This window comes from Nomascus leucogenys, chromosome 19, assembly GCF_006542625.1.
Source record: "Nomascus leucogenys isolate Asia chromosome 19, Asia_NLE_v1, whole genome shotgun sequence".
Taxonomy (NCBI): Eukaryota; Metazoa; Chordata; class Mammalia; order Primates; family Hylobatidae; genus Nomascus; species Nomascus leucogenys.
In genome coordinates, this window is record NC_044399.1 from 44,312,154 (window position 1) to 44,600,511 (window position 288,358).

The 288,358-nt window shown below is 40.6% G+C and overlaps 2 protein-coding genes across 3 annotated transcripts; one reads left to right on the plus strand and one right to left on the minus strand.

The window, feature by feature from the left end:
- Positions 1–51,751: 51,751 nt before the first annotated feature.
- Positions 51,752–64,605, plus strand: LOC100596162 (cytochrome c oxidase subunit 7A-related protein, mitochondrial). Its single transcript, XM_003262780.4, has 3 exons — positions 51,752–51,916; positions 61,768–61,899; positions 63,741–64,605. The coding sequence occupies exons 1-3, from the start codon at positions 51,845–51,847 to the stop codon at positions 63,879–63,881; spliced, it is 345 nt and encodes a 114-aa protein (XP_003262828.1). The 5' UTR covers positions 51,752–51,844; the 3' UTR covers positions 63,882–64,605.
- A 14,317-nt stretch (positions 64,606–78,922) lies between these two features.
- Positions 78,923–243,325, minus strand: EML4 (EMAP like 4). Of its 2 annotated transcripts, XM_030800373.1 has the most exons (23): positions 243,033–243,325; positions 166,646–166,828; positions 155,427–155,556; positions 150,773–150,946; positions 148,761–148,889; positions 147,329–147,354; positions 131,395–131,518; positions 129,385–129,534; positions 127,657–127,726; positions 125,994–126,104; positions 124,046–124,141; positions 116,865–116,999; positions 116,608–116,743; positions 110,442–110,593; positions 108,576–108,701; positions 108,359–108,490; positions 107,257–107,324; positions 95,009–95,097; positions 93,523–93,620; positions 85,814–85,901; positions 85,164–85,262; positions 82,433–82,563; positions 78,923–81,718 (listed from the first exon to the last, which is right to left on the minus strand). In XM_030800373.1, exons 1-23 carry the CDS (start codon positions 243,055–243,057, stop codon positions 81,245–81,247), a joined length of 2,946 nt encoding a protein of 981 aa, XP_030656233.1. In that variant the 5' UTR covers positions 243,058–243,325; the 3' UTR covers positions 78,923–81,244. The 2 variants fall into 2 exon arrangements, with proteins under 2 accessions (XP_030656233.1, XP_030656234.1); XM_030800374.1 differs by lacking the exon at positions 150,773–150,946.
- Positions 243,326–288,358: the final 45,033 nt, after the last annotated feature.

Consider the following 288,358-nt stretch of genomic DNA (forward strand, 5'->3'; position numbering starts at 1 on the left):
TGGGTGCATTCTAGCCTGCATGCACTCTAGCATGGGTGACAGAGTGAGACTTCATCTCTAAAATAAATAAAAATAAATAAAAAAGAAAGAAACACTTCTAAAAAATGTGACATAGTAATTAAAAATAAAGGAATGGAAAAAGGTATTTCAGATGCCAGCAGGGAAGAAAACTGAGTAGCTGGGGGTGAGGTGTGGGAAGAAAACATCACTGAATACCCTTTTAAATTTTGAACCATGTGAATGTGTTTCTTTCTCAACAAACAAAATTCTCAATTACTAGTATAAAGAAAGTTGGTGTAACAATATAGTATAATACAAATGATAAAATAATGTTATCAGGCCAAATAACATTTAAGCAGAAATATGCACAAAGGTTATTTTATCTCACAGAAAGAAACAGTCTACCAAGAAATAAGAATCATGCATTTCTTTACATCCAATAAAAGCATTAAAATATATAAAACAAACCTAATAGAATTTGACAAACTTACAATCATAATGGGAGATTTTAACACACTATCTAAAAAATTGATGTCTGTTTTTACACACACAAACATAAGGTATAATGACAGAAGGTGACCCTACTAGTATAATAGTCACACTAAAGAACCTTGAATCAGTTTAGGAAACCAAAGTCACTCCAAGAATTTCAAGTACAAAAGAAGATGGGGAATTAGCTGCTTCCAATATCATTAGGCCTGGAATTAATTTAAGTCTTCACATATATAATTTTGAAAAATTGCTTGTAACAGTTTCTGGCAGCTAGTATGTATTATATGAGTGTTAGATAAAATTTTAGAAGATACATAAAGTTGAGGACTGTCGTGGAATTAATGATTTCTAAGTCATATCATCATAGCTGTAATTCAGATGTCAGGAAGCTGTCACTGCTGCTGCCACCACAATCTTCTCATGTCCACAAAGGTAGTGACTAGACACTGGAATATTGAGTCCAGGGGCAGTCAGTTCAACCTGGCTTGCCAGCCACCACAGCAGGAGGACAAGGGGCTCCATGTCTTTTCCATCTTCCTGCTCTTGTACGTATGTATTTGATTCATCAAAGCTAAATCATATCCAGAATTTGCTGTCACATAGTCTTGGAAATGTGATTTATTTATTTATTTATTTTGCCTTTCAGCCCTTGTATTTCAGTAGGGAACAGAGAAGTAGATGAGAATGAAGGTCAAGTACCAATTGATGGTAGCAAGTACAAATAACTAGGAATCAGTTTAATGAAAAATGTATGAGACCTGGTTGGGCGCAGTAGCTCATGCCTGTAATTCCAGCACTTTGGGAGACCAAGGCGGGCAGATCACTTGATGCCAGGATTTTGAGACCAGCCTAGCCAACATGGCAAAACCCTATCTCTACTAAATATACAAAAATTAGCTGGGAGTGGTGGTGCACCCCTGTAATCCCAGCTACTAGGGAGGCTGAGGCACGAGAATTGCCTGAACCCAGGAGGTGGAGGTTGCAGTGAGCTGAGATCATGCTACTGCACTCCAGCCTGGGTGACAGAGTAAGGCTGTCTCTCTCAAACAAAAAAAAAATATAAGACCTTTATGAAGAAAACTTTAAAAATAGCACTGAGGGACACTAAAGGAGACCTGAACAAATGGAAAAACTTTGCATGTGCTTGGATCAGAAGACTAAGCCTCATAAAGACTTCAGTTCTCTAACTTAATTTATAAATGTAATGTAGGAGCAATAAAAATGCTGACACTTGTTTAGAACTAGATATGCTGATTCTAATATTCCTATGGAAAAAAAAAACAAGAATGGCAAGAATAAAATTGAAAAAAGTAAATCAATGAAGGGGAACTGGACCTACCAGATCTTAAAACACTCAGCCTGTAAAAATGAAAACAGTTGAGCACTGATGAATGAATAGACATATCAATAAAACAGAACAGAAAATCAAAAAGATTAAAATGCATGAGAAAATGTCTATATACGTTAAAAGAACTCTCTCAAATCAGTGAATAAAAGATAGACTACTCAATAAATTGTACTGAAACAATCAGAAAGTTATCTGGAAAAAGAAATTGGCTCCTGCAAAGCATACACCAGAAAAACTCCCAGTGGTTAAAGGTTAAAGATAAATGTACAACATAAAACCATAAAAGTAAGAAGCAAAGTCAAAAGACAAATGAAAAGCTTAGGAAAAAGAAAAACAACTTGGAACTACATCCTAAAGGACCAGGCCCCCTAATTTATATAAAAGCTTAAAAAAATTTTTTTAAAACTAAAAGAGCTTATGATCAATAATCAATAAAACAAGAATCAACAACCAAATAGAAAAATGAGCAAAGCATATGAACAGTTTTACATAGAAAATGTAAAGTCCCTTAAGTACATGAAAATATACTCAACATCTTTCAGAATAAGAGAAAAGCGATTTCAATCTAGACTAAGGTACCATTTTTCACCTATCAAATTGTCAAAAATTCAAAAGTTTAATAATATACTCCATAGGTAAAGCTTTGGGGAAAACAGTGGATGGGATTATAAATTGTTTCAACCTCTCTAGAATTCAATTTGACAATTTTTGTCAGAATTACAAATGCATGTATACCTTGATCAGGCAATACCACTTCTGATCATTTATACCACAGATATACCCACACATGTGTGAACTGACATACGTATAAGGTTAATCATTGTGCACTGTATATAAAAGATTGTAAATAATCCGATTGCCCCCAAAATATGAGCAAGTGAATAACATCTGAGACATCCAATAATGGAATACTAGGTAACCACAATAAAGAAGTAGGAAGCTCTTATCCACCTATGGCAAGATCTCCAAGAATTATTATTGAATGGAGAAAGCTAGGTACACATCAGTATATATAGTATGCCACCTTTTGTGTGGGAAGGGGGTGGGAAAATAAATATAGATTCATATTTGATTATGAAACCCAAAAGTTCTAAGTGGGGCCCAGAAATTGAGTGGTGTAAATTATATGATCACATTACTGTAAGCCTCATGAAATGACTGCAATGAGTGTAGTAGGCAGCTGGCTGGCTAGGAGACCTGGAGGTCCAAAAGTCAATTGTCAATCATGTTATAGCCAAATAAGTATTATTGGGGGACAATAGAGGTTACCTGGGAGTGGGATGCATTGGGTTTAAGGAGACAGGGTGGGAGCAAGTTTTTCACTATAATTTAAAAAAAAATTTTTTTTTTTTTTTTTGAGACAGGCACTCTGTCACCCAGGCTGAAGTGCAGTGTCACAATCATGGCTCACTGCAAACTCTGCCTCCTGGACTCAAAGAATCCTTCCACCTCAGCCTCCTGAGTAGCTGGGACTACAGGTGCACACCACCATGCCAGGCTAATTTTTGTACGTTTTTGTAGAGACAGGTTTCACCATGTTGCATGTGCTGGTCTTGAACTCCTGAGCTTAAGCAATCCTCATGCCTCAGCCTCCCAAAGTGCTGGGAATACAGGTGTAAGCCAACTCGCCCAGCCTTAAAAAATGCTTTGAATGGATTATCTATTAAAAATATTTGAAAAACAATTTTTAATTAAAAAAAAGATCACCAGACATGGTGGCTCATGCCTGTATTTCCAGCACAGAGGGAGGCTGATTCGGGTGGCAGCAATTATAGGATATTTGGGGTGTCGTTTTTCTGGCAGGAAACCTCTGTGGCCGGTGGTACCTTTCCCCAAGTTTTGCTCGGGCCCACTGGAGTCATCTCACTCACTTGGCCTGGCAGGCTGCATTTGGTTCATGCTGCCGGCCTGGATACCACACCACCAAGGGCAAGTCAGACATGGAATGGCAAGGGGCGTTTGAGTGAGTGTGGGGTCTGGCCACTGCACACAGTCAGACATGCTGGCTGCTGCAGTGGGGTGGGCAGCTCCAGGTGCCAGCACAGGCACTGGCTCTCTGTGAGGCTGGGGCCAGACCAGGTGCACCACAAGCAGCTTCCATGGCTTGCATCGGGGAACAAGCATTCAGATGCTTGGAGACACCAGGAACAGCAGGGCCCCAAAGAGGGAATCACAGCCCTGGCTCAGGGAGCTCCCAGGTTTGGGCTCCGCAAAGGACTGCAGCTCTTCTCTCCTTCTCTTCACGAGCAACATGGTGAACAAGGGGCATGTTTCAGCCCTGTTTGTGTTACAACTCTTTTAGCCCCATCATTCCATGGTCCCGAGTTCTTGTCCTGCAACCAGGAAGAATAACGTATGCAGACAAGTGGAGGGTGAGCAGGAGGGTGAGCAAGATGAAGAGGAGCTTTATTGAGCACTAGAACAGCTGAGTCTACCACAGGGGGCAGCTTCTTTCTGCAGCCAGGGTGTCCCAACAAGTGTTCAGCGCCTAGCAAAGAGGAGACCCTGGGGTGGGAAGCTCCTCTTTGCAGATAGGTTGTGCCAAAACCTCTGCAGCTCTCAGCAGAGAGGAGGCCCTGGAGTGGGTAGCTCCTCTCTGCAGCTGGTCATCCTGAGGTCTGCCCAGCTGTAGCTGAACCTGGGCTTTTATGGGCCTCTGAGGGGAGGAAGTGCACACCAATTGCTCCATGAGCGGCCATGAGCGGGCCCAGAAAAGGCACCACAAGTTCCCATTCTGGTCTGTGGGACAGGCAGCCCAGCCCCTAGCCTTCAGGCCCTACGTGGCCTGAAGGTGGGGCCTCACCGGGGACTCGCCCTCTTCCACCCAGGAGCCTGTCTTGCCTCCCGCTGCTGTTCATGGCGCCCAGGCTGTTCCTGCCAAGGGGCTTCTGCAAGCCAGTGCTGAGCTGCCCTCAGCCCCCGCTTGGCTTCCCTCCCATGCTCATAGGCACCCAAAGTCCAGAGGGGGCCAAGGTGGCAGGGGGCTGGCATGTCAGCACTGCCCTGAGCGTGTGCACACCTGGCTGTCTTCGCCCCAGCTTTGCTCTGAGATCAGTGTGGGCACCAACAGCAGGGAGAAGTCAGGCAGTGGGAGCAGGCATTTCTGAGCCTGCAAGGTCAGGTGGGGCTTTCTAGGCCCCCAAGAGTGCAGGGATGCCTTGGTCCACAGCCACGGTTTGGGTGGCTGCAGCTGCCCCGGAGTTGGCGGGGATGGGGTTCCTGCCTGTTCCATGGAGGCCCAGGTCTGAAGCTGCACCAGGGAGGGCAGGGCTCCTGCTTGCTCTTGGCACCTGCAAGAGCACAGGGAGGCCTGGGTCTGCAGCTGTGATTTGGGCAGCTGCAGCTGCCCCCCAGGCGGGGCTCCCTGGAGGAACAGGAGGCCTGGGTCCACAGCCATGACTTGGATGGCTGTGGCTGCACCTGGGGAGCCCCCATCCCACCAATTCAGAAGAGGTGGGGCTTCCACTTGTTGCTGGCTCCACAGGGTGTGCAGCCCTGGCCGCCCCTCCCTACTGCAGCCAGCGTGATGGCAGCAGCCGCTCCAGTCAGGCTGCTGTTGCCATCACCGAAGTGGGAGGAACATTTGAGTCCAAGAGTTCGAGACCAGCCTGGGCAACATGGTAAAGCCCCCACCTCTAAAAATATTAGCTGGGTGTGGTGGCGCATGCCTGTAGTTCAAGTTACTCAGGAGGCTGAGGTGGGAGGATTGCTTGAGCTCAAGAGGTTGAAGCTGCTGTGAGCCATGAGCACCACTGCACTCCAGCCTGGGTGACAGAGCAAGACTCCGTCTCAAAAAAAAAAAAAAAAAGATCAAGCAGATAAAAACAATGATATTAATGACTTGAAAAGACAACTGACATATGTGTTCTGGTAGATTTGTATAGAAGCATGTACCCAACAAATAGAGAGTATGAATTCTTAAGCATGATGTGTTTTTTTTAACAGTGGACCACTCTCTGATGCAAGTTAGATAATTTTTTTTAAAAAAGCATTGACTACAAATATTAAAGAAATTTTATCATATAGAATGTTTCTTATCACAATGCCATAAAATTAAGAACCAACAATAAAATGAAAGCCCAGAAATCACACTATGTTTGTAAACCAAAAGCCTCCTTCTTTTTTTTTTTTTTTTTTTTTTGAGACAGAGTCTCACTCCGTCACCCAGACTGGAGTGCAGTGGTGCAATCTCAGCTCACTGCCACCTCTGCCTCATGGGTTCAAGCAATTCTCCTGCCTCAGCCCCCTGAGTATCTGGGATTACAGTCATGTGCCACCACACCCAGCTTATTTTTTTTTGTTTTTAGTAGAGACAGGTTTCACCATATTGGTCAGGCTGGTCTCGAACTCCTGACCTTGTGATCCACCCATCTCAGCCTCCCAAGGTGCTGGGATTACAGGCTTGAGCCACTGTGCCCAGCCTGCCTCACTTCTTAATAATTAATGCATTAGGCCTGGTGCGGTGGCTCACGCCTGTAATCCCAGCACTTTGGGAGGCGGAGGTGGGTGGATCACCTGAGGTCAGGAGTTCAAGGCCAGCCTGACCAATATGGAAAAACCTTGTCTCTACTAAAAATACGAAATTAGCCAGGCGTGGTGGCGCATGCCTGTAATTCTAGCTACTCCAGAGGCTGAGGCAGGAGAATTGCTTGAACCCAGGAGGCAGAGGTTGCAGTGACCCAAGATGACTTCATTGCACTCCAGACTGGACAACAAGAGTGAAACTCCGTCTTAAAAAAAAAAAAAATTAATGTGTTAAAAAAGGACAGTGAAAGGTACCAAATATCTAGAACGGAATGACAATGAAACCCTGTAAAATACACTAGCAAACTATCAAACATTGTGGGATGCAGATAAAGCAGTGTCGTTACTAGTAAACAACAATATTGAAAACATGTCATTTAGTGCTGAACTTAAGGCTAGAGAATGGGCTGGGCATGGTGGCCCACGCCTGTAATCCCAGCACTTTGAGAGGCTGAAGCAGGTGGATCACCTGAGGTCAGGAGTTCAAGACCAGCCTGGCCAACATGACGAAACCCTGTCTCTACTAAAAAATACAAAAATTAGGCCAGGCGCGGTGGCTCACGCCTGTAATCCCAGCACTTTGGGAGTCCGAGGCAGGCAGATCACAAGGTCAGGAGATCGAGACCATCCTGGCTAACATGGTGAAACCCCATCTCTACTAAAAATACAAAACAATTAACTGGAGGTGGTGACGGGCACCTGTAGTCCCAGCTACTCGGGAGGCTGAGGCAGGAGAATGGTGTGAACCTGGGAGGCGGAGCTTGCAGTGAGCCGAGATTGCACCACTGCACTCTAGTCTGGGTGACAGAGTGAGACTCTGTCTCAAAAAAAGAAAAAAAAAATTAGCCACATGTGGTGGCAGACGCCTGTAATCTTAGCTATTCAGGAGGCTGAGGCGGGAGAATAGATTGAAACTGGGAGGCAAAGGCTGCAGTGAGCTGAGATCACGCCACTGCATTCCAGCCTGGGAAACAGAGTGAGACTCCGTCTCCAAAAAAAAAAAAAAATGCTACAGAATGAACAAAAAGCTGAACCCAATGAATGCAGAAGGGATGAAAGAATAAAGATGAAACCACAAATTGATGAAACAGAAAACAAACACAAAGGAGAAATCAACAAAACCAAAAGCAATTCTTTTGAAAAGACAAAATAGACATCTGCCAAAAGTGAGAAAAAGAGAGGAAGCAAAGGTAAATAATATTAGGTCAAGAGAGTGCACGTAACTGCATGTATAGTAGAGATCTATAAAACGTGATTCCAGATGTATTAGATATAGTTGATTGGCACTGGATAGTTATTTCCACCTCCTTCGAGAATATTTGCCTAACTACAGAGATTACAAAGCTGAAAACTGCATTTCAATTAGATTTCTAGACGAGAATCAGATTTTGCTAGTTAGCTACAGTTACGTGAGATTTGGTTGGAAGAAAGGAAGCAATGGCCGTAACCCTAAAACTTTGGACTGACTTTTTTTGCTGCCAAACTCAGAGTCCAGGATCCGACTTTGAGGTTCTGGGGAGTTGTTTGTAGCAGCAGCAACAGCAGCTGGAATCAGCAGTGCCATATCTAGTTACAGCTCTTAAGAGTCAGCGGTGGTTTTAACCATGGCTTTGTGACCCTGGATTGCAATCATTGCCGTGTATACTTGAACTCAGTTGTCCCAATGGCAGCATCTGTTTCCCTACTTTCCATTTTTTTTTTGTTTGCTTTTTTGGTGAAATGGGGTCTTCCTCTGTCGCCCAGGCTGGAGTGCAGTGGCACAATCTCAGCTCACTGAAACCTCTGCCTCCCGGGCTGAAGTAATCCTCCCACTTCAGCCTCCCAAGTAGCTGGGACTAAGGTGTGTGCCACCATGCCCGGCTAATTTTTGTATTTTTAGTAGAGATGGGGTTTCGCCGTGTTGCGCAGGCTGGTCTCAAACCCTTGAGGTCACACAATCTGCCTGCCTCGGCCTCCCAAAGTGCTGGGATTACAGGTGTGAGCCATTGCGTCTGGCTCCACTTTACTAATGGTGCCATACTTGGCAGCTCCTCTCGACAGCTCTAGACTGTTCTGGGAGTCATTTCTAGAGCTCACTTCTCTAGCCTTGTGAACAATTTTGTAAGCTCCCAGTTCCCTTTATTGAAACAGGGGTTCTTGTTCCTTGTATCAGGGACAACTGATGAAAAGAATACTATCAACAATTTGTAGTCCATTTTATTGAAATTTTTTTGTATCAGGCACAACTGATGAAAAGAATACTATCAACAATTTTGTGCCAAGAAATTTGAAAACTTAGGGGAATGGATAATTTCCTAGAAAATATAAATTACCAAAATTGTCCCAACTAACACTGAAAACCAGAACAGACTAATAAAATTAACTGACTAGGTATTCAAAACTGCCTCCCAAATGCCCATGCAAAGGTTACTAGGCCTGGACTGTTTTATGGGCTGGTTTTCCCAGGAAAAAAGGTAACCTTTGTATCATGCAAATTGTTCCAGAGAAAAGAAAAATAGAAACAGTTACTCAGCTTATTTTGTGAAGATAGTATAACTTTAATATCAAAACTGGATAAAGAGAGTATAACAGAAGAAAGTTAAAGTACAATCTTAAGAACATAAATGCAGCTAGGGCCAGGGTAGCTCATGCCTGTAATCCCAGCACTTTGGGAGGCCTAGATGGGGGGATCACTTGAGGTCAGGAGTTCAAGACCAGCCTGGGCAATATAGTGAGACCTCGTCTCTACAAAAAATTAAAAAATTAGGCCGGGCACGGTGGCTCATGCCTGTAATCCTAGCACTTTGGGAGGCCGAGGCAGGTAGATCACTTGAGATCAGGAGTTCAAAACCAGCCTGGCCAACATTATGAAACCCCGTCTCTACTAAAAATACAAAAAAAAAAGAAAAAAGTCACGTAGAGAGACTGAGGCAGGAGAATCACTTGAACCCAGGAGGCAGAGGTTGCAGTGAGCTGAGATTGTGCCACTGCACTCCAGCCTGGGTGACAGAGTAAGTCTCTGTCTCAAAAAAAAAAAAAAAAAAGAAAAGAAATAGCCAATTAGAACAGAAACAATAGGCCAGGTATGGTGGCTCATGACTGTAATCCTAGAACTTTGGGAGGCCAAGGTGGGAGGAACCCTTGAGTCCAGGAGTTCGAGACCAGCCTGGACAACATGGCGAAATCTCGTCTCCAGAAAAAAACACAAAAATTAGCGAGGTGTAGGTGTGTGTGCCTGTAGTCCCAGCTACTCGGAAGGCTGAGGTGGGAGGATCACCTGAGCCTGGGAAGGTTGAGGCTGCAGTGAGCCATGATCGTGTCACTGCGCTCCAGCCTAGGTGACAGAGTGAGACCCTGTCTCAAAAAGGAAAAGGAACATAATAAGAGAGAGACCATTCGCATTAACAAGACAAATAAAATACTTAGAAATAAAAGGAAAACTCCCATTTTAAAACCTATAAAAATACATTTAAAGTCACATAAGAAGAACCAAATAAACCATGTTTATGAAAGGGAAGATTCAGTAATCTCAAAATGGCCATTCTGCCCAAATTGATCTATAAATTCAATGTGATCCTAACAAAAATTCCCAATAAATTTTTTTGGTAGCCCTTTGACAAACATTTTTTACATTCATATAGAACATGAACAGCTGTGACAATTCAAACGTAATTCTGAAAAGGAAGAATTAGTACCAGAAATCAAGGCAGCATAAGTCTAGAGTAATTTAAATGGTAGATATTGATGCAGAATAAACAAATAGATCAGTGGAACAGAACAAACAGCCCCAAAACAGAGCCCAAATATTGTGAGATCTTGTTATATGATAGGTGTGCTCTGTCAGATCAGTGGGAAAGTGTGGATGTTCAATAAATGGTAATAGGAAAATTGATTTTCTATAAAAAGATAAAATAAATCACTATCCCATACCATACACAAAAAAAGCAAATTCCAGCTGAATTAAACATCTGTGTGTGAAAAAACAAAAATTTAAAACTTTTATTTTTAGAGATGGGTTCTCACTATGTTGCCCAGGCTGGTCTTGAACTAGTGGGCTCAAGCAATCCTCCCACCTTGGCCTCCCAAAGTGCTGGGATTACAGGCATGAGCCACCACACCTGGCCCAAAACTAAAACCATTAAAAGGAAAGTATTTGTATTATTCAGAGTTCTCCAGAAAAACAGACCAATAGGATTGATTTACTTATTTAGGGAACTGGCTCATATGATATTGGAGTACAAAAAGCCCCACGATATGCTGTCTGCAAACTGGAGAACCTAGAAACCCAGTGGTATAATTCAGTCTGGACCGAAGGTTTGAGAACCAGGGGTTCTGCTGTCCAAGGGCAGGTAGATGTCCCAGCTCACAGAGAGACAGCAAATTTACCCTTCCTTTGCTTTTGTGTTCTATTCAGTTTCTCAACAGATTAGATGATGGCCATCCCCATGAATGAGGATGGTCTTTACTCCGTCTGCTGATTCAGATATGAATACTTCCATAAACATCTCCATAAACACCCTCAAAAATAATGTTTTACCAACTATCTGGGCATCCCTTAGCCCAGCCATGTGGACACAGAAAATTAACCATCACAGTATTTCTCTGGTTTTTTGTTTGTTTGTTTTTTGTTTTTGTTTTTTGAGACAGAATCTTGCTGTGTCACTCAGGCTGGAGTACAGTGGCGCAAGCTTGGCTCACTGAAACCTCCACCTTCTGGGTTCAAGCAGTTGTCCCGCCTCAGCCTCCCAGGTGTCACAGTATTTCTTTTAAAATATTTTTAAAAGGAGCCTGGGCATAGTGGCTCACGTCCATAATCCCAGCACTTTGGGAGGCAGGAGGATTGTTTGAGCCCAGGAGTTCAAGACTAGCCTGGGCAACATAGTGAGACCCTGTCACTACAAAAAATTTAAAAATATTAGTTAGGCGCAGTTGTGTGCACTTGTGGCCCCAGCTACTGAGAAGGCCGAGGTAGGAGTATCGCTTGAGCCTAGGAGGTTGAGGCTACAGTGAGCTGTGATTGCACCACTGCACTCCAGCCTGGGAGACAGAGCAAGAACCTGTCTCCAAAAATACATGTATGTATATATATTTATATAAATATATTTTTTCTCTATATAATTCATCTGTTATAAATATTTCACCTCCTTTCTCTTAGTCTATTGTCTTTTAATTTATGGACTGTGGCTTTTGTTAAAACAAGCTTTATATTTCGATATTAAATGTATTGTTTTCTTCTTTTTAAAATGTGTGTGGATGTATACACATATTATACATATATACATATATATTTCGTATGTGTATATATTATATATATATTTTTTCTGTGTGTGTATACATATAAACATATATAAATGTATACACCAGAGGAAAAAAATGTATATATAATATATACACATACATTTATATATACATATAGACAAATGTATAATATATACATATACATTTTAAATATAAATATATGTATGGATATTTATATACACATATTTTTAAAAGGAGAAAACAATACATTTAATATTAAAATATAGAGCTTATTTTGACAAAAGTCACCATTCATAAATTAAAAGACAACAGACTAAGAGAAGAGAGGTGAAATATTTATAATAGATGAATTTTAGTATATTGGGCAAGCATCACTGGTGAATAACCAAAAACAACTTCTTCTCTTTTTTTGTTTCCAACTTCCTTTAAAAATTTCAGTGGGTTGGTTGCTGTAACAAAAATACCATAGGGAAAAAAAAAAACCCATTTTTTCCAGTGGGATAATCTTTTTTTGCTCCTGGATAAAAACTGTGGCAGGTCCAAGACTTTTCTGTTCATTCTTAGATAATAAATCTTAGAGTCACTATAAGACATAAGCCTAGTCTCAATTTATAAATTGAATTATCCATCCAAGATCTTAATAAAAACTATGAACTTCATTTACTGTCTAAATTTCTTTCCTCCTCCAACTTAGGTCTGCTTCAGGTGGGTGGCAAGGAGGGGGTGTTTGGTGTTTTTCTTTAGTTCATTCTTGTGGGTTCTCTCAGCTCCTCCAACTTTAAGCCTGCTGCCCAGTTTTTATCTTTCCAAGGCCCAGATGTAGGAACAGAGGGATGGCAAATGGGATAGAAAAGTCCTCTCATAACCTGGCTTTGAATTCTGGGCTTGGTAGAGTTTAAAGCATGTTTTGTTGTCTCATGGGCACTGTGGTCTCTTAGGAAATTCTCTTCCTAGGGACCTCCATCCTGCAGGTCCCTTGACCTTGACAGATGGGTTTTACTGTGAGTGGTTGCTTGTGTTTCCTTCCAATTGGGCTTCATCTCTAGCTTCTTTCTACTGGGTTCCCTTTGCTCCTTCAAGTGGACCTATTGGACAGGACTAAGACCACCCATGCCAGCCCTCTCCCACACTGCCCATATCTTTATTTTTTGAGACAGGGTCCCGTTCTGTTGCCCACACTTGAGTGCAGTGGTGTGATCATGGCTCACTGCAGCCGTGACCTTCCAGGCTCAAGCAATCCTCTCTTCTCAGCCTCCTGAATAGCTGGGACCACAGACACTGCACCTAGCCTGCTCACATGTTGTCCATAGAAACACTGATGCATCCTTTGTCCTGAAGAACTCAAAAGAGTGGAAGGTTGCTGGTACTTGAGTTTCTAAGGCAGGAGTCAGACCCTGGTCCATGGTGACCCCCAACTGTAGGGAGAGACATATCAAGCTTCCTGAGTAGTGTCATAGAAGCCCATTCTCCCTAGGATTCCGGCAAAGGAGAAAGCAACCCTGTCCACCTAAGCTGAGAGGGGATGGGAACCGCTTACAGTGCAGCAACAAGTTTCTCTCCATCAAAATCTCTTCAGAAATTTCTCTTCTCTCTCCACACTCTTACCCTTTAATTATTCTTGATCTGACTGAGGAGTCTAAGAATTATTGAACTAGTTTGTTTCTGAAATTTCCTTTGTAAATTCTGCATGTGTTTCCTGGTCAAAAGGCTAAATAAATAAATAAATAAATGCTGCATGGGAGAGCCAGCCTCATTCTCACTTTAGTATTTGGTATATAACATATCAGTAACTCCGACTGAAGGTTAGAATTGAAGCTGAAAGAGCCCTATTTTAACATCATGTTACACAGAGGAATAGTATCTACAATAGAGAACTTCTACAAATAAAAAAGAAAAGGACAGGCCGGCCGCGGTGGCTCACGCCTGTAATCCCAGCACTTTGAGAGGTTGAGGCAGGGCAGATCACTTGAGTCCAGGAGTTCAAGACCAGCCTGGGCAACAGGGCGAGATCCTGTCTTTATAAAAAGCACAAAAATTAGCCAGGTGTGGTGACATATGCCTGTGGTCCCAGCTACTCGGAAACCTGAGGTGGGAGGATCACTTGAGCCCAGGAGGTCAAGGCTGCAGTGAGCTGTGATCCAGTCACTGCACTCCAGCCTGGGTGACAGAGTGAGACCCTGTCTCAAAAAAAAGAAAAAGAAAAAAAGGACAACCCAATATTAAAAAATGGGCCAGGGATATGAACAGGCGGTTCACAAAAGATGAACCTTACAAGGCAATGAACATTGAAAAGATGCTGAGGGTGAGGCGATTCCTGCCCAGGCAGAGCTCCCAGTGGTTGAGGCACCCTTGGTCTCTCTCTTCGAGTCAGTAATGTTCACAGTGCTGACATGTCAAAAATTCCTTTTCCATTTCTCCCTGGGGCTCTGGGACCCTACTGTAAGCAGGATTTGTGAAGGTCTGTCCTCTTATCCCTGAGTTCCCAGAATGAGCCCGGCTCTTGTCCCTTGGATACGTGAGAACATTTCCCCTTGCCTCACCCATCTTTGTGTGCATGTTCACAGCTTGTTGACATCTTGTGGATCCCATCACTTGCAGAGTGAAAGGAATGAACCTTCTACTGTTGCAAATTGTATTTGCTCCTGGGCCATTTCAGAATTAATAACCAAAGATTGGTTTCTGTTGGAAGACGGTTTATTTAATTTGGAAGGTTACAATGCTTATCAAAGCCATTCTGAGTCTTCCATAATGCGTGTGTCTCAAAACTCACCTGCTTAGATTTTTTCATGGGATTCCCAGGGCTTTTCCTGGGACACTGTCATCTTACCTCTGGCCAGAGGAAGAGACTGGATGCTCAGAAGTTGAGCAAAACAAGGGCCACCAAAATGATGGAAGCAACCATGGCAAAAAGCACTGATCTCAGGGTCCAATTCTCAAGTATTATTCTTCCTTCTTGACTTTATTTTATTTATTTATTTATTTATTTATTTATTTATTTATTTTGAGATGGAGTCTCGCTCTGTCACCCAGGCTGGAGTGCAGTGGCACGGTCTTGGCTCACTGCAAGCTCCGCCTCCTGGGATCACGCCATTCTCCCTCCTCAGCCTTCCGAGTAGCTGGAACTACAGGCGCCCACCACCACACCCGGCTAATTTTTTGTATTTTTTGTATTTTTAGTAGAGACGGGGTTTCACCGTGTTAGCCAGGATGGTCTCCATCTCCTGACCTCGTGATCTTCTTGATTTTAAAGACAATGTCTGCCTGTTAGAGTTGTGAGAATTCAGTGGCTAGCTACATATGAGAGTGAATAGACTCTAAAAGGGCCATACAAATGCAAGATTTTCTCATGCATAACCCAACCATGTCTTCTTAAAAACACATTCTTATTTTTCATCATTATTAAGTGAACTCAGACTCATGAAAGGTAATTTTGAAAATATAAGCAAGTAGAAAGAAGAGGAAAACACCCAGTCCCATTCTTCAAAGCAACCACAGAGCATTGTAATGTACCTCCTTCCAGTCAGTATTCCATGCAAAAGCTTGAACATAAGATGTGTGTCACCTTTATACCTAACATTGCAATACTTTCTTACATTATTTCAGTCCTTATAAGCCTGTCTTTTCTTTTAATTTTTGAATATGTAAACCATAATTCCAAAGTTGAAACTATAATATATAATAGGCATATGTATAGGTAAGCTTCAATCTCTTTCCTCTGTCTGTCTCTTTCTCCTCCTGTAAGTAATCGTGCTTATTTGTCTATGGCTTGTCTTTCAGGTACTTACATATATTTCCCCTTCCTTCCCACATGAAAAGTAACATATACTATACCTTGCTTTTTTCTTCCAGTATATCCTAGAAACCATCCCATTTCCGTGATTAGAGTTTTTTTGTCATTGCTTTTTTTTTTTCTTTTTTTTGAGATGGAGTTTTGCTCCTATTGCCCAGGCTAGAGTGCAATGGTGTGATCTTGGCTCGCTGCAACCTCCACCTCCTGGTTTAAGCGATTTTCCTGCCTCAGCCTCCTGAGTAGCTGGAATTACAGGTGTCTGCCACCACGCCTGGCTAATTTTTGTATTTTTAGTAGAGACAGGGTTTCGCCATGTTGGCCAAGCTGGTCTCAAACTGCTGACCTCAGGTGATCTGCCCACTTTGGCCTCCCAAAGTGCTGGGATTACAGGTGTGAGCCACCGTGCCCAGCCTCTCATTGCTTTTTATGGCCACCCAGTACTCCATTGTGTGGCTTTATTTTAGTTTATTCAACTAGTTCCCTAAACAACTAACGTTCTTTTAATTTTTTTTTACTATAACAAATCATGCCCCAATGAGTGACTTGTGTAAACATAATTTTTACTGGTTACAGCATGTGCCTGACCTCGCCTACCCACCCATCAGTTTTCAAAGCAATTTCCTGAAACTCCATCCTTGGCTTTGAATTCTCACTGCCAAGCTCTGAATCATGCTCTGTGACCCCCAACTTCAATCTGTCCTGCCCTGAACTTGAAGTTTGGGCATGAACTTTCCAGGATTAGAATCTTGACTTTCCCAGGGGTCTTGAACTGGTTCTCCCCAGCTCTCACTGGCCCTTATGGACTCAGGTAGACATGACTGCAGGAACCACCAAACTGCCCTCTTCTTGTCTACTTTTCTTCTGGTGGAATTTGAAGAAGTTCCATCACAGTTTATTTTGTCATTCCTTGACTGTTTTTGGTTGGTTGGACTTTTTATTATGAAAAGGAAAAAGTAGAAAAGAAAAAGAGAAGAAATAGGACAATGAAATCCCAATACTTCTGTTCACCTAGATTAAAAAATTCTTAACATTTTGTCATACCTGATGCATCTATTTTTCCTGAGATTTTTAGAAAAATGGACAAAATTTTAAAGAAATTTATGGACATTAGATGCTTTACATATAAATACAGATGGTCCCTGGCTTATATGGTTCAACTTAATGATTTTTTTGAATTTGCAATGATGCAAAACTGATATACATGCAGTAGAAACTATACTTAGAGTACCCATATGACTATTCCATTTTTTACTTTCAGTATGGTATTCGATAAATTACATGAGATATTCGATACTTTATTATAAAATAGGCTTTGTATAAGATGGTTTTGCCCAACTGTTGGCTAATGCAAGTGTTCTGAGCATGTTTAAAGTAGGCTAAGCTAAGCTGTGACATTCTGTGAGTCAGGGGTATTAAGTACATATTCTTTTTTTTTTTTTTGAAACAAGATTTTGCTCAACATGTTGCTCAGGCTGGAGTGCAGTGGCTTGATCACAGCTCACTTCAGCCTCAACCTCCTGGGCTCAAGTGTCCCACCTCAGCTTCCCAAGTAGCTGGGACTACAGGTGTGTGCCACCACACCTAGCTAATTTTAAAATTTTTTATAAAGATGGGGCCTTGCTATGTTGCTCAGGCTGGTCTTGAACTCCTGGCCTCAAAGAATCCTCCCACCTCAGTCTCCCAAGTGTTGGGGTTACAGGCGTGAGCCAACATGGCTGGCTTAAATGTATTTTCAATTTACAACATTTTCAATTTATGATGGGTTTACTGAAACATAATCCTGTTTTAAGTCAAGGAGCACCGGTACTTATGCATTCAATCCAATAAATAAGAACATTGTCCAACAGAGACATCATTATTACATCTACCAAAGTAAACGGTAAAACTGCACACCTGTAGTCCCAGCTCCTCCTGCGCACCTGTAGTCCGAAAGTGCTGGGATTACAGGTGTGAGCCACCGTGCCTGGCTCCAACTCCTTCTTAAACAGCCTTTCCACCAATCTTCCTGCTTCTGGCTCCCCATTCACTGCTACTACCCAATCCTGGCCTTTGTGAGTGTGCTGTAAAAGGGAGTGCTGTGTGTTTTTTTTCCACCTGCTGGCTTATCACTCAACTTTCTTGGAACTGCCTAAATCATGGACCACTTCTCCATGTGCTTTCCAGTTTCCAGAACATTGCTGTTGTCTCCTCTCCAGTTCATTGTTTGTCCCCATGGGCTTGTATCCTTTATAAATCTATAACCGATGCTTTAGAGGAGTTGGAGAGGGGGCAGGAGTAAATACTTGTATTCAATCCACCAGCTTTAGTTATTCTTTGATTTAGAAAAATGCTTTGGTTGCTCTGATGAACATTTTGATTGAGAAAGATTTGTCCCAGCCATTGCAAGGCCCCTTGGCATTCAGATACAGGTGAGGGCAGTGTCAAGAGGAAGCTGAATTGCTCGGTACTACACCAAGGAGAATTTGGAGTTTCTGGAGTGGTCTGAGACTAGAAAGTGTGAACCCCAAATATCTGAGACAGGTCTCAGTTAATTTAGAAAGTTTATCTTGCCAAGGTTGAGGACGTGTGCCCGTGACAGGAGGTCGTGACAACATGTGCCAAAGGTGGTCAGAGTACAGCTTGGTTTTATACATGTTAGGGAGACATGAGACATCAGTCATCATATGTAAGATGAACGTTGGTTCTGTTTGGAAAGGCGGGACAACTCAAATCAGGGAGGGGCTTCCAGGTCATAGGTAGATAAGGGTTAGCCTCTCCAAAGGAGGCAGTCAGATATGCAGTTATCTCAGCAAGCAGTGGGCTGACTTTGAATAGAATGGGAGCAGTTCCCAGCTTGACTTTCCCTTTAGCTTAGTGATTTGGGGATCGCAAGATTTATTTTCCTTTCACAGAAAAAAAGAGGAAGATGTGAGAAGGGTGTAGGTGTGACAAGGGTCTAGAGAAGGCCTGAGCTAAGCGATACAGGTAAGTTAGAGCAGAAGGAGAGAATGGTAGCTGATGAAAACTCCCCTGTGGGAGGGAATGGCTGAGGAGCTTTGGAAAAGAGAAGCCTGATATCCACCCTTAGGCTGTTTGCTGTGCTGTGGTGTCGGCAGACTGTGTCTCCCTATGTCTACTCTTCCCTGCCTTTTTAGCAGTTTTAGTTGGGCCCCTTATCACTTGGAATAAAGAGCTTCCCAGCTCCGCTTGCAGCATGTCATGGTCATGTGACCCAGTTCTGGTCAATAAAATTTAAGAAGTGTGATCAAGTTCTGGGCAATAAATGTAAGCAGAAGTGTTATGTCAGAATCCTAGGAAGACTAATTAAAGGGAGTTTATGGCCTGGCACAGTGGCTCACACCTGTAATCCCAGCGCTTTAGGAGGCTGAGACAGGTGGACCACCTGAGGTCAGGAGTTCAAGACCAGTCTGGCCAACATGATGAAATCCCGTCTCTACTGAAAGTACAAAAATTAGTTGGGCATGGTGGTGGGCACCTGTAATCTCAGCTACTCGGGAGGCTGAGGCAGGAGAATCGCTTGAACCTGGGAGGCGGAGGTTGCAGTGAGCCAAGATTGCACCATTGCACTCTAGCCTGGGCGACAGACTGAGACTCCATCTCAAAAAAAAAGGGGGGGAAGTTTACTCAGTCAAGATAACCTCTTTTGGCCCATCTGCCTTTCCTCCTTCTAGACTGCAATTTGGATGCAATGACTGGAGCTCCAGCACTTATCTTGTGTTATGAGGTAATCTTGAAGAAGCAACAGAAAGATAGGAGTCTAAGTCTAACAGTACTATGAAGCTGCTGTACCAGCTCTGAACTTCTTACCTTTGGACAGTTTGTTTGTTTGTTTTTGAGACAGAGTCTCACTCTATTGCCCAGGCTGGAGTGCAGTGGTGCAATCTCAGCTCACTGTAACCTCCACCTCCTGGGTTCAATCAATTCTCCTGCCTCAGCCTCCAGAATAGCTGGGATTACAGGCGCCTTCCACCACGCCCAGCTAATTTTTGTATATTTAGTAGAGACAGGGTTTCACCATGTTGGCCAGGCTGGTCTTGAACTCCTGACCTCAAGTGATCTGCCCACCTTGGCCTCTCAAAATTCTGGGATTACAGGCCTGAACAACCGCGCCCAGGCATTTTTTTTTTTTTAATGTAAGAGATAAATAAAATTCTTTGTTTTTTGTTTTCCTGTTTTATCATAATAATCACTTATTGCATGTCAAGTACTGTTTTAAATGCTTGAGTTATGTACTAATTTAATTCTCTTACTACCAACTCTATGAAGCAGGTACTATTATTATCCCTATTTTACAGATAAGGGATGAGGCACAGAGAGATTAGCTATTTTGCCCAAAGTTAATTAATTTGGGCTTAATATAATAACAATTTGGGTTTGTAAACTTTGTGCTAGACTGACTGACTTAAACTGCATCAACATAGCTGAACCCAATCCTAACTGATACGGCTGTGAAATCAACCCAATAGTCCCATAGACAGTTTTGTTTTGTTTTGATACACATAGAAATTGACCCTTCTGGTCTTAAAGCTTGAAACTCACTTGTTTTATCTGAGTTCTTTCCTCAGGAAAGGATCCCCAGACCTCTCAAAAGTATCAAAGAACTGAAGCTCACTAGAACATTGCGTCCAGACAGTGAGATGCCAGGCCCCTCATTCATCGAGATTACTTCCTTACCCCTCCTGAGTTCCTATTTTCCCATACATAGTTACATTTCTTCCCTGCTTTATAAAGCCCTAATTTTAGTCAGTCAGGGAGATGGATTTGAGACCGAGCTCCCATCTCTTTGGCTGTATCACCCAACTAAAGCCTTCTCTTTGGCCGTAATTGTTGTCTCAGTGATTGGCTTTCTATGCTGCCAGCAGTAGGACCTAGACTGAACCCTGGTGTTTCAGTGACAGTTGTGCAGTACCACCCGTGAATCTGCTACCACCACAGTGTTGTATTAGAGAATCAGCAGGTGGGGGACACCCATCCTTCCCTGGCATTACCTACTCCCTGACACCCAGGATGTGAAGGAAGGAGATCCCAAAGTTTCAGGTTGTAACTAGTAGTGGCACAAGCAAAGGGACAAGGAGAAGCAGAAACTAGAGGAAGGGACCAGGTGACCTGGCAGGGCAGGGAGATGTGGGCTGCAGCATGGACTAAGAGCAGACGGGAGACAAGCTCCCCTTCCCTAAATGCATTACAGGAAGGTGGCAGGGAAAGCCTCTTGAGTTCATGCCTGTAAGGCATTTCCGACATTTAGCATCATTTTCTTAGGCATAGGCTTTGGTACATCTTGACTTTATTTGAACTGAACTGATGAAATAATTATTTAGCGAATTTCAGATGCTCTAATTGTTATGAATAAAGAGATCCCTAAGATTTTGCTATATCTTCGGTAGGAAAAATTGGGGGCCAAATTTTAAGATACTGATATGAGTGCCTGGCACCGTAAAAGCATCTTTATTGATGGAATTCATCAAAGACAAGAGATACAAAATGTTTAAAAGAGAGACAAGTGTATGCTAGACATCTACTTTTGATTAATGAGAAGGCTGGGAAGGACAGCTTTCTCAGGAAGCTGTACAGAGAAATTTGGTCTGTTTCTGTTGCCACTTTGTTTTAATCCTTGGTCCCCAAACTGGCTGTGAATAAGCCAATGTTAAGGATGCTGTTGCAAGCTAGAAGGTGCTGGAAGCAGAGTTTGAGCTTATGCTAGTAAGCTGTGAGTTATGGGGGTTGAACCAGGTGGGTCACTTTGCCCTGGGTCTTTAGGCAACCATTAGGGGCTTGTCTTCTGGTCATAGAAGTGAGGACAATGTGGAGTGCTCTATGAGGAGGAGATAGCTTGCTGGGGGATTTCAATAGCACCATGTTAGAAATGTTCTTCTGCTCTAATTTCCCCTCATTCTTAATAAAGACACAAAACATAATGAGGCAAATGGGCCCTGTATTTGGAATGCAAATCTGGCCTGCAGAGCCACATCCTGGCAGAGCTGTCTGGGAGGAAAATAGTCACAGCAGCGCTCTCCAGAAGAGTCCTTCCCGAAGATTCCCCAGCTGAACCTGTGAGCTCAGCCCACAGCACTTTCCTTTGGAATGAGAGAGTTGGTGACTCTGGGGGAAATCCTAAGGCAAAACTGGACTGCCCAGAGAAACAAATAGGTGTCCCCAACGAACCTTGCTGAAAAGAGTCCAAATTGGATTCTCAGAGAAAATGAGGGGAAATGAAAATATAAGTGAATCAATCATGGTTTCAGACAGATTTGGAGCTAGGAAGATAACAGCCTGTGAATGCTGGTAGGAGAGCTGTTCTAATAGCTCACTGATTATTTGTTAAGTTTTCGAGTCACCTAAGAGAAACAGGCCTCTCTAAGGAAAGAACACTTTTTCAGTTTGACAGTTCTGAGAAAGGTGAGGAATAACTCCCCATGATCAAAATGGCCTTATTCAGAGGAGTCTGATAAACAACACAGCAGCCTTGTTTCCCTGGGTTTTAAAATTTTTTTCTTCCTCCTGATCATTCACGTATATCATTTCTCATTCCTTCGTTCACTTTTGCCCCTGGGAATCGGGTCATGTAGCAATCAGGAATACATCCAGGAACAAAATATTGAAGGCACCATCCTTGTTCTACATTAGAGAGTGAACATTGTAGAGCTACGGAAAGTGAAGCCAATATTTCACCCAGGATGGCTCAGAATAGATCATTCCCTGGGCTCTGCATCCGCCATTCATAAATGAATCCAGAGCTTTTCTAAAGGAGCTTAAAAGATTTTATTCTTAATCCATTTTTTTTCTTAGAGCTTTGGAAATATGGCTCTGTAATTTAATGATTACAGGAGATGAGCAAAAGAATGAACTAAATAAGATAGCATCAGCTTGCTTTGTAATGAAGGGCCAAATTTTCCAAATATAGAGCAAAATCCAATTTTGGTGCTGTTGTTTGTAAATGTTTCCTGCATGACATTCACATGGGAGATGCAGTAGAAACACACATATGTCCTTTCCCACATAGAGAGCCTTCCCCTTGGCTCTTTACAAAGTTAGGGTGGGGGCAGTAAGCCACCATGGTCAGTTTCTCTAAATCTCCGGCGCTGCCCTATACAACAGTAAACTTTGCTGATGAAACAAATATAGGCAGAAAGAAGACATACCCCAAAGCAATGAATAACCACTAGTTAGCATCAGAGACAGCAAGCCCCCAAAGCACCAGGGACTTTCTTGCAGTTGATAACAAGATTTAAAAAGTGATGCCACACAAAATATGGTGTGGTGTCCTGGACTGGATACTGGAACAGTAAAAGAACCTTAGTGGAAAAAACTGGCAAAATGTGAATAAAGTCTGCAGTTTAGTTAATTATGACGTACCAATTTAAATTTCTTAGTTTTGACAAATGCACAATGGTCAGGTAATATATCAACATTAGGATAAACTGGGTGAAGTGTTTTCAGAAACTCCTCATGCTATAATTACAACTTTTCTGTAGATACAAATATATTCCAGAATAAAAAGTTTATTCTTGAAAAAGTGAAGTCACATTTTTATTTGTTACTACTGGGAGCATAAATGGGTACAAATGTTCTGACACTGCTCATTAAAATCTTTAGAAATGTGTGTGCCCACTGACCCATCATTTCATTCCCAGGAAATAGTCAAGGGCCTTTCTTTCAGCACTCTAAGTAAAGTTGGTAAGAAACCAGAAGTCCAAATTTAGGTACCATAGGAACAATACTATAGCCACACCAAAGAATTTACAAAGTTACTAACAGCGATGTTGGGGAAATGTTTAATGATGTGGAAAGACTATGATCATACACTGTTGAGTGAAAAAAGCAGGTTACAAAGTAATCTACATGGGGCCGGCAAGGTGGCTTACGACTATAATCCTAGCACTTTGGGAGGCTGAAGGGGGAGGATCACTTGAGGTCAGGGGTTTGAGACCAGCCTGGCCAACATGGTGAAACCCCATCTCTACTAAAAATACAAAACTTAGCCGGGTGTGGTGGCAGGTGCCTGTAATCCCAGCTACTCAGGAGGCTGAGGCAGGAGAATCGCGTGAACCTGGGAGACAGGGGTTACAGTGAGCCGAGATCCTGCCACTGCACTCCAGCCTGGGTGACAGGGCGAGACTCCCTCTCAAATAAAAAACAAACAAAAACCAAAACAAACTAATCTACATAGTATGATCTCATTCAAAAAAATTTATGTGCTTAGAAGGAGACAAGATATACCAAGGTATAAATAGTGGTTTTCTCTAGGTGGGTGAGACTATTGGGTGCCACGGACTGAATTATGCCCCCCACCTCCAAATTCATATGTTGAACCCCTAACTCCTGGTGTGACTATATTTGAGGATAGGGCTCTTAGGAAGTAATTAAGGTTAAATGCAATCATAGGGTTCTACTCTAATAGGATTGGTGGCCTTATAAGAAGAGACAAGAAGAAAGCTCTCCCTGTGCACCCACACCGAGGAAAAGCCATGTGAGCACACAGCGAAAAGGCAGCCAAGCCCGCAAGCCAGGAAGAGAGCCCTGCCCCCCAGAACTCAACTGTGAGAACATACATTCCTGTTGTTGAAGCCACCAGTCTGTGGTATTTTATGGCAGCCCAAGCTAAGACAGTGAGTATGTACATTTTCTTGTTTTTGCTCTCTGTTATTTGCTGTAGTGAATATCAATTGCTTTATTATTTAAAGAACAATAAATGTAACACATTTATTCTTAGGGCTCCACTTCATTATTGACAGAAAGGAACACAGCTCTCCGGGTCTCTTTCGGGAATAGTATTGAGTGGGAATGGTGAGATCACCCAAAAATCATTTCCTCGCGGTGTCCCCCTGCTGTCAGGCTCCTTATGCCAGGTGCTCAGGGAGGGGGCACAGACCCCCACTTCCCTGGCGTTGCCAATGATTTCTAGCTGAGCTTGCACAGTGATTTAGAGTTTAAAACACACGTCGGTATATGTTAATTTAGTTGACTGCCACAAGCATTAAGCAAGGCAGGTAGTATTGCTTCTCATGAGCAAGGCTTAGGGAGGTTAGGTGGCTTGCCCGTCGTCACATGGCTAGTGGCAGTGGACCCAGGGCCAGGAACTGGGCCTCTTGGTTCCAAGACCAGTGCCCAACTCTGCTACCAGTTACTGCCTGTCTAGTTCTTTCTTTTGCATCAGTCCTGGTTCATCTTGTGAGTAAGATTCAGAGAGCAGTCTCAATCCTCCAGAGTCCCACTCCAGGTATAAATTTCATATTGGGAATAGAAAGGTGTTACATTCTCCTACTTCCTTGCCAACCATGAGCTATTTCTGGGCCACATGTTTTCCAGTACCCCAGAGGGTGTGCAGGCTATGATAGAGGCTCCAGCAGCCAGCCTTGATTTATTCCTGTGCGTCCACCTGGCGGCAAGGTGAAGCCTGGATGTCGGGCCCCAGAAAGAAGGTGGTGCTTGTGACAATGGCTTTGCTGCAAAAGCTAGAAACTGTCAATGTTGAAATCCAGCTTCAGACTTATCTATTTATGAATTTGTTCTGCATTGACAAGTATGAGCTTGAATAAACATCTTTAAATCCTCTTAGGGATTTTGCTGTTTTTGCATTAGCAAATAAGAAATGTTGCAGACATCGGCACTCTTTGCTAGATTCCTTAGTGTTCTAGGAGCTAAGTAAAATTTAAGGTGACTAAGTGGAAGAACTGGGAAGAGTTTGTATTGGCATGAGGATTGCTACTGCTCTCTTTGACTATGGAACTTAAAAATAATATTTACATATAAGGTAGAAAAATAAAGAGTATTGTTGGCCGGACGCGGTGGCTCACGCCTGTAATCGTAGCACTTTGGGAGGCTGAGGCGGGTGGATCACCTGAAGTCAGGAGTTCAAGACCAGCCTGACAAACATGGTGAAACCCCATCTCTGCTAAAAATACAAAAATTAGCCATGCGTGGTAGTGAGCGCCTGTAATCCCAGCTACTCCGGAGGCTGAGGCTGGAGAATCGCTTGAACTCAGGAGGTGGAGGTTGCCGTGAGCCGAGATTGCGCCATTGCACTCCAGACTGGGCGACAAGAGCAAAACTCCAACTCAAAAAAAAAAAAAGTATTGTAATATATGTGCACTCAACAGACGTATGTCAGTGCTCAAACCGCGCAGGCATCGTGCTAAACTTGAAAACATGCAAAGCTGAAGACCAAAATAACACCTGCTGTTAAGGCAAGGACTGTCCACTAGGGGAGATACACATGCACACACATTATCATTACCTAAAGAGGGTGGAAGTGTAGGGGATTCTTTTAATTGTTACAATCTCTAGGGGCCGTCCCTAGAGATTTGGCATTTGACCAGAGGAGAACTGGCTGGGTGTCACAAAGCGGGGCAGTGTGATCAGAGTCAGGACCAACTCGGATGTACAAACCCTCAGCCCCAGTTCCCTTGAACTTCAACTCCATAGAGGAGACTGCTGGAGGCTGGGCTGGCACCTCTTCCTCTCTACTTCACCCCTTACACCTGGAAGGCAAGAAGGCCCACAGCAAGAATGGGAGGGAGGCTTCTGTCAGAGGAAGAAAAGTGATCTGATAGAGGCCTTCCCTTCTTCATAACTCCCAATCACTGCCTGATGAGGCAGAGTCAGGGCCAGACTCTTCAACATGGTCTCCAAGACTCTCCCCAAGTGGCCCAGCCTGTGGACATCAAGGATCAAGGAGCCCATCTCTCCTTGATCCTTTCCACCATCCTTGCTGACTTTCCTTCGTGGGAGACCAGAATATGCTGCCCCCAAATTTGAAGGATTGATGAGCTGAAGATAAGAAGAAGCAGATTCAGGAAAGCTCTCTGCCCTTCCTGTATTTGCCTAAAAGCATGACACAGATTTATAGCGACAAAAGGTATCCTGGACTCCTCTTCTTTTTTTTTTTTTTTTTTTTTTTGAGACCGAGTTTCGCTCTTGTTGCCCAGGCTGGAGTTCAATTGTGCAATCTCGACTCACTGCAACCTCCGCCTCCTGGGTTCAAGTGATTTTCCTGCCTCAGGCTCCCTAGTAGCTGGGATTACAGGCACCTGCCACCACACCTGGCTAATTTTTGTATATTTAGTAGAGACGGGGTTTCATCATGTTGACCAGGCTGGTCTTGAGCGTCCGACCTCAGGTGATCCACCCACCTTGGCCTCCCAAAGTGCTGGGATTACAGGCATGAGCCACCACGCCTGGCTCCTGGCTCCCTCTTCTACTAGGGAGGACAAAAGTTAACCACTGAAGACAACTTTGGACCCTTATCGGCATGGAGGTGGTACCAGAAGAATCTACATTAACGAGCCTTGGTAACTTGCCTTTATCTGCATGTATTTGCTGCCCCCTAAAGTGCTCCCCCTAGAGACCCAAAGTCCTTTTCCCTTGTTTTGTCACTTATCTAAAAATTTACTGTTGTTTGTTGAGAATAAGCTGGAATTCAAGACTGCCTCTTTGAGAACTACTCATTGCCGGGGTGTCTCCCATGCATATGTGAACTCTACATGTTAATAAGCTTCTGTTCGTTTTTCTCTTGTGAATCTGTCTTTTGTTACAGGGGCCTGATGGGGGTTATTCTTTCCTGAGACCTTGAAACCCTCCTGCATTTTGCTGACACTGTGACTTCCTGCATCATGTTCTCGTGTCACCTTCTTTCTCCTGCTGAAATCTTAGGCATCATAGTCCAGCTCAGATGCTTCCGCCTCCCTCTTTCCAGTCCCTGCCTTTGGAAGGGCTCCCTCTGCTGCTCCCAGTGCTTGGCTTGGCCTGCTGTCACAGCAGGTTGGTGGTGGCCTCCCATCAGTCTCTGAGGCTGTGTGTTCCTTGAGGGTAAGGACTTGGTCTTCCATCGGCATCTCAAAGGCAGCGCTGGCAACATTCATTTTGGCATTTTTAGGGCCAGCCTCAGCCTTGCACATCCTCAGTGATGATAAATTTTGTATTTCTTCACTGGGATTGCATTTTCTCTCTGTCACTGTTTGACGCTCAGTAACTGGCCAACAAATCTTTGTTGAATTGATTTGCGGAAGGCATGAAGTAAGACTAGCACTGGGGAGAGGCACTTGTTCCCCAATTATTTGCAAGAAATAGCAGAAGCCTGAGGTTTTAAATGACAACTGGCAGCCCAGCTGATGGCCTGTGTGTCCCAGCTTCCTTGCAGCAGCAACAGCCTTGCTGACGACCACAATCCAGAAACTGGCAAGGCTGGCACCTTGCAGAGCTGGGGGAAGGCAGGTGGGCAGGAGAGGGAAAAGGAGGCTTGGAGAGGCCCCCAGCTGCTGTATATTTGGAAGGGAAGCGAGCATTTCAGCTTGAATGTTACAGTGTACTTCTCTTCCAACATTTCCTCTCACAAAGCCAGTAATAGAATCATTAATAATGTTTTTTAAATGTAGACAGTCCATTCACCTGAGCAATTGTGAAGTTTAATGAACAGTAAGCTGATGGCTTAGGAGGCTGCTCTAATAACTTTATTTTTGCAAATTGAAAGAAAACTGCCCCAAAGAACTAGGTGGTTTTTAGAGAACTGCACAGTAAATTCAGTCACACCAGGACTGGAGATCCAATGGACTCCCAGTTAAAGTAAATCCACACAACTGCTCCAGTCTGGAGAGCTAAAAGTTGTTGTTCATATATTCAAGCACTAAGAAGTGCTGCAGTGTGCATTGTGCCAAATTCTCAGGCCTTTGTCCTTCACCGGGCTGTCCCCAGAGAGTCCCTGAGGAGGAAAGGGGCTAGGAGGACGGCTTACTGACCTGCAGTGGAACACTGTGTGTGGTCCTTACACCCAGGTGTCAGGCCTGCAAATACTCGGGTGGCTTTTCCATCTGTGTGGAAGCATTGTCCATTCACAGCCCTAAGACCCCTTAGACCACCAGCACAGCCAGTCAGGGATTCTGGGTTTATGAAACCAAAGGAAGCTAACCACGGATGAGCAGTTTCGGGCTCTATTTATCTGACCGATTGGCTCCACACTGGTGGTAGAGGAGGTTTAGGCCACCAGGAACTGGTTTATGTCACCAAGAGGCGGCCAGAGACCAAGGGAAGAAGGGGATTGAGGCTGGGCAGGGGACCTGGGGTGTGATTTCTAGTCTTCCTTTTCTAAGGACAGACGCAGTCACATGCTCATCGAAGTTGGCCTTTATTTATTTATTTATTTATTTTTTTGAGACGGAGTCTTTCTCTGTCCCCCAGGCTGGAGTGCACTGGCGCGATCTCGGCTCACTGCAAGCTCCGCCTCCCGGGTTCACGCCATTCTCCTGCCTCAGCCTCCCGAGTAGCTGGGATTACAGGCGCCCACCACCACGCCCGGCTAATTTTTTGTATTTTTAGTAGAGACGGAGTTTCACCGTGTTAGCCAGGATGGTCTCGATCTCCTGACCTCGTGGTCCGCCCGCCTCGGCCTCCCAAAGTACTGGGATTACAGGCTTGAGCCACTGCGCCCGGCCTGAAGTTGGCCTTTAAACGCCAGCACTTGATTTCTGGGCCAAACTGGCCTCTTCCCCTAGCAAAGCATGCCATGTGCTGCAGCTGCTTACCTCAAAGCTGTTGAAAAAAGTTATTTGTTCTAAAATAAAAATCATTTTTTTAAAAGACTGCAGTGTGTCCCACCACCCAGGGTGTATGTCATGGAACAAATACGAGCCTGACATCGTTTGGGTTCTGTTTCAGGCCATTTACTTAATGGCTCTGGTTCTTGGAAACTCTGCTGCGGACAAGAGTTACCCTCTTACATAAACATATTCATCTGGCTGAAAAATGTATTATTGTTTTCTGAGTAATGGTCACTTAAAGTAATGTGTGTGTTTTGCCCCTTCTGATCATTGTGAATATTTAGGCCCTTTGGGAAAATGGTAACAGCCCCAAGAAGCTCAAAGGACTGCAGAATTTCCTTTTCCTCTCAATCAGATTGGGTATTATAATCATTTTGCACAAGTTGAAGACTGGTACCAGGCCGTCACTGCTGAGAAGATAATTAGGAGATAATGTCAGTGGCAGAGAAAGTTGTCAGAGCAGAGTGGTCTCCTGCCGCTCTCAGAGTGCTCAGAGTGGATGTGGGAAGGGTGGGGGGAGTGAATTCTTTAGTGGAGATGAATGTGGAGAAGAGCCAGCTATTCTTTTGCCGCTAAGGAGATGATCATCTTGCAGCTATATTCTGCCAACAGTGTGTCCTACCTAATACTCATCTCGCTCTGCCTCCAACTTCCTTACCTAGAGATCAGGTGGAGGTGCTGCTGATTATTACAAGCACAGCTAAGATAAGGAGGCAGCTCACTGAATTTAATTCGCTGAGGTGGCAATCAATTTTGTGCCAAAGTTTAACTTCCTTTTGGTTAATATTTTGCACTTGGGTGGGGCGCGGTGGCTCATGCCTGTAATCCCAGCACTTTGGGAGGCCAAGGCAGATGGATCACGAGGTCAAGAGATCAAGACCATCCTGGCCAACATGGTGAAACCCTGTCTCTACTAAAAATACAAAAAAATTAGCTGGGCATGGTGGCGTACGCCAGTAGTCCCAGCTACTCGGGAGGCTGAGGCAGGAGAATTGTTTGAACTGGGGAGGCGGAGGTTGCAGTGAGCCGAGATTGGGTCACTGCACTCCAGCCTGGCAACAGAGTGAGGCTCCGTCTAAAAAAAAAAAAAATTGCACTTGGTGCTCATCCCCTGAAAACTGAACACCAACTGTTATTGCAAGACAGATTGTACAGTTGAAGGGCAGAATGGTGGGCAGTCAGGGAACAGCTGGCAGGGGACCCCAGGCCTGAGGTCTGGCCCACCTTAGTGGGCTGGCCTCCCCCGACTCCGCCCCTGCTGCATTAGGGACATATGTGTGACAGGGCCTAGTGTCTGCGAGGCAGGCCTTGTGATGAGATTCTAGATTGAAATTTAGATTTTCCAAAGTAAACAAAAATCCACTGTATGTGGTAAGCTAGCAGAGCATTCTGGACTGTGAGTGTGTGTGTGTGTGTGTGTGTGTGTGTGTGTGTGTGTGATGCTTACTTATGGAAACACTGTGTTCCTGAAGGTTTTTGATGGAACGAGATGCCATGTGCTTCCAACTTTGTCAGTCACCACTGGTCAGCCAGCTGGCTATGGGCTGTGGCCCCAGTGTTTCTCGTAGGTGGGGATTATTTGCCCCCTCTTCCCTTTTCTGTTTCCTCCTCACCTCTTACTTGTTCCATTTCTGGGCTGACCAGATAGCATCGCAGGCATCATGCATTTTATTCCTTTGGGGGAAAATAATTCACATTTAATCTCTGATTGGGCACTTAGCACAGTGCCTGCCCATAATAGACCCTTAACAAGAATCTGTGGGGTGAATGAGTGAAGAGAAATTTTCCATATTCTTTCTCTTTCACATCAAGAAACTAGACAGGTGACTCCAGTGCCTCTGAGTTGCAGACTTTCTGGTTTAATCCACCAACCCATATCCACCCAAACTGGGATGTCTTGGGAGGACTGCTGTCCTGGATTTGCACCTGGGAGCAGCCCTAGGGATGGCTGGCAGGGACCAGCGATCTTGTCATCATGGACCCCACGGTGAAACCTGGCAGCCCACTTGAGCTCTTCACACTCACAAGGGTCTTGTCACCTATGATAGCTTTCTATGGCCCTTTTTCCCTTTGTGATCCCAACTCAAAGACCAAAGAATGAACGCAGATATGGGATATACATGGTCTGAAAACAGCCAAAGAACCCAAAATTCATTGAAATGAGAACATAAAGGGAAACAAAAGTTCATCCTAACAGAATGAACTTGATGAATTTATAATGACTGAGATTTATTTTCTTTTGAGAGGAGACCATTAATGATCAGAGATGGACCCTGATGTACTGTGACTGGAAACTGATAACTGCTTAAAGATCATGACAAGCAGGCGGGCGTGGTGGCTCACGCCTGTAATCCCGGCACTTTGGGAGGCCGAGGCGGTCGGATTACCTGAGGTCAGGAGTTCAAGACCAGCCTGGCCAACATGGTGAAACTCTGTCTCTACTAAAAATACAAAAATTAGCCGGGTGTGGTGACACACGCCTGTAAACCCCGCTACTCAGAAGGCTGAGGCAGGAGAGTTGCTTGAGCCCGAGAGACAGAGGTTGCAGGGAGCCGAGATCATGCCACTGCACTCCAACTTGGCCGACAGAGCAAGACTCTGTCTCAAAAAAAAAAAAAAAAAAAAAAAAAAAAAAGACCATGACAAGGAAAGGGGTGGGGAAAGAGGATAATTTTAGTGAACCCAAATCAGAAATGCCAGCGGGTGTTTTCTGTACATGTATCAGATTAGGAGAGTCAAGGTGGCAGCTGTCTTGGAGGCTGAAAAGCAATCTTTCTTGAGAAGCCTAGCCACAGCATTGGACTTTGAATGGTGAGGCATGAATATTTCCTACAATTATCTATCTATATATTTTTTTACAAAATGGAAGTATTCTTAATTGCAAAATTTAAAAATGTTACAAAATAAAGTTAAGGTATACATCACTGCAATTCACCTCCTAGTAATAACCATGTTGAGCAGATAATGTTGGTGTCCCACCATATCCCCCTGGCTCCCCATGCCAGTCACCTGTAAACAGGTCTGCTCCCTCACTGAGCTACCTGGGATCATCTCTCAAAATGCTTACACCCAAATCCTTGCCTCGGGGTGTGCTACTCTCATAACCACCTCCTAAGTGTACCCTGTCTGCACCTAGGACCCAGGGAGGGGTCATAGTTTGGGGTGCTTCTCTCCTTCTGCCTCGTTGTCTTCTATCCTACCTGAGCCTCTCTGATCATGGTGTTCCATTTGCTGCTCAGCTCTCTGGTCCTGACCCCATCTCTCTTCCCAAGTCCACATTCCCACCCAATACACTCTCTCGTTCACTTCCATAATATAAATACATGGTTAGAGGCACACCCTAATCTGCAATTTAATATTAATTCAATCATCATTGGCTCAGGTGCCTACTGTGTGTCAAGCACAGGGCAGACTGAGGTAAATGAGTCAGGAGACAGAGACAGAGGGATGTAAAATAGTCACAATAGAATATGCCAAGTGCAATTATACAGATAGAGGAAGAAAGTTGGTGTTGGAGTTTAGAACTCAGAATGTTTTTTGCAGTAGAAGCAATATAATGTATGAAGGTTACCAGGCAGGTGTAGTAGGCTGAATAATGGTCCCCTAAAAATGTCTGTGTCCTAATCTTTGGAACCTGTGAATAGACTTTACATGGTAAAAGGGACTTCGGACCAGACGTGGTGGCTCACGCCTGTAATCTCAGCACTTTGGGAAGCAGAGATGGGCAGATCACTTGAAGTCAGGAGTTCGAGACCAGCCTGGCCAACATGGTGAAATCCCATCTCTACTAAAATACAAAAATTAGCTGGGCATGGTGGTGCGCACCTGTAATCCCAGCTACTCGGAAGGCTGAGGCAGGAGAATGGCTTGAACCCAGGAGGCGGAGCTTGCAGTGAGCCGAGATCATGCCACTGCACTCCAGCCTGGGTGACAGAGCGAGACTATGTCTCAAAAAAATAAAATAAAATAAAATAAAAATAAAAAATAAAAAAAGGAACTTTGCAGGTGCAATTAAAGATCATGAGATGGGGACAGTCTCCTGGATTATCTGGGTGGGCTCAATGTAATCACAGGGGCCCTCATGAGAGGGAGGCAGAAATGTCAGAGTCAGAGAGGGACAGAGAGAGATTTGAAAATGCAACACTGCTAGTTTTGAAGACGGAAGAAGTAGCCATAAGCCAAGGAATAAAGACATCCTCTAAAATCTGGAAAAGACAAGGAAACAGATTTTCCTTTGGAGCCTCCAGAAAGAACTAGCCATGCCTTCATCTAGACTTTAGTCCAGTGCAACTGATTTGGGACTTCTGGCCTCCAGAATTATAAGAGAGTAAGTCTGTACTGTTTCAAGTTACTATATTTGTGGTAATCTGTTACAGCAGCAATAAAGAACTAACACAGCAGATTAATAAAAAACCTAAAGTAGCTGGTAGCTAGGGCTACCAGATAAAATACAGCACACCCAGTTAAATTTGAATTCAGATAATGAATACTTTTAAAATAATTTATTTAGTATAAGTATATCCCATCTAATATTGCTATCCTTGTTTAACTGATTTCAATTTCTTATTTTTTTAGAGATGAGTGGGGAGGGGGTCTCAATATGTTGCCCAGGCTGGCCTCATACTCCCTGGCTCAAACAATCCCCCCACCTCAGCCTCCCGAGTAGCTGGGACTACAGGTGTGTGTCACTCTGCCTGACTCTGAACTTCAAATTTAACAGAGTATCCCATATTACTGTTTGCTAAGCCTGGCAACTCTACCATAGGTGACTTGAGCAGTGGTCCCATCAAGGGTAGGTGTGAGTCTCTAGGCCTCCTGAGACCCTCCCTTAGGTTCCCAGTGTCTTGGAAGACTAAGCCTCTCTGATCTCTACTACCTGAAGCATCCCTGCCCTTTCTTTCTTTCTTTTTTTTTTTTTTTGAGACAGAGTTTCACTCAGTCATCAGGCTGGAGTGCAATGGTGTGATCTTGGCTCACTGCAACCTCCGCCTCCTGGGTTCAAGCGATTCTCCTGCCTCAGCCTCCCGAGTAGCTGGGACTACGGTGCGCACCACCGCACCCAGCTAATTTTCGTATTTTTAGTGGAGACGGGGTTTCACCATGTTGGCCAGGATGGTCTCGATCACTTGACTTCGTAATCCGCCCGCCTTGGCCTCCCAGAATGCTGGGATTACAGGCGTGAGCCACTGCACCCGGCCGCATCCCTGCCCTTTAAAGTCTAGCCACAGTGTGGCCTCGAAGGTGAAGGAGAGGGGATCTGGACAGTGAGGCAGGCCCCCTGGAGGTGCAGCTGTGGCTAATAGGGGTCTATTCTGGGTCAGTCTGGGGCACAGGCCTGTATGATGAGGCTCTGCAGAGCACTGTAATGAGATTGGTGTGTTGGCCAAATACATAATACATCGTGGGGAAGCCAGCAACACTCTCAGGAGAAGTTGCCATAATCATTTTAGTGATTCCAGAAATGCAAATTAAAACAACAATAAAATATGACTTTTTTGCTTATCAGATTAGCTAAAATTTAAAAGATAATGGCAGCTGACTTTGCGAGGTGACTACTACATCCTGGGCACTGTGGTAACATCTTCGAGATGTGGATCCTTCTATGTCCTACTCACAGCAACTTTTGCTGTAGGTTCTGGCCTCCTCATTACTGACTGGGAAATAAGGCTTAGGCTAAGCTGATGGCACAGACACGGGGATGGTACTGGGGACTGGGACTCCTCACTGCGACCTACAACCTGCCCACATAGCCTAAGGCGGGCTGGGAAAATGGCTGTAGCCTTTTTGGAGGATAACTTGACAGTGTCTAACAAAATTTAAATGCATATCTTTACCAACCCAGCAATCTCACTTCTAGTATGAGAATGTAAAGGCATATGTGCAAAGGCATATGTATACACACACACACACACACACACATACACACACACACACACACACACACTTTTTTTAGAGATAGTGTCTCAGTCGGTTGTCCAGGCTGGAGTTCAGTGGTGCTGTCATAGCTCACTGCATCCTTGAACTCCTGAGCTCAAGCAGTTCTCCTGTCTCAGCCTCCTGAGTAGCTAGGATTACAGGTGCTCACCATGCTCAGCTAACTTAAAAAAATCTGTAGAGATGAGGTCTTGCTATGTTGCCTACGCTGATCTCAAACTCCTGGTCTCAAGTGATCCCCCTGCCTTAGCCTCCCAAAGCACTGGGATTACAGGCATGAGCCACCATGCCTGGCTCAAAGGTATTTATTATAATACTGGTTATAGTGATGGAGTGGAAAACAATTGTTGATAAGTAGGAACCTGTTTAAAATAAATTATGTCACATACAAATGGGATATATTGATAAGGTGAGTGTGCTCATGCACATGTGCATTAGAATGTGTGTGCGTGTGTGTGTGTAAAGAGAGCAAGACCTTGATGACATACAAATATCATTGAGAAAATGGAAAATTGTAGAACAGCATAACAACATTTTATTTTGGAAAAAATAGTACTTAATATGTCCATATCTATATAGACATAGATATTACATGGATGCTATAGATATGAATATGGAAAGATATTACATTTAGTATAACTATAGAAACAAAAACCTCTCCATGTTTGTGCCACATCATTTACTCACAGAGTTTAGCTCTGGGATAGTGGGAGGATCTCTCCTATTCCTATTTTACTTTACATGTTTTACTTTACACGAGAAGGGAGGATAAGGGTGTGGAAGGATAGGTGTTTTGCTTTTATTTTTCTATTTTTCTGTATTTTTCAATATTCCTATACTGTGTTGCTTTTTTTTTAAAAAAAGAAAAGATATTTTTAAAAAGCAACCTTGATAACGTTTGTAACTATGTTTAACTTTATAGGTTAACAGGTTCAAGGAACACAGACCAAGAGATATAACCCATAAGTAGTTGAACTGAAACCCTTCTACTGTTCCATTGCATCGTCTTTGACAAAGGCAAGCCAGAAATAACAGTCTGTGGCTCTGCCTCTCTGTTCAGAAACAGGGGCACCTGCCCCCAGGGTCAGCTGGGGAGCCAGTGGGAAGATCACAGGGTGTAAGGTAGCCACCTGCCTTCCAGGTGCTTCCAGTCTTGGGGCTTACATAAGGCACCATGGTGGGGGGTGGAAGTGGACTGCAGAGGGCTTAACAAAGGTACGAAAGTGTGTGTGTGGATGTGATGTGGTTAATTTTTTTTTTTTCTTTTGAGATGGAGTTTTGCCCTTGTTGCCCAGGCTGGAGTGCAATGGCGCGATCTCGGCTTACTGCAAGCTCTGCCTCCTGGGTTCAAGTGATTCTCCTGCCTCAGCCTCCTGAATAGCTGGGATTACAGGCATAGGCCACCATGCCTGGCTAATTTTGTATTTTTAGTAGAGACAGAGTTTCTCCATGTTGGTCAGGCTGGTCTCAAACTCCCGACCGCAGGTCATCTGCCCGCCTTGGCCTCCCAAAGCTGGGATTACGGGCGTGAGCCACTGCACCTGGCTGATGTGGTTACTTTTGAGACAAGACTGCCCAGAGCCTGTGACAGCTGGGGAACTTCTCCTGGAGAAGCAGGAGTGCAGGTTGATGGATCTTGAACTGATCTTGAAGGAGGAGAACTGAATGGGGATGCTGGGGGAGGAGATCAGGCAGTGCTCAGGGCCCTAGGGACAGCATGATTAAAAGACTCTGAGGCCAAATGAACCAGGGCTGTGCTGGCACTGCAAAGACCCTGGCGTGGCAGGAAATGAAGCAGAAGTTCAGGGAGACTGGAATAATTAGACAGGAAATATAGTAACATTTTTTGCCTTGACTTCAAAGGTAGTACATGTTCATTAGAGTATTTGTACAGAAAAGCATAAACCAAACAGAAAAATCACCATTTAGAGATGATCACTGCTGAAAATTTTTGGCATATGTCATACTGTACATGCGCCGTTTGCTGTCTGCTGTGGGAGAGGCTGCTTGTTATTCTCCAGGCCACTCAACCTGAGTCCTTTTATAATCAAAGATCTTTACTCTCACTGGGCATAGCATCCATTTTCTCATCTCCCTTGCAGCAAGGCATGGCTGTGTGATTAATTTCTGGCTAATGGATGTGAGCAGAAGGGATGTGTAGAAATTCTGGCTCATGCCCTTAAAGGATGGGGGCTTGCCCCCTATGCCCACTTCTCTCCTCCCCTGACGGCTGTGATGACAGGAGCTGTAGCAGCCATTGGAGACCATGAGGCAGATGACAGAGGGACAAGAGGGGAGGAGCCTGGGTCCCTGACCCTGTGGACCCTCATCAGCCCTACAGTCCATTAACTTCTATCTTGTTTAAACTACTATCATTTTGACTTTTGATTTAGCATTTGAAACTGTATCTTAAGTAATACCCGTTTAGATAAAAATGTATCAGTGTGTTAACAAAATTTTCCAATAGGAAGAATTCTACTACAACATAACTTTGTAATGGGTTCAAAGTACTCATTTTGTAAATGTATCATAATTTATTTATCAATTGCCTATTTTTGATGAGATAGTTTATTTGTACCTTTTTAAATTTTTACCACAATGCATATCCTTGAAGATACATCTTTGGATATAATTATGATTATTTCTTAGCACAAAGTCATGGAATTTCTGGGTGAAAAGGTTTATACTTTTTTTTTGAGACAGAGTCTTGCACTGTCGCCAGGCTGGAGTGCAGTAGGGCAATCTCAGCTCACTGCAACCACTGCCTCCTGGGTTCAAGCGATTTTCCTGTCTCAGCCTCCTGAGTAGCTGGGACTACATGCATGCGCCACCACGCCCAGCTAATTGTTGTATTTTTAGTAGAGACGAGGTTTCACCATGTTGGCCAGGATGGTCTCAATCTCTTGACCTCGTGATCCGCCTACCTCGGCCTCCCAAAATGCTGGGATTACAGGCGTGAGCCACCGCACCCGGCCAGATTTACACATTTTTAAGGTTTTAAATTCCAGAAGGAATACCAGAACTATATAAAGTGAGTACAGATTCCTCTGGACCCTCAATAAATTTGAGTGTCAGAGTTAACATTTAAAAAACCTGTAAATCTACATTTTTTTAGGACTTAGAAAATTAGGCCAAAAAAAATTTAGACTTGATAGGCATCGGGGAGCAGATTCTTTTATTTATTTTTTGTTTTTCTTGACATAGGGTCTCACTCTGTCTCCCAGGCTGGAGTGCAGTGGCTCAATCATAGCTCACTGCAGCCTCGACCTCCAGGGCTCAAGCAATCTTTCCACCTCAGCCACCTGAGTAGCTGGGACCACTGGCATGTGTCATCATGCCTGGCTAATTAAAAAAAAATTTTTGTAGAGACAGGGTCTTACTGTGCTGCCCAGGCTGAACTCAAACTCTGGGGTTCAAGGGATCCTCCCACGTTGGCCTCCCAAAGTGTTGGGATTACAGGCATGAACCACTATGCCCAGCGGGGAGCAGATTCTTAATGGGGGAAAATGTGGGCAAAGAGGACTTGATGAAAAAGGTTTTGGGGTAAATTGGAGGGGAAGGGACTACAGTCTTGGGCACAGGTGGAGTAGCCCAGGGCTAAGGGCCAGCCAGGGAAAAGAAGAAGGTTAAGAGAGACATTTCCGTGAAAAAAGTAGGAAACAGACAGGATAAAGGTAGAGAAGAGAGAGAAGTCAGAGGTGGAGTCTGGATCTATGTCTGAGAGAAAACATGTGGAGGAAGAACTAAGCCCTTCAAGTGGAAATGCAGAGATGCAATTCATCCATTTGCTTAATTACCGAGCTCCTGCTCTGTACCAGGCAAGAGAGACACAGTCCCTCCTTTCATGAGCTAACCCTCCAGAGGAGGAGACAAACAATTAAAAGGTAAGCAGGCCAGGTGCGGTGGCTCGTGCCTGTAGTCCCAGCACTTTGGGAGGCCAAGGTGGGAGGATCACCTGAGCCCAGGAGTTCAGTACCAGCCTAGGCAATATGGTGAATCCCTGTCTCTACAGAAAGTACAAAAATTAGCCCGGCCTGGTGGCGGATGCCTGTAGTCCCTGCTGCTCGGAGGCTGAGGCAGGCAGGGGAATTGCCTGAACCAGGGAGGTGGAGGTTGCAGTGAGCCGAGATTGCACCACTGCGCTCCAGCCTGGGCAACAGAGTGAGACTCCGCCTCAACAACAACAACAACAAATCCTAAGTATTAAATTCATAGATACAGAAAGTAAAATGGTGGTTGCCAGGGGCTGGGAGGAGAGGGAAATAAAGAATTGGTGTTTATGAGTAGAGTTTCAGTTGGGGAAGATAAAAAAGTTCTGGAAATGGATAGTGGTGATGGTTGTACAATAATATTCTTAAGGCCACTGACCTGTATACTTAAAAATGGCTAAAATGGTTATATGTATTTTCGTACACACACACACCACACACACACACACACACACACAAAGCTTTGTCTTTTTGAAGAAGTCAAGGGTGGATAAGCTCACACCTGTAATCCAAAAAATACAAAAATTAGCTGGGTGTGGTGGCACACGCCTATAATCCTAGCTACTCAGGAGGCTGAGGCACGAGAATCACTTGAACCTGGGGGGTGGAGGTTGTGGTGAGCGGAGATCATGCCACAGCACTCCAGCCTGGGCAACAGAGCAAGACTGCCTCAAAAAAAAAAAAACAACCCAGAAAAAAAAATGTCAAGGGTGGTGTTCTGTTCCACAAAGAAGTTCAACTCTTCTAGTAATAAAGTCTATCATTTTTGAGTCTTCAATATGTGCCAGGTAAGCAATTTATTAATATATTATTTTATTTTCTCAATAACCCTGAGGTAGGTACTGTCATCTGCATTGTACACAGAAGGCAACTGAGGCCTAAAAAGGTTAAGTTCCTTGTTCAAAGTCTCGAGCTGATAAGGTGCAGTGAGGGATGGAATCTGGCTGGTTGGCTTCAGAGTCTAACCTTTAGCCCTCTTGCTGCATCCTCTTTCTAGTAAAAGACAGACAGATTAGCTGAGTAGGCAGCAACTCTTGGTAAGGAGCTAAATGCAGGTTCTGGGAAACGTGAGCACCAGCAGTCTTGCATTCATGGGACTTGAATAAGTCAAAAGCATTTTGCTGAGTTCTGGATTTCTGCACCCTCCACAGGGATTTTTTTGAGCAGGGACGGTGGTTCCCTGCACTTTCCACAGCACACTATAACACACTGTCACTTCTCCCCTGCAGCCCCCCTCCCTTTTCTTAGAACCCACTGCCTTTTTGACATGAAAAATGTACTATAATGAGTCTACTGGCTAATTAATTAAAAGGGAAAAAAATCTCAATCTTCACATATGAAATGATTAATTACATAAGCATTAACGCCTCTGCACACTCAGAATGGCACGTCTTCAATTTAAACTTTTCCAGCACATTATTTTCTGCTGATGTGTGTGTTTTATGCCCATACAAGGCCAATTTCTCATACACCCCAGCCCATTTCACAGCAAATGGCCCCAAATGGTGTTAATACTGCTCATTAGGAGCCTATATCAATGAAGCAGGCCTGGCTGAGCTGCCTGTCCAGGCCTGCAGAGCCTGGTTTGGTGCATCTGCTCTCTGCACCCTCCAGCTGCCTAGGACATACCAGCCCCCACCCCACTATTTAGGGACTGGCTGCTGCAGGGTGAGTCCTTGGTGCTTTTCACAAGGCCAGGGCAGACCTCTGACATCAGAGAGTGCTGTTATGCAGTGCTTGCCCTTTGTGGATTTTTAAAAGCTTGTTGTTTGGCCCAGACATGTGGCTCCCAGCTGCCTGCTTACTGAATCTTTCCCTTGTTTGTTCTTAACCTGAAAAGTCTCATCTCCCTCTTCCTCCCCTTATTCCCAGAGCTTGGTCTGCTGCTGCCCACCTGTGCCCTGCTTAAGAAGCCTTTGCTTCCCCTTACCTGTGACCCCTTGGCTTGACCTTTGCCCCTTGCGAGGGGTGAGGCCAGGGCTTCAGGACCTGCTCCGCAGGGCTTGCTGGGGGATTGGGCTGTGAGTGGGCAGCCAGAAAGACTTGTGTACTGCTCCTTCCCTGGTGCCCACTGTCTCAGGACAGAGGCCACTTTATCTTCAGGGGATTCACCCAGGCCCAGGGGTGGCGCTCAGATCTGCGGATATGAACTGGTTGCTGAACAAGCAGCAGCACGCGAAACATTTCTCAGACGCATAAGTTGCCACGTCACAAATCAGAAATGTTGAAATGCAGTGAACTGTTGGATAGAGTGGTTGCCTAAATTAGGGTGAGAAACTGACCTGTCATTAGCAATAGAAGAACTTGCCTATGCCTCTGGCTATAAAAACCGTAATATGATGTTAGAAGCCTACGGAGGCAAAAACCCTATGTGGCTAAAAGATGAAGCTATTAATGGTGGGCACATGCTGAGGATGGCACTTCTAATCTCCAGAAGCATATAATGGTATTTTCCCCACTGAAATTATAAAAAAGAGAAGCTATTATGGTTCAACATTTAGACAGGAAATAAAGCACTTTTCAAAACAAGTTGAAATTATTTTACTCCTGTAGTCTGAACTCATTAGCAAATAAGGTGGAGTTCCTTCTTCTTCTTCTTTTTTTTTTTTTTTGAGACAGGGTCTTGTGTTCCCCAGGCTGGAGTGCAGTGGTGTAATCTTGGCTCACTGCAACTTCTGCCTCCCAGGCTCAAGTAATCCTCTCACTTCAGCCTCCCAAGTAGCCGAGACTACAGGCATGTGCCACCACACTTGACTAATTTTTTAAGGTTTTTGCAGAGACGAGGTCTCGCTATGTTGCCCGGGCTGGTCTCAAACTCCTGGGCTCAAGAAATCCTCCTGCCTCAGCCTCCCAAAATGCTGGGATTACAGGCGTGAACCACTGTGCCCAGCCTGGATCTTCTTCTTTCGGGACTTGGACAAATAGGAAGGTTGCTCTTACATTGGCTTTCTCCTTCACACCTTAATCTCCTTACACCTGTGTTATCCAATATAGCCACTAGCTGTATGTGGCTATGTTAAAATTAAATTAAAAATTCAGTTCTTCAGTTGCACTAGCCACATTCCAAAGGCTCAGTAGCCACATGTGGATGGTGGCCACCATACCAGCCAGCACAGACACAGAACATGACCATCATCAGAGAACATTCTATTGGACAGCACTGCTCATCTACTTTTATTGTTGAATTTAACTGTGCATTTTTGGTGAAACTTATTGAACAACATTTTTGCATCCTGTAAGGAATTTAACTTAAACCAATCCTCCTTCTACAGGGTTACATGATGTTGTTTCTTTATTTCATGGCCTTTCTTAGAAATGAAAAGTTCCCCATGATTTTCTTTTTTTTTCTTTTTTTTTTTTTTGAGATGGAGTCTCGCTCTGTTGCCCAGACTGGAGTGCAGTGGCGCAATCTCGGCTCACTTCAACCTCTGCCTCCTGGGTTCAAGTGACTCTCCAGCCTCAGCCTCCTGAGTAGCTGGGACTACAGGCACCCGCCACCACACCCAGCTAATTTTTTGTATTTTTAGTAGAGACGGGGTTTCACCGTGTTAGCCAGGATGGTCTCTATCTCCTGACCTCATGATCCACCCGCCTCAGCCTCCCAAAGTGCTGGGATTACAGGCGTGAGCCACCGTACCCGGCCACCCCATGATTTTCTGGATCAGAGGTCTGCAAGGCCAGGAGATGGTATAAATGTCTGATGGCAGCAGACCAGCCTCTGGCCTCCTTCCACCAACTGCCTCACTCTTTCAGGGCCACTGCTGCCGTCCCCTCCTAACTGCCCCAGTTCCATCCACCCCAGTACCTTTTCAGCTGACTCTATCCATTTTCCCTGGGGACCATCCCCTTACGGGCACGACAGTGTCAAAACTGAGCAGCCTGCAGAGGCCCAGCCCCATAAGGGCATGGTAGCAAAGTTCCATTTGGGCCCATGATGGGTGCTGAACAGTTGCAGGCCTCCAGTGGCTGTCAACTCAGGTGACATATGATGTCATCAAGGGAATTTAATGGAAATAGATTGGAAAGAAATTCCTTCCTACAATATTTGCAATCAATATAAACACAGGTTTGGTCTTTTTTGCTTTGTTTTTAATTCTGAGGTGCAAAATCCTCACCAAGAGTTACTCTTCTCGCATCATTTAACTTAGAATCCTACCGGGCTACTCACCCTGAAGCTTGCAGGATACATGGCACTTTTACAACCCACCGGAAATTAAGTGCTAGTTGATTGACAGTATTACAGCTCTCTTAGAAGAGTCTATACCACCCCTCCCCCAGCTCTCTAATTTGATCAGCTCCTAGAGTGTGCTTAGCTGGAGATGGACAGCCACTGGCAGTCCCAGAGCCTGAAGAAAGTAGGCCTGGTAACCTGGTTTGGATTGCTGTGGTTAAGACCTTGTCCTGGACACTAAGTGTTGGCTGGGCAGGCCGGGCGCGGTGGCTCACGCTTGTAATCCCAGCACTTTGGGAGGCCGAGGCGGGCGGATCACGAGGTCAGGAGTTCGAGACCACTGTGAAACCCTGTCTCTACTAAAAATACAAAAAATTAGCCGGGCGTGGTGGCGGGCGCCTGTAGTCCCAGCTACTCAGAGAGGCTGAGGCAGGAGAATGGTGTGAACCCAGGAGGCGGAGCTTGCAGTGAGCCGAGATTGCGCCACTGCACTCCAGCCTGGGCGACAGAGCAAGACTCCGTCTCAAAAAAAAAAAAAAAAAAAAAAAGTGGCTGGGCAGGCTTTCAGAACAAAAGGCAAAGTGCCTCTTGTGGAGACTTGTAAGACCCTCCTGGGAAAAGCATGATTTGAAGGCCCATGGCACCCACTGGGTCTCCTAGGTCTTCTCCAGGACCAGCCCTGTCCTTGCTGGGGAAGTTTCCTTGGTGCCTTTTCCTGTTGGGGGTAAAGCCTGAAAAACACTATGTACAGGCAGTCTCATTAGCCTACTGAAAAGCGACAATACTCCACTGTTTGTGGAAGAATCCTTTGCAATTAAAGCAGGCAGAGGACAAATTATTAGGGAGCTAAGTTATTAGATCTGTTCCATGGAACTTTTTTTTTTTTTTTAAAAACGAAGCTCATTTTCCTGAGAGAAAATTTAATGCAATCTCTCCCTCTTTTAAAGCCACCTGATGCCACCATGTTCTGCCTGTAGCAGCAAGCTGATGCCCGAAACAGGAGGACATCATGGTGATAGGCCACAGAGAACATGGCTGGGGTATGTGCCAGGCAGGACAATGCAGGGAAGCCAAAAACAGTGGGAGAAAACACAATAAAGTGAGAACTACCCAGATGGTAAACACAGCAGCAGAGCTACCACACACTTCCCTTCTGGGAGCGGTAGGGAAAGCAGCCAGGGAGGTTGGGAGATGGATGGAAACTGCTGGGGATGCGGGAAGCCTGGGGCACTAACTGGAGTTGTTATTGACTTGGTAAGTCTAAGAGCTACCATTTACTGGGTGCTTGCTATGTGCCAAGGTTGGGGTCTACTGGAGAAGAGGATTGATAAGATTTGGCAAAATCCTACTCCATCCAGTCTGCCCAGTTGCTACAACTACTAGTAATAACAGTAACTGCTGCAGTTTAATGAGTGCTTACTAGGTCCTAGGCATTCACATGAATGAACTCAATCCTCACAAAGTAGATATTATTCCCATTTTATAGATAAAGAAACTGAGGCTCAGTGAAGCGAAGAATCTTGTGGCAGATACATAAGCCACTAATTAAATACTGCTCATAATTAGCATCACAAGAACTTTCAATTCACTGGGTTAAAAAGGTCCTCATTGCACAATGGTGGAAAAAGGAAAGTGATTTTTGTGATTAGAGAACAGTTGTTATGAGCTTTTTAAACAATACACACTGTTCATATTCAACTGTTACCTGTGTTATTCATATTACTAAATCATTTATTTTGACTGAATAAATGGAATTGCTTTAGAGAGACACTTAATGTAACCCATTCTTTAAATTCACAGAGATTTTTGTAATGCTCTCAATATTTCTTTTTAGTGGGTGTGGGAGAGCTGGGGACAGGAAGGAAGGTAGGGTGTTAAAAGGCAAACATAGAAAAGATTCTTCATAAAAAAAAGAAAACACGTCTAGAAATGATTGCTTCATAAACAAAACATGAGTGCACACAGCAATTTCATGTTCTTGTTCCACCCACTCGGTTGTTCTTAATGATTCAAGAACAGAACTGCCTGGGCAGATTTACAGGCTCTGCGTTCCTGACATCTGTGCTGAAACAAGGCTATGTGTGTTACAGAGTGCTTGCTTCTTCCCAGGGGGAGAAAACACAAACACCTTGATTTTTTACCTTTGCCATGGTTTAAATTAAAATAGATGTGGTTATTCTCCAATATGCATCTGTGGGCTGTTAGGGTATAGGAGTGGTGCCAGGGAAGAGGACATGGTAGCCTTGTAGTTTGGGGGTGGAAGAGATGTGAGGATCATACAATGAAACGCCAGCAATCCTGTCTGCATTGGGCTCTCCCTGCTGTCAGAAAGCTGAGCTTCAGCATAAGTCTTTTGCTGGAAACCTCTGGGTTGTTTGGAATTGCTTTTCAGCAAATTTCTCCCCTGGCTCAGAGTGCCAGTCGGTGGTCAGTGGAGGGCACAGCCATGCTAAGGGCAGGCGTGTGGCTGGAAGTTCCAGGCCCAGGGCCAGTGCCCCTTGACTTGGGCTTTCCAAATTTCTCAGTTGTGCTTTTGGGAATGTCATACCCTCTCCAGTTCCCTTTCTTTTAAGGAGGAGATTTGCCTTCCATTAGATACTTTTCACTGATTGATAACTTCCTCCTAGCTTTTTTTTTTCTTTATAGGTTTTGTTTCCTAGACTACAGACCTGTCCATTTCTCGGAAGAATACCCCAGCCCTCCTCCCCAAGTTAGCCATTTTGGAATCACTTGGCAGGCTGTGCCTAGGCACTAGTGGACACACGCTGGTACCTTTGCTACCTGGTAATACGTGGCTAATCCTCTGATTTAGAACATCATTTTACCTCTGAGACTCAGAATGGGGAAGTAACTTATTCAAGGTAACTGAGCTTGTCAGTAGGAAGATCTGGGATCCAGACCCAGGTTAGTCAGGTACAGCCTATGTACTCGTCACCCTTTTCAGAAGGTAGATCTTAGGGCCATGACTTTCAGTTTCTATGGAGCAGAAACTAATGAAATGCCAAATCTCCGCCATCTGAGAATCTAAGGAGAAAGGGGAAGCAAGTAAAATTATGTATTTGGCATTTGGAAGTGATCTGATTTTTAAATTTAATGCCAATGCTAAAAGGTTGGCTGGTATTTTAGTGGGATACCCAACTCCTCTCTTTGGTCTTCAAGCTTTACACAGATTCCTTATCTTTGATGGCTGTTTTCATACCAGGATCCACCTAACAGCTCTAGTCTGACCATCCCACAGCCTTAACTAATAGTTACTACTTCTGGGGAAAGGAGACTGAAGAGGGAAGAGCAAGAGAGAGAGAAAGGGAAGGGGGCTGGGGAAATGGAGAGATTTGTAGATTACAATTTTTATTATAACCAGCTAACTTTATACAAACATAAACTAGACTCAAAACTCTAATGCTTTACGTCATGCTAAATTAATTTTTGGGCTATATCAGTGACTGGAGATCCAGTTTTACTACTTTTACAAAATGTGTTTCCTATACAGACTTCCAGGTATTTACATATTTTCTTTAAGCTTTTTCAGTACATACCGTCTCATTTAATCCTTGCAATCACCCTGTTAAACTGAAAATTTTATCTTGTGACTAAGAGAGGTTAAGGAACTAGCCAAAGGTCATAAATCTAGTGCAGGGCTGGAATCTGGACATCCTGACCTTCAATGGCTAGCAGAGCACCCTATGTTTTTGTTTTTTTGAGACAGGGTCTCATTCTGTCACCCAGGCTGCAGTGCAATGGCAACATCTTGGCTCACTGCAGCCTCAACCTCCTGGGCTCAGGTGATCCTCCCACCTTAGCCTTCCAAGTAGCTGAGACTACAGGTGTGCAATCATGCCCGACTAATTTTTGTTTTTTTTCTTAGAGACGGGTTTTCACCATGTTGCCCAGGCTGGTCTCGAACTGCTGGACTCAAGTGATCTGCTGGTCTTAGCCTCTGAAAGTGCTGGGATTACAGGTGTGAGCCACCACACCCAGCCTGCCCCTTGTTTTGACACTGAATAGATTCAGGTAGCTTTTCTATAGACAAAAAGTTCTACTACCTCAAAAGAAAATGATCCATTGACATTAGCCTCCTTAAGACCCAGGTGTATGGTTCTTAATCTTTTCCACTTGATCACTAATTTCCACAGCTGTCTGGGCACTGATGTAAGTAACTACCCAGAGTGGTTGCTCATTTCTCCCAGCAATGTGTGGAGGTGATGTGTTTGTTCTTATTCATTTGTTCATTCATTCATTCTTTTCTCCAACAGCCCTAGGAGGAAGAACCACTATAGTGTTAACTGCAATGGGCAGAATGGCCCTTGAGTCACCCTTCCTGTGGCCTAACACTTGGACACTGTCACTTAAGAGGCCCCTCACATCTACGCAGGGGGTGATTAAAGAACATTCTAAATTACCTGGTAATTTGGGGGTGTAAGTACATGAAAGCATTTTTAAAACTCTAATTTGTATGTTTTTGGTGGACTTTGTGTAATTTCTTTCTTTTTTTTTTTTTTTTCGGGACGGAGTTTTGTTCTTGTCGCCCAGGCTGGAGCACAGTGGCATGATCTGGGCTCACTGCAACCTCTGCCTCTTGGGTTCAAGCAATTCTCCTGACTCAGCCTCGCCTGTAGCTGGGATTACAGACACATGCCACCACACCCAGCTAATTTTTGTATTTGTAGTAGAGATGGGGTTTCACCATGTTTGTAAGGCTGGTCTCGAACTCCTGATGTCAGGTGATCCACCTGCCTTGGCCTCCCAAAGTGCTGGGATTACAGGTGTGAGCCGCCGTGCCCAGCCGACTTTGTATTTCTGTGTGTATGTGGGCTTACAGAACTCATGTATGCTCACTGTGAAATATTTCAACACTGCAGATGTATGTGAGGTAGAGAGTGGGAATCCTCAATGATGAGAAACCACCACCCGTCCCCCAAACTGGAGGCCACTGCTAATCCTTTCATTCTATGCATAAGACAACGCTGTGTGTACTGTAATTTTACAGATGATGTCAATGTAAAATGGCATGAATCTGGTTCTGGATCTCAACTTTTTTCTATGCATAATTAAGTGTATTTAAAATGATTTAAAATAAATTATGAGTCATACCTCAGCCTTTCTTAACCAGTGAGATGAAATGTGATGTGTCAAAATTGAGTTAAATCCATATTCTCTGTGGATGTGCTTTTGACTTGCACATAAGGAAAAGCAGGCAGGCAAAAGTGAGGCAGTTTCACACACCGTATTGACATTCAACAACGAGAAGGTCAGAGTAGGGAGTTGATGTCAATATGTTCATCCCGTACCGCAATAAAGCTGTCCCGGCAACTGCAATCCCAGCTGCCATTTCCCCTCCTTTGGGTAAGAAATGAGCCATTCAGACCCTCAGCTCTTTAGCTATGAAAACACCATGCTTTAAGAAAGATTTGGTTTTCAATATCAATATAATCTAGGTTTCAGGCTTGGAAGATAAAATTTCCACACGACATAGGGCTTTATTTGACAAAAACAGTAAGAGATGACAGCTGAGATTTCTGCCACATGAAAATTACTGAATAATTGCATGGCAGGTGTCATCATTCTGAATATCATAAAGTGAGTTTAGCACTCCATTTTGCTTTCCAGTATTTTACTGGGGATGCTTTTCTTGGGGTTATCACTAGCAGTTTTAAATGTTGGAAAAATGTAAAAAGAGAGAGTAGACATAAACAACAATGGAAAAGGTAATACTTCACTGTAACATTGCACTATGTATGTTCCATTTTCCCTCAGGGAAACTGCCCTAGAATGGGCAAAATCCTTCAGAAATGGGAGCCCACAATGACCTCAACTCCTACAGGCCTGCATGTTTTTTAACTCTGCCAGACCCACTGTCAATTTTTTAAAAGTCAACTTGGAAAAAATGAGAGAATTAAAAAAATTAACAGCTATTTCACAGTTTGTTCCTATCTCTACTCGGTATTACCCAATTTAAATTTTAAGTTGGTTTTCCATCCATTCCCCAAGCGCTTTCACAGAGCAGCCTGCCAGAGGCCATTAGCACACACCCCTCACAAATGGAGAAGCAGCAGCATTCAGATTCACCAGGAGCTGGACTGGCATTTGCACTCACTCAGTTCACTTGGTGATTGGCAAGCTTCTCTGTACTCTGAGTCGTGGTCACTTCCCTTCAGAACAGAATGTGGGGAACAACCTGAAGGGATTGTGATAAAAAAAGATTGTCTTTGATGTTGGGTGGGATATGCAAATACGAATGAGAATAGGGTGCCTTAGTACTGTCAGAGTGTGCTGTGTTTTATTTGGGAAATGAGACAAAATCTTCCCATGATCAGCCATTCCATGTGACATCCCAACCCACACTCTGCTACTGACATTTTATCTCCCACTGAACAGCCTGGCTGTTGTAACATTTTCAGGATTCTTAATTTATGTCTTGCAGGATCTAAAATCAGATGGCAGGAACTTTAAGAAAATAACCAGTGTTGACAGCACCTTATAAAAGAAGCTGGTACACCTTAGTGCTGCTAAAAGTTAGACAATATTCTTTAGTTTCTTCTTCCAAAATACGTCCAGAAGTCAGTGGGATGGAGACAGTAGCTGTCGGAAATCATTTAATTTCTCTTTTCAATCTAAACTCTACGAAAGGCTTTTCTTTCACTCAGTATTTGCTAGCGCCTGGGACTCAAGAAGGCTAATGTCAATGGCTCATTTTCTTTTGAGGTAGTCGAACTTTTTGTCTGTAGAAAAATCTTCCTGAATCTATTCAGTATCAAAACATGGGGTCGGCCTGGCACGGTGGCTCATGCCTGTAATCCCAGCACTTTGGGAGTCTGAGTTCGGCAGATCACTTAAGCCCAGGAGTTTGAGACCAGCCTGGGAAACATGGTGAAACCCCGTCTCTACTAAAAATACAAAAAATTAGCCAGGCGTGGTGGCGCGCATCTGTGGTTCCAGCTACCCGGGACAGTGAGGTAGGAGAATCACCTGAGCCTGGGAAGTCAAGGCTGCAATGAGCCGAGATCACACCACTATACTCCAGCCTGGGTGACAGAGTGAGACCCTGTTTCAAAAAGAATAAAAAAAAAAAAAAAAAAAAAAGGAAATCACTAGTCCCAAACCACTTATCCTTGGAGAAATATGGACATAAACCCAAATTGCATGTTCTTTCCATTATATCACAATGTCTCTTTGTAAAAGTGGCAACTTTGGGCTGGCTTACATGAATCCGCTGAAACCTTTACAATGTATTGGCGGTGCTGAATACTTGGGGCTCTCGAACTTAGGCCTGCAACCAGGATGCTGGTGTACACCCTCACCCTGGAGTGCTCAGCCTTGATCCTCCTCTTTTCAGAATGGCTTCATATCTATTTATTTGTAACATAGTGCTTAACAGTAGGAAGTCTTGAGCCAAATGCCTAGCTCTGCCACTTATCCCTGACCTGAGCAAGTTACTCAGCTTCTCCAGGCGTCATTTTCCTGTATTGTAAAATGGAGATGATAATAGCACTTACCTTATAGGATTGCTGTGAAGATTAAATGAGTTTAGGAAAATGCTATATATAGGTTAGTATCATCCATCAATTTGCAACATGATTTCATAAGTGCATCTAGAATATGCTTGTGTAAACCTATGGTTAGATGATGAAGCTAAGAAAAGCCTGAGTCCATCCCTGGAGAGTAAGAAACTAGTATACTCCTTTTACACAGTACCTTGCACACAGCACAGGCTTAACAGACATATTTAAATTGAACTGAAGCGAATACTACCAGAACTGAAAGTGGTAGTTCCAGATCTTTCAGGCTCAAAGTCCAGATTTTACAAGTGTTTCTGATCACCCTTCCCCTACCTCATTTATCGCAAAGAGCAGAGGCCATGAAAAGGATGAATAACCAATGACCTTAAAACTCAGGTGAGAGTAAAAACCAGTTCTGAGAAACTGTGTGACATTTACATCCTGGTACCTGAGCTTTAGATCACTCTGCATGTATATTTCCTCTGCACAAAGCCCAGGAGGCTACTTTTATATTATTGGGGCAAATCTCCCAACAGCCCTCAGTACTAAACAGCCTTCAGCAGGTGCTTCCAAATTTTCTTATTTGCTTCAACTCCCAGGTTGCCAGGGGAAGCTTTGCCGACAAGTCTATACTCCTGGGCAGACTGAGCAACAGCAGGTGGTTGCTTCTGGATAAGAGGTGCTTCAGGTCGCAAGGAAATAAATGAGACTACGATCAATTAAAGTTCGGTAAAGGAAGAGACGCCTTCACCCCTACGACCAGACGGTGGCTCCGCAGCACAGACTCTCTCGGATGGTGGAATTCCCACCTGGCCTCGGTGTAGCCCCGCCCCTACTCAGACCACGCCCACCAATCACCGCCCTCTCCCCCTAGGCCCCGCCTAGAGCCGGCCTCGCCTAGAGCCGGCCTCGCCTAGAGCCGGCCCCTCCTAGAGCCGGCCCCTCCTAGAGCATGCCCCACCTGACTCCGACACTGCCGGGCTTAGTCCGCCGGGCTTAGTCCGCGGGGCGCTTGCGCATTTCTTGAGTTGTCGTGGCACTGCCCAAATCTGAATGAGGGAAAGAGGGAACTTCATATTTCCTAAAGACTCCGCCACAGCGGCTTTTCGTGCTCTCTTAGAGCTGGTTTTGCCTTTCGTGGTCCTGAGAACCCTGGCTTTTGGTTCCCCAATGCGGTTTAAGTGTGCAGGTTTTAAGTTAGGCGATCTTCGGGCAGCCCTAGTCCCAGCACCGGGTCCTTGCGCTGAGTTTTGGGACCACGGCCGGGGAAGCGGGGTCCTTCTCTGGGGCGGTCGCGTTGGCAGCGGATGCGGGAAGCCGGACTCTGGGCGTCATGTACTACAAATTTAGTGGCTTCACGCAGAAGTTGGCAGGAGCATGGGCTTCGGAGGCCTATAGCCCGCAGGTACGAATGGTGCCTAGCCAGCTCGGACATGAGAAGTGGCGGCCCTAGCCTCGGCGACAGGCAGTCGCGGCGTTGGAGCCAGGGGAGGCTTCTGCCCGCGGTCGAGTTCGTTTCTGTTCTCCTTGCACCTCCCGGGGCCTGTTCACACCAGCGTACGGTGGTCACTGAGGCTTCTCTTTGTGTACCTCCTCACCTGGCGGGGCTGGCCTGGCGTGGAAATTTGGTCTGGCACACTGCAGGGGTCAAGGTGACCCCCGGGGTCACTTGTCTAAAAGGGATGGTTTGTGGGTGTCCCCAGTGTGACCCGAGTCAGAGGTTCGGCCTTCTTCCTCTCTTTGAAGACATCTGGCTTTCGGCCTCCCTGTCGTTTCTTTGTCATCTGCCACAGCCCCATAGGCAGCCTCACTTGAGCTCGAGATTGGAGTGCGCGGGGATAAAGGCTTTTAGAGAAACCATGGTGCAGGGGGTTGGGGGGCTGTGATCTGTATTGGGAAATTTAACAGGTTACTTAACAGGTCCAGGGAGGGAAGTTGCATGCAGCGAGGTTACACTTTCCCGATTGTAAAATATTTGACAGATGCTCGTTGTTTGGGTTGTCTGAAAAGTATTCCATTTCACGCAGATTCTACCAATTGGAGTTTGAGTCTGCAGCATGTGTTGGGGGTAAACATGAGGGATTTTAGAGCCCCAGACGTGCCTTTTCAAATCATGGCGTTTTCCGCTTTAATTGTGTGACCTTGGCCGAGTTAATTTATTGTGAGCTCAGTTTCATTCAGGGCGGCGTTAGTACACATTAAATGAGGTGTGTCAAGTGACTAGCGGTTTGGGCAGGTGGTTGGTTCTGGGTAAGTGTTAACTGTTCACCAGAAGCTGTCTGAGAAAGTATATTCCCTCCTAATCCTCTAGAGATGTGTGGGAAGTGTCGGTGAGATACGCAGTTAGATTGCAGTAGTGAGGGGCCCAGATGAGGTGTAAAGGATACTCCATTACTGTTGCTTCATTATCCTTTTTCTGTGGGACACTGCCACTTGCCCAAGAGGCAGATGTTTAAGAAAGATTTCAGGCCTGGTACCGTGGCTCACGCCTGTAAATCACAGCACTTTGGGAGGCCGAGGCGTCAGGGTCGCTTGAGCCCAGGAGTTTGAGATCAGCCTGGGGCAACATAGTGAGACCCTGTCTCTAAAAACAAAAACAAAAACAAAAGCAGATGATTCTAATCTCAGATAAGAAGGGCAAGTTTTTTTGTTTTTTTTTTTTTTTTTTGTTTTTTTTGCGGGGGTTAGTGGGGGAGTTGCGGTGGGAACGGGAAGGAAGAGTTTAGGGTTTATAAATGTTGAGCTTGTGATATGTCATGCTTGGTAGCAGCTAGATTTTTGAATATGGAGTTTAATAAACTTGGGTGTCTTCAGTCCATAGGTGGTAATTTGTAGGGAAGAAAGGTTGGATCATAGAGTATAGAAACATGAAGGGAGGGTGGACAAGGAGAATGTGTTTAAAGAATAGTCCGGTTGGAAGGGAAACCAGTGTGGTGTCACTGAAACCAAATTGGTAATGACTTGTAAGGAAAGAATAGTCAGCAGTGTTGCACTTCTTTTACAGATTATGTGAGAAAATGGCCATTTCTATCATCTGCTTCTATGAAATGTATTCTCCAATGTATGGATCTTAAATGTTACAGTTTGCTGAGTTTGGACAAACCCATGCACTGTATAACCACACCTCCTTCAATATGCAAGATGTTACATCATCCCAGGAAGTTCCCTTGTACCCTCTGTCAATCCCTGCCACCTTCCTATTTTGACTTTTATCATCATGAATAGATAGTTTTGCCTTTTTTTGAACTTCATGTAAATGGAACCAGCTCTGACCCAGGCTGGAGTGCAATGGCACAGTCATAGTTCACTGTAGACTTTTACTCCTGAGCTCAAGTAATCGTCCTGCTTTTGCCTCTGAAAATGCTGGGATTACAGATGTGAGCCACCGTGTCTGGCTGCTCAGAAAATATTTTTGAGGTTAGTCCGTGTTGTACGTATCAGTAGTTAATTCCTTTTATCCTCTTACTCTTCTGTAGGATTTCATTTTATAAATATGTCACAGTTTATTCTGTTGGTGGTAGTAGATGTTCTTTTATTTTTTTAAAATATTTTTTGAGACAGGCTCTTGCTGTGTTGCACAGTCTGATCTCGAACTCCAGGGCTCAGGTAGTCCTCTCACCTCAGCCCCCTGAGTGGCTGGGGTTACATATGGGTACCACCACACCTGCTTTATGTTCTTTTAATATATCTTTAGCATAATCTAGGTTTTGTTGCTTAGTAAGAAAAAAGTAAATTTTTTGACTAAAAACTGGGATATTGTAATAAAATGAGCACTCAGCAGAGATTACCTTGAGATGAGTTTGATATAGATAGGGCTTTCAGATTTCTAGTACCTCTCCTCTTGAACCGTGTTTCTCGAGAATTTGAACTTCTTAGTTACTTAAAGATTTCTTAAACTATGTTGAAACTATATGTAGGCTTTATATGAATTGTAAATTTCTGAGTGATTGTGACAGGTGCCCTCCCAACTAGGTGCCCTGACTTTGGTAATTAGGAGTACTTCAGCTTTTTCCTTTCCTGAAAACATGTGATGAAGATGTTTGTAACTTGTAGTAAGTAAAGTGAATAATTTACCATGCATTAAATAACAATATGGAAAAGGTGGTTCTGTAACAATCGCCCAGGTAGAGATTTGTAAGTCAGCTTGACAGCAAGCAGTTGGTGAGATGGCATTTTCCATTGGTTGAAAAACATCTTTCTCTGAATTGCGGCAAAAATAAATTGAGGCCAATAAGCACATGAACATGTTTAACATCTTTAGTTATTAGAGAAGAACAAATCACAACCACAACGAGGTACCATTTAATATCCACCAGAATGCCTAGAATGGAAAAGACAGACGATAACAAGTATTGGTGAGGATGTAGAGAAACGAAACCTGTTACATTTGTGGTGGAAATGGTAAAATGACGCAGCCACTTTGGAAAACAGTTTGGCAGTTTGTTAAAAGGAAACGTAATTTTACTGTGTGATTTAGGAATTCCTCTCCCAGTTAAGATGGCAGAATGGTATTCTAGGTAAAGGGAACTGTGGGAGTGAAGGAAGGGAGGGGGTCTGGAGGAGAAGCATTGAGTAGGTAAGTTTGACTGTGGAGGATGGAGGTAAATCATGAAGGGCCTAGGATGTAAGGACTTAATTTTGTGAGGCACGAGTAGGAAATTGCAGAGCAACTTGATGCAGAGTTGTGGTAGTTTGTCCTTTCAGTTGAGACAGATGTTGGGGATGAGGAGGGAGGGCTCCAGCATGATTGGTGAATTGGTGCTTTTCACAATGACAGGGAGTTCCTGAATGGGCTTATGAGTGAATTTTGGACATGATGAATGTGAGGTGTCAGAAGGACATGGAGGTAGGTGGTGATGTCTAGCTTACTGTTAGAAATAAATAGAGGTCAGGTGCGGTGGCTCAGAACTAAATAGGGGTCAGGTGCAGTGGCTCAGAAATAAATAGAGGTCAGGTGCGGTGGCTCAGAAATAAATAGAGGTCAGGTGCGGTGGCTCACACTGGTAATCCCAGTGTTTTGGGAGGCCGGGGCAGGAGAATTGCTTGAGGCCAGGAGTTTGAGACCAGCCTGGGCAGCAAAGTGAGACCCGATCTCTACAAAAAAAAAATAAGAAAAATTAGCTGGGTATGGTGACACATACTTGTAGTCCTAGCTACTCAGGAGGCTGAGGCGGGAGGATCACTTGAGCCCAGGAGTTTGAGGCTGCAGTGAGCTGTGATCAATGCATTGCACTCCAACGTGGGTGACAGTGTGAGATCCTGTCTATAAACAAAACAAAACACATAGCCAAATGAACTGAGTCATTGCAGATTGAAACTGGTTTCCAGTCCTAAATCACAGTGAAAAGGTTCATACATTTCTATCATTTAAAAATTAAAATTATGGGGAGTAATCCTCTTTTCTCTCCACCCTCTTCCCCAAAACTAAGAGGTAGAAGAAAAGGAAAATGTTACAACCAACTTTTAGAGGGAAAATCATATTTACTTTTCTCTTTAAAAATTTGGAGCAATTGAAATAAACTAGGAAGAACTCAATTACTAAACGTGGTTAAGGTTGAATGGCTCGTAATTAATTTTGGAGGTGGGGCTTATTTAAGCAGCTAAGAGATTCAGTATTAAAAAGTAAAGTATGTGATTTTTCTTGATCTGTGGTCCACTTACTTTTAATTTTATTTTGAGACAGGGTCTCTGTCGCCCAGGCTGGAGTACAGTGGCATGATCACGGCTCACTACAGCCTTGACCACCTGGGCTCAAGTCATCTTCTCACCTCAGCCTTCTAAGTAGCTGGGACCACAAGTGTGCACCACTGTACCTGGCTAATTTTTTGATATTTTGTAGAAACAAGGTCTCACTACGTTGCCCAGGCTGATCCTGGAACTCCTCAGTCAAGTGATTCTCCCACCTCAGCCTCCCAAAGTGGTGGGACCACAGGCATGAGCCATCACGCCCAGCCTGTCCACTTTTTATAAGAACAGCTTTCAGTTGTTTTCTTATTGCTATGGGAATTGTGGATGCCCTGACATCAAATGCCAATTTATCAGACTTTGTTTCTGAGATACTCAAACCTACATTGTGGTGTAGCTATAGCCTTCTTTAGTTTATTTGAACATTCTGCCTATATTTACTGAATGCACTTTCTCTGCCAGTTGCTTTCCTAAGTCTTGGAATATAGGAGCAGTGAACAAGATGTGCCAAAATCCTGTGCTCATGGAGCTTCCATTGTAGTGGGGGGAGACACAGTAAGCAAAGTAAAACATAGTATGTTAGGTGGTGATAAGTGCTGTGGAGAAAAATAGAGCATAAGTTGTTAGTAGGGCAAGGGGGAGGACATGCAGTTTTTAAAAGGGTGGTCAGAAAGATCTCTCTGAGAAGGTGACTTAAGGGGTTGGGTAAAGACCTGAAGAAGGTGAGGGTATAAGCCGCGTGGACCCCTGGAGAAGAGCATTCTAGGCAGAGGGAACATGGCTGTGCCTGGGAGGTTTCAGGAGCTAGATCAGTGGGGCTGGGGAGGAGGAGGGGAATGATAGAAGTAGGGCTAGGCTGGGGCACTGTGGCTTGTGCTTGTAATCCCAGCTCTTTGGGTGGCTGAGGCTGGAGGATCTGCTTGAGCTAAGGAGTTTGAGACCAGCCAACATAGAGGAACCCTGTCTCTACAAAAAAAACATTTTTTTTTTTTGATACAGAGTTTCGCTTTTGTTGCCCAGCTTGGAGTGCAATGGTGCAAACTTAGCTCACCGCAACCTCTGCCCCCCCGGGTTCAAGTGATTCTCCTGGCTCAGCCTCCTGAGTAGCTGGGATTACAGGCATGCACCACCACACCCAGCTAATTTTGTATTTTTAGTAGAGACAGGGTTTCTCCATGTTGGTAGGCTGATCTTGAACTCCCAACCTCAGGTGATCCCCCCGCCTTAGCCTCCCAAAGTGCTGGGATTATAGGCATGAGCCACCGGGCTTGGCCTACAAACAATTTTTTAAAAAATAAGCTGGATGTGGTTGTGCATGCCCGTCATCTCAGCTACTCAGGAGGCTGAGGTGGGTGGGTTCCTTAAGCCCGGGAGGTTGAAGCTACAGTGAGCTGTGATTGTACCACTGCACTCCAGCCTGGATGACAGAGCAATACCCTGTCTCAAAAAATAAAATAAAAAATAAGAGGGGCTAAGAAAGGGATGCACTTTGTAGAGCTCTGAAAGTCATTGTGAGAACCTTGGGGGTTGCTCAGTGAGATAGGAGGCCTTTTGGAGGGTTTGAGCTGACTAGTGACATCCTGGGTTTTAATGAAATCATTAGTTGCTGTATTAAGAGTAGACTTCAGGGCAGCAAACAAGAGTGGAAGCCAAGAGACCAGTTGGGAAGCTGTTGTAGAAATCCAGGGTCTTAGACTCGAGTGTGAATTGGTGGAGGTAGGTGAGAAGTGTTCAGATTCTGAATATATTTTGAAGGTAGACCCAAAAGGATTTGCAGTGTATGAGGGAGAGGTGTCAAGAATATTTCCAAGGTTTTGGCTGGGCGTGGAGGCTCACACCTGTAATCCCAGCACTTTGGGAGGCCAAGGTGGGCAGATCACCTGAGGTCAGGAGTTGAAGACAAGCCTGACCAGTATAGTGAAACCCCGTCTCTACTAAAATTATAAAAATTAGCTGGGTGTGGTTGTGCACGCCTGTAGTCTCAGCTACATGGGAGGCTGAGGCAGGAGAATTGCTTGAACCCGGGAGGCGGAGGTTGCAGTGAGCCAAGATTGTGCCACTGCACTCCAGCCTGGGGATAGAGGGAGACTTCGTCTCAAAAAAAAAAAAAAAAAAAAAAAAAATATTTCCAAGGTTTTGGCCTCAGTGCCTGGAAGTTTGGCACTGTCATTGTTGTGATGAGGAGGGACATGTTGTTTGAGACTGACAGTTCTTGCAGTCTTGGAGTAGGCGGAGGTGAAAAGATTTACGCCGAACCCTCTCCTGTAGATAAAGCTTCCTGGTCATTTCCACTCTTGAGAAGCCTAGTGCTAGTGATCCAGCTGTCTTGAAACATTAGGAATGTTGACTACCTTTTCCTGTGGGACCAAAACAGCTGACTTACTGATAGTATGGTGTAATAAAAACGTGAGTTTGTGTCCCATCTTCCTTATGGGATCTCTGAGCATTGTTTTAATCAGCTGTTACATGGGCTGATAATAACTCATTTATAGGGTTGTTCTGAAGATTAAATTCAACAGAGTGAGACCCTGCCTCAAAAAAAAAAAAAAAAAGAATAAATTTGGTAGTTACAAAGACTGTGGAAACCTGAAAAACTTATTATTATAAACAAAAACAGAATGAGGCTGGGCTTGGTGGCTCACACCTGTAATCCCAGCACTTTGAAGGCTGAGGTGGGAGGATCACTGGAGCCTAGGAGTTCAAGACCAGCCTGGGCAACATAGCCAGACCCTGTCTACAAAAAAATTAAAAATTTAGCCAGGTGTGGTGACTTTTCCTATAGTCCCAGATAGTCTGGTGTCTGAGGCAGGAGGATTGCTTGAGCTTGGGAAGTAGAGGCTGCAGTGAGCCAGGATCATGCCACTGCACTCCAGCCCGGGTGACAAAGCAAGAGCCTGGCTCAAAAAGGAAAAAATGCAGAATGGGCCGGGTGTGGTGGCTCACGTCTGTAATCCCAGCACTTTGGGAGGCCAAGGTTGGTGGATCACCTGAGGTCAGGAGTTTGAGACCAGCCTGGCCAACATGGCAAAACCCAGTCTCTACGAAAAACGCTGAGTAGCTGGGCGTGGTGGCGCACACCTGTAGTCCCAGCTACTCAGGAGACTGAGACAGGAGAATGGCTTGAACCTGAGAGGCGGAGGTTGCAGTGAGCCGAGATTGCGCCAGTGCACTCCAGCCAGGGTAACAGAGCAAGATTCCGTCTCAAAAAAAAAAAAAAAGGCAGAAGGTAGGATTTTACACTGTGGCTGTTATTAAACCTGAATAAACATTGGAGGAAGATTTACAATTTATAACAATTAATAGGATAAGATAATGAGATTATAGGTAACTTCGATTCTATAAACTTTTACAATATTATAAAGGGAAATACGGAATTAATTTAAAATTAAGATGGTTGATATTCCTGTTTTCAGATGATACTGTTCAAAAACTTTGCTGTAGTTTTGAATCACTGAATGCTTGGATAAACAAATACAATCCCTTCAAAAATACTCTCACATTAGTCCTGTTGAAACATGAATTTACTTTCAAGCCATTTTTGGAGATCCTTGGTAGAAAGAGTTTTTACATTTTTGCATTCAAGAAGAAATGGTCATTTCAAGGAGAAAATACGGTGAGCTCACATATATGATATAAAGGAGTGTCTAACATTCTCCATCCAGTTCAAACCACGATCCTTTTTGATCTTGATAGTAGAGCCTCTGTTTGCCTCTCTGACTCCTCTGAGTCTCTGTTTTGAGTGTGTTGTATTTCTAAATATAGGCCAACATCTTACTGACCAAACTTTCTCTTTAAGTGGGCTGTTGTTTTTAAGCAATAGTTCATGGGAGGGTGGGGTGTGAGTTGTGGAATACTTAAAAACCAGGGCTCTGGACTTGAGAAAGGCCTGAGTTTGAAAACTTGACTTGCTTTTCACAATTTGATCCAAGACAAGTTATTCTCTCTCCAGTGTTTTCCTCTGAAAAATGGGAATAGTAATATCTTCATAGGGTTGCTGTCAGAATTAAGTGAGGTAATGCATGTGAAATGTTTAACGTGATACTGACACTTCACAAGGGTTAAATAGATATTAGCTGCTGTTGGTTTATAACATTAATATCCATGGTGGCTGAGACTGTGGCGATGTTATTCATTGTGTATTCCTAGTGTAGAGTAAGTGATCAGTAATAAATGTTGAATGAATGAATACATTAAACAGGCCATGGTTCATTCCCATTTACTGTACTGTGTCAGAAAAAATAGAAGCCAAGTTTACTTTAATGCTTTTTTTATTGACCTGTTCATCTAGTGCTTGCCTAGTGGGAGTGGCATTGAGGTTTTCAATATCTAATCTTTAGAATATGCCCTGTCAATTATAGGTAAATTTAGATTTCTTTGAGACAAGAATCAGTGGACTGATGACTGTATTTGGGCAAGAGGTTTCCTTCTTTGTCTGTAAAAGGAAAAGGCTGGGTTTGAATTCTGCTTTCTGATTTTAAATTTTTATTTTTCTTAGTTAGAATTTAATATAAAAGGATGATTTTTATTGGCTTATAACTCTTAGCTCCTTATTTTAATTTACGGGTTATTTTGGATTACTATATATTTTGTCACTGTAGGTTTACTCCTTTCAGATAAAAAACCAGAGCTCCCCCCCACCTTTTTTTAAAGAATCTTTATTGAGATATAATTTGCATAGCATACAATTTGCCCATTTAAAGGGTACAATTTCGGGGTTTTTAGTTTATTCACAGATATATGCAACTACCACCACAGTTAATTTTAGAGTGTTTTTTTATCACCTCAAATGGATACCTATGTACTTTTTAACTGTTACCTCCCTAGCCCCCAAGCCCCCACCTGAAGCAACCATTAACCTATCTACTCTCTCTGCGGTTCCCTCTTCTAGACTTTCCTATGAATGGCATCATACAGTATGTGGTCTTTGGGACTAGTTTCTTTGACTCAGCATAATGTTTTAGAGGCTTATCCATGTCGTAGCATGTGTCAGTTCTTCTTCCCCCTTCACCTTGTTTAAATTTTTACTATATGTGTTTTCAATTTATGCATTTATTTATGCTTAAAAATTCATTTCAAAAAATTTTTTGTTTTGGTTTTGTTTTCTGGTCCTGGAAGGCAAGTATTGTTTGTTTGTTTAGTTTTGTTTTAAACCAGTAAGGGTGTTCCACATTGAATATTTCTTTATTGTGTGTCTGGAAAAGTTTCTGAGGTCTGCTCTGGGGTTAGACATTCCATGTTACTAGATTAGCTCATTAGGAAGAAAAAAAGGGCAGACAGATCCCTCATGAAAGCTAATGACAAGTTCATAACAGATTATAAATGTTTTACTGGTTGCTAAGAAGATAGACACACCAGGTATTTCTGGAAGCTCAGATTGGGCCTTTGTTGTCGTCCCCCCAACCCTCACCTGCCCCCTGCAATCGTAATGGCAAGGGGTTCTTGACAGGGTTTGCTCTGGGAAAGTTGGAGAGACTTTCTTTCTGTCTTGTGGTTGAATGGCTGCCTCCACTATTCCCAGAAAGCCTCCTCAGACATACTTTCAACTTGCCATTTTCCTTTTTTTCTCTACAGGGATTAAAGCCTGTGGTTTCCACAGAAGCACCACCTATCATATTTGCCACACCAACTAAACTGACCTCCGATTCCACAGTGTATGATTATGCTGGGAAAAACAAAGTTCCAGAACTACAAAAGTTTTTCCAGGTGAGGGAAGATACTGTACAACAGAGAAGCCTGTGAAATAAATAGGCTTAAAAAATCCCTTATGGAACTAAATCTTAATCTAGTTTACTACCCAACCTCCTTTTTCTTTAAGTAGTAGTCTCTTGATTTTAGTTTGAGCCATAAACGAATAGAACTTTATATAGGTAGATACTGATAAAAGAGGGGAGGGTGGTTAATTTCCTCATTAGTATTTAAGGGTATGAGGGTTTCGAAATGGCATGAATAGCTCTTGATCATTTATTGCATGGAAGAAGCAATAGCCTGTATAACTGAATAGCCTGTATAACTGAATGACCCAATATATATATTTGACTTTGTGACACATATAGTGACTTGGCAGTGAGGTTTTTTTTTAATTGTTTTTTGCTTGCTTGATATTAAAATTCACTGAGCTATTGCTGAAAGTAGAGGAGGTGCTTATGGGTTTGCAGATCAACAGAGAATCCAGAATTGGAATTGAAAATGTTTTTAAAGTGAATCTACCTGCATATTATTGAGAAGTTAGTGACCTGACCAAATCTTAGGTGCCATGGGAGTGGCAGTGCTTGCTACTGCTGTTGCTGTAAGGTAGCTTCTCCCTCCTCAAAAGTAGTCCGGATCCAGACCCATCTTGAGGATAGAGCACTTCTGTTTTGATCAGTTTTATCTCTTTTTATCTGATAAGTAAGGTTTGAGAGAGCATTTAGAATCTCAAGGTGCAGTGGGGAGGGATTTTGGACACTGCAAAATATGAGTTAAACAGGCCAGGTGTGGTGGCTCCCTTCTGCAGCCCCAATACTTTGGGATGCCAAGGTAGGAGGAATGCTTGATCAGCTTGGGCGGCATAACGAGACTCTGCCTCTACAAAAAAACTTAGCTGAGTGTGTAGGCACGCATCTGTAACCCCAGCTACTCCAGAGGCCGAGGTGGGAGGATCACTTTAGCCCAGGATTTTGAGGCTGCAGTGAGCTATGATTGAGCCACTGCATTCCAGCCTGGGTAACAGAGACCCAGTCTCTAAAATGATGATGATGATGATGATGATTTAAATATCTCATGGAATTTGATTACTGAATGGGTTTAACAGTGTGACGGAAAGAAGGCAGTCGAATACCAAATGGACTTGAACCTATTAATTGACATGATGTACTCTGACCCCATCCACTTATGATCAGAAGCTAAACTAAATGGAGAACGTTTCTCATGCCAGCACCTCTTTTTATCTTTTTTAAGACAGAGCCCTACTCTGTCACCCAGGCTGGAGTGTAGTGGCACACTCATGGCCCACTGCATCCTTGACCTCTTGGGCTCAAGCGATCCTCCCACCTCAGCTTCCCTAATAGCTGGGACTACAGGTGCATACCACCACACCTGGCTAATTTTAGTTATTTTGTAGAACCAGGGTTTTACCATGTTGCCCAGGCTGGTCTTGAACTCCTGGGCTCAAGCCATCTGCCTGCCTCGGCCTCCCAAAGTGCTGGGATTACAGGTGAGCCACCGCACCCAGCCTCTCCTGCCTGCACTTCTTTTAGCTACTGATTACCTTTGCCTTTTAAAAAATGCACCAATGCTCCAGTTAAGCAATATGTGATAAATGTCTTAGACATTTGGAATCTTTTGCATGCATGCTCCCTGAGGCAGCATTTTGGAAAATAACTTTGGACTTACAAGCTTTAGCTACATTTATAGGAACATCTACTAGCATTCCATGGATTAGGGCTTTTCCCACTGTCATGTGTTGATGAATTACTTACAGAGTAGACAAATATATATATATTTTTTAATAAAATTGTAAAATATTTTTCTTCTCAACCATGCCCTTGTTAATTCTTGCTTTCAAGAAAGCTGATGGTGTGCCCGTCTACCTGAAACGAGGCCTGCCTGACCAAATGCTTTACCGGACCACCATGGCGCTGACTGTGGGAGGGACCATCTACTGCCTGATCGCTCTCTACATGGCTTCGCAGCCCAAAAACAAATGAGTTAGGCTGCAGAGGACTGGTTTGTTTTTTGGCATAAACCCTTTGAATTTCCTTTTTCATTGTTAAATTAAAATTTTTTTTTTACTTGGATGGCTTAACATTTTTGCAAGAAAAGTAGGAAGATATGAAGATGATGTTTTGGTTTGTTTATGAAATGCATATGGCTTGTCAGAGCTCACTCGACAGTTAAAGCCATTGTTTAAAGAAATGGTGCTTTGCTCTGTGTTTGTGCTCCTGATTTCCCTGGAGGTTCTGGATGAAGGCTGAACACAGGCTTGTTAATGTCAGTCTGTGTTGAGGACCTCAGGGACTTGAGGTTGCATTTTTGAGCATGGGATGCAGAAGCCTTTCTGGATTTGGATGTGGCTATGGAAAGAACACAGAAGCCAAGGTCATGTGCGTGAAATGAGGAGTTTGAGTTAGTCACCTCGGGGATTTCTTCCATTTTGCAGTAAAATGTTAAATTAATGTAGCCTGCCTCTATTCGTTGGGCAGTTAATTTCAAAGGGGTATTTGCCTCATCTATCTTTAGTGAAATCTTATGTGTAATTGTGTGTATTTATTCCACCATGGGAACAGAGAACACCTGTTTAGTGTTGCACTTTAGACTGGTGTCTGATTTGTTAATGCAGCTGTGCCACAAATTCTCCTTTATCTTTTAAAAATGTTATAGCTTTAAATTATGACTTATTTTGACTGTGGAATAAATACATGAATGAAAAATGTGAAGTTCTTTGAATGACCTTTCAGAGTAATTTCAGAACACCAGCAGCATCTTAAACCTGAGTCTAATTTCTTTCTTGTTAATTAGGCACCAGATAATCTTTATAAAATGGTTCCTAAAAGTCTAGTAATAGGAGTCTTAATGGTATATTGATGATTACCATATGGTTTTTTATAAAAACCTGCCTGCCCCTTAGTGAAATGTGCCTGTAACTCACAGTTCATTTAGACACTAATTTCCTTTGCTGTCATGATTGGTAGACTTCACTTACCCTATATTAATTTTGAAAAAAGATGGAATTTTATTATATATGAAGTAATAGCTTGTATCTTACCATAGCACAGAACAGTGACCTCTTGCTCAGGATAAAATGTGATTTGAAAATAGTAGTAGCTTTGCAGTGATATATATATATATATATTTATTCTGCAAATCTAAATTTTATTCTCTGGTATTTCCCCCAAGTTTTTATTTTGAAAATTTTCAGACTACAGAAGGACTAAGCATAGTTCAATATACACCTGTATATCCTTCACTTAGATCACCGTTATCAGTATATTGGCACCTTTGCTTTTTCTTGTTCTCTCACACAGGCACACACAATGCATATATGCACACACAGATAGATCTGGTTTTTGTTGAGTCATTGAAGATTGTTATGGAATTATGATAAATCAGCGATAATACTTTAGCAAGTATCTTCTAAGGACATGTGTTCCTTTATAACCATAATGCAGTTGTCAGACTCAATAAAGTTAACATTTATAACAATACTACCATCTAATATATAGTTTACTTTCAGATTTCCCCAGGTGTTCTAATAATGAGTTTTTTATAGTTGTGTTTTTTAAAAATAACAGCTTTATTGGGATATAATTTACATACTGTACAGTTCACCTCAAGTGTACAATTCATTGGTTTTTACTGTATTTGGAGTTGTACAGCCACCATGAGACTCAATTTTAGAACACTTATATCACCCTAAAAAGAAACCCCATACCCATTAGCAATCACTTGCCTTCCTTCCCACCATCCCAACTCCCACCTCCTAGCCCAAAGCAAGCACTCATCTACTTTCAGTCTCTATGGATTTGTCTTTCCTGGACTTTTCATATAAATATAATCATATGATGTGTGATGTACGTGACTGGCTTCTCTCAGTGTCATGTTTTTAAGGCTCATCCATGTTGTGGCATGAATCGATACTTTATTATCTGAATAGTATTCAATCGAATGGATATACCACATTTTGTTTATCTATGGTTGGACATTTGGGTTCTTTCCACTTTGGAGCTGTTACGAATAATGCTGCTTTGAGCAATAGCGAACATATGTTTACATGGACATATGTTTCCATTTCTCTTGGGTATCTACCTGGGAGTGGAATTCCTGGGTCATATGGTTACTCTGTTTAACATTTTGAGGAATTGCCAGACTGTTTCCAACTCAGTTGTACCATTTAACATTCTCACCAGCACATGCAGTTCATTTTTGTTTTCGTTTTGGGTGCAGGATCCATTGAAGGATCATACATTGCATTTAGCTTTTGTGACTTTTTTTTTTTTTTTTTTTTTTTGAGATGGAGTCTTGCTCTGTCTCCAGGCTGGAGAGCAGTGATGTGATCTCAGCTCACTGCAGTCTCCGCCTCTCACGTTCAAGTGATTCTTTTGAGTCAGCCTCCCGAGTAACTAGGACTACAGGTGCACACCACCATGCCCGGCTAATTGTTTGTATTTTTAGTAGAGATGGGGTTTCACCATGTTGGCCAGGATGGTCTTGATCTTCTGACCTCGTGGTCTGCCCGCCTCAGCCTCCCAAAGTGCTGGGATTACAGGCGTGAGTCACCGTGCCCGGCATGTTGTGACTCTTTAGTCTCTTTTTATCCAGAATAGTCAGTCCCCAGTGCCCTTCCTGATAGTGACCTATTTGAAGAGTCGAGGCAAGTTGTTTTGTAGGACATTCCTTAACTTGGATTTGTCTGATTGTCTCATTGGTGGTTTCAGGTTAACCATTTTTGTCAGGAATTTTTTATAGGTGATACGGTGTCCTGGTTATGTCAGGTGGCACTTGATACCAGTTTGTCCCATTATTGGTGATTTGAAGTTGTGTCTGCCAGATTTCTCCCTTGTCAAGTTGATACCCTTTCCCCTTTGCAATTAATAAGTAGCCTGAGGGCCGATATTTGAGACTAGGAATATCGTGTCCTCAGCAGTTTGCACTCTGTTCATTGGTCATTCTTGACTGAATTATTACTAAGGTAGTTGTAAACTGGTTTTTTCTGTTGTCATTCCTTCTACATTTTTGATATTTCTTCTGTGAAGATGAGCCTTTAAAGAAATTTGATGGAATTTCCTAATTTGATGTATAATAAGCATTTCTGCCATTACTGATTTCGATGCTGAAATGTGGCTTCTGTGTTCTATGAGCATCTCCTATCAGTCTTTGATCACCTCCCTACTTCGTGACAGACAAGATGGCTTCCATGCTGACCTTGTGTCTTCCTTACGTCAGTTTCCTCTGTTTATTATCAGATATATTCTATGAACATATATAGATGCATTTTCTTTTTTTCTTTTTTTTTTGAGATGGAGTTTCGCTCTTGTTGCCCAGGCTGGAGTGCAGTGGTGCCATCTCGGCTCACTGCAGCCTCTGCTTCCCGGGTCCAAGCAGTTCTCCTGCCTCAGCCTCCCAAGTAGCTGGAATTACTGGCATGCGCCACCACACCCGACTAATTTTGTATTTTTAGTAGAGACGGGGTTTCTCCCGGTTGGTCAGGCTGGTCTTGAACTCCTGACCTCAGGTGATCCACGTGCCTTGGCCTCCCAAAGTGTTGGGATTACAGGTGTGAGCCACCGTACCTGGCCTAAAAATAATTTTGATAATAGATCACCACATGACTTTCAGTTATAACTCAGGAGTTCAAAGAATTGTGGTTTTGCTATCACGAAACTTCATTCCCTTCTGTTTATGAAAACAAGGTTTTTCAGTGCTTATATCTGTAAAAATAAAAATGGGAATGGAATTGATGCTGAAATTACCTTATTTTAACAGTAAGCAAGATTTATCCATGGAAACCTGAACCAGCTCCCTCCCTCTAATTGCGATGCCCTTTTTTTTTTTTTTTTGAGGCAGAGCCTTGCTCTGTTGCCCAGGCTGGAGTGCAGTGGCGCATTCTCAGCTCACTGCAAGCCTCTGCCTCCTAGGTTCACGCCATTCTCCTGCCTCAGCCTCCTGAGTAGCTGGGACTACAGGCGCTTGCCACCACGCCGGCTAATTTTTTGTATTTTTAGTAGAGATGGGGTTTCACCGCCTTAGCCAGGATGGTCTCGATCTCCTGACCTCGTGATCTGCCCACCTCCGCCTCCCAAAGTGCTGGGATTACAGGCATGAGCCACCGCGCTGGGCCTGCGACGCATTCTAAGACAGATTTTCTCATACTTTGTTTTGGTCAAATGTGTACTAATAGTAATTGTAGTAATTCAATCTAGAATAAAAGTATTTCTAACACTTAGAGTTTATGGTCACAGGAAATTTAAACAAATTTCAATTTTAGAGTGTTACAGAGAATTATGTATGAGTAAAAGGAGACTCATTCCTAAAGTTGTATTAGGGTGAATGTTTTGGGACAAAGTTGTAGGTATGGGAGTGGGATGGAAATACACGTATAAGCAGAGGTTTCTGACTGTTGTATAGATGTGTATTTTTAACCAGATGAAGGTGAGTGTCCAACTGCAGTGGAATTTATATTCTGTTGGATACATTTAGAAGTGATTTAATAATTTAGCTAATATTTATAACAATAGAAACTACACTTTTTACAACTATTTAAATTTAAAATGAATTTTAGGTATTAAGCTTAGATATGCATAGATGTAAATTTTTTTTTAGGGTACACAAGGGTAAGAAAGGTTGAAAATGGCTACTTTACACTTGTCCTTGTAAAGCAGTGCTCACTTATCCCTCGCTTTGCTCTTTCTGTCAGCCAGATTCCCTTTCAGGGTCTGACTCGCTTTCCCTCTCCTCGGCCCCTTCATCCAGTGTGACTTTGCTGTGAAGCTACTGGGTAAGGTGACAGTTGGTGTGGCTTTGATAACACTGGCCAGCTTTCGTTTATTTATCTGCTTTTTTCTTCTCTTCATGTGTGTGGCCTTGGGTAGGCTCCTCTGGCTTGTCTGACCCTGAGGTCTGTTCATCCACACGTCTTCCTTCTGATTTTCCTCATGGTCAAAAGCTTGGTAAACCTCTCACTTTCTGTCCCATTCATCATCAATAGCTAGAGGTTATACCTGGGGCTATAAAAATTGGTTGCTGAGAAATTCTGATACTGCCTGGTCCCAGTGCTTTAATACATGTATTTGACATTTTACCTCCACACCTCCTAGGTTGGGTCACTATCTAGTACCACAGACTGCCCATGTCGGGTTGGCTGAGAGGTGGGGCCCTGTCCCTAGCGCTCCTCTTGTGGGGTTCATTGGCCGGTATCTTTGGCTCCTCAGGGACTCCCTAACCCACAATCTTCAAGGAGTTGCATTAATTCTCTGTTAACTCTAGACATTTAATTAGTGCGCAGAAGCACACACTATTAGGTGCTGGAGCCTCAGAGATGAATCATGGTTAGGGTCATTTTCAGGGTGTCTCTCCACCTCTTAGGGTTGATAGACCACATGGCTAGCAAATGGCCTTGTTATTAAGGAATTCTGCAGTTATCCTTCACCTGTTCTGATATGGGAGCTCTGTGTGACTGGCGGGGTTTGGTGGCTTTAGAGGAGGCTGCCTGGGTGGGTGTGGTGGAGGGAAACCTGGCTGTGGCTGCTGTTCTGGGAACCCGTGCCTTGGTGGTAGCAGGTCAGGCCTGGTAGCCTGGAGGGCAGCAGCAGCTGACTCTTGCTCTCATGACGTGAACAAGAGCGGTGAGGGTGGCTCAGCACCTCCTGAGGTAGGAGGGGAGTGGGACGATCACTTGCAGTCTCCTCTGCCATCAGCCACTGTCATTTGCATAAGCTGGAATCAGGCCTCCTGGCCTCTGTGGCTCCACGGTGCCCGGGTGCGGCACCGCTGCAGGATGTGTTGGGATGGGCAGGTGGGGGGGCCCAGATGCTCCTTGCTCAGGGTCCCAAGGCTGCTGGAGCTGACTTCCCAGGGGAAGTCTGCTGCAAAACCTGAAACGAGGGGCGGCGAATGGCCAGGAAGAGCATTCTTTAGGTCATATTTTTTTCCTTGAGTTCTGACACAGCCCTCCTGGGACATCCTGTCTTCTCTTGTTCTCACCTCGTCTATGACATAGATTAGTCATGGTCACATGGCTGTACCTCAGGGCCAAAGCACAGGTCTCTACACTGCCTATGTGTATTAGCCAGATTGGAATCTTTGCTGACTCCAAATATCACATTCCAAGCTGCCCCAGGCTTTGAGAAATGGTGGCGTTGCCTCCCAGTTGGCAGAGAAGGTTTTAGGAAGAAGCCTTGGAAGGGCTGTAAAGTAAAGCAGATGGAGTCAGGGACCTGGGTTTTCCAAGGCAGGGAAGGAGAGGCTGAGTCTGTGTGGGCTGTACCTGGTGCCTGCCTGAAGGGCCAAGGAAGTAAGTGGGTGCAGAAATCTTGCCAAGCACAGAGCTCAAGTCCCTCGTCTCAGCTCTCCTAGGGAGAGGGAGAGAGCAGGGAAGGGCAGCTAGGCTAGGGTGGAAGAGGCAGGCTCTGCTGGTCCAGGGCCCCCTTCAGGGTTCCAGCTGTACCAGGCTTAGGCGTCAGTTGTGAGTGTGGAGCCCTGAGCTCAAGCATGGAGGCAGCGTGGTTGCTTAGCTCAGCCTCTCATAGGAAGGCCTGGCACCAGTTCCGAAGTGCCTCAACACTAGAGAGGGTGGGGAAGGTCAGATGCTCCAGAATCAGTTCATACCTGGGAGGCTCTAACCCCATCTTCCCCTCCTGCCTGCCCCCTGCTTAGGCCACAAAGCCTCCACGTTGTGCGGCAGATTAATTTGAAAATTGAGTTGCAGCTGAATGAGTTGATGTCTTCAAAGTTCAGTGGTGTTTGATTAGAGCCATCCAGAGACTAGACTTGCTACCAGGAAATGATTCTGACCGAATAATTAAAGTGAATAAAGGTCAGATTTGTGTTTCTGGCCAAATCTGTGTTGCATGCAGCATCTCCAAAACATGAATTCCATTAACCTTTCATGAACTAGCATTCAATTACTTTCAATTAGTTGTCTAATTAAAGTTGAGTTACACAGAGCAGCCTTTGTTTATACTTGGTAGCTGTTCCCTTGCCTCCTCTGGAACTAAGTACTCTTGAGCAAATGGTCATTTGGAAAGTTGGTTTTATAACTTTGTGTCCCCCTACCCATCACTCTGAGTCAGGACCTGTTCCTTGAGCTGAAGGATGTGGGTGCCCACGGCAGCAGGAGGGCTGGGGGAGCACTGCTGGCTAGATTGAACCACATGACTTGCAAAAAAGCAATCCCATGGCTGTGGGAAAGGAAGTTAAGGAGTGTTTAAGGTAGGCCGCTCAGCCCAGGCAAGCTTGGGCAGGCCTTGGGGTACCAAGTGAGGCATGGTCTGCCCAGGTGGGACTTGGGCAGGTCGGGAGGGAAGTGTGCTGCCCCCTGCGACACCATGACCTGGCTTATTCTGAGCCTTTATGCCTTGGGTGTGGGTGGCCTTGCTTCTGTCAAGGGGTAGATCCGAGTCCTCATCAGGGCCTGTCTGCAGCCTCAGTCTCCTGAGGGCCAGCATTCCACGCTCGTCTAGTGGCCACAGCAGGAGGGGTTGAGGGAGGACTGAAATAAACCACTGTGTCCCCCTGCGGGACTCACCCATAAGTTGTCATCCAGCATATTTTTTGTTTGTTTTCTCCATTGATTATGGATGTGACACGTTATAACCAAGACAGAATCTCTAAGCCAGTGCGGGATTCTGCAGCCTGGGGCACTTCAGGCCCTTCAAACCCAGGATGCCAGAGGTGAGCTCACTTTCTTTGGCTCCAGGTCTGAACAGAGGTTAGAGGTGCCGACCACTTGCCCCACCTTTGCCATCAGTAGCCCTTGAAGCACAAATCATTCCTTCTGCAGTGTGCTGCGCAGTGGAGACATGCAGAAAGGCGACACTGCTCCTGGCCTCCCGTGCTTGCAGAATGATGGGCACAGTCAGAGCGCAGTGGAGCCGCACAGTGCAGGGCCAGGCCCTGGGAAGGCGAGAGGAGGAGTGGCAGGGAAGCTCCCGCCGGGGCGCTGTTGAACTTGCACCTCACGTGAGTAGGTGGTTTCCGCCAGAGGACATGGGGAAGGCATGCACCGAGGTGTGAGGGCATCTCGGGTGCGCCTGGGGGGTCGGGGAGAAGAGAGGAAAGGCAGGATCCAGGATGAGAGTAAGAGGCTTAGGCCTTACGGAGCACATTCCTGGGGCCAGGCCCAAGAGCTGGACTCTGGCTGGTGAGCAGGGTGTGTGTCGGGGCTCACCACCTGATCCAGCAAGGATGTTTTTGTTTTGGTTTGCTTCTTTTGAACCCACAGTGGCAGTGTGGAGGACAGAATGGAGAGGAAAAAGACTCAACAATTGATAATTAAGAGTTGTTATGAGAGCTGATGGGGGCCTGGGAGTGACAGCCGAGGGCACAAGAGAAAGGAATGGATTCCAGGGGCACGAGGAAGGCAGAGTGAACCCAGTGTGACAACTGCCCATCCCTGGAGAGGGGAGGAGGTCTCTGGGGTACCCCCAGGATGGTGCAGCTTGGCTTCTGGGTGAGTGGGGAGTGAAGTACAGAACCTGAGGGGTAAACAAGGCAGGGTGTGTTTCTTTGGAGAACGTGGGTTGCCTGTGGGTTTTCTAGTGAGGAATCCCATAAGCATTCCGTCTGGGGAGAAGGCGAGGGATCTGGACTGGAGTTAACTCAAGACCGAATATACAGGTGGCTGCAGAAACCAGGGGTGTCTGCAACATTGTTCAGAGGGTTGTGTGGGAGTGAGGAAATAGAATGGGGGACAACCAAGACTGAACAAGGTGGGTGGAGAGGGAGAGAGCAGCGAGGCTCACGGGGTGTGTGAACAGAGGGAGGCGGACACGACAGAGAGGACACTTCGGGTTCCATTCATGTAAAAGCCAAAACCAAACCAAAGCCTCAGTGGCGACAGGAGGTCAGAGTTGAGGCCGCCCTGTGGGAGTCCCTGACAGGAGCGGGTCACAGGCCGACTTCTGAGTGCTGGCAGCATCCCAGGTTTTCCTCCAGGGGTGGCTGCGTGGGTGTATATGTGTGCACAATGCGCTGAGATTTTGCACTTTATTGGAAGTAATAAATTTAAAAAGTGTTAAAAATAAGAAAGGAGGAAAGCAAGGAAAGAGGGAGGGATAAAGGGAGAGACGAAGGGCAGGAGGGAAGGAAGAGACCAGGAGGAATGGTGGCAGGAGAGGAGGGGGTTTCAAGGAGGATGACGGCCAGTGTCGCTCACATGGCTGGAGCTCAAGCCACCGCGCCTGCTCTGTAGAGGCAGGAGCAATGCCTGTGGCCTTGGAGGCTGCCCCGCAGTCCTCTCGGTTCACCACTAGTGTGTGTCCGTCATGCTTCGAGTGAGTGGTGTGGAACGGAGCCTAGCGTTGAATCAGGACATGGAGGGAGCAAGAGCCGCTGGGGGGATCCTGTGCCCGAGAAACCCCTCAGCTCCTGATGGTGCCAACGGCTGCGTCTGTGGTTTCCTGAGTGCCCTCCCTGGCAAATCCTTGTGTTTAAACTTGATAATGTTTAATAAAAAATGTAATTAACTACTAAAATTTGATTAAAAAAACTTCCTTCTATTTTAATGTGAGAGTTTCCCATAGAAACCACTTCAGCTTTGGCGTGGTGAACGGCAGCTTTATTAACGGAGCCATCTGCAGGCTTTCCTCACAATCTGTTGCGTTGCCCATGGCTTCCAGAGCAAACACCGGTGATTGTGATGCAGGCTCCAGCCAGTGATCAGAGGGGACGGCCTTCCTGGCGCTCTGATGCAGGGACAGCTAATCTCTCATTCTCTTATGTGCTGAGCTTGCCAGGATGTCTCTCCCCTTTGGATTGGATGTGGGCAAGGCCTTCATCTTCTCTTTTTCCTTTCTAGACCTGGGAGATGGTACTTCTGCTGCACAGATAGCACCTAAACCCACCTCCACCCACTGGAAAATGCTTTCATGGGAAGCAATAATTCTCCCCGTGAGTGAAAACTGTTTCCTGAGGCCTTCTCCAGTGTAGCCAGTGGTTAGAGCCCTGCTGTCAGATTCCTCACTGGCCCCCCGACAGGCTGACCGCCGGGCGGGGATGGAGTTGGATCACACCAAGGCTCCAGGATCTTGATGAGGGCTGAGTCCTATCCGGGGGATTCTTGGCTCCATTCATAATTAATCATCTTCTCCATGGAAATGTCCAAGCCTGGCAAACGTTTCTGCTAATGATTCTGGTGAGGAGATGTTCACGGGCAGCACATGGCAGGCCACATCAACACAGATCTTGCCAACAGAGCCAAGGCCTGTCGCTCTCGGAGAAAGCCTGGTCACCTCATCTCAGTTCTGCAGCAGTCTTGGGAGGGCTCTGTTACAGAAAGTGAAATTCTGTTCTTCCTTTCCATTTGATTAATTCTGAATAAGGGAAGCTGATTCAGCCCAGACACCCAAGGAAAAGGCAGAGGCTGGATGGCTTCAGGAGAGGGCATCCGAGGAGGAGTGAGTACCAACGACACATCAACCAGAAGCAAGACGAGGAGGGAGAAGGGACGCCCTGGCCGCTGCGGTTGGGGGAGAAACATGGAACGGCCGTCTCCACCTTGCATGTGGGCCAGGAGCATGGGGAGTAGGGTTATGGACCAACCAACCGTCTGGGGCAGACCAGAAGATTAATTCTTAGTGCTCCTGGGTCGTCTCTTGTCCCTATGGTCCCAGATGCTGAGCTTCACAGTCATACCCCAGACTGACACCCTCCCTCGCCTAGGCTTCCCTCATGGCCACACCATGCTAGGAGTTCTACCACAGGGACCCATGCTAGCAGAGTGGGCGCTAGAAAGCCAGTGGCCACCGCGTGGTCCCACGGTCCGCACTGCCTCCTCTGACTGGTCAGTGGAGCACGGATGCAGGGAGAGTTTCAAAAGGCTTCGTGGTAGTAAGGCTCATTTTCTTCTCCATATTCCCTTCAAAAGCATAAAAAGAAGGTAAAGTTTCTATGTCATTATGTACATCTTTTGAGACTCACAGGAAGTTGCAAAAATAGAGTCCCATGAACCCTTCCCTCCACTTCCCCCAGTGGTGACATCTTATGTTAACTATATGAGACCAGGAAAGTAACATTGGAAGGTCACAGTAATCCAGACCACAGGTGTCCTTGGTTTTCAGCAGTTCGGCGTACACTGTATGGAATTTGACCCCACGTGTAGATTCATGCGGCCGCCATCCTACTCATCGTCACTGCAGAGGAATCCCCTTGTGCCACCCCTTTGTAGTTGCCTCCCCTCCCTTCCATCCCTGTCCCCTGAAGTCACTAGTCTTTCCTCTGTCTCTCTAGTTTTGTCATTTCAAGAATGGTGTATCAATGGGATGCAGTTTGTAGACTTTTGAGATGGGCTGTTTTTCACTGTTGCTCATGCCTGTGTGCACCATCACATGTGCACGTGTTCACAGCCCTTTTTCTTGCTAAGTAATATTCCACTGTGTGGGTTGCACATCACCTTGGTTTTTCTGTGAAGATTCCAGAAGTAGCAACATCACTTTTTAAATAGAGATTCAGCCTTTTGGAGGTTGATTCTAGAATTTAAGCAATGGGTGGATGGTTTCAGTGCATGAGTTATCCAAGATTCCTTAGGAATAATTTACTTTGTACATTTTCCATTATACATTATAGCATCTAGTTACAATTTTCTAATTTTGAGGGAACCTGACTTTGCTCTAAACCAATTCTAAAATATACAAAGTTTGTTTTTACAACCTTTCTAGAGTGTATGCTCCGTGAGGGCAGGGGCTAATTTTTCTCATTTTGGGATTCCTTGCTGAGCCCCACACAGTTCCTTGCACTAGGCAGGTTCTTAATATATATCTGATGAATGGGTGCCTCCTTTGGATCCTCAGTCCCACATAAACTCCCCGGGATTCACATGGCTGCCACTTTGAAGGTGGTGGCAACACAATGCATGTTTCTTGCAGAGAGACTGAAGTCCGTAGAAGAGCAGCTGCTGTAAGGCATCTGACTTGCATTTGTCAATTGAAACAGCTCTACAGTGACGGCTCCAGCTTCTGGTTTCCCTGCTTCTAACCAGGTTATCAAATCATTCCAACCCAGTGTCAGCCAAACAGGCATCACTGTTGACAGTGGCAGGCTCCGGAGTCTCCTGTGACCTTTCCGAGGAGGCACAAGGGCTTGGTTACTGTGATCAGTCAAGCATGAGATGGGATGACCAGGCTGAAGGCTTTGCATATTAAGAAATTCCTTTTCCTCCCTGAGGCCCTTTCTTCGGGCACTCACTTTCTTCTCAGTGCTTTCAATGAGATCTGGTGAAAGGACACCCTGTCAGGAGTTGATGTCGGCCTCTGGAATCGATTTTGTTGAATCCCACTGAGATACTTAGTCATCATCAGCAGTGGTCCATATTCATCTGTCAATGGATGGCTCCTCAGGAACATCTATTTTCAGGACTACAGGATTACGTTGCTAAAAGGGAGAAGAGACGGAAGCTCAAAGTTCTATGGCTGAGCATGGAGTTGGCCCAACCTCCCAACACTTGCCACAGGAAGTGAGGGATGGGGAATGAGGACGAAGTGGAAAAAGCACGTGGCCAATGACGGAGAGAAGCTGCCACACTGAGCTCAGTGAAATGGAAATTGCCCAAAGCCTGGTAATAAAGGAGTGGTGTCTTCACACCAATAGGTTTAAATTGAACATTAGGGACTGAGGACTTCTGTGCCCATGGTCAGAGAAGGCAGGAAGAGCAGGCATTTGCTGGCAGCAGGTGCCACAGTGAACCAGCCTGGCGGTTCCTCTGCCCCATGCTGTGGTTGTAGGGATAGCAGGGAAGGGATTTGTGCATAAGCCCCCCTTCACCTCTGACACAATTCAGAGTCCAAAGCCTCATCATCACCTTCTCTTCTGCCAGTCTTAAATTCTTCTACTGGAAGTTTAACCGATTTCATTCTTATTAACAACCATTGTTATTTTACAGTGCATATAACCTACAGCAAGCGAGCATGGCAGCTGGCTGCACGGACTCCAGAGGCGGGAGTACCTGGCTTCAACTCATAGCTCAGCCAGTCGGCTTCTCTGTACCTCAAGTTTCTTCATCTGTGAAATGGAGATAATGCACTGCCTCAGCCTCCCAAAGTGCTGGGATTACAGGCATGAGCCATGGCACCTGGCCTATTGTCACACTTTTAAAATAATTGTTTATGAAATATCCAGTGTTCACAATTCCCCAGTTGTCTCAATGTTTTCTACCATTTGTTTGAATCAGAATCCAACAAGGCTCATGGTGGATGTTTAAATACTGATGCTTTGTGATATACAGGGCTGATGCTTTGTGATATACAGGGGAGAGGATGTGGGAAACAATTGTTTGGCCTCACCTCCTGGGTTCAAGCAATTCTCCCACCTCAGCCTCCCTAGTAGCTGCGACTACAGGTGCGTGCCACCACACCTGGATTTTTTTTTTTTTTTTTCTGTATTTTTGGTAGAGACGGGGTTTCACCATGTTGCCCAGGCTGGTCTTGAACTCCTGGGCTCCAGTGATCCACCTGCCTCAGCCTCCCAAAGTGCTGGGATTACAGGTGTCAGCTACCGCGCACAGCCGGAAATGTCTTCTTTACATCAAAGCTTTTAAAGCTATTATCAGGATCTATTAATGAAGGGAAGGTAGAGCAGAAATTTAAGTTTCTTTTGGAAAAGGTGAACCAATCAGCACAAAATGACTAACATTACATGAGTCCCTGTGAGGAGAGCAGGAGCTGCCCCTTCACAAGGAGATGCACCTGTTTATTTTTGGGAAACATACCTACAGACCATTCTGTTTCTGTGGCTGCTGGAGACTCCAGTCGTGGGCATCTTGGACAAAGGGACTTTTCCAGCAGGGTGGGCTTCAGTGATGGTGATACAGATGTGCAGCATTGCTGTGTCGTGGACTCACCTCCTCCCGGACTGAGGACCAAGATTGACACAGACTCTCTTCTGTTTCCCTTACCTCCTTTCCAAAGTCTGTGAATCTACCCTGGTCCTTTCCTTCTATGTCTAATGAATGTCTTTCTCCTAGTGTAGTGGAGGAAGTACAAATTTTGAAGTTCTAGAACATAAAAGTCTCAGCATGGCCATGATCTAAACGAACATGGGCTGGTTACTAAATCTCCCAAACTCATTTCCTTATCTACAGTCACCTCCCTGTATCCCTGAGCACCTGGGTATTGGGGGGATGTTGGGCCCACAGTAGGTACTCCTCCAGGGGCAGCTCTTCTTGGTCCATATCCTGCCCATCCGCTCTTCAGCCTTTGTGGTCCTAAAAACATGTAGTTGACCGTTATTTCCAGCTGTAAGCTGGAAAACTAGTTCCTTCTAGAAGTTACACTAATACAACGAACACCTCAGTATGCCCAAATCTAATTCATCATTTCTCCACAGAAGTAGTTTTGGATTTTCTTACTTTTAAAGAAAGAAAAATTATTACATTGTTCAGTGGGTTTGTTTTGGTGCCCACTAACCATTCTGTCTCAGAATCAGTGAAAATGGAACTCCTACCCCAGGATAGCCTCTCATGGATTAGTATATGTAAGTAAGTGGCTGCGAATATTTAGTCACCAGGGATGAGTAAGGCAATGATGAAAACCCCATCATTTCTATTAACTGTAAAACTGGGGAATGTTTGGAATACTACCAATCAATCAACCTATTCTTCATAAAGAAAAATTTGTAGTAGCCAATTTGTGATTGTGTTATACAGAAGATCTGCGTTACTAAGCAACATGGGAGAGATGGGAGAAAGCAGAGAATGCCATGGCCTACTGAGTTCAAGTACTTCACAAAGGCTAACACTGCGAGGCAGCCTAGTCAGATGGGTAACCAAGATTATCAGGATTATCCAATATTAAACATTAGAGAAAGTGTTAACATGAAATAAATGTAAACAAAGCTATCCCCATATTCAGTGGGAGCATAAATCAGAAGTAATTTCCTCTAACATTATGAGATGATGGGAGTTTGTTACTACCAGAATGATTTTATCCACAGCAGCAGCAGTAGCCCACTGATTGATAAGTGTTGTCTTCTGAATTGTCATGCCTTCTGATAACTGGATAGTCATGGAAACTCGCAGTATAAATGAAGAGTTAAGATGCACTTAGAAAGAGGAAACATTTTGATTATTTTATTTTTTAATCTTCAAAATTTTCTGCCATGAGACAGGAATGCATGATAGCAATGGCTCAACATCTTCACATGAAACACTTGGATTCATTTTCATTCACAAGTTTTTCTAAAAACATCTACAATTTCATAACCCCACCCACTTCTAACCATTATCACAGATTTAACTGACCATTAAACAGTAGTTGCCAGCATTAAATAGCTGGAACGCTTCCTGCATATTAGTAGTGTCTTTTGAAACTACCACCGAAGAGTATCATGATTATAAATCTCATTGTACATGGCAACCCCAAAGGTGACTGATGTCCTCAAACTCCCTGCTGATCACCGAGAGCTGTATTCCCCAGGTACTTAAAGAAATGCTCTTTTTTCTCCAAGAACTGCCTGTTCATGTCAGTATATTTCTTGCAGGGAGTATAGCACATGCTGATCTGATGATGTAATCATCACTGCTAACAGGCAGATATATATGCCTGATACTGGCACACTCCGATAACTATGTACAGAACATACTGAAAAAAGATGGGTTGCTTGGAATCTCTCTTCTTTTGAAGAGAACCATTTTGAGGTTTTTTAACAGTTGTAAACAAAAGGAAAGATACACAGATACCTATACACATAGAGATCTACACTGAGTATTTTCAACGTGGTGCATATCTTCTTATCTAGAGATACACACAGTGTCTCCACTCGCCCCTTCACACACACCCACACCCTTCCATACAGCGTGCGAATATAAATGTTGTAAATGTCCTTGGGAGTTCACTGGAGTTTTCATATTACCAAATGATGATGAAATACCTGATTTATATTACTCCTGAGAAGATATTAGAAGGGAATGACAGTTCTGATGCACTTTGGAATGGCACAATCACGTAAACGCCTGCATACTTAAGACTTCTTAATTCATCCAAAGTTTCTAAACATGATTTGACCAAAAAAATAAAAAGTATCAAAACAATGCAGCAAGTTAAAAAATCAAAACACAATACTTTTTTATAATCAAAGTATAAACAAATATATAGGAAATACATATTTGTCAGTAATTAAAGTAGGAAACATGTACTGAAAACCATAGCTAGCCAACAGAACTTAAAAAAAATACCTTTCCAATGCATAATACATGCATTGCCCAAAATAGGAGGATAGCCACATTAGACTTACAAGACTTATAGCAACTCCACCAGAAAAAAACTGCTACACAGCAAGTCTGTTAAGTATGCTGTTGGTAAAAAAAACTGCTGTGACTGTTACCCACACTTCTGTAAAAAAAGAATTTGCAATTTGATGAATATCTTATCCCTCATATAATTTGTATAAAATTATAACAAAACCAATAAATTTCAAGCACCAATTCCATAATCTAAACTTACTGTATTTATATTTCTATTATTGAGGGAACAAATTATGATGAAGGCTTAGCTGAAATTAGCCAGGTAATTATTACAGTTTAGTTTTAAAGGCATGTGGTTTTCCTTCCATTCACTTGAATCTCAAACATTTGAGAATGTTTAGGCTAGTAAAGGACTCCTTGGAGGAATCCATCATTTCTGAGTATTGAAGGTTTTAATATACATTGAAAGCTCTTTAACAAACCAATGCTCTCTTAGATCTAGGATAAAACAGAGTTGCACACAAGAAATTAAGGGACTGTTCCTCATTATGACTTAGAAAAGGCAGCACCTCTCTAGTAGACTAAGAGCATGTCTGGACATCCACTGGTAGTGTAAGAAAACGGCATTTTTTTAAGAAGGCAACACCATTGCACTTGGCAAAACTGAAGTTTTTCTTAATTAAAAAATTTCCATTACACATTTGGGGTGAGAGAGTATCTCACTAAGAGTACATTTTTTTCTCGTTTTTCAGGAAAAAAAAAAAAAAAAAGTAGTACAGTCTGAGCCAGTAGATGAGTAACAGTGTTTGTGATACCTCTGGTTGTTCCTGAAGAAAACACGTTCAGATAACAAGGGGGTTTGTTTTCAAAATCAATGCAACTGCTGTTTTTGTTTCCAGTATTTACATCACACCACTTACGTACACAGTAATTTGTGAGACATCATTAATGTTTCAGTCTTCTCCTAGTATTAAGTTTGGTTAATTTTCAATAAACACCAAACTAAAACTTTAAGTTGTCTGCATTTGAGAGACTGAAAATAAGACTATTGAAGAAAACAAATCACATGGAAACCACAATCTCAACCAACAGTGATTCTCCATCACTGCCCATCCTGTTACCTGAACTTTATCACAAAATCACATGCAGCTGAAGGAAAAGAGTCGCACTGAAGCCAGGGTGTTAGGACGAGGGCGAAGGGTCTTGCTGGTCCTCCAGAAGGGTGGCTTTGCCCTGCTCCTTGCTTATCTCGTTGGATGGCTCTTCATAAAGAGGCTCACCAAGGTCTCCGCTGCCCCCTTCACTCTCCTCCTCGCTGTGGTCTTCACTTGGCTCCACAGTTTGTTCCAGGCTGTTCTCCAGAAGTGTGGGAGAACTGCTTATTCTACTTTCCTCTTCAGCTGTCTCATTTAAGGGCTGAGAAGGAGGCGGTGTAGGAGTATTAGATTGGACGACACTTTCAGTGGAAGAGACGGGGGCTTTGGTTAGAGTAGTATCCGCTACAGTCTCATTCTGAGGCAAAGATAACTTTTCCACAAGTTTCCACTGAATGATGCTCATGTCTTTTCCACCAGTTGATATCAGGTGACTGTCATTGTGAGTAAAACTGACATTGGTGACATGGCTGCTGTGGGCACTGTACTTGTGACTGGGAGCCTATATGAAATAAATCAGACAGACAGGAAAATTAAACTCATTCTTGACATGCCTGTTTCAGAAATGGTGATACATAAGGGGGGTAAACTCAGCTTGTGAAATGGGCAATCCAATTTAAAGCCAGAAGTCATCAAATCTCAGGAATAAGACTAGCTGTTATTTCCTTTTATTATCACTTTACATAGGAAAAACAAAACAGAAGAATTGGACATCTCTGTATTTTCACACTATATGTTTAAAAAAATAGCTAAAAGTCTGTCTCTTCTAGATGTTGGTCGTATACTTGCCAGAGCTTAGTAATTATTCTTCTGAAATGGTTAGGGGAACACTTACTATGTTGGCAGGATCACAGGAGATTCCGGAAACAGTTCCATTAGTTTTATAACGTTGAATATGTATCCAACAAATAAAATATTTTAAAATATTTAGGAGAGATTTTAAATTGCCAACAAATCAAAATAAAAAGCAGCCGGACAATAAAGAAACAGGATTAACATCATCAGTCATCATTTCTACAGCTCACTTCTCCTGAGCCTTAGGAAGCGGGAGAAGAAAAGCACTGCCTGGCTGGATGCTCACCAATGGCCCTTATCTCCCTCTGTGCACTGCAGGATCACAGAGAGGAATCAGTAACCTGTATTTTCTTGCCATGGATGCAAAATCATCCCTGGACAGAAGGCCTTATAACATTAGTTTCTATTAAAGTGATTTTACCTTTGCTTTGGAGCAGGGATACTGAAACAGATGGACTTTACAAAAGTCATCGGCAACAGCTATCACCTTTCTATTGTGGGATCGCACCAGTGCATTGATATCTGTCCCATCAGATCCTTCTGGCCAGACACCTTTGATATGGAAACACAGGGATGCAGAAAAATTAGCTGAAGAAATATAACTGTGATGCTACATATGTTTATTTTATTTTAGAATCTGTTTAGCTTTTATCTATGTTCAAACTCTTAGCTGTTAACATTTCCTTTACAGATTTCTCAGTGGCTCACACTGTTCTTCATTCAAATGAAGTCCTGTCCAAAATCTAACTAATAAAAAACCAAAATAGCCCCAAAACGGAAAACTTAAAGACTCAATGGTACTCAATAGTAACCAGCAGGTGGTGCTAATAATTTATTTTACTTTCAGCTTGATTTACACCTCAGCAATAAGCTCTTCCTAATTTTTAAAGTTTCTGGATGGAGGGAATCAGTTACTTGTATAGACAAGGTTCAAAAACAAAGCCATAACACCAAATCTTCAAAGTGGAGTCTAGGTTTTCTTTCAAGCAGGCACCTCCAAGAAAACCTCAGAGCGATTATTTCTTATAGAAAGAACAGGCCATCCACTAGTTTAGCAGGCTATCCCACAGAATTTTCCTGGAAAGATTATGTCCCAAGATAAGACATGCCAAATTTAATTATTCTGAATCATTATGCAGCACTAATGATCATATCGAACATAATTTTCACAAACCTCTATTAGGCTAGATTGAAACTATGGAAGATTTAAGGGTTGAGATGTTGGCCACTTGTGGTTGAATGCTACTCTAGAGAACAAACACGTTTTTGGTAAGTTTGCTAAAAACAAGTCAAAATACTTTAAAATTGGTCTCTCTTAATAATTTAATAAATAACGTCTTCATTAAAAGAACCACAGAAGCTACCAGCTATGGGTCACTGCTTCATTTTCACCTAGAATAATGGAACTGTTTAGGGACAGAATTATTTTGTTTTTAATTTCTTCCTGACCTATTAGGCTTCTCTGTCTTGATAGCACTTGTGTTTAGAACAATCACCTAAAATGGATTATTTTTCTAATGCACGTAGCATAAAGAAATGTTCAGATCTATGATCAGGCTGGATAACCCAATTTTCAGAAGGCAGAGATATATTGTTAAAGAGAAAATATTAATTTTTGTGTATTGCTTTAGGTATTGGTGCCACATCCATATCCAGTATTTTAATTACCTGAGCATAACACTTCTTTTTAATTCTTTGCAAATATCACTTTATTATTTTAACTTTTCCATCTATCTTCTAACTCTTTCAGAAGGATACCTAAATACTGAGGAAGGCTTAGAAAACAGTCATAGAGGTCAGATTTCCAGAAAGTTACAAAACGTCAGATTAGGAAGAAGCCCCACATAGTTATCTTTATATAATTCTCCTAAAAATGCCTTTGTATTTCAACAAGTGGTGTAAGGCAACTAGACATCCACATGCAAAATAATAATAAAATACACTGACAAGCACATGGAGAAACTGGAACCCTCGTACACTGCTGGTGAAAATGTAAATGTAGTCATTGTGGAAAACAGTCTGGCAGTTGCTCAAAAGAGTAAACATACAGTTACCATTTGACTCAGCAATTCTATTCCTAGGTAAATACCCAAGAGAAATGAAAACATGTCTACACAAAAACCTGCACATGACTGTTCAGCCCAAGTGTCCATCAACTGATGAATGAATTAACAAAATGTCGTCTATCCATACAATGGGATATTACTCAGCCATAAAAAGAGTAAAGTACTGATGTATGCTACAATGTGGATAAACCTTGAAAACGTTACGCTAAATCACAGAAGCTAGTCTCAGTGGATCACATATTGTATGATTCCCCTTATGTAAACTATACAGAATAAGCAAATCAATAAAACAGATTAGTGGTTGCTGGGGGGTGGGGTAGAGGATAAGAGAGATGGGGTAACTGTTATTGGGTACAGGGTTTCTTTGTGGGGTAATGAAAATGTTCTAAAATTAGACCTTGATGGTCACACAACTATACAAAAACCACTGAATTTTACACTTTATTTATTTATGAGATGGAGTCTTACTCTGTCACCCAGGCTGGAGTGCAGTGACACAATCTCAGCTCACTGCAGCCTCTGCCTCCCAGGTTCAAGCAATTCTCCTGCCTCAGCCTCCCATGTAGCTGGGATTACAGGTGCACGCCACCACGCCCAGCTAATTTTTGTATTTTTAGCAGAGACAGGGTTTCACCATGTTGGCCAGGCTGGTCTCGAACTCCTGAACTCAGGTGATTTGCCCGCCTTGGCCTCCCGAAGTGCTGGGATTACAGGTGTGAGCCACCACGCCCAGCCTGAATTTTACACTTTAAATAGGTGAATTGTATGGCATGTATCTCAAGCTATTTAAAAATGCCTTTCCAAATTTAATAACTTCAATTTTCACTTAAAGAAAAACGGGAAGGTAATCTGTATTACTATGTAAATTCCTTGTCTTTCATATTGAGGACCAAAAGTGCTGGATTCTGCAAAATACAAATCCCATGTTGGTTCAATCCTAATACATTTAATTTCTCTGAGGCTGACATTAATAGTGATAAAGCTCAAGAATACACAGACTATTTTTCATTTATAAATTTAAGCAAGTAAATATTATATATAAAAAATCCACAAACCACTTCTTTACATCAGGTGTCATGTCCTTACCAAATACTTGAAATCCTAGCACACAGGTATATGTCGTCCAATCAATGTCCTTACAATCCGATCGATTCCTGATTAGTTTGCAGCCATTTGGAATGTCCCCTTTAAATTTAGAAACAGGAAGTATAATCATAGTGCTTGTGTACAAATGTATTTGAAAGTGCATCTTGATTCAAACTAGCCACGTTTACTTGTATTTATAATCCATACACTGAAAAACATTAAGACACATTTAAAAAGGAAAAGAAAGTGTTCACTTTAACAGGGTTTATAAAACTACAAACTGTTTCCCATGGAAGTTTTTTTTTTTTCCTCTAAAAGCATAAATGCCCATCTATTATATTCCTCCCTGCCTTCAGGAGAAGTAATTAAATGAAAAACCATTCAGAGCAGCATCAATTTGACAGAGTAATTTCTTATTACTACATGTGCCTTCCATTCTACACTATTAACATTAATTCATTACTCTTGGAGAAATGAATCACATTTGAGATTCTCATTACCTTAGCTCAGCGTAACATACGCTTTGTCAGGTTAAAGAGGCTGGCAAGCATTCTCTGCACAATTCAGATTCCATGCAGCCTGTTCATTAGCGCCCCGATAGACACATCTTAGTGTATATATATGTATAAATAATGATCATTCATACTTACAGTACAGTATTTCATAGTCTCCCGAGTTAGACATTATATACTTGTTGTCTGGGGACCAGTCAAGGTGTGTGATGTAGCTGGAATGTCCCTAGAAAATAACAGGTAAATTGTTAGAAAGCATTTAGAGTTTTGAATGATAAACAATTTAACAGCTAGCCAATACTGTTTCTGAATACACATTTGTTGGAATTTCTAAAGGAGAGAAAGCAGTGTCACACCCTCTAGAACTGAGCAGGCTCACAGCAGATCCTCAGCACTTGAAACTTAGGAGAAACTTTCTGGCCAATCTAGATACCAGAAACTAGTACCTACTACCTGTATTAGACACCTCCAAGAAAGACAGTCTTTCTTAAACTTGTATCTTACAGGACATTGCAACACATATCACACCCTCTGGCCTTATTTCACGTCACTGGTGTGTCCCCATGAGAGTGACTCCATTTTTGAGAATGAAGTGTTGGTTATAAGTTGTGCATAAGGAATACAGCTTTCCTGGGCTACTTCTGAACTATCCATGGTACAACTCAGAAGCTGAGGAATACGGCACCCATATATGGTCTATGGAGGTATCCTAGAAAGTATCTCCAAAGAATGTTTTGGGGAAAATTCACCCAATGCTGTACTCCATCAGAACAGTAGGACTCAATATAATCATCTGATTCCTTAAGCAGGAAACAATGATCTTTTTCTGCTTAGGTTTTAACACTGTGGGAATTAAAACAAAAAAACTACGAAACACTAATTTTTGTTGGCTTCACGTATAAGCACTTGAGTATTTCCAATAAACTATTTCAGATATATTACACAGATCTTATGGTTCACCAAAGCTGACAGAGACTTGAATTCACTTTTACCTCCTACAGTCTGTGGTGAAACACATTTAATTTCTACTGTGCTTTTTCAATTACTAACATTTTTTTTTTGAGACAGGGTCTCACTCTGTTGCCAAGGCTGGAGTATAATGGTGCTATCATGGCTCACTGCAGCCTTGACCTCCCTGGGCTCAGGTGATCCTTCCACTTCTCAGCCTCCTGGATAGCTGGGACTATAGGCACATGCCATCACTCCCAGCTAATTTTTGTATTTTCTGCAGAGATAAGGTTTCACCACATCGCCGAGGCTGGTCTCGAACTCCCAGGCTCAAGTGATCCTCCAGCCTCAGCCTCCCAAAGTGCTGGGACTACTGGCATGAGCCACTGTATCCGGTCAATTACTAGCTTTCTGGTCACATGATTTTATTCTTTTTATTTTGAGACAGAGTCTCTGTTGCCCAGTCTGCAGTCCAGTGGTGCAATCTCAGCTCACTGCAATCTCCACCTCTCAGGTTTAAACGATTCTCATGCCTCAGCCTCCTGAGTAGCTGGGAATACAGGTGTGCACCACCATCCCAGCTAATTTTTTCTATTTTTAGTATAGACGGGGTTTCACTGTGTTGGCCAGGCTGGTCTCGAACTCCTGGCCTCAAGTGATCTGCCCACCTCAGCCTCCCAAAGTGCTGGGATTACAGGTGTGAGCCACTGTACCTGGCCTTATTTTATTTTTTTTCACCTATTCTTTTCTTTCTCTAAGATTTTTTTTTTTTTTTTTTTTTTTTTTTTAAATTGAGACAGAGTCTCACTCATTCACCCAGGCTGGAGTGCAGTCGCATAATCTTGGCTCACTGCAACCTCCGCCTCCTGGGTTCAAGTGATCCTCCCACCTCAGCCTCCCAAGTAGCTGGGACTACAGGCACCCGCCACCACGCCCGTCTAATTTTTTCTATTTTTAGTGGTGATGGGGTTTCACCGTGTTAGCCAGGATGGTCTAGATCTCTTGACCTTGTGATCCACCCGCCTTGGCCTCCCAAAGTGCTGGGATTACAGGTGTGAGCCACGGCGCCCAGCCTGGTACTACACATAATTCTTTTTTTTTTTTTTTTTTTTTACGGAGTCTCGCTCTGTCGCCCAGGCTGGAGTGCAGTGGCGCAATCTCGGCTCACTGCAAGCTCCGCCTCCTGGGTTCACGCCATTCTCCTGCCTCAGCCTCTCCGAGTAGCTGGGACTACAGGTGCCCGCCACCACGCCCAGCTAATTTTTTTTGTATTTTTAGTAGAGACGGGGTTTCACCGTGGTCTCGATCTCCTGACCTCGTGATCCGCCCGCCTCGGCCTCCCACAGTGCTGGGATTACAAGCGTGAGCCACCGCGCCTGGCCTACTACACATAATTCTTAACTGTCACAGTGATACTGAATTCTATTACCTTACTGAAATCCTGCATTAATTTCAGGATTTATTTTCTTGGCGATTTCTAGGTAAAGTGTTTACTCTTTTTTTTTCCCCCTCTTTTTGATGTGTATTTCCAATTAACAAAATCCTGGCAAAAAGCAAACTTACTTTTACCAGCACTTCCTGCCTACTCAAACAGATTTTGTAATGCTTTTTAGGATATCACTGCAACTTAAATATACTATGTCTCCTGGGCTAAGATCTTTGAGTAACAGTGTTAAAAGGTACACAGGAATTTGAGTCAAGCAGAAAGCCATTATGTTGACACTCAGGTACATAATAAAATAACCTTAATATTCCACTGAAAACTGAATAGAAACTTTAGGTCAATCAGGACACTTAAAATCTTTCAAGGAAAATACACAATGCTCATCATTGTAAAACTATTTTTGAATTTTAATAGATTACTGTTAAATGCTGAAAAATACCCGTAGGTACAACCCAGGCTCATCTAGTCATGGAAAATAATGCTAATAATAATACCTAATATTTACTAAGTACCTTGCATACATCATCACATCTAAATCTCATAGCAACCTTAATGAGGATGTCCACTTAGTAGGTGAGATGGTTAGGATGCATAGATAGGTTAAGTAACTTTTCTGAAGTTACTTAACAAAGAATTGGTGTACCCAGGGTTCAAAACTAGGTCAGATGATTCTGGAGCAAATTAAGTACAGCTTTTTTTTTTTTTTTTTTTTTTTTTTTTTTAAATACAGACAGGGTCTTGGTTAGTTGCCCAGGCTGGTGTCAAACTCCTGGACTCCAGTGATCCTCCCACCTTGGCCTCCCAAAGTGCTGGGATTACAGGTGTGAGTCACCTCACCTGGCCTAAGCACAGCATTTAAGTCAGGCTTATCTTTTACTCATTAAGAATTAGAATGTTTACTTGTAGTGCACCTGTTTTTGTACTGTTTTTGAAGTGACAGAGGCTGTGTAACATTAAAAGTAAATGCAAGCATTAGAAATGGGAGAGAAAAAAGAAGTGACAGGGTATATGAAAAAAGATGAAGCCAAAAGTGATCTTGGCTAGGCTCTTCTTGCATAATGTTGAGGTTTTCCAGGTTTCTAAGGTTTGAAGAGACACATCAAATTTTGAACTCAGTCTTTATCATCCTTGGAGACTAGTTTACTCATATGTTTATACTGTGAGGTAACTAGATTAATCAAGATTAGCTTGATCACAGGGGTTAGAATACAAAACAAAGGGTAAGTGATAAATGAGCTTTTGGTAGTTACCTTACTTTCTCATTAATCAAATGAAGGCAGCGACTAGATAATGCTCTCCTTCTAAAATGGGAAAAATGATTCTAAGTATAAATTTTATAGTCCTTTTGTGATCAGACTTAATATTTTAAAAGAACACACAGAAGAAGGAATACAGGATAAATCTCCAAATTTACAGTTTAAGTTTTTTGAAATATCAAAATTTTAAGCACATCAACTTCAGAAAGATTGTAAAAGGTATTTGGAAACAGTGGGAAATGGAAATAAGTTTCAATGATTGGAAGAGTCAAGTTCTGTGAGTTTGTGGAAACTCCAGTGGATGTCCTCTAGTTTGGAACCTATGAATGTTAAACTTTAGAATTAACATCAAAGAAATCAAAGCAGAAAGAGGCAAGGAAGAGTCATAATGGCTCTAAGCTTGGCAAGCCTAGAGTATAAGCTGATTATAGGTATGAATCTATCCAAAGAATGTTATTCTGCTGAGTTGGCACTAGTGTGGTCAGCAATGAAAGAGGAGTCACAGAGACACATGTGCCCTATGTTTAGGGTAGAGAGACCTGAATCGAGATCAAGTCCAGTGGCGATCCCTGCTCTACTGTGGATGTAAGCACCGGATTTACTCACTTTCTGATTCTACTGTTGCTTCACATGTACTTTCCCTAAAGGAAAGGAATGCACTGGGTGGAGGATGCTCATGTCTTGTCCCCTTGGCATTTATATATTTTACGAATAAACTAGCTTTTTTTTTTTTTTTTTTTTTGAGTCAGGGTCTGGCTCTCACACCCAGGCTAGAGTGTAGTGGCATCATCATGGCTCACTGCAACCTTGACCTCCACAGCTCTAGCGATACTCCTGTCTCAGCATTCCGAGTAGTTGAGACTACAGCGCATGCCACCACACCCAGCTTACGTATATGTGTAAAGACACAGTCTCATTATGTCATTGCCCAGGCTGGATGTGAACTCCTGGGCTCGAGCGATCTGCCTCTTCAGCTCCTGACGTGCTGGGTTACAGGCATGCACCACCATGCCTGGCCTAAATTAGCATTCTGATTAAAAGATGCTTTCCTGAGGCTTGCTTGCTTATAGAGAGACAACTTGGTTGGCCAGGGGAAACAAGGATTTAGTGTCCTTACCAGTTCTAGTTCCTATTGTAAACTACTTTGTAAACTAGCTTTAGAAAACTTGGTTGATGTAAGTCCATATCTCTATTTATTTATTTATTTATTTTTTGAGACGGAGTCTCGCTCTGTCGCCCAGGCTGGAGCGCAGTGGCGCAATCTTGGCTCACTGCAAGCTCCGCCTCCCGGGTTCACGCCATTCTCCTGCCTCAGCCTCTCCGAGCAGCTGGGACTACAGGCGCCCGCCACCACGCCCGGCTAACTTTTTTTTTTTTTTTGTATTTTTAGTAGAGACGGGGTTTCACTGTGGTCTCAATCTCCTGACCTCGTGATCCGCCCGCCTTGGCCTCCCAAAGTGCTGGGATTACAAGCATGAGCCACCGTGCCCAGCAAGTCCATATCTCTAAAATGGATCTTGTCTTGTTTCTTAGCTTATGAAGTTGAGAGCAAGGCCCTGGACTATAATGATGTCATCATTCATTAAGGTACCCATGCATCAGCTAGCTGCCCTCTCCCAAGAAGTGCTGTTTCACGTCTTTGGGTACCAGCCATCTTTTCAACTGACATTTCCACATAAAGAGAGCTACTGTGAAGAGAGACTCCAAATGCATATAACTTATAATTTGTTAGATTGTAAGTTATAAGATTTACTTTATTATTTTTATTAGAGACATTTATAATTTGTAGACATTTAATTAGAGATATCATAGTTTATTAGTGACATTTCCTAAAGCTCTAAGCCTACTGTGCTTCTGCAGCTATTAACAGTCACCTAAATGTTGAGTAGTTAACAGGAAAATTACTAGAAATAGAAAACAGCACTTGTATTTGGAACTTTGAGAGTAGTTCTAGTTGTTATATTTTAAAAAGACCTCATCTTTACAACAATGCTATAAAGTAGGAACTATTATAAACTCCAATTTTAAGATAATAAAATTAAAACTCTGAGAAGTTAACTTGCCTAAAGTCACCAACTAGTAAGCAGCAGAGACAGTGTTGACCCAGTTTTGCCTGTCCTATATAACAGCAGACAATAGATAAAAGCAGGGGACTGACTATAAGACCAGCTGGTGGAAATAGGCAGCAAGAACTGACAGCTAGAAGCAAAGCACAAAACAGAAGACAATTAGGAACGCAGAATAGTTGAACCTTTCATTACAACCTCAAACGGTACTGCAAACTTTAACAGTTCCTATGGGTATCTCAAATTAATACTTTCTTCAAATGCTTCAAAGAACTGCCTAACTGGATTAGGACAAGTCTCATGCATTTGATAAACTTGCCATTTCCCAATACTTCCAAGGTCATTCTGATTATTCAATGTCACACACTGCTCTCTCTTCTGGATCAGCTGTACAGTAAAATAAGACACGTAATGAAAAACCTGAGGCATTACTGTACATTGGAAAGTCTGCTCTACTAAGAGTTAGGAGAATTGTGTTCAAGTCCTTGATCTGCCATTATGTCAAGATGACACCAATGACAAGTCATTAATCTTCCTCTGAAAAGTGGGCTAAGTGCTACAGGGCTACCCGTAAAATCTTGATTCTACAAGATTAAGTCATATTTGATATACCATTTATTAAGGTATGGACTTTTTTTAAAAAAAGGTTGAGATTAAAAACCGGACAGGCGCAGTGGCTCATGCCTAATCTCATCAGTTTGGGAGGCTGAGGTGGGAGGACTGCTTGAGGCCAGGAGTTTGATACCAGCCTGGACAACATAGGGAGACCTCATCTCTATGAAAAATAAAAAAAGTGAGCTGGGCAAGGTGGCACACACCTATGGTGCCAGCTACTCAGGAGGCTGAGGCAGGAGAATTGCTTCAGCCCAGGAGTTTGAGGCACTGCACTCTAGCCTGGGTGACAGAGTAAGACCCTGTCTCAAAAAGTGAAAACAAGATTAAAAAACAGAAAACAAAACAAAACAAAAAAAATTGGGGGTCTGGTAGGGTAAACTTCAGTGATCTGAAAACTCTTTTGGTGGAATATCTCATTTAATCATGTTGTGTATTATTCCAAATGACAAACATTGAATTGATAAATTAAAAGATAGATTTAAATAAATTAATGGATAATGATTCATTATTGTCAAGGCAAACAAAAATATTTTGGACAAATTCTAAACTCTGAAGTTGCTTGTAGACTAGTTTACAAATGGACTGGTTTTAATATATGGTATAAAATATGCAAAAAGGCAAATAAGTCTGCTTCCTCAAATAGTACATGGCCTAGTTTTGGCTTAAATATAATAAGCAAAATAAATTTCAGACTCATATTGAAGTTTATTTTGCTTATTACAAGATGTATATGCTTCTAAAAACTAACTCTTTTATCTGTTTCCCTAAAATGAATTGTTTTGTGATAAAGACTGTTAAAGAATTCAAATTCAGGTAGCCTGGCTCAGAGTCTGTGCTCTTAACCACTAAGCTACACTGCCTACCTTTCTCTTCCTGGCCTGAGCTGGACTGTACTTCTTGAGGACAAAGGAACACATATTGTACATATTCCTGGTGCCTAAGCCATTTCGTTTGCTAGGGGAATACCTGCCGTACATTCAGTACTTGTCATGTTTACAGAAATTTAATCCAATTTTCATCCTATAATTATAACCCAATTAAGACAGAAGTGGGCAATAAATTACAGGAAACATCCTTTCTGTTAACTCTCTTAAATGCAGACAAATATCCATATTCATTCTTTTATTTTCAGTGGCAGAGGGGTGATATAGGATGTCGCAGGGTGTTGAGGTGGGCAGAAGCATAGGAGTTAAGATTAAACATCAGATGTTATTTCTGACTCATTCAATTTTCAAAAAGTGTTAATCTAAAGGTCACCTATGGAAATAGCTTTAAGAAACTGTTTTAAAACTAGTCATAGAGTGGCAAATATTACACCCCCATCAAAAGGAGACGTCTTTTTAGAGCATACAGGGAACTCTAACGTTCTGCTATCATGTATTACCAGTTCCAGTTTTTGAAGACAGAGATTAAAGCAGCTAACGACAGGAAACAACGCATACATCGATGTAAAAATTTGTTTTTAACAGAAGTAAAATTTCCCAATAATTTTACAACTTGTTCTACTTCACTACTTACAGTGCACCTTCCATATCTGCTATATTTTCTTCCATTTTCAGAGACTACATAGAGGTAAATAAAGTTGTCATGAGATCCTACAGCCAGGAAGTTACCATCTAGAATGAAATAGGTCAGTGTTGACTAGAGAAATACACTGATAAATTTATTTACTGTTATTTTACTGGATATTTTACAAATGCTGTTAAATCTCATCAATTTAACTGTTATTTGGCAATTAATGAATGAATCCTATCCACTAAGTACATTTGAAAAATAAATGGTCATCCAGTCTAATACACAATCCCTTCTTGGAGATGCTTACAGGCCTTGAACTCTAGGCCTCATCTTCTAGTTAGTTAAAAACCGGCTCCAGAGAGGTTATCCTGCCTTCTTGGGTGGAAGGGTACAGTGTTTACGTGGTAGGCTGACCGGACAGCTGCTTAGTTCAGCTAGCATATATGATCTGTCCGATTACAGAACAGGTGCTCTTGGGAAGAGACCATGTTCCTTTCTTTTGTGGTGTCCTTCCCTGTACCCACCACAGTGCTAAGCATGTAACAAATGGTCAATAAAGTCCACGTCATCTCTGGAGTTCAACAGCTACATTTGCAGTGGTTATTTGCTACTACAACACTAAAAAACAATAAAACATAACAAAACAAACCCCGGAGAAATGTTAAAATTTTTGTGTTTCAAGAGGACTCAAAAGGCTTATAGCTTAAAGTACATACTTTTCCTTCCTTGTTCAATTTAAAGAATACTACTCTCTGTGTGTCCTTTGAAACAACTGAGAAGCAATCAAAAAGATTCTCTGGATCCCGTGCTAATGCAACAACTATTGGCATATATTGTCAAGTAAAGAAAATGTCAGACTAACTCCAGGGAAGAGTGCTGTGAATCAAAGCCACATAAATAACAAGAAAAGGTAACTAGAGTATTATCATAGAAACTTAATATTGTGAATAAGGTACAAATAATTATTCTCAAGCAGGCTAAAGGAATATATCAAATTCTTATAGAGAATTGCTAAGTATTTAATTAACAAACCAATCATTACTATGTAACCGAAACAATGCACTAGATTCTAAAGGACTTGAAGGGCCTATAAAATTTGTGTATTTTGAATTTCTCTGTAATTTCTTTACATTCTCTTATAAATAAAGAAAAGGTTGCTAACCAGATGTGACATTTAGCCTAATACCTATTCAAAATTCTAAGTATGCGTAGTTCCAGAAAAAGGGGATTTGACTGCACTTCACTCTGCTTTCAATTGCAAATGCAGCTGTCCATTTTAAATTTGATGATTCAGAATGTTGTTTAAACTTTAGCAGATCTTTCGCAGTTTCTGGCAGCAGAATTTAATTTGATGTTGGGGGAAACAGATTTAATACTTAACAACTCTAAAGAGAGAAAAAAGTAGCCAGCCTTATCAGAAGTAAAAGTATGCAATTGCAGTGAAGTGCTGTGAATGCCAGGCTTGGGAGGTGGGAGTAAATTTGCCTACCTATTGAGTAGCGCATCACAGAGAGCTGTTCATTCCCGTCTGTGTGGATAGAAACTAGATCTCTGGTTTCTGCATCCAGAACAAACCACCTGTTAAGAAGTAAAAATCAAAATTTTCTTCAGATATTAGCATTTATAGAAAAAAAAAGTTGTTCTTTTTCTTTTTGAGACGGAGTCTTGCTTTGTCATAAGGCTAGTGTACATGGAGTGATCCTAGCTCATGACAGCCTTGACCTTCTGGGCTCACACCATCCTCCCACACCTCAGCCTCCTGAGTTGCTGGGACTACAGGTGCATGCCACTGTGCCTGGCTAATTTTCAATTTCTTTTTTTGTTTTTAGAGATGGGGTCTATGTTATCTGGGGTGGCCTTAAACTCCTGGCCTCAAGCAGTCCTCCCACCTCAGCCTCCCAAAGTAATGAGATTATGGGCATGTGCCACTGTGCCCAGACAGGTCTATTTTTTTAATTTTAAGAATGTTTAATAATGGTCCTTAAGTATGATATGTTTTCTTCTTCTAGTGAAGGATAAATTCATTTAGCAAAATGCTGCTAGATAAAATATACATAAATATACATGGGCCTAGACATATTCTCATGTCTATTTGGGTATTCATTGACTGCCATTTCTGTCTCTTTGCTAGGCACTGTTTAAATAGAAAACAGAAATACAGGATCAGTGTTCTTGAAGAAGACACTAAGTTGGGAGAAAGGAAATGAGTCAATTGAAACAAAGAATGAAGAAATGCCAACCTCAGTGATGGTGACTCAATATAACAGAGGAACTCATAGGAGGAAAATGAATGATAGCGGCAGAAAAACATCCTTAGGGAAGATGTAAGATGTGGGCTGAGCTGAACACTGAGGGAATGTTCAGACATTTTAGGCAGGAGGAACAGCAGCTGTATAGCTAAGGAGGTGGGAAAAACCACGGAGAGTATGAAGGTGGGAGGGAACAGTAGCAAGCCATTCATTTGGTGTGATTCTAAAGAACCAGCAGGGAGCACTCCCCTTCCTGAGACCTCCAACACTTGCACAGGGAAGCTCTAAATTTTTTGAAAGAGATATCTTTTCATTCACATTTATAGGAAAAGTCAAAATGCAAATGCCTCTTGAGAGGTAAAACGACGACTTAAATCCAACTACATTATAAATCACTATTATCAGATCTTTTTTCTAAAAGTATTTGAAGGAAAGGATGGGTACTTCAGAAGAGCGTGGTGAGACCAGGGGTATAAAGCAAAGATGGGAACCATGGACAGACAAACTTAAGGCTGCATAAGAGAGAGGATGGCAGCATGCACAGCTGGTTGGAAGAATTCAGAGTTGAGCACTGCCCATATCAAAGTAGGCACTAAATATCTGCAGAATGAATAAGTGAACAAATACATTAAAAGTAAGTCTTGAACATGACAAAAGACAAATTTTATCAAGAGGTATTTAATAGTAGTGCAGTGTGCAGGAAGAAAATGGATGGGATGGAAAGAACAGGACAAGACTAGAAAAACAAAATCACTACTTACTGACCTTTAAACTCAATTATTCACATATAAATTCTATTTCTCTTACCTGAGTAGATGACAGAATTAGGTTAGATGCCTAAAAGTTTCAGCCCATAGCTTACAAGTTACTAAAAATTCATTCATGAACTGAACAGGGCAAAAAAAGCAGCAAGTTTTTTTTTTTTTTTTTTTTTTTTTTTGAGATGGAGGCTTGCTTTCGTCCCCCAGGCTGGAGTGCAGTGGCACGATCTTGACTCACTGCAACCTCTGCCTCCTGGGTTCAAGTGATTCTCATGCCTCAGTCTCTCGAGTAGCTGGGATTACAGGTGGGTGCCACCATGCCCAGCTAATTTTTGTATTTTTAGTACAGACAGGGTTTTACCATGTTGGCCAGGCTGGTCTCGAACTCCTGACCTCAGGTGATCTGCCCGCCTCAGGCTCCCAAAGTGCTGGGATTATAGGCATGAGCCACCATGCCCAGCAAGTTTTTAATCTTTATTTTTTACCTGCTCCTACCATTTGAGTCGTTTCATTTTTAATTATTCAGATGGAAAAAGTTCCACCACTAATATAAGCCAACAAAAAGAATCATGATGATAGGTTTTTTTTTTTTTTTTTTTTTTTTTTGAGACGGAGTCTCACGCTGTCACCCAGACTGGAGTGGCGCTATCTCGGTTCACTGCAACCTCCACCTCTGGGTTCAAGCGATTCCTGTGTCTCAGCCTCCTCAGTAGCTGGGACTACAGGCGTGCGCCACCACACCCAGATAATTTTCTGTATTTTTAGTAGAGATGGGGTTTTGCCATGTTGACCAGGCTGGTCTTGAACTCCTGACCTCAGGTGATCCCCTCGCCTTGTCCTCCCAACGTGCTGGGATTACAGGCATGAGCCACTGCACCCGGCCGATAAATTTCTTTTCATTTTAAAGCATTATAACTAATATCTGGGAAAGGGACCATTTCCCTCTTAAATTAAAAGAAATATTTAGAAGAGAGAAAAGGGCCTGAAGGAATTTTTTTTTTTTTTTAAGTTTAGTGATATGGTTTAACGTGGCTTAGTGTATTCAAGGTAGAATTGAAGACTCAAAGATCCCAATTTTTTACCTTGTCTACAAAGAGTCAAACTCTGTAAAATATTTGAAGAGATTTATTCTGAGCCAAATATGAGTGACCATGGCCCATGGTGAGACAGCCCCCAGAGAACATGTGGCCAAGGTGGTCGAGGCACAGCCTAGTTTTATACATTTTAGGGTGACATGAGACATCAATCAAATACATGTTAAGATATACACTGGTTCAGCCAGGCACGGTGGCTCACGCCTGTAATCCCAGCACTTTGGGAGGCCAAGGCAGGCGGATCATGAGGTCAGGAGATCGAGACCATCCTGGCATCTTGGCTAACCCGGTGAAACCCTGTCTCTACTAAGAATACAAAAAATTAGCCAGGCATGGTGGCGGGTGCCTGTAGTTCCAGCTACTTGGAAGGCTGAGGCAGAAGAATGGCATGAACCCAGGCGGTGGAGCTTGCCGCGAGCTGAGATGGCACCACTGCACTGCAGCCTGGGTGACAGAGCGAGACTCTGTCTCAAAAAAAAAAAAGATATACATTGGTTCAGTAGGGAAAGGCAGGACAACTTGAAGGTAGGTGGGGACTTCCAGGTTATAGGTAGATTTATGCAGCCAAAAAACACATGAAGAAATGCTCATCATCACTGGCCATCAGAGAAATGCAAATCAAAACCACAGTGAGATACCATCTCACACCAGTTAGAATGGCCATCATTAAAAAATCAGGAAACAACAGGTGCTGGAGAGGATGTGGAGAAATAGGAACACTTTTACACTGTTGGTGGGACTGTAAACTAGTTCAACCATTGTGGAAGTCAGTGTGGCGATTCCTCAGGGATCTCGAACTAGAAATACCATTTGACCCAGCCATCCCATTACTGGGTATATACCCAAAGGACTATAAATCATGCTGCTATAAAGACACATGCACACGTATGTTTATTGCGGCACTATTCACAATAGCAAAGACTTGGAACCAACCCAAATGTCCAACAACGATAGACTGGATTAAGAAAATGTGGCACATATACACCATGGAATACTATGCAGCCATAAAAAATGATGAGTTCGTGTCCTTTGTAGGGACATGGATGAAACTGGAAAACCTCATTCTCAGTAAACTATCGCAAGGACAAAAAACCAAACACCGCATGTTCTCACTCATAGGTGGGAATTGAACAATGAGAACTCATGGACACAGGAAGGGGATCATCACACTCCAGGGACTGTTGTGGGGTGGGGGGAGGGGGGAGGGACAGCATTAGGAGATAGACCTAATGCTAAATGACGAGTTAATGGGTGCAGGAAATCAACATGGCACATGGATACATATGTAACAAACCTGCACATTGTGCACATGTACCCTAAAACCCTAAAGTATAATTAAAAAAAAAAAAAAAAAATTTTCTGACTGGCAGGTTGGGCGCAGTGGCTCACGCCTGTTATCCCAGCACTTTCAGAGGCCGAGGTGGGTGGATCATGAGGTCAGGAGATCAAGCCCACCCTGGCTAACAAGGTGAAACCCCATCTCTAGTAAAAACATAAAAAATTAGCCGGGCATGGTGGCAGGCGCCTGTAGTCCCAGCTACTCGGAAGGCTGAAGCAGAAGAATCATTTGAACCCGGGAGGTGGAGGTTGCAGTGAGCTGAGATTGCGCCACTGCACTCCAGCCTGGGCGACAGGGCAAGACTCCATCTAAAAAAAAAAAAAATTCTGATTGGCAATTGGTTATTATCAGTAGAAAGGAATTGTCTGGGTTATGATATGGGGTTGTGGAGACCAAAGTTTTATCGTGCAGATGAAGTCTTCAGGTAGCAGGCTTCAGAGAGAATAGACTGTAAATGTTTCTTATCAAACTTAAGGTCTGTGTTAATATTAAATGTTGGTTGGCTTTTCCTGAATTCTAAGAGGTTATAACAAGGCATGACCTTCCCTCCCTGTTATGGCCTGAACCAGTTTTTCAGGTTAATTTTGGAATGCCCTGGCAGAGATGAGGGGTCCAGTCAGATGGTGGGCGGGGGGGCTTAGAATTTTATTTTTGATTTATAACCTATCAGTGAAATCTCTAACTAAACACATTCATAAATTTTAGTCATTTGTGAGCTATGAGCTGAAACTTCCAGGAAGCTAACCTAATTTTGTCATCTACTCAGGTAAGATAAATATCTTTCATATGTGAATACTTGAGTTTAAAGGCCAATAAGCAGGAAAACTGGCACTTTGAAGCCATATGCTTCATGTTTACCAATTATTTTCGTTTCAAAAAGTGCACAGGAAGGCCAGGCATGGTGCCTCATGTCTGCAATCCTAGCACTTTGAGAGGCTGAGGCAGGAGGATCGCTTGAACACAGGAATTCAAAACCAGACTGGGCAATGCAGCGAGACCTCATCTCTATTTTATTTTAAAATAACATTAAAAGTAAAATATAAAATAAAAAAAAGCACATAAGACACATACTTTATTGCAAATGGACAGTACCCATAGGTTATGTTTCTTCTGAGAATGTAACTCATTAACCAATTTTTATGAGTATCCCTCTGAAATTCTTCTGGGCCTAGAAATGCCAAAGTTGATGCCAAGTGCCTTTTTAGAGTAAGGGAACAAAATAATATCCCAATTCAGACTGAACTGACACACCAAAATGACAAGATACAGAGATGCTCTGTATCAGGTGAGTTTTTAGTGAGTTTTTAATGAATTTATGGAAACTTTATGACACTCTCATGCATTTAAAAATTATTTACCATTTTTTTTTGAGACAGGTCTTGCTCTGTTGCCCAGGCTGGAGTGCAGTTTACTGCAGCCTCAACCTCCCAGGCTCTCAGGTGATCCTCCCACCTTAGCCTCCTGAGTAGCTGGGACCAAAAGCATGTGCTATCATGCCTGGCTAACTTTTTGTAGAGGAGGGGTTTTGCCATGTTGCTGGTCTCGAACTCCGAGGCTCAAGCAATCCTCCCACCTTGGCCTCCCAAAGTGCTGGGATTACAGGTGTGAGCACTGCACCAGCCCAATTTTTATTTTGGAGAAGCCCCAACTAATACTGTTTTAAGACTGTTTCAAAGTCAGTTTAATCTTCCTAGGAAAACTATGTAATTTTATCTCTTTGGACACTCCCTGAGAATGTAATGAAACCCTGGAGTGTCTGTTTTGGTAAAACGTGTAGAAACCTAAAACTCTTAGTCATTTACTGGTTAGAGATAGTGACTATCAAAAAAGAAACCAAAAAAACCCCCACCAAAACTGTGCCTAAGTTTTCTATTTCTTTAATTATTAATACATTATTAGACACTAATTCTTCTACTTTTGGTAAATCATTTTTAGTAGTAATTCAATGCTTGTTATTAAAGATATACAACTTTCATATATAGTTTTGGAGTTCCCACCCCTTTTCATTGCAAGGACTATGTTTTACCTTCAGAAAAGACTTTTGGGCTCAGAGGCTCTATCTCTAACAACAAATCCTCTAGCCAAGGGGATTTTCTACAAATTAAAAAAAAATTTTTTTTAAATTTCACTCCTGGCTTCAAGAGATCTTCCTGCCTGGGCCTTGGGCCTGAGCCACCATGATGGCCAAATAAATATTTAAGTTTTTACTATTTCACTGTATTCTTAGTCTAGAGTATATACATTAGAACCAAGCTTCTGGCTGGGTGTGGTGGCTCATGCCTGTAATTCTAGCATTTTGGGAGGCTGAGACAAGCAGATCACTTGAGGTCAGGAGTTCAAGACCAGCTTGACCAACATGGTGAAAACCCCGTCTCTACTAGAAATAAAAAAATTAGCCAGGCATGGTGGTGCACGCTTGTAGTCCCAGCTACCTGGGAGGCTGAAGCATGAGAATCACCTGAACCCAGAAGGCAGAGACTGCAGTGAGCCGAGACTGCGTCACTGCACTCCAGCCTGGGAGACAGAGCAAGACTCTGCAAAAGGGAAAAGGGAAGGGGAAGGGAAAAGGGGAAGGGGAAGGGGAGAAAGGAAGAAAGATCCATTAGGCCTTACAGAATTCCATAATGATTACAACTATGGTACTGCCGTAAGCACAGATATATATATATTAATGAAACAGAATTCAAAGTCCAGAGAAAATCTCATACATCTTTGGTCAATTTATTTTCAAAAACGGTACCAATACTATTCAATGGAGAAAGAAAAGTCTTTTCAACAAATGGTGCTGTAACTGAATATCCACATACAAAAGAATGAAGTTGGACACCTACTGGGCCATACTATATATGAAGACTAACTCAAGACGAATTGGAGACCTAAAGATAAGAGCTAAAACTATAAAACTCTTAGAAGAAAACATAGAAGTAAATATTTATGCCCAGGAAACAAGAGAAAGAACAGATAAACTAAACTACATCAAAACTTAAAACTCTGGTGCTACTAACATCATCAAGAAAGTGAAAAGACCACCCTCAGAATGAGAAAAATATTTGAAAAGGATCTATAAGGAAATGTATCCAGAATATATAAAAAACTCTTACAAGAATAGACAACCCAATTCAAAGATGGGCACAGGATTTCAACATACATTTCTCTAAAGAGGATATGCAAGTGGCCAATAAGTACTTGAAGAAATGCTCAACATCATTAGCCATCAGAGAAATGCAAATCAAAAGCATAATGAAAAACTACTTCACACCCACTAGGATGGCTATAATCAAAACACAGATAATATGTACTGGCAAGAAACTGAAACCCTCATACATTGCTGGTGGAATCATAAGACAATATGGCTGCTGTGAAAAAGTTTGGTAGTTCCTAAAAAAAAAAAAAAAAAAAAAAAAATTTTTTTTTTTTTGTGGTTGTTGTTTTGTTTTTGAGAAAGGGTCTCGCTGTCATCCAGGCTGGAGTGCAGTGGTGCCATCATAGCTCACTATGATAGCCTCGACCTCCCAGATTCAAATTATCCTCCCACCTCAGGCTCCTGAGTAGCTGGGACCACAGGCATGCGCCACCATGCCTGGCTAATTTTTTTTTTTATTTTTTGTAGAGGCAAGGTCTTGTTATATTGCCCAGGCTGGTCTCAAACTCCTAGGGATTCCAGGTGTGAGCCATTGTGCCTGGCCTTAAAATGTTAAACATGGAGTTTTAACACAACAATTCTACTCTTTTATATCCCACAGAGCTGGAAACATATATCCTCTCTAAAGCTCGTGTATGAATGTATGTAGCAGCATTATTCATAGTAGCCAAAAAGTGGAAATAACCCCTATGTCCATCAGTTGATGAAGGTGGTATATCCATATGATGGAATGTTATTTGAACATAATACATGCTATATATGAAGTACTCAACGTGGATAAACCTTGAAAACATTAAGTGAAAGAAGCTAATCACAAAACTTCACGTTATATGATTCATTCCATTTATAGAAAATGCCCAGAATAGACAACCTACAAAAACAGAAAGTGGGTCAGTTGCCTAGAGTAACGGGGAGGTGGGTGGGGTCATGGGGAATGACTATTAATGGGTATAGGATTTCTTTCTGGGTTAAAAATTGTTCTGAAATTAGACTGTGAGGATAGCTGTACAACCCTGTGAACTTACTGAATTATATATCTTAAATCAGTGAATTTTATAGTATGTGAATTATTTTTTATTTCTTTTTTGGGGGGGTATGTGAATTATATCTCAACAAAGTTGTTAAAAAGAATCCTTTCTATGTGAGCATTAACTTTTGTTTCTTGTTTTGAGACAGTGCCCAGGCTGGTGTGCAATGGCGTGATCTCAGTTCACTGCAACCTCTGCCTCCTGCGATCAAGCAATCCTCCTGCTTCAACCTCCCGAGTAGCAGGGACTACAGGTGCACACACCGCCACGCCTGGCTAATTTTAAAATTTTTCTTGTAGAAACAGGGTTTTGCCATGTTGCCCAGGCTGGTTTCAAACTCCTGGGCTCAAGCAATCCACCTGCCTTGGCCTCCTCCCAAAGTGCTGGGATTAAAGGCATGAGCCACTGTGCCCAGCAGCATTAATGTGTTAAGGAAGTACTATGTCCACTTAAGGTTATACGTTTTTTTCTCTTAAAATTACATTAATAATACATTATTTTAAAATGATAATTGTACTTATTTGATGCTTTATTCACACTGTGCTTACTCTTTGGTTACATGAAGTAGAAGATATCTAGATCTGGACATGAAGACATCATTATATTTTTTTTACTTGTCACTTTTTTTGGATCATGCACAACCTGGACATGTGTTGCATTCTACTAGAAAAATGTCCTTGGCTGGGTGTGGTGGCTCACGCCTGTAATCCCAGTACTTTGGGAGGCCCAGGCAAGGTGATTACTTGAGGCCAGGGGTTCCAGACCAGCCTGGCTAACATGGTGAAACCTGTCTCTACTAAAAATACAAAAATTGGCTGGGTATGGTGGTGGGCGCCTGTAATCCCAGCTACTCAGGAGGCTGAGGCTAGAGAATCGCTTGAGCCTGGGAGGCAGAGGTTACAGTGATCTGAGATCATGCCATTGCACTCCAGCCTGGGCGAAAGAGGGAAACTGTCTCTAAATAAGTAAATAAATAAAAATAAAAATAAATAAAATAAAATAAAATAAAAATTTCCTAACCCTAGGTGTGACTTTTTTCAGGCTTAGGGTCAGCAATAATAATAGAATGGCTACATTAAGATTTTTCCATTTTAGAAAATACATTCAGGTATTCATAGATCCAAGGCAAAAATAAAAACAAATGAGAAAGTTCCCCAAGGATCAACAGAACCTAACCAGATTTGAAACCAAAGACAGGAGTTACATGCAGAATGAACACTGACAACTACATCTCTCCTAGATTCTAATCAATCCCCAAATGGACTGCCAGCACTTTCAATTTAGTTATCACATCACTCTCACTTATGAAGTGTTTTCTACTTACAACTCCAAGACAAACCAACTGGCTTTAGTTTAAGTCACTAAAATTGAGTGACTTTCCATTTTAAGCTTGTCAGTGATGACTTCACAGCTATGTAAATGTTGGAAAGTAATTTCAGTGAGTTTTTCAGAACAATTTTCCCTACAAATTGGGGCTGTGTATGTATATTCGTAAATACACAGTGTTTTCTTCAACCAAGCAGTTTATCTTCATGATTCAAACCCCGCTAGCCTTACAATTGCCCATTTAGTGTTTAACTCCCTTATATACACAGTATGCTTTAACAAGGTCAATCAGTGATTTGTCAAAGATAAACTTTCCTAACAATATTAAGTAATGCTGTAAATATCTCAAAGAGTATTGTTGGATTAGAGGAAAAGACAAGCTTTGGAACCATGCAGAACCTGAGCTCAATCACAGGTAACAGAACTCTATGGGTCTTGGTTTCCTGTCTGTGCAATCATGATTATTAATAAACTTTGTTACATTCTTGTGAAGATTACGAGTAACATATAAAAAGAATTTAGCGGCCAGGCGCAGTGGCTCACACCTGTAATCCTAGCACTTTGGGAGGCCGAGGTGGGCGGATCACGAGGTCAGATTGAGACCATCCTGGCTAACACGGTGAAACTCTGTCTCTACTAAAAATAAAAATTAAAAAAAAAATTAGCCAGGCGTGGTGGCGGGGCGCCTGTAGTCCCAGCTACTTTGGAGGCTGAGGCAGCAGAATGGCATGAACCCGGGAGGCGGAACTTGCAGTGAGCCGAGATCGTGCCACTGCACTCCAGCTTGGGTGACACAGCGAGATTCCATCTCAAAAAAAAAAAAAAAAAAAAAAAAAAAAAAAAAAAAAAAGGATTTAGCACAAGGTCATCCATCAGACACTGAATAAATGATATCTCTTACTTTTATTATTTCAAGGACTTTAGCATTTGTGGTATCTGTTTAGCTGCCAAAAATAGAGATCTGAAGTGAATTGCTTTGTGGTTTTCTGAAAACTAGATCAGCACTACACCTCAGATAGTTTCCTATGTGCTTAACAACAATTTTTTTTTGTTGAAGAAAATAATTTCCTCCAAATCCTACAGTGACCTGTCATGTGTCTTCATCAAAGAGAATGGACCAAACTCGGTCCAAATGGCCAAATGTCCAAGTCTAAGTGCTTTTAAACCTCATAACGATCTACTACTAACATGCGTTTTGGGGAAGATCTGAGCCAGCCTTCTATATTTGCAAAGTATCACCAATTGCTCTCTCAAGCAGCCTAATTCTAAAATTCAATGATTTCACTCAATAGCATCTCTAGTTTCACATTCATAATTCAATTATCTTTAAAGACCTATTTTTCCATTATTCTGAAAGATTCTGCAGCACTATATGTAAGAAGAAATTGGAATGTTTTCACATTTCAGGTGTTAATTTGTATCTAACAGCCAGAAGGAAAAATTGCTATAAAAAAAACCCCTCTAAATGACTAAATTTAGTTAGAATTAAATGAATTAGTTGGTTTAAAGTATTTCAGTCTTATATAGAAACAAAAATATTTATATAAGCGTGTTCACAATAGTCTCACCCCATTAAAAATCAGCATTCCACATTTTTTAATGAGTTTAATTTTGGGAAAATTGACTTCATGTTTTTCTTTGTCTCCTTAAAAAATGTGAGGAGGACTACTTACTAGCAGAGGCAATAAAGTTGAGTCAATTAAAGATATATAAATCATAAACATGTTAAAGGTACTATACAAGGTTTGCAAGATAAGTCTTAAATTATTTTAGAAAATATATCTTTATTATATATCTGCGTAGCATTTTAAAAAAGAGGATGGCAAAAGGTATAGCACAAACAACTTATAAATGCTCAATGGTGTTACATCAGCTTCGAATCCTTCCCCTGCATAAAAGATGAGGAGAGAAATTTTCTGATTCTTCTAATTTCACAAAGGAAAAGTCAAATCTGCAACTCCTTTTCAATGAAGCCCATAATGACCACTCTATCATTTTGCAACTGCACTCCCTCTTAATCTCCCATCATTTTCCCTATCCTCACATGGTTCTTAACATTTTATAATATAATTCGTGATAATGTTTATTATTTTTCTTTTTTATTTTTTGTAGAGATGGGGTCTCACCCAGGCTGGTCTCAAACTCCTGGCCTCAAGCGATCTTCCTGCCTCAGCCTCCCAAAGCACTGGAATTACTGGCGTGGGCTACTGCAACTGGCCTTATTATTACTATTTTTGAGATGGAGCCTTGCTCTCTTGCCCATGCTGGAGCGCAGTGGCACAATCTCGGCTCACTGCAACCTCTGTCTCCGAGGTTCAGCTGATTCTCCTACCTCAGCCTCCCGAAGAGCTGGGATTACAGGTGTGTGCGCCACTATGCCTGGCTAATTTTTGTATTTTTAGTAGAGACGGGGTTTTGCTACATTGGCCAGGCTGGTTTCGAACTCCTGACCTCAGGTGATCCGCCCACCTTGGTCTCCCAAAGTGCTGGGATTACTGTGCCTGGCTGCGTCAGGGCTTATTTTTTATTCTGTCCCATACACACTAAAATGTGGGCTTCACAGGGCAGGAATTTTTGTTTTGTTTTCTGATGTATTCTGAATACACACAATAGCATGTAGCAAAAGGCAGGTGCTCAAAAAATAACTGAATTGTATGAATATAAAAAACGGGTAAGAACAACAAGCATATTAGTGTGCCACTTAAGAGATTAATTCTCCAGATCAGATTGAGAACACTCCTGAATAGCATTTAAACATCCCACCACTTCAGATTACACAGCTCACTTAAAGACCCTACCTGCCTGAGTGCGTTCCTATGGCCACCACTGTGCCACTTGGATGAAAATCTGCACAGTGTCCTGGTTCCTAGAAAAGAGAGAGACAGCTGTTGGGGAGTATATGAGAAAGTCTCCCTAGATCTATGGGGACAGTGGCAAAAACATCTGAAAATAACCTGTTTCATACAAACATAAAATTTCAATCAACTTTGTAGCTAATGAGAAATACCACACAGATATGAGAGGAAAAAGAATTTCAGAGCATGAAGGGGATATGCTGGCAGAGTGGTGAGAGAAAGGGACAACCAGCTTGTGGCTAGGGAGTGGAACAATAATAAGAATAACAACAACAAACACTGGTACAGTTCTTTAGCATCCACAAAGAACTTATATACACCTTTTGGGCTAGAGGTGGATATCCGGGTTGGGTAGAGAGGAAATACAGTAAGAGACCACCCAGAAAGAAGACAGTAGAGCCTGTTAGTGAGCAGCACTTACTGAATCCAACTGCAATGCCACCTGAGGCACAAATATTTCCATAATAATTAATGCTATGTAGATAGGTGAAATCTTTATGATTTTACTACTGAAGCTGATGGACAAATTGAGCTTTTATGCTGCTAACTTACTTCTTTTATTTTTTATTTTTTGAGACGGAGTCTTGCTCTGTTGCCCAGGCTGGAGTGCAGTGGTGCGATGTTGCCTCACTGCAAGCTCCACCTCCTGGGTTCATGCTATTCTCCTGCCTCAGCCTCCCGAGTAGCTGGGACTACAGGCGCCCACCACCACGCCTGGCTAATTTTTTGTATTTTTACTAGAGACAGGGTTTCATCATGTTAGCCAGGATGGTCTCGATCTCCTGACCTCGTGATCCGCCCGCCTCGGCCTCCCAAAGTGCTGGGATTACAGGTGTGAGCCACCTCGCCCGGCCTAACTTACTTCTTTAAAATCGGTTCATGTTCACACTTTAAACACTACCCTCTTACCTCCACCCTCTATTACTAAACCATATGTTTACATTTGGTTTGAATCAACACTTAGTCCTTTTTACTTTGCTGCTCTCAACTGCCAGTGTGAGGAGTTTCTGTGGGGAGGTTAATAATCGCATCCTGCTTCACTCACATCTACCAGCCTGGTCCACTCCAGCCTGTGTTCCACTGAGTTCCACAGGCACACCTGCCTGTCCTGAGCACATGTCAAGAGCAAATCTTTGAAGGGATGTGTGGCAAGACCCCAAAGCTCATCTGTATGACCCTGAAAATGAAAGACACTCATTGTTATAAGAACCAAAGAATATCATAAAAAATATTCAGTTAATGGTTAATATCACACAGCTTACCTGTACTTCTATTTGGAAGCCATCATTAAATGTTCCCCGTAAAATAAAGTTTCGTGATGTGCCTACTAAAAATTGATCTGCCTTTCCTTCTGCTACAGCTCTGATTGTGCCATACTGATCAGGAACCTAGAAAAAAAAGTGTAAAGTCACCATATACATACTAATACGCATTAATTACTACTCGAAGCCTGCATTTATAGCTGTAAGCAATTATGAGGTAATTATGACAAAAGCTGAAATTTGAATATGGTAATCTCGTACTACTAATAATTTATTTGTCCAATTACATTTTATTATACAGAAGTTATAATAATTATCAACATTCTTTGCTTCAGTTAATTTTAAATGTATATTTTATATGACTTTAGGAGATAAGGGTTAAGAATAGGTAAAAAAAAAAAAAAAAAATAGGCTGGGCACGGTGGCTCACACTTGTAATCCCAGCATATTTGGAGGCCAATGCAGGTGGATCACCTGAGGTCAGGAGTTCGAGACCAGCCTGGCCAACATGGTGAAACTCTGTCTCCACTAAAAATACAAAAATTAGCCAGGTGTGGTGGCAGGCGCCTATAATCCTAGCTACTCAGGAGGCTGAGGCAGGAGAATCGCTTGAACCCGGGAGGCAGAGGTTGCAGTTAGCCAAGACTGGGCCACTGTATTCCAGCCTGGGTGACAGAGCAAGACTCCACCTCAAAAAAAAAAAAAAAGGCAAAAAGAAGTAAGTTCTATTAGATCACATGAAATCATATGAAGAATGTGGTCGGGTTTTGTTACTTATTAGTTATATTAGTTACATTACTTTGGGTAAGTTACTTAGCCTAAGAAACATTTTCTGTAATATAAGGATAATAATACATGCCCTATCTACTCTTGATTGTTGTAAAGATCAAAATATAAAAATATTCTCACCACAAAAAAATGATAAATGCATGAGGCAACAGACATACTAACTACCCTGACTGGATTACTATACAGTATATTTGCATCAAAACATCAGATTGTATCCATAAATATATTCAATTACAACGTGTCAATTAAAAAAATGTAATGTGGAAGTTCTTTGTAAATTAAAAAACAACATATTGTAAAGTATTATAATAATAGGACTCCTTGGGAGAGCAATTTCATTTAATGCAATACATGGAATAATCTCAGTGAAAGCTGTGTTAATACATTTAATACTAATCTCAAAGAATGATTCTGAAATAATGAAATTATAAATCCCACTTTATCAAGTGGGATCTAAAATTACTCCTAAAAATACAAATAACTGAACTCTAAGAGTAATCCAAATTTACATTAGAAATGGGAAAGGAAGGAGTGAACTAGATTGTATAGCTTTTAATAACAAAGGATATGAGTTATCTGTGAAGAAAATAGTGATGGAAGTTGCATTTTCAGTATGAACTGAAGGTTGTGATTAAGCAACTCTTTATTATCCATCTTCTTGGAAATAAAATCCAAGAGCAGTACTATCAGGATCCTGTTTTTAAGAGGATTTTCCAGAAGATTTTCTCTGGAAAGAATGTTACATGTAGAAAAAAAACACTAAGAATAAATCCAAAATATAAATCACCAAAAGAGAAGAAAAATTAAACTTTGTGACATTTGTTCTGGTTTTAACAGGAAAATTATTCTGCCTAATCTTTAAAAATATTCTTTCAAATTATTTTGTTTAATGGTCTTTTTTTTTTTCTTTTTTTAAAAAGTTATCTTAAAGGCAACAATAAACTCCTTTCTTGAGGGAAGGAAATGAAATTATAAGAATTTAATAAGTTTGCCAGAAAAGTGTAAGTTATCTTAATGTGGGACAAAATACCTGAGTTTAGAGTATTTAATATTTTTATATTCTGTTTCCATCCTTACCTCTATTTCTCTTTCAGGATTCAGATCATGATCCCACAGAATTATTTTTCTGTCTTTCCCTCCTCCAGTTAATAACATCCCATTTCTCATCTGACAAAGTGTGAACACACTGCCATCATGAGCTTTGATTTGTTTGCTGATTTGATATACACCTAATATGAGGGAAAAATAAAAACACTAGTGATAATACTTTTCATCAGATTTTAGTGTCTACCTGGAAGAAAACTTCAGTAGAACTAGAGTTAATAATCAGAAAGTTCATATGACTCAATCAAAAACCTATTTTCAGAAAGTCTTCCATGTGAAGCAGGTAGTAAAGTTTAGGGTATAATACAATCTTTTGCATTTATGTCAATATTTATTTACTCTGAAAATATTTCAAAATATTTTCCTACAAAAAACCAAAGCAAAAGTAGTGATAATTCCACAGATGAAAGGGGATATAGTATAGGTTTCAGAACTTTACTATCTGTCATAATCATCTTGTATGGTAGCTAGGGTAGGTGTTACTCTTCTGATATTAGAGCTCAAGACACAAGAGGTACAGGAGCAGCTTAGGGGATACCACACAGTTAGCTAATAACAAAGCTGTGACTAGACTCAAGTCTCCCACCTTGATGTTCCTTTAACTTTGCAAAAACATCTTTGTTTCCTTCTGAGTTAACAGTCACAATGCTTAACGTTTTACAACCATTGTTAACCCAGAGGCCTTCTGCTGTGCCAAGGATTACTCCCCTTTATTTGCTGAGATATGGGGGCACTATGGAAGTTATTAGGACAAAGGTAGGCAATGGATACCTGCAGTGATGGCTTTTGACTTACTAGCAGAGAATAATTTCAGTTTTTTTTTTTTTTTTTTTTTTTTGAGGCGGAGTCTCGCTCTGCCGCCCAGGCTGGAGTGCAGTGGCGCGATCTCGGCTCACTGCAAGCTCCGCCTCCTGGGTTCACGCCATTCTCCTGCCTCAGCCTCTCCGAGTAGCTGGGACTACAGGCGCCCGCCACCACGCCCGGCTTATTTTTTTATATTTTTAGTAGAGACAGGGTTTCACCGTGGTCTCGATCTCCTGACCTCGTGATCCGCCCGCCTCGGCCTCCCAAAGTGCTGGGATTACAAGCGTGAGCCACCGCGCCCGGCCCAGTATTTTAAAAATTGATTCAGCTGTACCAATGTGATGGCTAAATAACAGCCCAGTTTTCTTGTATACCCATAGCACTTTGTTAAGTACCCAGGGAGCAACCAAGGGGATACATAAAAGGTATTTTAGGCAAACACATGTGGTTAATTATATTTTGCCCCCTTTTAAAGGTGAGAATAAGATGATAGTACTCATACCTTTTTCTCTGGTATTCATAAATGCCTTACTCAGAGAAGCTCTTTAGCTAGATAGGCTAGCAGAGCAAGAGTAAAGCTTTTTGGAAGACGATGTCCTACAGAATTAGTACCAGGTTCAAAATGGGAAGGTAGAACCTTATTGAAATATGGCCAAAGTAAGTCAATAAATAGCCCTTAGTCCTCTTCAAAAAATTCAGGTTTAACTATTCATTTTCTAAAACTGTTCCTCAACTGATGAATGGATTTTAAAAACATAGTATGTCTATACAATGTGATATTACTCAGCCATAAAAAGGAATGAGGTATTGACACATTGCTACCACCATATGGATGAATCTTAAAAACATAATGCTAAGTGAAAGCTGGGCGCCGTGGCCCACACCTGTAATCCCAGCACTTTGGGAGGCCGAGGTGGGTGGATCACCTGAGGTCGGGGGTTTGAAACCAACCAGGCCAACATGGCAAAACCCCGTCTCTACTAAAAATACAAAATTAGCCAGGCATGATGGCACATGCCTGTAATCCCAGCTACTTGGGAGGCTGAGACAGGAGAATCGCTTAAACCTGGGAGGCAGAGGTTCAGTGAGCCGAAATCGCACCACTGCACTCCAGCCTGGGCAACAAGAGTGAAACTCCGTCTCAAAAAACAAACAAACAAACAAACAAAACAAACAAACCAAAAAAAACTAAGTGAAAGAAGCAAGTCATAAAAGACCACACATTGTATGACTCCATTTATAAGAAATGTCCCGAACAAGTAAATCTATAGAGACCTAAAGGAAATTGGTGGTTACCTAGGGTCTGAGGGGAGGGAGAAATAGAAAGTGACTACTAATGGGTACAGGCTTTCTTTTTGGGGTGATGAAAATGTCCTTAGGTTAGATAGTGGTGATGGCTGCACAACCGTGTAAATATACTAAAAACCACTGAACTTTAAAGGCATACTTCAACAGGGTAGATTTCATGGTATGTGAATTATATCTCAAAGCTGTTACTGAGATTCTTCTTTTTTACTCATCTATTTGAGCTGCTATTATACTTAACAAACTGACTAAAATTTCTAAGGCTTTGGTATCCTAAAAAAAATTCTGTCTCAGTTTGAGTATGCTAGTGGTACAAATACTTAATAGATGGGTATATATGGCAGGGAGACAGGAAAGGGCTTGCTTGATTTGGAGGACAGCTTGCCCAATTCAGCAGAGCTGGAAGTAGAACTCCAACAAACTTGCTGTGTCAAGTGTCTCCACTTACATCAACATTTATCATCTAAAAATACCTTAAAAATTGAACAACACAACTGTGTTCAGTGGGATAGGCAGACAAGTATCTATCTGTGTTCTGATGTTACCACGACAGGGAGGACACCTGAGAGATGAGAATTTTCTGAGAGGACTATTGGCTTTATTTGGATATTAGAGAAAAGCAAATTTTAGGCTTATTTCCCTATTCATGGTCAAACAAACAAGAGTAGCCTGAAGGTATCATGTAAGAAAACACAAAAAGCAGAGGTGTGGGAGTTTCATAGTTCTCTATCAGAATGTAAGAAAATAAAGTTTTTCTATGCTTAAGTCTGCTTTCTGTATTTCTAAACATGACAAAAACCTTGTTAAACACTTAAAATCCTCCCAGAATGATGGAAAACTGGAAAAAAAATATGAAGAAAAAAATGCTTCACCAGAAATAAAAATTCTCTATATAGTGATCAAGTCAGTGAGTCCTTCTCACCCCAGGAAAGTTATTTCCTGAGGTGGACCTAGTATCGATTTAGCTTAAAAAATTCAGTGTTTCCAATTTAAACAAATTATCAAAGTTTCCTTTATATAGTATTTACCTATAAAACAAATTTATAGCCAAAGATGTCTTTCTTATGGGCCTGTATTTCTGATATTCCAGTTGCCAAATAATGTTTGAAATTCCTGCCAAGGAAAATAATTATCCTTGAATTAAAAAAACCTATTCTGCCTTCAGGCTTACTCATGTGGTCAAGTCCATCCAAACTTAATCACAAATCTCGCCCTTTCTTCTCATCTCTAACAGAAACAAAGCTTCCATAAAAAGCAAGTTTACACTGCCTGCCAAATAAAGATGTTTGGAAGGCTTTCTGTGCCTGTTTAAAGAATCAAATATTAGGGAGACTTTGAAATTTATGTTGTATTCTTAGCAACTGGGCCCATTTGATTATTTGGAGAACACATAAAATGGCAGTGTTTCTTAGCTCCTTTGCAAGACTTAAGAATGGTGAACATTTTAATGGTTCCGTAGATACTCTCAACTTCCACTTACCCACTTAAAAGATTACAAATTATTTTGCATAAGAACAATTTCAATCTATTTCATATGTGTAGGAAATAAATAACAAATACCTCATACCTACTTAAGAAACAGAAAACACTAATTACTTTGAAGATTCCCATTAATTTAAGGAAGAAATGGTTTGGAAACAAGAAAAAAATATATAAGAGCACTTTTAAGACATAAAATACAGTTTTGGTTTGTCTCCTATTACAAAAGTAAAAGGATTAGTTGTGCAATTATACTTCTTCCATCCAAAAATCTCCTTTTATCAGACAGGATGCCACAGTACACTCAAATTTTGGTTGGTAAGACTGCCACAGGTGCAGAAATGCCATAGTTGGGAATATGTAAATTGGATCTACTGAAATCTGGGGGCAAGAATTAGAAAATGGAAACTGTGGGCACTTATTCTGGTCTAGACTTCCATTTATTTCACTGCGCTCACCAAATCCTTTCCAGCCAATTGAAAACCTCAAAGTCTTAGCAACTTTGCCCATAATAGGGTTAGTCATGTGGCAAAGTACAACACAGGCCATTTCATGTGCCAGCAATTTACAAGACTGGATTTCCTGTTTCCTGTTTGTGCATATGTAGACAGGTTAAGCAACAAATTTTTCAAAGATCAAAATAAAAACCTCTGAACCTCTTCTTTCTGTCCCCAACCTGAACACAAATATTAAGGATAACAAAAGGGTATATTTATACGCAAATTCTGCTCAGTGTTGGAGATTCGTGAACAATTTAAAAGTCACTGTTTTAATATACTATGCTATTCCTGGCATTTCTGATACTAAGTAAATGTTCCCAGGAAAGAAAAATAAGAAAAAAAGAAAAGAGAAATAAATGGGAAAAGTAGTTGATAATATATTGTTGTTGTAACTCTATTTTTTAAGAACCCTCAACCCACTGCCGTTCTTCTCGTATGTAAATTTTGAACCTAAACTGAATGAAAGAGGCTAAGAATATATGGCCAGTGACTGAGATAGGAGTCAACGGTAATACAATTTAAGGCTTCTTGTTTTAAACTTCTTAATATGTCTAATTCAATTCAACTGCCAAGCTTAGAAATTCAGGTGAATGGATTTGAAAAACATTTAATTAAAACATTAATTTAGTACAGATGGTCCTTGACTTATGTTGGTTCAATTTATTATTTTTTGACATTATGATAGATTTATCGGGATATAACACCATCCAGAAGTCAAGGAGCATCTGAATATCTTTCCTAAAAAATACAGTATAAAACTCTGTGCAGTCACAAGAAAATAGTAATGTGAAATTTAAATTCCACATTTCGGTGAAAATAGTGCTTTCATCGATACTACTCAACTTTTACTCCTACATTGACACCCAAAGTTAAGATGAAAGTTATTGCCTTAATGTCTGACAAATAGTTTTCAAATAGCTAACAGCAAATGCCAGACACTGTGCTAGCCCAAGGAAAGCTTATTGGGGAAGGCAGATACGTAAATCCGGTCTTTCTGAGCACATGAACAGGGATTCCCTTATTCATAAATCACTTAGGGTGATTTTCATGGCCTGATGCAAGGACTCCAGAGAGAGAGAGAGAGAGGTAAGGAGTTGTTCCAGTGTGTTTAGGGGAGGCAAATGAATAAGAGAAAGGACACGTTCCCCTGCCAATCCCCAGGGGAAATGTCTCAGAAAACTCAGGGTGATTTCCCCATTACCTCCTTTCTTACTTTTTTTTGGGTGAATTATCGAGGACTGGCTGACCTAGCTAATTCTATTTCTACTGTTACCACTTGCTGCTGCTAAGAATCTCTCTCTTCTCCTGGCCCACTGGTTTTAGAACCAGGTCTCCAATTTTTCTCTTAGAACCTCCTACTCTGAAGGAAGTACATGGTGCTCTGGACATTTTTTTTCAAAGTTTGATTATTCTTAAATAGTAAGGAAAAACGGGGTTTAAAAAAGGTTATTTTCCATGTCCTTCCTCTAATTTTTTTCATTTACCATAGAAAAGGACAAAGAAGACCTGTATATTTGGGTGCAAATAAAACTTAAGAATAAAATAAATCTGTGTTTTTTAGGAAAACTGATTTGAGGTAAAGCTGAATGGATGCCAAGGACCCCTACACTAAGGTTGCGAAGAAGGGCTGCAGTGAGGAAAAGAAAAAGGAGAAGTGGATTGATTTATGAGTTTATTCCTTTTTTCTCCCCTCTCCCATTTTATCACATGGCCATGCATTCTGCCCTAACAGATATCCCAGAACCAGCTCAGGGGAAAGTGAGCCTTTATACTTTTTAAACTAACATATATCCATATCATTTCTTTCTAATTATTAACTTCCTAAAGGGAATGGTTCAGTATAGTCAAATGTGGGTTATATAAGCTTAATAAATAACTGGATAAATAATTTCATTAAAAAAAGATTATGAAGAATGTTGAAAACAAAAGGTATGTTGGTGACTTGCTCATATTGTTACACTGCAGCTCTTTCTCTCCTGGTCTAAGAGATGGGACTGAAAGAGCACTATGTGAGAATTATAAGAAATGAGTTTAATATAAGAATACTGTACCTTTAGGTCCTTTCCCAGGTGTGGGCTCTACAGTAGTTTTGCTCCATATAAGCATGACTCCACCTGAGTCTCCAGTAAGAACACCTCCATTCCCCAAGAATGCTAAACACTGCACAAATTTTGGCTTTTCATATTTCTACAAGGAAACAACGAAAATTTTCAATTTTCTTTTTGGCATGACAACTTGATGCTTACTAAACAATTAAAAAAATTAAAGTTTTATACACCTAATGACATTAAAACAATCTGATTCTTACCCCAAAAATTCCCTGTTTCCTTGTTAGTGAATTGCCACTCCAGGTCCAGAAGAAAATATGAGATTTACCGCATGTAATTATGGTATTTGCATCTGTCGGGTGAAACTCCACAGCCAAAACAACTTCATTTGTTGTCTATGAAAAGGGAAATAAAGCTTTAGATGAATGTATATCCTTATCTCCTTCAAGTATCAATTCAATTACTGCTACTTACAATTAACAATAGGGAAAGATTTTGAGAAAATGCCTCTTCTTCTAAGATAATTTTCCTGAAAAATTTTGATAATGTATTTTTGGGATGATTTAAATTTGATGTCCTTGTATTTTATCATCTTTATGCTATTTATAAAAACTTTGCATTAGAAAGACATTTATATGAATACCTTTAACTTCTTGCACATGCCAGAGAAGTACACTTAAAACTATCAAATTTAAGAGCAATGTACATTCTTTCTTAAAGACACTGCTATTTGTATTAAAAAAAAAAAAAGAAAATCTTATCTTTCTTTGTACTATTATTATGGAGCATTCATTCATGCAACAATTTTTTTTTTTTTTTTAAGATGTAGTCTTGCTCTGTCACCCAGGCTAGAGTGCAATGGAGTGATCTCGGCTCACGGCAACCTCTGCCTCCGGAGTTCAAGTGATTCTCCTGCCTTAGCCTCCCCAGTAGCTGGGACCACAGGCGCCCGCCACCATGCCCAGCTAAGTTTTTTATTTTCAAGAGAGACATGGTTTCACCATGTTGGCTAGGCTGGGCTTGAACTCCTGACCTCAAGTCATCCGCCCACCTCAGCCTCCCAAAGTGCTGGGACTACAGGCATGAGCCATTGCGCCCAGCCTCAACAAAGTATTTAGAGATTAGGACTAATTTAGAGATATGTCCTTCAGGCTGAACTCTTAAAAAGTAGATTTAGAATGGTCAATACTGATTCCTACAGAAATTAAAACAAAAACATTTCCAGAGAGCCTTTATGCTTTTTTCCCTCAAAAAATCTAGCAAAGACAGGCATTAAGTTTAAAAGATTTATGGTGGAATAGGAAGAATACAAGCATGAGACTCAAGAAGAAATTACTAGTTTGTTCATTAAAACGATTTCAATTGAGGATATTATTCTAAAACAGTGTATTTCTATAATTTCAGTAAATCATAATTCTCACTAAATTGATTTTTTTTTTTTTTTTTTTGAGACGGAGTCTCGCTCTGTCACCCAGGCTGGAGTGCAGTGGCACAATCTTAGCTCACTGCAAGCTCCGCCTCCCGGATTCACGCCATTCTCCTGCCTCAGCCTCTCCAAGTAGCTGGGACTACAGGCGCCCGCCACCACGCCCGGCTAATTTTTTGTATTTTTAGTAGAGATGGGGTTTCACCGTGGTCTCGGTCTCCTGACCTCGTGATCCGCCCGCCTCGGCCTCCCAAAGTGCTGGGATTACAAGCGTGAGCCACCGTGCCCGGCCAATTGATATTTTATAGTAAAATCATCTACTCAAACTTAACAGTGAGGTGAAACCTACCTACATGCCTGTAAAGCTACTTATTATTAGCTAGTGTTTATTTACAGGGTGATCATTAATGTCCACTTTTTAACTTAGCAAAGAACTTTATGTGTACGGAAGCATTTCCTTTTGGCAAAACAACATGGGCGGGGCATGGTGGCTCACGCCTGTAATCCCAACACTTTGGGAGGCTGAGGCGGGTGGATCACGAAGTCAGGAGTTCAAGATCAGCCTGGCCAAGATGGTGAAACCCCGTCTCTACTAAAAATACAAAAAATTAGCCAGGCGTGGTGGTGGGCGCCTTTATCCCAGCTACTTGGGAGGCTGAGGCAGAGAACTGCTTGAACCCGGGAGGGAGAGGCTGCAGTGAGCTGAGATTGCACCACTGCACTTCAGCCTGGGTGACAGAGTGAAACTCCGTCTCAAAACAAAACAAAACCATGATGAAGATGATAGTCTTATGAACCGTGTTAAAAATAATAAATTTTATGTTATACTAATAAAATGACACTTGAAAACGTTGTTGTAAATTCTTTTTTCCCCATAGTTCCAATATTTCCATGAGTTTTACATTTCTGTTACTTAACATTTGGGCTTAAGGGCCTTTGCATAAGCACACAAATAAAATTCAACTAATAAAATCTAATGTAGGCCAGGTGTTGTGGCTTATGCTTGTAATCCCAATGCTTTGGGTGGCCAAGGTGGGAAGACTGCTGAGGCCAGGAGTTACAGATCAGCCTGTGCAACAGTGAGACCTGTCTCTATGAAAAGTAAATTAGCCGGCGTGGCGGTGCGTGCTGTAGTCTTAGCTACTTGGGAGGCTGAGGCTGGAGGATTCATTTGAGCCCAGGAGTTTGAAGTTGCAGAGAGCTGTGATTAAGCCACTGCACTCCAGCCTGGGTGAAGCATGGGACTCTGACCAAAAAAAGTTGAAGATAAAGTACAGCACACCTTGCTTGTTATATAATTTCCCACAGTGATTGAGTAGTATAGAACTATATATATATTTAGCAAGTCTAAGTAAAGTTTAAAGATGTACTGAACAGTCTTTAGTTTTCACTCAGACAAATCAAAACTACATGACAGTTAAATCTTAGGCCAAATTAAGATAATCAAAGGGTTGTAAAACTAACTAAAAATATTCCCAGCATACCCATCATGCTAGTGGTAAGACAGTCAAGATATGAACTGAAGAAATCTATGAGTTTAAATCACTTTGCGTATGAGTATTGCCTTACGGGACATATCCTTTTAACTTTTTATTGATATATATATATATATGCACACAAATTTTAAGTACGTAGCTCAATAAAGTTTTATAAATTGAAAACATCGCTATTCAGCATTCAGAACAAGAAACAAAACATTACTAACATTCCATAAATACCCCAGATCCCCTTTCCAGTCACTATCCCCTTCCCCTATTTAACCATTATCCTGATTCTTAGCAGCAAAGATTATTTTTCTCTGTTTCATTCAAATGGAATTATACACAACGCATTCCTTCATGTCTGGGTTATTTTGTTAACATTTCATTTGTAAGATCCATTTGTGTTGGTGCATATAGTTGTACCTTGTTTATTCTATTTGCTCTATTGTATTCTTTTGTATGAAAATATCACATTATTTACTTATCCATTCTCCTGATGGGCAGGGTAGTTTCCATGTTTTTGGCTACCATAAACAGCACTGCTATTTGCCTTCTAGCAAACACATGTATACATTTCTGCTGAGATGAACAATTCGGGCCAGAAGGCATGCATATGTTCGACTTTAGGTTATGTCAAATAGTTCTCTGAAATTCACTAAATTGTTCCTAAATTCACTAAGGAACAATTCACAAAGTTCCTAAATTCACAAAGTACCTAAATTCACTAAAACTTATCTTTCTGCTCTAAAAATGTCCTTTCCTCCAAGTCCTACAAAACTCCCATAATTCAGAATACAGTTGCCAACGCCTAACTGAACAGATAATATGGCTATTATCAACTTGTATGCCCAGCAGCACTGTGTGAGAGTTCCAGTTACTTTGCCTCCTCACCAACCTTAGTATTTTTGTCTTTTTCATGTAAGATATTTTGGTAGGTGCATAGCAGTATTGCACTTGGGTTTTAATTTGAATTTCTCTGATAATTAATGCGGTTGTGTACCTTTACATATGCTTATTAATCACCTGGACACCCTGTTTTATGTAGTGCCAGAAGTCTTTTGCTGTTTAAAAAACTGTCTTTTTCTTACTGAACTATAGATGCTTATATATTCAGAATATGAGTGTTTTGTTGGAAGTACGTATCACAAATATTTTCTCACACTCTTAAAGGTGTCTTGATAGGCAGGGCGTGGTGGCTCACACTTGTAATCCCAGCACTTTGGGAGGCTGAGATGGGAGGATCATTTGAGATCAGGAGTTTGAGACCAGCCTGGCCAACATGGTGAAACTCTGACTCTATTAAAAAAAATACAAAAATTAGCTGGGCTTGGTGGCACATGCCTGTAATCCCAGCTACTCAGGAAGCTGAGGCGGGAGAATCACTTGAACCCAGGAGGCGGAGGCTGCAGCATTGCAGCATTGAGCCAAGATCATGCCACTGCACTCCAGCCTGGGTGACAGAATGAGACTGTCTCAAAAAAAAAAAAAAAGGTGTCTTGATAAAGAGAAGTTTTTAATATGATTTATCTTTTTCTCCCATTATGGTTAGTACTTTATATGCCTTAAGAAATCTACTTATAAAGGTGTTCTGTATTTTCTTCTAAAAGCTTTACTGTTTTTTACCTTTCATGGTAAGATGCATAATCCATCTAAAATTGATTTTTCTGAATGCTGTGAGGTAGGGGTCAAGGCGATTTTTTTTTCATGAGTATCCAATTAATCCAGCAACATTCACTAAAAACATTATTCTGTGCCTACTGCATTGCCACCTTTGGCATAAGTCAAGCAACTGATTTGTGTAACCTGTTTCTATATTCTCTTCCACTGATCTATGTTTGTATCACAATGTCTTAATTACCTAAGTCTTGATATTTTATATTTTATGTGCTTTGACCTTATTCTTTTTTTTCACAATTGTCTTGACTATTCCCTATTCCTTCCCCTTCATATTTCCACATATATTCAGTTTGTCAACTCCTATGAAAGCTGAGTTTTGACTATGCTGAATGTATAGCTCAATATGCAAAAGTGACATCTTTATTGTCTCCTATCCATGATTATGTAATATCCCTCCTCTTTAAGTTCTGTCAGTATGGTTTTTAAGTTGCCTTACTGAATTTTATTTTTATTTTGAAAATTAAAAAAAATTTTTTTTGAGACAGGGTCTCGCTGTTGCCCTGCCTGGAATGCAGTGGCACAATCTCAGCTCACTGCAGCCTCAATCTCCTGGGCTCAACTGATCCTTCCACTTCAGCCTCCCAAATAGCTGGAACTACAAATGTGCACCACCATACCCTGCTTTTTTTTTTTTTTTTTTTTTGGTAGAGATAAGGTCTCATTATGTTTGCCCAGGCTGGTCTCGAACTCCTGGACTCAAGCGATCCTCCTGCCTTGGCCTCCCAAAGTACTCGGATTATAGGTGTGAGCCACAGCACCCAGGCCCTTACTGAATTTTAATGTTAATTTTTTATTTTTTTTCATGAGAGGTCCCACAAGCTCGGGTCATCTGGGGTGCCCTCGCCTTACTGAATTTTAAACTTACATAAATTAAAAAGTTAGGTATCAACTCCCCAAATCCTTGTGACTTAAGCAAGGATGGAGCTCATCTACAGTAGAACAGAATAAGGTCAAGACAGGGAGAAGAGGAGAGACAGTCAACCCATAATCCGGCCCCTGAATCAAGTCATTTCTGAGTCAAAATCTCCTTCAGACCTTTACTAGAGGTTTTCTCTTCCTCCCTAAACAGGAGTCAATACATCCTCTGTTTTGATTAAGTTAACTTTATTTTTATTATTTTTTGAGACGGAGTTTCACTCTGTCACCCAGGCTGGAGCGCAATGGTGTGATCTCAGCTCACTGCAACCTCTGCCTCCAGGGTTCAAGCAATTCTCCTGCCTCAGCCTCCAGGGTAGCTGGGGTTACAAGCACCCGCCACCATATCCGGCTATTTTTTTTTTTTTTTTGCATTTTTAGTAGAGATGGGGTTTCACCATGGTGGCCGGGCTGGTCTTGAACTCCTGACATCTAATGATCTACCCACTTTGGTCTCCCAAAGTGCTGAGATTACAGGTGTGAGTGACTACCCCTGGCCAGATTAAGTTAATTTTAATTGTTTTGCAGTAGCTTGTACTAGAAATTGTTATAATGCAGATATTTGGGACACGGTGTTTAGAGAACTTCCTGACTACCTGGATGTGAGAAGTGAGGTAAAAAGAGCCAAGAATGATGTCCAAGTTTCTAGCTTAGGTAGCTAGGTGAAATGCGGTGTCAATCACTAAGGGATGAAACTGGTGGTTGGGGGCTAGGAAAGATGATTATGTACAGATTTGAACATGTTGATTTTCATTTGTGGTAGAGGACATTCAAAGAAAGATGTCTGGGATGCAACTAGAAATATGAGTTAAACCTGTTAGAGATCTGGGCTGGAGATAACTGATATGGGACTCAGCAGATAGAAAATGGGGCCATGGGAGCAGCATATAGTATCAGTGGAGCATCTGGAATAAAACTCTGAAGAACACCAACATTTAAAGTCCTGGAAAGGAGATCGAGAAATCGCCGGTAGGAGGAAAACCACAAGACTTCATCTAGTAAACCTTACTATGAATAATCAAAATTGATATATTTCATTTTCATGCAACTTCCCTATGTTTCAATGTTAAATTACTCTGAATAACCAGAAGTCAATCTATATCTTCATTTATGCTTTTTAAAGTTTGAGGTTTTCTGACAACTTATATTCCTTTTAAGTACAATCAAATCTACTTCTTTCAAAACGTTAAGTTAAACATCATATAATCTTTTTGCCCAACAAGCTAAAAGCTTGAAGCTTACTCAAAACAAAACTGTTAAGAGAGGAGTTGGAGAGAAATGTGATGTTATTTAAGAGTATGGCAACTATTACACAGACTTTTTAAAGCCATTCTATCACTTTGAATCTTTTTAAAAGCCTGTCAGAGGGAGAAGTCCATTTCTGGCTCATATAAACACAGCTTCAATGCATTTTACATTCTTCTCTTGCAACGTACAGCTTGATCCACACAGAGATCAACCCTTGTAAAGAGTTATAATGCAATTATAGCAATTATAAATGCTATTAAATTTTCTAAAATAATCCTACAAACACAATTAAGACCAAAAAACTTATCATAAGCCCTTCAGTTACATCAGCCATATTCCTACTGAATTTTTCCTCTAGATTTCTAAAGTTTTAAAGATGGAATGAAATTACATGTTTTATTGAAGAAGAAAACCAAGAAGATTTGAGATCACACATCCATCTACTCTGGCATTTCAGGACTATAGTAATGTCTGAAATATTGAAATTGCTTCAAGTTGCTTGACTATTTTATCTTGTATAACTATAGTGTTAATATCTTAAGGATTATGACAAATCACTAAATTTGCTGAATTTGGCTAGTAAATCTGCTTTTGTGACTTAAGAACAGATAGTTCTAATACCAATATAGTTCCAAATACCTGCAAAACAAGTAATGTACTCTAAGAGATAATACTCAGTTTTTTAAAAATTTACCTTTATTTCTGCTCCTTTTGCTTTTTTCTGCCAGTCCCATACAGTAAGCATATGCTCATTGGAGTCATCAATAACACATAAATGAACACCTGAATCCTAAAGAAAAGTCAATTAGAGGCATTTTAAAATTCACTGATAGGGCTAACATTCTAAGAAAGAAATACCATATTATTAAAACTGCTAATAGTAAGATAACCCAAAATCCTTTAAACTCATCGCTCTTTGAAACATAATGAATACACTATTTACTACAATTGTATTTTCCTCAAAAATATAAAGATTCTTTTAAAAAATATTCTATTTAAATCCCCTCATCCCTCCAGGTTGATTTCCACTTGCCATCTAGTCACTCCTATTATTCAGAGATAGTGACTAATTTTGAGGCTATCCTAGTCCCTTCTGCATCTTATGCTTCCTTCTTACTGCCTGTATTAAGGTATTTTTCCTTGTGGTAGGCAAGAAGAAATGTACACAATTTCATAACTTTGTTCCTCACTAAATTTTGACAGTTTGACAGAATAAGCTAAAATTCATGGCTATTTTAAAGTTTGCTGATTTCAGTTTTCTGTGAGACACCTGACTTACATTAACTTGAATAAACAACCTAAGTAAAATTATAATGAAATTCCTTTTTTATAATGAAATTTCCTATTTTTCTGAAACCATTCTCATTCATGTATTTTAAGTATCCCAGTTTAAGAAAAATAACTATAGATGATATTAAATGCTTTTTTAAAATAGTATCATTTGTGAAATATGCTTTACAATGTTATGGAACAGAGAAACATTGCAATGAAGAGTGAGAGGCACTGAGGAAGGGCAGAGCTTACTCTCTTCTCCTCTTTATATTTCTCTTAGCCTAAATTGGAATATTAACTGAATCAGAAAAGATAGAGTTATGAGGCAATTCAAGATGGTCTTAACACCGTAACAATGGTTATCAACAACCTGACAACAGTTCCTGCTATAGAGATTTATGAGAGAAAATAAAGTAGCAAAAGTATTGCCTTTATGACCTCTTATCTCCTTTTCTAAATGTCTTTCTCCCAATTCCTGACTTGTTGGACCCTTGACATTCAGTGCCTTCAAGCTAGCAACGTTCCTAAATTCACTAAAATTTATCTTTCTGCTCTAAAAGTATCCTTTCCTCCATGTCCCACAAAACTCCCATAATCCAGAATACAGTTGCCAATGGCTAAGAACTGAAGACATAATATGAATATATAACTGAGGTCACATAAAATCTACAGGGGTATTTATCTTTGAAATTAAAAAAGTATGTATCCTAAAATATAGAAGGTTGCCTGTATACTTTATAATCATAATTATATACAATTCAAGAAAAAACCAGAATGTTTAAATGAGTAAGATCTTGTCTTATTTTACCCTCAGAATAAGGCCTCAACACTTAGAAAAGACTGCCGGGGGAAATTTTAAACCCATGTTGTCATCAATTCAAAACCAAGATAATTCAGGACTTTAGGAAATACAAAGGTCTGTTTGTTACTGCTGCTCAAATATGACATCAAGAAAAGCCAGTACTTGTACAGAATTGGCCAAGTTTCCTGTGAATTTTTAAAATAAAATAGATCTTTTCTATGATTCAAGGTAAGGCAAAAATACATCCTATTGCTTGTGTGAAATTGTCCTATGCTTTGTATATATTCCTCTAACCACTTCCTGCTACTACATGGGAGCTCTACCTCAAGGCAGCATAATTACAAGAATAATTAAAGTAAAATATCTTGCATCCTAACTAAACCAAAGTACTTTAGCACTTAGGTCGAAATGCTAGCCATTTAGCAATAGCTAATATGTTAGCAATAGCTAGCATCTCATTTTTCAATTCAGGATTATCACTTCATGGACACATAAACACAAAACTGAGCTTAACTTCTTTCCTGCTTTTTTGTTCAGCTTGCTTACTTCTCTAAAAATTGTTACTTACTGCTTTTGAAAAATCCAGGCATCCTACTCCACGCTCAAAAGTGCCAAGTCCAATAATCTGCAGGGTGGATAGAGTAACAGAATCCCACACTCTGACGTGGGGTTGTAGAGGCTGCAAAAACACAAGATAGCAGGGCTAACTGGACAGGTGGATGCAAATATACACCAACAGCACACAGAACTAATGCCATTTAAAAAAGTAATAGGGATGGATAAGCTTCTAATAAATTACTAGATTTAGACATGCCTCCAAATGAATCTTAAGTAGGTATTTTCCTATACTGTGAAAATAAGAAAACAATAGCAGCAAATAACTTGTGTATTTACTATGTTACACATACTATTCTAAGTATGACATGTATTAATTCGTTTAATCCTATGTGCTATAGGTACACTATTATAATTATCATTTAACAGATGAAGAAATTGGAATACAGAGATTTAAATAACTTGCCCAAAGTGATACCGCTATTAAAAGGTTGAGTCGGCCAAGCGCGGGGGCCCACACCTGTAATCCCAGCACTTTGGGAGGCTGAGGCGGGTGGATCGTGAGGTCAGGAGATTAAGACCATCCTGGCTAACAGAGTGAAACCCCATCTCTATTAAAAATACAAAAAATTAGCTGGGCATGGTAGTACGCGCCTGTAGTCCCAGCTACTCAGGAGGCTGAGGCAGGTGAATCGCTTGAACCTGGGAGACAGAGGTTGCAATGAGCCAAGATCACGCCACTGCACTCCAGCCTGGGAGACAGCAAGACTCGGTCTCAAAAAAAGAAAAAAAGAAAAAAAAAAGGTGGAGTCCGGATTCTAATCCAGGCAAATTTGCTCTGGATTCTTTGCTTTTAGCATTACTAATCTTCATTCCTGAGAAAATAACACTTTTTATCAATGTCCAATAAACTGCTAAACAGCCCTTAAATTGCATTTGAAACTGGAAGGGGTCTTAGAAGTTATCCAGCAGAAACCTTCTACTCCTTTTCTTTAAAGAAATTGAAGCCTGAGAATGTCATGAGTATAGTCATACATACGTTACTCAGTCACCATTAATATTCACTGTTGATCCTTAGAAATAAGGTATTTGTTATACAAACCAACTGAATAATATTAAATAGTAACTGAAACTCTTTAAGTTATATCAGTTCTAGTCACATATAAAATCAAAAGTTAGCCGGGCATGGTGGCATACACCTGCAGTCCAGCTACTCACTCAAGAGGCCAAGGCTGGAGGATCACTTGAGCCCAGGAGCTTGAGCCCAGCCTGGGCAACAGTGAGTTTCCACCCCTATAAATAATTAATTAATTAAGTAAATAAGAATCAACAGGTTCATCAACTAAGGGAAACTGCAGTACCTTCCGGCAGACACTGGTAAGTTATTTTATACGTTACTTTATATAAAGAAAATGTAATGAGCGTATCAGTTTTCCCATTTTTACAGTAAATGGTTTAAGGGAGAACACTTATTTTTTAGAAACAAAATTTATTAGTATGACTTTGTCTTTTAAAGTGTTCTTGTATCCTAATGTTTTTTCCATGCTTATACTAGAAATTTCTCAGTACTTAAATTTTAAAACAATAAAACAAATGAATTGTGATTAAAATTACAATAGATTCCACTCTAACAGCAATGTCTCTAGGTACAGAATGCATAACACTATGCCACTCACCCTTCCATCTTTATCCACGCCAGCTATCTGTCCAGTTGCAATCCTAATTTTGTCAGGATGTATAGCAAGGCTAAAAAGCAGTATTAAGAATGATTTTAAACACAGGAAACATGAAACAGCAGAATACCTTTGTACTGACATTTTTCAAATAAGCAGTTTTTAATCATTAAAAAACACGTTTATCTGTTTTCTTTAGCAAATCAAACAAACATCAAATATCTGAAGATTTCTGAATCTTCAGCTGTACTTTTTACTTGTTAAGCTGCACAGATTAATGAAACACTAAGTTCAAAGAAAATATTTACAACTGTGGCATGCTAACAAACTGTTTTCATTTGTTCAAGTTCCTTTCTAGTCCATGCACACTGGCATACAAATCACATGACTTTATTATAGTGAAGATGCAATATTGTGCTGTGTAATTTTAATCTATTAAAGTACAAGCATTTTTTCCTTTTGCTACATAATCCTCATACATGCTGACTTGACAACTTTTCATCTTTTAGGCCATTCCTTACTTTTCAACAAAAGAAAACAGCAATGAGCATCTTCACACATAGTGCCTTCAATCTTTTAATTAGTTCTTAGTGCTAAATTCTTGTAAGTCAAACTGAGGCAAGGAATTTTTAAATAGAAATGGGTAGTAGTGTAGCGTATGTGCCTAAATTACTCACAGTACGTATACGAGTGACTAGCAAATTTCTGAAAAAAGACATCTTTATGTCCGTATCTAGACTCTTTCAACAACGGTTGAACACTGTGAACATTCTCTTGCTCTCAAATATTTGTACTTAAGAATACATCAGAGGGATATTTACATATTAATACATAAAGTGCTTCCTCATTCTTTACAGCTACATGGTGACCTATAGGTACACTACAACCTCACCAGTAGTCCCCAACTGAAAAATACTTAGGCTGTCTCTAATCTTTATCACAAACAATGTTGCAGTAAATAGTTTTGTACATACATTATTCTGCGAGTGTAAAAGGCAATATTTTAATCAACTCCAAAAGTTCAATATTTATATAATATTCTAATAGTCATCTATTAATTTTTTTCTGGATAAAGATACAGGTGCCAGAATAGTATAGACATAAAAGCTTTTAAATGTTAGGAAACATCCAGTCAGTCCTTGGATCTAAGTGGGGAAAAGGGTAATAAATAAAAAATAAAAGTTGGAAAATATTAATAAACAATAAATAATTGCATTTAACTAAAAAGTAACAAAATAATTTAAAAGCATTTAAAAGGAGTTCTCACATTTGTAGTCTGATATCCTATGGCATACTTATGATCCTTATTCAGCTAGATTTCTTTCTTCCCAAAAGAATAAAGCTTCAAGTCTAAAATTTATCTACAGAGGACAAATCCTCAATAAATAAGTAACCAATAATCACTTTCAGAAACCTGAAAATATCCAGTCTGTCCCATATATGCTTCATACTACAGACCAGAGAAGAGAAAGACTTTAAGACATCTGAGAAAGCAGAAGAGGTTCCAATCATGATTTATGGAGGATGTGTTTTGTTGCTGCTGATACCATACCACCATTTTGGAGGCTGAAAGTCCTTTTTTTCTTTTTAAAATATATTCAACAGATGACCCATAATATTTTTACATTCTGAGCTTTCCACAAGAAATCACTTTCAATAAAATCCAAATTTAAAAAATACAAAATGAGGGCCTGAAAGAACAAAAATGAACCAATGTTAAATGATACCAACCATTTCACACAGTCTGTATGACCCAGGTAGTGTCGTTGAGTTCTCTCCTCATAATTAAATAGTACTACTACTGATGCAATGAAATAAACTATTTCTCCGGTCGGAAGAAGGTAAACATTAGCTCTACAGTCCTTTCCTCGATAACCATATCTTAAAAGAAAAAGAGTCAAGGTTTTAAATAAACATAGTTTTCAAGTTGTTAAGAGATTTTTCAATGGATACTTAAGGAATTAGGAAGGTACAATGAAGAAGACTGAACTAGAACTAGAAAACTTATGTCCTGGACGGGCAGAGTGCTCACACCTGTAATCCTAGCCCTTCAGGAGGCCAAGGTGGAAGGATCACTTCAGCCCAGGAGTTTGAGAGTAGTGTGGGCAATAGTGAGACCCCATCTCTGACAGAAAATAAAAAAAATTAGCCAGGCATGGTGGCCTGTGCCTGTAGTCCCAGCTACTTGGGACGCTGAGGTAGGAGAATCACTTGAGCCCAGGAGGTCAGGTCAAGGCTGCAGTGAGCAATGATTGTGCCACTGCACTCCAGCCTGAGCCACAGAGACTCTGCTGCCGCCCACCCCCACCCCTCCACCCAAAAAAAGGAAAACTCGTATCCTGCCATTATCCCTAGTGTAACCTGACTCTTTTAGTATGTTTAAATCTTAGTTTTCTCCTTTACCAGACAAATATATATTGAGATCCTAATGTGTATCAGGCATAATGGTGAACATTCAGTTCTGAACAAAAAAAATGTAGGGCCTATGTCTCTGGAGCTTATCCTCTGGCAAAGAAAAAAATTAATCACCAAATATAAAATTACAAATCGTGGGGGGGGGGGGGGGGAGACTGCTAGGAGAAAGCCTAAATGGAGGACCTAATTTAGATGGAGAGAAAGAGAGAGAAGGGAGGGACCAAAAGAAGGCCTATCTGGAAAAGGGGTATTTATGCTGGACCTAAATGATAAGTAATAGCCAGGAACAGTTTGGTAGGCAGAATGTTTGTTAAAAATATGTTGTACAGAACTGAAGAATTGGTGAGTGTGTCCAAGCTGATATCTGCCTAAGAAGGGAATAATTCAAGGGACGTGGGAGGAAGTACAGGAGAATGGAGGCAGACAACAGAGTTCAAACTACCAACTCCTTTTGTTTCACTGAGTTTCTTGGAGGTTCTAAGAGAAGTGAAAATTTCTAGGTGAAATTAGGAAAGCTCTCCTTTAACAGTCACTTTAAAAAAGGTCTGGCTGAAAAGTTAATTCTGAATTAGAATCAGCCTTGTTAATTTGAGGTTACAAAATGCTTAACTGATGTTTTCTTATTTAATTCCTACAGTAGCCCCTGTGAGGTATGGGTTATTAATTAACCCCTTTTATAAGTAAAGAAAGTTAAGGTTCACAGAGAGTAAGTGGCAGGGCCAAAACTCAAACACTAGTCTTCCAATTCCAGTCTAGTGCCTTTTCTAGCATACCACAAGTACCTGCCACGATGTTCACAAAATACTGTTTGTCCTTTCCAAAGATTGAAACTTTGATGGCTTTAAATTGCTAACAGCAAAGAACTAGAGATGATGTCTCCTTTTTTTGTTTTTTTTGTTTTTTTTTGAGACACAGTCTTCCCCTGTCGCCCAGGCTGGAGTGCAATGGCATATCTTGGCTCACTGCAACCTCCGCCTCCTGGGTTCAAGTGATTCTCCTGCCTCAGCCTCCCAAGTAGCTGGGATTACAGGCATGCACCACCACACTTGGCTAATTTTTTGTATCTTTAGTAAACATGGGGTTTCACAATGTTGGCTAGGCTGCTCTTGAACTCCTGACTTTGTGATCCGCCTGCCTCGGCCTCCCAAAGTGCTGGGATTACCAGCGTGAACCACCGCACCTGGCCTGATGTTTCCTTTTTAATTTTTTAAGTAGCTGTTATTTTTTTTTTTTTGTATAAAGACAATTTTGACAGAGAATAGGTTAACTCATTTGTCAAACTAGAGACAAAGCAAACGAATTTGCTGTCATGGGAGAGAAGGATACGCCCACTCCAGTTTGAGCTTCTCAGGAGGCAGTTCCGTTCTGATGTCATCATAGTTGTCAACATCGGAAGGAATGAACATGGTAATTGGCCGACCGCGCATAAACATTTTAATATATTCTCCTTCTGTTGAAACATAAGACGAAAGTTAAGTCATACGTATTTTCTGTATAGTCATACAAAAGTGGATTATTAACGTGATACAATAAAAACAAGACAAAAATGACTACTTCAAAGTTTTAGTCTCATTATATACAATTGTTTTTGTTATATAGTTGTCCTGTATCCATGGGGGACTGATTTTAGGAACACCATCCTCAGATACCAAAATCCATGGATGCTCAATTTCCTGATACAAAATGGCATAGTATTCGCATATAACCTGTATATTTTAAATCATCTCTAGATTACTCATAATACGATATGAATGGTATGTAGTTGTTGTATTGTTTAGAAAATAATGACAAAAGTCTGCATATATTCAGTATAATAGACAATTTTTTTCCCCAAATATTTTCAACCATAGTTGGCTGAATCTGTGGATGTAGAACCCATGGATGCAGAGGGCCAACTATATTACACAGCATACAGAAAACAAAGTGATACTATAAAGTCCTAGTCTAAAACATTGTAGGGAAAAAAACCAATGGCCATTTCCTTAACTGAGAATAATTTTTTCATAATTAAAATATAATTTATCTAAGTCGACACATTTCTACAAGAAGTCCAGGAAGGCTGAGTAGAAAAACACTAAAGAAAATTTTGTGACAGCAGTTTTTCTAACACTTGAAGAGTGAGATTATTTGGATAGACAACAACCATGTCTACCACACTACTGGATGAACCTACAGATGTTAAATGGCATAAGTTTTTCTTACGCCAGGAAACAATCAACAATAAAAAGGCCACCTACAGAACAGGAGAAAATATTTGCAAGCCATGTATCTAATAAAGGGTTAATCTCAAAAATATATAAGGAACTCAATAGTTAAATAACTGATTTTAAAATGGACTAAGGACATCTTTTCTTTTGTCTTTTCTCCAAAGACATAAAAATGGCCAACAGGTATATAAAAAACTGTTCAACATCACTAATCATCAGAGAAATGCAGATCACAATCACAATGAAGTATTACCTTATACCTGTTGGATGGCTATTAATAATAATAATAATAATAATAATAATAATAATAATAATAATAAAAAGACGGCCAGGCACGGTGGCTCACGCCTGTAATCTCAGCACTTTGGGAGGCCAAGGTGGGCAGATCATGAGGTCAGGAGATTGAGACCATCCTGGCTAACACTGTGAAACTCCGTCTCTACTACAAATAAGAAAAAAAAAAAAATTAGCCAGGCATGATGGCGAGCGCCTGTAGTCCCAGCTACTTGGGAGGCTGAGGCAGAAGAATGGTGTGAACCTGGGAGGTGGAGCTTGCACTGAGCCAAGATCGCACCACTGCACTCCAGCCTGGGCGACAAAGCAAGATTCTGTCTCAAAAAAAAAAAAGACAAGTGTTGATGAGGATGTGGAGAAACTGGGACCCTTGTACACTGCTGGTAGGAATGCAAAATGGTGTATAGTTGCTATGGAAAGCAGGATGAAGGTTCCTCAAAAAGTTAAAAACACAACTACCATATGATGCTGCAATCCCACTACTGGGTATTTTCTAGAAAAATTGAAATTAGGATCTTGAAGAGACATCAGTATTCTCAGGTTCACAGCAGCACTATTCACAATAGCCAAGATGTGGAAACAACCTAAACTCACCTGAATAAAGAAAATGTGGCATATATATATATATATATATCTTGCAATAATAAAAAACAAAAACATGACCTCAAGATTTCAAATATAATACTCTGAGATTTTCAGGACAGTGCTAAGAAACAGTTTTCTTATTGGCAGCATAGGTGTCTTATATTTACATAAACCAATAGGTGTTTATATGATCTGCGACAGTCTAAAACTAAAATGTTAAAAAACACAAGTCTAGAATCAAATCAATATTACACATCTTTTTTTTTTTTTTTTTAAAGAGAGTTTTGCTCTTGCTGCCCAGGCTAGAGTGCAGTGGCGCCATCTTGGCTCACTGTAACTTCCACCTCCCAGGTTCAAGTGATTCTCCTGCCTCAGCCTCCTGAATAGCTGAGATTATAGGCATGTGCCACCATGCCCTGCTAATTTTTTTGTATTTTTAGTAGAGATGGGGTTTCACCATGTTGGTCAGGCTGGTCTTGAACTCGTGACCTCAGGTGATCTACCCGCCTCAGCCTCTCAAAGTGCTGAGATTACAGGCATGAACCACCACGCCTGGGCAATATTATACATCTTTTACAAAAGAAAATACTTCACTCAACTGATGGAATTTTTCTTTTTTTTTTTTTGAGATGGAGTCTCGCTCTGTCACCCAGGCTGGAGTGCAGTCGCACGAGCTCGGCTCACTGCAACCTCTGCCACCCGGGTTCAAGTGATTCTTCCCACTCAGCCACCCAAGTAGCTGGGATTACAGGCATGCACCATCACAACTGGCTCATTTTTAGTAGACACAGGGTTTCACCATGTTGGCCAGATTGGTCTCAAACTTCTGACTTCAAGTGATCCGCGCCCCCTCAGCCTCCCAAAGTGCTGGGATTACCGGCGTGAGCCACCGCACGCGGCCGCTATTCCTTTGAAAACAAAAAACCAAAAAAACCCCACCCCCACTTAACCCTGCCTCTAGCATCCCAGTGACCTACATATAACAGGTTTAATAATATTGATGGTGATTGTGAAATGGTTACAAAAGGAGCTAAAGGAGAGACAAAGACTTAGTACAAATACATGGGAAATGTCTAGCACTTGGCCAACTTGTCTGGCATGATACGAAAATAGCATTAGAACCAGACTGAAAATGTGATCATCACCCAGAGGCTGATACAACCTTAGGATCTCTAATAATGACTTAAACGACCTAAGGAGAAGAGTATGTAACAATGCACTAGTTTATATAATGCAAACCATGAAGAGGAAGGAAAGATAAATTACTTCCTGAATGTCTGCAAGTATTTCTTCAGTCAGATTAAAAGGTTGTGCTTGGGCTGGGCATGGTGGCTCATGCCTGTAATCCCAGCACTTTGGGAGGCCGAGGCAGGCAGATCACATGGTGAGGAGTTTGAGACCAGCCTGCCCAACACGGTGAAATCCCGTCTCTACTAAAAATACAAAAATTAACTGGGTGTGGTGGTACATGTCTGTAATCCCAGCTACTCGGAAGGCTGAGGCAGGAGAATCGCTTGAACCGGAGAGGCGGAGGTTGCAGTGAGCTGAGATCATGCCACCGCACTCCAGCCTGGCAACAGAGTAAGACTCCATCTCAAAAAAAAAAAAAAAAAAAAAACAACAAAAAAGGTTGTGCTTGTTATGGGTGAGAAGTTCAAGTTATTTTTATTATTATTACTCAGTGTAGTTGGCCTCAGAGTTTGATCTAAGAACAGGCTAAGGCCTCCCACACTATGGTTTTAACATCATATGATGTACGTCTTCATTACTTCTGAATCTAAGAGTGGGCTCTACTTCCTGATGATTTTTAGCATAGCTGAAATTTGATAAGAAAATGACCAGTTATAAATATTCCCTACTTCTGCGGTCATCCTGATCTGTATTTCCTTGTCCTTATTTGTATAGTTTACTCTTTTAAGTATCAACTTGTTATATAATTTTTCCTCTAGTTTTTAAGATTACAAACTTTTTGAAGGCAGATATCTCATCCTTTGGAATTTATTCCAGGATCTTTGATCAGAGGTGTACATCATAAATACTTTCTGAGTAAAAAAGATATTTAATAGATGCTTCTATCACCACTTAGAAAGGCGTGTAGGTACAGCAAAGGGGGAGGGTTAGTGACAGTATCAGGGAAGAAAAAAAATGCTCTCCTTTTTGAACAGGCACAGCTCAGAACACCATATTGGGTATCAAGTGTCAAGCAGCCTAAGAAACCAAGTAGAAAAGCAAAGGCATGATCTAGTGCTTCTAACTTTTCTGATATGATATAAAAATGGCAATGCATATTAGGATGACAATGCTTTCACTATCTATAAATTGGTCATATATGTTGGAGATCAAGTATATAACCTAAACGCTTCAAATAATTTCTGGCAATACATTATATTGAAAACAGCATGAGCTTTGGAAAAGATTATGACTTGAATCTTAGCTTCACGCTTTGTTAACTGCAAGACTGGCTTCGTTTTCTCAATACATAAAGTGGTAACACTACCTACTGTTTGGAATTATAAGTGATTAAATAAGACATCACACTATAAAGCATAATATGAGGTTCTTGACATATATTTATCCTTTTGCCTTTGAAAGGGATTTATGACCACTCTAAACACTGTTTAGCAATTGTTTATGATTTAGTACACTATAGTATCTTTTCATAAGCTTTAAAGTGACTGTCCACAGAACAGCAAGTATAAGCAAACTAGAATTCTGCTGAGTCTATTATGTACATTTTAAAACAACACAAATTCATTTGCAGGAGATGAAAATGAGAGAAGTGGGAGAGTACATGATGACTGAGGGTGGGGACACTGTATTCGAATACCCCATACCCCATCTCAGGGAGGGAGCAGCAAGCCCACTCAATGAAGAATGTGGACCCAGTGTTACTAAGTCTTATTTTTCAAAAGAAATAGAAAATCTATAATTTATTGTGAAACCTACCAATTTTAAAATGTTTACTCCTCTACCAAAAAAGGGAAAACATCATATGAAAATATACCTTTGGCCTGCACACAACACCAGTTTGCAACCTCTTCTTTTAGGAAGACACTCTTTACCTTGGGTATTAGGTAAAATATATAGATGAAGAAGAGCCTCTTTTCTCCCCAGTCACTGTCAAATTCTCACTGCAAACTTTTTCCTGAGAGTCTCAGGCTTCTTGATCTTACAATCATAAAACTTATAGTCAGTATGTATTAATTATCCCAATGCTACTTTCTGCCTATCTTCACTATAAACCACCAGGAAACTCAATAAGGGATGGGCGACGGGACTGATCAAAGCAGAATACGAGATCAGTAACAATACAAAGTCTGGTGGTCCAGAAAAGGAAAGTGAGGAAAACTACCTGTCTCATGATAGTAAACACAGTATGAGGTATTCAATAATGAAGCTGATGCTAACTGAAATATAACTAGACTCAACATTTTATCTCCAACCTTGGTATGGTGAAAATTTCTGGGACTGAGAGGGAGTGAAGAGAAGCCAAGCTTTGTGATACAGACCTTGGTTTGAATCTCAGCTTTAGCACTTACTAGCTTATGTTCAAACAAAATAAATATTTTTAAGTCAATCTGATCAGTGATAGAGTAGTTTAATTATTAAAGAAGAAATTCTGTAGGATATTGTTCATAAAGGCTGTTGTTCATTTCCCCAGACACATACAATGTTGGGGCTGGATGAAATTTTACAGCTCTCCTAGTCTAACCTCCTTTTACAGAAGGGGAGACCAAGGCTCAGAGAGGTTAAATAAATTTTTAGACTTTGTTCCAAAATTCTATTACTTAGAACTCGGGAAACATTTACACTCTAAAACTATGATCTAGACCTGCTCTGTCTAAAATAACAGACACTGATTACTGAACACTTACCATGTGGCTAGTCTGAATTGAGATATGCTGGAAATATAAAATACAAACCAGATTTTGAAGACTTAGTATGAAAAGAAAAGTAAAATATCTTACTAATAATTTTTTTATACTGATCACACATCAAAATGACAGTATTTTGGCTACCTTGAGTTAAAAATGTTATTAAAACTTAATATTACTTGTGTCTTTTTAAAAATTTGACTAGAAAAATTTGAAGTACATATGCGTTATACATTGTATTTCCATTAGGCAGTGCTGTTCAGATACTGGTAAGGGCCTCAGACTAGTCCAATTAAAAGGTGACAATACAGCTTCCTTTTAATCCAAATAGTTTGATTTGAGCTTGAGCTCTGAATCCCAACAGCTGGAAATTAGGGAGTACAGTAGAAGAGGAAGATGTTTCTGCTCTACTATCTTTGGAAAGAGTGATTGTTAGGCAAAAATTTGAAATATTTGATGTTGCACTTTCCCTTCTGTGTCCTTCCCCCATTCCTCCTAATGCTTCCCCTTCAGTTTCCTTGGGTTTTGCTCTTCTACTTTTGCATCTCCCTTAAGCCATCTGATACTCAGAGGTGTCCCAAATTGCAAAGTGGTTATCATATTCCCTAATCAAAACTCCCATTCTTTTGGGACAGTTATCTCAGGTGTTCTGAGCAAAGCCATCAAAATGGTTCATACTCACGTATAAATATTGGTTTTTAAAGTAATTTATATAAGATCCTTATAAAAACTTATTAATCGTTCACAAATTGTAACAAACGAAAAGGAAAAATTCAGGCAGTGTGGAGAAGGGAGATGGCACTGGGCATACTCCATTCCAAGATCAGTTCCTCCAGTGATTTTTTTAAGCTTGCTTTATTTCTGGACTTAGAGATTTTTTAAAAAGAAAAAAAAAAAAAGCCTTTCAAAGGCAACAGCAGAACTTCAGGGATTTGGACTGTGATTGTAATTATGTGTGTGATGGGTACTACCTGTAGAAAGCCTCCTGAACATCTAGATTGCTTACAACTTAAAGCATCTTTCTCCCGGAAGTTTCCATTTTAGGAACCCATTTTTTAATCTGTATTTTACAATCTTTAGAACTAAATAGCCTCCCCCAAACTGGAATTTGAGTTTTCTATTTAACTGAAAGGTAGGAGAGTATGATGCTACCTAATTTCTGAAAACAGAAAATTAAAGAATCTTTACTTAATTTGAGCCTTTTTTCTGATACTATCAGGCTCTACTTCCCAAAACCAGAGGTAAACAAAAGAAGGACAACCAAAATGCTAGAAATATTAACTATAATTTTATAGTAGAAAGTGACAAGGGCCATTTTTGGAAGGCTAAAATCTTTTCTTAAAAAGTTTCTTTATCCAAACAAAAGACTTCAAGTCCCAGTTAATGATCCAGTTATTTTCTGGTTATAATTCAATATTTTAAAATTCCAATGAAACAATGGAATCTGTAAGGATGTTTGGATTTTGCCCCCTTTCAATGATCTAGCTGTAAAAATAGTTAAATCATAAAACGTAGGTAACCAAATAAACTAAAAGGGAATTTAGAAGGATATAATCTAACTCTCTTATTTCACAGATTTAAAAAATTCCTAGTTCCAGTACTTGCTAAAGATTAGTAGTTTTATCAGCTAGCATAAAACTTGGGTCTGAAAAATCTGACTAAGTACAAAATGCTACTTTAATTTTTTTCTTCTATTGGCAGAATTCTATTGGCTGATAAAATTTCCTGAATTTTTAATTACATAGTGGGGTGGGAGATGCACAGTATAAAAGATACGAACCTAACCTCTTAGGAGCTTAGATTGGAGACATAACCATGTCTTGTGCACCTGTTAATCAACTCTTATACTAATTACAGTAGTAAGCCAACTTACAGTTACCCACCTTCTTGAACCTAAACCTCCTTTAATCAGATTTCTCTTGATGTTTTGTTTACAACTCTGATTGTCATAAAATTACTTGAAAATATCAGATATGAGTTTGCTTAAGCATTTTAGATTATTTTTACTGCTTGAAAAGACTTTTTTGGGAAAAGATGGAAAAGAAATCTATTTCAACAATATGAGACATATAAAACTGCTAAAAGACTAACTATACTGCTTAAAACTTTTCTGTAGGCAAAATATGGTTTTATTTTTAAAATTTCCCCAACTTATTCACTTATATCCTCAGGAAAAATTATTTAGAGCACTAAATAAATGAAAAAGCTTCTCATTTTATATGAATATACCAAGTTGCACTTAATTTTTTAAAAATAAGAAATTTGAAAAGGAAACTTCAAGTGTCAAAATATTTAACACCCTGGCTCTGCTTTCTCAATTAACTATAGCAGGGAGGGAATCAGGAGGCCTCAGCAGAACATTAAAAACCTGTATATAAAAATTCTGATTAAATAGGATTAATGAGAAGTTTCAACTATAATGTTATTTCTTAAAGGAAAAAAAAAACAAACGAAAAAAACCCCTGAATCAAATAAAGCAAAATGTAAAGATCTGATAAATCTGGGTGGTCAGTATATAGGTGCTCACTATATTATTTGAATATATTTTTAGAAACATTAAAATAGTTCACCAAAGTTTAAAAAGCATTATTAAAGGAAAACAATAGAATATTTTTGGTGAAACTGTTCTTTGGAAAATTGTGAGTGTAGTTCAGGGACATGGCACATGATTTACTATGCCTTTTCCTTGAAATCTTGGTATATGCCACTGATCAACTGCAACTCTTTCTGGCTACAGCTAATCACAAATTTTAGCATTCTTTTCAAAGTGCTTCTAGAAAACAATAACAATTATTAGAGCTAGAAATACAATATAGAATATAACTGCCATTTTTGGACAGGATTAGTGTTTTTTTTTTTTTTGAGATGGAGTCTCGTTCTATTGCCTAGGATGGAGTGCAGTGGTGCGATCTCAGCTCACTGCAAACTCCGCCTCCCGGGTTCAAGCGATTCTCCTGCCTCAGCTTCCCAAGTAGGTGGGGACAACAGACAGGCGTCACCATGCCTGGCTAATTTTTGCATTTTTGTAGAGATGGGGTTTTGCCATGTTGGCCACGCTCGTCTCAAACTCCTGATGACCTCAGGTGATCTGCCCACCTTGGCCTCCCAAAGTGCTGGGACTACAGACATAAGCCACTGTGCCTGGCCTGGACAGCATAGATTTCTAACTATGAAAATATTTCACTCAGTTAACTGGCATACTTGAAGACTGAAAAATTTCTAGTTAATTACATTTTCTAGTTTAGATTTTTTAAAAAAGTATGTGTATAGCAAGAATACACATAATTTGAATGAAAAGACTTTAACCACAATAAATACATAAAAGATTAGAACGTTCTCTAATGAAGTCATATACTTGATGTCCAGAGAAGGCAGTTGGGGCTTTTTTCTTCACTGAAAATAAGGAAAGAGGATGTCAAGAACATGTTCTTAGAAGTTGGGATAGTTTCTATTTTAAAAAATTGGACAGCCTTCAAACATATTTTAATCTAGAAGACTGCTACTAACCACAACATTATGAAATCAGATCTTTGCTTTATAGGGCTTAAAAAAAAATCTCCAACAGAGGAAAGGTCCCCTTTTTTTGGTCTCCTTTTAAAATACAGATGGCGAGACCAGCAGCCTGGCGGGCCTGCTGTCCTTGGCAGTGCCTTCTTTACCCTCTTAAATAAATAAAAATACAGAGAATACCTGGACAAAGCCCAGATGTAGGGATCCAAGTTATGGTTACACAGGTTATTAAAAGGGACAGTATGTAAATTTTAGAACTAGCCAGGCACAGTAGTTCATGCCCGTAATCCCAGCAATCTGGAAGGCTGAAGTGGACGGATTACTTGAGCCCAGGAGTTCAAGAACAGCCTGGGCAACATGGCGAAACCTTGTCTCTACTAAAAATACAAAACTAGCTGGGCACAGTAGCACATTCCTATAGTCCCAGCTACTCTGGGGGCTGAGATGGGAGGATCAACTGAGCCCGGGAGGTCAAGGCTGCAGTGAGCTGTGATCATTCCACAGCATTCCAGCCTGGGTAACACAGTGAGACCCTATCTCAAAAATAAAAAAGAAAATAAATAAGTTTTAGAATTAAGTATGTGTCCCCGTTGGAAATGCATTGGTCTTCCGTCCTTTCTGTTTATCCACACTCAACAAACTTCTTCCCTAAATTCTGGAATTGCCAAATTTGGGATACCATCTTGGTAAAAAGAAAAGAATCGGTCTGTAGTTCAATTAAAGGCTTTTGACTTTTTTCGTTTGTTTCAAACTGCACTCTCTCTCAGTAAGTGACAATATACACCCTCTCAATAGGTGACACAATATACAGCGTCAGCAGGACACTGCTATTACATATCTTTATCGATAAATTTTAGCTATTCTTTCAGATACAATGCTAAGTTTGCACAGGTGTGAACAGGTTTTAGGACTAAACGTGCCTGGAGCCAAAAGGTCAGAAAACATAATGCAAGGCTCTGAACAAAAGCACCTGCATTCAAGCCATCCTCCCACCTCAGACTCCCAAGTAGCTGGGACTACAGATGTGTGCCACCACGCCTGGTTAATTTTTGTATTTTTGGTAGAGATGGGGTTTTGCCATGTTGCCCAGGCTGATCTTGAACTCTTGAGCTCAAGCAATCCACCCACCTTGGCCTCCCAAAGTGCTGGGATTATAGGCATGAGCCACCTCACCCAGCCTTTAAGTTCTTCAAAAGGTAGTTTACAAGCAAGTTAGTGAAGGTATTGTGGGGACAGGAGGAAACTGTCCTTCATTTTCTGTTTGCTGCAAGAAAAAGCTTTCAGAAAGTTACCAAAAAGACCTTAGTGATATCTAATCTAAGCCTAAATATATGTAAGGAAACTGAGACCCAAAGTCTCAGGGTAACAGGAAAAATTTTATCAGACAACAATGTTTTGTTTTCTAAAATCATTTCCTTTAGCAAATGGAATTTTCAGCTTCTCCCAAAGTTATGAGTTATCTAACTCACAGTGTAGAACTGTGATTCTTTAATTTTCTGTGATACAGGTCATTTTACCCCTAATTAGGTCTCATGTTTACTACTCATTTGCCCTTTCTGCTATATCACTTTGCTTCCCTTTCCTACATGAGGTACCTCATGAAGCTTCTCTTGCTTGGAATGAATCTGTATTTTATAAATGTAATTGCTAAATAATACAAAATTGTATGTACTCTATGATGATGACCTCCTTGCTATTCGTTAATACAGCAAGAAAGTTCCTGCCTCAAGGCTTATATACTTCCAGCTTCCTCTGTTCATAAAATCCTTTTTACAGTTATCTACATACTTCATATTTCATTCACTTCCTTCAGGTCACCGTATCAGAAATATCTTCCCTAACCACTCTATATAAAATAGCAATTCTCTACTCTCCTTATTCTTTCCCCATATATATCACCTTCCTGACATACGAAGTATTTATCTGTTTTGTCTATGGAGCATGAATGTAAGTTCCACATAGCTCAACACTGTAACTGCTGTAACTCTGAGTGCCTAGGATAGGGTCTGACAAAATAAGCACTCAGTAAATATCTGTTAAATCAATGAATGAATGTATAAAATGTTTATCTGATAAAGAACAATAAAGAAACACATTAGAACTGTAACATGTTAGAATGACAAGATTATTCAGGTTTTTTCCCTTCCCCAATTTTATAAATGAGTTTGTATTATTTTAAAATTATTTGATAAAAAATTTGGCTACAATAAATTACTGAGGGATTTTAGACAGTATATAATTCAAAATGACTTTTCAAGTATTTTTAATCTGAAGCCATTTTTGGAGAGGTAGCTAATAGTCAATTACTTCTCAATTTTCTAAGATATTATAACTGTCCTTCTATCTTGATATACCTGTACAGTTAGGATATTACTGTACTGAAATGGTAAGTAACAATGAATCTAATCCTAGAGCAGGGAGGCAGCACCATAAGAGGAAGACTGGGATTTAGTGATTGATGACTTCCTTCTTCCTCAAAATAGGCAGATTTCTTTCCAGTAGAGATCTGAGTCATTCAGTTTCTCAACATGACCAGGTAATTATGTGTTAAATCTAAACAGGCCTAGTATGAAGTTCTACAAGAGAAAAATTAAATTTAAGATTATTCAAGTCTGAAAAAAACATTTTGAAGACATTCAGATTCTGCTTCAGAAATAATGACAGCATGTGACACTTACTTTTCGTATCTAAAAAATGTAGGCCAGGTGCGGCGGCTCACACCTATAATCTTAATGCTTTGGGAGGTAGAGTTGGGAGGATTGCTTGAGGCCAAAAGTTTGATAAAAGCCTGGGAAACACAGTGACACCCTGCCTCTATAAAGTAATACAAAAATTAGCTGGGTGTTATGGTATATGCCTGTAGTCTCAGCTACTTGGAAGGCTGAGGCAGGAGGGTCACTCAAGCCTGGAGTTCAAGGCTGCAGTGAGTTATGATCGTGCACTGAACTCCAGCCTGGGTGGCAGAGTGAGACCCTGTCTCTAAATAAATAAATAATAAATTTAAAATGTAATATATAGTTGGTCCCTTGGTTTCCATGAGACATTGGCTCTAGGATCTCTTGCAGATAGCAAAATCTGTGGATGCTCAAGTCCTTGATATAAAAGGTATAGTATTTCCATGTAATCTATGACTATCTTCCTGTATACTTTAAATCATCATTAGATTACTTATTAGTTGTTGTATCGTTTAGGGAATTATGACAAAAAAAAGTTTATACATGTTCACCACAGATGCAACTTTGTTTTCCTTGAATATTTCGAATGCAGGTCAGTTGAATCCAGGAATGTGAAATCCGCAGATATGGAAGGCCAGTTGTACCTGATAACTATTTCAAGGATGACCTTAATGGCAGTATCATTTTGTTTATTAGAAAATTTGTCAAATTGTTATCTATTTTCCACAATAAGCAATTTTATACATGGTGCTTCAAGTCCCCCAACTTAGCTTGGAAAAATTTTTGAAATCAGTAACTCACCAAAGTGAACACTATTGTACTAGAACCTAACTGCTACCTCTAACAATAGATAGTACTACATGGAACTTATTCAAATTTTAAGTTGACATGCTAGGACTTTATCTCTGCTGTATCTGGAGCACAACCCAGCAGAACTAGGGAAGAGAGTAATGAAAAAAGTTTAGGTTTCAGGGTATAAACATATAGGTCAGTAAGAGCCTCTTTTTAGTGGCATAACCTGCCCTTCCTCTCACACCTAACCTCAGAGATTGCCCTGTGTACATCCCATTCCACTTTCTATTGCTTTCAACAACCAGTTTCCTGACTTCTGCCTAAGTGGTGATTGGAATACGCAGCTTTCTAGCTTTTCTCCTACTCTTCTCTGTCTGAAGGACACAGGCCTTTCAGGTTAAGTATTCTCTGTTACCACTCACCTAAATGTACCATATGTAAATAGGCTTCTTCTCAAATCAAAGCAGATGATTTGGAACAAGCCACAGCTATCATTGTCGAAAAGAGGCTAAATTAATGTCATATTTTAAAAAGAATGTCCAAAAATGACAAATATTAGCATTAATAGCTGAAATACTGGAAAATGTGTTGTGAATATGCCATGCAAAATGAATACCACACTTTTAAAATAGCTTTACAACTTACCGTCAATGAATCTCACCTATTTAAAAATTATCTTTTCATCTTATAATACAAATCTGAGTGCAAGGTTTTACTGCCAAATTCATATATTAATATCTAAAACTTACTTGGTATTATATGTCAGGTACTGGGTACACTTTATTACTATAATTTTTACAGTAACCCTTTAATGGCTTATTATTATCTCAATTAGAGATGAGAAAACAAAGACTTAGGGAGGTTGAAGTAACCTGCTCAAGGTCACTATAGCTAAGTCAATGGCAAAACCACTCTCTGGACTCCAAAATCCATGTGTTTAAACATCTACATGACATTGTTTGCTATACATCTCTACATGTAGGTTAAGTTTTATAGACAACTCAAATGCAATTGTCCAAAGCCAAACTCCTTTTCCACACATCTCCTTCTCCTCAAATGTTCCCTATTTCAGTAGATGCCACTATATTTCAATTTGTATTTCATATATATTCTTTCATCCTTCAGTAGTCATGTGAAATAAGCTTTATAGTTACTATACTTAGAGTAGAAAACCACTCAGAGACATTGTCATTCAGCCTAGGTCATAAGGCTATTACGCGTAAGGGCCAGGACCAAACACTAAACACAGCTATTCCCCATTCGCTGCTCTTCCTATCACATACCACTGCCTTTATTTAAAAAAAAAAAAAAAAAGTTTTCAGACCAGAAGTGGTGGCTCACGCCTGTAATCCCAACACTTTGGGAGGCTGAGGCAGGAGGACTGCTTGAGCCCAGGAGTTTGAGACCAACCTAGGCAACAAAGTGAGACCCCATCTCTACAATAAATACAAAAAATCAGCCAGGTATGTGGTGCGCGCCTGTAGTCCCAGCTACTGGGAGGCTTCAGTGAGAGGACTGCTTGAGCCCAGGAGGTCAAGGCTGCAGTGAGCCAAGGTAGTGACTGCACTCCAGCCAGGGCAACACAGCAAGACCCCCTCTCTTAAAAGTTTTGATATATAACATATTAAGAATTATCTTCATAAATAAAATTTCATTTTTCCCTTTAAAGTATCTCAAACATTACTTAATCTATGTTGTATTATAAAGAAGGGAGAAAGTAAGACCTACTAAAGAAGAATGCCAGCAAAATTCAACTTCACTTAGAACGTCTATGTAAATACAAATGACCTAAAGACTATTAGAAATATTTCTTTCTTTTCTTTTTGGAACCAAAAAAGTAAAAATCCACAGAAATCAAGTTAAATCTCTAAAAAAAAAAAAATTTAACCGCGTTGTAGTTGGTTACTATAATAGACCAGAAAATAAGGCTAACTATGACATACAGAAATGAGCTGTGAAAACCATGCACAGAAAGGACATGCTTTCATTAAGAACAGCATGCTTCAATTAAATTTGCAGTCAATCTAAAGAGAATGTAAAATTGATGTATAAAACTTACCTACACTGCAATTAAATTAAATATGCATTCGCCAAAAGTCTGCTCTCTCTTTTTCGTCTCAACAAGCCAACAACAGCAAGTAGCCAGAAGTTACAATCAATATAAAAGAAAAACTTAAGGGGAAATGGATTTGCTAGACTCATATTTTCAGTCTTAGCATCAAGAAATGAGTGATTATTTGCAATGAAGTTGGCAAGACAGAAAACTGAGTTAAAATTTATCAATCTTCTAAATGGCTTTTCTAGGTAAAACTTTTTTTAAAGGAGAAAACTCCCTTTAGTATTTTATCCCTTTTTGTAATACTGTATTTTTACTGTTCACCTTGAATCTTCAGATTTCTTGGAAATAAGATGGAGTTTTAAAAATGTAGCTGGGCCAAGTGTGGTGGCTCACGCCTATAATCCCAGTATTTTGGGAGGCTGAGGCGGGAGGACTGCTTCAGGTCATGAGTTTGACACCAGCCTGGCCAACACGGTGAAACTCCATCTCTACTAAAAATACAAAAATTGGCCGGGCGCCGTGGCTCACGCGTGTAATCCCCGCATTTTGGGAGGCCGAGGCGGGCGGATCACCTGAGGTCAGGAGTTTGAAACCAGCCTGTCCAACATGGTGAAACCCCGTCTCTACTAAAAATACAAAACAAACAAACAAACAAACAAAAAAACACCAAAAATTAGCCAGGTGTGGTGGTGCCTATAGTCCCCAGCTACTTGGGAGGCACAAGAATCGCTTGACCCCAGGAGGTGAAAGTTGCAGTAAGCCGAGATTGCGCCACCGCATTCCACCCTGGGCAACAGAATGAGACTCGGTCTCAAAAAATAAAATAAATAACATTAAAATAAAATAAAATAAATAACATTAAAATAAAATAAAATAAATAAAAAAATAAAATAAAATAAAATAAAATGTAGCTGGATTCCTCTACTTCAAATCATTGTATTTCCTTTGTTAGGAAGAAAGTCAGGCAGCATAAATAATGAAAAGCCAAATAAGAGATCCAGGAAAAAATTCACTTAGAAGGCAACCAACTGCGTAGCTTATTCTTACCTTGGCTGTTTTTTTCGCGAGTTGACATTTTTGCTGGTTGAGACAAAAATGACATTATCTTACAATAAAAACTTGGTATTTTCCTAAATGACTACAGTAACGCACTTTGCTTTGATTACTATGAACTGATAAAGTGCACTGGATGAAAATATTATTTTCAATTAGCAAAAATTAAACTAAGGCAAAATAAAATTTTTAAAAGGATTTTTAATTTACCTTGGTTGATGATGACATCTTTATGCCTAGAAAATAAATTTAAGAAACACATTTATTTTATAAGTTTATATGGCTGACCATTAGAATCACCTCAAGAAACTGTAAAAGTTTTAATGCTTAGGCTATAAACTAAATAAATCTCTAGAAGTGAAAGTAAGAAATCAGCATTTTTTAAAGTTTCTCACTGATGAACTACTAATATAGAATATTTTATAAAACAATGAATATCCCACAAGAGCATCTAAACAGTGAAAGCATAAAAATAACTTATGAAAAATACTCAAATCTTATATGATTATTAAGATTTATTATTTGGCTGGGCACAGTGGCTCACACCTGTAATCCTAGCACTTTGGGAGGCTGAAGCAGGTGAATTGTTTGAGTCCAGGAGTTCAAGACCGGCCTGGGCAACATGGCAAAACCCTGTCTTTACAAAAAATACAAAAATATTAGTTGGGCATGGTGGCACACGCTTGTAGTCCCAACTACCCAGGAAGCTGGGGTAGGAGAAATCACCTGAGCCCAGGAAGGTGAAGGCTGCAGTAAGACGTGATAGTGATGGTGCCATGGCACTCCAGCCTGGGCGACTGAGACACTGTCTCAAAAAAAAAAAAAAAAAAAAAAAAAAAAAAAAAAAAAAGACGTATTATTTGAGTTGGGAGCATTGAAAGGTAGATACAACTTTTTGTAGAAGACTTGAAAGAAAACATACACCGGGCTGGCACGGTGGCTCACGCCTGTAATCCCAGCACTTTGGGAGGCCAAGGCAGGTGGATCATGAGGTCAAGAGATCGAGATCAACCTGGCTAACATGGTGAAACTCCGTCTCTACTAAAAATACAAAAATTAGCTGGGCGTGGTGGCGCGCACCTGTAGCCCCAGCTACTCGGGAGGCTAAGGCAGAAGAATTGCTTGCACCCAGGAGGCGGAGGTTGCAGTGAGCCAAGATTGTGCCACTGCACTCCAGCCTGGCGACAGAGTGAGACTCTGTAAGAGAAGTATAAATTATAATACAGAGTTTTTAAAAAGATTCAAACCAAGGCCAGGCGTGGTGGCTCACGCCTGTAATCCCAGCACTTTGGGAGGCGGAGGCAGGCAGATCATGAGGTCAAGAGATCAAGACCATCCTGGCCAACATGGTGAAACCCCGTCTCTATTAAAAATACAAAAATTAGCTGGGCATGGTGGCACGTGCCTGTAGTCCCAGCTACTCGGAAGGCTGAGGCAGGAGAATTGCTTGAACCTGGGAGGTGGAGGTTGCAGTGAGCCAAGATGGTGCCACTGCACTCCAGCCTGGCGACAGAGCAAGATGCCGTCTCAAAAAAAAAAAAAAAAAAAAAGATTCAAACCAGACATACATAACTATACATGCAAACATAATAGCCAAATAATTATTACTTTTCAGATATAATGAAGAAAGTGCAATACTTACTTGTCTGTAGTTTTGGTAACTTTTGGTATTAATTTGGGTGTTGAAGGTATTTTCGACAATTTATTACGGCTATCATCTGAATTTTCCCATGAATTATGTGACTTTTCAGCTGGTGATGGTCGTTTTATGCTAGAAGGAACATGAATTTCTTAGAGAAAAATTCTGAGAGTCAAAGACATGTAACTGACAATTTAAACAGAACACAAAAGCAGCAATTAACATTTCCTTAAAGCTAATCCAGAAAAGAGAAGGATTAGTTGAAAGACTGCCTGGATGAGTGAAGGAGTTAAACAAGGCAACTCCCAAATCTGTATTATAATTTTCTGTATCACTCAGAAGATTCACTAGAACAAATATTACCTGAATTTTTTTAAAAAAACACTTTTGTTAACAGAAAAAAATTATTTCCTTACATCTGAGTAATGTTTCTCATAATTTGTAGTTATAAAAAAAACCTGTATTTTCTCATAGCCATTGAATTTTATAAGGCTGCCATTTTCATTCTTTGTGCAATTATGTCCTCAAGTAATTATATTACATATGGTACAAATGACAATTTCTAAATATAACAAGATATAAACTCTTGTTTATATCTTTAGGGACAATTTTACCAATGATCAGAAATAAACAAGACTTTACATAAGAATGTGGTTATTGGCAATCCCGATTCCCTATACTTATAAGTGAAATTCGTTTCTTTACAAATGATTTTTTCCTTGCATTGCTAACTATCCTCAAACTCATCCAGTCTCCAATACTTCTTGCAACAGTATATCCAAAGAGCAATTTAGGAGGGCAAGCACATTTCCAGGAGACCTCAAGTAGCTGAAAAAAAGATGCTGGGACAAAGAAGATACCAAGTGAAATCAGAACCTTAAAGAGACTGATTATAAAAAGCCACCTTAAAACACACACAATCCAAAGTTATGTAACATTAATAAGCTATATCCAAGAAAAACTCCACAGGAGAGCAGGCAGAAAAATTACAAACCATTTAGATTGGGTAAGAATCTGCATGAGACACACAGACAAAGCATTTTGTAAGTGGTAAACATGCATCAATCAAGTGAAGGGTATTTTGGTTTTCCCAATTTCCATTAGCAATTTGAGGCAAAATATTAAATTGATGAAATAAAAATATAAATCTTTTAGGAATGGTTGTCATTTATTTTATTAAAATTCTAGCCAGTTCTGGAAATGGTTTAATAATTTCCTAAGATTTCCAAGCAGAAGTACGATGATAAAATATGACTATTCCTAATCACAAGGCTTGAATAAGCATTTCTAAACAGGCAAATTTAATTAGATTGGTCTCAATATTTGATTAGGAGGCAGCTGTAGCACTGAACTCCCAGCATGCAGGTTTAGATTCTCAATTTAGGCTCACACACATTGTTAGAATGTTTCTCCCTTTTCCCCTTCTCATAACTTTAAAATATTAATTATTACGGACACAGAGAGAAGCCCTCAAGCAAGCCTTTAGCATAGAAAAGACCAGGTGAAATGGATTCATTTCTCTACTCAAGCAAGAACTTATCCTCCCAAGACCCAAAACTGAAACTGAGATGCAGCCACAATGAAGAGCCACTTGAGATGGGCCCTTGCAGGTTGAAGGTTGTAATGATGCCAAAATACAGTGAGGACAATTACATGTGGCCATTTTCTATCCATGGCTATAAATTTATGCATAGTTACAGACAAATTTAAAAAGTATTCAAAAATTTGGTTAGGAAAATATTGTTTGGTTTTAGACTAGGTCATTCCTGCCTTCCTTTCATCAGATTGTTTATAACAGTTTTTTTTTTTTTTTCCAGTTTTAACTGAGAAGTTGTGACCTTAATTCTTTATTCCCCAATGGGCTATAAAGCATAAATTATAAGCAACAAAGAAGGGAAAAACAAAGCCACAGCCTTTTCTCTCAGAATCCTTGGATAGCTAACTTTTTCCCAAGTCACAGAATTTAGGTATCATTACAACCATTCCCTAGCTCTGTACTTGGGGACAGTTAAAACCTTTTGGTGGGAGTAGCATTCTTGCTTTCTGGAGTTTGTCTGTGTATTTGGAGAGGTTGTGAAGAGGGCTGGGGAGAAGGTGATGCTCGAATTTGTGGACTTTGATCATTAGAATGAGATTCCTCTTTTTTTTCTCTCTGTCCTTGTGGTTTTTCTTTCTTTTTTTCTGTACCACTGTAAAATAAAGTATAACATGGAACAATACACATTTAAACAAATAAAAAAAAATCAAACGATAGAAAAGTGATTATTATATAATTCAAAACCCTAAGTCATACAGCTAATACAATTTGCACTGTTTTCATTCAATAAGGACAATATTTCTTTGAAAATTCCAGAAGCTATTAACATCTTCAGTAAAGAATTTATAAAAATTCTAAGGCGATACATCCCATGAAGATTGCCCCTTTAGACAGAAATGGTCTCTAATAAATTTTGCCATCTTGGCAGATTTTGGGGGACAAATGAAGGTCTCTTGACCTCAAGTTACCCAAATCAGAGGATTATCTGTGTAAAGCATACTGACTGATGCCAAGGGAACACTAAGTATTCATGTTTAATAGGTTATTCTCCAATTCCTGGTTTTTTTTTCTGTATACTTCTACTCCACTCAACTGAGTTTTAAACTTACCAAGAGTTTAAGTTTTCCCCAAATCTGTTTATGCCAGTTGTTATTTTAATTATGTAAGTTAATTAAATACAAAGAGAATTGCAATTTCTATGAAAACTAAGTTTAATGCTCTGGAAAGACTACAAAAAAAATGAGTTACCAAAAAAAAAATTGCTGTTAAATTTAGTGTGAGTGACACAACTTAAAAAATCACAGAGGCGGCTGGGCGCAGTGGCTCACGCCTGTAATCCAAGCACTTTGGGAGGCCAAGGCAAGTATCACCCGAGGTTAGGAATTCAAGACCAGCCCAGGCAACATGGTGAAACCCCGTTTCTACTAAAAATACAAAAATTAGCTTGGCGCAGTGGCGTGTGCCTGTAATCCCAGCTACTCGGGAGGCTGAGGCAGCAGAATCACTTGAGCCAGGAAGGCGGAGGTTGCAGTGAGCTGACACTGCACCATTGCACTCCAGCCTGGATGACAGCGCGAGACTCCATCTCAAAAATCAAACAAACAAATCACAGAGCCCGGGTGTGGTGGCTCACACCTGTAATCCCAGCACTTTGCAAGGCCACGGCAGGAGGATTACTTGATCCCAGGAGTTCAAGACCAGCCTGGGCAACAAAGTGAGACTCTGTCTCTTCAAAAAAAAAAAATTGGCCGGGTGCAGTGGCTCACGCCTGTAATCTCAGCACTTTGGGAGGCCAAGGTGGGTGGATCACGAGGTCAGGAGATCAAGACCATCCTGGCTAACACGGTGAAACCCCGTCTCTACTAAAAAATATAAAAAAATAGCTGGGCATGGTGGTGGGCGCCTGTAGTCCCAGCTACTTGGGAGGCTGAGGCAGGAGAATGGCATGAACCCAGGAGGCGGAGCTTGCAGTGAGCCCAGATCATGCCACTGCACTCCAGCCTGGGCGACAGGGCGAGACTCTGTCTCAAAAAAAAAAAAAAAAGAAACAAAATCACAGAAAGAGAGATGGGTTTTAACATACTCTTCTGCCAGTTTTAAATTTCTTACTCATTTCATTTCTGAGAAATGAAACTAAAAATTTTAGAAAGTTATTTATGGGTATATTTTAATGAAAGACAGTCAACAAGGAATTTGATCAGAGATATATACTTAGAGGGTAGGTTTGGTCTTTCATTTAAAAACTGATGAATGAATACAGGTGAATATATCTTCTGTTAAAATATTTCAGATATTTACGTATAAAATTCTTTTGATTCTGTACTTTAACTCTTGGTTAATAAACCACCTGCTATTCTTAACCAGACTGGATAAGCATACTTATACTGAAAACACTCTTGACAATATTATAAAGCTGATGGAATCAAGACTTGAATTCCAGTGATTAAAAGGTAGGAAACTACTAAATGCCTATTTCTTTTCTTTCCCTTCTTTTTTTTTTTTTTTTTTTTTTTTTGAGATGAAGTCTTGCTCTGTCATCCAGGCTGGAGTGCAGTGGTATGATCTTGGCTCACGGCAACCTCCATCTCCAAGGTTCAAGCAATTCTCCCACCTCAGCTTCCCCAGCAACTGAGATTACAGGCGCCTGTCACCACACCCAGCTAATTTTTACATTTTTAGTAGAGATGGGGTTATACCATGTTGGCCAGACTGGTCTCAAACTCCTGACCTCAGCTGATTCGCCTGCCTTGGCCTCCCAAAGTGCTGGGATTACAGGCGTGAGCCACTGCACAGGGCCCTAAATGTCTTTCTTAATCAAAGGACATTTTCTAATTCGATTATAAGGTACATAATCAACAAGAAAGTTTGTTCAAGAACATTTTAAATAAATGTACACAGTATATACAATTTATCACATTATAATAGTTTAAAATGTTATAGATATTTTAATGTCAAGTGACATTTCTTAACCTGATGCACTTCTGATAACTTCTGACTTCAGACTGCCCCTGGACTATCTACTTTGTGTTCAATTTTTTTAAAAGCAGGTGCTAAGAAATACAATTTTGGCCGCGCACAGTGGCTCACACCTGTAATCCCAGCACTTTGGGAGGTTAAGGTGGGCGGATCACCTGAGGTTGGGAGTTTGAGACCAGTCTGACCAACATGGAGAAACCCTGTCTCTACTAAAAATACAAAATTAGCTGGGTGTGGTGGCGCATGCCTGTAATCCCAGCTACTCTGGGTGCTGAGGCAGGAGAATCGCTTGAACACGGGAGGCCCATGTTGCAGTGAGCCGAGATTGCGCCACTGCACTCCGGCCTGGGCAACAAGAGCAGAACTACATCTCAAAAAATATATATATATTAAAAAAAATAAAAAAAGAAATACAGTTATACTTCAAGAATATCAGATTAACTCTGAAATTAAAAAACTGAGTTCCAATATGTCCAACTCTCTCAAAAACAGAAACAAAAAACAGAAGTTACTTCTTGCTGTTCTTCAACAAGATTACAGAGGTCACTAGTTTTATGTGGGCCGAGTACAACCTAAAAGAGCCATTTTCCTTCTGGGTTATTTAAAAGCAAAATACAGGGACCCGGAATCATAAACTAACAAACTCAGCTGGCCTTAGATTGTTGAATCACTAATGTGCATAATACTGATCACTACCCAGCAACAAGCAACAGTACAATAGCTATGTAAGAAAATGGGCTGAATCTGAACCATTACTGGATACAACATGGAAATTTATTTAAAATTGTACTAAAATTTTCTAACATTTTCTTAGTTTCCCTTTTTCTACTCAAAGTGGAGTACAGGTAATTAAGTTTAGCATCCTTTGTAGGGGAAAGTCTAGATTCTGTAATGACGACGACGAAGACTGAGTTCTAGAAGGAATTTTTTTTTTTTTTTTTTTTTTTTTTGAGACGGAGTCTGGCTCTGTCGCCCAGGCTGGAGTACAGTGGCACAATCTTGGCTCACTGCAAGCTCCCCTTCCCAGGTTCACGCCATTCTCCTGCCTCAGCCTCCCGAGTAGCTGCGACTACAGGCGCCCACCACCATGCCTGGCTATTTTTTTGTATTTTTTAGTAGAGAAGGGGTTTCACCATGTTAGCCAGGATGGTCTCGATCTCCTGAGCTTGTGATCCACCCACCTCGGCCTCCCAAAGTGCTGGGATTACAGGCATGAGCCACCGTGCCCGGCCTCTAGAAGGAATTTCTAAAAGGGCTGAAGATCTTGGTATTTCTTCAACATTCTTGTCATCAACTGTTTGGTTAAGCATCTATGAATCCACACCGATGAATAATTCGGTCACTAGCATTAGTTTATTGAGGTAAGCATTTTCCATCAGTACATTGTTACACATGATCTTATTACTTAAGATTTTTCCTCACTCATTCTTTGAAGAAAACAGTTGTAAGATTTTGTAGCTGATCACCTATGGTCTCTCCAAACTCTACATCGAATAATTTGCTAGAAATTACAAAAGGGGGAAAATCCTGTGAGCACTTTAATTGGAGTAAATTAGTTAACTGATGAAAAGAACATAAAGAATGCAAATCTGTAATCCACTGAAACTTATATTGCTGTAATTCCACAGCCCTCCTGCCCACCATCCCCTAACACACACACACATACACCCCCACACACCCCAGATACTACTATATTTTTGAAATAAGCCTTAATTTTATAGTTATGGTTAAAAAATAAAAGTTATAATAGCATTTGACCTCCCACTAACATAGATATATCGAAGATTCTGTTTTCCCTTTAAAAATGCTGTATCAAATATATCACTTGCTATGGAAAATTCACTTATATAATTTCTTTAAATATAGTGATGCTGTCAATAAATACTTGTTAAAAAGAAACAAAACAAAACCAGGAAATGAAACGTTCTTTCTTTCTTTAGTGAGAGCGGAAAGCTTCCTCACACAACTTGACAGGTATGATGAGTGCAAGCTGAGTGAGCACAGGCTAAATGTCTCTACTTTCACAGTTTAAGAATTCAAAGGACATGCTCACTTGAATTCAAACAGCTCTATTTCATATTCTTTCTAAAGGTAGACCTCTACCACATTCAGACAATTCTGCAATGTTAGTTTTTCCCCCCTTCATAAATGGGTACCTTTTAGCAGCAGATGAAAGAGTTTCTTTTCCTGCAATTGAGACAGTGCTGGTATGACTTGGTTTTCTGTTTGCACCACTTCCATTGGTTATACAGGACATGGGAATAGCTGCTCGAGGGCTTGGTTGGCCTAAAGATAATTAAGGAAAAAAATTATATCAAATTTGAATATATTCCTTAAAGATCTAAATTTTAAAATTAAGTCCATTTGGAAGGAGGGGGTGGTAGAAAAAAAATAAAGTATATTATTGTTTATAACTCTTGAGCAGAATGCCCCCATGGTATGCAGCACGTGATATTGTCTCAAGACTTAATCCCATCAAAACAGACCTATAGGAAAGCCATACTAATTTACTAAAACACAATTGGGCTAGTTCTCTGAGCTAAATGGTTTGCTTTACCACACACAGCAGCCTTGTAACACATGATTCAAATGTGTGCCTCAAGTAAACCATAAATCCCATGCCATCAATCTTCAAAAACAGCTTGTTAAAACCATAAATTTTAAATCCTAGAAACCATAAATATTAAATTCTAGACTGTTATTCCATATAAATAAAGCATAAGTATATAAAGTTAACCTCTCCTTTAACTTACACAGTACAAGGAGTGGAATAAATGTGTGATTGGTGTATTAGTGTGGTCAGAAGACACAACATCACAAGATAAAACAGTCCTATCTATACTAAGAGTCAAGTAAAGATTTGGGAATACAGAATATTTCTATTTTTTAATTTTTGGACTCAAGTTTTCTCACGTGCACACAGTAATATCAAGTACCTTAGGAAGTTCCACACATGGTGGTATAACACTGCATTTTTGTCAAGAATAAGATGTTGGAGGTCATTTGTATCATAATTGCCTAACGTGCTTAATACAGATTCATAAGTCCTACATTGGATTGAATGAATTAGAAGACAGGAATCAGGAGACCTGCTGCATTTATTTTTTGAAACCTCTTGAGAAATTTTTTTTTACATATAAGTTACATTAACCCCCAAATTATGCAAATATCACTGGTCATCAGATTTAATTCTAGTATATCGAACAAGTTACTTATTGTTGTATCAGTAGCTTTTTAAAAACTGTGGTAAAACAGTCCTAAAATTTATCATTTTAACCATTTAAAAATGTACAATTCAGTGACAATTAGTATATTCACAATGTTGTGCAACCATCACCACTACCAAGTTCCAGAACATTTTCATCACCCCAAATAGAAACCATGTATCCATTGGCTGGGCGCGGTGGCTCAGCCGGTAATCCCAGCACTCTGGGAGGCTGAGGCGGGTGGATCATGAGGTCAGGAGATTGAGACCATCCTGGCTAACATGGTGAAACCCCGTCTCTACTAAAAATACAAAAAATTAGCCAGGTGTCATGGCGGGCGCCTGTAGTCCCAGCTACTTGGAAGGCTGAGGCAGGAGGATGGCAGGAACTTGGGAGGCGGAGCTTGCAGTTAGTGGGGACTGCACCACTGCACTCCAGCCTGGGCGACAGAGCGAGACTCCGTCTCAAAAAAACAAAAACAAAAACCACGTATCCATTAAGCAGTCACTCCCCGTACTCTACCCTCCAAAGAAGCCATACCTTGTTTGGCTTCTTTTATATAGTACAATGTTTTCAAGGTTCACCATGTTGTAGCACATATATTTCATTCTTTTTTGTGACTGAAAAATATTCTACTGTATAGATATATTTTGTTTTTCCATTCATCTGTTGATGATCATCTGGATTGTTTCCACCTTTTGGCTAATGGGAATAGTGCTGCCATAAACATTTGTATAAAAATTTTCATATAAACACCTGTTTTCAATTATTTTGAGTATATACTTAGGAGCGGAACTGCTGAGTCACGGTTGTTGTATGTTCAACTTATTGAGGAAATGCCAAACACAGTGGCTGCACCATTTTACGATTTCACTAGCAATGTACAAGGATTCCAGTGTCACCATATTCTTGCCAACACTTGTTATTTTCAGGTTAAAAAAAACACAACTCAAGAGGGTATTAAGTGTTACCTCGTAAGTTTTGGTTTCACTGATTCTACTGTTTTTCTATTCCCTACTTCATTTATTTTGCTCTAATCTTTATTTCTTTCCCTCTGCTAAGCCTTGGATTTAGTTTTTTCTTCTTTCCTAGTCTTTTTTCTTTTTTTGAGACAGGGTCTCGCTCTGTTGCCCAGGCTGGAGTGCCATGGCACAATCATGGCTCACTGCTGCCACAGCCTCCTGGGGCTCAATCCCTCTGTCTACCTCAGCCTCCTGAGCAGCTGTGACTACAGGTGCACACCACCATGCCTGGCTAATTTTTGTATTTTTTTTCGTAGAGACAGGGTTTTGCCACATTGCCCAGGCTGGTCTCTAACTCTTAGGTTCAAGCAATCCACCTGCCTCAGCCTCCCAAAGTGCTGAGATTATAAGCATGAGCCACTGTGCCCGGCCACCAATTACAGGCATTTTTACCATTCTTTTACCAATGCCTCAAATGGCATATCAACTTCAATTGCTCAAACATTTCGCCCACTTTAAGAATGGGCTTTCTTCTTAATAACTGAGGCATACGAGTTCTTCAAATATTCTACATAAAAGTCCTCTGACAAATACACGTCTGGCAAATATTTTCTCTTATTCTATAGCTTGCGCTTTAATTTTCAAAACAGATTTTGAAAGAACACGATTTTTAAATTTTGATGAAATTCATTTAATTGATTTTTCTCTTATAGCTTGTGCTTGTTTGTGTGCCACTTATGAATTCTTTGTCAAACTCAAGGTCACTAAGATCTTTCTTATGTAAGTTTTAGCCCTTACATTGAGGTCTATGATCCATCTTGACTTAATTTTTGTTTATGGCATGAGATAAGAGTCAAGGTATTTTTGTTTTTTGTCTTTTTTTTCCCCTGGCATATGACTTTAATAACTCGAATTAGGGTTGAAATAATCCTTGAACACTCTGCCTAGCACACAGAAAGTACTTAACATCAAAACAACTAAATGGATGCATCTTCACTACCAAATTTCTCTTTTGGATTATGGTGAGTTTATCTCGAGTCTCTCTTCTTGCAGTTTTACCCTACACTATGGCATCACTACACTGTGCCAGAATGACCGAACACATGCTATGTATCTTTAAATTTAATGCCACTAACTGTAATATGCCCCATTATTTTAAGTACCATTAAAAAGACGTATTTCCTATTAGAACTATAAGACAGTATCAATTGTAATATGCATCGTAATTTCAGAGATGTTAAAATGTCAAAAACACAGGCATCTTGGACCAATTACTATAAATCTGCCTGTCAGTCCTCAGCTTAAGATTCTTTAGTGGCTCTCTACTACCTTCAGGATGAAAACTAAATTCCTTAACAAGATGTAAGAAAACCTTCCACTATGGGCCCTACCAGTCTAGGTTCATTTCTTGAAACTCCCAATCTCACACCCTATGCTTCAGTTTATTCTGAATTCCTAAACTAAGTACTTTTTACTCTTCTGCACTTTTGCACCTGGATGATCCTTCTCTCCAGCATATGCTAGTCACCTCTGCTTGCCTAAACTAATGTATTCATCATCTATGCACCAATCAAATATTTACTCAGGACCAATTATAATCCTAGTCTTATGTTTACAAACATATATAAGGCAGTGACTGACATCAAGGAATTCAAAATCTTCAAGGAGAATCACATCAGCAATGAAAACATGTGCTAAGTACAGTAACAGAGAGATATCAATGGAATATCATGGAAGTACAAAGAAAGGACACGTAATTCTGTAAGGATTAGGGACACAGTGCTCAAGAAAGGCTTCCTTGAAAAAAACACAGAATAAGGCCTTAAAGAATAAGAAAGAAATAGACAGCTGAAAGGGCAGTGATAAGATACTGGGATCCTATTGCAGTATGTGTACAGGAACAGAAACACTCTAACAGCAAAGAGAGCATATGTATTGAGTGGGTGGTGGTGGGGAGACAAAAAGCTCCTTGATGTGGCCAGCATGTAGTACAAAAGAGGGGATAGTTCAGAGAGAGGAGTTAAGTAGCATTCAGATGATGCAGACTTTATCTATAGAGAATAAAGAATCACTAAAGGGTTTTAAGTGGAAAAACAGAGTTCAATTTACATTTTAGAGAATACCCTCTAGTAGCCACGTGAAGAACTGATTTCAGGGCAGTGGTCTGAGAATAAGATGGTGGGGACCAAGACTTATGTAGCGCGAATGAAAAAGTGAAGGAAGTTTTAAGAATCACAGTGGAAACCATCATAATGCCAGCATGAAGGTCAATAAAAACTTTTATACTTGATCATGACCTGAGAATGCTAATCATTATAGTTTATACTCCTTAATGACAGACTCAAGTAGATGACCTTACTGACATCTTAGCCTGACAGTTCCTAAATACAAATAAATTTCAGTGTATTGTAGACTAACGCAGTAAAGTTATCACTAAGAACTGCTGCATATTCCAAAGCTCAAAATCTGAAATCCTTCTTGCTACTCTGGTACATATTATCTTCTTATTCTTGCATCTATCCCAACCTGTCTCTCTAAAACTGTAATTTTATCACAACTTCCTGTTTCTATAACTAACTTCTTCCGGCATTCAATTTACAAACAATTTATTGATTTGTAAATTGAAATTGTTTCTCAGCTAGCCTTGGGATGACTATGTCAGTGACTGTCCCTGCTTTCAAATAGTGTATGATCTAGTGGGAGCAACAAATACATATGCCAAAAGAGATGTACAAATAAAAATTTAAAACAATTCCAAAACGTGCCAAAAAATAGATCATTTTCAGGAGATAATTTCTGAGGCCTTTAAGATGGCTACAGTTTTGATCAGAAGGGTAGAGATAGTCTAGCTGATATTCCAAATCTTTTATTTATCTCGAATTCTCTATCACATGCCTCATGGCTCCAACTGTATACTTCTTCCACTCCTCATTTTCAAGCTCTTCGTCATTTTTCTCAATTGGCTGATTACTCCTGCTTCATTCTTTGAGAAGATTGAGGACTACGTGTACTCCATCAAATTCTATCTTCCCCATTTGGAATTTTATCTGTATACTTCTGCCTTCCTCTTATTTCACAGGAAGATGTACCCTTAGGCCTTTCAACTTGTGGCCACTACTTAAAAGTATATTTTGAGTGGAAGTGACAAAGAAGCATTTGACTCTCATATAGAAATGGCACTCTGTAAACAGTAATTGTTACCTGGTCTGAGGCAACACCTGCCAATATACAGTCATGCACTGCATAATGTCTTGTTCCACGATGGACTGCATATACGACAGTGGTCCAAGAAGATTCTAATATCCTATTTTTACCGTATCTTTTCTATGTTTAGGTTTGTTAGATATACATATACTTACCATTGTGTTACAACTGCCTATGTAACCTAGGAGCAATAGATTATACCAGGGGTCCCCAACCCGTGGGCCACAGACTGGTAACTTTGTGGCCTGTTAGAAACCAGGCCGGACAGCAGGAGGTGAGAAGCCAGCGAGTGAAGCTTCATCTGTATTTACAGCCACTCCCTATCACTTGCATTACCACCTGAGCTCAGCCTCCAGTCAGATCAGTGGTGGTATTAGATTCTCATAGGAGCGCAAATCCTACTGTGAACTGTGCATGTGAGGGATCTAGGTTGCATGCTCCTATGAGAATCTAATGCCTGATGATCTATCACTGTCTCCCATCACCCCACCATGGGACCATCTAGTTGCAGGAAAACAAACTCAGGGCTCCCACCGATTCTACATTATGGTGAGTTGTATAATTATTTCATTATATATTACTATGCAATAAGAATAAAACAACAAATGTAGTATGTTTGAATGATCCCAACACCTCCCCCCAACCCACCCCAGTCTGCAGAAAAATGGTCTTCCATGAAACCAGTCTCTAGTGCCAAAAAAGTTGGGGACCACTGGGCTATGCCAAACAGCCTAGATGCATACTAGGCTATACCATCTAGGTTTGTGTAAGTACACCCTATAATGCTCAAACAAGGAAAAAAATGCCCAATGATGCATTTCTCAGAATGTATCCCTGTTAGGCGATGCATGACTATACTTCTATACACAAAATAATGAGACATTCCATCATCCCCTTCCACAATTACTAGTCATTTTAGTGTAAGGGTCCCACCAAGGCAATTCATACCTTCCTAAGCTGATGGATGTAATGTGCTTATCAATAACAACATTTACAGCAAACCTATGATCATCCCTGAATCCTCCCAAATGTTATTTGGACCAGGAGCTGAATGATATAAATCTGTGCCTTTAGAGTATCCCAGATTTTACATAATTAGCAATGTTTCTTTTGGAGAACTGATTCCTATATTTCAATTTTGCCTTTGGGTTCTTTCATTTCTCAAGTGGCAACTAAAATGCTTCACACTTTGGCTTAACCAGCAATTTCCTGATTTAAATGACTGACTGCCACCTTCAGATAAATTTAACTTTTTAACTTCTGTATCATTGTGTACTAACAGTTTGTCTTCACATAATGCCATTGGGCTGTGTTCTCAAATTACATTCATTTGGTCACCTCAAGAGGTCCTAATGAGTTTCCCAGGCACCAGCTGTGACATAATTCGTCTTCTTGGCTGCTAAAACTTCCAGTGTTCTCTGGGCCTTCCCTTTTGCTCCGAAGTACAGGTAATTTTTTTTTCTTTTGGCAAGGATTCAGCTGCAACTGGTGCATATATTATGAACATATGCCGTCAAAAGGAAAGAATTCTCTGACAGAGGAGAAGGTATATGAAAAATTTAAGTGACTGGCCACCTTAAAAACTCATGGGAAAATTTTCTACCTCAGTCAAGTGTCCTGCATAATTTACTCAAGTAAAAAATGGGGCTTAGCTTTAAATACTGCTGGCACACTGGAGAAGATAAACTAAGACAACGAAATATATTTAAAGGTTAGGTGTGTTTCTGATTTTGGTATTTACTGAATGGCAATACTACTATGAAGCGACATAGCAGAATTTCATTAAGCCCTTACCACACACATCATTAACATTTACTTTTGGTCATATCTGATGACAACTTATGTCCTTCCCATATCACCACCATCTAAGCAAAACCATAAAATAGCTGTCTTCAGTGATAGGGAAGTTGACTTGTCCTTTGAACCACAGCTTCATCAAAGGGTTCTACCCTATTTATCCATAGGAATTTAATTTGACCTCTAAAGAAAAATCTTCTAGAAAATGTAAATACCTTAAGATGATAATGATCATTTTCCTGTCAATAATTTAAGTGATACTCAATACTATAAATTCTAATTTCACAGGGGCTAAAAAAAATCACACATAAAACTGTCTATAATATAAAAAATGACTTTACTTTTTAATTGAAGAAAAAATACAAATCCCTACAAGATAATTTCATTTTTAATGTTATGAAAAACTTCATTTATTTGAAAATACTTTGCTTAAAATGTTTATTCCAAATTTTCTTACCACTAATTTATTAATCCTGTTTAGTATCAAAACTGAGATGATCTATTTTAGGCTGTACACAAATGTCAATAGTGAACAGTCACTTAAATTCCAATTTTTTTTTTTTTTTTTTTGAGATGGAATCTTGCTCTGTCCCCCAGGCTGGAGTGCAGTGGCCCGATCTCAGCTCACTGCAAGCTCCGCCTCCCGGGTTCACGCCATTCTCCTGCCTCAGCCTCCCCAGTAGCTGGGACTACAGGTGCCCGCCAACACGCCCGGCTAATTTTTTGTATTTTTAGTAGAGACGGGGTTTCACCGTGTTAGCCAGGATGGTCTCGATCTCCTGACCTCGTGATCCGCCCGCCTCGGCCTCCCAAAGTGCTGGGATTACAGGCTTGAGCCACCGCGCCCGGCATCCAGTTGCTTTCAACGATATGCTATATATAAACTCCAAGATAAAGCTGTTCAGAGTTGCCAATAACATTATGAAACTTTACATATGTATTTCTCTCAATGTCTTAAAATCACTATTGGAAACATAATTAGTTGGACATATTCTTCCATTAAAGGAAAATACAGTAATTAACATGAATTATGCTCATCTATGAAATAATTATTTTCTCAAATTATTATATAATCAATACCCCCATCAATCCATTTCATAGACTGCCTGTGTTCCAGGTAACAGAGTAACTCAGAATGAACCACCTTAGCATATTATAAAATAGCAAAGTTAATTATGAAGTATAATTTAAAAATCAATTGGAAAAAATCTCTAATTAATAAGGTTATTAAAAAGAATTAAGAGTTAGTGTTATGTGAAAAGTTCCACAGAGATGGTTCTGTGGCTCCAGAAAAAGAGCCATTAACAAAACTGATCCTAGACTCACTTTAGAGACATAGGAATTATGACTAAGGATAATTAGAAAAGGATCAGAAAGGACAACTTACAAAAAATAAGCTGCTGGGGAACAGGAATTATAGCTAGTTAACTGTATTTATATTTCATGACATTGAGCAGTAGGTGCTAAATAACTCATGTGTCATATAAAATACTGTGTATATGCTGGAAAAAAAGCAATCTTTAAATTTCTTTAAAATATTTCAGAATTTTCTTTACTGAAATACCTTAGTAGATACAATATGAGAGAAAATATCTTTAAAATTTTTCTCAATTTATGTAAAATTACAATGTACTATTGTTTCAGCATATTAAAAAGACTTTGGAGACCAAGGTAGATCACTTGAGCCCAGGAGTTTGAGACCAGCCTGGGCAACATAGTGAGATTCCGCTTGTACAAAAAAAAAAAGAAAAGGTTTTAGCAGGGCATTGTGGTGTACACCTGTAGTCCTAGCTACTCCAGAGGCTGAGGAATGAGGACCACTTGTGCCCAGGAGTTTGAGGTTACAGTGAGCCTGGGTGACAGAGTAAGACCGTGTCTCTTAAAAAAGTTTAAAAAAACTAATATAAACTATTTAAAATAAGCTTTTAAAAATGTGAATAGCAATCAAACATCGTTATCATTTTCTATTATAGGTTTTAAAATACTTATATGTACCCTCGGGTTCTGAGTCTATTATATATAGGAAACCTGTTCTTCCCCCTCTACACAAAGCTTGTATTTCCTATAAAGCCTATATACATTAACAGATCTAGCTCCTTATTCTACTCTAAAAATCCAAAATCCTCCTATAAAAATCAATTTATAACCAAACAAAATTTTTTTCTGGCTTGATCTTCGCGGTCCTCAAAGTTGGCTCTCTAAATAAAGAAAGAAAGAAAGAAAGAAAGCAAGCAAGCAAGCAAGCACAACATAACATTTTATTAGTCAAAGTGGTTTCTATCAAATCTTTTGCCAAACCCTCAGGTCCCTTACCCTTTGTCATTGACATATTTATCTCACTATCACTAATGAAAAAGATCGATCCTTTCTTCCATCTGACTCTCCACTGTAAATACACAGACCCAGAGTACATGAGGCTGAGAGGGAAAAGAGTGGTAATCACAAAACCGGGCAGAATGATACTCACCTTTCCTCCACAATAAGTTTCCCGCCTCCATACCCTCAGGGTCTCTCAGCATCTCTTTCAAATGTCTACGGTCTTCCATTCTCCGCTTTAACCATTCCAAACATGCATTCTCTTTTTTTCTATCCCTGAGGACCTATCTTTGCACCTAAAGGTTATCACTGTCTCGATATATATTCACAGTTATCAGGGCCAGAAGTTGTAGTTCTCAAAGATCCCTTCTCAAATTCTCAGGATACTTGCCTCATCAATTACCACCCCATTTCCCCATATTGGTCTTCCTCTCTGCTGCCTTTTTGTCTTCAACCTATCTTTGTGCTCAAGTCTATCACATATTTTTAACATATTTTAAAAAGTAATTAAAACTGGCCTTCAACATAGCATCCTCTCCTAGCTATTACCACCTTCCTCCACTCAGGTGAATTTTTTGAGAGTGGCTATATTTGTTGCTCTCAATTCTACAATTCTTTATTGCTGCTTCTCAAAATACTGGTATTTGATTTGCAGTTCTACTACTCCACTAAAATTGCTTTTGGAGAGGTTTCTAATATTGCTGTAAATGCCAAATCCAATGGTCATCTCTCAGTCTTTGTTTTATTTGACATCTCTGTAGCAGTTGGCAATGTGCATCACTTTTTGTGCTATGCTGAAATGTTGGAACTCCCAATGGAACTATGCTGGACTGCCTTCTCATTTTACATCCTTTACGGCTTCAACTATCATCCATAAGAGGAACATTCCCAAATTCTTATTGCTAGCCAAGACTAACATGAGCACTAGATCCATATGTAATTCAGCTACCAATATGTATCTCTACATACCATATACACCCTAAACAACATTCAGAAACTGAATTCACAATCTTTCTTCTAAATCTGCTTCTCATTTGCTGGTTGGCTGACTGTACTATCTCCTAATCAGCTAGAATTTGGGAGTTATGTAAAACTCCTCCCTAGGTTAATAATTTACATTGACTTATTGAAGTAGGAAGGCAAGCCAATAAATGTCCTCACTTTTCCCATTGCCAAAATGGGCATAATCATGCCTATCCCCATATACTCTACCAATAAATCAGTAAGAGACATCAAATGATATGTTCAAATCTTGATTCATGTCAAAGAATAATAAATTCTTTCTTGGTGGTTGAAGTAAGGGAAAAGGTACACTGCATCTGCTCCAAACTCAGAGCAACAGGGTCTTGATGACTGTTTCTCTCAACCTTGAAAACTCCCAATACTGGAAAGTTAAAAGTCCCATTATACTGGGCTAGTAAGCTTCAGAGCTTAAATTTTTTCAGGATTCTGCTAACAACGACAGAGCGTTCAGAATAAAGCTATTTAAACTATAATGATTTTAATTATGTTTCTGTATTGACAACAGAATTAATTTTAAAAACACATGAGTGCCTACCAGCTATGTTCAATATGAAATGAGAGACACAAAACGATGATTCAGTTCCTGCCCTCAGTAAACTTATCATCTAGTTGGAAGATACTAACTTCACACAAATACTGTGACATAAAAAACCTGTAAGTATAATCAGTGGATTACGCAAAAATTCTTTATTTTAAATAATAAATAATAAACTTTCAGAACTTTTTGGGAATTAAAAAAAAGGAAATGGAAAACAAACTATAATCACAAGTAATCCACATAAAAAACTAGTTTTATATTTCCAACTTCAACTTTCAAAGAAAATATTGCAAAAAGCAAGACTCTTTTTAACTTTACAACACAATTACCTTTACTTGAGACTGATTTTTTCACTGAGGCCACATGATCTTCAGAGATTGCAAGACGCCTCAAAACGTCAGCCAAAGCTGCCTTTAGCACAGTGATTTCATCTTCTTGTTGCTGAACGCGTGACTCAAGAGCTGACAGGCGATCTTGAACATCAGAAGTACTTGCAGCAGAAATACTATCATCTATAAAATAAAATATGGAATATTTTTAAGTAAACTGCTTGAGAAGTAATTTCTGATAAGAAAAACTATGCCAGATAAGACTTACAAAAGATGAGAAAAATTCTGGCTAGGTGAAGTGGCTCGCGCCTGTAATTCCAGCACTTTGAGGGGCCAAGGCGGGCAGATCACTTGAGGTCAGGAGTTGGAGACCAGCCTGGCCAACATGGTGAAATCCCGTCTCTACTAACAACACAAAAAATTAGCCAGGCATGATGATGAGCTCCTGTAATTCCAGCTATTTGGGAGGCTGAGGTGCGAGAATCACGTGAACCCTGAAGGTGGAGGGTGCAGTAAGCTGAGATTGCGCCACTGCACTCTAGTCTGGGCAACAGAGCAAGGGTCTGTCTCAAAAAAAAAGGAAATTTCAAAACAAAAAACTCTGTAACATCCCATCATGTTGACACATATTAACTTCTATAAAGATTTTTATAGCTATCTTAATTTAAAATAAGTTAATAAATTTCACAAATAATTAAAATGGTGACAACTGTCCCCATGGTCAAATTTCCCCTATTTTTACAACATCATCTTAATTGGTTTTCTCACGAAAAGGCTCCCTAAATACATCATCTTGTAGACATCAGGAAACTTGCAAGAGAGCAAACTATTTAACCTTTCTTAATTACAACATTATTACCACAGTTCTCTCTGAAAACAGAAAAGGCATATAAATCATTTCTGTTTGGCTTTATGTATCAGATAGGGAGTCTATCACCTTAACCAACAATGATGAGGAAGCATCTTTACTACTTTACTTTTTACTATCATACTCTCCCACACCCCACAGAAGTCAGTATTGCTATGTAATTAACAAAAGACTTTTTGCTGCTCCTTCTCTCCACCTAACACCACAACCTCTTTTAAAAAAAGGTTTTTATGAAGTACATACTTAATATTTGCCTTAGGTATGTAACAACAACAAGAGAAAGACTATTCAAATAAGGCCTAGCTATACCACAGCAATTACAAAGGACTTGCAAAGTTACGTAACTTTAGACTATACTACTGTATTTGTTGGGTCAATCAGAATCCAAACATATAGAAACATCAATTGCCGGCTGGGTGCAGTGGCTCATGCCTGTAATCCCAGCACTTTGTGAGGCTGAGGCGGGCGGATCACGAGGTCAGGAGATCGAGACCATCCTGGCCAACAAGGTGAAACCCCATCTCTATTAAAATACAAAAAATTAGCCGGGCATGGTGGCGTGTGCCTGTAGTCCCAGCTACTTGGGAGGCTGAGGCAGGAGAATCGCTTGAACCCAGGAGGCAGAGGTTGCAGTGAGCCGAGATCACGCCACTGCACTCCAGCCTGGCAACAGAGCAAGACCCCATCTCAAAAAAAAAAAAAAAAAAAAAAAAAAAAAAAAAAAAAAGAGAAACATTCATTGCTATTGGTTCATTCAGTATAAGCAGGAAAATTCAGGAAAATAACTAACTGTTCAGTACACCCTTGGCTTACACTGAGGGGAAGTTTTAGATTCTAATGTAAGAGTTGTTTGGAGCACACTGAGATAATTTAAATGACTGTTTCAGTCATTCAGACAATAAGGCAGAATGTACTGTTTTTTTCTCATACTGAGATAATATGCTATGGAACTTAACAATTTAATTCAAAGTTTAAAACCACCACCACAACATTTAAAAACCAAAGCTATCACCATTACATTATGGAACAATAAACAATATTCATATTTCATATTTAAGATCATATACACCACCAGACCTCCCATGCATACATATGTACTCTCTTCTGTCTTTACTAGTATTTCACTGACAGTCTTATCTTTGAGAAGTACTGATACTGAAGGAAAAGTTGGGTTTCATCTTTAAATTAGACTTCAAATTCTGGTTCCATATTAACTAGTTACATAATCTTAGGCAAGTTATTTTAGTTCTTTAAGCATTAATTTCTTCATCTTTAAATAAGATTGTTTTAAGGAGGGTGCGCCTAGGATATGTACAAAGTACAAAAGTTAGAATTTGAAAGCTTTGAGCACATTTGTTACTTAAAGGCAGATGTGTCCAACTCTGAGATGCTTAAGGAATGATAAGAACAATTCAGTCTCTCGCCTTAGAAATTTTTATATTTTAAGTATTTTTCACTTCCACGGTGGTCTAGCTGAATTCTAGCTGATCTATATTCTTTGTAAGTATGTTAGACTATGGTCACTATTCTTTCTACCCAAAATTCTTTCCTATTCTCCTTCTTCTCACAGGAAGAATAGCCACTCTTGTCTTTTGTGAAACTCCACCATATTTCTTGGTCCTAGTACGGCTGTCAATCTATGATGCCTCACTTTACCCTCTGCTCCCCATACTATGAGACTGAACCATATAAAATGACCTTTTCAGTTGTATAAATATTACTATTAGAAATTTCAGCTGGACAAGGCAGCTTATGACTGTAATCCTAGCACTCAGGGAGGCCAAGGTGGGCGGATAGCTTGATCCCAGGAGTTTGAGATCAGCCTGGGCAACGTAGTGAGAACCCATGTCTACAAAAATGGAAAAAATTATCTGGGCATGGTGGCACGTGTCTGTACTCAGAAAAGTGAAATGGGAGGCTCACTTAAATCCAGTCAAAAATGGGTTTAATTCAAGGATGCAGTGAGCTTTAATTACACCACTGCACTTAAACCTGGGTGACAGAGGAAGACCCTGTCAGAAAGAAAAGAAAAAAGAAAAGAGAAAAAAAGAAGAGAAGAGACAACACGAGAAGAGAAAAGAAAAGGAAAGAAAAGAAAAGAGAAAAAAGGGAAGGAAGGGAGGGAGGAAAGGAGAGAGGGAGAGAGGGAGGGAGGAAGGAAGTTAGTTAATATGGCTCAATCTAATACTACCACAGGAGTAGTAGTCATGAGATACAGGATAGGCCAAATGAACCCCTCTTGAATTTCCCACAGATAAGAGTTATAGCCCATCCTCCTTGGTTCTCCATCTATCAGGATGTCACCCTAGGACTGTCAAAAATAAAGGTGGTTCTAACTACCTTGTGTTCCAGTTCTAGTCTCTGAAGCCTTGGCCCTTCAATTCTGAGAGCTACTCCAATATTCCTCCCAGCTAATTATATAACCTAATAAATTCACTTTTTGCAAGCCATTATTGGTAAAGCAAAGGTCATGATTAAGTCAGTAAACTATATGGATGTATTTTTCTAAATTGTTCTCAATTCATGAAAGATGAGCTATACCTTTATATTATGACCACAGATAAAATGCTTATATGATTTTTGTAAACATATAACCTGCTTAATTATTCTGGGAGGGCAGCTGAGCTACTAGATTATCAGGCTATAACGCCAAGGTTAGGGTGCTAGGTTTTAGTACCAGCTTGGTAACTTTTACCTTCAGCAAACTTTTACAAACTTTGATTTTTTAAAAAATGACTAAGGTGTTCAAGTTGTGTGAAACTTGGATAGTGACAAGAAAGGTGGTTCAGCTTGTAAAATTCCTACCCAACCCTGATAGACACTGTGAGACACAAGAACAATTTTTCGAAGGGCATAACACATACAAAGTTAACTATTAACAATGTCCTGCATTTATATTGTGCCTTTCATATTTATTACCTCAGCTCCCCCCCACACACACACATACACACACAATCTATATTTTATATTGGAGGAAATAGCTCAAACTAAATAACTTGCTCAAGGTCACCAAACTAATCTAGGTATCTCAGACTCAAAGACAAGTCTTTTGACTCTCAACTTAAGTGCCTTTTATTTTATTCCATGCTGCATTCTATTCCATGCTGCATTCTAACAATCATCACATGAGGACCAAACAAATACATCCTTTCACAAAGCCACGCAAGGGGCTTAAACTACTGAGTGATTTAATCAGTTTTTTGTTTCAGGAAGATCATTTTGGTTGCTGTGTGAAAACAGAATGGAACAGGATAAGAGTAAACACAAGAACAGACAGGAGGCTACTGCAGTAAACCATGTGAAAGGTGATGATGGCGTATGTTAGGGTTAAGATGTTCAAGTGTCTCAGTTTCTCCAGAACAAATATGTCTCCTGTCTCAGTATAAATATTATCATAATGCCCCCTCTTTCACTCTCAAGTTCCCTGACTTGGATGATCAATTACAGGGTCACTATAGCCAAGGCAACAAGCAATGGCAATGTAACAGAGCGTAGTAGTTGATCGCCAGAGTTCCTCATAGCTCTAATTCCTTCCTGTCTAAAATCCTGGCTCTTAACCCTTTCAGGGGCATGAATTTCTTTGAGAATTCAATAAAAGCTGTGGTAGAATAGTGCATGAACTCTGGTATTACACTGACTAAATACATCTATTTGTTTGCTTTTTTTTTTTTTTTCAAGACTCACTCTGTCAACCATGCTGGAGTGCAGTGGTGCAATCTCACTGCAACCTCTGCCTCCTGGGTTCAAGAGATTCTCCTGCCTCAGCCTCTATTAGCCGAGGCTCGGAGTAGCTGGGAGATTACAGAGGCGCGTGCCACCACACCCAGCTAACTTTTATTATTATTTTTTTGTAGATATGGAGTTTTGCCATGTTGGTCAGGCTGGTCTCAAACTCCTGACCTCAAGGGATGTGCCCGCCTTGGCCTCCCAAAGTGCTGGGATTACAGGTGTGAGCCACCATGCCCGGCCATCTGTTTGCTATTTACCGACTCTGTGACTGCTTTCTTCATGTGTAATTTACTCATGTGAACCGGTACTTACATCAGGCTTGGGATGATTAGATGAAATAATGCACAGCACGGCCATATAGGGTGGTTACAGTAAGTTACTATCCTATATTGATGTTCTTTATTGCACAGTTTATTATTGCCACAAAATTAGAAATGACCTAAAGTCTAAGGATGAGGTTAAATAAGCTATAATATGTCCATACCATAGAATATCATGGAATAATTTAAAACAACAGAGTAGGAGCATAAGCTAAAAATTTGAAAGATCTACAAGATGACTTAAGTGGAATAAGCAAACTACAAAACAATATGTACTGAATAATTTATAGACACACATCAAAACACACTTTTAAAAATTAACACAAAAAACATACATATACACACACATATGTATATATAATGTACACGGAAAGAAGTTGTGAAGTACACACATCAAACTGGTAACTGGGTTACCTCTGGCTAGGAAGGTGAGATTAGAAAAGTGGAAATAAAGAGAAATTTTTGCTTTTTAGTGTATGTATTCCTGTATTATTCAAATTTCACAATAAAAATGTGTATTAATTTATGCCTTTTAAGGTAAAATGCATTGCTTCTGAAGCTTAACTTCTTAAAACAAGTTTCCTCCAGTTAGTGTTCCAATGTTACAAGGAACATAGCAAAGCAGAATGCAAATAAATTTCTATCATAGATTACTAAAACAAGAACAGACACTATCTTAAAGTGCAACAACCCCTCTCATCATTTTATAAATAAGTAAACTAAGACTCTGAGACATCAGGTGAGTTACCCATGGCCACACAGCAAACTAGAGTCAGAGTTCCTTCCTCTGATGACTATATTATCCACTGCTCTTGTTCTTTCCATTTTGAAAACTTTGCTCTTACTTTTTTCACTCCCAATCTCTAAGATGCCCCCATTCTCATTCACAATAAACTAAAGGATATAATTGTTCAGTAAATGAATATATTTTCTGAGGGCTACTAACATTCCCTTTTCTTGATCAAGTAGATTAGACCATTTTCCTTACACCCCCCACCTTTTTATAGAGTAGGAGTATAAGCTAAAAATGGTAATCCCCTCCCTTTAAAAAATTTTTGGTATTGACCCCGGTTTTTAAAAATTGTTGCTCCTTCTCAAAATAGTTTCCAGCTTTGAAGGTTAAAATAAGAAATACAAATGAATTCTCAAGCATTTTTGAACTTGTTAAGAAAAAAGTAAAGAATGAAGAGAAAACGGAGATCCACAAACCTCTATCAGTCTAATCTATTTACTGGCATGAGTCAGTCTCTTTTTAGAAATACAAGGAAATTTATATGTGACCCGTAAACTTTGTATTTTAAAGTTTAAAATATTACAGTTTAAAGAATACAATGACAGCTATTCATTACACTTTTATTACACTGAATCACAGTTAATTTATTTTCTGAACTGTTGAGAAATGTGTCATCTTTGCAAAGGTAAGTATATTGTGTTTTATTATAAATATCCAAAAGTTGGCAATCCAGTATCATATCAGAAGGAGACATGCCTACACATTCTAGTACCTTTGGATTTTACTGATTTTATATCTTTCTAAAACAGAATACTTACTGTCTTGTTTTCTTAGTGGGGGCATACAATCATAATGTAACCACTTCTTGGTGACTCAGTCTTCATTTAGAATATTAATTACTACGCTGCAAGCACTGTGGCGAAATGATGCCTTCGAGGCTATTATATGTCTAATCAAATAATTGAGAACCATGGCTCAGGCCTCTAATTCAGCACTTTGAGAGGTTGAGGCAGGAGGATTGCGTGAGCAGAGGAGTTCAAGACCTGGGCAATCTAGGGTGACCCTGTCTTTACAAAAAAAATTAGCCAGGGGGTGGCAGCACACACCTATAGTCCCAGTCCTGAGGCAGGAGGATCACTTGAGCCTAAGAGGTCACAGCTGCAGTAAGCCATGACTGTGCCACTGCACTCCAGTCTTCGTGATAGAGCAAGACCCTGTCTTTAAAATAAATAAATAACAACTTTTTAAAAGTTAGCCAGGTGTGGTGGCACCTGCTTGTAATTGAGGGGCTGAGGCAGTAGAATTGTCTGAGCCCAGTTCAAGGCTGCAGTGAGCTACAACTGCATCACTGCACTCCAGCCTGGGCAAAAAAGTAAGACCCTATTGCCAAAAAATAAAAAAATAAAAAAATAAAAAAAAAATTACATTTTTAATTTTCTTTTTTGTAGAGATAGGGTCTCACTATGTTGCCCAAGCTGGTCTTGAATTCCCATCCTCAAGCAATCCTCCCCTCTCAGCCTCCCAAAGTGCTGGAATTATAGGCATGAGCCACTGCACCAGACCACATTTTTGGTTTTCTAATCTTTCTACTTTTCTCCTTACCTCTTTGCAGTTAGGATTAGCTATGCCTATCCATAGCAATCTCCCTTTCCAATCTAATTTCCTACATTATGGGATATTGAATAACTAAGCTTTTTGAACTGTTTATATGAGAAGTCTCTAAAAGGAGGACCTCTTCTATTTTAAAAACATATTACAGGTTGAGTATCCCTTGTCTGAATTGCTTGGTACCAGAAGCGTTTCAGGTCTCAAATTTTTCAGATTTTGGAATATCTGCATATACATAATGAGATATCTTGTGGAGGGGATCCAAGTCTAACTACAAAATTCATTTATGTTTCACTTACATCTTATACACATGTCCTGAAGATAATTTTATACAGTATTTAAAAAATAATTTTGTGCATGAAATAAAGTGTATACTGAGCTATCAGAAAACAAAGGTGTCACTATCTCAGACACCCACGTGGACAACTGGTTGTTTTTTGGCATAATCATCATTCCTGACTCTGAACTTACATGCTACCAATAAGTAATCACTTTTTAAAACTTATTCATACTTAAGTACTTAACAGGAAAATGCAAGCCAACCTCTCCTCTTCCTCCTCAACCTACTCAACTCATGTTGAGTAGTTGAGATGACGAAGAGGAAGCTCTTATGATAATCCATTTTGATTTAATGAAAAGTAAATGAAATTTCCCTATGACTTTCTTAATAACATTTTCTTTTCTCTAGCTTACTTTATTGTAAGAGTACACCATATAATATATGTAATACACAAAAATATGTGAATCAACTTGTTGTTACCAGTAAAGCTTCTGGTCAATAGTAGGCTACCAGTAGTCAGGTTTTTGGGGAATCAAAAGTATACGTGGATTTTCAACTGAGCGGGAGAGGGAGGGAGTTGGCACCCCAAACCCCCATGTTATTCAAGGGTGAACCATATATTAAAGCCCATATCTCCACCACACACAAAAATAAAATCCAAGAAGAATAAAGAATTAAGGGCAAAATTATAAAATCTTTAGAAAATAAGTACAAATGTCTTCATATCCTACAAACAGGAAGGCCCTAAAAAAGATACAAAAAGAACCATAAAATATTGATACTTAACTACAATAGAATTCAGATGTTTGGTCTCCAAAAGACATAATAGAGAAAGTAATCCATAAACATGGAAAAGATAGCTGTAACACATATAAATGATAAAAATTAGTATCCAGACTGGGCATAGTAGCTCATGCCCACAATCCTAGCACTTTAGGAGGTCGAGGGAGGAGGACTGCTTGAGTTCAGGAGTTCGAGACCAGCCTGGGCAACATGGCATCCCTGTCTCTACAAAAACTAGCCAGGCATGGCGGCACACACCTGTAGTCCCAGCTACTTAGGAGGCTGAGGTGGGAGGATGACCTGAGACCAGGGAGGTCGAGACTACAAACAATTCTATAGTTAGTCAAAGCTTTTGCCAGTCTTTCTAAACACCTCACAGAAAAGGAAACATAAATGGCCAACAAACATAAAATGAGGCTCAAACACCTCATTAAAAATCTTGGAAAGGAAAATTGAAACCATCCAAAATACCATCTTATGCGTACCAGACTGGCCAAAAACGTAAAGTGACAAAACATCCAGTGTTCCCAAAGATATGGAGGGACACAAGCTCTCAAACATTACTGGTAGAGAGTGACCTGTTTCAATGACTTTAGGGGGAAAAAAAACCTTGGCAATATCTAGTAAAACTGAAGACACACACATCCTATGACCCAGCAATTCCACCGTGTGTTACCCTAACCTAAAGAGTCAACAAACTTTTCTGTAAAGGGGAAAATAGTTAAATATTTTAGGCTTTGCAGACCACACAGTCTGTGCAGCAAACTACTCAGATGTGCCTTTGTAACACAAAAACAGCTAGAAATATGTATATGAATGGGTGTGGCTATGTTCCAATAAAACTTCATTTAATAAAACTTCATTTATAAAACAGGTGGCCTCCCAGGCAGTCTCCCAGTCTCTGTTCTAGAGAAACTCCTGCAGACATACATACACCAAAAGACATGTCCAAGAATATTCACAGCAGCATAGTTCATCATAAAAACAAATTGGAAACAACCTAAATATTAATTGTAAAATGGGTAAATAAATTGTGATATTAACAATCAACAGAATACCAGAATAGTAAAAGTAAACTATGGCGACGTGCAACATCATTTTCAATCTCAGGAACGTGATGAACGTAAAGAGCAAGTCAGGTGAAATTTATATAAAGTTCAAAAACATACAAAAGTAAATCATACAATGTTTAGAATAAAACTACTGAAAAACCAAGGGAATGATATACACAAAATTTATGACAATAGTTACTTCTGATGGTTGTATGACAGAGGATAGGATAGTGAGACACTCACACATAATGGAACATCTATGTGATTAAAGCATGTATTATACTTTTTAGGGAGGGGGAGGGAAGTTCAGTGATGTTTCTCTTCTGTAAAAGTGGATGGGGGACATGATAACTGGTCTACATAACTGATTTATTCACTTTATTCTTTGGAGAACAATGAATCCATTTTTGTGAATTAAATTCCAAAACAGAAATGAAGTTGTATTTCCAAGAACCCTGGGGTTTTGTGGTATAAAAACAACTATACTAGATGGTCTTTATGACAGTTTTGAGGCCTAATGGTATGACTCTAAGATTAGTTATCTACAAACCTAAGGAACAAAACAGTGCTTCATTTCAAAAAGTTACATGATATGAGATATAATATCATCCCAAGAACAAATAAGTTGTTAAAAAATTTGAAATAGTCTCTGATCTCCCCTTCCTAAAGCACTTATGCTGAGATACTAGGCAGTCCTCACAGGTTAGAATGGTAATGGCAGAAGATTAGGTTAGATTAGAGAAGCAAATGTGAGTGAAGACCATGAGAAACTAGTAACAATACCACACGCTGTGTATAGTGTTTTTTTTTTTGTTGTTGTTTGTTTGTTTGTTTTGAGACAGAGTCTGGCTCTGTTGCCCAGGCTGGAGTACAGTGGCATGATCTCAGCTCGCTGCAACCTCTGCCTCTCAGGCTCAAGTAATTCTCGCACCTTAGCCTCCTGGGTAGCTGGGATTACAGCTGCACACCACCATGCTCTGCTACTTTTTTTTTTTTTTTTTTTTGAGATGGAGTTTCGCTCTTGTCGCCCAGACTGAGTGCGGTGGTGCGATCTCGGCTCACTGCAACCTCCACCTCCCAGGTTCAAGCGATTCTCCTGCATTAGCCTCCCGGGTAGCTGGGATTACAAGCACCTGCAAGCACACCCAGCTAATTTTTGTATTTTTAATAGAGACAAGATCTCCCATGTTGGCCAGGCTTGTCTCAAACTCCTGACCTCAGGTGATACACCCACCTCAGCCTCCCAAAGTGCTGGGATTACAGGCATGAGCCACCATGCCTGGCCCGCTAATTTCTGTATTTTTAGTAGAGATGGGGTTTCGCCACGTTGGCCAGGCTGGCCTTGAACTCCTGGCCTCCAGTGATCCACCCGCCTTGGCCTCCCAAAGTGTTGGGATTACAAGGCATGAGCCACAGTGCCCGGTCCAGATAATTGTTTTTGATGAAGTTTTTTGGTTAGACTTCACAAAAGCAAAAGTCAAGCTTAATTATACAATTTCTGAGTATTATTAAGACAGGCACTTTTAAATTATTTTCCATTAAAAGCTGCTGTTTTATATACATGACCATCTTTTTTCACGGAGAACAAGAACAAGCTGAGCAAAACCCACTCTGTCCTCTCAACAGGAATATATTTGTTTATAAAGCAAGTAGTTTTAAGTACTTTATACAAGTGTGTAGGCAAATGTTTATCATATTACTGACACATATATTTACAGGGAGAAGGGGGCTAATGGAGGGAGCAAGGAATCTAGATTCATTCCCAAGTCCTAAGACTTCTTTTGTCATAAGTTTGTGAGGCAAGTCTGAACCCACAGGAATGGAGATAGGTTACCTCGTTAGAAATTTTTAAGTGTAGAGGAACCCCACACTGAAGTGAGACCAGGCAAGCTGTCTTCCATTCTCACCACCGATGTTGTAGGCAATATAAACCAGTTCTGTCTACGTTTCCTACCACCTTCCCAGATAGTTCCAAAGCAAATCTCAGCTCTCTAAATCTCACAACATACTTTACATTCTGAGGAAATCCTCTCAGTCCAGATGGCCTACCACACAAACTACTTCTATGTTGGCACAAATAAAACTTAAGATAGTTCTTCTCCTCCCCTTTTGCTCTCTGAACTAAAGAAAAGTGTTCTATTTTATAAAAGGGGACAAACTGAAGGACAGCGAGCACACAACACACAGGCAAAAGCAGGCAGGATACAGACAAAAAACCTGGGCTGCTTTGAGGAGCGGCTAAACCCTAGGCAGCAGAAAAGCACGAAATTAATGCACTACGCAAATATTCACTACAATTATTTGGTTGTCCTTTAGCACTACTTTTCGGATCTTCTTTAAACTGGTTAACAATAAGGTACTATTGCTTAAAGTCCCCAAAGTAAGTATTTTTCCTAGTAGGAAATAAAATAATGTGTATACAAAGTAGCAAGTCATATTTCCTTTTTCTTTTGTTTTATTTAAAATACAATGAAATCCACATGAATGGTAACAGAACTTAAGGAATTATCACTTTTCATTGATTTTTAAAACCAAAATATTAAGATATTAAGATTTATTATAAACATTTTGCTAAGTTAATGAATATAATTAACAATGAGAATCATTTTTCTTAACTAATTTTCCAAGTTGTTTGAAAATATTAACTGCAGTACTAGTATTAAGAAACCTGAAACAGGGGCTGGGCACGGTGGCTCACGCCTGTAATCCCAGCACTTTGGGAGGCCGAGGCAGGCGGATCATGAGGTCAGGAGATTGAGACCATCCTGGCTAACATGGTGAAACCCCGTCTCTACTAAAAATACAAAAAAAAATTGTCTGGGCATGGTGGCAGGTGCCTATAGTCCCAGCTACTGGGGAGGCTGAGGCAGGAGAATGGTGTGAACCTGGGAGGCAGAGCTTGCAGGGAGCTGAGATCACACCACTGCACTCCAGCCTGGGAGACAGAGTGAGACTCCGTTTAAAAAAAAAAAAAAAAAAAAAAAAGAAACCTATAATAACAAACAATTTATCTTTTTTTGTTGCTTTTAAGCTTTACATTTGCACTTAATAAATTTAAACCAACTCAAAATAAAACATAAACAACATAACAGCTATAAACACACATGCACCAAAAACTACTGTGAAAGGGATGAAACCTAAACCAAACTAAATAACATGAAGAGATTGAGATAAGGATAAACTAACAGCAAAAGCTGATAAAAGACATTGGAATGAGGCAAAATGATCCAGATTAATACTTACAAAAGGCCTTCACAGGCCAGGCACAGTGGCTCACACCTGTAATCCCAGCACTTTGGGAGGCCGAGGTGGGCGGATCATGAGGTCAGATGGAGACCATCCTGGCTAACATGGTGAAACCCCATCTCTACTAAAAAATACAAAAAATTAGCCACGTGTGGTGGCGGGCGCCTGTAGTCCCAGCTACTAGGGAGGCTGAGGCAGGAGAATGGCATGAACCCGGGAGGCAGAGCTTGCAGTGAGCCGAGATCGTGCCACTGCACTCCAGCCTGGGCGACAGAGCCAGACTCCGTCTCAAAAAAAACAAAAACAAAACAAAAAGGCCTTTACAGAAAAAAGTAGAAGCCATGAAACGAGTGTTCTACAAGTAAGACTCAGGAAAGCACTTCTCTTTTTATTAATACCTGGTACAGATTCATCAAAGTATAGGAGTTACTTGAAAGATTAACAGGAGTGAGGTGGGTTGGGGAATATCTAATGTGTTTGAAACATTACAGCTAGGAAGGAATTCAAATTCTTGCTATTGACTGGTGAGAGGCTTGAAAGCAGATTGTATGTTATTATACTTCAATCACCAGACAAACGTAAGGCTGTAGTTTTATAATTCACGTGTCAACTATACTCTTCTTACAATAAATGGACCCAAATTAAATCATTGCTTAGAGGTTCCTAAGGTTAGAAGGGCTGTCAAAAAGTTCTGTAACAAAGTGCTTTCTAATTAGCATATAACAAAAAGAGGTCCTCTTGCACATCAAAGTATATTGGGCTTTTTTTCCCACCACCTCCCATTTGTGCAGTGCATTACTAATTTGTATATTATGTACCTTGGCCATTCCTTTCTTCTCAAATCAAAATCTAATTTCAGGGAAAAAGCTTGTGGGACCCAGTCTCAGCTGTTTCTATGATTAAGAATCATCTTCTCTCTTTTCTATTACAGTCAAATCTCTTTTCCAAAACTCCTATTCATCCAAATATTTGAGTACTATATATAAAAAATTTTCAAAGTGCTGAGAATTAAAAAAAAAATTACTGCCAGAAATTTATCTACCAAAAATTAGAAATAAAGCAATAATTTTTTTTTTTTTTGAGACAGAGTCTCACTCTGTTGCTCAGGCTGGAATGCAGTGGCGCGATCTCGGCTCACTGCAAGCTCTGCCTCCTGGGTTCACGCCATTCTCCCGCTTCAGCCTCCCGAGTAGCTGGGACTACAGGTGCCCGCCACCACGCCTGGCTAATTTTCTGTATATTTAGTAGAGACGGGGTTTCACCATATTAGCCAGGATGGTCTCGATCTCCTGACCTCGTGATCCACCCGCCTCGGCCTCCCAAAGTGCTGGGACTACAGGCGTGAGCCACCATGCCCAGCCATAAAGGGATAATTTTAATAGATGATACTCAAGATAGAATTGATGGAATATGGTCATTGATTACATAAGGGGATAAAAAGTACAGGAAGATCCCCGTTTTTCTATTTGGATGACTGAATAAATGGTTCAATAACATTCACTGATAGAGAACAAAGGAAAAAAAAAACGGTGGGGAATGAGGGAGCAGAATGATGTGTGGTTTTGGATCTGCTGAGTTTGAGGTCATTATAACAAAAGTATAACTAGGTCTTGGGCTTAAGATAGAGGCCTGAATTAGAGATTACATTTGGGAGCTTTATTAGGACATATCTGATAACTGGAGTTGTGAGAATTGATGATTTGGAGCGAGAAAGGAATAGGGCCAAAGTTATCCTGCAAAGAAGACAGAATAAAAACTGTCAGAAGGCTAGTCATAGGTTCAGGAAAGGAGATACAATGTTAGACTGCAAAGATATCAAAAGACAACGACTAAAAATGGTCCATCTGATTTGGCCAGTATTAAGGAATCTTTACCAGAGAAGTTTCAGTGGAGTCATGGGAATAGAAGCATGACTGCAATGCACTGAAGTGAGGCTGGGAGGTAAGGCAGTCTTTTAAGGAATTTGATTGAAGATGGAAAGGGTTTAACGGGATGGGGGTGAAGAGAGTGTTTGCAAAGCTGACAGTGGTGTTTTTATTTAAATGTAAGAGTAATAGATTTACAGGGTTTAGGGAAGGAACCAATAGAGTGATTTGTACTAACACGTAATGACATGCAGCAGAGCTCCAGCGTTAGAGATGTGAAAGGCTAAAATAGAAAAAACAAGAAAAAGAATGAGCCTTTTCTGAGAAGAGATACTTTTATCTAAGAATGAAGGGAAGAATATGAGAGGAGGTAAAGATATTTGTCTTTCTACCTAATTTTTCTGTAAAGCAGGAGACACACTGCCCTGCTGAGAAGAGCTGGTTAAAGCGCTTGAGCTGGCTGGGCACGGTGGCTCACGCCTGTAATCCCAGCACTTTTGGAGGCTGAGGTGGAGGGATCACCTGAGGTCAGCAGTTCGAGACCAGTCTGGCCAACATGACAAAACCCCATCTCTACTAAAAATAAAAAATTAGCTGGGGATGGTGGCACACACCTGTAATCCCAGCTACTCGGGAGGCTGAGGCGGGACAATCACTTGAACCTAGGAGGCGGAGGTTACAGTGAGCCAAGATTGCAACACTGTACTCTAGCCTGTGCAACAGTAAAAGACTCTGTCTCAAAAAAATAAATAAAAAATAAGACGTGGAGCTAATAGATAAGTGTGGAATTGTATATGCCACACGACTCATAATATTGCAGGATATTGTTAATTATCTTTTAATAAAGTTACATTTAAAATTCCTAACTAGATTGTAAAACCCTCTGGGGAAGAAGCTATTTTTCATTTTCCTCTACACCTGCAAAGCATCACACATTGCAATAACCCTCCAAACAGTGGTTGACTTGTTGTGGTTGTACTTCAGAATAAGCAGCAAAGACAGGATAAAACAGGGAATGAAAAAAAGACACTTACTAGTTTGGTGACATGCATAGGACTAGGGGTTGCTTTAGAAGAACCCCCTTTATTAGAAGTTTCGTGTAGCTGAGGGGGAATCTGGAAGAAGCAAATTTAGCCAATAATTGTATCATAGAAAAGATAGGTATCTCTCTCCTCTTCCCTCACCACCTAGTATTTCTTCCTTCCTTTGGTTTTTTTCTTTCTCTGAATAACCCCTTCCTTTCTTGTACCTGGATTTTGAGGCTATCTATCTTCCTGCCCTCCTTTCCCTTCCCTCTTCCCCTCTGCCAGGATATGACCAAAATGAAGTATATTTTTGTTATTCCTATCAGTTTTAGAGATTTAGCCCAACCAAGAGGTTAGATGTTCTCGCATTACTGGGCCTCAACCCAGGACTCTAGATTTATTTTGCTAGAGTTTTCCTCTTACTATTTTTTATAAGCAAATGAGCTAAATGCTTTTATTTCTTATCCAAGAAAAAAAATCTACTTTACTTCCCTCCCTGATTCCTCTGACAAACTCAGTATTTACATGTATTTAGCCCTAAACTCACTCACTCACATTTCTTTTATTTTTCTCTCTCGTGGTGAATAGGTGATTCTTGCAAGACAGTTATCTGTCTTGCTTTATGAAAAAATACTCTACCATTTAAGATTTTACTAACAAAACTGTTCCTGGAATACAAAGTTCATGTGTAAGCTAAAAACTTACTTAATATGCATATGGTGCTTAAGAGCACAGTGCTGGATTTAGACTGTCTGGGATTTAAAAACTGGCTTCATCATTTAGTAACTATATACCCAGGCAAGTTTCTTAACTTCTTCATGCCTCAGATTCTCCATCTTTAAAATGAAGCTAAGAACATCTAACATATAAAGTCATAGAAAATTAAATTAGATAAATTAAACAGCATGTAAAAATGACAAATAGTGAAATTTTTCTTTTTATAAATGTTAGCTACTACTATAATCATCATAAGAGTCCAATATAAAGGTCTGCTAAACCCACACCTATATCACCTTAATCCTTAAGGATGGGTAACATTTGCAGTCAGGTACCTAGGGTACACAATCAAAGTTTTACTAAAACTTAGTTTCTAATACATTAGCAGAAAGAGATACTATATTTTACTGATTTGTTTAGTCACTAAATTTCATTTAATCATCAGAAAAAAATGGACTAAATTGGAATTAGCAGGAGACATTGAAAACAACACAAAGATACGTTATTTATTTGATAATCATGTTTAACATTAAGTGACCTTCTAATTATTAATACATACCATGCATTGTTAGGATTTAAATAAGACTGTTTCCTAACCCTAGCAAGCACTGTGGTGGAGAGAAGAAGGTAAATAAATAAAATAAAGTACAATACAACAGTTGTCCTGACAGATATATACAGAAAATTGTAGAACTCAAAGAAAGTCAGTCAATTTTTACCAGGAGAGAAAAGAATGAAAGCCTGGTCTCTGGAGCAAGTTATTTCTCTGTTAAAAGAAAAATACTGATGAGAAATTTTTTAAAGCAATGCCATTTTAAGAGCTCACTATGTAGGCCTATAAAACATTAAGCAAAGCTATAACTTCTAAATTATAAGACTACAGCTATAATCCAAATAAGTATTGAATACTAAATTTTAAATGACAAGCTCTAAGAACATGATGTTTTAGCCTATTTCAAATAAAAAAGGCAGAGAAAGATCCAGAGGAAATATATCAATCAACCACAAGCTATATCAGCAAAACTCATCAATTTCATTCCTAAAACTATGTCGATCCTTGAGCAATGTAGGGGTTAGGGGTGCTGACCACCCACTCATTTTTCTATGAGGAGAAAGGACACTTAAAAATCTACTCTCTTAGCAATTTTCAAGTATATAAATCCATGTATAACTTTTTTTTTTTGAGACAGAGTCTCTCCCTGTCACCCAGGCTGGAGCGCAGTGGCATAATCTTGGCTCACCGCAACCTTGGCTTCCCAGGCTCAAGCAATTCTCATGCCTCAGCCTCCTGAGTAGCTGGGATTATAGGTGCGTGACACCATATCCAGCTAATTTTTTGTGTTTTTTGTAGAGACAGGGTTTCGCCATGTTGGCCAGGCTGGTTCTGTACTCCTGACCTCAAGCAATCCGCCTGCCTCGGCCTCCCAAAGTGTTGGGATTACAGGTGTGACCCACCGTGCCCTGCCTATGTATAATTTTTGACTCCCTACAAACTTAACTATTAATAGCCTGCAGTTGACCAGAAGCCTTACTGATAACAAACAGTTGATTAACACATATTTTGTAAGTTATATATATTATATACTATAGTTTTATAAAATGTTTAAAAAATCATAAGAGAAAATATATTCACTATTCATTAAGTGGAAATGGATGTTCATAAAAGTCTTCAGCTTTGCTGTTTTCACGCTGCATAGGCAGAGGAGGAGGAAGGGGGCGGGGTTGTTCTTGCTGCCTTAGGGGTGGCAGAGGCAGAAGAAAATCCTTATGTAAGTGGACCCACACAGTTCAAACCTGTGTTGTTCAAGGGTCAACTGTATTTGAAGGGCACATATATTGCAGTATGTCACACAAAATTGAGTTGCTGGACCAGGAGCAAATTTAAAGCTTTTCTTTGTGGAAAAGGAGTGGTTAAAAAAAAAAAAAAAAAAAAGGCTTAACAGGCTCATATTAATTTTGAAAGCAGGTAGGATATAATTCTTTAAAAAAATAAGAATGGAGGCTGGGCACAGTGGTTCATGCCAGTAATCCCAGCACTTTGTGGGGCTGAGGTGGCAGGATTGCTTGAGACCAGCATGAGCAACATAGTAAGACCCCCATCTCTACAAAATTAAAAATTAAAAAATCAGCCGGGTGTATTCCAGTAGTCTCAGCCAGCTACTTGGGGCAGGCTGTGGGGGCTGAGGTGGAGGCATCACTTGAATCTGGGAGGTCAAGGCTGCACTGAGCCACAACTGTGCCACCGCACTCCAGCTGGGCAACAGAGCGAGATCTTACCTCAAGGGGAAAAAAAAAGAAAAAGAATGAACATCATTTCACATGCACATAAAACTGAAAGTGGAAAAAAGTCTGGATTAAACGAGTTCAGTACAAGGCTCAACAAAATCTTGCTTTCCTTTTGAGGGGATTCCCTTTGTTGAATTTCATGGAAATTTTGTGGGATACTGCTACTATAATAAAAATTTATATATATATTTCTAGAAGTAAGCAGTTCTTTTATTTTTTTAATCTCCTCATTTAACATTTTTAAATTTACTTTTTAATTGACAAGTAAAAGTTGTATATATTTATGGTGTATAACATGATACTTCGATACATGTAAATACTGTGGAATGGCTAAGTCAGACTTAACATATGCATTATATCACATACCATTTTTCTATGAGGAGAAAGAACATCTAAAAATCTACTCTCTTAGCAATTTTCAAGTATATAATTTATTTTATTTATTTATTTTATTTTGAGACGGAGTCTTACTCTGTCGCCCAGGCTGGAGTGCAATGGCGCAATCTCGGCTCACAGCAACCTCTGCCTCCCAGGTTCAAGTGATTCTCCTGCCTCAGCCTCCTGAGTGGCTGGGATTACAGGCATGCACCATCACGCCCAACTAATTTTGTATTTTTAGTAGAGATAGGGTTTCACCATGTTGGCCAGGATGGTCTTAATCTCCTGACCTCATGAACCGCCTGCCTCGGCCTCCCAAAGTGCTGGGATTACAGCCATGAGCCACCACGCCCGGCCCATAATTTATTTTTTTATTAACTGTAAAAACTATGATTTACAATAGATCTTTTCAACTTATTCCTCCCATCTAACTGAAATTGTGTGTCTTCTGGCCAACATCTCCCCAATCCCTGTCCCTTCAGTGTTATGGCTAAGAATTATGTGAGTATGTATATTTTTATCTCAGAATTTAAGTGTATCTGGAAGATCTAATAGATTCAATCTACTTTAAATGACTATCATACCAAGAAAAGACTGGTAAGAACTATTTTTCTAATCCACTTACAAATGTGCCTACAGCATGAACAATGGAAGATCCAATACATTATTTTACCATAAAGGTATGATTAACACATTTTTTGCACAATTAGAGCTCATTTGTTATTTAATTTGGGTAGCATTATTTCCTTAAAAATAAAACAAATTTTTAGATGTTTGTAAAACATTTATACATTTTATATTTACTGAGCGACTAATTTGCCAGGAACTATGTTAAATTCCAAGGACATAAATTCAACTTGCTTTCTTCTCACTTCAAAAAATAAAAGTTTTTAAATTTCTGAAAAATTGAGAAAATTAACATATGTAAGAAATATGTCAATATTGCCTATAAAGCAATAAAAAAAGACATCAATCCAATAGAAAAATGCAAAAAAGACACTACTAGGCAAACTTCTAACTGCAGGGAGAGAAAGAAGGGTGGATATCAAGCTCACTAGTAATTAGGCACATGGCAATTAAAATCACAAAATACTATTTCACACATCCTTGGATAAACAAAAAATGTAAATAAAATCTGGCAACGTTAGTTGGATTTAGAGCATCAGAACTTTTATACATTCTGAAGGGAAGTATATATTGACAAACTCTTCTGGAGAATAATTCAGCAAGACTTACTAAATGTGAAAATATACTTGGCCTACAATCCAGCAATCCAGAAGTAGGCAAAAAAATTAAATAGGCATTTCTCTAAAGAAGATATACAAATTATCAATAAGCACACGAAAATATGTGGAGAAATTAGAATTCTTGTGGCATTGCTGGTAGGAATGTAAACCTGTTTAGCCACCATAGAAAACAGTGGGCAGTTCCTCAAAAAATTAAACAGGATTACCATATGACAAAGCAACTACACTTACAGGTATAAACCAACAGAACTGAAAGTGTGGACTCAGATACTTTTATACACCAATGTTCATAGCAGTATTATTAACAACAGCCAAGGGGTAGAAAGCACCCAAATGTCCATAAACACATGAATGGATAAACAAAATGTGGCATATACATAAAATGGAATATTAGCCTTAAAAAGAAATGATACTCCGACACATGCTAAAACATGAGTGACCTTTGAAAACACTATGCTAAGTAAAATAAACCAGACACAGAAGGACAAATGTTGTATGTTTCCACTTATACCAGGTACCTGGAATAGGCAAATTCATTGAAACAGAAGAGAGAATAGAGGTTACCGGGGACTGAAAAGAGAGGTCAATGAGGAGTTACTAATATGATGAAAAAGTTCTGAAAACATACTGGTGATGGTTGCACAACACTGTGCATGTGCTTAATAACACTGACCTGTAAAGTTAAAAATGATTAAAATGATAAATTTTATGTCTTTTATAACAATAAAAAATCATAATGAGATGCCACTTCACACCATCAAGATGGCTATAATCAAAATGACATAAAGTGTTGGTGAGGATAAGGGGAAACTGAAACCCTCATATACCGCTAGTGGGAATGTAAACAGTACAGCCACTTTGGAAAACAATCTGGCAGTTCTTCAAAAGGTTAAACAGAGGCACCATATAATCCAGCAATGCCACTCCTAAAGTATATACCTAAGGGGAATAAAGACAGATGTCCACATAAAAAATTGCCCATGACTGTTTATAGCAGCATTGTTCATAAGAGCCAAAAAGAAGAAATAACCCAAATGTCCATCAAATGTTGAACGGTTATTTGTTCACATGGTTATACCCATATGATAGAATATTACTCCAATAAAAAAGAACAAAACAGTGATACATGCTGCAACATGGATGAAATCTTGAAAACATACTTAGTAAAAGAAGCCAGTGACAAAAGACTATATACTGTATGATTCAATTTACATAATGTCCTGAATAGGCAAACCTGTAAGAGAAAGTAGATTAGCAGCTGCCTAAAAACTATAGGGATTGGGAGAAACAGGAAGTCACTGCTAAAGGATACTGGATTTCTTCTTATTGTGGTAAAAATATTCTAAAATTGATTGTGCACAACTCTGTGAATATATTAAAAACCACTGAAGTATATGTTTTAAATGGGTGATTCATATGGCATGTGAATTCTATCTCAAAACAGCTGTTACAAAAACAACAAAAAAACCCTCATTCAATAAGCAAGAAAAACTTTCATAATTGAAACTGTAAATTCCCTCAGAAGGTATAAATAGAATTTAAATTTTCCCAAGGGTAAAGGAAGGAGAACCCATAGCGGTATTATTAGGTATGTAAAAAGGCCAGAATAATCACCTACATGAGGGCACAAATGAAGGGGGAAAAAGAGTCTGGAGTAGTTAAGGGCAACTTCAACTTTTTCATAATATAGCCTAGAGCCAGCATTTCTTAAGAGACTATTATGCATATTTATTCAAATTGTCCAAAGATTAGTGAAAATGTAATGGTCTTTGTAAACAAAGATGTTTCTTACAATATCTAGATGTGTTTTCATAGGGATGTTTTTTCATATACATTAGAGATGTGGGCTAAGTGAAGTAAAATTTCTCACATTGTACTCTTGTCATGGGGAAAGACTAAAAAATGGTTACTTCCTTGTAAGCAAGGAGAAGAAAGATGACTTGTTACAGTAAAATTTGTAATTTGTAACTACTGACATTTAAGAGCTCTTAAAAAACAGAAACCAAACAAACACTGAGATAATGGTTAAACTTCAGCTACTTCAAAGCATGTCTCTACAGGTGCAAATGATTTAGCTTCATTACTTGGCAGGGTCTTGCAAATAAAAATAATTTTTACTGATCTTATGAGCAAACAGAAAAAATAATGATAGCAAATAATGGCCAGGAAGTTAGGACATTTGTACTGGTGCATTTGTGAACTGTTACAAATCTCAGTTCTGAACAGTAATCTGGAATCACTACAAAAATGAAAAATACACATGCTTTGACACAACAATGTATGCAGCAGGGAGAGAGGGAACTATAAACCTATCAAACCTATCAAAATGGGATCAAGTGAATGAAATATGTTATCTAAATATGGAATCTGTGCTATTAAAAATACATTATATTGGCTGGGCAAGGTGGCTCACACCTGTAATCCCAGCACTTTGGGAGGCCGAAGGGGTGGAGGGCGGATCACGAGGTCAGGAGATCGAGACCATCCTGACTAACACAGTGAAACCCCATCTCTACTAAAAATACAAAAAAATTAGCCGGGTGTGGTGGCAGGTGCCTGTAGTCCCAGCTACTCGGGAGGCTGAGGCAGGAGAATAGTGTGAACCCGGCAGGTGGAGCCTGCAGTGAGCCGAGATTGCACCATTGCACTCCAGCCTAGGCAACAAAGCGAGACTACGTCTCAAAAACAAAACAAAACAAACAAAAAAACCGTTATATTTCTATGTATCAATGTGGAAGGCTATGCATGATCACTGGATATATATTTTAAGTTAGTTTCCAGTAAGCAAAAGATAATGCATATTCATTGTTTACACAGTACAGTTTATGTCCTGTTTTTGAAAAAGCAAACAAGAAAACAGGTGTACATGAAGAACAGGGGTTGGCAAACTTTTTCTGTTAAGGACCAGATAGTAAACATTTTAGGCTTTGCAGGACAAAAGGTCTTTGTCCCAATTACTGGACTCTGCTGTGGCAGCACAAAAGCAACCACAGACAATAACTATACAAATGTGTATGGCTATGTTCCAGTAAAGCTTTATTTATGGACACTGAAATTAGAATTCATATAATTTTAACGTGTCATGAAATATTCTTTTGATTTTTTCCAATCATTTAAAAATACAACAACCATTTTTGGCTCACAGGATACAAAACAGTGAATTTTGCCACAAAGTGCTAAAGTTTGTCAGCCCCTGATATGGAAAGACACACATTAAACTGTTAACAGGGGCTATCTTGCAAAAAATTTGTTAAAATAAGCAAATATGCCATTTGATTTTAAAATATATAAAATAATTTAAAAAACTATCTCTCAAATGAAAATGTAATTTTTATTAATAGGGCTGAGAAATTATCTTCTCCATAATCAGAAATCACTGGTGTGTTAATTAACATGACTCAACTTCTCCATGGCTAGAGAGAGAGAAGAGTAAGGAGAGAAGAAGACAACTTTAGGCCAGGTGCAGAGGCTCACACCTGTAATCCCAGCACTTTGGGACCAGGCAGGCAAATCGCTTGAGCCCAGGAGTTCGAGACCAGCCTGGGTAACATGATGAAACACTGTCTCTACAAAAAATACAAAAATTAGGCTTGGTGCGATGGCTCATGCCTGTAATCCCGGCACTTTGGGAAGCCGAGGTGGCTGGATCACCTGAGGTCAGGAGTTCAAGACCAGCCTGGCCAACACGATGAAACCTTGTCTCTACCAAAAATACAAAAATTAGTGGTGGCGGGCACCTATAATCCCAGCTATCCAGGAGGCTGAGGCAGGAGAATCCCTTGAACCCGGGAGGCGGAGGCTGCGATGAGCCGAGATCACGCCACTGCATTCCAGCTTGCGCAACAAGAGTGAAACTCCATCTAAAACAAAACAAAATCAAACAAAACAAAACAAAACAAAACACCCAAAAAAACACCACAAAAATTAGCCAGGCATGGTTGGGTGTGCTTGTAGTCCCAGCTACTCAGGAGGCTCAGGTGGGAGGATTGCTTGGGCCCAGGACATTGAGGCTGCAGTGAGCCATGATAGCACTACTGCGCTCTAGCCTGGGTGACAGAGCAAGGTCCTGTCTCAAAAAAAAAAAAAAAAGTAAACCATGTTGTAAACAATGTGCTGTCATCTAGGCTTTGTTGTTCCATTTCTAGAGCATACACATGCGCAAGGTAGAATAATCCTAAGGCCCTAGGATTTTCAGAATGGTAAATGAGCACTGGCTTTAACTTAAAGTCATCAGCTACAATAGCCCCTAAACAAAGTCAGCTTGTCCTTTGAAGCCAGGCATTGACTTCTCTAGCTATGAAAGTACTAGGTAACATCTTTTTCTAATATAAGACAGTGTTGTCTACACTGATAATCTGTTGTTTAGTGCAGCCACCTTCATCAATGATCTTAGCTAAATCTTGTAGATAACCTGCTGCAGCTTCCACATCAGAACCTGCTGCTTCACCTTGCACTTTTAAGTATGGAGATGGCTTCTTTCCTTAAACCTCATGTACTAATCTCTGCTAGCTTCAAACTTCTGCAGCTTCCTCAACTCTTTCAGCTTTCATAGAAATGAAGAGAATTAGAGCCTTGCTCTGGATTAGGCTTTGGCTTAAGGGAATGTTGTGTCTGGTCTGACTTTATATTCAGAACATGCAAACATTCTCTGTATCTGCAATAAGGCTGTTTAACTTTATCATTCATGTGTTGGCTGGAGTAGCACTCTTCAAAAACGTTTTATCTGCATTCACAACTGGCTGTTTGGTATGAGAAACCTAGCTTTCAGCCTATCTCAGCTTTTGACATACCTTCTTCATCTAAGCTTCATCACTTCTAGCTTTTGATTTAAAGTAAGAAACGTGCACTCTTCCTTTCACTTGAACACTTAAGGACCATTGTAGGATTATTAACTGGCCTCATTTCAATATTGTTATCTCAGGGAATAGGGAGGCCTGAGGAGAGGGAGAGAGACAGAGGAACAGCCAGTCTGTGGAGCAGTCAGAATACACACAACATTTATTAAGTAGGCTATCTTAAATGGGTGTCACTCATGGCACTCCAAAACAATTACAACAGTAACATCAAAGATAACGGATCACAGGTTACCGTCAGAGATATAATAATAGTGAAAAAGTTTGAAATACTGTGAGAATTACCAAAACGTGACACAGATGAAGTGGGTACATATGCTGCTGGAAAAACAGGGCCAATACACTTGCTCAATGCAGGGTTGCCAAAAACCTTCAATCTGTAAAAAATTACAGTATCTGCAAAGTGCAAGTGTGAAGCACAATAAAACAAAGTATGCCTGAATTTGATGTGGATAATTGGTACTTTTCCAATTATGTGTTATACACGTATTATAGATAAGTAAAACATTTTTTTTGAGAATTTTGCTGTTTCAAATGATCTATGACATACACTGTGAGTGAAAATAACGTGCAGCAACAAAATAAATCTTCAAGACATACTCCCCAACCCAAACTGCTACCCCTTAAGCCCTTCCTATACAGAAATTTTCAAAGCAGCTATTCCTGGCAAAAAAGAGTTTTCCTTTTTTTTTTTTTTTTTTTTTTTTTTTAGATGCAGTCTCCTTCTGTCGCCCAGGCTGGACTGCAGTAGCACGATCTTGGCTCACTGCAACCCCCACCTCCCAGGTTCAAGTGATTCTCCTGCCTCAGCCTCCCGAGTAGCTGGGATTACAGACGTGCGCCCCTTACGTCCAGCTAATAATTTTTTTGTATTTTTAGTAGAGATGGGGTTTCACCATGTTGGCCAGGCTGGTCTTGAAGTCCTGACGTCAAGTAATCTGCCCACCTCAGCCTCCCAAAATCCTGGGATTATAGGCGTGAGCCACTGCACCTGGCCAGAAAGGGTTTTCAATGCACTGTCCTGCACCAAAACCAAAACAAAACCACATACATAAACCTTTTGATTTTTTTAAAATTTTGTTAAATGCAAAATGTCATTTTCGAATCTATGAAAATCTACAAGAAAAATTAAATGTAGAAACTAAAGCAAGCTTAAGATTTACAGAACTTCAGGTAGACCTTTTCAAAGACATCTACAGTCATCCCTCAGATATGCAGGAACGGTGGTTACAGGACACCTACATATACCAAGTCCGGGCATACTCAAGTCCCATAGTCAGCCCTGCACAATCCACATATACAAAAACTCAGGCCTCTGTATACACAGGTTTGGCATCCCTGGAATACTGTATTTTTCAATCCACGTTTGGTTGAAAAAATCCACGTATCAGTGGACCTGCCCAGTTCAAACTGGTGTTGTTCAAGGGTCAACTGTATTTCCTTATGAAGGGGGCTGTTCCTCATTTGATGCCGTTTCTGCTACAATTAATCAATTAAAGGTCTACAACTAAACTTTCTATGTTCACTGTGGGTTCTTCATGGCCAAGAGTCATTGGTGTGTAAATGATGTCACTGATGAAACAAGCAAATGTGTTTCAGTTAAATTTTGGAGTAAACGCATAACAAGCATTAGTTAACTGCATTATACCTTATATTAAAAATTTTCACTGAGTCAAGTGCTGCAGTGCATGTTTGTAGTCCTAGCTGCTTGCAAGGCTGAGATGGGAAGATTGCTTGAGCCCAGGAGTTCAAGTCTAGGCTGGACAACACAGCAAGACTCCCTCTCTTTGAAATTAAAAAAAGAAATTTCACTGCTTTTGAAAAGAAGCCACTACCATACTACTGGTTAAAATCCAAAATTCAAATATTCTTGTGGTCAAAGTAAAGCATCTTCAGTACTTAAAGGAGGACTCTTGTACTTTAGTATGGAATTGTATTGTGCTGTATGGATAGGAACCGAGTTGGAAAGGCTGACACTGAACTAACTATGATAGGACAAATTTAATTCTCCTTTCCTCCACTACTGTATTCTCTTCAGACAGGCTCAGGAAGATCCATATACATGAGAGATCCAAGTAGTAATTCTCAAGTACAGAATATCTGGAATACTCTAGGGCAGCAGTCTACAACTTTTTGATACCAGGGACAGGTTTCATGGAAGGCAATGTTTCCACAGACTAGGGGCAGCGGGGGAGGGCTGGGATCATTCAAACACATTACATTTATTATGCACTTTATATTATTATTACATTGTAATATATAATAAAATAATTATATGGCTCACTATAATGTAGAATCAGTGGGAGCCCTGAGCTTGTTTTCCTGCAACTAGATGGTCCCATCTGGAAGTGATGGAAAACAGTGACAGATCAGGCATTAGATTCTCATAAAGAGTGAGCAACAGAGATCCCTTGCATGTGCAGTTCCCAACAGGGTTTGCGTTCCTATGAAAATCTAATGCCACTGATCTGACAGGAGGCAAAGCGTAGGTGGTAATGAGAGTGATGAGAAGCGGCTGCAAATACAGATGAAGCTTTGCTCACTCACCCACTGCTCACCTCCTGCTGTGTGACTCAGTTCCTACCAGTCCATGGCCCAAGGGGTTGGGGACCCCTGTTCTACAGCCCACTTCATTGCAGACTACACAAACTTCTAGGATCACCCCAGATCTGACTGAGACCCATAAATTAATCACAGGATCAATCCAGTACCCTGGGGATTTTCCAAAAGTGAGATGATCAGCACCCAGATCAAATTCCCCATGTCTTCCCCAAAGTAAATCTACATATTTAAAAGCAGATCAAATTCAGACCATTTTTGCTAGTGAGTTTGGTTATAATATTGGTTGATAGATCTGATATTTGGACATATCCTCTAAAAACTACAGTTCCAGCAATCAAGCAATGTAGTTCAAATTACCTAACTACTCATTAAGACAATGAATATGTGGACACACAAACATGAGCAAATGTAGTCCAGAAGCATATTTTAAGAATCCTCAGAAAGCATCTTTTTCATGGGTACAGTATTCCACAGAGAAAACTCTATGTTTAAGTCTGCATTATATAAATAACATAATTCAAACACAGCAAAGCCTAAAAAGACAAATATTAGGTTTCAAGTATCCAAAATTACTAAATGAAAAATAGTAACCATCTGTTTCCACAGAGGGCCAAACAAGAAAGGCACTGAATCTATAACATGAAGAATGTGGGTTATATAAGAATTTTTTTTACAGTAAAGGTTAATTCTGGGAAGAACGAATCTTGACAATCAAGAATTGCTTTCTCTGAAAAAAAAACTTAGAGACTCAACTGCCTTGATGGGTTAAGTATAATCCTGTTCAGTATAGGAGGACTGTATCCCTAAGATTACAATTTGTTTGTCTAGAGTTCAAAAAGAAGTTCCATTACAAAAACAAATAAAATTCCTAGTAAATACACATATCTCATAGCTCTTGAGCTTGACACCAAAGGTTTCTAATATGCTTAAATCTGTAGGTAAACTTTAAATAAAAAGTTTACTTAGTCCAACTATGAGAATATTAACTGTCAGAATATTGGTTAAAAATTGAAAATTTACTTAACAAAAATGTTTTATTACAGTTGAAAATTATATATTTTTTTCTAACTTCCTTGTTTGTTGCTTTTGCAGTTTCAAAGTCATCCAGGAACCAAATAGATCTTTACTCCTTCCAACTACTTTGTTTCTCTGCCATTTCATCACTTTCAACTCTTACTTAAGGGTGTGAGTAAGAGGGGTGGGATAAACTTTGGATATAACCAATTTTAGACAATAAGCAGTATTTAATTTGGTTCAATAGCTTTCCTCCATTGCAAAGAAAGCAACTCAATTGTTGTGGCATGGTTAAAAATAGCAGTCCAGCCATTCAGTGAAATATCAAGCACTCATTGTTTGGCTATAATAATCTTTAAAATGTCACACATTCAAAACATGTTTTAATTACATACACTAGCAACAACTGTAGAGATATGAAATGGAAAAAGAACAGGTAACATATTAATGAGAGTAGTTGTACTCATACTAGGATTGTGGATGATTGTTTTTATAATTAAAAAAGAAATGGGCCGGGCCTGGTGGCTCACGCCTGTAAACCCAGCACTTTGGGAGGCCAAGATAGGTGGATCACGACGTCAGGAGTTCAAGACCAGCCTGGCCAAGATGCTGAAACCCCGTCTCTACTAAAAACACAAAAATTAGCCAGGTGTGGTGGCACATGCCTGTAATCCCAGCTACTCAGGAGGCTGAGGCAGGAGAATTGCTTGAACCCGGGCAGCAGAGGTTGCAGTGAGCCAAGATCGTGCCACTGCACTCAACCCTGGGTGACACAGCAAGAATCCATCTCAAAAAAAAAAAAAAAAAAAAAAAAAAAAAAAAAAAAGGGGGCCAGGTATAGTAGCTCACGCTTGTAATCCCAGCACTTTGGGAGGCTGAGGCAGGCAGATCACCTGAGGTCAGGAGTTCGAGACCAGCCTGATCAATATGGTGAAACCCTGTCTCTAATAAAAATACAACAATTAGCTGGGCATGGTGTTGGGTGCCTGTAGTCTCAGCTACTTAGGAGGCTGAGACAGCAGAACTGCTTGAACCCAGAAGGTGGAGGTTGCAGTGAGCCGAGATCATGCCACTGCACTCTACCCTGGGTGACAGAGCTAGACTCCGTCTCAAAAAAAAGAAAAAAAAAAGATAAATGAGTTTCTCCTTTTCTTCCAAAGATCTTAGTGACACTATCAGGAGTAAGAGTTGTGGAAAACTAAACCAAAGTTTGGCTGGATATGCGATAAGGCAGATTTAAAAGTTCTGAGGAAATAAGTTCTCAAACGGAGAAGGTATAGCAATAAAGATTCTTTATATTTTCTAACTGTCCTTTAAGGTTTGGATTGGAAGAAAAAGTAATTTTAATCTGTATCCGAGGAACTGCAACTTACTTTTAAATTCACCAGAAAACAGGTTGATAACAGATAGATATATGGCAACCCAAGTATAGCAAAATGTTAATTACAGAATCTAAGTGGTAGATATTTCGGTATTCACTGCAAAATTCTTTTTTTTTTTTTTGCTTCTTAAACATTTTTTATAATAAAACAGAAAAAAAATCTAGTCTGAGGCCAACATACTTCAAGAGAAAATGAAATAAATTTGCAGAGTACCCTGGAAGCTTTTATAGGTACATAAAATATTAAGTAGTTGGATTTTATGAAAATCAGCTTGGATTATAAGATTTGAATACCATTCTGTTAAAAAGTGGTTTTATGGCTAGGCATGGTGGCGCATGCCTGTAATCCCAGCACTTTGGGAGGCTGAGGCAGGCTTGATCCCAGGAGTTCAAGACCAGCCTGGGCAATATGGCAAAACCTCATCTCTACAAAAAATATAAAAGTTAGCCAGGCGTGGTGGTGTGCATCAGTAGTCCCAGCTACTTAGGGGGCTGCAGTGTGAGGATCACTTGAGACTGACAGGTTGAAGCTGCAGTGAGCCATAATCACGCCACTGCATTCCAACCTGGGTGACACAAAGAGGCACTGTCTCAAAAAAAAGTTTTATATCTACTATGCAGAGTTACAGATCTTGTAGTATAGCTAGTCTCCACAGATGAACCCCCAATGAAACACGCCTACCAGTAGTCATGCTCTTATGTAGTTCTCTCCTTTGAATCTAGGCTGGCCTTGTGACTTGCTTTTTTACCAACAGAAGTTGTGTAACTTCCAAGACTAGATAGGAGTAAGTCTTGCAGAATCTAAGACTGTTTTCCTGGAATACTTTTCTCCAGGAGAACTGAGCTGCCCTTTAAGAAGTCCAACTACTCTGAGCCACCATACCAGAGACCATACATAACATCCTCGGTTTGACAGTCCCAGCTAAGCCTAGCCTTCCAGCCATCCTGGCCAACGCACCAGACATGCAAAAGGTATGATCCTTTTGCATATCAATCACCATGTGACCTTTGTGGAAAAGAAGAATTGCCTAGCCAAGCCTTGCCCAAATTCCTGACCCAAAATAATGCTGGATATAACAACAAAATTGTTGTTTTAAGCCACTAAGTTCTAGGTATTTGTTTTTTTAACCAGAATAGATCAATAAGGGTATATTAATCACTAAATATTTAGCCCAAATCCTTCATTTTTAGCAATTCATTCATTTTCAATGAATTAAAAAATGGAAAAAAAACCCGCTGTAAACTCTAGGCTAAGTAGGTGAGGAAAACAAGGTAAAGGAAAAAGCTACATAGTTGGGAATAACTGCCTAGCCTATTCAAATATACAAACCCCTTACAATAAAAATTCAGGTAAGCACCAAATAACAGTCCATTTTTAAAAACCATTAATTTTTTATACTTTGGATGATATTTATATGAGTAAATGTATTAGATATAAATTTTTTCTATTTAAGTTCATACTGAATCCACTACCTGACATTTTGTTAGTGATCTGTGACTCCCGCCCAAGCTGTTGTCTTAATAAAGAGTTAACAGAGAAATGACTGAATTTAAAACAGTAAAATGTTTTAAACTTCTACATTTTGGTTTCATTGACATGTTAGGAAAAATTGGGGGATCACAAAACATATGTGTTACCCACCATTTACCATATTTGATATACACAATAAGACAAAGTTCTCTGACCACACACATAATAGGTACTCAGTAACTGTTGATGGAATTAATTTTAAAATCCCATACATTCAGCTTACAAATTATAACTGCATAAAAGAAACTTAAATTGATGTATCTAAACAACAGTCATCAATATCCTTAATTTTATAGGTTTTAAGAAAACAAAAAAGTACTTTCTAGCCAGTTGTAAAATATAAATTGTAAACTGTTCTTGTATCTTTCCTAGACCTAAAAATTTAAAATATTAAATTATTGCCCTTATTTTTTCCATGCTATTAAAACCATTAGAAAATTATTCCTGTTTTCTAGTCAAGGAAGCAAGGCAAGATTCATATGGCTGCTGGGAAAAAGAAAAAGGGAGACAATAGGCTAACAAAGTTGAAGCACACATCTGCAATCTGAATGCTTATTTAAACGGTACATAAAAGTATGCAATGGAAAGATTCAATCACTAAATATTTTTAAACTACCAGAATTTCTTAACCCTAATGTAGTTCATTTTATCTTTTTTTTTTCTTTATGGTTAGTCCAACAGGAGACTGGGTAAATGGACTATGACATATTCGTAAAACTCCACACAGCTATGGAAATGTAACTACACAAATCGTACAAACATAATACTGAGCAAAAGAAGCTAGACACAAGAAGCCATACTGTGTGATTCCAAAAACAGCCAAAACTAACCTATGGTGTTAGAAGTCAAGAGAGTGGTCATCCTTAGATGTGGGAGGGGGAGTAGTAGTGACCAGAAGGCATCACCAAGGAGCTTCTGGGATTCTGGTAATGTTTTGTCACCTGTGTTTTATGTTATGAGTGTACTTTTTCTGCACATTAAGTTAGACTTCAATTAAAAGTTTACATTTTTAAAAAGTGGGGGCAAAGCTGTAAGATTCTAACATTTTTACAACTGAAGCAGAGGTATTCCAGTATTTCATTATTGATACTATATTACACTAATATGCTCATTTGTTTGCAGAAGCATGGCACAAATGATGTAATTTTGGAAAGTAACTTAGAGATCACATAAGCCAAATGAGAATGCAAAAACTGGCTTCCAAGATTACATAACACAGGGCAGAGCCAGGACTGGAATATAGGTTTCCAGACTCTTAGTCAAGTGCTTTATCACTACACAATACTGCCAATTCCTCTTTCTCTAGTAGTTACTTCTAAAATATCCACAGGTATACTTTTATATTCCCATGCCCTACCCAATAAATGGTACTATGGTGCCCTGGGAGAAACACTGGAAAATGTGATAAAGATATAGAAATGCATGAAGGGGACTATCTGCCTTACTGTAGCAGTGAATAATGTGGACACACAGTAAGTATATCTGTGGGTGTCATGCCATTTTATCTGCTAATTGGACAGAAAAGAGATCTAAATTAAAAGAAATTAAGAAAATTTTAGCAGCGACTAGCTGAGGAAGGGAAGGTTTTTTAAATGGTCTCAAACATTAACAAAATAGTCTATTTCATGCAATGAAACATGTATTGCTAAAAAAAAAAAAATCTACTGCCGAGTTTGCTTTTAATCTATTTCCCGTCCTTCTCTTTAAAACGCTGAAGGAATTAAGTAAAAATTTTTAAATGGCTATTAAAATATGGAAGTATGATATTTAATTCACTAAAGTGATATTAAATATACACTAGTTCAAATTTCAAATAGCATGCATTACTTTGAAAGTAAAATACAAAGTAAATTAGAAATTTTTCATTAGGAAATTAAAAACCATCAACAAAAACATTTTTATCTTAACAGATGATCAGAAAGTCTCCAAAATAGTTGAGTACCACAAGGCTTAAAGAAAGCCATTATATATATTTACATACAATTTGAAAGTGGGTATCAGGCACGGTAGCTCACACCTGTAATCCCAACACTTTAGAGGGCTGAGGCAGGCGGATCACCTCAGGTCAGGAGTTCAAGACCAGCCTGGTCAACATGGCAAAACCCTGCCTCTACTAAAAATACAAAAATTAGCTGGGCGTGGTGGCACAAACCTGTAGTCCTAGCTACTTGGGAGGCTGAGGCACAAGAATCGTTTGAACCCAGGAGGTAGAAGTTGCAATGAGCCAAAATTGTGCCACTGCACTCCAACCTGGGCGACAGAGTGAAACTGTCTCAAAAAATAAAAAAAGACAGAAAAAAAAAAAAAAAGAAAGAAAAAGAAAGTGGGTTATTTTGGGTCTGGGAAGAAAATACTACGTTTGCTGCCAGGCTAAGTTTACACTACCCACCAAGACAAGGGGTAAATCTTACCCTACTTAGAACATTGGCAACACACTATGAAGTAACAGGAACAAAGTTACCCAACTTAAATGTCACTGTTTCAATAAGAAAGTATGAAACCTTCCGGGAAGGATAAAGTTTTCAACCTCTCTAACGACATTTTATGTGCAGGTTTAAAACATCCAAGTCCTTTCATAATTAGAACTGACCACTTTAGGCATATCACACTTGTTAACTACAGAGGGGACTAATCCACGGGTTCAGACAATTTCTGACTACTCCAATTTACAGCAACACAAGATTCTACCCAAGCCAATTTCCTCATTCATTGTTCTGTAGACAATGTTCATTCAGTCTCTGATCAGAAATGACTCCACCCCCTACCTTCAGGATCTACTATGGGTTTAACCTCTAGGAAGTTCTTCCTTTATTCTGTTCAACACAGAACCCTTCCTTTCCTAAACTCACATAAGCCTCACACCCATACCATTTTGTACTTAACACACAGGAGTGTATGATTTTCTTTCAACCATGCTTACATACTTAACAAAATCCAACTGTATGTCCCTTCATGACGGGAGACCATATTTCATACTTTTATATGTTCCACACTATCTACTGTGGTAGGTACACCAAGCACATTACAGGTATTTCAATCAATGTTAAAGCAAATACTAAAAAGAGTTATAGTTGCAAAGGAGACAGGATGCTCCAGTGAAGTGTGTAAGAGACAGAAGATTACATGGACCTTCTGATTACTTCGAGAAGAAAGTCTCGGTTTCTAATACCTCCCTAACATTTTACTAATATTTAAACATAACCAATTTTTAAGGTAAACACAAGTATTTTCCATAAACTGATTTTCTATCTACTGAGTGGTATAAAATTTAATCTTAAAATAAATCTCTAAAAACTAAATTATTCTACAGTGCCAGAAAGTAAGGAAGTTCTCAAAAAAGTTTTTATTTTTAAGAAGGTGGGAGTATGTCAAAGGAACATAGGAGACAACCTATGGCCAAAGCTGGAACAATCTGAATAACAAAATAAATAAAATAGTATTGGATCTTAACCCAAAATACAAAATATCCATGAGTCCATACTAAATAAATGACTGAAAAAATTATCTAAGGGAACAGAAGAATTCTAAATAAATGTAAATATACTGTCTTCAAGAAGTGAAGCATAACTCCACACCCACTTCTTAAGTGTGGGCTGTGCATAGTGACTTCCTTCCAAAGAGTACAGTACAGAAAGGGGTTGGGAAAAGTAACTTTACAAAGGAGAAACCTAACAAACAGTACCTTAGTGAAGTATCAAGGTCAACAACATCAATGATGTCATGTTGCTCACATATACTTCTTATGACGTGATGAGGATGGCACTTTCCCTCTGCGGTCTTCCTCCCCAAAACATCAGACAAATTCCAAAACAGGGACATTCTACAATATATCTGATGTACCAATGCTGCTACAATATACCAATACTGCTCTTAAAACTGTCAAGGTATCAAAAACAAGAAAAACCTGAAAAAATGGTCATAGCCAATAGCCTAAGGAGATATGACAACTGGATGGGACCCTGGAAGAGAAAACAGGCACTAGGTAGAAACTAAGTAAATCTTAATAAACTATGGATTTTAGTTAATACAATGTGTTATTGGGTTTTAAATTATAACGTACCATACTAAGATAAGATATTGATAATAAGGGAATTTCGGGGGGGGGGTGTGGAAACTCTGTATGATCTACTCGATTTTTCTGCAAATATAAAACTGTTCTAAATGAAGTCTTTTTTTTTTTTTTTTTTTTTAAGACGGAGTTTTGCGCCCTTGTTGCCCAGGCTGGAGTGCAATGGTATGATCTTGGCTCCCTGGAATCTCTGCCTCCTGGGTTCAAGCAATTCTCCTGCCTCAGCCTCCCAAGCAGCTGGGATTACAGGCACTCGCCGCTATGCCCAGCTAATTTTGTATTTTTAGTAGAGACTGGGTTTCTCTGTGTTGGTCAGGCTAGTCTTGAACTCCTGACCTCAGGTGATCCACCCGCCTCAGCCTCCCAAAGTGCTGGGATTACAGGCGTGAGCCACCATGCCCGGTCAGTCTTATCAGTTTTTTAAAAGTCATTTTAAATAAAATTATTAAGTAAAACAGTAATAGTTTTAAGAGACTGGAAAAATCATGAAGGTAGTACTCAGATAACTAAAGTTTGAAAAATATTTATGAGGAAATCCTTTTTAATCAAAGGTCCAATCAAAGCTTCACCACCTACTAGTTACATTATCATTTCCTCATCTATAAAATGGAAAGAAGAATATGCCTACATTACAAGACTGCTGTGAGGATTAAATCAGATCATGAATATCTGTTTTAGAAACTGAAAAAGCCCTTCACAAATGATAATCAACATAAGAAGAAATACAACATATTATCTTGGAAAAAACACGGATATTGAAAGAAAGTTAAAGTACCCTTCTGCTTTGTGGTATTTGTATAAAAGGAAAAAAACCAGAAAAGTGAACATAATTGTCTAAAAATTATTTTATGTTTTGAAACCATGTTTTTAGCTATGTAGGGCCTTGAGTTTCCAAATAACTGCTTTTAGTATCATATTAGTGATTTTTAAATATACTGTAATTTCTCATTCCTTTACAATTAGATCATAATAAAGATGCATTTTAAATACTTTATTTTAAAAAGGGAAGACTAAACTCTAGTGTCTAGCAACGGACTCTTAGGGGATAAAACCATAAGGAAACAGGAAGTGATTACTACAAAAGCTAGGAGTAGTAGACAATTTGGGAGGAAAGAGACTATAAATGGGATGGGTACCTATAGGGACTTCTGAAGTGACTAACTTCTATTTCTTGTTCTAGACTGTGGTTACAAGGATGTCCATTTCATAATAATTTACCAAGCTTTAAATTTGTTCTATGTGGCTTTCAGTGTCTGGGGGGGGGGAAGCCAGTCAGAACGAGACCCTGTCTCAAAAAAAATAAAAAAATAAATAAAAGGAGTAGGCTTCCAGGCTGGGCGCGGTGGCTCACGCCTGTAATCCCAGCACTTTGGGAGGCTGAGGAGGGTGGATCATGAGGTCAGCAGTTCAAGACCAGCCTGGCCAAGATGGTGAAACCCTGTCTTACTAAAAACATAAAAAAATTAGCTGCGTGGGGTGGCAGGTGCCTGTAATCCCAGCTACTTGGAGGCTGAGGCAGGAGAATCACTTGAACTCAGAGGGCAGAGGTTGCAATAAGCCGAGATTGTACCACTGCACTCCAGCCTGGGTGACAGAGATTCTGTCTCAAAAAAAAAAAGAAAAGAAAAAAAATAAAAGGAGTAGGTTTCCAAAATAAATCTATTGTAAAGAAAATATTTAACATAAAAATTTTTAAATATAAATTTTAGTTCTTTGATTATATATACAAAATCAGAACTTTAAAAAAATCTGGTTCTAAATGATGTAAGGCAAAATTACTCAGATTCAAAGTAGGTTTGAGAATGAAAATTTATCTCAAAATTTGAATACTCACTCTGCATCTACTCACCTTATGGCCACTGTCCTTTATTCAGAAGACACAAGACCTCCCTCCCAGAGTGGCCAGGAAGAATAAACGAATAAATGCAGAAACATGAGTTGAAAAGGTAGTAAACAAATGTAATTTGTACCTGTCCACCAAAGAAGAGATGAAATAGAAAGTGTGAGCTGCTATCACAAAGTAGGCTCTCGCATACTGATGTCCGACTTTCAGAAAGTGTCAATACTGTAGCATACTCATATCCAAATACTGCCATTTTCAGGACTCTCAATTATCAATCTTCACCGCAACATTTAAGGAAAAACTTCCTACAAATAAGATAATGTAACTATAGCTCAAATATGATTGTCTAAAACACAGAACAATTAGGAAATCAACTACTCATCAGTAAAGCAAAGGTGAATTCGCATTTAATATTATAAATTCACATTTTATATTATGCCAAACTCAGAGACAAGTCACTTATTTTTCAACTTCAACCAATCAGAACTGAGTCAAGACCAGAAAGTAAGCAGAAAAAGACCCCAAAACAATCCAAACTAAAACCATAAGTATAAAGACCACTTACGTTCAGGAAAGTTCCTCTGGCCCTCATAAGTTGCCTGTTAACTAAATTTATTAGAACTGGGTAGGAATCAAAATAATCTGGTTTTCCAATTCATAGCAAATAAAAAGCGACAAATTAAAAAGTGGTTCAGGTAGAGCTGCTAAGGTAAGCAAGAAACTGACAACTCACCCATCAATGAGAAAATCATATTTTTAAAAAGATACCAATAAGTGAAAAAGCGTAAGGTCCTAGGTCATTCAGTGCAGAGGCAAACAACCCTACGACACTTCAATTACCCTTAAGGTACTAGTTACATTCTTTAAATTACTTATGTGAAAACTAGTTATATCTAGTATTATATTAATATATATTTGGAGGTTGTATGTGTATACATAGATATGTTTTAGTAAAAGATATACGTTCATAAAAGTTTTGGTTGTATTTGAAAATTACTTTTATAAAACTACAAATGATAACTGATAATATCAAATACAGGAGGTGTTATACATCCAACTTAAAAATAACTTTATTTTAGAATGTAACCAATAATCACGCTGACATATTTTTACAGAACTATATTGAAAAGTAATCTATTGCTACAGTGTACTGAACACGTATTCAGTGACAGATGCACTGTCTCACTTCATCTCACAAATCTATAATATTAAATAGATCCCTATAAAACTGCCAATATGCAACTATTTTTGACCTATCAAAAGGTATTTAAATTATCTACAATTATAGATGTAGAAATTAGCTACAGAGAGGTAACACCCAAGATTATATGATCAACAAATGGTAGGGTCAAAATCTGAACCCAGGACTGTCTTGATTACTGTGTTATTCAAACTAACCAGCAATTATTGTAATTCACTGTGATGATTTAAATTTTACTATTTACCAAAAATAATATACATGATGCACTGCGAACCCATCACTTATGTAGTATACATGCCAAAAATGCACATCCTAAATCTGATCATGAAGAAATACCAGACAAAACCAAATTGAGAGACATCCTACAAAATAAATGGCTAGTAATCTTCAAAACTGTCAATGTCATAAAAGGAACAAAAAAGGCTCAGGAATAGCTCAGTTCCAGATTAAAGTAGGCAAGACGACTAGACATAAAACTAGGAATAAAAACTAAATGCAGTCTGGGTGCAGTGCCCATGTCTATAATTCCAACACTTTGGGAGGTCAAGGTAGGAGGACTCTTGAGGCCAGGAGTTTGGGACCCGCCTGGGCAAGACAGTGAAATCCCACTTCTCCCCCAGAAATTAAAATTCAGCTGGATGCAGTGGAGTACACTTACAGTCCCAGCTACTTAGGAGGCTGAGGTGGGAGGATCACTTGAGCCCAGGAATTTGAGGCTATACTAAGCTACAATTATGCCACTGCACTCCATCCTAGGTGACAGAGTGAGACCATGTCTCTAAAAAATAATATTTATTAAAATTAAAAACTAAATGTAATGCCTGATTCTGGATTGGACCGGGGGGGGGAATGCTATATGGAACAAATTTGTGAAACTTGAATAAGGTCTACAGATTTAAAAATATTGTACAAACGTTTACTTACTTTTATAATAAATGTCACAAAACAGAACAAGAGTAATTGTCAAATGAGTGATAAATGCAGTAAGTGCTAGAAATTCAGAGGCAAAAATGATCATTATTAGCAAGAGTGGTCCTAGGGAAAGAAAAAAAAATTGGGTCTTGAAATCTAAGCAGAAACTGGCTAGGTAGAGGAGAGGAAGAAGAAAATTCCAAAGTGGTAGAATATTTGTGGATAAATGACTGAGTAATGGAAACTGACTATATAGTCTGTTAACACAGGAGAGTAAAAATAAGACTAGAAAGGAAGGCTGGGGCCAAATTATGGAATTCTAACCCAAAGAAAATAGGATTTCATACCATAGGCTATAGCCAACCACTAAATAATTCTGACATAGTATTAGTGTAACAATTTATCCATTTCTGTCTAAAATCTAAGTTGATACTTCCTTAAACAAACAACAACAACAAAAACCCTTTCCTTTTGCACTAACAGATCTTCCACTTCCTTCATTTAAGTGCCTACTGATTCAGGCCACACCGTAAGCTTCTAAGAGCAAACATTCATTGAGTGCTTACTGTGGGTTAGGTAAGCCAGGGAAGCTGACTGAGGGCAGGGGCATTTAATTCAACACCATCTACACCTATTATTATTATTATTATTATTGGGCAAGCTGAAATTAGTTTACTTTTAGAGTATATCTCTTTTCCCTACCAAATATAAAAATGTCAACTTTTGCTGATAAACTTCACTATGTGTAAGGACAGATTATTTGATTAGTGTTGATCTGTCAACACTAGAAGTTTTCATTAAGCATTTTAATTCAGAATCATATCAGTGATCACATCTGGAAGTGTTTTTTGTTGCACATAAGCCAACTTATATTAAAATTCTACAAGGTCAAGTTTGTAAATGTCAAATTGTAATCTAAGAGGCAAACTTTGTAAAGTCTGCATGAATCATCTTTGTTGAGAACCCTTCATTTTATTTCCAATAAATTTTTCTTAATAAAAGAATCAAATTACCTCAACACCTAACATACAAAAAGACCTCGAATCACAGTTCGTTGATTATAGAACAAAATGGCAATGTATTGCAAATGATTAAGAGATGAATATTTATGATTTCTAAAACCATATGGTATAGCAATAGGAAGAACTGTAATATTAAAGGGACCCCATAATCTTAGCATTCATGAATATCTGATGCAAAGAACATTTACACAGATTCATTACTAACTTGTAACTCTACCTACCTAACTAGGTTAACTAGTTAACTAGGTCTAACTCTACCTGTAACAGTTTTTCTTTATTCTGAAAAACTGTTAGAAGAATTATCCATTTCTGTTTATCCTAGTAGGGAGAAAAAACAAATACAGCAAGCCATTCAGTAGTCATTGGCACACTACTGCCCACAAGCCAAATCTGATCCCATCACCATCCCTTAGTTGTATGGTAAGAGAACTAAGAATGATTTTTTACATTTTTAAATAGCTGAAAAACAAATTCAAGGAACAACAGCTATTCGAGACCCATAAACATTACATGAAATTCAGTGTTCATAAATAAAAGTTTGTTAGAACATAGCCCCGGCACATTCTTTTGGGTACTGTCAATGGCTATTTTACAAAAACAGCAGAGAGGAATAGTTCCACTGGAGATGTGTGGCCCACAAAGCCTAAAATATTTATTATCTGACCCTTTCCAGAAAAAGTTTGCCAGCCCCTGCCATAAACCACAGCAGACAAGAGATTAAGCTGTAGGTACTGAAATCAGACCAACCTGGGTTCAAAACCTGTCTTTGCCACTAACTGCTTATATAGCTTCTCGAAAGTCATCTAACGGTTCTAAAACTAAACTTCTAATTTTTTTTTTAAACAAAGATAGGCCAGGTATGGTGGCTTATACCTGCAATTACAGCACTTTGGGAGGCCAAGGCAGGAGGATCACTTGAGCCCAGGAGTTTGAGACCAGCCTGGGCAACAAAGTGAGACCCATCTCTATTAAAAAAATTTAAAAATTAGCCCGGTGTAGTGGCATGTGCCTGTAGTCCTAGCTATTCAGAGGGCTGAGGTGGGAGGATCCCTTGAACCCAGGAGTTCAAGGTGCAGTGCACTATGACTGTGTCACCGCACCCTAGCCTGGGCAAAAGGGCAAGACTCCATCTCTTTGGTGGAAAAAGAAAGTTAACAGTATTGTATAAAGGAGTAAATACAGAGTGCTTAGCACTATACCTTATAGTAAGCACTATATTTTCATTATTATTACCACTATAGTTACTATAGTTACAGGGGACTCTTTCCCTATCAAACTGTTGAGGTCCAGGCCTTTTTGTGCCTATACATGTGGCATAAACGTATATTCTCCTTAGGAGAATTAATCCTTTCTGTTTTTTCCCCCTCTTTATGTTCAGGCAACTGTAATTCACACCAAAACGGGGGGGGGGGGGGGGGGGGAACTTCTACAAAAAAAGGGTGGCTATAAAGTCTGAAAAAATAAGTATATAAACGGCTGTTAATATTAATCTGTGATTCCAGACTAGCCAGCTTGTATAACTGCTTCCATAGGTAATGATGCCATCCACTGTACTACAAATAAAATCTATATAAAGTTCATGTGAACTTTGTTATATTAATAACTTTAATTACAGCTATGTCAATATACTTTGCTTAAAAATGACAAACCAAATTTATTCAAGTTCAGAAAAACTCTATCATAGTGTATTCAACATGGATTCAAAATGTTTTTATTTCAGATCCTCTGATAAACAAAAAAGGGCTACCACAGATGGAAAGATAAACTATGTCTACTGGACCATGAGGGGAAAAAGCCAAACTTACCTTCACACACTTATGGAAAATGTTAGGTTAAGTTTTCTTTTAACTGGTAAATAATATGTATTTATGGGACACAATGTGATGTTTCAATATACGTATACGTTATAGAATGGCCAAATCAGGCCAACTAACATATCCACCAAACCTCAAATACTTACTTCTTTATGGTGAGAACATTTAAAATCTACTATTTTATTCTATTTTGAAATATGTAATATGTTCTTATTATTATTGTTATTAGAGTTAGGGTCCCACTCTGTCACCCAGGCTGGAGTACAGTGGTACAATCATGGCTCAATGCAGCCTCAAACTTCTGGGCTCAAGGAATCCTCAGGCCTCAGCCTCCTAAGCAGCTAGGACTACAGGCATGCACCACCACACCAGGCTAATTTTTTTATTTTTTGTAGAGATGGGGTCTTGCTACATTGCCCAGGTGTGATGGTTAATGCTTAGTGTCAACTTGATTGGATTGAAGGGTGTTGCCAAAGGAGATTAACATTTGAGTCAATGGATTGGGAAAGGCAGACCTACCCTCAATCGGGGTGGACACAATCTAATCAGCTGCTGGCATAGCCAGAATAAAAGCAGGCAGAAGAACATGGAAAGACTAGACTGATGTAGTCTTCTGGCCTCCATCTTTCTCCTGTGCTGGATGTTTCCTGCCCTCAAACATCGGACTCCAAGTTCTTCAGCTTTGGGACTCAGACTGGCTTCCTTGCTCCTCAGTGTGCAGATGGCCTATTGTGAAACCTCACTTTGTGATCATGTGAGTCAATATTTCTTAATAAACTCCCTTTTATGTATACATGTATCCTGTTAGTTCTGTCCCTCTAGAGAACACTGACTAATACACCAGGCTTGCCTCGAACTACTGGCTACAAGCAATCCTTCTACCTTGGCCTCCCAAAGCACTGAGATTATAGGCGTGAGCCACTGCACCTGGCCTACAATACCTTATTACTAACTACAGACATCATACTGTGCAACAGATCACCAAGATCTATTTCTCTTGTCCAAATGAAACTTTGTACTATTTGACCAATGCCTCTCCTTTCCCTGTCTACACCCCTCCAAGCCCCTGGCAACTGTCATTCTACTTTCTACTTCTTTTTTTTTTTTTTTGAGATGGAGTCTCACTCTGTCACCCAGGCTGGAGTGCAGTGGCGCAATCTCGGCTCACTGCAACCTCTGCCTCCCGAGTTCAAGTGAGTCTCCTGCCTCAGCCTCCTGAGGAGCTGGGATTACAGGTGCGCAGCACCACACCCGGCTAATTTTTTGTATTTTTAGTAGAGATGGGGTTTCACCATGTTGGCCAGGCTGGTCTTGAACTCCTGGCCTCAAGTGATCTGCCTACCTCAGCCTCCTAAAGTGCTGGGATTACAGGCGTGAACCACCATGCCCGGCCTATTTTCTGAGTTTGACTTTTTTTCAGTTTCCACATATAAGTGAAATCATATGGTATTTGGGTATTTGTCTCTATGTGCCTGGCTTATTTCACTTAGCAGAATGTCTTCTAGAGTCATCCATGTTGTGCAAATGACAGGATTTCCCCCTTTTCAAGGCTGAGTACGTTTTTCTTATCTGTTCCTCTATTGATGGGCACTTCTGTGGTTTCCATATCCTTGCTATTGTGAAAAATGTTCCAATGAACATGAGAGTGCAGGCATCTCTTCAATATAATGGTTTCAATTCCTTTGGATATATACTCAGAAGTGGGACTGCTTCATCACAGAAAGAGTTATACTTTTAACTTTTTAAAGTTCTATTAGACTTATGTTCAACTTCCTAAATCAAGTTAAAAATCTGCATACATTAAGCCTAGCTGTGTGCTCTTGGGCAAGTTAATTAACTCATCCCTTAGTTTCCACCTCTATAAAATAGGGATAATAATGCTAACTCCTTCATAGCTTACTATGAGGATTAAATGAGCCAATACACATAAAGTACATCAAACAGATTCTGATAGAGTGGTGCTTGATAAATTAGTTTTATATATTTACTTAATAGCTAGATTTTGATGGTAATGCTTTCAGAGTTATATTTTCCAGCTAGCATGTAGCCAACAAAAACATTTTGAAAATTAGTACAGTTGACAAAATCTTCAGAAATTCAACTTGATTGATGGAAATTAGAATACAGGTATCCTTCACTTAAAATAACTTAAAAGTACTATACTTCTGTTATATTACTGCTATAGACAACAATTAGAGGATGCAATTCACTTAATTTCTTAGGGTTATCCTTAGGAGAATACAGCAGGCAGCACATGGAGAACAGGGGAAGTGGAAAAGACTTGGAATAAACTGCGTTCTAAGTGGGCCCTCATTTCCTGCCTTATTTCCCCTACTGTCCCCTGCAAAGTGCTGGAAATTTCAGTCCTTTACTTTACATTCTTTCTCCCACCAAAGATTCAACAGAAGGCATGCCAAGACTATGAGTGTCTGCAAAAACTCTTTAAAAATGCCAAAAAAGATTTAAAACATTCCTTTAGATATGAATTTAGAATTGTTATGATATTTAGAGTCAAACTGCTGAACTTGAGGATTACTGTCTGTACAAAGAAAGTTTGTAAGTCTGAATTACTGCCAGAATTTCTGAAACTATCTTTTCAACTGGAGAAAGGGAGTTCAAGCCAAAAAGAGAGCTTTTCATCTCAATGACCAGCAAATAAGAAATCAGCATTTGTTGAATTAAATATGCCTGACAACCACAATACCTGACAACCTCAAATTAACATTTATCCATAAAAGCATTTATGCCAAATTCAAAAAAAGACTACCATCTACAGCTTACAGGTCACATGTAGAGCAAAGGCAATAATTTTTGTTGAAATTCTTTTTCCCTGTGTCTACACAGTACTGATATTTCTTTTTTTTTGAGGCGTAGTCTTGCTCTGTCGCCCAAGCTGGAGTGCAGTGGCCCAATCTCGGTTCACTGCAAGCTCCGCCTCCCGGGTTCACGCCATTCTCCTGCCTCAGCCTCCCAAGTAGCTGGGACTACAGGCGCCCACCACCATGCCCGGCTAATTTTTTTTTTGTATTCTTAGTAGAGACGGGGTTTCACCATGTTAGCCAGGATGGTCTCGATCTCCTGATTTTGTGATCTGCCCACCTTGGCCTCTCAAAGTGCAGGGATTACAGGCGTGAGCCACCGCGCCTGGCCGGTATTTCTATTCTAAATCTCTGCAACCTTATTTACCTGGCCATTGTTCATCTCATTAAGGAATGATCCAATGTCAAAATCGTTTTTTAAGACTGGCATAAATGATACCCCATATACTTATCCTTTAAAGCAAATGGTCTCTTTCCATGATTCCACAATAACCCACAGATGACTTTCATTTCCCTGATACATTTACCATCTGACTAGTAAATTATGGCCTCGGATTTCTGTGAGGCTTGGGTTCCTTCTCTTGCTTACCCATTCACTCTCCCAAAAGGTTACCCTCTTTTCCAACCTTTTTCATTACTGCCATTTGTAATGCTTCTTATTTTCAAATAAACTTCTCTAGATCCTTTACAGAACCTCAGTCTACCTTTTGGCTCTAATTGAAACCAGCTTTCCCACACGACACCACTTCTATTCCAGCTGAGTCAAAACGGCAACTATTCTTTCTCTTATACCTCTCACACAGAAAACAGGGAGATAACAGTATTGTCCTGTCTTCTTTCTATTGCAGCACACATATGATTACTCCAAAAGTCTCCTGCAAAACCTTCCTCCTTTACTTATAACTAGGATCTAACAACTAACCTAATTATTCATCATCATCATCAATCAACTTCTCAGTCACTCTCCAAATTACATATAAGTTTTGATCTTACTATCTAATTTACCTTTCCAGCCACCATTAGCCTGGGCAAATTCCAGATCCATGTGAACATCCTAGCTGCTCTCCTCCTTAAGGAGTGAAGAGATAGCCACTACCCAATTGAATAATCCACCTCTGTAACTACTCGCTTTATTATCCACAACTACTACTTATCTGAAATCTTAAAACTCATTATCTTGGCCCATAACTCCAAGCCCTTATCCTTTGTCTCTTTCACTCCTATTCCCCATCACACTTCACCCTTTAGCTTCATGGAAACTTTTGGTGTTAATGTTCTTCCACTTTCTCCCCACCTATCAGCCTTGTCTTGGCTTCAGTGTGTTCCCTCTCCAGCCTAAACCCCCAACATACATAACTTCAACCACTCTCACTGCAATACTTTCAACTTTTGGCCCCTGGGTCTTCCCACACCACTCTCCTTTGTCAAGTCCTGCCTCCACCAATACCAGAACATTTTGACTGCCTAGCTTTTCTGTTTCCATACAGTGGCTGCTGGGTACTGCAGAGAGAGACAGAGGGAAGGAATGAAAATATATACACACAACAGAGACCACCACACAAACCCATGGTCATCAAACCCATCTTGGTCTCTCTACATTTTCCAAGTGAACTCCAACTCCCATTGCCCCAGTAACTATTCCAAATCCTCACAACTCTCTTCCAGCTTTTGATTCCACCACCTCCACCTCATACTTCTCAGAATGTGTCCTCACTTCCTCTTTCAAAGAGAAAACAGCAGACTTCAGGTAGAAATATTTCTCCCCAAATTAGCATCCTTACCACCTTTTCCTTTTAAAAGTTTTCTTCTTTTTTTGTAGAGATGGAGGTCTCACTATGTTGCCCATAAGACTAGGCTTGAACTCCTGGTCTCAAGCAATCCTCCCACCTTGGCCTCCCAAAGTGCTGGGATTACAGGTGTTAGCCACCACACCCAGCCCCTCCCAACTCATTAAAACAGATGCCTCTTGAGTTAAACACCAAGCCTTCCCCCAGTGCTTTAGAGTGTCCCCCCTCTTACTATCTTTAGAGACAATACGTCAATCATACATGCTCACTCTCTCTCACATCTGATCTATCCACTGGTCATTTTCCCTCAGGATAAATATATATTCACATCTCTACCAACCAAAAAAGAAAAAAAAATTCAATTTTAAGTTAGACTCCCTCTATCTCCCTTAAGAAGTTCTGGTAGGAGCAAGCTACAGGTGTTTGGACATTCTCATTTTCCATTCACTACCTAACCTGTAGCAAACTGGTCTCTATAATTCCAGTAAAGTCACTGATAAGCAACCCTATCAACTAGGTACTTGTATTAGTACCACTTTACAAATGGGGCACACAAAAAGATTAAATAACTTGCCCAAGGATACAAACTAGTAATTGCAGGTGCCAGGATGTACACGTAGGCACTGTGACTCTGGAGCCCAGATTCTTAACCACCACCCTATGCTTCAAATTACAAACACATATATTATGCTTCTAATTCTATTTTATAAATCCTGGCTAAAGGAGTACACAAGGTGTGAGGTGGAGCACATCTGGAGTTATTTCCAAAACTGTAATCTTTGTCAATAGCTAATGACACACTTACTGGCTTAACTGACATTTATTCACTATTTTGCTACACGTTTACTGGTTCTTTCTGAAGTGCCAATAAATGATCACTCTCAAATTTTTGCTTTTTAAGATAAAATATTCACTACCAATATATATTTCACAGATATTTAAAATTACTCATTTATAGAACAGATTCACAATTTATGTTGAGTTTACACCATTTTGTTTTTTTTTCTGAAGACTATTGTTTTGGATTTACTGATATTTTCATTTAAAAAAAATTCTAGTATTTAAGTAGGTGTCTTAAATGTATCTTTGCAAACAGAACTCTTATCACCTCCTGCCAATAGATGACTTGTGATTTTTATTGCCTATATCTATTTTTTTGGGGGGTTCTTTTTCTTTACCAACATCAATTTTTCTATTAACAAGTTTAAAAGATGGCTGGGCCGGGTGCGGTGGCTCACACTTGTAATCCTAGCACTTTGGGAGGCCGAGGCGGGCGGATCACGAGGTCAGGAGATCGAGACCACGGTGAAACCCCGTCTCTACTAAAAATACAAAAAAAAATTAGCTGGGCGTGGTGGCGGGTGCCTGTAGTCCCAGCTACTCGGAGACACTGAGGCAGGAGAATGGCGTGAACCCGGAAGGCAAAGCTTGCAGTGAGCCGAGATCGCGCCACTGCACTCCAGCCTGGGTGACAGAGCCAGACTCCGTCTCAAAAAAAAAAAAAAAAAAAAAAAAAAAAAAAAAAGAAAGAAAAAAAGATGGCTGGGAGCGCGGTGGCTCATGCGTATAAACCCAGTATTTTGGGAGGCTGAGGCAAGCGGATCACTTGAGCCCTCACAGTTGGAGACAAACCTGGGCATATGGCAAAACCCCATCTCTACAAAACAATACAAAAATTAGCCAGGAGAGGTGGTGCATGCCTGTGGTGCCAGCCGCTCGGGAATCTGAGGTGGGGGTATCACCTGATTCTGGGAGGTCAAGGCTGCAGTGAGCAGTGATCTCACCACTGCACTTCAGCCTGGGTGACAGAGTGCGACCCTGTCTCAAAAAATAAATACACAATTTACTTCCTTAAATCAACATTTACTTTGATTCCTAGCACGGCTTTTCATTTCTGCAGGGCTCTTCTACTATATTTGCTCTATGGGCCTACGAAAACACTGAACATAAGTGAAATTTACTTTTTCAAAGTAGGGGGCACTCTTACACTAATCTCCTGTTATAAAGAATGAGACTTCCCTTCTCTTTCCCACAGTAGAGGGCAGGGTGGAGGCAGGGTGGTTACTGTATTAGGTATTACAGAAAACTCTCCCAGTCTGTCTTCCACAAACTCAAGCCACAAACTCCTGCAGGGGTAGAGGGGGAAGGGAAGTTACTAATTTGGTGGGTTAGATTTAGCTTTCCTTGGACCTTATTTTTAACAAGAAGGAAATTAGGTTACTGCATAGAAAACAAGGCCATCTTTCCCTTTCTCACTCCAGCTCTTTGTCAGGCTGATAACTAGGTACATAAAGTAAGCCTCTAATCTTCTCGCCCGCTGCCAGATTAAGTGTAGTCAGAGTAGGCATGGCAGACTGAACTCTTACCATAGTCTCACAGTCTAGATTTGTTGGTGATTGCAGCAGACTCTCAATTTATCCTTAGATCCATGTTATGGTCTCAAATTCTGCTGTTATCAGAGAGTCTAAATTTTAGAAAGAGATGCTGTGTCCATTATTTATCTCTTAGAACCTGGAGAGAGAAGAGCTAAATGATTGGCACTCCTAACCTCAATATATACCATAAGCAAGTGTCAACAGATGGTGATCATCATTAAGCACATATTAAGTGCTAATACTTTTATATGTCCTTTTAATCTGATCTTGCAAGGTAAACATTTTTATCCAAATTCATTAATAAATGAATGTATTAATTCACTCATTAATGACTGAATGAATGCTAGGGTTCAGAGAAGTATTTGCACAAGCTTCCAAAGCTAGTAAATTTTACAAACAAGGTTCAATCTCAAATCTCTCTGATTCCAAAATTCTCAGTTAATGACCATACTCAATTTGATGAGAATAAAATACTACATCTAAGTTTGGTCAATGTATAGTATGGAAGTACGACCAATATTTAAACAATCATCAAAGATATGTTTGCCATGAAAAAGGAATAACTGATCCTCTAACAGTTGGTTAATGAAGTACTAGGTTCCACAGGGAATTCAGTTATTGAAAAATAATTAACTTTAATAACACTTGGTACAATAAAGATTGGAGGAAAAAATTTCCAATAACCTGATGCTCCATTTCCATCCAGGCTTCCTGTAGTAAATATGTAATGTTGCAATAAAGCTCCTTGAAAAATGAGTCATCCTGAACCAAATATAATCAACAAGATAATGATTAACCAAAAGCTGGCACAAATCCTAACAAAGTAATATAATTCAAATCCAGCCTCTTAAAAGATAACTCATGTTTAATGCTGGTATCTCAGAAATGTAAGCCAATGATTGGGTTTATGGAATGGTCTATATATTGGCACAAGCATATGCAAACGTACACTTTAAATTTTTCTATGTCTTGTATTTTTATACTTAGCATTATTTACCCACAAAACCTAACAAATGGACTTCACAGTGTCAGATCTACATTTCCCACTCTATACAAAACTCTGAAAAATTATTTTCTAATGTTTACTAAAATCGATTTATTTTTGCTTGTTTTAGTATGGCATAAAAACTGAGTATGACACATTAAACATTATAATACTATGAATACTGTATCCTTAAAATGTAATAATGTAATCTCTTTCACACAAAATTAAATTAGTTAATAGTCATGTAAGGCATATGCTCTAATGTTTTATCTGGTAGCATGATGAAGATATCATATACCCTCTTACTTGCAATGAGACAAATCTAACAAATGACTAAAGCAAGTTAGGAGAAATACATTCCATGGCCAAAAACAAGGCCAAGTTAACTGGATCCTGAAGGTATAAACCCATAATTCTGACCTGAGAAATACAGCTTCTGTAATCAATGAGCTAGCTAACCATGCAACTACTTTGAAAGAACTAATAATTTTATAATATAATACTGATTACCTTATTTGGAAATAAAGCAGTCTTTGCCAAACAATGTTTGTTACCGTTTATAAGGATATTTGTAAAAAAAAAAATTAACTTTTAACTCTTATCTTACACCATACACAGAAATTAATCTAAGGTAGAACATAGACCTAAAAGCCAAAGCCCTAAGGAACAAATGATAAATCAGACCATCAAGATTAAAGATCCCTGCCAAGCAGTGGCTCACTCCTGTAATCCCAGCACTTTAGCAGCTGAGACAAGTGGATCACTTGAGCCCAGGAGTTCGAGACCAGACTGGGCAACATGGTAAAAATACCGTCTCTACAAAAAATACAAAAATAAGCTGGACATGGTGGTGCACATCAGTAGTCCCAGCTACTTGGGAGGCTGAGGTGAGAGGATCGCTTGAGCCCAAGAGGTGGAGGTTGGGCATCACATGAGCTACTGCACTCCAGCCTGGGCAACAGCGCAAGACCTTGTCTAAAAAGAAAAATAAATAAATAAGGTAAATTAAAAAGTCCTACTCAATCAAAAGGTATCACTAAAAAAGTAACCAGGCAAGCCACAATGTAGGGGAAAATATTCACAAAATATTTTCTGACAAAAAATTTGTTTCCATAGTACAAGTCAACAATGATATAAATTATCCAGTGCAAAAAAAAAAAAAAGAGAGAGAGACAGAGAAGTGAAAAATAAAGATCTGGATTAGGATTCAGGACTAGATACAAAAAAAAGAAAAGAAATATAAAGAAAATAATTGAAAAATATACAAATATACTTTGCCTAATCTTATTTAAAAGGACTTGATTTCCTTAACCAAACACCACAGGATATCCCATTTCAAATAAGCCATTAACATTACACATTAAAAGTTTATGATGACTATCTTTTTGAGTATATTTATATAGGCTGTAAAACAATGATTAATAAAATTTAAAATGAGCAAACATGAATTACCCTAAAAATGGTAAAAGGGAAATTCTACAGCTATTTCACAATAAAGTAATGTTAACACATTTTAAAATAAGACTGCAGGTCAGGCACAGTGCTTCAGGCCTGTAATCCCAGCATTCTGGGAGGCCAAAGGGAGAGGATCACTTGAGCCCAGGAGTTCCAGACAGTACAGGCAACATAGTGAGATCCCGTCTCTACAAAAAATAAAGATACTAGCTAGGTATGGTGGTGCATGCCTGTAGTCCCAGCTACCCTGGAGTCTGAAGCAGGAAGACTGCTTGAGCCCAGGAGGTCAAGGCTGCAGTGAGCCATGATTGTGCTGCTGCACAACAGCCTAGGTGACATACCAAGACCCCACTTCATTAAAAAAACGAAAATAAAATGCCTATAATGACTCAATAGATAAATGACGAAAGTGAAAACTTAAAAGCAAAATATATCAACAATGTCCCTTTAAGAAATCTCAGAAATGAAAAAGGTCAAAACTTAAAGGAATTTAAATCATTTTAGTTCTCCTTATAGCATCAGATTGGGTTTGGCCCTAAGAAATAAAATTGCAACAGCAACTTCTTTGCTAAGAAATTTTCCACTGTCAGTCTAAACAATCACACAGCAGACACCATTCTAAATGCTTTTCCTCTTTTTATTCTTCATCTGAAAACCACCTTCTACTAATTTTTCCTTCAGCAGAATAAACTGCATGCACGTTTTGCAGTACAGACATGTGTCAGTTCTGAGAAATGCATCATAGGCAATTTCATTGTGCAAAATCACAGAATGTACTTACACAAACCTAGATGGTATAGCCTACTACAGACCTAGGCTATATGGTATAACCTATTGCTCCTAGGTTACAAACTTGTACAGCATATTACTGCACTGAATACTGTAGGCAATGGTAACACAATGGTATGTAAGCACAGAAAAGGTACAGTAAAATACGGTATTAAAATCTTATGGAAATGCCCTCATATGTGGTATATGACTGTTATTTACTATGAAACATATTGTACTGCAGCTAAAGACTAAGGTTTGGCTAAATGGAGCCAACCAGCCAAACATGTCAGTTTCCACCGCCTCCCTGACATACCCTATACTACCTCGGAGTCTGCAAAGCAGTTTCATGACTGTTGAGTTTCACCAATCACTCCTCCAGATTAGCAAAACCCTAAATGCTTTCTGCAGATGCACCAAGAATCTCAGGGTCTCTAGATAAGGACCACAGAAAAGTGAAAATCATGATACTGGAATCAACTGTTCTGAAGACTCAGAGAAGAACAAATGCTTCATTTATCACTGTTTTTCTGGGTTTTTGAATCCTAGTGGGAGCCAGTTATTCTAGCAAAATACATTCATGCTTTAATGTCTAGGGTTTCCAAATGATGCTCACCTATTTCTCATCTAGCTCTTCATATTGCAATCAAAGAGGCAGAAGGTGACCAAGATTTTTGTCATAAAAGGACTCTAGTATTTGAGGGACTGGAGTGGTCAGAATATGGTCTTTTAAAAAGAAAACAGTAGGCTGGGCACAGTGGCTCATGCCTGTAATCCCAGTACTTTGGGAGGCTGAGGCAGGTGAATCACTTGAGGTCAGGAGTTCAAGACCAGTCTGGCCAACATGGTGAAACCCTGTCTTTACTAAAAATATAAAAATTAGCCAGGCATGGTGGTGGGTGCCTGCAATCCCACCTACTCAGGAGGCTGAGGCGGGAGAATCTCTTGAAGCCAGCAGGCAGAGGTTGCAGTTAAGCACCGAGATTGTGCCACTGTACTCCAGCATGGGCAACAGAGGAGCAAGACTACACCTCAAAAAAAAAAACAAACCAAAATCAAAACAAGAACAAAAACAAAGAAAAGAGTAACTTTCACTGAGGTATAAGACCCAGAATCTTGGGGAAATGACATTCAAAACTAGGGATTTTCTTTTTTTTTTTTTTTTTGAGACAGAGTTTCCCTCTTATTGCAATGGCATGATCTCGGCTCACCACAACCTCTGCCTCCCGGGTTCAAACGTTTCTCCTGCCTCAGCCTCCCGAGTAGCTGGGATTACAGGCATGTGCCACCACGCCTGGCTAATTTTGTATTTTTAGTAGAGATGGGGTTTCACCATGTTGGCCTGGCTGGTCTCAAACTCCTGACCTCAAATGACCTACCTCAGCCTCCCAAAGTGCTGAGATTACAGGTGTGAGCCACCGTGCCTGGCCAGGTTTCTTATTGACCTCAAGTGATCTGCCCGCCTTGGCCTCCCAAAGTGTTGGGATTATAGGCGTGAGCCACCACACCTGGCAAAACTAGGGATTTTTAAAATTCAATTTGAGGTAGTGATAAAACATGAAGTGGCAATGGCAAAGAGAACTGAGTATAATACAAATAGGTAAATGAAAAGAGCATAAAATTAAATAATTTTAAATCAATATTAAACAATCTCAACAGACACAATTTGGGGTGGCTAATTCATAATTCCCCCAGGTGGCCATGTCTGCACTACCCTATCCTTCATTTGAGAAACTATCCACTCTCCCTCCTATTCTTCTAAACACTGGTTCTAAATGAGAACTCTTATCTTCCTACATGACCCTGCCCTTTCAACACATAATGATTAACAGGGGGATGAAATTTTGATGTAACAGGACCAAAGTCCTGCCTTGGAATTTCTCAAACTAGTGTTGAGGGAAGGAAACTTTGAGGATGTTGTTCCAGAGCGACTGGTAGCCATGACCACTGCTGCTGGGGAGAGATCATTTCAGAGAATAAAGCCAACATATAGAGAGAAACGGAAGAGACAGAGTTCTAATGATAACGTATAACTTACCCTCAATTATGTACATAATACATATTTTACTTTATATTAAGCATGACACACACTTCCCATGGTTATTCTAAGAATTAAAAAAAATAATGAACATAAAGGCACTTTGTAAACTAAGTTTATCAGGGCTTACTATTCAACAAATGCAATCACTTTGTCTTTCAATTTAAAAAGTATGCACATATATAAAGTAGAAAAGGTAGGTAATAAAATTCAATATAAGATATGATTATAACCATAAAACAAATGCACAAGACCAGGGGCCTGCAAACTGGCTAGACAGCCAAATCTGGCCTGCCAACTGTTTTTGTGTGGCCTGCACACAAAGAATGGTTTTTGCATTTTTCTTTTTTTTTTTTAAGACAGAGTCTCGCTGTTGCCCAGGCTGAGTGCAGTGGCACGATCTCGGCTCACTGCAGGCTCCACCCCCCGGGGTTCACGCCATTCTCCTGCCTCAGCCTCCTGAGTAGCTGGGACTACAGGCGCCTGCCACCTCGCCCGGCTAATTTTTTGTATTTTTAGTAGAGACGGGGTTTCACCGTGTTAGCCAGGATGGTCTCGATCTCCTGACCTCGTGATTCGCCCGCCTCGGCCTCCCAAAGTGCTGGGATTACAGGCGTGAGCCACCGCGCCCAGCTGGTTTTTGCATTTTTCAGTGTTTGGGGGAAAAAAATGGGTAAAAGAATTTTTTGCGATATGTGAAAGTTACATTAAGTTCAAATTTCAGTGTCCATAAATAAAGCTTTACTGGAAAACAAGCACACTCATTTGTTTACATATTGTTTATGGCTACTTTCATGCTACAACAGAGTTAAGTAGCTGCCTTTACAGAAAGGTTGCCAACCCCTATATAAGACTATAAAGATACACACCAAAACACTTAAAATTACTGTCAGGAAGTCAGGATCATAAGTAATTTCATCTAGTCTCTACCTTTCCAATGTCTGAGATGTGATATTACTTTTTATGAAAACAAAACTTAAAAAAATAGCTTCTATCTGATTTCCCTCCGTTCACTGCATAGCTCATCTAATTCATCTAAGTCTTCCCCACATCACTAAATAGTACTACCAAGTTGATCAAGCTGAAAAACTAGGAGTTATCCGTGATTCACTCGTTTTCTTTATCCCTTACATCCATTCATCAAGCACATCCATAGGCCCCTCAAAATATATTCCAAACCCTACCGTTTCTTTTGCCATCACTACTCAAACTCTAGTCACTGTTATTTTTCATCACTACTCCTGCAAGAACCTCCTAACTATGACCTGACATTGTAGGGGGACTCAGCAGGAGGAGGGAATGGGAGGGAAGAGACTTAAGGTTGCAAAGAATAGAAGGTCTGGCAACAAGAAAATATAAATAACACATACACACTCAAATAGTCTAAAGCTTAAGTTCTATCATCCTGACAAGAACATCTTTAATTCTTAAAATAATTTTTTCAAGGAATATTTCTGCTTTCTTTCAACAAATCTTGCCTCTTCCCTGCATTTCTAAATTTAAAATCAAATTATAAGTACCTCTTCTGGTTGTAAAACACCATCACCTAAAAAAAAAAAAAAAAAAAAAGAAGCCCAATTTTGATGACTTTTTTTTTCCTCTTTGCATTTCAGATTGGGAATTTTGACTTAGTAATATGTCTCATGATGTTAGTAACCAAGGAAATGGATTAGCTGTCTTCATACAGCTATATAATTAAATAAAATTTTGTGACTGAATTATTCATAAAACACTCTTTCTTCAATATTCAACATAAGAGAACAGCAAATGAAAGAAGTATCGTATAGTGGAAAGCACCATATTTTGAAAGGCATGACTTGGGCTTCAGTGCTTTATCACACTAACTGTATGATATCAAACCAGCCCTCTTAAACTTTACAGTTTCCTCATTTATAAAATACGGATATTAATGTCTGTTCTAATTCCTAAGATTGTTAGTGAATTAAGGAGATCATGTTTTTGAAAGTAATTTTATTATCATTTATTTGAGACAGGTTCTCGCCCTGTCACAGAACCTGGAGTGCAGTAGCAAGATCACAGCTTACTGCCACCTTGAACTCCTGGACTCATGCAATCCTCTCATCTTGGCCTCCCAAGTAACAGGGACTGCAGATATGCACTACCACGCCTGGCTCACTTATTTTCTCTCTAGTAGAGACATGATAAGGGCCTGAAACAGGTCTCCTCCTCTCTTCCCTCGGTAGTGGGATAGGAGACATGGACAGATTTAAAATTAAAAAGGAAAAATCAACAAGACTCTCTTATGAATCAGGCACTTCATGAACATAATTTCAGGTACTTCCCATAGTAACTCTGAAATATTATCACTGTTTTAAAAATAAGGCTCATGGTTGGTCATGGTGGCTCATGCCTGTAATCCCAGCACTTTGGGAGGCCGAGGTGGGCGGATCACAAGGTCAGGAGATCGAGACCATCCTGGCTAACATGGTGAAACCCCATCTCTACTAGAAAAAATACAAAAAATTAGCCGGGCATCGTGATGGCGGGCGCCTGTAGTCCCAGCTACGCGGGAGGCTGAGGCAGGAGAATGGCGTGAACCCGGGAGGCAGAGCTTGCAGTGAGCCGAGATTGTGCCACTGCACTCCAGCCTGGGCGACAGAGCAAGACTCCGTTTCAAAAAAAAAAAAAAGTAAACTCTAAAATATAAGTACCCAGGAGCAGTGGTTCATGGCCTGTAATCCCAGCTCTTTGAGAGGCTGAGACTGGCAGATCACTTGAGCCCAGGAGTTTGAGACCAGCCTGGGCAACATGGCAAAAACCCTTCTCAACACAAAAAAATACAAAAATTAGCCAGGCGTGGTGGTGCGCACCCGTAGTCCCAGCTACTCTGCGAGGTAAGTGGGAGGATCACCTGAGCCCAGGAGGTCCTCTACATTATTTTCCATTTCCTCTACATTATTTTTCAAATATATAAAAATTTTAATTGAAACCTTTACTATGCAGCTATAGTAATTAAGACAATGTGGTATTTGCTTAGTGACAAACAGAGATTGACATAACAGAATACAGAGTGCAGAACTCCATCTACACATATGTGGTCTGTTGATTTTCAGCAAAGGTGCCAAGGTAATTCAATGGAAAAAGGCTAATCTTTTCAATTAGTTCAAATGTGCTGGAACAAAAATCATCAGTGTGCAAATAAACGAACCTTGACCTTGTACCCTATACAAAAATTAACTCTAAAGAGATCACCGACCTAAAAATAAGAGCAAAAACCAAGAAATAATAAGAATCTTTGTGACCTTGGATTAGGCAAAAATTACTTAAGTAGGACACAAACAGTATAAACTACAAAAGAAAAAAATAAGTTGAACATCAAAATAAACTGATAAATGGATTTCACCAAACTAAAAAACTTTCACTCTTCTAAAGACTGTTAGTTTATGAAAAGGCATGCCACAGACTGGGAGAAAATATTTGCAAACCACATTTTTTATACAGGATATATATTTTTTATATATATCCAAAGCATACAAAATACTCTCAAAACTTAAGGCAACCAATTTTTTTTAAGAAATGAGCACCAAATAGGCAAATTCATAGAGAAAGAAAACAGATTCATGTTGCTGGGGCCTGAAAGGAGATGTATACTCAAATGTTCACTGCAGCTTTATTCATAACAGCCAAAACTAATAGCAACTGAAATGTCCACCACCTAGTGAATAAACTAAGTGTGGTATATTCATACAAAGAAATATTACTCAGCAATGAAAAGGAATGAACTAGTGAAACAAACAACATGGATGAATCTCTAAAGCAATATGCTAAGTAAAAAGCACAAAAAAGACCACAGATTATAAGATCCCAGTCATGTGAAATTCTAGAAAAGACAAAATATGCCGGATGTGGTGGCTTACCCCGGTAATCCCAGAACTTTGGGAAGCTGAAGCAGGCAGATCACTTGAGCCCAGAGTTCAAGACCAGCCTGGGCAACATGGCAAAACCCCATTTCTACAAAAAATACAAAAAAAAATTAGCCGGGCACGGTGGTGTGTGCCTATAGTCCCAGCTACTTGGGAGGCTGAAGTGAGAGGATCACTTGAGCCCGGGAACTGGACATTACAGTGAAATGAGATCCTGCCACTGCACTACAGCCTGGGCAACACAGCAAGAGCCTGTCTCAAAAAAAAAAAAAAAAAGAAGAAAAAAAAGACAAAATAGAATGGAAAAAAGCAGATCAGCAGTTGCCAAGAATTGGAGTCTACATAGACGGAAGGGACTGACTACAAAGAGGCATGAGAGAATTTTTTAGGTAACGAAAATGTTCTGTATCTTGATTGTAGTAGTGAATCCACAATGATATAAATTTTTTAAAGACCCATTGTACTCCTAAAATTGTCATTTTATTATACGTAAAGGACAGCTCAGTAAAGCTGATTTAAAAATTTTGAAATCTGAAAACTACTCTGTAGTTCTACTCTTTCACTAAAACCAAGATATGAAATGCTCTAATGTTGTTTTTAAACAAAGGACTGTGAGAATTTGCTATCGAAAATGCATTTGATAATGAAAATGCCAGACAAATCCCCAAAGGAGCAGAGTATACCCAGTTTTAAATAAGTCCAATGAAGTCTGACAGAAATAGCTAACTGCCTTATCCAGGGTTAAAACAAAATGTCAGTGATGTGAGGCAGGAAGAGATTAATAAGCAAAGCAAAGAAAATGATTCTCAAAAGCTTGCTCTAAAAACACTTTCTCATACATTTCTTAGGAATGTGTCTTTATCTTATCTGTTGTTTTTCAAATTCCATAATCTACCCTAGGGTATACAGCAAGTTTGTCAAGTTAAAGGCATTAAAAATATTTACCTTACAGTTAAAAATTTTTTAAGTATAAATTAAAGACTTTCAAAAAGTCAAAAATCAAATTCATTGTGGATCCAGAACGAACCAACCTGTGCTTAATACAGGGAAATAAAAGTGCATAGTAACGTAGTTCAGGATGTCCTTATTTTGGCTATGTATTTTTCTGTGGCAATTATAAGCTATTTGGAAAATAAGTGATTCAATCCAAAGTAGGTAGGTAGCATTATTCCCAGGTAAAAACAGACACAGCAAAGTTCAGTAAAACAAGCATAGACTTTTTTTTTTTCACTATTTCCTCGTGCCTTTATTTAATTGATATATTTAAGTGTTAGTTCTTTCCACTTTTTTTTTTATTATTATACTTTAGGTCTTAGGGTACATGTGCACAATGTGCAGGTTAAAACAAGCATAGACTTTTTAAAGATCAAACTCGTTATCCCACTTACAGTTTTTTGGGGACTTTTTAATTGGTATTATAAAATAATGATATTTCAGAGTTACTATGAACACTTAAAATTATATGCATAAAGTGCCTGATTCATAAAAGAGTCTTGTAGATTTTTCCTCTAATTTTAAATCTGTCTGTATCTCCTTTCCCATTACTGAAGAAAAGAGGGAAGACCTGTTTCAGGCCCTTCATGTCTCTCCTAGATTACTGCAAAAACTCCACGCTGATATTCCTATTTTCAATATTGTCTGCTCCAATTCATTCTCCCCAGTACCAGCAGACTAACCTTTCTAAAATCCAAACTTGATTACAAGTCCTTTACTGGTTTCCCCTATCACCTTCAGGCCCAAAGCCAAACTCTTCAGCATGACACTGAAGATAATCAGTGATATAGTCCTCTCCTGCCTTCATCTCTCATCTCTATACTCAATTATTAATATTTACTTAGCAGTTCCCCAAAGACCCCATGCTATGTTCAGAACAGTATAGTTAAAGAAGTCTCTCTAACTGCCTAGAAGTAAATCATGGCTCAACCTTAAGCCAAGGCTGAACGAGTTTCAACCTTAAGCAAGGGTTGAAAACTTTTTTCTATAAAAAACCAGACAGCAGAGATTTTTCGGCTCTGCAGGCCATTTGGTCTCTGTTACAACTACTCTACTCTGCCATTGTCATGTGACAGCAGTTACAGACAATCCCTAAGTAAATGAGTATGGCTGTGTTCCAATACAGTTTTATTTATGGATATTGAAATTTGAATTTCATATAATTTTCATGTGTCACAATATTTTTATTTTCCAACTACTTAAAAATGTACAAACCATTTTCTCAGACAGAACGAAAAAGAGACCAGGCTGGCCAGAAGGTGGTAGTCTGTCAACCCCTAATCCTGAGTAAATTATTTTCTCTCTCTTCAACTCAGTTTCTTTACAAAATGAAAAAAAAAAAAAAATCAATATATATTCAGGTATTATATTATTCCAGGACCAATGATTCCGCCAATATGTCACAGATGTATCATTGCACAAAGGAGAGAAAAGTAGATCACATAAAAACAAAAAGTTAAAGAGAATTGTATCAATCCACTGATCCTATGGTTTTCCCATCGGCCAAAGCGGTTAGGCACTGTATATGAGAGCAGTTACCATTCAAAAGGCAATATATTCAACCTAGCATAAGGCACATTCTTGTCCTTAACAAATGTATTTCCTAATTGAAGAGACAAGATAAACATGAAATACTTAAAGGGCTATATATGACTTAAGAACATAAGGCAAATATATGATTGATCTCTGTAAGCAAAATCAAATGTGCTAGATTTCAGAAAATAGGAGAGAAAATCCCTGTGGATTAAAGTGGTCAAAAGAAGAGATGGACTTAAACTACTTTGGATAAACAGGAATTAGTAAGAGAAAGGAGATATTAAATAAATAACGGTATAAGAAGAAACCAGTTAACAAAAAACTAAGCAAGAAAAGGGATACAGAGGGAATCCATGTAGGGGTGCAGTAAGGGGTGAAGCTGGAAAGGTAGGTGACAGCCAGGTGGCAGGACAACTTGGACACCATACTAGAGTTTATCTCATAGAAACTTGAGATGAACGTTCTTAAACCAGGGAGTGACAATGAAAATGGTGTGTTAGCACCGGGGCCTGTTGTGGGGTGGGAGGAGTGGGGAGGGATAGCATTAGGAGATATACCTAATGTTAAATGATGAGTTAATGGGTGCAGCATACCAACATGGCACATGTATACATATGTAACAAACCTGCACGTTGTGCACATGTACCCGAAAACTTAAAATATAATAATAAAAAAAAGAAAATGGTGTGTTAGAATGAATAATCTGGTGGCCATATGCAGGTTAAGTAAGAATGAGATAAAAACCCTATCAATGGTTTTCAAACTACTGAAAACAACTCTTTGTTGCTGTGACATAGACTCATTCAAAAAACATTTAACACCATCTTATAGGTGCTACTACTAAACAACTCTTCAGAGCACAGCAAATAGCCCAAATTGCTTTAAGTACCAAAGTAGGTGTTAAAGTCCGGAAAGAAAGAGGGCCAGAAGGTGAAAGAGGTGACCTCATCCTGGTCGCACAACCCACATTTTGCTTCTACCAACACAACCACCCACAAACAGCTGTTTTAAGACCTCCCCAGCATCCTGAGAATTATCTAGTAACTGGATATAGGTCCTGAATCCAGATTGATAAACAGTGACCTATAATAATTAACCTGAAAAAAAGATTTTATTGAAATACAGCCAGATTATTTAATAAGAAAAAAATACTAAAAATAAAAAGAAATATATGTCCAACCATAAAGGTTGCATAGTGTATTATTTATACCTGTATACATAGTATTATATTTATACCTTAAATATAAATGATTTAAAAAAAAGGAACTGAGAATGGAAGCCTGCAAAAAGCATATGTGTATTTTATACATACATATACCAAAAACCTATCAAAATCAGATACAGTGACTAACATGTATGATAACAAAGTAGCCCTAGGACAGCTATCAATGTTGTAACTACCTGTTTTGTATCCCCAAGATTACTTTTCTGTATAATCTGACATAACCATATCCCACACAGGTTATATCACCAACATCTAAGAAAAAAGGATAATGTGCTTATAACTGACAATGTACACATCGATTGTTTATACAGAAGCCACTGACCTCCTAAGAGTGAATAATTTAATTAAAACTCTTTATTGTCTATCTCCCCTCACAACAATACAAGCTTCATGAGAGCAGGGATTTTTGTTTTGTTCACTGACATATTCCCAGTATGAAAACAATGCCTGGCATGTAGTACTTACTTAATAAATATTTGTTAAATCATTAGATTTTCATTCTGGGAGCTATAATTAGTTTCAGTCACCACTCTGTCACCCAGGTTGGAGCACAGTGGTGCGATCTCAGTTCACTGCAACCTCCACCTCCCAGGCTCAAGCAATCTCCCCACCTCAGCCTCCTGAGTACCTGGGATCACAGGCATGCACCACCATGTCTGGCTAATTTTTTGTACTTTTGGTAGAGATGGGCAGTGGGGTGTGGGGGGCCTCATCCAATACAACTGGTATCCTTGTAAGAAGAGGAAATTCGGACACACAGACACCAGTGATATGTGCACACAAAGAAAAGGCCACATGAGGACACAGAAGATGGCAACCTACAAGCTAGGGAGGGAAGTGTTACAAGAAATCAAACCTGATGAAACATTGATTTCTGACCTCTAGCTTCCAGAACTGTGAGAAAATATGTTTCTGTTGTTTAAACCACCCAGTCTGTAGTAATTTTGTATGGTAGCTCTAGCAGACTAATAGACATGTAAACAAGATTTGGGAAGTGATATAAAATAAATAAATATTTGGGATATTTGGTGGAAAAGCTATAGTTTTCAATTTTTTCATTAAAACTATTGTTTTCTCTAAAAATGATCAGGCTTCTCCCCTTCCCCCATAGTTCAGTCCTAAAGCTATCAAGGCAGCCATTGCAAGGCAAGTGTGTAAGGAGGTCATTCTGGCAGAGGGGCAGCACAGCATGGGGTGTCAGTTTAGTGCAACAACCAGGTGGATGAGAAAGGCAGCCTGGCATAGGATGCTGGAGCCCTGGTGGGATGAGAATGTCAGCACAAGATGAGGGGGCAGCCCAGCACAGGTTCAATCAGAACCTGAACAAGCAAGGAAGTAGAAACCAGTGGAGACAGGAGATTGATTATGTAGGGGAGGACTCATCAAATGAATAAATACATTAAGCATAATGGAAGCCAGGTTTCTGTTGGGGAAGTAACTATATATAAAAGGAGGAAACTAAAATCAACCCTATGCTGTTGTAAAAAGATACCTGTAACTATATCTATATATTGCCACACACATATGTACATAAATACATTCCTAAATTTTAACTACTGTGACGAGGACTCCAGCAGCATTGAACACAACTAGCGCATAGAGCTTGGTTTCTAAATACCTTTCTCCATAAAAGAACTAGGACTCCTTGGCAAAATGGCTGATTCTAGGGCTGGGGCAAAAAGAGCACAAGATGAACCTGGATCATCTTATTGTGTCACAAAACAAGACAGTCATCAAAGAATGATGAGAACATGGCAAAGGAACAAAGAAGACAGTTTAGAGGGGTATCTACTTGCCAAAACAGGGTCAATTTAAGCATCAAAATAAATAGTAATGGATTATAACCCATCAAAAAAATAAGAAACCTGGCCAGGCGTGGTGGCTCACACCTGTAATCCCAGCACTTTGGGAGGCTGAGGTAGGTCATTTGAGGTCAGGAGTTTGAGACCAGCCAGGCCAACACAGTGAAACCCCAACCCTACTAAAAATACAAAAATTAGCCAAGTGGTAGTGGCGCGTGCCTGTAAACCCAGCTACTCAGGAGGCTGAGGCAGGAGAATCACTTGAGCCCAGGAGGTGGGGGACGCGGTGAGCCGCGATCACACCACTGCACTCCAGTCTGGGCAATAGAGTGAGACCCTGTCTCGAATACAAAATAAAATAAAAATAAAAAAATAAGAAACCTGAGTCCATACAGATATAAACCAATAAACTGAAGGTCTGATGAAGAACTGAATATTTAAATAGTTCCAAAGCATATTTTACAAAATAGCTATTAACTACCAGGTAAAACAAGTAAAACAAGAAAAATAATTTTGCAATTATTAAAATTGTAAAATTGTGGGCAAGTCTAGCAGACACCAAGTGATCAGAATGGACATCGTGAGTAATGGGATAAATAAAAATTGTGTGCCACCTAATAGGATGCAACGAGACAAACACAGCTTCACTTCTGTGGCATTTCTCCCAAAATTGCATAATTTGAATCTAATCAGGATGAAACATCAAATTTAGGGACAGTCTACAAAACAACTGGAGGGCAACTTTCCAAAGTGTCAAGGTCACAAAACCTAAGGAAGACTAAGGAACTGTTCCATATCAAAGAGACTAAAGAGACATGAAAACTAAATTCAACATGTAATTGTGAACTAGATCTTTTTGCTATAAAAGACATTATTGAAACAATTAGTGAAACTAGAATGGGTCTGAGAATTAGTAATGTATCAACATTTCCTGATTTTGTTGGTTGTAGTATGGCTGTGTAGGAGAAAGCCTTACTTACAGGAAATAAACACTAAAATGTTAGAGGGTGATAGGGCATCCATTTAGCAATTTAATTCTCAAATTGTTATAGCATAAAGAAGACAGGCACTTTCATCACCTCTTGGACTAGGTAAAGGTTGCAAAGATAGGTCTACAGAGGCCAGGAAAGAAATGACTAAAACAAGGTGCATGTAAGTTAGGGACTGAGGGCACCTGGCACACCACTTAGGGAATATATAGACCATCTGGAATGGAATGCAAGTCCAGAGTGGCAAGATCACCCTATTTTTCAATAGAAACCAAACATCCACATTGTTATGTGAAATCTCCCTATTTTTAAAACACTCAAAAGGGCCAAACAAAATATGTCTGTTGGCTAAATCTGAACCACAGCTACCTCTGGTCCAGAGACATGTTTCTCAAACTGAGGCTTAGGGATAAAAGGAAGCCACATGATATATACACGGAACGTATTCTTGGAGCTGCAGTTTTATCTCAAGGGTTTGCCTGGAATTTTCCGGAAGACAGGATAGTTCCAAATTTTTTTAATGCTATACTATGAAGTATAATGCAAAGTTCATACGATTTTTTTTAACTTTTCATTTGAAAATGATTCCAAACTCACAGAAAAGCTGTAAGAACAAAAACAGTACAAAGAACATCCACATAGCTTTCACCAAATTAACCTATTATTAACATTTTACCCATTGGCTTTATTTACACACATGCACATATGCATGCTCTGTCTCTCCCTCCCTCTATATGTACATGTATCTGTGTGTATATATAAAACACATATGGCCGGGTGCAGTGGCTCATGCCTGTAATCCCAGCACTTTGGGAGGCTGAGGTGGGTGGATCACTTGGGGTCAAGAGTTCCAGATCAGCCTGACCAACATAGTGAAACCCCATCTCTACTAAAAATACAAAACTAGCCGGGCATGGTGGCATGTGCCTGTAATCCCAGTTACTCGGAAGCCTGAGGCAGGATAATCGCTTGAACCCGGGAGGCAGAGGGTGCAGTGAGCCAAGATCACGCCACTGCGCGCTCCAGCCTGGGCAACAGAGCGAGACCCCATCTCAAAACAAAACAAAAAACCCCCACATACGTATTACCTTTGTTTCCTAAACCATTTGAATATAAGCTATAAACATCATGGACCATTCTCCATAAAAACTTTGGTATGTATTTCCTAAGAATAAAAATACTCTCTTACATAACCCGAAGACAGTTACCAACTTCAATAAACATTAATGCAATACTTACTACCATCCACATTCCAATTTTGCCAAGGGATCCAATAATATCCTTTATTATCTTTTCCCCTCTATACAAGATCCAGTCTAAAATCAGGTAGTCCATTTAGTTACCATATCTCTTAAGTCTTCTTTAGTCTGGAATGTTTCCACAGACTTTGTCTTTATATTTAAAAAAAAAAAAAAAACCAGCTCCTCAACGTTTTAAAAAATAGGATGTTCCCCATCTGGAGTTTAAAATTTCCTCATGATTAGATTCAGGCTATGAATTCATGGCTGAAAAACACTGTAAGCGATGTGTTCTTTTCAGGGTATCACATGCAGAGACACACAAATCCATTGGTGATATTTATTTTGATCATGCACACAAGGTGTTGTCTGATTTCACCACCATAATGAGTTAGTTTCCCCCCCCCCTTGCAAGTAATAAGCATTATATGGGGAGAAATTTAAGACCATGCAGACATCCTGCTTCTCACCAAAACATCCCCCTAGATTTAGCACCTATTGATGATTCCTGTCTGAACAAATCTTTATTATAATGGCTGCGAAACAATCATATAAATTTTAAAGTTAAATAGATTTCAACTTTTGCCTACACTCCCAGATCCCTTAGGTGTAAGTGCTCAGCCCCCTCCACTTTAGAAGCGCTACAGTGCAGTGGTTTGAGTGTACCAATCAGGGACAGCTTCCGGGGGAAAAAATGTATTTGAGCAAATAAGTGGGGAACCAGTCAAGACACAGACAACTCCATCAGATCAGCTTAAAAATAAAATAAAGCAGCCGGGCGCGGTGGCTCATGCCTGTAATCCCAGCACTTTGGGAGGCCGAGGCGGGCGGATCACGAGGTCAGGAGATCGAGACCATCCTGGCTAACACGGTGAAACCCCGTCTCTACTAAAAATACAAAAAATTAGCCGGGCGAGGTGGCGGGCGCCTGTAGTCCCAGCTACTCAGGAGGCTGAGGCAGGAGAATGGCGTGAACCCCAGGGGGCGGAGCCTGCAGTCAGCCGAAATCGCGCCACTGCACTGCAGCCTGGGCGACAGCGAGACTCCGTCTCAAAATAAAAAAAAAAATAAATAAATAAATAAATAAATAAAATAAAGCAATATGGTAAATCCTCTTTTTTGCAGTTGTTGTTTTTGGCTCCCAGGGATCCTCTCACGTGACAGGCATCACACGGGGGATACTCACCACACTACAAACAAGGAAAATCCTCTTTCTTATTTGAGACAGTGTCTCGCTGCTCACTCTGCCGCCCAGGCTGGAGTGCAGTGGCATGATCATAGCTCACTGCAGCCTCCACCTCTTGGGCTCAAGCGATCCTCTCACCTCAGCCTCCCAAGGAGCTGGGCATGCGCCACCACGTTCAGCTAATTATTGTTTTTTTTTTTTTTTTCGTAGAGACAGGGTCTCACTATGTTGCCCAGACTGGTCTTGAACTCCAGGCCCCAAGTGATATTCCTACCCTGGCCTCCCGAAGTGCTAGGATTATAGGTGTGAGCTACGCCACCTGGCCTGAAAATTCTCTTTCAAAGTAAAGAATTGATTTGCAAGGTAAATATACCCTAGCCCTATCAATTTTATAAAATCGCTTCTTTATATACTGAGTTTGCCTGAATTACATTGATTCTAGAACTAATAAATATCTTTCTGCTGCTACTGATGTTAAACATATTCTAATTATATTCAGACTCTAAAAACTTGTCAAAGACATAGCCCGCAATGATTACTTCTGATTGTTCATCCACCTTTTCATGTATGTCAACCTTTCCACCTATTCTCTCAAAGACAGGGATTAGCCACTAAAAACGTATCTTTCATCTGATTGTGACCAACAGAAATTTTACACTGAAATCTAAGATAAATATATATAACTGAAATTAAATGTTCCATGAAGCAGTATCACACGAAGTACTGATATTTTACATTATCTCTTCCTTTTCTCCTCATTTTTCTAATGTTGGTCCTGACTACTACTAAACTGATTTCAAAAACCATTAATAGGTCATGCACATGACATGTACTTGAAAATACCCTAGAATCTGGCACAGAATTCTTTATCAGATTCTCAATAAAGTCTAGAACATTTCACTCATTTCAGGTGAAATGAGAAATAAGAACATAATGAGTTTTTGTTTGTTTGCTTGTTTGAGACAGGGTCTCGCTGTCACCGAGGTTGCAGCCCAGTAGTGTGATCTGAGCTTATGCAACCTCTACCTCCCAGGCTCAAGCAATCCTCCCACCTCAGCCTCTTGAGTATCTGGGACCACAGGGGTGCACCACCATGCCTGGCTAACTTTTTTGTACTTTTGGTAGAGACAGGGTCTCACCATGTTGCCCAGGCTGGTCTCAAACTCCTGAGCCCAAGTGAGCCACCCGCCTCAGCCTCCCAAACTGTTGGGATTACAGGCATGAGCCATATTTAATTTTTAAAGTAATTTTACAATTTTTTATTCTGAGATTGTGTATTACAATCTTTTGGTCTTCAAATGTTATTTTATTTTTTTTTTTTTTAAAAGAGGTATGAAAGTGAAGGTTGTTAAGTCGTCAACTATATACTAGTCCCTAATTTATTTCCTCCACATTTTACCGGATCATGAAATCTCCACTGCAAGACTTCAAAGACACATGAGAGTTTCAGCCTTCGATAAAACCTTCAATACAGCCTTCCAGAGGTTTATAATTCGGCTTAGGTGGGCGTGGTACCTGCAATCCCCCAGCACTCTGGGAGGCCTCAGCGGGCAGATCACTTGAGGTCAGGAGTTCGAGACTGGCCTGGCCAACATGGTGAAACCCATCTCTACTAAAAATACAAAAATTAGCCGGGTGTGGTGGCATACGCCTGTAATACCACCTAGTTGGGAGGCTGAGGCAGGAGAATCCCTTGAACCCAGGAGGCAGAGGTTGCAGTGAGCTGAGATCATACCACTGCACTCCAGCTGGGTGACAAAGCAAAACTCCGTCTCATAAAAAAAAAAATAAATAAAAATAAAACCAATTTGGCTCAGAGAAATAAGACATAACAATTTTAAGATCTGTAATAATTACTTTCACCTTGTAACTATTAGAATAAACATTCTGCAATAAGTACCCCAAGAGTGGTCCTATCAAGTGTTCAAGGAAGAATACTTTGGGCTGGGAATGAAAAGAAATAAATGTTTTTAGAAAGGAAATAATATTTGAGTTGAGCCTTGAAGGGTATTGAGAATAGTCATCAGGATGAAAAGATGAAAATGTGAGGAACAAGAAATAGGTCATTTTGGTCAGAACACGGTAAGACAGTAGAAAGAGATGACAGAGGACTTGAGAAGATGTTAAGACGCTAAGATGTTTGAATGTAGTCATTAAGGCAATGACGCAATCTGAGAGGGTGAATGGCACAATCAAAGCATGGCTTTAGGAAGATTAATCTGAGGGCCCTGTACAAAATAAACGGGACAGGTGGAGATTCTCGACACCATGCAATAATCCATGCATCGAATAATAAGTACGTGAACTATAGCGGTGGAAAAGAAAAGGGATGAGAAAAGATGACAAGAATTGACAAGTCTTAGAAGAGATTCTAATGCCCTAGGCAAAAATGGCAAAGAATCAAACATAATTTTGAAATTTCAAACTGGGCTATACAGTCAGTGGGAAATAAGGAAAAGAAGCTGATTCAGGAGAGAAGTTCGGATTCAGGTATGTACCTGAGGGTTATAAAGAGTCAGTAACGGAGTAGAGAAAAGACTACTGGACTCCATCAGAAAACTCTGAGTTCAAGTGGGAAAAAAAAAAGGTTAGGATCCAACGAAAAAAACAGAATGCAAAATTATGTCTGCAGTATGATTTTAACTATTAAAAAACTAAGCATAGGAAAAGACTGAGAACAGGTACATCAACATGTTAGCATCAGCTGCATACAGATGGGCTAAAGATAATTTATTTTTCTATTCTTTTTTCCTTTGTATGGTGTTTTATTTCAAAATAATATGAGGCTGGGCATGGTGACTCACACCTCTAATCCCAGCACTTTGGGAGGCTGAGGTGGATGGATCACTTGAGGACAGCAGTTCAAGACCAGCTTGGCCCATAGGGCGAACCCTCATCTCTATTAAAAATACAAAAATTAGATGGGTGCGGTGGTGCACACCTGTCATCTCAGCTACTCGGGAGATTGAGGCACAAGAATCGCTTAAATCCGGGAGGCAGAAGTTGCAGTGAGCCAAGACTGTGCCACTGTACTCCAGCCTGGGCGACAGAAACTCTGTCTCAAAAAAACAAAATAAAATAAAATAAAAATAATATAGATACAAACACTCCCAACCATACAAAAAAAGAAAAAACCTGGACTCAACCTTTTAAAAAAATAACACACTCTTGGCCAGGTGCAGTGGCTCACGTCTGTAATCCCAGCACTTTGGAAGACCGAGGCAGGCAAATAACAAGGTCAGGAGATCACAACCATCCTGGCTAACACAGTGAAACCCCATCTCTACTAAAAATACAAAAAATTAGCCAGGTGTGGTGGCAGGTGCCTGTAGTCCCAGCTACTCAGGAGGCTTGAGGCAGGAGAATTGCTTGAACACGGGAGGCAGAGGCTGCAGTCAGCCAACACGGTGCATGCTCCAGCCTGGGCAATAGAGCAAGACTCGGTCTCAAAAACAAACAAACAAACAAACAAAAACGCTCTCGGCCAGGAACGGTGGCTCACGCCTGTAAGGGAGACCAAGGTGGGTGGATCCACAAGGTCAGGAGTTCAAGACCAGCCTGGCCAAGATGGTGAAACCCCGTCTCTACTAAAAATACAAAAATTAGCTGGGCATGCTGGCGGGCACCTGTAATCCCAGCTACTCGGGAGACTGAGGCAGAGAACTGCCTAAACCCGGGAGGCGGAGGTTGCAGTGAGCCGACATCACACCACTGCACTCCAGCCTGGGCAACAGAGCGAGACTCTGTCTCAAAAAAAAAAAAAAAAAAAAAAAACAAAAAAAAACCCACCACTCTCTAGACCCTTTTCACCTATAAAAGTATAATAATTTATCTCCCAAGGTTAGTATGCAGATAAAATGAGGTAACAGCTCTTTGTAAACTGTAAATAAGGAATGCTTTAAAATAACATTTAAAAATCATACACAGCATGCAAAAGTAAGGTATTATAAAAGCCTAAAACAGCTAAAGGACAAGAGATCATATACAGACACAGAAATATACTATAGGGTCAGGCACAGTGGCTCACACCTGTAATCCCAGAACTTTGGGAGGCCAAGGTGAATGGCCATCACCCAAGGTCAGGGGTTTGAGACCAGCCTGGCCAACATGGTGAAACCCCGTCTCTACTAAAAATACAAAAATTAGCCAGGTGTGGTGGTACACAACTGTAATCTCAGCCACTCAGGAGGCTGAGGCAGGAGAATCGCTTGAACCCAGGAGGCAGAGGTTGCAGTAAGCTGAGATTGCGCCATTGTACTCCAGCCTGGGAGACAGAGCAAGACTCCGTCAGACATACACACAAAAAGAAATATACTATAGATTTGGGAATCTTCCACACTGAGGTAATACTAGATGAAGTAGATTCTTTCCCTAAACTTTTTACAAGTATTAGAATCTATTTTAAAAATCAAAATATTTTTCTAAAATTTCTTATGAACAAATATTGAAGTTTTAAATGTTACAGAAATGGACTCCCACATATAAAATACAGTATTTTGCTACGTTATTCCAACTTACTCATAAGACAGAAAAAGACTCCCTAGAATTTAAACCGCTAAATTATTTCATTGTTTTAAAAAGCCAAGCTCTGCAGAGATAAATCTAGCAATCAACAAATGTTCTCTCAGAAGTTACTTGCTTGAAACATAGCACAGCATTCTAAATGGTGCTTCCTCCCTTCATCCCCATTTCTGGTACTTAGGCTTAATAATAAACATCTCTACATACAGTACATACTTTATTTATTTATTTTTTTAGAGGCAGAGGTTTGCTCTGTGGCCCAGTGGACTGCAGTGGTACAATTGTAGCTCACTGCAACCTTGAACTTCTGTGCTCAAGTGATCCTCCTGCCTCAGCCTCCCAAGTAGCTGGGGTTACAGGCGCATGCCACTATGCCTATTTTTGGTTTTTTGTAGAGACAGGGTCTTGCTATGTTGCCCAGGCTGGTCTCAAACTACTGGGCTCAATCAATCCTTCCACCTCAGCCTCCCAAAGTGCTGGGTCTACAGGCGTGAGCCACTGCACCTGGTCATGGTACTTACTTAAAAACCAGGCAGTAAGCTCCTAAAGGGCAAAAAGCATGTCTTTTACTTGTCTTTCCCATAAGAACCACCAAGCACAGTGCTAGTCCATGTTCGATGTTAATCCATACACACGTTGAAAAATACTCTAGCTAACTCATGTTGAAGATGCTCTACTAACCATTTAAGAGTTACTACTCATGTCCGGTTACACAACTTAAGTCTATCTTGAACCCTTCAAGAGGCAACCAATAAAAAAAGTTAAAAAAAAAACCTCTCCAAATATTACATGAAAAACATTTTCATGTAAAGAAGGAATGCTTTAGATTAATATGTGAAAATCATACACAGTATTGTTCCTTTAAGAAAGCAAGACTATTATCTGTGATGAGAAATCACAGTTCTAACAATGTGATGTTAAAAAGACTAATTTCTGAATAGTCCGTAAGTTGAAGCATACTGCTATACTTGTTCACATTTACACCCTGTACCCAGAATGTTGTTTCTTATAGATCCTAATCCAACAATTTCATTCACTACGATTTTTCTTAGGGGGAAGAAGATTTTAAGTTTTGTTGTTTAACTTTTGAGGCAGAAAAATTTAAAGCTGACATGGTTAGGTATAAGGTTTCTTTCAAGTGAAAACAGACTAATCTCTAGGTTAATTCCAAGATAAAAGTCTTAAAATTAAACCTCTATTATGAAAGATTCTAAAAAGATTAAGCATGAAATGCACCCAATCCCTGCCTTATAAAAAAATTGGTGAAAGCTGTATGAATAGTTTCCCACTTTTGCACATAGACCTGAGATTTAAAATATATACAGTATATACATTTTGCACATGGGTATCTATACGCAGTGATTTAGAGACAAGACATCATGGTAATTGAGTACTTTTCTCTCCTAAGTTAAAAAAAAAAAAAGGTTTCTAAAGTGCTGCCTTAAGTTACCATAATTCGTGGATTAAAAGATATATTAATAATACCTAAGGGAAATTCCAGAGTACAAGCACCTGCCAGCCAAGTTGCCTGAAATTCATCAGCTGCGGAGATTAAAAGAATTCTTCACTTGTTTTTATGTAAAACAAAGATAATATAACCAGTACCACGTAACTTCAATGTGGCATTTATAAAATGGCCAATCATCTATCATTCCTATGATTTAAAAAACCACTACCTAGTCTTAATTGCCATTAGACATCTTATAAAATGCACAACACAGTGGATTTCTTATCTAAACATGCAACAATCAAGGGTACAGTTTGAATTTTAAGTTTTTCACTTCACAAAATGAGTCACCATAGGATTCTCTTAAATAATCTCTTCTCTAAAATTATTCTGTTTATAAAGTACTCAATTGTTCTGCTTATAAAAATGTAGTTTTTTCACCATTTTTCAAGAACCTATCTAATATGTAAAAGGAAATACACACACACTTCCTTGAGAATAAATAAATGCTTTCAATACTTGTAACCCCAGAAGAACTTCACGTTTTGACTTCTTGTTTGGTTAAAAAAAAAAGTTTTTAAACATCTACTAGAGTAGAAGTGCTTGCCTTTATATTCATGGCTCTCCTGATGATAAAATAAAGATCAATGTAACTCTAAAGGCTAATTAACTGCAGAGAACAGAAACAAGCAATTTGGCAAGAGCTGAGCAAAGCTCCGCTTAAAGACTACTAGTAAAATATACCAGCACTACTCCTCCCCCACCCCTTTAAGGTTTCAATTAAGATGGGGCCTAGTTTTACTCTTGTAAGGGGGACAGAAAGAGAAAGCACAGAGCTCCCACTGAGAAGTATCTTCATCAAGAGCAGCTCCAGAAATACTGCCAGGAACCATTTCCTTCCCTCTCTGCAGACGCAGGTTCCTCTGATAGGCATATCTCCTCTGCTCCTGATTAACACCATATCTAAGGAAAAGTCTCATCACATACCACCCAAAGCATGGCATCAAATGAATTTTTTAAATTCAACATTAGGGTCAACAATGACGCTCTTTATGAAAAGTGTGAGCCCCAACTGCAATTCATCTTCATCTCTAGGTCTTTTATATCACTTGCCTCATGAACTGGTTAAGAAGAAAGCTATTACAAAGCATAACCAATGTTTGAAAATAAACATAAGTGCCCCAACTGGTGAGAAAGACTCCTTCTAAACACTTACAGAAGATGAAGCTTTAACAAGCCCTCCCGAAGTCTTTAGAGCCAAGTCTTTAGAGCCAACACGAAAGAAGTTAAAGTGAATAGTGATCTCACCATTCCTACAGGATGAGGACCCAATACAGTATAAAGATAGCACAGTTCTCCACAACATCCCCTAAAAAGACACTCAATTTTTACTTTAGTATATGATAAGCCCTTTAGCGGACATATAGGACAAGTTTTTCGGTCCAAAATTTACTGTGAATAAACCAACGCATGGAGCTAAAAAAGAACCAGGGAAAAATGGATGTCTCTCTAAAAAGAGCCCAACCTAAGTAAGGAATTACAAGACATCAAAGGTTAGATAATGGACAACAGGTGCCTTTGAGGAGGAAAGAGTAACACAACACTCAGTTGCCTCCTATTTTAGGATTTCCACTCTGAAAGCACTATAACGACAATTTTTTCTGCCCAAGGGAAGGCCAAAATTATAGATTCTACTATTTAATATCTATAATAGGCCCATTGCTCTTTGACTTACTTTTTTACTTTAGATTTTAAAAATTCATCTCATCTCGATATTATCTGGATATAGTACGGCCTATGGCCAGATTGCTCACTGATCAGTGAACATTAACCAAGTAGAGACTTATCAAGAAATGTAAAAGAAAGGCGTCTGAATACAAGCTACCTGCACATAAAAAACTCAAAATACAGTTCCAGCAGTAGGTATCACATAACTGCGTTATCAGCCGAAGCTGAAACTGCTTCTCTCACCATTCTAACAGTTTAACTTAATCTTTTACTAGATTTCAATGGCCTCGAAGAATAGTAATTCCAGACTCAGCTTCTAGGGCAGCGAATACTAGCCTGGAGTTTTGATTTTCCTAGCCAGAAGATTACCTTCATCTGGTGAAAGGAACGCTGAAAAGGCACTTCAGCCTATTTAATAACCTCTTCCCTTTCTCCATTCCACAAAGACAACATCTTCCAAAAATGGAGAATCCTTTCCTTCCCTGATAGAGGCCCCCTTTCCTATTGATTCATTGGGCAGAATCACTTCTCCCCAGCACGCATGCAGAGCCAGAAAACACTTCTGCTTTCACTCTTAAAGAGGGTCCCCCAACACAGATGCACCTCTTCCTTTCCTGTATTAAGCAAATGATGCTCCGATGCTTCTAGGTCTCTCCACCACTGCAAAATGCTCAGAGAAGTGGAGGGAGTGAAAAGGAAGTTGCCTACTACTCTGAAGGATACTGGAAAGTCGCCTTCAAATCTAAAGTGAAGACTGGGGGGCGGGGGATGCCCCCTTCCTGAAGAGGGAATGAGGGTCCCTCCCCTAAAAAGGAGCCTCTGTTCGGGTGAAGGCTATCCCCACCCTGAAAGAGAGGTGTGTATGTGGAAAGGTGGTGGAATGTTGTACCCTGAAGAGGAGCCTAGATTTGAAGAAGTGTCCCAACTCTGAAGGGGGGAGTAAGTGGATGGAGCCGTGAGTGTACGGGGAAGGGTGTGCCAGCTATTGGGGGTACTGAGAGGGAAGGGGTTCCCACTTTGGGGGAACGAGGGCCCCGCACTGAAAGGGGCTCCGGGAGGAAAGGAGGGTCTGGCACAGAGGAGAGTTGGACATGGGGGAGGGGCCCTCAGTCCACCGGAGTCCGCGGAGGGGCGGCAGCCTCGAAGGGAACATGTGCAGTGGAGCCGCTGCCACCCCGAGGGGCAGTGGGGAGGGCAGGGCCTGGGCTGTGTGCGGAAGGAAAAAAGTTCCTACACTTCGCAGAAGGGGCAGGACTCCCCAGCCGTACTCACCGAGACTGCCGGCGAAACCGTCCATCTTGCGGGGAAAGCGCCGGGCTCCGGGCTCAGAGGGGCGGGCACTTCATTCAGCGGACCGACACAGTGGCCGACGCTGAGCCTGACCCGCTCGCTCTCTAGGTCGCCCGGCTGGGCTCCCGACTCCGTCGTCCGTCCGTTCGCCCTGGGGTAGTCAGCCGCGGCCGCCCGGACCACTTCCCCGTCAGGTTGAGAGCCGCGCCGCTCAGCCGCCTGCCCGGCCTCCCTCCCAGGCAGCAGCCGCGAGCGCCGCGCCGCGCCCCGCCCCCGCGCCCGCGCGCAGCAGTAGCCCCGCCCCGCGCACGCCGTCACACTTCCGACTCCGCCTCCCACGTGACGGCACGGAGGCGGGGTCTTGCCAGCCCCGCCCTCTCACCTTGCCTCGGCCTGGGCGTTTGTCTGCCTCGCGCCAGGCTGGTGGTTGCGCCTGCGCGGTAGGCCTGCTGAAGGCTGGGGACCACGGTTTGGAAGCTGGTTCCGAACAGGTGGAGATAAGGCATAGCCTCTGGCCTGGGATACTCTGATGCATGAAGGATCCTCTCCCCATGTGGCCCCTGGGAAGCCCGCAGAGCCAAGTCTGGACCCCCCTGATGGGAGATGGCCACCACGTGGCTCCTACAAGGACACTAAAGAAGCAACCGAGAGAGGTTCTCCCTCTCCCCCAGTAGGGTGAGGGACAAATAGGGGCGAAGCTTCTTAACTAGCTCGATACCACCACTGCCACAGTCGCAGGGCCTGGGACAGATCAGAAGCAAGGAATTTTAGTGCTGGACATGACCCAAAAGTTCATCTCGCCTAACCCTTCTTATGAAGAAAAACACAGAGCCTTAGAGAGGACAACCTGCCCAAGGTCATCGAACCTAGCAGAAGCAAAAACTCAGCCTTCCTTACTCTCCCTAGTGTTCTGTCGTCTAGGGGTGCAAAACGACCATATATGGCAGGCTATAGGATGGTCTGCTAGGGAACCATAATAAGGGTTATTTCAAATGAAGTAACACTGAGTTCTAGGCCCGACTCTGTATAACTCAAGAGAGTCAAATCACCTAATTTATTTAGGCCTCACTTTATTCATTTGCAAATTGGTTGTCCGGACATGTAACCAAAACATGTAAATATACATAGCCTTCATCTTCTTCCTCCCTTCCCCAACACGATTTCCCATACTTCTGAAGACTTTCTCATGGTTTGTCAAATCCCTCGTGGGTCTCAGTTGTGCAGATTAGAGTAAGAGAGAGAAGAGCTGTAAGGTACTGAAGAACTGAATTGATCTATACATAATAAATTGATAAATACATAATAAAAAGCTGAGTTAGGGGAAAACAGAGTCCTACTACACAGAGTTGCAGGAGAGAGGGACAAACAAGAAGGGAGACAAGAAGTATGTCATGATGAGAGAGACTTAGAGGAATTAAATGATTGAAAGGATTGTTAAACCTTCTTGGGATATACATCTCCCTTTGATGCCTCTTAAAAAATCTTCCCTAAAAATGTAAATTACTTTGCATTTCTTATTTGGATATAAGACCTGTATTTCTTCTGAATACCGTACTATATGGAGACTGGCCATAAGGCAGCCAAGATAAATTCAGGTTACAGACTGAACGGTGTCTAAAATTTCCTTCTCTTCAAACTTAAATGATTTACCCAATGTTCCCTCTGCTATGGGCATTTTCATATGCGTAAGTTTCTATTAAGCCTAAGTAAATGTTTGAGAAGTTCTCGATTCTGACAGCTGTTCCTTTGTGTCTTCAGGCCACACTCTCTGCCTTAGGTCGATTAAAATAATAAGAACTTGGCATATTGGTATACATATGTTTTATGGTCCAGACCTGGAAGTGTGTACCTCCCTTTTGTCCACATTCCACTGGCCAGAACTTGGTCACATGACTGCAGGGGAGGCTAGGAATGTAGTCTGTGTATCCAGAAAGAAAAGAGACATATTTTGGTAACAGCTCCCTGGTTTCTGCCACACTCCCGTTCGTGGTATTCATCAGAGTTAAAATTTTTCATTTGCTTGAATGATTTATTCAATAAGCATCTCATTCATTATACTGTATACTACAAGGAACGCTGTTAAAATATGGGAGAGTTAGTACATCCCAGCAGTTAAGAGTGCAGACTCTGGAATCATGCTGCCCAGATTCACATCCCAACTCATCATGTACTAGCTATGAAACATTGGACAAATTACCTAACCTCTCTGTGCCTCCGTTTTATTGACTGCAAAATGGGAATGATAACACTTCTACTTCTTAGAGTTTTTGAGAGGATGCTATGAGGTAATATATGTAAAGCACTTGAAACAGGGCACAATATGTTATAAGTGCTCAGTAGGTATTAGCTGCTCTTATTTTGTACTTGTTTTTGCTCTCTATTATATACTTAGTGCATATTACAGAACAACTTTTTGATAAATATTTATTGAATAATGAACAAACATAGAAGAATTCTGAAAACTAGTCAATCTGAATACATTGTTTCAACAACCAGTGCCTGAGTATTTTAAAGCAGCTGGAATTTTTGTTTTATATTTATCAAAGTAGATCTTGCAATCTAAGCCTCTAATACTACTATGATAAAATAAAATTTAACATAAATCTTTCAAAAGTGAAACCATAGCTGAACATTATCATCAAACACAGTCACAAATCCAAAGGTTCTTAACAGTTACCAATTACTGGAGGGTTATTTTGGTTATTCACCTTAACAAAGGATTTATCTTTAGACTATTTTCAATGTGGAGTCCCCTTGCCCCTTTGAGCTCCTTAAGTATAACTTAATTCAGGCAAATGCAAAATATGTGCCATTTTTCAGGATCCCAGTTATTGGAAAAGGCTAAATATAGCTATATCAAATAATAAAAACTTAGAACATTCCCGTTTTGGTTTTGGTTTTTGAGACAGGGTCTCACTCTGTTGCCCAGGCTGGAGTGCAGTGGCACGATCTCAGCTCACGGCAACCTCTGCTTCCCGGGTTCAAGCAATTCGCATGCCTCAGCCTCCCAAGTAGCTGGGATTACAGGTGTGCACCACCATGCCCGGCTAATTTTTGTATTTTTAGTAGAGACAGGGTTTGGCCATGTTGCCCAGGCTGGTCTTGAACTCCTCACCTCAAGTGATTCGCCTAGCCTTGGCCTCCTAAAGTGCTGGGATTACAGGCTTCAGCCACCATGCCTGGCCAGAACATTCTCTTTATACATAGAATCTTGACTCTGCATACTTACCTTCCCCTCTATGTCAAGATGAGTATATTGTGGGAGGAGTTTCAGAATACTTGTGAAGATACATTGTCAAAGTCTTGACCTAACGTTTGAAGAAAAATAAGATTCCTATTCAATTTCTTTGTTTTACTCTCACTAGCTGGATGATCTTGAAAAGTAACTATAAACTGTTTTTGTCTGCTTGCTTTTCTCTCCTGCAGACATTTTAAAATAAATGTCAAGGAAAATTAAGGGTTTTTTTTTTTTTTAAGTATGCTGGGTCTTCAGTTCCTTTTATTTCATTATTTGAATGTTATTTAAAAAATGAAACCCTATAGTAATGGAACTATGTCAATTGTATAAACCTGTAGTCCATGTAAGCATAAATGTGATAGAAAAAAATCAGAAGTTAATACCTAAGTGGGGGAAAAAAGGGATTCTTCATTTTTATAATATGTTTAATGTAAGCAGTGTGTAAAAGAATTCCAAAATCTATAAGAAGCTAAATGGCACTGTTGTTCTAGCTTCTAACCATAAAGAATGCCTAGGGAGAACTTCAAAATTATTGCAAGAGAAATAAAAGAAGTTTGAGAGGAGACACCCCAAAGTGTCAAAAGTAGCTGCCTCTGAGAAATGAAATTAAGTGGAAGAAGGAAAGGGTAGAGGAGAGATATGGGGGATTTCACTTTTATTTTAATCATATAAGTGTTCATTTTTTGAAAACATTAAAAATGCAAAAACAAAAAATATATTACAGTGCATATTCAGACACTCATAAACTGTGTCTGCAGAGACTGGTTTAAAATATCATACTTATTAAATAACTGTTTTACCAATCTTGGCATGATGGTTATCTCTCTCGTAAGACTTTCCAGACTTTCTGACTTCAGAAAAGAATCAAGCAATTAGTAGTGCTGTAAATTCTTGGTGAGAGCTTATGAGACTGAAATCTATCCTGTGGGGATCACAAGCCATACCTCACTTGGAGGACCTGCTGCATAGATGCATGAGTGAGTGAATGAATGCTTATTGAGGTTAATTTTGGCAGTTCTCATGGTGCCATCCATGACTAGCAGAAAGAAGACAACTAGCCTCACCTGCAGAGCTAAGTTTTCCCAATGCTAATTCAGAATTTATGCCATGAAATGAGATTTGAACTTGTTGAGATTGTGGAACCAACTTTAAAGTTTCTTTTTATGTGTTATAGCTTTACTACCTTTACTGGATGTTGGGCAAGCCTTAGAGATAATAGCTAATAATTTTCATGTGTCCATCATAAATGTAAAATTTTTCTCCATAAAGAGTTCGTAGCAACCCCTTACAAAATTGATATTCTGCAGGGAAATACTTTTAAATAGAAATATTAGAGTGGAAAGCAGCCAATCAACGAAATTCAGTTCTCAAAATTAATAACACAGGAAGTTCTCTACTTGCAAATAAAATATTTCCAAAAGGTCATTTGTAAGTCAGCAGTTTGAAATTAGGAACAATGCCATAATTGGTGGTTAGATTGCCACTTAGCCCCAAAAGCATGTAGCATGCTGATCCTAACCTGCCTGTGTTAAACCACACTGATGACAGCCTTACTTAAGGTTTTGAACCAGACAGGTCTGAAATTGAATATTGCCTATTATAAGCATCTGTGGGTTGATGTTGCAACCTAAATACAACATATAATACCATTTCAACTTTCAAAGTTCTGACTTATGAATGTCCTTAAGTGGTAGGTTTCATTATCCCCATTTTTCAGACAAGGAAAATGAGCCTTAAGGGTATAAAACTATGAAATGGGAAAATCAAGTTTTGAACCCATATCCATCTACATCTGAAAATCAAACTCTTCGCTGCACTAGTTTGCCTTTTGGTCTCAATGGGATTCTGTTGTGGAGATCCTTGAACACCAGACTGAGACGCCTATCAACAATGCAGTTTTAGCAGCAAAGTAATATGATCAAAGCATTGCTTCAGGAAGATTAAACCAGGTGGACACGTTGGAAGAGGCACTGGAAGTGGGGAATCCAATTAGGAGACTTGCAGTGAAGCAGTAGCTGCAGAAAGCTCCAAGAAAAAAAAAATTGTGTGAAGGAAAACAAATGAATTAACAACAAACAAAACCCTCGCAGAGGTGGGTGGACTGATTGCCTCAGAAGCTAAGGAAGAGGAGGGAGTAAAACAGGTTATCCAGGTTCAGCTCCCAGTGATGGAGAGAATAATGGCAGCATTATATTAAAATGGGAACTTAAAGAAATGATGTGACTGGAGAAAAGAAAATACAGTGATGAATTAACCTTTGTGGGAAGCTAAAGGGAATCAGAGGTCATCTTTGACAGCTGGGGCCCAGGCACATGTCCTAGGCCAAGTGAATGCCTCAACCCAGGTCTTTTAATGGCAGGGATGAGTTGGGGGGCAGTGATACAAAAACTAGCAGTCAGAGACCATGCTTGAAGATGGTTGAGAAATTGAAGAGCAACAGTGATGGTGTGCAGAGGTAGGAAGTAGGGCAGCCCACTCCAGGGCAGCGTCCTCACCAGACTCCTCCTAAAGAGTAAACTTGCCCATGCTCTCTTGCCCTACACTGCCTGGGTTTCTGCCCATTTTCTGTGCCTGGCCCTCTCATCTTCCTATCGACTGAAGGAACTACCTGATACCCTCCCAGTGAATTTGTTTTCTGCTTGAGTCAGCCAGAGTGGGTTTCTGTTGTTTGCAATAGAGAACTCTGAGTGGTACAAGTGCTGCGTTCAGTTTTAAACAGATTGTGCTTGGCATCATAACCAGATGTCCAGATGGAAGCCTCCAGCACACAGTTTGAAACGTGGACTGTGGTTTAGGAGAGGGTTGGGTCTGGGAATATACACGCAGGAGACTTCTCAATAGAGCCAATGGTTTAAGTTATGAGAAATCTTAGAGGAAAAAGATTTAAGGGAAAAAAATGGAAATGAGCAGAATGTAGAACTTGAGGGACCTCCAATATTTAGGAGGCAAAAGAAGGTGTCAGAGAAGAAACAATAACAGCAATAGGAGGCAAATCCTGCTAGTGCCCTATCACAGAACCAAAAGGAGCCAAAAGGTTGTTTTTTTTTTAAATGATGGAAGTTGGAAGCTGTTAAATGCTACAGAGTCCAAGGAAGATGAGAAGTGAGAAACGGGTACTAGATTTAGTGATTACGAGATCACTAGTCTTTAGAGAGTTGTTTATCTTGATGGTGGAGGAAAAAATCAAGTTGCAGGGGATTAAAGATTGAAAGGGGGGTCTGAAAGTGGAAAGGAAAAATACAGGCTACAGTTTAAAGGAATTTGGCAGGATTTTGTCTGTTTTGTTCACTGCTGAATTCCCAGCTCCTAGAAAAGCACCTGGCACATGGTAGGTGTTCAATAAATATTTGTTAAATGAATGAATAAAGAAGATCAGAAACAGAAAATTAACTTGAGCTGAAGTATGAAGAGGAATATTTTATTTTATTTTCTTTGAGATAGGGTCTCACTCTGTCACCCAGAATGGAGTGCAGCATTGTGATCTTGGCTCACTGCAGCCTCAACCTCCTGGGCTGAAGCGATCCTCATGCCTCAGCTTTCTGAGTAGCTGGGACTACAGGTACATGCCACCACACATGGCTAATTTGTGTGTGTGTGTGTGTTTTGTTTTGTTTTGTTTTGTTTTTGGTAGAGATGGGGTTTTGCCATGTTGCCCTGGCTGGTCTTGAACTCCTGGGCTCAAGCAATCCTCCTGCCTCAGCCTTCCAAAGGGATTGGATTACAGGCATGAGCCACCGTGCACAGCCTAAAAATTTTTAGAATTGAGAGTACCTGAGTATGCTTGCAAGCAAGGGTTACCAAGTTCTCTCTCCCATCTCCATAGGCCAAAGAACCTGATTTCCTAGGCTTTTCTTTAGTTATCCACTGGATGCTCTTTCCTCACCCATATACTATCCTCATTACTCCATTATTCAGTTTGTCTGTACTGTAGGCTAATATAGTACCAATTTCCTGGATAACAGTTTCTTTTTCATCATGTCTTATTCTTCTTTGAAAAGTCTATTTCTTATACTACTTCATGTTCCACACAAAAATAAGTCAAATATTCCTCATCTATGTATATTTTATCCCAAACCACAGTTGAACCTCAGTAAGCTTTTAAGGATTTGATAAAACATTCTGATTAACCAGAAACAGGTGTATCATTAGATGACATCTCAATTGCACATTTTAAAAAAATCATTAGTTTGCAGTCCTTTACAACACAAACTTTATATCCAATAACCAAATGATCAAATGCAGTATCAAAACATTGTAAAGAAGCTATATAAAGACAAAAAGTTAAAATTACCTCTGACTTAAGTAATAATAACAATAAAACCTAAGATTTATTTTGTTTTACTTTAAACCCTTCTCTTTCCAAGTCTATGGACTTTTACTTAGAAGTCTATGAGTAAAAAACAAACAAACAAACAAACAAAAAACAAAAACCATGCATTTAAAAAATAAATTTTAACTAGAAATGTAAGAAGTCTGTGGTTTTCAAGTGCAATGAAATACTTGGACTACAACAATTAAGATTAAAGACCTGGAAGTTTCCCACCCTGAGTTTAGGGTCTTTGGTGGATGTAATTAAAGCACACAGAACCTTTACAATGGGTGTAAGAAACAGTTTCTTTATTTTGCTTGCAGACTTTAGTAAGCAATCTTCTAGTGCCTGTCAGGTTCATCAGAGCAATCAGCTGTGACTTTAGGGTTCTTTTGGTGTTACTGTATTAATTTGCATCTAAGCAGTCTACAATTTTGGGGAGAAAAGAAACAGGAAAAAAAATAAAAAATGAATAATTTGCTTTTGTGCATGTTATTCCCTTTAGTTTCTTTTAGAATAATTGTATGTGCCTATACATGCAAACAGAAGGCACATGTGTGCACATACGTGAGTGTGTCTCCAGATACATGGTCAAAAAGCTTTTCGTATCATTCCTTACTCTCTTCTTAGCCTAAAACTTTGCTTGGCCCAAACTGAGTGTTTGATCAAGATGTGAATGATCTGTAATAACAGAGCATGTCTAGTTGCATAAAGCCATTGATGCTCATCATCAAAATCCTCCTAGTCAGAATAGGGACTTTTCCTTCTTGAGTACCTGGGAGACTTGCAGTTAGCTGAATGACATTTTCAGATAAGGCTTCCCTTCCGTTTAAACTGTGATGATTGAAGTTTCTGGAGGATCTGTTATAAAACTAAAATGAGTACAAGGTTACCTCAGAACTGAAACCTGAATTCAATTCCAAAATGTGACTTTGTTGTTGTTGTTGTTGTAGAGATGGGGTCTTGGTATGTTGCCAGGGCTGGTCTCAAACCCTGGCCTCAGGCAATCTTTCCACCTCAGCATCCCAGAGTTCTGGTATTACGGGTGTGAGCCACCATGCCCAGCCGTGCTTGCATTTTTGCATCAGCCCATGAGGTGAGCCATGACCCAGGTCCAGAGAGTCCTTCATGTGAAATGGGCTGTCCTCACCCAAAAGTGAGAAGACATTCCTGTGGAAGAGCCCAAGTGCCTCCCAGGGTCAAAATTGTGGGGGAAGCATCTTCCTGTTGTTGCCAGCAGTTACTGGTCTCAGTTATCCAGTATCCTGCATGCAACCAGGCTTATCAAGTTGGCCAGACAGCAGGTCAATAAATGTAGGCAAGGGCTGGCACCGTGGCTCACGCCTGTAATCCCAGCACTTTGGGAGGCCAAGGTGGGTGGATCACCCGAGGTCAGGAGTTCGAGACCATCTTGGCTAATACAGTGAAACTTCGTCTCTACTAAAAATACAAAAAATTAGCCAGATGTGGTGGCACACGCCTGTAGTCCCAGCTACTCAGGAGGCTGAGGCAGGAGAATGGCTTGAACCAGGGAGGTGGAACTTGCAGTGAGCTGAGATTGTGCCACTGCACTCCAGCCTGGGTGACAGAGCGAGACTCCGTATCAAAAAAAAAAAAAAAAAAAAAAAAAAATGTGGGCGTGACAAAGGATGTGAGCAGGCATTTCATAAAAGAAGAAATACAAATCACTAATAAGTGTATATAAGAACAAGAATATTTAAAAATCAGTACATCCACACAAAAATCTCTACATATTTATAGCAGCTTTGTTTATAATTGATAAAACTTGGAAGCAACTGAGATGTCCTTCAGTAGGTAAATGAGTAAATAAACTGTGGTGTGTCCAAACAATGAAATATTCAGTGCTAAAAAGAAATGTGCTATCAAGCCATGAAGAGACTCAGAGGAAACTTAAATGCATATTACTAAGGCTACATATTGTATAATTCCACTATATGACACTCTGGAAAAGGTGAAGCTAAGAAGACAGTAAAAAGGTCAGTGGTTGCCAGAGGTAAGTGGGGAGGGAGGAATGAACAGGCAGAGAGGATTTTTAGGTCAGTGAAAATACTCTGTATGATGATATAATGGTGGATACATGTCATTACATATGTATCCAAATCCATAGAATGCACAACACTAAGAGTGAACCCTTATGTAAACTATGGACTTTGGGAGATAATGATGTGTCAACGTAGGTTCATTGATGGTAACAAATGTACCCCTCTGTTGCAGGATGTTGATAATGGGAGTCTATGGATGCCTAGAGCAGAGGGCATATGAGATATCTCTGTACTTTCCTCTCAATATTGCTGTGAACCTAAAACTGCTCTAAAAAAGTCTAAATTTGGCCGGGCACTATGGCTCATGCCTGTAATCCCAGCACCTTGGGAGGCCGAGGCCAGTGGATCACCTGAGATCAGAAGTTCAAGACCATCCTGGACAACATGGTGAAACCAGTCTCTACTAAAAATACAAGTATTATGGCCAGGCGCATTGGCTCATGCCTGTAATCCCAGCACTTTGGGAGGCTGAGGTGGGCGGTTCACGTGAGGTCAGGAGTTTGAGACCAGCCTGGCCAAAATGGCAAAACCTCATCTCTACTAAAAATACAAAAATTAGCCAGGCATCGTTGTGAGCGCCTATAGTCCCAGCTACTCAGGAGGCTTGAGGCAGGAGTGTCGAACTTGGGAGGCGGAGGTTGCAGTGAGCCAAGATCGTGCCACTGCACTCCAGCCTGGGTGACAGAGCGAGACTCCGTCTCAAAAAAACAAAGTCTAAATTAGCCAGGCATGGCGGCACATGCCTGTAGTCCCTGTTACTCAGGTGATGAGCTGCTGAGGTGGGAGGATCACTTGAGCCTGGGAGGTTGAGGCTTCAGTGAGCCCTGATTGTGCCACTGAACTCCAGCCTGGGCAACAGAGTGAGACCCTGTCTCTAAATGAATAAGTCTCAAAAAAAAAAAAAAAAAGAAAGCAGTAAAAATTGGAATGAGGAGATAACATCTGATGGAAATCAAATTTGAAAAGTTGGGCTTTTTCTAACTTAATTTTTGTGGCTACATAGTAGGTGTATATATTTACGGGGTACATGAGATCTTTGATACAGGCATGCAATGCACAATAATCACATCATGTAAAATGGGGTATCCATCCTTAGTGTGTCATCCATCCTTAGTGTTACAAACAATCCAATCATTCTTTTTTTTTTTTTTTTTTTTTTGAGACCTCGCTCTGTCGCCCAGGCTGGAGGGCAATGGCACGATCTCGGCTCACTGCAAGCTCTGCCTCCCGGGTTCACGCCATTCTCCTGCCTCAGCCTCCCGAGTAGCTGGGATTATAGGCGCCCACCACCACGCCTGGCTAATTTTTTGTGTTTTTAGTAGAGATGGGGTTTCACCGTGTTAGCCAGGATGGTCTCAATCTCCTGACCTCGTGATCTGCCTGCCTCGGCCTCCCAAAGTGCTGGGATTACAGGCGTGAATCTTTTAGTTATATAAAAATCTACAATTATTAGTCACTATAGTCACCTTGTGGTATAACATACTAGGTCTTATTCATTCTGGTTTTTTTTCTGTACTCATTAACCATCCCCACCTCACCCTTACCTCTCCCACTACCCTTCCCAATCTCTGGTAACCATCCTTCTACTCTCTATCTCCATGAGTTGAATTGTTTTTATTTTTAGATTCCACAAATACATGAGAACATGCGGTTTGTCTTTTTGTGCCTGGTAAAAGGTGTTTTTTTAAAAAATTCTTGGCCAGGCACGGTGGCTCACTCCTATAATCCTAGCGCTCTGGGAGGCCGAGGTGGGCAGATCATGAGGTCAGGAGATTGAGACCATCCTGGCTAACATGGTGAAACCCCGTCTCTACTAAAAATACCAATACCAATAATAATAATAATAATAATTAGCTGAGCATGGTGACACACGCCTGTAGTCCCAGCTACTTGGGAGGCTGAGGCAGCTGAATCGCTTGAACCCAGGAGGCAGAGGTTGTAGTGAACCGAGATCATGCCACTGCACTCCAGCCTGGGCAACAGAGCGAGACTTTGTCTCAAAACAAACAAAGAAAAAAAATTGTTTAGCATAGATGAGAAGACAGTTAAACAGGTAATCTCATATACAGGTGTGTGAAATATTCAACATTTCTGGAGAGCAAGTTAGTACTGTTTATCAAAAGCTCCAAAATGTGACTACCTTTAACTAAGCAATTTCATACTAAGGAATTAGCCCAAAAGAAATAATCAGAGCTATATACAAAGATTTGTCTAACAGAAAGTCTTCTCACAATATTATTTTTAATGGTGCAATACCATAAACAACTTACAGGTGCAATCAGGTGGTCATGATTAAATAATTAATGCTACATCCGTAGGTTAGTATACCATGTAGCTGTAAAAATCATAGTGTAGGCCAGGCGTGGTGGCTCATGCCTGTAATCCCAGCTACTTAGGAGGCTGAGGCAGAAGAATCACTTAAACCTGGCAGGTGGAGGTTGCAGTGAGTCGAGATTGCACCACTGCACTCCAGCCTGGGTGACAAAGAGAGACTCCGTCTCCAAAAAAAAAAAAAAATCATATTGTAAAAATGTTTAATGATGTGGGAAAATGTTGACATTTTGTTAAATGAAAAGAGGAGATTACAAAATAGTACTACTGTATGATCTCAGAATTACAAAAGAGATGACCATGTGTCTATAGATCTATGGATAAGAGAATAAAAACATTTACTAAAATGTTAATGGTGGTTATCTCTGGGTTCTGGGATTGTGGATGACTTTTATTCCTTTTTCTATTCCTACACTGTACTGCATTACTTTGGTAGTCAGCAAAGTGTTGTTTAAAACAAGTAAAAGAGCTCTAATGTACTTCTAGAGAATTACTTCCCATGAATTAATGAAGTCAGAGAAAAACTGCTACGCCTAAAACATGCTCATTGAACAGCTTGCATAGATGCTTTCCCTGACCCATACTTTCCCCATGTGGGAACAGGGTCAGGAACAGGGTAGAGGTTTCAAAGTGGCCCGTGCCCTACACGTTCCTGCCCACCTGGGGTGCTGAGGGCTCTGAGCTGCTCATGGTTATCCTTGAACTGAGATATGCACTTAAGGGAGAGCCAGGACAGCTGGTGTGAGTATGAACATATCACTTGCAACATTCATCTCATGGCTGTGACATCCACTCGGCCTTGAAACCCTTCGTGTTCTAGTGGACATCATTCCATGTCAGCCCAGTCCTATAAATGGTCTCCCTGCCCCCATCACATTTCCTGTTTGATATTTCCATGATGACATTTACTCTATATAAGGTAGAAACTATTAGTGAGAACACCAGTTCTGGGTTTCAATGCCATTGCTTTTAACATAAGCTCATGGTCACTGTAAATACGTTTTGTAAGCCTAGTAGGCATTTAGCTTGAGCCAGGATACCTACTTGTAGGAGTAAATTTGAGAGAGTTGGAGAGAAGGTTTTCCCTCAATCATGACACCAAAGAATGGATTATTTCACCTTGCCTCCAAAGTAGAAAAGGTAGAATTAAGAATTAGCTCCCTGTGAGGAAAGCTAGAGAGCTCTCTTTATAAGAAATACTGATGGCTGGGCGCCGTGGCTCAAGCCTGTAATCCCAGCACTTTGGGAGGCCAAGGCAGGTGGATCACAAGGTCAGGAGATCGAGACCATCCTGGCTAACACGGTGAAACCCCGTCTCTACTAAAAGTACAAAAAAATTAGCCGGGCGTGGTGGCAGGCGCCTGCAGTCCTAGCTACTCGGGAGGCTGAGGCAGGAGAATGGCGTGAACCCGGGAAGCAGAGCTGGCAGTGAGCCCAGATCGTGCCACTGCACTCCAGCCTGGGCGACAGAGCGAGAATCCGTTTCAAAAGAAAAAAAAAAGAAATACTGATGTTTATCCACTGCCAAAACTGCTAAAGAAAGACTATTGTTCAAGTAAATAAAAGCAGTTCTTCTGACATGAAAACTGAGATATATTTTGTTAGTGAAACCTCTTGGTAACTAAGCAAATGCCTTCCTGCGTCCATCATATTCAGCCTTTCTCTCTCTCTCCCTCTCTCTTTGGATACAAGGTCTACCCCACGTCACCGAGGCTCAAGTGCAGTGGTGTGATCATGGCTCACTGCAGCCTCGAATTCCTGGGCTCAAGCGATCCTCCCACCTCAGCCTCTTGAGTAGCTGGAACTGCAGACAGGCACCAGCATGCCAGACTATGTTAATTTTCTTTAAATGAGCACACCTCATCCCCCAAAATCTGCAAGTAACCCCATGATATGATGAAATGTATGCCTATATAATTTCAGGGTGGGAGGCTGGGGGTGCTTATGGAGTCCTTCAAGGGTATGATCTTTCTTTTTTTTATATATGGGGTCTCACTCTGTCATCCAGGTTGGAGTGCAGTGGCACAATCTTGGCTTACTGCAACCTCTGCCTCCCAGGCCCAAGTGATCCTCCCACCTCAGCCTCCAGAGCAGCAAGGGCCACAGGCGCACACCACCACTCCTGGCCATTTTTTTTTTTTTGGTAGAGATGGTGTTTCACCATGTTGTTGCCCAGGCTGCTCTTGAACTTAGGTGATCCACTGGCCTCAGCCTCCAAGGCTGGATCAGACGTGCCCGCCTAGGATTTTTTTTTTTTTTTTTTTTTTTTTTTTTTTTTTTTTTTGAGGAGTTCTTTACCCAGCTGATGCAGTGGCGATCTCGCTCACTGCGCTCCCCCCGGTTCACGCCATTCTCCGCCTCACCTCTCGATAGCTGGACTACGCCCCCCACCCGGCTTTTTTTTTTTTTAGAGACGGTTCCATGTCTCGATCCTGACTCGTGATCCCCCCTCGCCTCCCAAAGTGCTGGGATTACAGACGTGCGCCCGGCCCTAGGGATGATCTTTCTAGCCAGCAATTTGTTAATCCACCAAAAGTCTTCAAATTGTTCATACCATTTGCCATAGAAAATACACTTCTGAGAACTCAAAAAATGAGTCTTTTAATATACAAAGAATAGGTAAGAATATTCACTGCAAGTATTATTTATAAAAGTGAAAAACTGCAAAAAATCTAAATGTCCCATAATTGACATCAGCTAAATAAATTATAGCGTAATCATACAATAGGTTATTGAGGCCATTATTCATTATATACTTGAACAATATTAAAGAATATTAAGAGCCGGGTGCGGTGGCTCATGCCTGTAATCCCAGCACTTTGGGAGGCCGAGGCAGGCGGATCACGAAGTCAAGAGATCGAGACCATCCTGGCCAACATGGTGAAACCCCGTCTCTACTAAAATACAAAAATTAGCCGGGCGTGGTGGTGTGCGCCTATAGTCCCAGCTACTCGGGAGGCTGAGGCAGGAGAATGGTGTGAACCCGGAGGGAGGTGGAGGTTGCAGTGAGCTGAGATCGCGCCACTGCACTCCAGCCTGGGCGACAGAGCCAGACTCCGTCTCAAAAAAAAAAGAAAAAAAAAGAATATTAAGAAAGGCTCATGATATAAAGTTAAGTGAAAAACAAGGTGAAAAACGATCTACATATCCTATAAACCCAATGTTGATATATATTCTACACATACACACAAACACACAATTCATGTATGGAGAGAGAGAGAGATCCTCCAGCTTTCCCAGCCTCACTGGATTTGTGTACTTTCATATGCCGTAACTCTTCTCTTCATTCTCTATGGTCACAGCAGTCCGGTCCCCTCTCCGGGTATTTCTGAGACCCTCCAACACATGTCTGCATATTTCCCAACTCATCCTGTTACCTGATCCCCATGCACTCCACAGCATCGCCCCAGCCTCCTTCCCCAATCACTTCTCACATGTCTCAGAATAGCTTTTCCAGCTGACTGTCATTCTCTATCATCTGGCTACAGTTTTAACAAACCTTACAAAGTCTCGAGGATTACATAGAGAATTACAGTGCAGAAAAAAACTTTTAACACTGAACATTAGATATCATTTGCTCCTAAAGTTCCCTGTAAGCCTCTTTCCAGGGACTCTCCACCACAGGTCCACTCCTTTGTTTTCAGCCTGCCACAGTTGTGCAAAGGTTTGCCTCCCCTCCCAGAGGGCGTCTCCCCCTATTGACTCAAGTTCTAGAACCCCAAGTTCTTGTTTCTGACCATCAGCAGAGGAACCTTGATGGTCTGGACAGCTATACCTGCTCCCAATAAAAATGGCTTTTTGCGTTGTTAAATAGAAACCTCAGTGTCTTCATCTAAAACATTTGCATTTGGATTACTCCACTGGTTCAGGGACTTCCAAGTACAGTTGTTTGTTACTTCCTTTGGGTCCTCAAGAATTTAAAAAGAGTTGCCCCTGGCCTGGAGCAGTGGCTCACGGCTGTAATCCTGGCACTTTGGGAGGCCGAGGATGGTGGATCATTTGAGGACAAGAGTTCAAGACCAACTTGGCCAACATGGTGAAACCCCGTCTCTACTAAAAATATAAAAATTAGCCGGGCATGGTGATACGTGCCTATAGTCTCAGCTACTCAGGAGGCTGAGACAGGAGAATTACTTAAGCCCAGGAGGCGGAGGTTGCAGTGAGCCAAGTTTGTACCACTGCACTCCAGCCTGGGTGACAGAGTGAGACTCTGTCTCAAAAATAAATAAAGAATAGAATAGAATAGAATAGAATAGAATAGAATAGAATAGAATAGAATAGAATAGAATAGAATAGGCCGGGCGCGGTGGCTCACACCTGTAATCCAACACTTTGGGAGGCTGAGGCGGGCAGATCATGAGGTCAGGAGTTCGAGACCATTCTGACCAGCATGGTGAAACCCTGTCTCTATTAAAAATACAAAAATTAACTGGGCATGGTGGCACCTGCCTGTAATCCCAGCTACTCAGGAGGCTGAGGCAGGAGAATAGCTTGAACCCAGGAGGCAGAGGTTGCAGTGAGTCGAGATTGCACTGCTGCACTCCAGCCTGGGCGAAAGGGCGAGACACTGTCTAAAAAAAAAATAAATTAATAAAATAAAAAGAGTTGCCCTAAAGACAAAGTAATCTTCCATCCTTAGAATATTCAAGAAAGGATGCAGAAACACTGGAATGCAGTTTCAGATACATAATAACAGCTAACAGTAAGTAAGTACTTACTATGAATCAGGCACTATATACTAAGCACTGGACAGGTATTAACTCACTTAATCTTCATGAGAACCCTCTGGTAAGTGCTATCGTTAACCATATGGATGAAAAAATTAAGACAGAGAGCAAGTCAGTACTTTTCCCCAAAGCCACAGATACAGAAAAATGGTAAAGGTAGGCTATATCCAGGTGATGTGGTTTGGCAGTGTCTGCACCCAAATCTCTTCTTGAAATGTAATTCCCATAATCCCCTTGTGTCGAGGGAGGGACCCAGTGGAAGGTGACTGGATCATGGGGGCAGTTTCCCCATGCTGTTCTCATGATAGTGAGTGAGTTCTCAAGAGATCTGATGGTTTTATAAGGGGTTCTTCCCCCTTCACTCCTCACACTTCTTTCTCCTGCCTCCCTGTGAAGAAGGTCCTTGCTTCCCCTTCTCCTTTCACCATGATTGTAAGTTTCTGAGGCCTCCCCAGCCATGTGGAACTATGTGTTAATTAAAACTCTTTCCTTTATAAATTACCCAGTCTTGGGTTTTTATTTATAGCAGTGTGAAAACAAACATACACCCAGTCATGTCATTCTAGGGATTTAGCCTCTTTTATCTACTACACTTTACTGCCTCGAAAGACGGGAGGAAGGAAAAAAATGGGAATTAAGGAGGAAAGGAAGTGCTAACAAATGGTGACAATTTTTTTTGTATTTTTCAAATTGCCTACAAGGAACTTTAGAATTAGGAACTAGAGCATGTGTGTGTGTGTGTGTGTGTGCCCGCGCTAGGCATTGTACCTTCATCTCTCTAATTCATAATGACCCCTAATATTTAACCACTATAGTAGACATCTTTCCTCTAAGAAATGCTGTTCACTTACATGGATAGCCCCCTAGGAGACTGTATCTATGCCCTGTAACCTCATTCCCTGATGTCAGTTGACTGAACTAGGAAACCATCTGACACGGTTTGAGATAATATGATTTTCTCACTTGAGGATTTCAAATTAGAATTGAGATTAATCCAGTCAATCTGAGTTAGTCTCCTATACAGAGAATACATATGTATTGGTCAAAGAAGGTTAACTGCTATAACAAACAATCCCCAAATCTCAACGGCTTCAGTTTATTTCTCAACCATATCATACTTTAATGTAGGCCAATGGAGGATGGAGACGAGAGAAATGCTATGCTCCATAAATTTTATTAAGTGCCCAGGTTCCTTCCATCTAGTGGCTTCACTATTTTCTAAGACCTTAGTCAAGGGAAGAGGGAGAGGCTGAAGAGGTGCACAGGAGATTTTTTAAATGGGTTAGACCTGGAAATAGTATGCATCATGCCCCCATTCTACCGGCCACAGTTCATTACATGGCCCTACCTGACAGGAAGGGATGCTGGGAAACACGGTCCAGTTGTATGCCCAGAAAGAAGAGAAAATGGGTAGGTGACCATCTAGTCAGTCTTTATCACAACATGTAAATTTTGAATGGTGGGGTAGCCATCATCTGTCTACCATGTGCATGTAAAAGCTAAGATTTGTAGAGTGACAAGAATGAAACAGGTGTCCACAGGGACACAGAGAAGAGAGAGAGTGTGAGAAAGTTTTGTGTGGTTTCTTCCCGGCTTTCCACTTTGTGACATTCATTTTTTGTTTGTTTTGTTATATATGTATATATAATTATAAAAATTATATATATAAAATTTTTATAATAACAGCTTTATTGAAATATAATTCACATGACATAAAATTCAATATTTCAAAGTGTACAGTTCCGTAGGTTTTAGTATAGAGTTATGCATCACCACGATCTAATTCTAGAACATTTTCATCCCTCCACAAGAAACTCTGAGCTCACTAGCAGTCACTGCCCACCATTCCCCATTCTACCCAGCCCCTGGCAATCATTAATCTACTTTCTGTCTATATGGATTTGTTTATTCTGGACATTTCATATAAATGGAATCAATCATACAATATGTGGCCCTCTGTGTCTGGGTTCTTTCACTTAGCATTAAGTTTTTCAAGGTTAACCCATTTTGTAGTATGTATCAGAACTTCATTTCTTTTTATAACCAAATAATATTCCATCATATGGACATACCACATTTTGTTTATCTGGTTATCACTTTATGGGAATTTGAGTTGTTTCTACATTTTGCCTATCATGAGTAATGCTGCCATGAACATTGGTGTACATTTTGTGTGCACATATGTTTTCATAGGAGTGGAACTGCTGGGTCATATGGTAATAACTTTATGATTAACAGTTTGAGGAACTGTCTGGAACTAATGTTTAGGAGTCCTGGCGGTCCTTGAGCTACTTCAGTATCCTCCACATGAATATATGAATTCCTTTTTTTCCTTCTTCTTTCATCGACTTGAATTGACTTCAGTAACATTATTTGCAACCTCATGAGCCTTAACAAAGTCACCAACTTCTATTACTTCTGGTTTAGACTTTCCTGATTCCTCAGTCTCCTTTATTTTGGCTCCATTTTTGCTTGCCTATTTGATAATGCTTTAGTTTGGCTTTATTTTGGCTGCAAGTATCAGATACTCATTCCAGTTAGCTCAAGTATAAGAACATTCAGAAAAATACATGATAAGATAATGGAAGCTTTTGGAAACCCAAGAACAAAAACCATAAAGGGCCAGCTTCAGAGAAACTAGTGCTAAAAGCTAGTTCTCAATTTGAGGTGGCTGTACACTTTACCAATTACAAATTTTTTTTTTTTTTTTTGAGATGGAGTCTCGCTCTGTCACCCAGGCTGGAGTGCAGTGGCGTGATCTCGGCTCACTGCAAGCTCTGCCTCCCGGGTTCATGCCATTCTCCTGTCTCAGCCTCTCCGAGTAGCTGGGACTACAGGCGCCTGCCACCACGCCTGGCTAATTTTTTGTATTTTTAGTAGAGACGGGGTTTCACCGTGGTCTCGATCTCCTGACCTCGTGATCCGCCCGCCTTGGCCTCCCAAAGTGCTGGGATTACAAGCGTGAGCCACCGCACCCGGCCATTACCAATTACAAATTTGTAAGTCTTCACTGTATTTCATTAGCATAGCTACAGTTCAGCCATACTCCTTTCTGTCCTGCTATGAACTGGTAATTTCTCTACTTTCATGCCATTCATGAGAGACAAGCTCTGATGGGTCCAATGTATCTTTTCATATCTGATTACAGGTCATGGGAATCTGGCCAATCTATGGTTTGGTTGTTCTTAAATCAGGTGCCCACCCCGATCCAATCATTCATGAGTCCAGAGAGCTAGATCTCATGGTACAAAACATGGCTGCTGAGTCTACTTCTTTAACAGGGGCCAGGAGGGCATGGTGATTGATTTTTTATGTATGTGATTGATTGATATTTTGTTTTGTTTTGTATTTTTGAGAGACAGAATTTTGCTCTCTATCGCCCAGGCTAGAGTAGAGTGGAGTGATCTCGGCTTACTGCAACCTCTGATTCCCAGGTTCAAGCGATTCTCCTGCCTCAGTGTCCCAAATAGCTGGGACCACAGGTATGCGCCACCACACCCAGCTAATTTTTGTATTTTTTAGTAGAGAGGGAGTTTCACTATATGTTGTTTCAGGCCGATCTCAAACTCCTGACCTCAGGTGATCCGCCTGCCTCGGCCTCCCAAAGTGCTGAGATTACAGGCATGAGCCATCATGCTTGGCCGATTGATTGATATTTTAATTAAAAAAAATGGATCAACTCTTTTGCAATCAACCTCTGTCTTTGGTCTTTGTTTTTTTTGGTGGGGGGAGGGTGTGGGGGACTGTCTTACTCTGTCTCCGAGGCTGTGGCGCTATCTTGGCTCTCTGCAACCTCTGCCTCCCAGGTTCAAGTGATTCTCCTCCCTCAGCCTCCCCAGTAGCTGGGACTACAGGCAAGTGCCACTGCGTCTGGCTAATTTTTGTGTTTTTTGTAGAGACGGTTTCACCATGTTGTCCAGGCTGGTGTTGAACTCCTGACCTCAGGTGATCCGCCTGCCTCTGCCTTCCAAAGTGCTGGGATTACAGGTGTGAGCCACCGTGCCTGGCCTGTCTTTGGTCTTAATAATCTGCTGGGATATAGTTTCCTGTATTCAATTTCCAGCTTTATGTGCTGTGATCAAGGGTAAGACTAGCCTATTGTTCCATCCCAAACCAGTCTACACCTTGCTCAACTATCTCTCTGTGAGAGGAGTTGGATTAAACATATGTTGTAAAGGCAGTTTGTCCCTTTGGATGATGTGAACAGTAAAAGTAGAAAGGAGTTCCTGAACAGGACCCATTCCCTGTTCCTACCAGAGCCTCTCCCCATGATTCCCTCTTGGTACAGTTTTGGATATTTGTCCCCACCCAAATCTTATATTAAATTGTAATCCCCAATGCTGGAGGTAGTACCTGGTGGGAGGTGTTTGGATCATGAGGGTGGATCCCTCATAGCTTGATGCCATCTTCCTGATAGTGAGTTCTTGTGAGATCTGGTTATGTAAAAGTGTGTGGCACCTCCCTCCCACTCTCTCTCTTTCTCTCTTCCTCCTGCTTTTGCCATGTGAAGTTCCTGTTCTCCCTTTGTCTTCTGCCATGATTGAAAGCTCCCTGAGGCTTTACCAGAAGCCCAGCAGATGCCAGCATGATGCTTCCTTTAAAGCCTGCAGAACCATGAGCTGATTAAACCTGTTTTCTTTGTAAGTTATCCAGTCTCAGGTATTTCTTTATAGCAATGCAAGAATGGCCCGATACAACTCCCTGTCTCCTACCTTATTTCCTAAAATTCAAAGGAGTAGAACCACAGCAAAGATTCATAGAGTACAGCAAATTGTCCACAATATCCAGGTCTACTTTCAACATGTCACAGCTGGAACAGGATAGGAAGCTCCTTGAGCCAAAAGTTAAGCTTTGGATGAGTGAAAGACTGGCTTTCGGTACTTCTTTTCATAAGGACACAACCCAGAGATAGAAGTATATTTATAAAAGGAAAAATGCAGGTTTTAATATGTTAGAATGAGCAATAATATTTGAAATTAAAATGTAAACTCTTATCCTTAATGTCAGAACTTTCCAGAATATTAAATTACATGTGTCTGTGAATGTATTTTTTTTCCATTAACAAAGCAAAAGAAAAAAAAATTAAACCCATTGAGTTTCATGAAATTTTCCATTTGGAAAGATATTCTGATTTGTAAGAAGGGTAGGCCCATATATGCCCTAATTTTATTTGTTGCTCCTCTGATTTTTTTTTTAAATGTGCTTCCCTATGGCTAATGCCAAGTGTGCATTTGCCAGATTGTCTGGACATACTCCAAAAGAAATAGCTCACCCGTATCTTTAAAGAAAAAAGCATTTCATACATGTTTGAAAGCTAAAGTAGCTTGAGGGTAGGGGTGGGGGATAGAGGACAGAGAAGACAGAGTTTCATATTTTACTAGCAAACTTTTGACCAGACTTTCTGAACCTTAGCATTTTAGGAATTTGAGTTGGCCAAGTCAGTTGTGAAAGACTCCCACATAGCAGGAATTGAAAAAAAAAGGACAGATTATTTACATGAGTTTTCTACTACCTAATTGGATAGATACTGTTCCCTAACCAGGCAAAACAGAAACATGTTTGTTTATTTTAGGGCCGTCTGCTGCCCTGCATTGTGAGTTTGCTCAGTGGGCCAGCGTGGCACAGAGACACAGTTGAGAGACCAGACCCGGGGCCTCTGGAGGAACGTGCTGGTATCATCGCTGAAGAGCTTTCTCAATGCTGGCTGGCTGTTGTCAGGAGCAGTCCTTAGACAGGCTCGCTCCTGGTAGTTCAAAGAGTCAGATTGGTTTAGCAATCATGTTATCCCTTAGATTACTTGTATATTCCTAAGTGTATTCCAAAGACAGTGAATTCCCATCCATAGTTTAGGTGTAAACTGTGATGAGATGAGGCTCAGAGTTCTAATGAAGTGCAGGCCACAGATTTTAGAACACAGAAGAGAGGTTCTGAGTGTGGTGGTGAAGAGCATGGACTCAGGAGCCAGACTGCCTGGGTTGGAATCCCAGTCCCCAGCTTCCTGGCCATGCTATCCTGGGCAGGTTACTTAACTACCCGGTGCCTCAATTTCCCCATCTGTTATATAGGGATTAAATAGCCCCTACTTTAATAGAGTTAATATAAGTATTAAATGAGTAAGATCATTAGGAAATTGACATGTAGTAAGTGACATAAATGTTTGTTAAATACAGTGGAATATACTGATGACTGGTATTCACTCTAGAATTCTACATTCTCACATAAGAAAGAATACAAATGCTAGAAACAACCCAAATTGGGGCAAATCTAAATAAACTACAATGTGGTTGCACTATGAAACACTATGTAGCCACTTTTTTTTTTTTTTTTTTTTCTTGAGACAGGGTCTTACAGGGTTGCCCAGGCTGGAGTGCGTGGCACCATCTTGGCTCACTGCAACCTCCACCTCCCGGGTTTAAGTGATTCTCCAGCCTCAGCCTCCCAAGTAGCTGGGATTACAGTGTGTGCCACCATGCCTGGATAATTTTTTGTTTGTTTGTTTATTTATTTTTTTTTGAAAGACGAGGTTTCACCATGTTGCCTAGGCTGGTCTCGAACTCCTGAGCTCAAAGCAGTCCACCTACTTCAATCTCCCAAAGTTCTGGGATTACAGGCACGAGCCACCCTGCCTGTCCTATAGCCGCTTTTAAATGAGGCATTTTTATATATGCTGTTGTGGGATAACCCGTAAGATACATTGTTAAAGAGACAGAGCAAGTCCCAGTACAGCACATGTAGGAGTAATTATAAGAACTAACATTTACTGAATATTTTCTGTGTCAGGCACTGTTTTAAGAGCTCTACATATATTAACTCATTTAATCTCCATAATAAGCCAGGTACTTGTCATTTTTCATTGTGGAAATTAATGAGAAAATTGAGTCTCAGAGGTTAGGGTACTTGTCTAAGGTCACACAGTGGGTAGGTAGATGCGCTGGGACTTGAATTCAGACAATGTTGCTCCAGTGTCCATTTATTAATCACTATGCTAAGCTACTCTCCCAGTAGAATAATCTCAGTTGTGTACAAATAAAACTACACACATATAAAGAAAAATGCATGTTAAGAACAACAAGGTCTGAAGGCATAGACACTAACCATTAATCTGTAAAGGGAAGAATGGGAATCAGTGGCGTCAGGTGGTGGCAGAAGCTTAAGGTGAGGGGGACTTTCATTTGTTATTATATATATCTGAATATTGTTTGAATTATTGAGTATTATACAAATACATATTTGAATATTGCTTTTAGAATCAAAAATAATTGTAAAATAAATGAATAACAAACACTTATGAAAGATTTACTTGATGTCAGGCAGTGTTCCTTAGTGTTTCACTAATATTAAATAACTTAATCTTCTTAAAAGTCTCCATTTTGCAGATGAGGAAACTAAGGTAGTCAATCCATAGTTGGTAAGAGACAAAGGTGGGATTTGAACCCATATAGTCTGACTGCAGATTCTGTGTTCTTAATCATGATTACACACACACACACGCACACACACACACACACACACACGCATGTGGGAGCTGAGATCTGAGCCAATGGTCTTCACACATTTTCAAATTCTAGACCAGAATACCAACCACCCTATGCCATAGGGACCACCCTTTAGTCTGGTGCTTAGAGGTATAAATTCTCAAATTACACAAACATGGACTTGAATTCCATCTCTGCCAGTTACTAGCTGTGTGATCTTGGGCTAGTTATTTTACAATTTTGATCTCTGTATCCTCAACTATAAAAAACTGAGATAATAGGCCAGGCGCAGTGGCTCACGCCTGTAATCCCAGCACTTTGGGAGGCTGAGGCGAGTGGATCACGAGGTCAGGGAATCGAGACCATCCTGGCTAACATGGTCAAACCCCGTCTCTACTAAAAATACAAAAAATTAGTTGGGCGTGGTGGCGGGCGCCTGTAGTCTCAGCTACTGGGGAGGCTGAGGCAGGAGAATGGCATGAACCCAGGAGGTGGAGCTTGCAGTGAGCAGAGATTGCACCACTGCACTCTAGCCTGGGGGCCAGAGCAAGACTCCGTCTCAAAAAAAAAAAAAAAAAAAGAAAAAAAAAACCTGAGATAATAGTCACTCTCATAAGGCTGTTATGAGGATTTAAAAATATTAGTATACATAAAGTGCTTAGCACAGAACCTGGCATACAGTAAGAAATAAATCAATGTTAATTATTGCCATTATAATTATTAGTGTATTATCTAGGCACCCCCTTTTCAACTTTTATTAAGGTTGAGGGTAATCTTTTTCTCCCATCTTTATTTGGGACACTAAGACACATCTTTGGTCTAGCAATATCTGTAAGGAAACTACTTTTTATTTTTTATTTATTTATTTATTTTTAGTAGAGACAGGGTTTCACCATTTAGGCCAGGCTGGTCTTGAACTCCCAACCTTGTGATCTGCCAGCCTCAGCCTCCCAAAGTGCTGGGATTACAGGCGTAAGCCACTGTGCCCGGTCAGGAATCTACCTTTTGACGTGATTGCAAAAATTTACCAAGATATATGTATAAAGATATTCACTGAGGTGTTATTTGTTCTAGCAATGAACTGGAAACCATCTAAACATCCATCATTAGGAAACCAATTGGCCAGGTGTGGTGGCTCACTCCTGTAGTCTCAGCACTTTGGGAGGATGAAACAGGCAGATCACTTGAGCCCAGGAGTTCAAGACAAGCCTGGGCAAAAAAAATTAGCCGAGTAGGGTGACATGTGCCTGTAGTCCCAGCTACTAGCTACTTGGGAGGCTGAGGTGGGATGATCATTTGAACCTGGGAGGTTGAGGCTGCAGTGAGCCGAGATTGTGCCACTGCACTCCAGCCTGGGCAACAAAGCAAGACCTAGTCTCAAAAAAAAAAAAAAAAAAAAAAAAAAAAGAGGAAACTGATTAAATACATTTTGATACATATAAATAAGGAATAACATTTGAGGACTCTGAAAAGGCCCAATACATAGTAGCCTTCTTCCCCATTCAGAATCTGAGCAAACTGAGAAAACGGCAGGTGAAGGCAGAAATCTGTCTGATAAAGGCTAATTTGCATGCTGCACCATGTATTGTCTCATACTGAGAGACAAATAGGCTTCCTACCGTGGAAACCCCGAATTGGATAGACATTCTCCAGTTCTGCCCACTTCTGGAGGAGTGGTAGGCAACTCCATCCTAAGAAGAAAAGGGCAGAATTGAACCTGAAAGTTTCAATTTATATAATCAGATAAATCACCCTGCACTCAAGGGGTGGTGGAAGTAAAGGGACAGAAAGGGGCCAGGAATGACGTTAGCTGAGTGCCTTTCACTTGGAAGGCATATTCTCTCCCAACAAAGATTGTGCAGACATTAAAAGTAGAGAGTATGGCCAGGCACTGTGGCTCACGCCTATAATCCCAGCACTTTGGGAAGCTGAGGTGGGTGGATCACGAGGTCAGGAGTTCAAGACCAGCCTGGTCAACACGGTGAAACCCCGTCTCTACTAAAAATACAAAAATTAGCGGGGCGTGGTGACAGGCACCTGTAATCCCAGCTACTCAGGAGGCTGAGGCAGCGAACTGCTTGAACCCGAGAGGTAGGGGTTGCAGTGAGCCGAGATCGCGCCACTGCACTCTAGCCTGGGTGACAGAGACTGTCTCAAAAAAAAAAAAAGGAGACAGTATATCTGCAGCTCGTGTTTGAAAGATCTCTGAGATGGCATTTAAAGTGAAAATAATGAGATGCAGAATGATTAATACAGTAAGATCTCCCTCATGGAAAATTTTGTTAGAGGACATACATAAATATGTCATAATAAGGATGCACAAAAAAAATAGTAACACTAGTTATATTTTAGAGGAGAAACTCAGGGCAGAAGAGGGAGGTTTTATTTTTCCTTTTATACCTTTTTTTACTGTTTTAATTTTCTTCCCATGTGTATGTATTACTTTTATTTTTAAAAATACTGTTAGGGGTTATCTGGACTGTGGGATTAATGACCATTATTGCTTTCTTTTTCATACTGCTCTGAAAAAGTAAGTTATAATAAATGTTATCTTAAAAAATAAAAACGAGGCAACTGTTTTTTTTTTTTTTTAAGTGCCCTCTCTAGCCTTGGGAGTCCTAATGAGCTATAATCACAGAGACGCCAGACTAGTCAAAATTGGAAGAAAGAGCTATAATCACAGGAAAAGAACTGTCTCCACAATTTGAAGTATCCCAGAAAAAGCAGCAGCAATGAGGACAGACTTCAAGACAAGCAGAGAGCAGCAGCCATGGCGGGGCCTGCAGTGGGTAGAGGGGGCCTCGATAGCATGAAATGACATCAGAAAAGGACCTGAGTAGCCCAAGAAAGGGAGGACGGAAAGTCAAGGAGGAAAGTAAGCAGGAGTTGAATTTAGGAGTAAATGCTACAGTGATTATGACTCACAGCCTCATGGTCCTCAAGGCTGGAGTGGCCTTGGAGAAACCACGTCATAGTTGTATAACCAAGGTACTCTGCAGGATGGACCATGGAGCGGCCTCCTGCAGCCACAGGTGATCAAAATGAGGACTGTGTGACGGAGCCTGCAGCAAGGCAAGATAGCTGCCTCAAACAAGTCCGTATTTCATCTCTCCTCCTAACCTCCTGCCTGCCAAAGCTCTGGCAGGGAAGTCGTTACAACAAAGCATGCATGCACCCTAATTACTGTCATACTTTTCTGTTTCTGGACCAGACCCTATAAGAGAATTCCAAAGAATTTATTTTTATGGTAACAAAATGCAGTAATTGATGTTGCAATCCTGCCCAAATCACTGAACAGATCCTTTAACATCCAAATTCCCCAAAACAGCTTTGACTTACTACACACCTCACATGCCAGCTAGTGTTTGAAGTGCGTGTAGCCGCCCCCATGAAGCCCTTTCTTACTGTAAGTGCTCAAGAACAAACATATTTCTTAAACTTCCTTTGATTCTCATAAAATAAAAATAGCCATTACATAATAAAGCACAAAGCTCCATGGGTTAAGAAGTCCCTGATGTTTTTCCTGCCTTCGGTCATTTTCTTTGTTTAAAGCATTTAGAAACAGTGAATGTTCATGAAGAAAAAAGAAAAAAACATCTCCAGCAGGAAAATGAGTGTGAGAGTTAGTCAGCAGCTAGACTCACTCATACGTCCATGAGGTTGTAACTTAATCTGAAAACATAGTCTTTCCTGGAAGAGACTTGAGCAGCAATTTATCATTTTATAATTTGTGGTTTAAATTTGAGCCATAAACCAAGCAGCTGTATTGGTTTGAGGCACTTCTGAATCTTCTTAAAACCCCAGGAGGCAAGAGGACAGCTTTAAACTTGAGGCTCCAAACTCTTGGGGTTTAACTGAGAGAACACGAAGGACAAGGTTTCTGTGTGCCCTCTCTTTTCTTAGGAAATGTATGGAATGCATGCCTTTGTTTGTTTTAGACTTGGGAAGAAAAAGCAGACTTTGATAGCTGGAGCCATGAGCCGGCTCCTCGTATCTTATGACAGTGGGTTTTCGTATATTACAGGATCCCCTGGGAAATGAGAAGCTGGAAGCCGAGAGAGGGGGAAATGGGTGGAGAAAGGGGAAGCAAGGGGAAGGGAGGAGTGCCGGAGATAACTCTGCTGACTTCACAATTTTCCACCGGGGCCTGCCCTGCCTACCTTTGTTGACATCAAAGCTCATTGAGAAGCCTCTGTCTGCTGGCTCAGTCAGCCCTGCCTGCTGCCAGTGGGAAAAGGAATTGGCAACTAGCCCTACAACAAAACTGAGAACATAAATCCTGAAATTAACTTTTCCTTAAAAAATTTTTTTTCCATCTCGGTATGGCAGCTCTGGGTCCCATCCGCCACCACTTGCTGGGGTTCAAGCATCCACCAGGGAGAAAAGCAGCTTTTACAAAGATATCTTCAGAAACTTGGGCAGCCTCCCAAGGTGTCTCACTGGTTCTGCAGCAGTGTTGGCTTTCTGTGGGCTGATGGGTGTGGCTTTTGCAATCATGTTGGGGCGCCTGGATTTGGGAAGCCTGGGCTCCTTTATGCAGAACAATGCGGAGCATCAGATTTTGGCTGGCAGCTGAGCTCTCAAGTCAGCTGCCATTTCGTCTCTCCTCCCTGCTCCCCTGCTGGGATTCGTTTGTTTCCATTCCCATCTCTCTTTTCTTTGGAGTCCTCTGGCCCCTCTCCAGGGAGAAAACAGAGGAAATAAGATGACCATCCTGTCTGCTGTCACTTATGACCTTCAAATCTGCTTATCACTTGAATCCCAGGATAAAAAGAGTCACAGCACGCTTATGAGCAAAAGCAACTTGCCGTACATTCTACATGTTAAAACCCAGTTGGACAGCACAGCTAAAATATATGCCTGTGTGGCTGGGCATAGTGGCTCATGCCTGTAATCCCAGCACTTTGGGAGACCAAGGCGGGCAGATCACAAGGTCAAGAGATTGAGACCATCCTGGCCAACATGGTGAAACCCTGTCTCTACTAAAAATACAAAAATTAGCTGGGCGTGGTGGCGTGCTCCTGTAGTCCCAGTTACTTGGGAGGCTGAGGCAGGAGAATTGCTTGAACCCGGGAGGTGGAGGTTGCAGTGAGCTGAGATCCCCCCACTGCACTCCAGCCTGGCGACAGAGCGAGACTCCATCTCAAAATAAATAAATAAATACATAAAAAATTAAAATAAAATATATGCCTGTGTATACTATCTCACAGCTCTCTGCTCCAACAGCCTCAGGCAGTATGAGGCATGTTACCCTTTACCATCTTCTCCTGTTCAATGTGAATCTAAAGATAAGCCTGGGCTCGAAGTAGGTTCCCTGGCAATCCAGCTCCAGCAACAAAGAAAGCTGAGCATAAAAAGCAGTTTACAGTTTCTGCAACTGGTTATAGATTGTATTTGTTTATTTAATTTAATTATTATTATTTTTTTTTGAGATAGGATCTCGCTCTGTTGCCCAGGCTGGAGTGCAGTGGCACAATCTCGGCTCACTGCAACCTCTGCCTCCCGGGTTCAAGTGATTCTCATGTCTCAGCCTCCCAAGTAGCTGGGACTACAGGCACACACCACCATGCCTGGCTAGTTTTTGTATTTTTAGTAGAGACGTGGTTCCACCATGTTGGCAGGCTGGGCTTGAACTCCTGACCTCATGTGATCTGCCTGCCTCGGCCTCCCAAAGTGCTGGGATTACAGGTGTGAGCCATTGTGCCAGGTCAGATTGTATTTGCAAGTCACAGGATGTCAGCATCCTCCCATCTTTTTTTTTTTTTTTTTTTTTTGAGGCAGGATCTCATTTTGTCACCTAGGCTGGAGTGCAGTGGTGTGATCTCGGCTCATGGCAGCCTCGACCTCCTGGGCTCAAGTGATCTTCCCACCCTGGCTTCCCAAAATGGTAGGATTACAGGTATGAGCCACTGCACTCAACCTATTCTCTGTTTTTTAAATTTACCACTGCTAGGCTGGGTGCGGTGGGTCATGCCTATACTCTTATCCTTAAGAGAAGTAATAGGAAATGCCACATTTTAGATAAGAAATTGGTGAGCAAAGTAATTCAAACCCTATATTTTGAAACCAGGGATTTCAAAATTGGGAAATGAGAGCTTAAACAACTTAATTAAGAGGCCTGCCTAAGGTTAAGTGTTCATTAGTTAATCCCATGAACAAGAATTAGCACCTGAGTCAGTTTGGAAGTATGCATCCTCAAGGACCCAAATACAGATGAGACAGGTGAGAGTGTTACTCAAAACTAAGCTTACTACAAGAGATGCAATTAGCCGGGCGTGGTGGTGGGTGCCTATAGTCCCAGCTACTTGGGAGGCTGAGGCAGGAGAAAGGCTTGAACCCGGGAGGCGAAGATTGCAGTGAGCCGAGATTGCACCACTGCACTCCAGCCTGGGAGACAGAGTGAGACTCCGTCTGAAAAACAAAAAACAAAAAACAAAAAAAAAAAACAAGAAAAAAAAGAAAAAAGAAAAAAGAAAAAAAGAGAGAGATTCATTGAAGTTATTTTCTGCTTAAGAGAGCTGAAACCCTGCCCTTGGTTATCTAGACTCACATTGACTCCCCCAGACTGCCAATGCATTTGAAACTGATTCAAAATGCTTTTTGGAGATCCATCTCAATTCAGCTTGCAGGCATTCCTGGGGCCGCCTTCCAAGAAGAAATGGACCAGCATTCTGTCTGGGCTAGACCCAAGTTAGGCTCTGTCTGCCTGGGAGAATGTCATCTCTGCTTTTGAATGTCTGATGGCTAAAGCTCCAGGCTCTTGCTCCTCAATCAACACCACCACATATTTGCAGTGTTGGCTAGACTCGCAGACCTTAATCTTTAGCTCCCACATAGATGAGACAATTCTTTTTTTAAAGACGTTAAGGATATATTAAGCTTCTCTTCCCTGAATTCTGTTTCTCAAACTTCCATCATCATCCCCTACTACTACTTACTGAGTACCTAGTATGACCTAGATACTGGGGCAAACAAGGGAGACTTGGTCCATGCCTTCATGGGCCTTTAAGTACCATAGGTAATAATTGTATCATTGTATAACCAAGTTAGAGATAAAAAAATAAAAAGACAGCTCACAGCCTTCTGTCTCATTAATATTGCATTCACCCCACCTAACAAAGTAGGAGATCTAATAGTCAAGTTCTTCAGTGTTCTCTTGGCTCGCTTCCCAGCTGTGGTCAAATTCTCTGCATGCTCTTTCCTCCTTTTCTGGATTACTTGAGGAATTGCCAGGAGAGAAGAGGCATGAAGAATGCAGGCGGCGAAAGAGAAAAAGCATCTGCAAATGACTGACCGAAGCCAGTTTTAGTTAGACAGAATCAGGGTTCTCAGTTGCAAGCAACAGAAACCAACTCTGATTGATTTAAACAGAAAAATAATTTGTTTAAATGCTATTGGGCAACTCATAGAATAACTGGGAAGGCTAGAGAAATAGGCTCAAAAAACACAGGAACCAGAAGTTCAGGATCACAGCCAAGGCTATAGGTACAATCACAGCACAGGGGTTAAGATGACGATACCACTGTTGCCACTGCCCAGTGCTGGACCACAACTTACATTGTCACCATCTTCAGCTGCAGACACGGGATACCACCATGAGCACCACTACGCTGGGAGCTTGTATATTTTTGCTGCCCTGCAGTTTCCCGTGAAAAGGGATCCGTATTTGTTGGTGCCAGTAATTTCTGATTCCTTCTGGAGCAGCTGCACCTGTTGGCCGAGTCTCGGTTATGTGTCCATATCCTACCTTTAAAAGAGACTAGAAAGAGGAGTATCTGGGCCAGGAGTGGTGGCTCACGCCTGTAATCCCAGCACTTTGGGAAGCCAAGGTGGGTGGATCACCTAAGGTCAGGAGTTCGAGACAAGCCTGACCAATATAGTGAAACCCCATCTCTATTAAAAATATAAAAATCAGCTGAATGTGATGGTGGGCACCTGTAGCCCTAGCTACTCAGGAGGCTGAGACAGGAGAATTGCTTGAACCCAGGAGGCAGAGGTTGCAGTGAGCTAAGGTCACCCCACTGCACTTCAGCCTAGGTGACAAAGTGAGACTCCATCTCAAATAAAATAAGATAAAATAAAATAAGAGAGTATCTGGTCCTTGGGGCTCTTTTTTAGGACACCAAGATTCATAAAGAGGTAAATGTCCTAAACATGTGGAGGGAGTTCAGATGCTGGGTAGCCACAAATGACTCTACCTAAACCTCCTTCCTCTAATCCCATGTGATGGGGAGGGCCTGGGTCAACATTGCTGAAGAGCCAGAAAATCGGAAATGAGTCCAGTATCCACATTCCAGCACTAAGCCCAGTATCTACCAACCTGAGAAGCAACTGCCCTAGGCAAGCAAGGGCAGCACAATCAGGTGGACCTCTCCTCGGGGACGAAGGAAAGACGGCCCTCTCTCTCCCACAGGAGACTCCCTCAGCCCCAGTGAGGAGAGGAGAGGGAGCAGTGGGGAGGCTGTTTGATCCTCCCCACCTGCACCTGGATCAGCCCTGCCTGCTCCAGTCATCCTTTTCACACCAGCAGGAAGGAAATTGAAGCTATTGCCATTGAAAAAACAAAAGACAAAAGCCCGTGCCAGAGGTTTGTACCTTTAGCCTTGACCTCTCATCCCAGGCCTGCTGCTTAGATTTTTGATAACCTACAGACTCATCATGATTTTGCCACAGCTAGCCACCAAGCCCTAGGGGTGTTACCTGAGATGGGGATGGGTGGGGACAGAGAGGGACATGTGTGTTAATCAACAACCCACAGCCCCTGGGCCTCAAATAAAACAAACAAAAAAAATGGAAACTCTGTTTTGAGTCATCTAATTATTTGTTCCCTGCCCTTGGAAGAGAGGCAAACTAACCCAAAGTGTAGCCCTCATTAGAAGATGATCCATACCATCAGGGAGTCTCTCAAGTCATTCTCACGATCCTACCCTGGGGTGGGTCCTTGGTGACATCCTGTTTTCCTGTATTCCTTTACTGGGGATGTGGCTGGGAAGCGCCTTCTTGGCAGGGTGCATAATTCCCACTGTCTGATTCTAGCTTGGGGAGAGCAGGGTAGGGTGACAAGTAGAGTGTCTGTTCCCATTCTTTCCTCTACCCCTAACCACAAACTTAGCTTCCACCCCCACTTTTTCCTTAAGCCTGTCAGAAGCTCCTGGGGGAGCCACACATGAAGCCTTCATAACAGCTCTGGGCTGTTGAAAACTTCTGAGTACGCCTTTATTAATAAAAATCACTAGAAACCAATATATTTAGAATACATTAGCTTAATTCCTTATAAAAATTTTTGCACTGAGCCAAGGTTCAATACTGGAGTTCTGACTTCTTTTTTTTTTTTTTTTTTTGAGACAGGGTCTCGCTCTGTCACCCAGGCTGGAGTGCAGTGGTGCCATCTCGGCTCACTGTAACCTCCACCTCTGCCTCCTGGGCACAAGTGATCCTCCTACCTCAGCCTCCCGAGTAGCTGGGACAACAATGACGCCTGGCTAATTTTTTTTTTTTTTTTTTGGTGTGTTTTTAGTAGAGATGGGGTTTCACCATGTTGCCCAGGCTGGTCTCGAACTCCTGAGCTCAAGCCATTTGCCCGCCTCAGCCTCCCAAAGTGCTGGGATTATAGGCGTGAGCCACCGCTTTCCACCAGTTCTGACTTTCTTAGAGGGTAATCACAGAAAAACAAACAAACACTTTTTGTATATTCCGAAAACTCAGTTGGAGACATTGCTCATTCTGTTTCTCAGAGTCCTGTCTTTTAGGATCTATGTGATAAATTTCACTTACAATTTAGCATGAGGGAAAAGATTACATTTCCTCATGAGCTGATATTGCTTCCTTTTTTCAGACAGTAAGAGTGATGTAACCAATTGTGTTTCACTTTTTGATTGAGCTGTCAGGAAGCCCAGACTTCAGTTTAGTATCCATTTACGAAATTATTTTATCTCTGGTTCCTGATCTTCTCCTTCCTCTGTATGGCTTCCTATCTCCCCTTTCATCTGTATATCAACTGTCTCCCCTATTTGCACATGTCAGCTACACCCAAGGTCACCCAGAAGTTGATCTCACTTTCCTGAGTACCCAGGCTAGTTGGAGAGAAAAACTCACAGGCTAGCACACAGGGAACTATTAGCAGAATATGTTCAAATGTTAAATTAGAAGAAAAAGAGTTTTAGGGATTGAACAGACAGATTAGCGAAAATCGGAGCAGTCAAAAGAAAGCTTCCTGAAGGAGGTGGTATTCAGAGTAAGCTTCGAAGGCTTGGAGTTTGTTTCAGGGGTTCATTTCAGTGGACCAGCTATATGGCTTGGTTTGGACATAGGAGGCTTTGGGGCAAATACCTGGGACGTTGGTTGTCTCTTTCCTTGAGGGCAGGTTCTGAAGCTCTCTGAGTAGCTGGTGCACTGCTTTCTGGGAATCAACTATGTGAGGCTGATAGAGTCAATCCTCAGTAAAATGGTACAGCGGGTGGCACTGGTCTAGGTGCTATTGGTGTTTTAGATGCGACAATTCTTCATTGGAACAAAACTTCATTGGAACTATACCTAATGTACTATATTTAGCATCCTGATCCTCATCTGCCACATGCCACTAGCAACCCCTAGTTTTTGGGACAACCCCAAATGCCTGTGTGCTTTCCCTGCAGCCCCTGGGGGACAGTTCCACACAGATGAGACCCACCACTCCCTCAAATGCCTGAGGTTCTCCTCTCTAGCCTGCCACCCAAACTAGGATTTCCAGATTTAGCAAAAACACAAAACAAAACAAAACAAAACAAAAATACAGATCATCCTGTCAAATTTGAATTTCAGACAATGAATTTTTTAAATATAAATATATCCCAAATATTGCATTATTTTTCTATAGCTGAAATTAAAATCTAACTCGGGGTCTTTATTTTATTCATTGCCCTACCCACAATCCCTCATCACCACAGACAAACCTGCTTTCCAGAAATTTCCATTCAGTTGATCATGCTCTGCGTACTGAATCATTCCCTGCTTGTCTGTTAAGACTCATCTATTCTGTATTTCAGTCACGCATATGCATTGTCTGTGCTAAGTCTCAGTGGGATGGTAAATACTTTTTTTTTTTTTTTTGAGACAGAGTGTCCCTCTGTGGCCCAGGCTGGAGTGCAGTGGTGCGATCTCGGCTCACTGTAACCTCTGCCTCCCAGAGTCAAGTGATCCTATCCTCCCACCTCAGCCTCCTGAGTAGCTGGGACCACAGGCACACGTCACCATGCTTGGGCTAATTTTTTATTTTATTTTTTGTAGAGACAAGGGTCTCACTATGTTGCCCAAGCTGGGCTTGAATTCCTAGGCTCAAGCCGTCCTCCTGCCTTGGCCTCCCAAAGTTCTGGGATTATAGGCATGAGCCACTGCACCTAGCCGGTAAATACTTTTATTTTATTATTATTATTTTTTTTTTGAGACAGAGTCTCGCTGTCGCCCAGGCTGGAGTGCAGTGGCGCGATCTCGGCTCACTGCAGGCTCCGCCCCCTGGGGTTCACGCTATTCTCCTGCCTCAGCCTCCCGAGTAGCTGGGACTACAGGCGCCCGCCACCTCGCCCGGCTAATTTTTTGTATTTTTAGTAGAGACGGGGTTTCACCGTGTTAGCCAGGATGGTCTCGATCTCCTGACCTCGTGATCTGCCCGCCTCGGCCTCCCAAAGTGCTGGGATTACAGGCGTGAGCCACCTCGCCCGGCCGGTAAATACTTTTAATTGGAAGAAGAAATTCTTCTTAATATGTAGGCTAGTTATCCTATCCAGATAATATTTTGCCTTAACTGGTTAAAGTACACACCACTTCTTAGACCCTCCTGAATGGTGGTGGGAGGACAGATAAGAACCGTTGTTAGGGCTTTTGGCTGGTGGCCTACAACCCCAAGATCCCAACGACTTCTAACTTTGGCTGTACAATGGGAGCTTTTCTTTTCTCTTTTCTCTTCTCTTCTCTTCTCTTCTCTTCTCTTCTTTTCTTTTTGGAGACAGAGTCTCGCTCTGTCACCTAGGCTGGAGTGCAATGGCGCAATCTTAGTTCACTGCAACTTCTGCCTCCCAGGTTCAAGCGATTCTCCTGGCTCAGCCTCCCAAGTAGCTGGGACTACAGGCGCGCGCTGCCATGCCCGGCTAATTTTTTGTATTTTAGTAGAGATGGGGTTTCACAGTGTTGCCCAGGCTGGTCACGAACTCCTGAGCTCAGGCAATCCGCCCGCCACAGCCTCCCAAATTGCTAGGATTACAGGCATGAGCCACCGCGCCCGGCCACAATAGGAGCTTTAAGCAGTACGAATGCCTGGTCCTACCCTCGGGACTCTGATTGAATTAATCTGGGGCAGAGCCTGGGACTGGGGAATTTTTTTTTAACCACACCCCCCTCCCAGGGTGGTGCTAACATGCAGCCAAGATTAGACTCACTGCTATCCTTCCTGAGAAAAGAGAGAGAAAGGAGAGATGTGGAAGAGAGGGAATGAGAAAGCATGAGACCAGATTTCAGGTGCTCCGCTTGGCAGTGGTAATCGAGGGGATTTGGAAGAATCAAGAGGCAAACACATTCCAACCAAGCAGGGGAAGAGCGGTTCAAAAAAGTAATATACTCCGAATGTGTTCCATTTCAAGCAAAACAGATGTAAAAGAGTACTTCTGAAGAACCCAGAGAGTGCTTTATTTTGTGCCAGATGGCGTCCTTAGAGATGCCCCAGTTTACCGAAAAAAGTCCCCCAGGGAGAGTCCCATTTTTCTTTATTACCCAGTGATTGTAACCAATACCAGCAGTAGGTTCAGAGCCCAGGCTGCTCACACGCATGGCCTTGCTGGTGCTGGCTGAGGAGCAACCTTCTGATGTCACCATGGGCACCTCTGCAAAAGAGACTGCCCTCTCGCTCCATGCAGCCTGTGAGCCCGGGATGTCCCAGTGCCATTAGCACATGCCTCCCTCCCCACTGACAAGTGGGTCAGCACAGATGCAGCTCCAGCCGCCACTGAGAGCTGCTTGCTGCTGGCAGGAAGCTGCTTCTGCAGAATTAAAAACCATCAGAGTTGATCAAAGGAAGTGCAGGGTAGGCTGGCGGGCGGGCCAGATCCTAATCTCTGCTCGCTGGCCTCACACATCACTGCACATGAGTCACCCCGCTGAGCTCAGCGGACATGCTGTTTGGATTAGGCTTTTACAGGCGAGCTTTGCCAAACTTGCCTTTGCTGTCTTGCTGCACAGAGCAGCTGACAGGCAAGGTGGGAAGGTGGGGATGTGGGTTAGATGTGGCTGCCCAGGTGTCAAAAGGAGGCAGTCAGCTCCCCAGGCATGAGTGATTGTGTCTTCAGGGGGTGGCGGTTAGTCCTAGTGCCCCCAGCCCATCTTCTGTGCTTAGCTCAATGAACCCTATTAGGAATAACAGAGCCCATAGCAGGCCCACACCTCCTTCCTCTCTTGCCAGCTCTCCAATTAAGATGTACTATTACAGGACATGCATCTTGCCTTCACTCAACCATTTGCCTCTCAACCAGAAGGAATTCCTTTTCTCAAAAGCAAGCAACACTTCACCACTCAGGCATCTTGCCTCAAAAAAAGTGGAGTCCAGCGAAAAAGGGATGGAAGTCAGAAAAAGAAAAATTCCTAAATTAAGAGCCAACCCATAAAAGCAGGGCTTCCCCTAGTGCCTGGTTGGTGTGACATCACCATGAATTACTCAATGAAAATGGTGTCAGAGTGGCAGCTCGATTATTTGGGGAAAGTTTCCTCAAGAAACAGAACTCTGCAGAAAATAAGAAGGGGTAGGAAACTCCAACCCTGCATTTAGGTCTTTTGGTGCTTCCTCTAGACGGGCTGATTTTCCTGAGCAGACGGCAAGGTGAGATTCTCTTCCAAGCAGGGTCTTGGTGCTCGGGAGCAGGAGTAGATAGAACTCAGTGGTTTGTTTTGCTTCCTACTCTAGAAGCAATGGTAGGAACAGGATCAAAATCCTCTGTTTCAGATACTGCCAAGTTCTGCTTCTGTGCGTGGTAACTTGGGAAGAAGCAGCCCCCACTATTTTGTAAGCCAAAGATTCTTGGCTTGTAGCCTCTGCTGGGATTCTCTGTAGAGTATTTTAGACTTTCATGTATTAAAGGCATCTAAATGGAGGTGGCAGTCCTTGACGCTTTGCAAATAAATGTTGCCACCAGTCCCTACACCACTCTTGACCATAAACTCCAAATTTCTGCATTTACCACTGCTCAATTTGATGTGATTTTTAAAGTTTGTTGTTGTTGTTCATGGCTTTTCAGGTTTCTTCTTATCTATCCATAATTCTCATAGTGGTCAAATTTTGGTCATGAACCTGTCTTTTTTTCCTCCATTCCTCCTTCAGCATTTTCACTTTAAAATGGAAACAGAGAGGGAAGGTGCCACCCTGGATAGCCTTCTAGCTGGGAAAACATTCCACAGCAGAATGGCAGGGTGGTTACGGTCTGGCTGTCAGGCAAACCTGTGTTTGAGTCCTGGCTCTGCCACTAAATAGTAGTAATCTTGGAGTAATTTTCTTAGCCCTTCACAGCTCAATCTTTTCATATGTACAATGTGAATAATAATAGTCCTAAGTTCATTGGTGAGGATTAAATGAGCTAATACAAGTAAAATATTCAGTACATGTCCCTAGTACTTAGGCAACATATAAGAAATGTATTATTCTTTACATCACAATAATTACTCTACAACAAGCATTATTATTTTTGGCAAACTTAATCAGAGTCTACAGCAACAATTCTTCCTTCTGAAATTCCTCAGTGCCCGAGTTAAAGTTTGTTTTAATCAAAAGTATTCACTTGAAGTGCCTGTGCTTAATTGGAATTGTCCTCATTTTTTGTTAGGAAAAGACCACGAGAGAGGAGGAGGAGAGGATCATTTATAAATGATTAAAAGGAGGTACATATACTTGGGGATTCCTGTCTGTAACTAAAAGAAGAAAAATCCCATGACACTAGAGGGCTTGCTATAGATGGGGAAAAGGGAGTTCTCATTCACTTCTAGCAGGGACTGTTAGTAGAGAAGAAGCCCTGGGTAGGAATTTGCTGTGGCTCAGTGTATGGAAAAAGCACACCCACTCAGCTTCTATCAGTTCTCTGGATAGCCAGGGTGATGCTCATGGGTGGAGGCCTTCTGTTTAGAAAGGCACAGTGATGGGCGGGGCCCAGTGGCTCACGCCTGTAATCCCAGCACTTTGGAAGGCGAGGCGGGTGAATCACATGAGGTCGGGAGTTTGAGACCCGCCTGACCAACATGGAGAAACCCTGTCTCTATTAAAAATACAAAATTAGCCGGATGTGATGGCGCATGCCTATAATCCCAGCTACTCGGGAGGCTGAGGCAGGAGAACCTGGGAGGCAGAGGTTGCGGTGAGTTGAGATGGCGCCATTGCACTCCAGCCTGGGCAACAAGAACGAAACTCCATCTCAAAAAAAAAAAAAAAGAAAAAAGAAAGGCACAGTGATGGGCAGCATTTCGAGTGCCAGGTAGGCCCAGGGCATAGTCTACAAGTGGTGGTGGGGGGCCGAAAAAAGGGGACTGGAGCCACTCTTAATAACAAAAGCAAAGGCATATTTTAATTTAGTTGGACGGAATATGTTGCCTTTAGAAAGACCTCCTCACTAATACAGAATTAGGTTGAGAATGATTGTCTTTGGGGTGTGTGCATGTGTGTGTGTGAGAGAGAGAGAGAACGAGAGAGAGAGATCTAAGAGTTACTCATAGGAGATCAGAAGACCATAGGAAGAGTGAGGAGGAATATTTTGACCTCGAGCTGGCAGAAGGACGCTGAAAAGAATAAGAAATGGAGAAATGAAGCCTACTATGGATTATTTTGGGAATCATCTAACTATATGGCATGATTCCTAACTGAGTAACTCAGACTGTGAAAAGTGTATTGCTGTGGATTATCTGTATATTACAGATTAGCCTATTTGGGGAAGAGGGGTAGAGATTGTGAACCCTTTTGAGTGAGAATATCATAAAAGAGGGTTCCATTAAAATGTAAGCACTGTGAGGGCTTGGATTTTTGTCATTTGTGTTTACTGCTCTATTCTAGCACCTAGAACAATGTGTCATCCCTGTGTCACCTCTTTGTATCAGTTCCCTACTGCTGGTGTAACAAATTACCACAAATTTAGTGACTTAAAACCACACTTTCATTATTGTCCTGATCTGGAGGTAGAAGACCTAAAATCCAGGTGTTGGCAGGGCTGTGTTCATTCCTGAGGCTTTGGGGGAGAAGGAGTTTTCTTGCCCTTTTCAGTTTCTGAAGGTTGCCTGCGTTCCCCGGTTCCCCCCTCACATCACTCTGACCTATGCTTCCATCCTCTCATTTTCTCTGATTCTGACTCTTCTGCCTCCCTCTGTCCCTCATGAGGATCCTTGTGATTACATCGTGCTTACCTGGATAAGCCAGGATCATCTCTCCATCTCAAGGTCTTTAACTTAATCACACCTGCAAAGTCCATGTAAGGTAAGATATTCACAGGTTCCAGAATGTGGACATTTTTGGGGATCGTTATTCTGCCTACTACACCCCTGAGGCCACCATCCGTGTCATGTCAAGGGAAGCGGGCAGCCCTGAGTCCTAGGGCAGGACCCACAGTGCTGTGAGCAGAGGTCCCAGCTGAGCGTGGAGTCTAGGGACAGGTAAGAGCAGAGGGACAGGCTGCCATGTGAACTGGCTTTGGGAATAAGAAACTTACTCCCTGTCTGCAGATATACTGGAGGAAGGTGCTTTTCATTGACAGAGGCAGAAGGATAGATGCTGCTGTTATGAATACAAGGGCTGTCCAAGCTGCAGACACTCAGGTTACAGCTCTTTTCCGGTTTGGGTGTTAAGAATTTGAGACAATTTGAAAAGCGTAGTGCCTGCTTTATGGCAGATGTGCAATTCACTAAGAGCCATCTATTATTAATACCAGAGGGTGAGGGGCCAGGGAGGTTCCAGGGCCCCAGCTGTTGGGGGAGGCGGGTCACATGGCTGTATATCCCCAACCCTGGGGAAACAGGAAGAAGAACTGTCAAAAGGGAATAAGGTATGGGGCAGGTGTGCAGAGGTAGAGTTTCAAATGCTCTTTATCTTAACTTCTTCCCACGCAAGCTAGGAGGAAGCATCTGGCCTGTTCTTTAATGAAACTTGGAACTCACTGCTGCAGTCAAGAAGGAAATATTCCTGTGGTTTTTCTGTGAGGGAAGAAAGTAATAAATCTTTCTGTTGTTGAAGCAACACCTTTCAGTGGTGTAGCTCTGAGAGGGATATATTATTCTTAAAGTGTATGTGCTTGAGAGTTTGTTAGCATCAGGCCATCGGGAAGCTTCACAAAGATCCTGAAGGTCAGGAACAAAGGATAGGAACAGAATGCATGATCAGGAGCTGGTAGTCACAAACTCTGGAGCAGTCACAGACGATGCAGATTTAAGAAATCTACATTCCTTTTAGAACAGTTAGATTTTTGGGGTGAGTGCTGGCTCTGGAAAGCCCGTTTGTGTCTCCCTGTGGATTTCCTGAGGAGCCCCTCCTCCAGAATGGGGCATTCCATAATTAGCGCCTGCTTAGATCAGTCACGTGTGGTAGAAGAAGAGGACAAGATCTCGTTTTGTTTTGTTTTGTTTTGTTTTTGAGACGGAGTCTCGCTCTGTCGCCCAGGCTGGAGTGCAGTGGCGCAATCTCGGCTCACTGCAAGCTCCGCCTTCCGGGTTCACGCCATTCTCCTGCCTCAGCCTCTCCGAGTAGCTGGGACTACAGGCACCCGCCACCACGCCCGGCTAATTTTTTTGTATTTTTAGTAGAGACGGGGTTTCACCGTGGTCTCGATCTCCTGACCTCGTGATCCGCCCGCCTCGGCCTCCCAAAGTGCTGGGATTACAAGCGTGAGCCACTGCGCCCGGCCAAGATCTCGTTTTTAAGGAGATCACTCATTCTGCAAAAATGTGTTGAATCCTTGCCATATGCCTGGCACTGTTCTAGGTGCAGGGGATACAGTAGTGACCAAAACACAAAACGAATAATATATTTGTTGTATCTGGTTGTGATAAGGAGGATAGAGGCAAATAAGGCAGAATAAAGGGCTCAAGAGTAGCAGTGGGTGTGCTGTCTGACATAGTGTGGCCAGGGATGGCCCCCTCAAGAATGGGATACTTGTGCAGAGACCTGAAAGAAGCAGAAAGGGCTGAGGGGCAAGTCAAACAGACGTCTACAGGGTGCTCCAGGTAGAGGAAACATCCACCAAAGCATATGCAACAGCTCAGTTTTAGTAAGTGCTCTGTGCAGTGCTGGCCCAGCTCTCAACATCAGTTCCTCTTGTTAGGCATAGCCCTCACCCACACTGCAGCTCCTGGCAACTCCTTGGTGTAACACATCCCAGTCCCTGGCATAATCTTGCATAAAGTGATGAGAACCTGGAGGAGGGCAACAACAAGAAGGTATAAGAGTTTTTGAAGGGAAAATCAACAGCATGTTGTGACTATGTATGGGGGCTGACTTGGGTTTTGCATCTAGGAGCCTGGGGTCCAGTCCAGCCATAAGGTAGCAGCCCAAAGCCTGTGTGGCATCTTTGTGACTCAGAATGGATTTATCAGTCTGTCCTTGAGGCAAAGGCTCACTCCAAATTCCATGTTTGTGTAGTTCCCACCTTTATTCAGGTAAGTCGACCCAATGTAGCTGCTGTGCCTAAATCTCCTGAGCTTTCATGTATAAAGGGCAGAGATGATAAAGGAAGAGTGCATGGCAAACAGAAATATTTATACTGAGATTGCTTTTGTGTGAAGTAGCATTTTCCCTCTGCTCCATTCGCAGACAAGCCTGATTAGTGGAAATGTACACTGGATTTTTCAAAAACTTTTTTGCTGAATGGTTTCTATTTTCAAGGTACTATCTTCCCGAGAAGTGTGTTTCTATCTTGACAATATAACTTCAAATGATAAATGTGAAGTGGTTTTAAAAAAAAGGTGGTTTTCAAATAAGGAAGTGATGCTCTTTTAATACCTTGACTACTCAGGGGGGATGGAGCAAAGTCAGGCTCTGACATGCCTCTTGTTTCAAGTTCTGAAGGCTCTTGGACTGCAGCCTTTCCACAGCTTACCTTGAGTTGGCTAAGCACCTTACCTCATGAGTAAAATGCAAATAGCAATGTTGTTAGGGCCCGGGCATTTCTTTCTTTCTCCTGGGGAGTTTGTGAATTTCCAGGGTGTTTCTTTGCTGAGCTGAGATTTTATGAAATAAACAGTGTAAAGAGTCTTACTGTAATGGTTCCCACTAATACTAAATGCTAAATAGATACCAATAGATACTAAATAAATAAATACTACTGTCTACAGAGCTTATGTTAAAAACGAAAGTCCTGGCTGGGCTCAGTGGTTCATGCCTGTAATCCCAGCACTTTGGGAGGCCGAGGTGGGCCGGTTGCCTGAGGTCAGGAGTTTGAGATCAGCCTGGCCAACATAGTGAAACCCCATCTCTACTAAAAATACAGAAAATTAGCTGGGCGTGGTGGCGGGTGCCTGTAATCCCAGCTACTCAGGAGGCAGAGGCAGCAGGATCGCTTTAACCCCGGAGGCGGAGGTTGCAGTAAGCCAAGATCGCACCATTGCACTCCAGCCTGGGCAACAAGAATGAAACTCCATCTCAAAAAAAAAAAAAAAAAAAAAAAAGAAAAAAAGGAAAGTCCTTATTAGTTAGAGATGCATGCTGAAGTATGTATTAGTGAAGTGATGCTGTGTCTGGGATTTGCTTTTTAAAATTCCAGCAAAAAAAAAAAAAAAAAAAAAAGAATAGTATACATAGTTGTGGGGGTGAGGGGCAATAGATGAAACAAGATTGGTGTATGTTTAGATTGTCCAAGCTGGGTGGTGGGTACATGGGTGTTCATTTTTACATTTCTCTCACTTTGTGTGTGTTTGAAAATTTTCATGACAAAAAGTTAAAAGAGAGAGAGAGAAAAAAAACGTCAATGTCTGATCCACTCTTTTCCCTCTTGATTCTGTTGTTACATAATAAACAGGGATCCTAATGTGGGGAATTTGATTATGGGAGTTTTTGCAGTATGACTTCAACGAAGAGAAAAGTTTGATGGATTATTTCTGGAGAGCGGAGTAGTCAAGGTTTCCAAGAAAAGTGATGTTGAAATGAATAATGAAGATTCCCTGCTCAGTGATGCAGCCTTTTCAGGCTCTTGACAAATGTTCTGGGAAATTGTGGAAGCGATCAGTGTCACCTATGCAGCTCAGCACTGATTTGTGCAACATGGGAAAGACCCGCATACCCCTGCAGTTTCACTCAGTCCCTCGAGGACTTTAGTGAGATCTACTTGTACCTGGTGCCCAGTGTGGCAATTGCATGTCAGTCCTGCACGCTGGCCATCTGGACATGGTATTCTTGTAAGCCTCAGTGTTTTCCAGCCGGGACACCTTTGAGAGAGGTGTGTGCAGTGCAATCAGGCAGCTTGCAGCCAGTCTTTGGCAGTCTCACTAAGCCCAATCAGAAGGGCTGGAATGCAACACTGGAAGTTCTTCTTAGCCCCAGTCGCTAGGTCTGCAGGGTGGGTGGAAATTGGCTTCTGGGTGACCACACCCAGCTCCCTATCCACTCTGTCCAGAGACTTTACATCCTCAACAGCTGCTGTCTGTGTTTGGCTTTCAACTCCACTGCCTTGACCCAGCTCCCAGAGACCAGTTTACAGGAGACAACTGTGACACTAGCGTTCCAATCATATCTGACCTGAGCCCCCTCCCCATGGCCCCTCCTGCCACACACATTGTATACCTTCATTTCCTTTCTAAGACAAGATTTATCTCAGAAAGTGGATCTTTGGGTAGCTCATGGCTTTGCTCTTGAGTTTCTTGAAACTTATTCCAAAAGCTCGTCGCTTAAAATACGGGAAAAAATTGGATAATTTTCTGTTAATGGGCTTCAGTAGAATAAAGAATAAGACGATGTAGATGTATTTATTGTGAATTGCTTGGATTGCTCTGGAGTATGAGAATGTACAGTAAGTGATGCTTTACGAAGTATCTTGGCCCTTCTGTATCATCATTAGTTTTATTTTTATTTATTTACTCATATTTATTTATTTATTTTTGAGACAGAGTCTCGCTTTGTCACCCAGACTGGAGTGCAGTGGTGCAATATCAGCTCACTGCAACCTCCGCCTCCTGGATTCAAGTGATTCT

What these genes read in the sequence shown, in the direction of transcription:
- LOC100596162 (XM_003262780.4), top strand. Translation starts at nt 51,845, where the DNA reads ATGTACTACAAATTTAGTGGCTTCACGCAGAAGTTGGCAGGAGCATGG. An exon ending in CGGAGGCCTATAGCCCGCAG is followed by an intron (nt 51,917 to 61,767) that starts GTACGAATGGTG and finishes TTTTCTCTACAG; the next exon opens with GGATTAAAGCCTGTGGTTTC. An exon ending in AACTACAAAAGTTTTTCCAG is followed by an intron (nt 61,900 to 63,740) that starts GTGAGGGAAGAT and finishes CTTGCTTTCAAG; the next exon opens with AAAGCTGATGGTGTGCCCGT.
- EML4 (XM_030800373.1), bottom strand. Translation starts at nt 243,057, where the DNA reads ATGGACGGTTTCGCCGGCAGTCTCG. An exon ending in AATGCTACTCCCACCAAAAG is followed by an intron (nt 148,890 to 150,772) that starts GTTTTAACTGTC and finishes TGTTCCTTCTAG; the next exon opens with CATAAAACGACCATCACCAG. An exon ending in GGAAACAGGGAATTTTTGGG is followed by an intron (nt 116,744 to 116,864) that starts GTAAGAATCAGA and finishes GTTTCCTTGTAG; the next exon opens with AAATATGAAAAGCCAAAATT.